The 285,995-nt window shown below is 41.8% G+C and overlaps 22 protein-coding genes and 6 long non-coding RNA genes across 31 annotated transcripts in view; 13 read left to right on the top strand and 15 right to left on the bottom strand.

Moving 5' to 3' along the window:
* Window positions 1-2,763: 2,763 nt before the first annotated feature.
* On the top strand, window positions 2,764-5,880 carry LOC135079773 (myrosinase 1-like). The gene is made up of 5 exons (XM_063974375.1): window positions 2,764-2,864; window positions 2,966-3,636; window positions 3,718-4,023; window positions 4,410-4,648; window positions 5,625-5,880. The coding sequence occupies exons 2-5, from the start codon at window positions 2,992-2,994 to the stop codon at window positions 5,776-5,778; spliced, it is 1,344 nt and encodes a 447-aa protein (XP_063830445.1). The 5' UTR covers window positions 2,764-2,864; window positions 2,966-2,991; the 3' UTR covers window positions 5,779-5,880.
* A 48,064-nt stretch (window positions 5,881-53,944) lies between these two features.
* On the bottom strand, window positions 53,945-54,936 carry LOC135079772 (uncharacterized). Its single transcript, XM_063974374.1, has 2 exons — window positions 54,506-54,936; window positions 53,945-54,243 (listed from the first exon to the last, which is right to left on the bottom strand). Exons 1-2 carry the CDS (start codon window positions 54,788-54,790, stop codon window positions 53,995-53,997), a joined length of 534 nt encoding a protein of 177 aa, XP_063830444.1. The 5' UTR covers window positions 54,791-54,936; the 3' UTR covers window positions 53,945-53,994.
* A 203-nt stretch (window positions 54,937-55,139) lies between these two features.
* On the top strand, window positions 55,140-56,326 carry LOC135079771 (uroporphyrinogen-III synthase-like). The gene is made up of 2 exons (XM_063974373.1): window positions 55,140-55,226; window positions 55,375-56,326. The coding sequence occupies exon 2, from the start codon at window positions 55,438-55,440 to the stop codon at window positions 56,203-56,205; it is 768 nt and encodes a 255-aa protein (XP_063830443.1). The 5' UTR covers window positions 55,140-55,226; window positions 55,375-55,437; the 3' UTR covers window positions 56,206-56,326.
* Window positions 56,327-59,424: 3,098 nt separating this feature from the next.
* Window positions 59,425-65,857, bottom strand: LOC135080146 (uncharacterized). 2 transcript variants are annotated; one of them, XR_010258952.1, is made up of 3 exons: window positions 65,797-65,857; window positions 60,690-64,619; window positions 59,425-59,516 (listed from the first exon to the last, which is right to left on the bottom strand). It is a non-coding gene; the product is annotated as an uncharacterized LOC135080146 (long non-coding RNA). The 2 variants fall into 2 exon arrangements; XR_010258954.1 differs by having other exon boundaries at window positions 59,432-59,516; window positions 60,686-64,619.
* Window positions 65,858-66,598: 741 nt separating this feature from the next.
* Window positions 66,599-71,140, bottom strand: LOC135080290 (uncharacterized). Its single transcript, XM_063974976.1, has 4 exons — window positions 70,979-71,140; window positions 70,741-70,911; window positions 69,163-69,552; window positions 66,599-68,776 (listed from the first exon to the last, which is right to left on the bottom strand). Exons 2-4 carry the CDS (start codon window positions 70,861-70,863, stop codon window positions 66,599-66,601), a joined length of 2,691 nt encoding a protein of 896 aa, XP_063831046.1. The 5' UTR covers window positions 70,864-70,911; window positions 70,979-71,140.
* Window positions 71,141-72,393: 1,253 nt separating this feature from the next.
* On the bottom strand, window positions 72,394-73,191 carry LOC135080289 (basic proline-rich protein-like). The gene has a single exon (XM_063974975.1). It carries the CDS (start codon window positions 73,189-73,191, stop codon window positions 72,394-72,396), a length of 798 nt encoding a protein of 265 aa, XP_063831045.1.
* Window positions 73,192-73,663: 472 nt separating this feature from the next.
* On the bottom strand, window positions 73,664-77,164 carry LOC135079770 (uncharacterized). Its single transcript, XR_010258895.1, has 3 exons — window positions 77,084-77,164; window positions 76,443-76,556; window positions 73,664-73,821 (listed from the first exon to the last, which is right to left on the bottom strand). It is a non-coding gene; the product is annotated as an uncharacterized LOC135079770 (long non-coding RNA).
* Window positions 77,165-77,515: 351 nt separating this feature from the next.
* LOC135080288 (uncharacterized) lies at window positions 77,516-91,274 on the bottom strand. The gene is made up of 8 exons (XM_063974974.1): window positions 91,183-91,274; window positions 90,697-90,905; window positions 90,414-90,520; window positions 89,846-90,282; window positions 89,626-89,734; window positions 79,983-80,208; window positions 78,391-78,578; window positions 77,516-77,750 (listed from the first exon to the last, which is right to left on the bottom strand). Exons 2-8 carry the CDS (start codon window positions 90,883-90,885, stop codon window positions 77,516-77,518), a joined length of 1,491 nt encoding a protein of 496 aa, XP_063831044.1. The 5' UTR covers window positions 90,886-90,905; window positions 91,183-91,274.
* Window positions 91,275-91,912: 638 nt separating this feature from the next.
* LOC135079769 (NADH dehydrogenase [ubiquinone] iron-sulfur protein 3, mitochondrial) lies at window positions 91,913-92,873 on the top strand. Its single transcript, XM_063974372.1, has one exon. It carries the CDS (start codon window positions 92,010-92,012, stop codon window positions 92,805-92,807), a length of 798 nt encoding a protein of 265 aa, XP_063830442.1. The 5' UTR covers window positions 91,913-92,009; the 3' UTR covers window positions 92,808-92,873.
* A 506-nt stretch (window positions 92,874-93,379) lies between these two features.
* On the bottom strand, window positions 93,380-101,383 carry LOC135080286 (splicing factor Cactin). The gene is given in 17 exon segments (XM_063974973.1): window positions 93,380-93,606; window positions 93,608-93,721; window positions 94,131-94,275; window positions 95,106-95,290; window positions 95,803-96,097; window positions 96,951-97,064; window positions 97,109-97,222; window positions 97,267-97,380; window positions 97,423-97,536; window positions 97,579-97,732; window positions 98,158-98,281; window positions 98,623-98,775; window positions 99,002-99,135; window positions 99,826-100,000; window positions 100,259-100,496; window positions 100,619-100,972; window positions 101,062-101,383. Coding segments are annotated over 17 exon segments (2,673 nt in total). The 5' UTR covers window positions 101,064-101,383; the 3' UTR covers window positions 93,380-93,462.
* Window positions 101,384-101,535: 152 nt separating this feature from the next.
* LOC135080144 (serine/threonine-protein kinase TBK1) lies at window positions 101,536-111,063 on the top strand. Its single transcript, XM_063974830.1, has 10 exons — window positions 101,536-102,489; window positions 102,707-102,934; window positions 104,454-104,589; window positions 104,796-104,947; window positions 105,552-105,759; window positions 106,393-106,612; window positions 107,600-107,773; window positions 108,217-108,358; window positions 108,878-108,975; window positions 109,577-111,063. Exons 1-10 carry the CDS (start codon window positions 101,743-101,745, stop codon window positions 109,674-109,676), a joined length of 2,205 nt encoding a protein of 734 aa, XP_063830900.1. The 5' UTR covers window positions 101,536-101,742; the 3' UTR covers window positions 109,677-111,063.
* Window positions 111,064-115,090: 4,027 nt separating this feature from the next.
* Window positions 115,091-127,255, bottom strand: LOC135080285 (protein VAC14 homolog). Its single transcript, XM_063974972.1, has 24 exons — window positions 127,054-127,255; window positions 126,726-126,876; window positions 125,741-125,971; window positions 124,512-124,729; window positions 124,121-124,241; window positions 123,661-123,784; window positions 122,818-123,074; window positions 122,215-122,378; window positions 121,941-122,084; window positions 121,667-121,810; window positions 121,393-121,536; window positions 121,119-121,262; window positions 120,845-120,988; window positions 120,571-120,714; window positions 120,297-120,440; window positions 120,063-120,166; window positions 119,652-119,999; window positions 119,105-119,210; window positions 118,265-118,439; window positions 117,585-117,703; window positions 117,429-117,508; window positions 117,112-117,283; window positions 116,349-116,500; window positions 115,091-115,621 (listed from the first exon to the last, which is right to left on the bottom strand). The coding sequence occupies exons 1-23, from the start codon at window positions 127,152-127,154 to the stop codon at window positions 116,362-116,364; spliced, it is 3,618 nt and encodes a 1,205-aa protein (XP_063831042.1). The 5' UTR covers window positions 127,155-127,255; the 3' UTR covers window positions 115,091-115,621; window positions 116,349-116,361.
* An 18,876-nt stretch (window positions 127,256-146,131) lies between these two features.
* LOC135080284 (E3 ubiquitin-protein ligase AMFR-like) lies at window positions 146,132-159,521 on the top strand. Its single transcript, XM_063974971.1, has 7 exons — window positions 146,132-146,165; window positions 147,950-147,969; window positions 148,012-148,269; window positions 151,205-151,357; window positions 154,368-154,478; window positions 157,134-157,312; window positions 159,407-159,521. Exons 1-7 carry the CDS (start codon window positions 146,132-146,134, stop codon window positions 159,519-159,521), a joined length of 870 nt encoding a protein of 289 aa, XP_063831041.1.
* Window positions 159,522-160,747: 1,226 nt separating this feature from the next.
* On the top strand, window positions 160,748-163,854 carry LOC135079768 (uncharacterized). The gene is made up of 3 exons (XR_010258894.1): window positions 160,748-160,827; window positions 163,289-163,389; window positions 163,754-163,854. It is a non-coding gene; the product is annotated as an uncharacterized LOC135079768 (long non-coding RNA).
* Window positions 163,855-164,848: 994 nt separating this feature from the next.
* Window positions 164,849-168,631, top strand: LOC135080131 (uncharacterized). The gene is made up of 4 exons (XR_010258946.1): window positions 164,849-164,907; window positions 166,006-166,090; window positions 166,757-166,861; window positions 168,506-168,631. It is a non-coding gene; the product is annotated as an uncharacterized LOC135080131 (long non-coding RNA).
* A 5,818-nt stretch (window positions 168,632-174,449) lies between these two features.
* On the top strand, window positions 174,450-178,492 carry LOC135079767 (uncharacterized). Its single transcript, XR_010258893.1, has 5 exons — window positions 174,450-174,743; window positions 174,965-175,018; window positions 175,428-175,580; window positions 176,052-176,138; window positions 176,257-178,492. It is a non-coding gene; the product is annotated as an uncharacterized LOC135079767 (long non-coding RNA).
* An 857-nt stretch (window positions 178,493-179,349) lies between these two features.
* Window positions 179,350-179,971, bottom strand: LOC135079766 (dolichyl-diphosphooligosaccharide--protein glycosyltransferase subunit DAD1). Its single transcript, XM_063974370.1, has 2 exons — window positions 179,698-179,971; window positions 179,350-179,553 (listed from the first exon to the last, which is right to left on the bottom strand). Exons 1-2 carry the CDS (start codon window positions 179,903-179,905, stop codon window positions 179,423-179,425), a joined length of 339 nt encoding a protein of 112 aa, XP_063830440.1. The 5' UTR covers window positions 179,906-179,971; the 3' UTR covers window positions 179,350-179,422.
* A 276-nt stretch (window positions 179,972-180,247) lies between these two features.
* Window positions 180,248-181,096, top strand: LOC135080130 (proteasome subunit beta type-1). The gene has a single exon (XM_063974818.1). It carries the CDS (start codon window positions 180,361-180,363, stop codon window positions 181,057-181,059), a length of 699 nt encoding a protein of 232 aa, XP_063830888.1. The 5' UTR covers window positions 180,248-180,360; the 3' UTR covers window positions 181,060-181,096.
* A 78-nt stretch (window positions 181,097-181,174) lies between these two features.
* LOC135080129 (trafficking protein particle complex subunit 11) lies at window positions 181,175-184,735 on the bottom strand. Its single transcript, XM_063974817.1, has one exon. It carries the CDS (start codon window positions 184,611-184,613, stop codon window positions 181,299-181,301), a length of 3,315 nt encoding a protein of 1,104 aa, XP_063830887.1. The 5' UTR covers window positions 184,614-184,735; the 3' UTR covers window positions 181,175-181,298.
* Window positions 184,736-186,391: 1,656 nt separating this feature from the next.
* Window positions 186,392-187,551, top strand: LOC135079764 (SAP30-binding protein). The gene has a single exon (XM_063974369.1). It carries the CDS (start codon window positions 186,504-186,506, stop codon window positions 187,365-187,367), a length of 864 nt encoding a protein of 287 aa, XP_063830439.1. The 5' UTR covers window positions 186,392-186,503; the 3' UTR covers window positions 187,368-187,551.
* Window positions 187,552-188,113: 562 nt separating this feature from the next.
* Window positions 188,114-202,021, top strand: LOC135080128 (zinc finger TRAF-type-containing protein 1 homolog). Of its 2 annotated transcripts, XM_063974815.1 has the most exons (6): window positions 188,114-188,443; window positions 189,664-189,902; window positions 191,418-191,629; window positions 193,753-193,913; window positions 198,889-199,747; window positions 200,644-202,021. In XM_063974815.1, exons 1-5 carry the CDS (start codon window positions 188,243-188,245, stop codon window positions 199,093-199,095), a joined length of 1,020 nt encoding a protein of 339 aa, XP_063830885.1. In that variant the 5' UTR covers window positions 188,114-188,242; the 3' UTR covers window positions 199,096-199,747; window positions 200,644-202,021. The 2 variants fall into 2 exon arrangements, with proteins under 2 accessions (XP_063830885.1, XP_063830886.1); XM_063974816.1 differs by lacking the exons at window positions 198,889-199,747; window positions 200,644-202,021 and adding an exon at window positions 198,082-198,625.
* Window positions 202,022-202,313: 292 nt separating this feature from the next.
* On the bottom strand, window positions 202,314-204,597 carry LOC135080127 (WD repeat-containing protein 89). The gene is made up of 7 exons (XM_063974814.1): window positions 204,380-204,597; window positions 203,979-204,205; window positions 203,622-203,797; window positions 203,265-203,528; window positions 203,068-203,159; window positions 202,885-202,987; window positions 202,314-202,472 (listed from the first exon to the last, which is right to left on the bottom strand). The coding sequence occupies exons 1-7, from the start codon at window positions 204,526-204,528 to the stop codon at window positions 202,341-202,343; spliced, it is 1,143 nt and encodes a 380-aa protein (XP_063830884.1). The 5' UTR covers window positions 204,529-204,597; the 3' UTR covers window positions 202,314-202,340.
* Window positions 204,598-205,804: 1,207 nt separating this feature from the next.
* On the bottom strand, window positions 205,805-211,057 carry LOC135080126 (translin-associated factor X-interacting protein 1-like). The gene is made up of 10 exons (XM_063974813.1): window positions 209,981-211,057; window positions 209,525-209,662; window positions 208,691-208,872; window positions 208,090-208,265; window positions 207,784-207,910; window positions 207,496-207,604; window positions 207,246-207,415; window positions 206,978-207,173; window positions 206,452-206,604; window positions 205,805-206,029 (listed from the first exon to the last, which is right to left on the bottom strand). Exons 1-10 carry the CDS (start codon window positions 210,935-210,937, stop codon window positions 205,820-205,822), a joined length of 2,418 nt encoding a protein of 805 aa, XP_063830883.1. The 5' UTR covers window positions 210,938-211,057; the 3' UTR covers window positions 205,805-205,819.
* A 928-nt stretch (window positions 211,058-211,985) lies between these two features.
* LOC135080167 (ran-binding protein 9) lies at window positions 211,986-254,400 on the top strand. Its single transcript, XM_063974849.1, has 13 exons — window positions 211,986-212,226; window positions 234,008-234,172; window positions 235,202-235,392; window positions 236,035-236,216; window positions 239,646-239,758; window positions 241,216-241,873; window positions 241,924-242,443; window positions 243,120-243,228; window positions 244,610-244,699; window positions 246,793-246,855; window positions 251,511-251,629; window positions 252,548-252,659; window positions 253,415-254,400. Exons 1-13 carry the CDS (start codon window positions 212,034-212,036, stop codon window positions 253,564-253,566), a joined length of 2,667 nt encoding a protein of 888 aa, XP_063830919.1. The 5' UTR covers window positions 211,986-212,033; the 3' UTR covers window positions 253,567-254,400.
* Window positions 224,372-224,995, top strand: LOC135079763 (uncharacterized). 2 transcript variants are annotated; one of them, XR_010258892.1, is made up of 3 exons: window positions 224,372-224,447; window positions 224,695-224,791; window positions 224,896-224,995. It is a non-coding gene; the product is annotated as an uncharacterized LOC135079763 (long non-coding RNA). The 2 variants fall into 2 exon arrangements; XR_010258891.1 differs by having other exon boundaries at window positions 224,375-224,447; window positions 224,511-224,791.
* Window positions 254,401-261,326: 6,926 nt separating the features above from the next.
* On the bottom strand, window positions 261,327-266,439 carry LOC135080140 (esterase FE4-like). The gene is made up of 3 exons (XM_063974826.1): window positions 265,618-266,439; window positions 263,664-264,934; window positions 261,327-262,386 (listed from the first exon to the last, which is right to left on the bottom strand). Exons 1-3 carry the CDS (start codon window positions 265,789-265,791, stop codon window positions 262,176-262,178), a joined length of 1,656 nt encoding a protein of 551 aa, XP_063830896.1. The 5' UTR covers window positions 265,792-266,439; the 3' UTR covers window positions 261,327-262,175.
* Window positions 266,440-272,425: 5,986 nt separating this feature from the next.
* LOC135080141 (esterase FE4-like) lies at window positions 272,426-279,383 on the bottom strand. Its single transcript, XM_063974827.1, has 3 exons — window positions 278,942-279,383; window positions 274,108-275,390; window positions 272,426-273,796 (listed from the first exon to the last, which is right to left on the bottom strand). Exons 1-3 carry the CDS (start codon window positions 279,116-279,118, stop codon window positions 273,631-273,633), a joined length of 1,626 nt encoding a protein of 541 aa, XP_063830897.1. The 5' UTR covers window positions 279,119-279,383; the 3' UTR covers window positions 272,426-273,630.
* A 4,346-nt stretch (window positions 279,384-283,729) lies between these two features.
* The window catches only part of LOC135079762 (esterase FE4-like), a 3,465-nt gene continuing 1,199 nt past the window's right edge, over window positions 283,730-285,995 (bottom strand). The window contains exons 3-4 of the mRNA XM_063974368.1: window positions 284,971-285,995; window positions 283,730-284,249 (exon numbers count right to left, since the gene is read on the bottom strand). The exon at window positions 284,971-285,995 is cut by the window's right edge and continues 261 nt beyond it. Coding sequence (XP_063830438.1) covers window positions 284,078-284,249; window positions 284,971-285,995 — 1,197 coding nt within the window. The 3' untranslated portion in view covers window positions 283,730-284,077. The remainder of the gene's footprint in view (window positions 284,250-284,970) is intronic.

Here is a 285,995-nt window from a genome sequence, read left to right as displayed (position 1 = left end):
TAATTATAGAGCCTTCAGTATTATTACTTCAGTGACCCAACCTTCGCATTAGGTAGTTTTAAAGTAGGTACTCGTAATATTGACAAACCGACGACCGCACATCTAACTTCTAATTTGGAACTTCTACACCAGACCACACCACCTTTTTCAGGGTGTCAAATTTAGGGACATGGCTACACATGGCACATACTGGCTGGCCCATCCTACTACAGCTCTACTTCATATGCAGGAAAACAATTATATTTCATTGTAACTATTTTTTCCACGCGCCAGTCTGTTTATATAACGCTTTTATTACAAAACGCGGAAGCTCTCAACCAAACTTTTAACGAGAATTGAAATATGGGGGAAGTTTTCCTTATATTTCGTGTACTTATTAGTCGCAAACGAGACTCCTAAAACACTTTCCTTTGAACACATAAATAAACACTCAGAGACATGCCACGGCACTAAAATGAGCTTCAAATATCATGGCTACAAAATATTTGAGACCCAAAGGTGAACGAAAAAGACGTAAATATTGTAGAAATACCTACTTACTATGTTAACTTTAAGTTAACCTTGAATGGCCACGTGACGTGACCCTTCACGATCCTTCAGTTACTACGTACTAGCAATTTCAGACGGGCGGAATATTGCAGCAGGTAGTGACGATAATATTAGTAGGAAAGATTCTTCAGGCTGCTGAGAAGGACTGGGTGATAAAAAGTGGACAATATCGACTAATTAAATAGCAGTTGCAGTATTTATTTTCAATAAATATCACAATATTTCTATACTTTTGCTCATCACCAGATCCAAATACCAGATACGTTTTATTCGCTCCCGTTTCTGTTTATATTTTACTGTTTACGTATTTTATTAATATTAGCTCGTGTGATATTGTGTTTATAGCTCAGTTACATTTTATTGTTGTTGTGAGCTTAATGCCCCTCCAAGGACTCCTCCGTCTGTTATTGTTTACTAATTATGACATCAGTATACTGTAACATATACTTTGTTTGATTACTTCATGCTAAAACGGTATTCTTTGAATCCAGATAGCGTTAAATTGCTTTGACTCGTGTAAGTCTAATTACAAGAAATTAGCGATTAGTAAATTTAAAGGATAATGAGCCGTAGCAACTAAAGTTGGTGAGTAAGATTCTTCAAAATTTAGGGCTTGAACGAGGGTAGACTAGGTTTTCAATAAATATAAATACCTTTCAAGCGATAATACTTCTAAATTAATATAAAGCTCGTTTACTATAACATTCGAAATCAATCAGACTCTTATCAGAACCTTATCATCTCTGACCTCAGTATCATGAATTCAGTTGTTCAACCCTGATATTCAATAAGAATTGAGTTTTAAGTGATTAAATAAACAATAAGCACTTCGCAAACAAATGCTCACGTCCAGCAAATTACTCGCCCACGCAGAACGATTCAACAATTTTGGGCAAGTTATTCAATTCCGACGCTATCAGTCACAATCAAGCGAAATCGTCGCGGCAAACAATGGGATGGAACGTCGATAATTGCGTGAATTATCGTCTGCAGTCCGGGGCCGCTCGGATGCATACTGATGCGGAAATAATCGAAACGTTATGGACATTTTAAATTAAATAATAAGATAGAGCATTGAAAATTATTATTCAACAACACCTACTCGTGTTTGTTACAAAAAGACAAAACTTCGTTTTTAAATTACAAATTAAAAGAAGAAAAAGAGAAGATTTAAAGTAGGTATTTATGTAATTTCTAATGTGTTATGTTATTGCATACATAATCGAGATAAAGCAATATCTAAGCTACCTGATACCGTGACCTGATCAAATGACCATGCATAAAATTTCCACAAGAAAGCGAATGTAAAAGACTTGTATCAATAGTTACACGTGTCATCCTATCAATCTCACAAGTGTTCGATTATCACAATACACTCGAAAATAAACATCAGATGTATTATTTCTGTCCGTTTCTTTGAAAGATTTCTCATGCAATATTTTCATGTTAGTTCGATATTTGCAAAGAGGCCATTTTAATAAATGTTAATTGAGATTCAACAGACTGTGTTCTCAAATTTTCTGCTACGATTATTAATAATGCTTCGATCAAATGAATTCGAATAGATATCGAGTATGAGATGAAATACTCGTAGCAGTAATCACTGCTGCGGTTGAATCACTGCAATGTTAAACTAATTAGTATGGCATTTTCTAATTGGGATATTATCTATCATCATCATTATCATTTCAGCTACAGGACGCCCACTGCTAAACATAGGCCTCCCCAATAATTTCCAGATTGGCCAGTTGGTAGCGATCTGCATAGTATTACCTAATAGTGTCACAATAAGGTGGAGATTGATAAATAATTCAGTATCTTTAAATATCTTGAGTCCTAGTTATCTGAAGTACCTGTTTACCTATTTGTTTCAGTGGTGGTAATCTCTCCCACCGTATCATTGATAATCTCAACTTTATCTGAGCAGCGAGTGCCCGCTGGCTACATATAATTAGGTCGACGAGCCGAAAAGGCGTCAGTCTTCGAACGCAAGATGAGGCTAGGCGTGATCTTATTACTGTGGTACGATATCTTTTGCGGTCGTTAGCGTTCAATTGTTATAAATTCACGACCATGGTCAAAGTATTGCCGTTGAGAAACTAAGTATTGTAATATGTAACAGTGGTATCAGTCAGAATGTTCCGCTCAAAGAGCATTCAATTTATCATACAAATATTTAAATATTATTAATAGGTAATGTTATTTCAGCTTGGCAGTGGTGGGATGCCGAGGGCAGGACAGATACTTCCCTGAGGACTTCCTCTTCGGCTGCGCAACTGCTGCCTACCAAATCGAAGGAGGATGGGATGCTGATGGTTCGTTTCCTATTTCGTGTGACTCACAGAATAAATACTCTTACAGAGCTATGTCTCTACGAAGAATGTTTAATTTTACTACTAGAATTAACTTTTTTTAGGCAAAGGAGAAAATATCTGGGATCACATGACCCACACCAACCCGGGAGTCATCGCCGACATGAAAAATGGCGACGTGGCATGCGACTCGTACAACAACTACAAGCGCGACGTCGAGATGATGCGCGAGATGGGCCTCACCGCCTACCGCTTCTCGCTGTCCTGGGCCCGCATCTTACCTGAAGGCATGTCCAACCACGTCAACGAGGCCGGCGTCCAGTACTACAACAACCTGATCGACGAATTGCTCAAGTACAACATCCAACCCCTCATCACTCTGTACCACTGGGACCTGCCTCAGAAATTGCAAGAACTTGGCGGTTTCGCTAACCCACTTTTCCCCGACTGGTTCGAAGATTACGCTCGTGTGGTATACGAGAGGTTCGGTGATAGAGTGAAAATGTTCATGACCTTTAATGAGCCAAGGGAAATCTGCTACGAAGGTTACGGATCCGACAGCAAAGCGCCCTTATTGAACTCTACTGCAATGGGAACCTACTTGTGCGCCAAGTCTCTGGTGTTAGCTCATGCCAAGGCATACCACGCCTACAATAATGACTTCAAGCCCACCCAAGGTGGAGAGTGTGGTATCGCTATCAGTGTTAACTGGTTTGGACCTTTGACAGATTCGGAAGAAGATCATTTAGCAGCTGAAGTCAGACGGCAATCTGAAGTGAGTTTAACATTTACTGCTCATTGATTCTAATGTAAGTGTATGTTAAGAACGAAGTAAAAATGTTATTGTTATTTTCAGTGGGGTCTATTTGCCGAGCCTATCTTCTCCGAGCAAGGAGGTTTCCCGAAAGAATTATCAGAGCGTATCGCCGCCAAGAGCGCCGAGCAGGGATACCCCTGGTCTCGTTTGCCGACGTTCACGGACGAGGAGATTGCGCTCGTGAAGGGCACGTACGACTTCATGGGCGTGAACCACTACACCACGCGCCTGTGCTCGGCCACGGAGTACATGGAGGAGCACGCCATGCCGTCCCTGTACGACGACGCCGGCGTCGGAGTTACCGTTTCCCCAGACTGGCCGACTTCAATGTCCCCGTGGCTATTCGTAAGTACAGATTAATTTAAACAATAATTGCGAATAATATTGTAACGAACTAAAGTCACTGACATAGACCGACGCCGCGACGGATAAGCAAGTGAAGTGGCAATGGGCAGGGCACATAGTACGCAGAACTGCCGGCTGATGGGGCAGCAAGGTTCTGGAGTGGAGGCCGCGTATCGGAAAACGTAGCGTGGGACGTCCACCCATAAGGTGGACCGACGACATCATAAAGCGATAATATGGAAATCATTGAGGGAAGCCTATGTTCAGCAGTGGACATCCTGTGGCTGAAATGATGATGATACTAATAGGTGGTGTCGTGGTACCGTCCTGATGTAATTTTGTTTTCGAGTATCAAGTTAAAATACGTAAACTATATTACATTACAGCAAGCACCGAACAGCATTTACAACGCCTTGACGCACCTGAACGAGAAGTACAACGTGCCGAAGTTCATCATCACGGAGAACGGCTGGTCGTCGGACTACACGCTGGAGGACGACGAGCGCATCCGCTACTACCGCGCCTCGCTCGAGAGCGTGCTCGACACCATCGCCGCCGGCGTCAACCTTAAAGGCTACATGGCCTGGAGCCTCATGGACAACTTCGAGTGGCTGGAGGGATACAAGTGAGTTGCAATGAGCTACACTTGCATTTAATATAAAGCACTGACCCGGTCCAAACATATAAGAGGCCACACACCTGTTTTGTTTCATCTAATGCGTCCCAAAACGGCCCGAAGAATTCGTATTGCAGAATCTTAAGACACTAATCAAACGATATTAGTTAAAAGACAGGTATCAGTAAGATGATACATATTATATTGTTTGTTAATATAATACCAATCACATTCAATCCGAAACTGAACTGAGTTTGGTTATGATGGAAACTCAATTAGATTCGAACTTGCAAATGCCGCGAGCGTTGCAGACTTGTAGGTGAACTACCAGGCTTGGGGTCAATTTTCATAAATTGTTTATTTCTATAACAAAGTATAGGCACCTACATGATACTCGTAGTCGTATGCTGCTATAAACCGCAACATTATGACCGTGCTTTATTAGAGGTATCATAATAACATAATACGTGGGTATGTGGCTACATTAGTTCTAACTCCGTACTAATTAGCGCGTTGGTGCACTAACTGCCTGCGCTATGAAGCGAAGCTAGAACAGGCGAATAACTTCATTATTCGACTAATTAATTAAAACGTAGTGCTTAGTGTTCGTTATCGCATAATGAGTGACGTCAAACTGTTACAAGTACCTACTGGAAAGGCATTCTTATGATTCAAAAATTGCATAACATACTCGTAGCTAGCACATAAACAAAGACATGTACACATAAGTACATATATATGCATCCTACATGGTTATCAGCAGAAACGTTTGATCAACAGTCATTTCATTATTTATTTGTAACTATACCTAATACCTCCGCGATCGCTATAAGAATGTCTCAAATGGCTGGTAGAGTTTTTGAGTTATATTTATATCTAACTAGTATAGAAATGCTGGCATAAAAACAAGTGACAATCAAATAAGGGAATGTTTCAATGACCTTCAATTCATTTATGAATAAAAACTAATGCGTTTTCCCACCAGCGCGAGGTTCGGGCTGTACGCCGTAGACTTCGAGGACCCGGCGCGCACGCGCACGGCGCGCAAGTCTGCCTTCGTGTACAAGCACATCATCAGGAACCGGCTCATCGACCACGACTACGAGCCCGACACCATGACCATGACCATCGACGAATAGACCCGACTGAACTGAACGAATGACCTGCGATGTCCTATTTATTGTGCGGTGTGCAATGATATTAAATTCAATTAGAATTAAATTATTTATACTTTAGAACAAGCCTTTCTTTAATTTGTGAATATTCTGAGACTCCGGCCTCACGTCATACAAGAATTAAAAAAACCCACAGATTCTACTCGTGATAGACTACAGTAACGTATATATTGTACTACTAACATCGCTCAATCAAAACAACCCACGGCTTATGTCTTCCAAAAACACGGAACCAGATTGATTAACGAGCCTGAGCCGGATTTACGAGCATCCTAAGTTCATCACCGCCCGGAATATAAATACTCACTCAATATTATGTTTCACTAGTAGTTAGCCCGCTAAAAATTTAACTGGTGTTGAAAAAATCCACTGCACAGAGGAATGTGGGTAGCTCTACAATTATTTACTTAAAATAATTAGATTAGATAACTAACTTTTTTGATTTAGATTTTGATTGATTTGATTTAGAAGTACAAAATTACAAATCCTTCTTATGTAAAATTAGCCTTAGATACGAGACAATAGGCCAGGCTATACATACAGGGTGTCCCAAAAACAATGGATAACCCTGTAACCATCGATAGGCCTCGCCATGGTCTCAATAACGTCAAATTTTGACCCCAGTAAAATATTACCGTTTTCAAGATTTTTAAGTTTTTGGGCATTTTTAGAAAATTGCCACCTGCGATTACTTTTTCTCATGCCATTTCTACAAATGAGGATACATTTCAATCTAGTTTTTTTCCTTATCACAAGGGATAGTTGGGCTATCAAAAGAAAAGATTAAAGTTCAACAAACTAGTTTAAAAGAATGAAAATTTTAAGAAATTGCAGAGAAGAAGGAAAAATTAATTCATTGTCTTGCACTTTTGATCAGCCATCGTGTAAAAAAAATGTAGGAAGACCATCGTGCCCATTACCTCAAAAACTTCCGTGGTTAATTGAGATTCTAAAAAGGTATCACAAGCCTATGTATTCTGTATTATTTTTATCTTATGGCTACTTGAATAGCAACTAGTATGAAAACTGCAAAAATGAGTTTTTCTCGTAATAGTTAAACTAGGACTGCATAGTGGCATTAAATACAAATGGATAATTTTTAGCGTAGGAATTTTAATAAAGCAACATTTTATCATCATCATCATCATCATTTTAGCCATAGGACGTCCACTGCTGAACATAGGCCTGTACCCCAATGATTTTCATAATGACCGCTTGGTAGCGGCCTGCATCCAGCACCTTCCTGCTTATCTTTATGAGGTCGTCGGTCCACTTTGTAGGTGGACGTCCTACGATGCGCTTTCCGGTACGTAGCCTCCACTTGAACCCTGTTGCCCCATTGGCCGTCCGTTCTGCGTTTTTGTGATTACTTAATTTTTTTTTTAAACCTTATAAATGTGCCTATAGACAGATACCCGTGATAATACACGGCTCGGAAACGTGGATTTTTTGGACAGCGTGCTATGGAAGGGGCTATGCTCGGGTTTATTTACGAAATCGTATCAGAAATTAGGAGATCCGTAAATGAACTAAAGTCGCTGACATAGCTCGACGGATCAGCAAGCTGAAGTGGCAATGGGCAGGGCACAGTAGTTTGCAGAACTGAGGCAGCAGGGTTAAAGTGGAGGCTACGTACCGGAAAGCGCATCGTAGGACGTCCACCTACAAAGTGGACCGACGACCTCATAAAGGTAAGCAGGAAGGTGCTGGATGCAGGCCGCTACCAAGCGGTCATTATGAAAATCATTGGGGTACAGGCCTATGTTCAGCAGTGGACGTCCTATGGCTAAAATGATGATGATGATGATGATAAAATGTTGCTTTATTAAAATTCCTACGCTAAAAATTATCCATTTGTATTTAATGCCACTATGCAGTCCTAGTTTAACGATTACGAGAAAAACTCATTTTTGCAGTTTTCATACTAGTTGCTATTCAAGTAGCCATAAGATAAAAATAATACAGAATACATAGGCTTGTGATACCTTTTTAGAATCTCAATTAACTAAGGAAGTTTTTGAGATAATGGGCACGATGGTCTTCCTACATTTTTTTTACACGATGGCTGATCAAAAGTGCAAGACAATGAATTAACTTTTCCTTCTTCTCGGCAATTTCTTAAAATTTTCATACTTTTAAACTAGTTTGTTGAACTTTAATCTTTTCTTTTGATAGCCCAACTATCCCTTGTGATAAGGAAAAAAACTAGATTGAAATGTATCCTCATTTGTAGAAATGGCATGAGAAAAAGTAATCGCAGGTGGCAATTTTCTAAAAATGCCCAAAAACTTAAAAATCTTGAAAACGGTGATATTTTTACTGGGGTCAAAATTGGACGTTAGGGAGACCATGGCGAGGCCTATCGATGGTTACAGGGTTATCCATTGTTTTTGGGACACCCTGTATATCTATTGAAAATGTTGGAGTCTTAAATTAATGCTGCCACTTGAAGTTATTTCTCATAGTATTGCGCACACCCTATTCCAGTCCAAAGTTCCTTTATCCCTGCTCCCGAAGCAGCTTTGCAGCGCTTTGTATGCACAGCGCTAAGTAATTTGATTCCGCTAACTTCGGCTTACAGGATCCAATTGTATCGCGAAGACGCGAATTCCCGCGATCACTCTTGACAGCGAGAAAATTACCTCCGCGTTTCGAACAGGCGTCGAATCTCATCATGAGCGTAACGTAGAACTGATCAGGAGACCCGCGCATGATGGCTAGTACGCGAACATCATCATCATTAGGTCATTTTCCACTGCAGGAGGATAACCCTCTCTATATTACTACTCTACAATACATACTTAAACATAAGTAATTAAATCTCAATTCATTACCTCAATAAGCTATATGCCCATCCAGCAACTAGTAATAGTCTAACAGTACAACATAATATTAGCTAACCGATTAGACAATCTCTGTACAAGATTAGCTCGCAATGTTCAATAATCCCGATTTACTATGCAGCCCACGTTCTCAATCCATCCGCATCGTCATCGCATTACCTCTCCCGAGCACAAACACTAACATCATCTTTGGCACGTATTATACGAGCAATAAGTATGCAAAATAGTATTTTTTCTGTGGCTTTCGGGCATGCTAACAGCACGTGTTACAAACATTTGAGCGACCCTACTTGTGTTCTCCCACAAAAGACTCAGTCCGTCGCACTACGATGTAAATGATAATGCTAAAATTTAACGGGCCATTCCTTCGACAAGAGAGCTGGTGCTCAATGCAAACTGGGGGTTTATTCGCGAGGCGCGCGATAAAAACTTTGTACAATTTGTTTTTATTATCACGGCCGGCGATACAATTGGGCGTAGTTTAGCGGCTGTTACAGCGTCCGGGCTGCAAGATAGCGCCGCGACCGCCAATTAGATGGGTGGAACAAATAGTGATAGCTTTTCTTTATCAGATGAAACATATCTTTGGGTGAGGCAGCCAGCAAGCTACTTGTATTTGGAATTACTAAAACGAACCTTCCTATTGCCTTTTCTTTCCTTGGCCGTAAGAAGGACAAACGCCCTGCCTACGACCCTGTTATTCCAGCACTAATCCTCGTAAAAATAACTGGAGGATTATGTCAACAGCATCACAAATACCTCGGCCATTGCGAGGGCCGCATGAGATGACAAATAAAGTCTTTTGTGCAGATTTATGTCGCAAGGATAAGGAGCGAGAAAGTACAATTTGGGAAGCAAATAGGCAAGTGCTTCATGCAGTTAGCTAATAACAGTTAAGTATAACTGAATCATCTCTTCCTTCGTGTTAATCGTAAAGGAACGGACGTAAAACGCAATCCTAAGGGTCTATGACTTCTGACTGCGTAAAAGCTTGTATAATTTTGTTTTCCAAATTATCTATCTCTGGTAATAATTTTAAGCACAACCCGGGATTGAGACCTAGTAGTGCTCAATGATAATAAAGTGTAGGTTGAATTTTAAAAGTTAATTAGACAGTAATTCAGTTTTTCTTTTTATACCTAAATAAATGCAGTTTCTTTTCTCAAACAAACTGTACCATTGAATTGTCGTTGGTTATTTGGCCGATGCCCGGGCCCGGGCGAACGTAAAAATAAGCCCGCTGCTCGGCTTACGGCATGATCAAGATTGATCGAGACCTTTCCACGCTCCATTCAAAATCATTGAATGTCCATAATATAGACGTTTCCCATAGATTTAATGGGATTTGACCCCTGTAAAGGTGCGCGCTCACAGTTGTATTGGGTATGCGAGCATTCAAATCAATTTATTTAATAAAGAGAGGAGAGAATAGGAAAGCTTTTCAATTAGAAAAATATTGTAGTAATGAAAAAGCAAACACAGCTGTACCCACTCTCGCTCTCTCTCTTGCGTCGCGCAGTCGGGTACAAAGAGTGGTTATGGAGTCGCGAAACAACATAAGAACGCCACAATAGTTTGAAGGGTCTAGGCTCTAGGATATCTATTTAGCCCTGTGAAAATAGTCGTAAATTCATGAGCACCCAGTGAGGACACAGCCCTACGCGAACACGAGCAAAACGTAAAAATCGTCTGTAAGCAGGTAAGGCCCGCAATTAACGAGCGCCGCCGGATCAGCCGCTTGCTCCATAATCAATCTGCTCCTGCCCTCCGTCCCTCTTGGCGATCCATACAAATTGATTCGGAGCCCTTAGTAATTATATTACAGAACACGAAACCCAAACCATTTTGCTAAGAACCACTAAAACTTTGAAACACTTAACTACCGAGACATTGCAAAAACCGAGACCGAAATGTTAATCCCGTACAGTTTGCCTTGGCTGAAATTCTCCTGTCGATTTTACTACCTTTGATCCAATCCTACTATTAGCCGCCTACAAGTTACAATGATACTTATGTTAAAGAGCGCTTTTCAAGACGTTTTATGTACATCTAAATAGGCAACATTCCTTTGAAGTAACAGCAAAGCAAAGCACTTCAAGTAGGCCCCTCAGTGATGCAAATCCGAACGTACGGAACCCGGCATGCATGAGCGGACCGCCCTTGGCCGGCTGCTGCGGCCCGACCCGCGTCTTGCCCTGTCAATGCGGGTAGGGCCGAGCGGGCACCATCGATACGAAAGATGTGGTGAAACAATACGAGTACCTAATATGTAGTAAATACATAATATGTTTACTATTAACAACACATTTCGAGGTTCCCGAAGTAGACTCGAAAGCCATTTGTACCTCTCCACCCTCCCCATAGTCCTGCATGTAGAATCTTAAAAGCACTGGATGGATTATTCCCTATATGATCGAACCGTAATAAAAATAATAAAAAAAAACTTCTTGATTGTGTGGTAAAAAACATGTCTGTGTAATTGTATGAGAAAATAAAACAACAGTGAACTTTAAAACAGTGTATAATTAACTAAATAACCAAATGGTCCTTCTGAGAACCGGATAGTAATCAAAGTAAAGTGTAATTATTGTTGAAATCAGTGTCAAAGTGGAACATAACTATAAAATACGAGTTTGTGAAAATGGCGGAACGTGTAACAAAACACATCATGGTGATGAACCAAAACTCTACAAAGATTGAGAAACTTTCCACCAATACGAGAAAATCACCTAAAGACAAGAGAACAAAAGGTTATATCGACACCCGCTTGGAAGCATTAAGAGATTATTGGTGTGAGTACACTAAAAGTTACGAGTCATTGACAGCAATAATAAACAACGAAACCTCAAAAAAAGATTATAATTTCGACATTGAGAAAAACTACGAATGCACAGAGGAAAATTACTTAGACCTGAAAACATGGCTAAAAGACAAGAAATATGATATTACATCAACCACAACCACAGTTAGTGAGCTTGACATAACCTCTGCTGAGATTTCAAAAATGAGACCAAAACTCCCATCAATAACGATACCGCAATTTTCAGGAGATTATAATGCATGGATGAGTTATAGAGACCTTTTTATCTCACTAATACATTGCAATGATCGCTTAACAAAAATTGAAAAACATCATTATCTAAAATGCAGCTTATCAGGAGAAGCCGAACAGTTACTCAAAAATTATTCATTAACTGAGGCTAACTATGATGATGCATGGAAAAAGCTAAATGAAAGATATGAAAATAAGCGAGTGATTGTGAATAATATTCTCAGTAGATTTCTATCTCAGAAAAAACTAACAACAGAGTCTGCCAAAGGTATTAAAGATTTATTAGATAATACTAGCCAATGTCTTACCTCACTAAAAAACATAGAGATAGATTCCTGGAATGCAATAGTGGTACATATCATAGTCTCAAAGTTAGACATAGAATCTCACAAACTTTGGGAACAGTCTTTAGAAAATTCTACAAATATTCCCACATATGAAGAACTAAGTAACTTCCTTGAAAAACGATTTCGAACAATGGAAATGGTCAATCTTTCACAACCTCGAGAAGTTTATAAAAATGATGTATCAAAATCTGTTCAGCATACACCAAAGACAACTACAGTGAAAAGTTTTGCCACTGAAGTCGAAAGCACTTGTACTTACTGCTCACAAAATCATTACATTTGCCACTGTAAAGAGTTTTCTGCATTACCTGTTTCTGAACGCCAAGATTATGTCAAGAAAAACAACATATGCTTCAATTGCTTAATAAAAGGTCACTCTGTGTCACATTGCAGACAAAGCACAAATTGCAAAAAATGTGGACGTAGACATCATACCTTACTACATTTCACAAGACCTTCACAAACAAATAACACCGAGAAACCTGAAAGTAACAAATCTACAGCAAAGGAAAATGATACTGAATCTGGCGCTTCTTGCAATCTCAGTGTCAACTTGAAGGCTGAAACAAATGATGACTTAGTTATATTAGCAACCGCTGAAATAAAGGTCGAGTCTAGGAACAGTGATACTTATACACTGAGAGCTCTTATTGACCAAGGGTCACAGGGCTCCTTTATCTCCGAAGCAGCTGCACAATTATTGAATCTTGACCGCACTCCTGTTATTGGCAAAATCTCCGGCATATCAAACTCATCAGTGGTCACTACAAAATCTATGGTGAAACTCACAATACACTCCACAAAATGTGAAACATCCACATTTGAAGTGAATGCATATGTACTCAAGAAACTCACTTCATTGCTGCCGTCTCGTGAATTCCCACAAGATACTTGGCCCTCACACATGCAGTTGGATCTAGCTGATCCAAACTTTCACAAGCCAGGATCTATCGACGTCTTACTTGGTGCCGACGTGCATGCTCACATCCTGCTACAAGGTCTTCGCAAGTATAATTCACTCATCGCACTCAACTCTCGTCTGGGTTGGTTGATTTCTGGAAGAGCCTCACAAACTGATGCTGCAACACTAGAACACAACATGGTAGTTACTCACACAAAATTGGAAGTAGATCAATTATTGAGACAATTCTGGGAAATTGAAGAGAATATACAGTACAAGAAACCAATGACAGAATTGGAATTACAATGTGAAGAACATTTTAAGGCTACTCACAAACGCAATGATGATGGACGTTACATTGTGTCTTTACCGTTCAAAGATGATCCACCCACAAACCTTGGTGATGTTGAGTTCCTTGCTGTTAACCGCTTGCAACATATGGAGAAACGTTTTACACGCAACAAAGACTTCAAGGAAGATTATCACAAATTCATGAAACAATATGAATCACAAGGTCACATGATGATAGTACCTGAAAATGAGAAGAAAATAGAGAAACGTCACTACTTACCTCACCACGCTGTCCTCCGGCCGACAAGCTTGAGCACGAAGCTGCGAGTTATCTTCGACGGAAGTGCTGTACCTGAAAAAGGAAAATCGTTAAACGAAGAACTTTTGATTGGATACCCATTACAACAAGATGTCAGAGACTTAATAACAAGATGGAGACAACATAAATTCTGTTTAGTAGCTGACATTCAAAAAATGTACAGACAGATATTAGTATCCAAAGATGATGTGGACTACCAGAGAATACTGTGGCGAGAATGCCCAACACAACCGATACAGGAATATAGACTACTCACCGTAACTTATGGAACATCATGCGCTCCCTTTTTAGCCATACGCACACTTCACCAACTCGCTGAAGATGAAAAACATGATTTTCCTGTAGAAGCAGAAATTTTGAAAACTGATCTGTACATGGACGATTTGATGACCGGGGCATCCAGTGAAGATGATGCTGCTGTCCTTCAAAAACGATTGACTGAGTTGTTAGCACGCGGTGGTTTCCCTCTACACAAATGGGCATCAAATAGTAAAGCAGTACTATCACAGATTCCTGATCATGACAAAGAACTACAAAATGAAGTCCATATAAAGGTTGAAGATACCTTGAAAACTTTGGGTATTACATGGAACTCACAAACAGATAATTTTGAATTGAACATATGTGTAAATTTTGTAAATGATAATATCACCAAACGAAATGTATTATCTACCATTGCAAAAACCTTCGACCCACTAGGTTGGCTAACACCAAGTATAATAACCCTTAAAATCTTTATGCAAAAACTGTGGTTAGCTGGCTTGGATTGGGACGAAGAGTTACCTAATGATTTGAAACAAGAATGGATTAATTATGTTAATCGTTTCACACACGCTGAAACCATTCAGTTCCCAAGATGGCTTGGAATCTCTAATAGTACAATGAAATTGGAACTGCATGGATTTAGTGATGCTTCCTGTGCTGCTTATGCTGGAGTTGTGTATCTCCGGGTTTGGGACAATGATGCAGTTAAAGTTTATCTTGTTATGGCCAAATCGAAAGTTGCGCCTGTTAAACAAGTTTCACTCCCTCGTCTCGAACTCTGTGGTGCAGTTCTCGTAGCAAATTTGATACAACATGTTAAAACTATACTTAATATACCAAATGAAAACATCTATGCTTGGACAGATTCAACCATAGTTCTGGCTTGGCTGCGTAAAACACCAATTACATGGACTACCTTTGTCGCTAATCGTACTTCAGAAATTTTGACACTTACAAATAGTAACCAGTGGCATCATGTTAGTTCCGCGAATAACCCAGCCGATCTGGCTTCACGTGGAGTATACCCAAGTGATTTGCAGCAGTCAGACCTGTGGTGGAATGGCCCACAATTTTTACAAAATTGTAATCCAATTGTAAACCATGAGAACGTAGTCCCAGTCACTGATTTGGAAATGAAAGTTAAAACTAAAGTAGAAGCGAATGTGAATGTTTTTGAAAATGCTGATACTATTTCTTATTTGAAACGATGGTCAACTCTCTCAAAATTGATACGTGTAACTGCTTATTGTTTGAGATTTATTAAACTGTGTAAATCAAAAATAAATAGGACACTGTTTGATGAACCCGCTTATCTGAGTTCTATGGAGCTTGACGACGCTTTTAACAGATGCATTATGATGTCTCAATCGGATTCGTTTCATGAGGAAATTTCTTGCCTGTCACAAGGTAAGCGAGTTCACCAATCAAGTAAATTGCATGTACTTAATCCATACTTAGATAATAATGGTATAGTTCGTGTCGGTGGTCGACTTGCCAATGCGGAGATTTCAGATAATATGAAAAATCCTATTATTTTGAGTAACGATTCTAATCTTTCTAAACTAATTGTGTTAAATGCACATCTGAAGTCTTTGCATGGAGGAAATCAACTCACTTTGAATGTTATTAAACAAAAATTTTGGATAATTAGAGTCAAAAATCTAGTTAAAAGTGTACTTTCAAAATGTGTACCATGTTTTAAACAGAGAGCTAATCCCTCTGTGCCATTTATGGCAGATCTTCCTAAGTTTCGTGTCAAACCAAGTCGTCCATTTTTAACTAGTGGTGTAGATTTTGCTGGCCCGTTTGCCATGAAATTGTATCCTGGTAGATGTAAGAGAACTTGTAAGGTGTACATTTGCTTATTCGTATGTACCGTCACAAAAGCCATTCATCTAGAACTGGTTACTGACCTGACGTCAGCTGCCTTTATTGCTGCTTTTAGACGTTTTACTGCCCGTCGTGGCCACTGCAAGGAAATTTGGAGTGATCACGGCACCAATTTTGTAGGCGCGTCTCGCGACTTAAACATTGCCTTCCATGACTCAAAATCTAAACTCGTTGCAGAAATTTCGGAACTTTTGGCTAATGACAAAACGACTTGGTACTATATACCTCCTAGTTCACCTCATTTCGGAGGACTTTGGGAGTCAGGAGTTAAAAGTGTTAAGGGACATCTAAAACGCGTAATAGGACAAACTTTACTTACTTATGAAGAGTTTTCTACGCTCTTAACCCAAGTGGAAGCTTGCGTTAATTCCCGCCCTCTTACTATAGTAAATTCTACTCTTGATGAAGCTCCCTTAACTCCGGGACATTTCCTTATTGGGGAACCTTTAATTGGTGTACCGGAACCATCTTTAGTGGACGTAAAACTTAGCCCTTTGCATCGGTGGCATATAATTCAACGTATGGTACAATGTTTATGGCAGCGATGGCAGAATGAATATTTGACAACCTTGCAACATCGTTACAAATGGAACAAAGATCAGCCGGAAATCGCTATAGGTACCGTTGTATTAGTCAAGGATGATAGACTTCCTCCTGGAAAATGGCTTTTGGGGCGTGTTTTTCGGAAGCACCCAGGTGCAGACGGGGTAACTCGAGTTGTTTCCTTAAAGTATAAGGACGGTATTTTTAAAAGGCCAATTGCCAAATTGTGCCCTCTACCCCTGGATGATTCCAACTAGATTATTAGATTGGTGTCTATTCATTCCTCTATCTTGAAGGACTGTAATCGTCCTTGGGCGGCGGTATGGATGGATTATTCCCTATATGATCGAACCGTAATAAAAAAAAAAAAAAAAACTTCTTGATTGTGTGGTAAAAAACATGTCTGTGTAATTGTATGAGAAAATAAAACAACAGTGAACTTTAAAACAGTGTATAATTAACTAAATAACCAGCACTGTTAGGTTGTATCGAATTAGTAACAAGAAGAAATAGAGCTAAGATAGGCGTTAGATACATACATAGGCATGCGATGAAAAAAAAACGAGATAATAATTACCAATTGCCTATCTACCCTTGTCTAAACAGTAAACAGGCCTAACGAACATGTGATAGGAGAAAATTCAGATAGCTGTGAATAATCCTCTGGGTTACTTACAACGCAGGCCCTTTAAAAAAGGTGCGTTTTTGTTGTTAATGGAAATATCGATATCATCACGAGTTCCCTGAGCATCCTCCGCCTCCCGTTCTTAATAAATGGCCCTCGCCCGCGCCTCCTCAATATTTCAATATTCCCGATGACGTCTTGTGATTCCCTTTGAGCCTTTTAAGTTTTCTAATGGTTCCCTGTCAGTTGATGTTTATCGAGTCCACAAATAACCAGATTTAGTCCAAAGAGGAATCATAAATACGATCAAAAGCTTTTAATAACGCTTTTAAAAGTATGGTTTATTAATGGAGGCTTTTAAATCTGTTGGTTGGTACAGGTGCTAAAAAGGGGTTTGTTTGTGTAGGAGATAAAAGGTTTAAGTGTAGGAAACACCTCACACCTTCAGATTTATAAAATATGGCTGTTACACACCACAGATAGATCTCAAATACACGAAATCTCTCGGACTACAGGTAAAAATGTCTCTATCATTGACCGCATATGCAATCTTCTACTATCATGTCGTAATAATGCAAGTCCAATAAAAAGAACTAGGCGCTATTTGTTTATCGTACTTTATGATTTTAAATTATCATGAGGTATAAACTGGCGTACCTACCTACTTAGCAATTGAACATTATTTTGCTTAAGCGCATGAGTTTGTGGTTCATTTAATTTTTGAACCATTACTTTGTGCTAGCCAAATTCAAATTCAAAATGTGTTTATTGCATGAAGCCTCCACGTCTACCAATGTCATTTTTGGATCTGGAGCTGTCGCCCTTTGAGCCTGCCCCATTAGAGCTAAGCGGATTAGTGCCAGATGAAAGACATTAGCTCCGTCCAAATTGTGTAAATTACATACAAATAAGTCCTCACTCGTTTCAGTCTGCAAATAAGTAAAGTAAACCTTTGTAGCTTTGAGGATTTAAAATAGGTACAGTTTGTTTGCCTAACTGTCGATCAACCATATTTTATACTTTATATCTGGTAGATAATGCTGGCGGATTTTCTTAACCAAAAACCTTTTTTACAAAAGGCTATTTTATGTAGGACAACAGTATCTCCAGCACAATTTAAGCTCATAGAAACATCTATGAGTCGGCGCCTTCTCAAACCTACAACTACTAGCAAGCAAACTAAGTGTATTCAAAATGGCGTAATGATAGGTACTTAGCCGGGGTTTTTACGACGTTCCGGGCCGGGCCGAGATTGCCGTACATAATTGATGGCGAAAAACATCCTCGTGTGGAGATTAATGATCGGGCGTGCTCCGGCGGGGACCACACGGCCCGGGAAATGCTCGCACCCAATTTTATTGCATAAATAATAATAAATACAAGGCCAAAGTATTGCATTTTTGGTTCCTATTGACTCTGGATGTAAGACGTCTTCTTCTTATATTTGGGTCTACTGGCCATCTCCCTGTCAAACAAGTGGGCTTCCTGAGATGCCTTTAGAGATATTTTCGTTCGTTAATGTGTCGACACATCTGCCGCTTTGTACTTCATTTGGAAATGTAACAAAGCGATCTTAAATAAACTTAAATAAAAACGTCTACAGGAAAGTCAGGAAAGAAGTCTCTGACGCCTATGAGCCTATTACACCAATTTCCTTATCAAACGTGATTGACTCTGAATTGCAATAAAATATTAAACATTTTCTGTTACAGATGTTATATAAAAAAACAGTGTCCCGTATTATAAAATGCAAACTTTGGCCACATGACAGAGTACGAGGTATGAGCATGATGTATTAATTTAACATTATTCACTCCTTCAAATATTCAGTCACAAAATGTGTTACATTAGAGGTAAATAAGGAGGCTTAGTTATTAAATTAAACAAACATTGTTTATTTGCAACTAATGTATGTACGAAGGTCTCATAATCGAATGTCCATGTATATTATATGGTATATTATAAATACAAAATGGGTTGCATTTGTTACGATTTATTCCAAGATGAAACGACTGTGTTGTATATCATCAGTGACTTTAATCTCTATAAAAATGAAAAAGCAGATGAAGTCACAGGAAGCGCCAGTAATAAATAAGCCCCACTAAAACCATAAACGTGAAAAAGGGCCCAAGTTTGTGTGGAATTATTGGCCACGATTACAACAAAATTTAGTTTCAAAGTGCCAAATTCTGTAAAAGGAAATTTTTACATTTCTAGCTTCACAGTGCTTTTTGGTTAACTTAAAAATAGTACTAATTTAAATAACTGTTATAATGAGTGAGTACATAAATACACATTTACGGTAAGTCTAGTTTATTTTGTTTATTTATGTTTTGTTTTCCTTCTCTTCAGCACCTAAGAAACCCCGAAAGCTGTCCTCTTCCTTTTCAGGGTGCATTAAGTTGGGCAAATTAGTCGGGAACCTTGAGCAAATCGCGGCACTGCTCAATAGTATTACGCGGCGTGGCCGGACTCGCGATGAGGCCTTTTTGTAGCGCGGGATTACCCTACTTCGGCCCTCCGGGAGTTCTGCAAAAACGCTATGATATGATCCGGTGGTTTTGTGTGAGTAACACTACGTTTCATCTTAGTTAGGTTTTCATAGAGGTTTTGTATTTCTTCAGTTCGCGCATAATTGATTTATTAACATCTAGGAACTGATGTAACGCGGTTCAGAATATTACACTTTACGTCATTTACCCAACGTCCTGAAATGTGTCTATAAGATCAATTCAAGTTATTGGTTTTAAAATGCCAAATATCTGGAATCGCAAATAGGTATTGACAACGCAGAAGAATAATGAAAATATGAAATCTGACGAATCTATCAAAAGCCGACGACCCACTTTCAGAAACGTACAAAAACAGAATAACATCGGGAACTGAGTATAAATTGTCTCGAAGAATATTAAAAATCAGCGTCAAAGCTACGAGAATGTTCGGCTTTATTGAGGCCCGGGTTTTATGGGCAGTGTACACTACACTAGGACATAGAGCCGAGACGAGGAGGTCTGCCCTCGCAGGCTCCCTCGGGACCTCGCCGATGCATAAGTTATACCGTCCTTAAGAGTCGCCGGTTGTAAGGCTGCTCAAACGGGATGCCATGTTATGAAAAAACGTGCATAAAGTTTATATTTCAGCTGTCCTTGTACCTTGTACTATCTTAGTAAGATACAAGGGCCGTTAATAATGCAATTCATGTGAAATGGGAAATGTTTAAATGGTTTGTCATAATAGGTAGCGTAGGTATGTAGGATAAACAATTTAAACGGCCCGTCTTGGCTTCGCACGTTAAGAAAATTCTAATGGTGAAAAAACTTTCCAAATCGATCCTTTATTAAAAAATAAATCCCACCAAAAACATTCTGTAAAAAACTAGCCAAGTCTCGATGGAGCTGCTTGTTTATCTCTAAAAAGTAATGAAATCTAGACAAAGTCGTGCCAAGTCTATGGTTCCTTACTGCGATTTCTTTATTATTATAGTTAATGTTGTGTGATTTGGCCGTTGAAGGGTGACAAAACCAGGTGCTCCATGCATGACACCATTGCACCAATCTGTCGCCAGAACCGCTACTCATTGACGATGGAAAATTTCCACTTGGAAAACGTTGATTCAATAATAACCAGTCAATTGTAGGTTTAATAAAGCTGCGTATTTCAATAATACTTATGTATGATTATCTTAATAAAGATTGTTCAACGGCCAAGTCACACAACATTAACTATAATAATAAAGAAATCGCAGTAAGGAACCATAGACTTGGCACGACTTTGTCTAGATTTCATTACTTTTAGGGTTCCGTACCTCAAAAGGAAAAAACGGAACCCTTATAGGATCACTTTGTTGTCCGTCCGTCCTTCTGTCAAGACCCTTTATCTCAAGAACGCGTGAACGTATCAAGCTGAAATTCACATGAAATACTCAGGTCTATTGTCCCTTTAAGCTGTGAAAATATCAAACTTCTAAGCCAAGCCAATCAAAAGATACAGCCGATTATGTCGATATTTTCAACAAATTTTCGACACTCGCAAAGGAATCAAAACCTACAGGATACTTCCCGTAAACTCAGAATCTTGAAATTTGGCATAAAGCATTGTCATATATATTGAAAAATTGCGAAAATTACATTTTTTTAGTTATATAATATAATAAAAATATTTTAATAAAATGAAACTTACTACCTTATTTCTCACGAACGAATAAAGGTATCAAATTGAAATTTATACCAAATACCTAGATCTATTGTCCCTTTAAGAAGTAAAAAAATCAAACTTCTAAGTTAACGCGATCAAAAGATACAGCAGTTTATACCGACACCTTAGACGAATTTCCGTCACACGCTAGGGAATCAAAACCTACAAGGTACTTCCTGTGAACTCAGAATCTTGAAATTCGGCACGAAGCAACGTTATATAGTACAGATAAAGGAAAAATTGCGAAAATGATAAATTTGAAGTTATATAAAATTTAAAATATTATTTTTGCTTACATGACATAAAATATTTTTTTAATAATTATAAACTTACTACCTACCCTTTTTCACATGAACGCGTAGAGATATTAAAGTTGAAATTCATATCAAACACTTCTTAAATCTAATTGCCTCTAAACTGTGAGAAATTCTAAATCAACGCAAAAATTCAAAACGCTGAGGTAGGTACCTACCTATAATGCAAATATAGGAAAAATAAATAAATAAAAAATAATCATACCGCATATTTTTTTTTTATAAAACTCCGGACTTTGACGTAATTTTGGTTTAAGTGAAATGAATGGTGTCCATTGGCATAGCTACAGGTTTTACCTTAGAATACTTGTTTTATATTTGTAGATAGTTACCCTGCCTAAAAAAAAACCCTAGCTACGCCAAAGCTAGCGTTATTTGATAAGGATCAGATATAAACACAAAATAATCTTGCGTGCATACCAATGTTATTTATACCATTTTGCAAGGGGAAAGGGATTTGTGGTTAGCCCTGACTACTTAAGGACAGGAAAAAATCAAATGATACCGCGAGCTAACTACGAACAGCGCCATCTATTGACAACCGTGCGAACTACGTAGTGTCGTTGCTCGGTGATAGGTGTTGCTGATTGCAGCTCATTGTTACAATACTTTTTATTAAAATCGGATTTTATTCCGGAGGTTTTACAATTTCTTACTACTTTCGCAAATCATTACAAATGAAGAAAGGAATTTACGGTGTGGTACCCTCAATGTACAATTAGATTTCGAGCGATACCACTTTTGGGCATTCTCCTTTTAAGTAGTTACTTTCCCCATTGTAATGTTATGAATTTCATTTTGCAATAAAAATACCATAGTTATGACTCGATTGTCGTAATGAACGAACTTTGTAAACCTTGCAGGTTTGTACGGAACCCTCGGTGCGCGAGTCCGACTCGCACTTGGCCGGTTTTTTAGAGATAAACAAGCAGCTCCATCGAGACTTGGCTAGTTTTTTACAGAATGTTTTTGGTGGGATTTCACTTCTTTTTGTAGAAAGTGGCAAAATTATTTAACGTCGTCGTTTTATAGACATTTTTTTACGATATTAAACACAAATAAACTCAACGACATTTAAAATCAGAATTATTTTAATAACATAACCTTAGCGAACCTTACAATATAATAAACGAAATCAACGAAATGCAAATTACACAACATTCAACTTAATCGACGGGGGGCTCTAGAAATGAAAAAAATCTGGACACCGCTTGCTAGTGCTAGCGCCATCTAGCGGTGAGCGATACAGGCGAACACCACGGTGCCGGAGTAGTATTGATCATGAATGTGGTGTTACTCCAGATCTTCGATTTTCCTAGTTTTTATAGTTTTCCCTTTATGTGGCCATTAAACCCTAACTCTGTACCAAATTTCAGCTCTCTGAGTTTATGGGAAGTACTAGTTCTATTTTGATGATCATCAGTGAGTGAGTGAGTGAGTGTCGTAAATGCGAAACTTTGCTGTCGCTTAACTTCGGAACTAAATGACCTACAGACTTGAAATTTTGGATTTTAGGTATGTGATTATAGCTTACTAGATGACGAAAATTTCTGCGTTCTGGTTTTGTCCAGAGGTTCTCAAATAGGGGCCTGAAAATGCGGCGAAATGGTTCCAGTAAAGGATGGTAGGGTAGACCGGGGACAATAGTACCATTTTTTGGAAATTGTTCAATATTGAGAAATCTAATGAAATGTAACTTATTCTGTTAGGATGCTGTAAAAACTAGACTCTTAAGCTACAAATTTAAGCATGCAGAGTTGAACTATTATTTCGAATACTTAATGAAAAACGAATTTGAACTGTACGATGTCTCATGTTACAATTGACCCCTACAACGGGTCAATTGTACCAATAATATATGAGGCAATAAAAGTAGTTATGTTTATCTAATCATCACCTATATTGGTATTCTGTTCTCTTAATCTCCTACAATCATCAGTCTTTATTAATTGAGATCGAAAATATTTAGGAACAAGTATGAAAAATCAACACTTAAGTTTAAAAACAACACAATAACTTTTCTTCCATAAAAACGAATAAACTAACTGTTTCTACATAATATGCCATCTATGTGGCTCGGATATTGCTTCTGAAACAACAATAAGCATAATAACAATGATAGAAATATCAAAACTGAAAAATCTATTTTTGTATGAGGGTACAATTGACCCCTGGTACAATTGACCCTGATTATTTATACCTACTACTGCTTCGACCTTTTAAGATTTTTTCATAAGCCTGTTCATAAAGGAATAGATCCGTTGATCCGCGATCCGTACTTTAAACTCTACGCCGAGGCATCTAAAACAAAATGTTCAAATACTTAGTTACTTACTGAATTAAGCTAAAATGTACATATTCAGAAGGGTTTTAGAAACCTATATTAAAACATTTTAAGTAGGCATTTAGGTACTTATATCACCTTTTTATCTACTTATTTAATAAAACACATTAAGTATGTATCTAATTAATGTTTGATGCATGCAACTATCAATGAGCCTAGACTATATTTTCAGTAGGTAGGTATGCCTGTAATTGTAAAAATATAATTGTAAAAATGTAAAATAACCACGTGAAAATTTTATAATAACTTATCTTATTATAAGTATAGGTACTTTAAAACCAATTTAAAATATTATGTAGTAAGTATAAAATAAGGTTCCGGGGGTTAATTGTACCACGGGGTTGATTGTACCGCTACAATTGACCCCATGGAGACTGGTACAATTATTCCAAGTAGGTAGTCAAGAGAACTTCACCTAAAATTCAGTCATTTTAACAGTGAATGCCAATAATTCGCTGTCGATACAAAGTTAAGAGCCTGAATAAACTATTGACAACAATACTTTGGTAACAAATAGCATATTAGGCAACTTATGGGCTCATATATTTGACATAAAAACTTACTGCGACTGGGCAAAAAACAAAAATCCTTCCTGTACACCTTCGTTTCTCAGCACAAGCGCCGCCGACTGGTGAGCGGATGGAAACACAAAAAGCGCATATTCTGACGCTATGCACACAATCTAACGTCGCTTGTATGAAGAAATATCGCCGATGGTACTATTGACCCGTGGTACTATTGTACCCGGTCTCCCCTACGGCAGTGTTTGCTTCGCGCTCGACTTGGCGGGGGCACTGCCGTGCCCCCAGATAAGTACAATTAATTTTAGCTGGATACAATGTCGTTGAAAAGATTATGCACACTTCTTGTACCTACTCATAATTGGAGTTAGAAGTCGAAAATCTAAGAATGAGGTCAAACATAAAGTCGCGCTTTACTACTGTATTACGCCCTGTATGAGATCCCATGGCACACAAGATGTTGGCCCGGGTAAGACATGGATTTCTCTTTGCCCGGGCCCGGGAAGTCGATGCATAAGTAATGCCGCCCCGGTCGCCGGAGCTACCTTAATGTTACAGTCCACTCTGGTAATTATGCATGAAGTCACTGCAATTCCTAGCTTACTATAAATTCGAAATTCCAAAACGTGCAGAGTAGGATCCTATATGTTTCTCTCATGTGTGCGTACTTAGCTATCAATAAATTCATTAATTTTCTTTTTCAAGTCGTAGCTGTAGTATGTCTGTAACCTATGAATAAGGACAATTAGTCCAGGGAGACTAATTGTTGTAAAAGTACCTATATGAGAACGCTTTCAGAGAAAGAGGGATTTCAGCTAGTAATTAACAATGGAAGATCAAATCTTCGGCTTTTCACAATTTCGCACATAATGGCAAAACCTGCGTGTGTTGATACTTACTACATGTAGCTATAAACGTAGGCATATAAATAGAGAGCTGAAATTTAAATTTTATTTATAGTTTTGTCAAAACACAATAACATGTTTCAATAGATGGCCCAATTAAGCGTAACAGTACAGAAACATCCGTTTGGAATGAACAATGGACTGCTATCTGATATCGCCCCAGATATAATCGTATAATGTATGTGACACGACCAATATAATGGTCCTCCGTTAGACGGTTCAATGTGGGTGTACGACCGCATTTAGGCGATATCTATTTATACCCGCGGAACTTCACGAAAGGTAACCAAGACCCGGACGAGTCTGAAGTCCGGCGGGCAGCGATGCATAAGTGATGGAGTCCCGGCGTCGCCGGAGTAGATGTTAAAGTCCACGCCGGTAATTATTCACGAAGTGCCGCTAGTAACTACGGATCTTACTTAAGTATCCTGTTGTACGAGTAATTTTATTAACCGTAAGCCAAAATTCCTTGCAGGAAACTTTGAACACGAAAAACGGGAAATCTGCGAGAGAACGACCATTTTGAAGAGCGCAAAGATCAAATATTCCATTTTAATAAGCCGCACTCTGTAGTATAAACGGGCAGTATTTAGTATTCTCTCTTTCCGGATCGGAATGGGAGCTAAATCGGCGGTCGTAATATGCAGCGGTGCTTGCACTCGCGGCGCTGTGTGTGCCAGCTTGGCTGCTGCAGCTGTAAAAATGCCAGCCGCTTGCAGTGCGGTTCTCAAAGAGCTGACCCTCCGACCCTCTATGGGTAAAAGGGTAAAAAAAAATGAGTCTATTAAGTACGAGTACTTCAATATACGAGTAAGAGACCAGGGGTAACGTTGAATCTGAATTTGGCCATAATAAAATCATCAAAGCCATGGCACAAAACGCACCGAGAAAACAATAACGCTGCAACTTTTACCGTACCCGCATTTCGACTTCTTTTACAGTTAAGACAAAGTAAAAATTGCAGTTTATAATGTGACAATATCTTGTGTATATTCATTCAGTTTAGACCACAAGTGGCATTTATGTTAAATGTTTGGGAGCCTGCGATTTACAGTGCGTGCCTTGGAGCCGGCAGTCGGGAGTTACGCGCGCGCGCCGCCACCACTCTGCCACTTTACGAGCGGAACGCGCAGCGACAATTGGCCACGGCTTTTAGGAGAACCGAACACCTAAACAACCGCCACTCGTCTATTTGTTCCCGTTCTGGAATACGTAAACGGAATTCCTATTCCTTGCGCGATTTATGGCCTAGTAGTTCGCATTCCTAGAATTATATCCATTTTGCTAACAAAAGCGTGTCAAATCGTCCATGCGATATAACATGTTGAAATTATTCGACAAGTCACAAGAGCCAAACTTGAAACAGTACCTCTATACAATTATTTATACCTGGAAACGTGGACGTTTATTCATTTCCTAATCGTCAAAACCCGAACTCTCTTGTGTTTGCGTTTGATAATTACTTAGGTACTCTCGTTTCAACCTAAATTGTTCCCACATGACTCTACCCCACAAACAGTCGTCGATTCAGAAAACCTTATTTCTAATTAACCAACAAAATGATAGCAACATGCCTTGTTTCGATTCCAACATTACTTGCCTGTAATTGAATAGTGTCTTCACTAATTCGGATTCAGGGTACGAGGCAAAAAGTGCCCGCGCCCGCCCACGCCCTCATACGAGATTAATGGACGCGCCGAACTTGCGGTCATTTGTTACGCCATCGCCCCACTACACGTCTAACTGCATTTTCACTTGCTAGTTTACGAGAATATGGATGGAAATTGGGTAGAAACTTGATTGGAGCAATGAAAGCAGGTTGTAAATACAGTTGGAGTTATGCTAACCACCACACTCAGGTAAAGAATTTATCATTTGTTGGGCAAAACTTTTCATAGAAACAATGAGGACTGGCAAATATGTCTTCATATTAACAGGTAGAATCGATGGCTGGCACTGGCAGTATCCTGAAACTAAAGGTAACTACTGATAAACAGACAAATTCAGACAAAATTATCTATGCCAATACCGTGAGAGATCTGAGTGAAATGACGAGAATACGCTCTACATTAGCTTAATTGTTGTGTTTCAAAAGAAATGTATTTTTTGAAGTGCATTATTTATCGCTTGCTAATTGCGCCGGCAGCACTTGCAGCCCCAGCAGTCGCCAGTGAAGTCAGACGTCACAGTTAATCTTCCGCTAGGGGCCCCATGACGCACCCATCTTTATGACAAATGATTTATTTTGAGTAACAGCTTAGCACAGGTTCCAGGACTAAGAAAATAATCGCATTTTCCGAAAACTACAGCTATCTAGACTTATAAAATATGGCATCTTCCGAGAAATGCTAAATTATAATACTACTAGCTTTCCGCCCGCGTGGAATTTTGTCTGTCACAAAAAAACTCTATGGTGCGCGTCCCTGTATCAAAAACCGGGATAAAAAGTATCCTATGTCCTTTCCCGGGACTCATACTATCTCTATGTCTTTCATCAAAATCGGTTTAGTGGTTTAGGCGTGAAAGCAAAACAGACAGACAGACGAAGTTACTTTCGCATTTATAATATTAATATTAGTATAGATTTCCCCGGAGACAAAACTTTGTAGGTAATCGTACTAAATAGGATTTTCAGATTCTGGTTAGTTTTTTTTTTTGTTATGTGACAGGAGGCAATTAGTAATTAGTCCTGAATTACATAGATTAAAGAGAATAGATATGGTGCTGAGTTATCCCATCAACGAGAGGGACGACAACAGACAGGTCTTTAAAAGGTTTTAATATTGTTCATCAAAATTTACAAGGCCTGGCTGGCAAAGAATTAGAATTAGAATTGTTTTTAAAAAAGTACAATGTTCATGTATTATGCATAACAGAACATTGGCTTAAAAAATATGAATTAATGTTTTATATAGGTAATTATAAAGTTTGTAGTTCGTTCACCAGGGAGTCGGCTATTAGAGGGGGGTCACTCATACTATTAAATAACCAATTTAAATGCAAAGAAAGGAAAGATATTGTTTCACTCTCAGTCGAACGAACTATTGAGCTTGCGTGTGCAGAGCTAGAGCAGTATATAATTATAAGTGTGTACAAGCCCCCATCTGCAAATTACCAATTATTCGAATCCACTATGGAGGAAGTCTTAAAAAAGGTATTTAAATCAAATAAGAAAGTGGTTGTATGTGGAGATTTTAATATAGATTTATTAGATAATACTCAATATAAAATAAGATTCTTAAACCTGTTTAAATCTTTTAACTTATTAAACCTCTTCAATGAGCCTACTAGAATCACTCCAACATCAGCTACTTGCTTAGATAATATTTTTTGTAACTGTAATATTCAAAGTAAATCAATAATTAATTGCCTTAGTTCAGATCATAGTGGACAATTGGCCACATTTGAACACCATCATGTCCCTAGTACAGTGGATGTTGTTTGTAGGCCAATAACAACTAATCGAATTGACAAATTCAAGAAAAACATTTGTGATAGTATTGATAAACTTATAATAAATGACAATAATGTTGATCGAATGTATGAGGATCTATTCAGTGTAGTGAGTGATGAGTTCAAAACCACATTCCCACAGAAAAAGATCCGAATAAATTCGATAAAATGTAAATTTGACGACTGGGCTACAACCGGCATTCACAAGAGTAGAAATAAAATGTATGAATTATATAGACTTAAAGCTGATACGCAAGATCCGAATGTTATAGAATACGTAAAAAATTACTCGAAAATATTTAAAAAGGTTTGTGTGGCTGCTAAATCGAATCATCTTCGAGACATGATTTTAAATTCTAATAATAAAGCTAAGGCTACGTGGAACATAATAAATAAACAAACATGTAAAAATAAATCGAAGGATAACACCTTCTCACTGAAAGTCGGGAATGAAGTTATAAATTCAGATACAGATGTTGCAACCACATTTGAGACATTCTTCTCAAACATTGCGTCCGAAACAACTAAAGCATTGAATTCATCGCCAATTCTTGCAGAGTCTCTCTTAAAATCTAATGTCACCGAGTGCCAGTCTCTACTCCAGTTCAGGCATATAGATTGTAATACAGTAATTAAAACCTTCAGAGAATTGAATATGAAAAAAACCGAGGACCTTTGGGGAATCTCTGTCAGTATTATTGGGAGAATTATTGACACCATAGCTCCTCACCTTGCATTCATTTTTAACACATGCATTAATCAAGGTTGCTTTCCTAGTTTAATGAAATTAAGTAAAATAATCCCATTGTTTAAGGCTGGTGATAAATGTGACCCCTCTAATTTTCGGCCGATTTCTATTTTACCAGTACTTAGCAAAATTTTTGAGAAAATTATATTTCATCAACTTCTTTCTCATTTTATTTTCAACAAATTACTTCACAATAAACAATTTGGTTTTACCAAAGGTAGAAGTACTACTGACGCTGGAGTAGCACTACTGAAACACGTCTTTGATGCTTGGGAGAGTAAAAAAGACGCTGTTGGTATTTTTTGTGACCTTTCAAAAGCGTTTGATTGTGTAGACCACCAAACCTTACTAAAAAAATTGCGACATTATGGTGTTTCGGATGAGGCACTTGATCTGTTGAACTCGTATCTCACAGGCAGAAAGCAAAAAGTTTGTATTAATGGAACTGAGTCTTCTGGAGCACCTCTTACCATGGGTGTGCCACAGGGATCGATATTGGGACCTTTGCTATTTCTTATTTATATTAATGACCTTCCCTACTTTGTAAAAGATCTATGTGATATTGTGTTATTTGCTGATGACACATCTCTCATTTTCAAAGTTGATAGAGGTAAAGTAAACCTTGATGATATAAATGACACACTCTCACAGGTTTTGCATTGGTTTACTGTTAACAACTTATTGTTAAATGCAAACAAAACTAAGTGCATTAAATTTACCTTACCTAATGTGAGGCAGGTTCCCACACAATTGATGGTGAAGAATGAACCATTAAATAGCATAAGTTCCACAACATTCTTGGGAATCACTTTAGACTCTAAACTTCAGTGGGGTCCTCATATTGAAACCTTGTCAGCAAGGCTCAGTTCAGCTGCTTTTGCAGTGAGAAAGATAAGGCAATTAACTGACATTGAAACGGCAAGGCTAGTTTATTTTAGCTATTTTCATAGTATAATGTCATACGGCATATTGTTGTGGGGCTCAGCTGCGGACATTGAAACTGTGTTCGTTCTGCAGAAGAGAGCAGTGCGGGCCATTTATAACCTTGGACCCCGATTTTCCTTGAGAGAATTCTTTAAGGAGATTAATATACTGACAGTAGCTTCACAGTTCATTTATGAAAACCTTTTATATGTTCGCAAAAATATAGAGCAATTTACTAGAAAGAGTGATTTACACAAGTTCAATACAAGAAACAAAAATAAACTTGCCGTTCCAAATTTCAGACTGCACAAGATTGATAATTCATTTATGGGGAAATGTATTAAACTTTTCAATAAATTACCACAAACTGTTGTAGAATTGCCCATTCATAAATTTAAAGCACATATCAAAAGCACCTTAATGAAAAAGGGCTACTATAAAGTTGATGATTATATAAAGGATAAAAATGTTTGGAATGTTTAACTACCTAGCTCGCATTAATACTTATGACTATAATTTGTATATTTTAAAGACTGTAAAACCTTGAAAAGGAGGCTGACAATAGTGACTGAGTTTCTTGCGCTGCTTCTTCTCAGCACTGGCCCATTTATTGTCCCGAAGCAGTGGTAGGGTTAATATTGGGACGTGTAAAAGCGCTTTTTTAAAGCCTGTTTGCAAAAATAAATGAATTTTATGAATTTTAATTTTTATTTTAACAATCATGAACATAATAAGTATATTTATTTACTTTATATGTATAAGAAAGGGCTGAAATACTCCAACGAATGTTTGAACGTGTCGCCGGTTCTGAGACTAACGGTTTTTCTAATTGAACTTAAACTTAATTTAAGAACTGTTGTTACATCTTAAATTAAGTTTAAGTCTAGAACGATTAAATCCCACAAAGTCGACGCTTATTTCTTTGCACCAAGGCTGATCTTTTACTGAGAAAGTACTCGTTAAAATTAATAAATGTATATCCTAACACGCGAATCGACTTAGCTGAACGCGTAGGATGAGAACATAATATTAATTTAATATTAAACGTTAAGCCCCTCTTCTTTCTAAGCTTTTAATATTTTGAACCGATTCCCGAGAACGAGCCGGGTATAAAATAGAACAAATTCTCTCATGTAAGCCCTTTATTAACTTTGCCCCTGTCCAAAAAGCTTGGTGACCCTACCTCTCCGCTTAAGCCTAGGGAAAGGGGAGGCGGATTATCAAAGACTGGTCTACTTCCTCCGAGATCCTCGCGGATTGCAGCAAAAAATAATTAGCTTTTGTTTGAGGGCTTTTGGTAATCCGTAACAGCGTCTTTAATATTCGTGCTAGTCGGCTTTTAAGACAATCTGTATGACATTGTTCATGACTTTTTTACAAGCAATGAAAATATTGAAATGTACGGGTTGTTATTATCTCGTCGGCAATGCACTTTGATTAATGAATAAAAAAAATTAAGCCATTATTTTATAGCTAAGCTATTAAAAAGGGTAGTAAAAATTTTTATGTTCCTCTATATTCTGACTGAAGAGATAACCCCAAACAAAGGTAGAACAACAAGACTTTCTAGTTATACGCGATACTACAATAACTTCGAAATAAAGCATCAGCAAATGCTTTTTAATTAGCAGCACGAAAGAAGGCAGCGGTCGGAGCTCATCGCGCTCATTGTGGCGCCGCCGGAATATGAAACTGCGCGATTGCGCGCCGATTCATTATTCGATCCTACTGCTACTATAATCACCTGATACTGATGTATAGATGCGACCTGTACTCGTACGTAGTCCCTTGGAACCGGCGTAAGCACACTAGTATTAAAGTTTCCTCGAATTAGGCTAGCGCACGACGCGTCACGCGAGTCAATGACTCTATTTTCATAGTAGATACTATTCAAGCATCAAGTTGTCATAACCAATGGTGTGGTAACACAAAGTCCTTGTAAAAGCACGTAATTTAAGGCAATATAATTTCGTCAGAAAAATAATATCTTCCATGTATCGCTCAGTTTATTCTGATTTCCCTGGACGCCGACTTCTGCTGAATTCCTCGCGGGTTGTTAAGTGTTGCGAACTGAATGAGTTTACAGAAAAATGCTTTTCATTGCTATTGTACTACACATCAAACATAGCTGAATTAATTATTTTCTTTGAAACATTTATAAATGTTCAACAATAAAGGGAATTCCTAAATGTACCCAATTCATCCAGTGGAACAATACAGAGCTATTGTTATGTGCCATTTGTAATATTAAGTCAGCGTTTTATTTCTCAATCAATTTAAACGAAATGTCCTTGATTTTTCGTAAAGAAATGTCTTTATAAATATAATAAATGTATAGCGGTTTCACGATTCTAGGAATAACTGCTAAAGTGGTTTTTGAACAATGCGTGTTCAAGACACTTGTTATTCTCAGAAATATTTTTAGGAATATATTAAATATGAGACATGTGCCCAATTTAATTTTCCTATAATAAAGATTAACGTTAGTTAACCTTTCAGCTCATTGCTACTTTTTTCACAATATTAACTTTATTAACTCAACAAATATTTAGGCGAACAGATAAAATTCGTAATACATTCTCATAATAAAGTCTTATAACCTAATTTAACCAACAAATTTAAATTAAACCATTTCAAGGGGATCTACAAAACATAGCTTGTAAGCTACGTATTGTTTGATCTCTCTCTCTTTTCACGTTTGGTAGCAGACTGTATCCATTAGCAGACTGCAACTAAACGTCCTTGGAGCTCAGAACTTTCGAAGTTCAATAAAAACTGAGCACATTATTAGGTACTTTAACCAAAATCGAAAAAGTGCCGAAGACATAAAAAAAAAACCTAATTTAACCGAAAGAGTTTTCGTGTGAGTTAGGTATTATCAATTTTTTAAAAACCCAGTTCCGGATGAATTTTCAATCAATCATCAATGACGAGTTACTGCTAATCACACTTTACTCTTACTTTTCTTCTCTTAGCCACTATAGAATTGTTAAAGTTTCAATGTTAAAATGTCTCCTAATTCATATTTCAGATCTACATCTGAACGTTTACGGTCTTCCTTACAAATGGTATGAACCTAATGAATGAACACATAACATAGCCATATGAACGCAATGTTAGTCTTTCTGCAGTCATTGTTAGTTCCCACAAAGCTCAAGCCAATGTTTGATCGTCATTAATCGCATCGCGCGGCGGTCGTCATTTATCGCAAGTGGCGGCGCATTCCGGCGCACTTTAATTAACCCTTTGAGGCGCGGCGCTCGTCCTTTTCTTCCACTTCCGCTCATCGTTTCTGGTGCACTTTTTTTACTCTGTCGTGAACGCTTGACCTACCGTAGGGATGTCCGCTTAGAACATTTTGACGTTATATGATAAAAAAAAACATAAAAAGGACTACTACAAAAGTCATACATTACATAGTGACAGATAGTAACTACGAGACGTACAAAATATTTAAATTACTTTTTTTACAGTGCCACCTAAAAGCCCGACTCTAACAATTTAATACTACAAGCCATTTTGTATCGATAAATTACTTTGGAGTCCTTTTATTTTAGTCTATCTTACCGGACGGGTCCTGACGGCGCCTTGCCAGAAGGATATTGAACCGAAATAGCACGAATATCCCTTAGGCAGCCCTGCCCAAGTCCGCATTCCCTGGCGCGAGCGCAGCCGATGGACTGCCAGCCCTGTTCATTCCGCTTGGCCCGATGGCGCCGACAAAGCCGCCTCGACTATTTTACTTTGGATGTGCAATTTTACGATTCAGAATCTTCTCTCTAGTGAAAAACGGAATCGTTTATAGACGCCCAACACAGCTTCATCCTGATTTAAATGTAAATCTTCAAAATGTTACTTCGATTAAAATAAGTATATTTTTAACTATTGAAATTGCAGCTCGTTTTAATTGGGTTATTTTATAAATTTGGATTTACATAATTAACCTGCTTAGCTCTTATAATAACAGTCATCAATAAATAACTTCTCATCTATACGTAGTTATATCTATGAGTTCCCATCTAACCAACGTAAACAAAACCACGAGCTCACTCAAGTATTCATTAATTTTGAAAGTACCGCTGATTCGAGTTAATCGCATAAACTTTTATCTAATATTAATGCAGGTTAGGGGGTTCACCCCTCCCCTCCCATGGGCCTTGGAAATCCTAACCCCTTCCCCGAGAAGTTGCGAGTGCTGTACTGAACCCCCTCCGATGGGATGTAGCGCAATCGTTAAATCGCCTGTGAGGAACAAAACTATAATAAAGAAGTTTCAACCCTTATTCGATACAGTCATAACCGTCGGGATGGTTTATAGGATTACGCTGATAGATAAAAAGGGATCTTGTTATTTTTTTCAGCTAAAATGTGATGTGTTTACGGGATTTTCTACAGTAATTACGTCAAATCCCTGATTCGAAACAATCCGACTAAAGTCAACATTTACGCTGGTACTTTATTAAAACTGCACGCTAAACATCGACAAAGCAAACGCCACAAACGGAATTTGATAGCACGAATCTAACTTCATAGTTAAACAATTTGTATCTCGCGGAACGATGCAACAGGGAGGATACCCACTCACCACAGCGCGAGCATTTTCGGGAGAAAATCACTTTCCTGAGTCCTTTTAAACCCTAAAGCTGTTATTGTTTGAATTCACGTGCTTACAATAATGTGGGGTACGCGAAAGATTGTATTTGTGACGAATGCTCGCAAGTGAAGCTCCCGGTGAACACCTCCCATTAAGATCCAGCCGAGCGGGCCGCAGTCAGCGCAATTGCAGAGGTGGGATTATTAATATTGACGCGCTATTCCTGCTGCATACAGCTCGATAAAGCAATTAGTGCGCTCTTTGATTGCAGAGATAATTGCTAACTGGGATTATTCGTGTTATACTACTATTAATGCACTGTTAGATTGTATTTATTATCTGTGAGAAAATCTTTAGTGCTAATACTGAGTAACTTATCATTTCATAGAGATACATTGGCCGTTTCATATCTGTAACTAGCTGCTCTCATACACTTAATTATGTATTATAAATAATAGCACTTCTAAGCACATGAATTTATTTTGAATATGCGATCGCTTATAGCTTTGGGAAGAATGTGAATGCAAAGCATTGCGCGGATTTGTTTTTAACTAGACAAACATACTCGAAGTTATTCTTGAAAAGAGCTCTCTACTCAATAAAATGGAAACTCTGGCAAATTTCTTTCTTTCTTCTTTCTTTCTTCAATCTGGGCGGGAATTGAAAGTTCATTGCTACGGGTGAGAAGTTGTTCTTCCCGCGGGCTCTCCCTTGAGGTGTCTCCATGCCATATCCATGCGCTGCGCGCTGATGGCAGATCGAATAAATGACATTGAAGATCCCATAAAGGACAAACATTCACAATTTAATACAGTCCTAATAAAAGTTAATAACTGCTAAGTATATTTTTGGACGAACCCTATAAACAGTTTCTTTTTAGGTAAGTAAACTTTGGTCTAAAAGTTATTTTTCTTTTTGACGGTAAAAAACGGAATTATTCATTCCTTTGCCGTGGCCTCGGTTACTTAACCTGGATTACTGAAAGGGACATCTAAGTTATTTATATTTAATATTCTATTTCATCGAATCTTTGATCTTGAGGTAAATTTCTGGCCATGCCTGTGAAACAGCGAATGGCTATTGGATAGGTAACATTTCTACGCAAACACGTCCTATACATTATTCATTAGGAGACGTAGAGGTAATAGAAGGCCCTCATATTTAAGAAGGCTGGGAAAAAACTGTATAATTATAAAAAATAAAATTACAAAGTTATATAACAACTTTATTACTTTTTCTTTTAGGGTATAAAAACTGAGGAACTCCTCAACTCTGAGATCAAACTTTATAAGCCGCTCTCAGCTCCGACATTGCTCAATCTATATTTACAATGAGTCTACATTATTATGATAATAATAATAACTACCAAGGAACAATTCACAGATATTTATAGAAGCCGGATAATAGAGGCTACGGTTCGCCAAGCCACGTATCTCCGATGTTGGAAACTCCCACAACTCCGTCTCCAGTAGTCAGAGGCATGTCAATGAAATTCCCGGCTCAACAATGGAGTACAACACAATCTAATAAGTAAAAGGTGTACACACGAAGTTACACACATCTCCCATTTGAAACAGCGAAGAAACTTCGGCAACTTGAGGGACAAATCGACGTGTTCGGTACAGTCTTCGGCGAACTTTGTTATTTGCTCTTTAAATATGGCGCTTGTTACTTGGAAATAACTACGGGAAGTACAAGTTTCAGATAACTTTGAGCGGGTGTATAAACCCATCGGAACTGTGGTATTCTAACGTCTTTTCCCGAGCAAATATGGCACTTAAGGTAACTGAATAAGAATAAGGAAACTCGGTGCTTTGTGAGCTTTAAGTTGTTCATATACCTGTATGTATACTCCCATCCTACAGATACATGGAAGGTTAAGTGGTAGCGTCCTTGCATTTTATATTCTAAAATGACATCTCAGATACTTATATTTAGTTGTTGATTAAGTAGATTTTAGCTGCAACATAACTCTTTCAAGTACCTACTTCAAGCGTATTCCGGCGGGGCTGTCTCGCACCCACGCGCCTCCGTTATCTCCAAATTACACGACAAACTGACTATTACAGCTATTCCCGGGAGCGTATCATTTCCTAAGCTGACTTGACAGGCTCAGGCAGGCACGAGTCAGTCAGCTCGCTGTTATCTGGATGTTTGGCATAAACAAGCTCATCATAACGAAACTATAGTACCTATTCAAATTGGGAAACTAGCTCGATCTTTAATTATACAAGTAACATTTACACAAAATGTAGTAATGAAAAATCTCACATCCCACGTTATAAATAATTTAAACTGTTTTAAAGACTAGGTTATGTTCATAACTTAACTATGTTTTATGCTACCTTAGGGTCCGAGCAAAATTCTACGGTCGCGTGGTGAAGTGGTTGGCGCTCCACACTAGCCACAGCTGAGGGTTTAAATGCCGCAAAAGGGTTTAGCAACTAACATTTTGGTAATTTCTTTGCCATTTAAAACACGCTCTAAATTTTCTGTGACTACAAACTTAATATATCATTTTTGTAAATTGCTTATGTCACCGAGAAAGAAAAATCACGAGAGCCCAGTCTCATAAAGCCATACAAGATGCCCAGTTCGTAAAACTGACACAACAGGACACAAGTAGAACTTAATTTGTATCTGTTTCTACTGCTTCTATACAAGTGTACCGACGCCCCCTACCGGTGGCTAATTCTAAAGATCTTCAGTAAACATCGTACAACTCGGCAACGGAAGTGCCTCCAAATTATGGCGGCTAATTAATACTAATGAATTGTCTCGCGTAATTAAGATCAGTCGAACTCGACGTGACTCCGAGTTTTCGGGCGACGGAGTAATTAAACAAACGCCCTATTATTAACGATTATGGACGGAATGGTTATCAATTAAAACAAATTAATGTAAAATAATTTCGTGTAATAAGCGGAGTGAAATAATTATGAGACCTCTTTTGGTTTGTTTGATAATTATCAGGGACGCTGGAGATGGATGTTATTGTGACGGGACACGGGTGACTCCCGTGTCCCGTCACAATAACATTTTGTAACTTAACACAAAAAGATGGTCTATTATTTTTGGTTCAATTGAATAAGGGCAAAATTTTTGTGCCAGTCTAGTGAACACAGACTGTCTAAATACACATGTAGATTTGTAACGTTTGCAAAAACATCTGAATTTTAATCACAATGAAAAGGTTTTGAGCCGTACAATACAGCACATTTTGACAATTGCTTATAAAAGCCCTGCCACGTGTAAGTAGAAATGGGACAATAAATTAACATCTTACCGTCTGGGGCAGTCTAATAAAAACAACTCTACATTACGTTACGTAACATTACATATCACAAAAAAGTCATTAAGAAAGCTAGAAAGATATGCCATTGATATGCATTTTCGGACGCGACGTTATTTAATCCTGCTTTTAGTATTAATTTGGCAAAACGATTCTAAAATTTGAGTCAAAGACTCTACATAGAACAAATCTTAGAGGTATTTTCACATTACATGATATGCGCATATGTATTTATATGAGACCCCAGAGCACCGAATGCATATGATATCCTATATCTCGTACAAAACCAAGCCACACGTGCTCGTAATATAACGTGACCATTTATTTTCTGTGCCAGAGCGGGACAACTTAGCAATAGTTCTAAAAAAACCTGCGGAATTATAAAATAAAACAAAATTTTGGGAGTTTTACAAGTTTATAGAAGATTGAATAACACAAATCAAAGCACTAAACACAAAACAGTTAAGTAATGGGGTGACTTCTAAGTCGTATTTTTGTATTTGTCGGCGGAACAAATTTGTTTTAGAATATCGTATCTTGTTTTTAGATAACTATGGAACTCACTGCATGATTTATTAATGTTTATGTTGTTGTTACATTTAAAAACGATAGATGCATTCTTAAAGCTAAAGCGGGACGTTTTTGCTCTTGCGGGGGACAGCGGGACAGACAGTCTGAAAGCGGGATAGTCCCGCCTAAAGCGGGACGTAGGGTCACGTTATCGTAATATCACAAATATTCTCTTTCAGTCGATAGTAATGAATCGTAACGACCTTGGATTAATTTAGTCAGCGATGCGGCAATGGCCCGCACTACCGACAGCGAGCAAATAAAAGTAAATTCTCGGGCGAGCATTAAAACCTTTTTCAATAAACGCTGCAGCGACGCGGGCGGCGGCGGGATGAACTAAATTGTGTACAGGCGCTATGACGCGGCGCGGAAATAATTGGGGATTCTGCTCTGGGCGGATTCTTCAACCTCACAATATTTATTATGTTGACTTTATCTTTATCATTTTAGGGTGTGTAAGAGAGACGGACAGAACGTTATTCGACAACGTTTTGTTGAGTTCACCTCTGCCGCTACACTGAATCTGCGGTTGTCCATTAAATAATTATTCTCGCAGTGATAATATTATTTTATATCAACCGTGAAATCAAATTATTTCGCCCCAAAATAAGTAAAGCGACTAAATTACGGGCTATTATCAAAAAACCTGTCAGTAAATCTCAATGTTTCCTTTCCTTATAGAATATGCAAGTGATTCAGGCAAAAGATAAGCCACATCAGTGTCCGTTTATGTCTTTAAACTTTTACAAACATATCTCAAAACAGTAAAATGTTAGATAAAACCAAGCCAACTCATATTGTCCAAACTAAATTCACGTCGCAGGAAAAATGCGCATAAATAATAACCGTTTCCATTTAACCCTTCAACTGTCGCAATAAAAACACGCAAACGTTTTGTTTTACGGCGCGAAGGCATTGTTGGCGTCACGGTCCGAGCCGGCCATTTATCGTACCGAATTAAAAATTAGCCATTCCGGTCTGTTGGACCGCGCCGCGAAGTTTCACGCGCGCAAGTTGCCGCCACGCGGGTTGAGCTTTGGGGGGTTAACTCTTTGGAATGAAAACCATAGAGGAAATTCCATGTGGTAACTCAAACTTTTTAATCCATTTAAAACATACTTTTAAAAGCTTGGTCATGTCGCGATTAACGGAAGTGGAACCCATGTAGGTACTTTTTATTTCTAATTGAACTTTGAAGACTGTATAACAGTAGGTAATGTATAAAAACAACAATCCTTTATTTCCGAGACCAATGAAAGCGATATAATGTCAAAGAAATTGGCCCATGTAGAGTCTACCGTGAACTGGCGACAGAGGGACAGTGGACGAACTGTGAGTGACAGTCGAGAGAAGCTTGAAACCATGACTCTCCATGGAAATACTCGATGTATACCTTTGGACGAGGAAAGAATCAGAACAATCGTTACGGAGGATGTGATAGGAACAGACAGAGTAAATTAATGTAATATACAGAAAGGCTGTACCTATTGATCTACAAACCATTAAATACATAGATAGATCTTACTAAATTACAAAAATTTTCAAAGACCAATCTGACCTGTTTATTTACAAACTACCTCCAATGAAAGCCTTCCTACGTAACAACCCGCGCTGGCAGCAGCGCCGACAGCCGCTCCCGCGGGACGGGGACGGGCGCGCCTTAATCCTTTGTGCCTCCAGTCGCGAAACAATCCCGCTGAGTTGGTAATTGTTGCCGGCCACAATGTATGTCCATTGAAGCAACAACTCCTCAACTTTTCTTCTGGCTCTTTCGCGAGAAGTGTAGATTATGCACTAAACTGGTTCACGACCTTAATAAATTATGAGCCATAATAAATATTAGTGAATCAGCCCCTCAAAGAAAAGAATCGTCATATTTATCAAGATGGAACAACCTTAACTAGGTACGAACCGCACTCAGTGATAGTGTGGGGTGACACTTCTGAACTTGCTTTCACTATTGCATTATTTTCATAGCCTTGCCACTAAATATTTTTCACTTCAAAATACTCGTAATGCTGGTATGACCACTATTATGCTTACTGTGAATTTTTTCAGTGCTTGTTGTTCTAAAATCTAGGATTTTCTAGAATCTAGAATTCATGCAACTTCGTTGTTTCAGTGGTATATACAACTGTATACTGTACAACTGTATATGTATGTATAATGAAAGAACTTGGTTGAATCGTAACTATTTAAATGCATGTGAATTCGCTGACACAGCTGTTTTAATATGACTTTATCTTGGTACAGAAATTACGACCACTGATACTGTGTACTAAAAAGAATTACAAGACAAGATAAAAACTGGAACATACAAAAGTACAACCCAGTAAAAGACTCGGATCATTTATAATTCAGAGAATTACGTAAATGAGTTATCTTCTAAGAGTAATTTTTATTATACTTTTGATCTAAAAGCAAGTTGATCGCATAATCCTCAAACAGCGCGATGGAGATGAGCCGCCGGCGCTCGTAAGAAATGCATAATCCCTCCGCCGACCACACTTCCCTGTTTAACCATTCATTAGGTCGGAGTGCAGCCAAATGAAGCGCCGCTAAGAGCCGGTCAAATTAGCCTTTGCTCCATAAAAAATACAAACTCAAATACCCTGCTACCAATGATGCAAAGACTCTAGACTTGATACGCATTCCCGGTTATTCGAAAACTGACTCTACTTCGTTGGTAAAAGGTTTCAAGTAAGCTGAGGGGTAATTTGCTACATTTGGAGAAAATGGCATCGTCTCTGGAGCCGTTTTCTTGTACCTAAGGCGGGGGACACACACGCGATTTGCAAGCGGGGCGGATATATTACGTCGATGTGCGCATAGCAATACCTAGTATCTAGGGTTGAGTAGCCGACTGAAAATGCAACCTATTGAAAGATCTAGTGCGGATTTATTTGCTACATTACAACCCAGACTCTACGTAATGCAGCGCTAAGTAAGTAAGTAAATGGATCCATATATCGAAATTGAACCGCGATAAAAGGAGAGAATAATTTAGATTATATTCCAGTAAGTAACCAACCCTATCAAGTATTGAGTGCAAATATACCGTAGTCGGTCGCTTGCACTCGCTGCACTACTGCAACCCGCAGGTGTGTCGTACGCCTCGGGAACAGCCTTTATGTCAGGACACGAGGTCTTATCTGAATTGCGGACATTTTTGCCGTCGTGTAGACTACGCTCATTATGCTTGTCGACTCTAACTTCCAAATTAAAATCGTGAAAATCTTTCTACATTTTCATTTAAAACATTGCTCTACATAATGAACGAACTCTCCGTCTGATTGTTCACGATTTTTGCCTGACACTAGCAAATAGACTAGATATTTTTAGATTCCAGACAAAAGACAATCATTTCTGTTAGTAAAAATATGAAATTATTTAACAACTGCCTCAGTATTGACATGCTGAATTGCTGTCGGTATTTGGGACATCTGCATTAATTTAATCTGCGACAAGAATCCCGAAGTCCCCGCAAGGTCGCCTCAAAAACGAACCGCTCGTAACATCGTCATCGCCGGCCCTCGGCCCACACAAATAGTTTCCAGTCTAGACTCGTAAAACACACTCAACTTACGTTCAATGGAATACAGATTAATTTATTTTATATTAATGCAAACATTTTTATGAAAAAATATTCAATAACGATTACAAAGTTTTTCGTTTAGCAATAAATTGGAAATTATTATTTTTTGAATAGCTTCTGTTATATTACTTCGTCGTAAATTAAGTTTTATTGATAATCATAATATTTACATGAGATGATATTTTAATCCCAAAAAAATACTGTAACTTATGTATGTTGAAGAAACAAAAAATATTCAAACTTTGAAACAAAAAATATTCAAACTTTGAAACAGTAGTAAATTGTTATTAGTATTTTTTCAACTTATCTATCGTTTAATACCATCTATCACCTTCTCAAATCACATGACTTTTTTTTTAAACCGGCTCCACCTTCCGAGTTCCTCAAAAGCCTTTCAAGTTGGACAACCCAAACTAAGTATTTTACGAAAATACCCGGAAACATCCTTAGTACAGTATACAAAGATAGAATTAGGAGAAGTTCCAGGTAGTGCAGGTACATATTGCAGGAGGTGCAATTGATCAAGGCAAGCTAGTGCAAAACAAAATATATGCTGAAAAATGGCAAATACAACTTTTTCAAAAGCGTCACTAGTTTCAATAAAACGGCGGTAACTCCCCGTGACGTCTAGCGGTCGAGATTGACTCTCTCAACACGCAGATGCTTAGTTTGATGGCGGCACACAAAAGACACGCTTTTCTAAGTGAACGTCTGACTAAAGCCCATTTCAGCTCATTCAGTTATACTTTAACTCTCTATCCTCCGTCTTCAGTGAAATGACACTCTCGATTACCGATTAAATGGACTATCGACCAGATAACGGCGCTGACTATACTTATTCAGGGAATTTCATTACGAGAAACAAAGACACGTCGCTACGGCGCTACAGCTACGGCCGATCAGAATTTGTTTCAGACAAGATCTGAGAGTGCGGCTGTAAGCCGACTTACAGGCGGATTAAATGATTTCCGGAATACAAAACATTGTTTGTATTCAGTCAGGGAGTGACTACCCGAGAAACGGGTTTGGAGATGAAAACCAATTGAATATTGTACTCAGCCATAAACAAACAAGAGTGCTGAAAATTCCAAGCATGTAAAAGTCAACATATAAAATGCAAAAGTATATGAAATATGTATGACAGTGAGACAGCCCCGAAAAACATGAAACTACCTACGTTGTATGTTGCCAAATTGGCTATTTTTGGTTTTACACGAGCCGCAAGCGTATAACTCATTTTCAAATTATTTGAATAATTAACTACCTCTAACCCGAAATAGGTACCCGAAATTAAATGTTAAGCCAGTGAACATATAAGTTGTAACGTTCCGATTTCAATACGTGCGCCACCCGATAATCGGTAATTATGACCGCGCGACGCGGGGCGATGCCTGGATAATGGCTTTGATCTGCATATCGTGATGGCATTCGCGAGATTAGTTGCTAGGCTCTGTTTTACAATGCTTTATGTAAATGCTTTGACACATAGATTGATTTAATCGATATAATCTATCCAATATACAGTCTGTTCTGTTCTGTTCTTAGTACCTATCAGTCAAAGACTTAAAGCCGTTGATCCCGGTTTCAGCCTATTACTCGTAAATGACATTATAGACGTAAAGTACTAAGACCAGCCCCGCTTATGCCGGTAGCAGATCAAGAGCTAAGCTTATTTAGCGTAGTTCGCATAGCTGACGCAATTTTCTATGGATGTGTGCATATACTACGGAAAATTAGTTCAACTAAAATAACATATAGGTCTTGGTCTGTAACTGGCAGGTTAATGTTAACTGCTAGGCCAATCGCATATGCAAAACCACTTTCAAAAATGATTACATTGGTCGTGCCCAAAAATGAAATATCTTCGCTATCGCAAATAGGCCCTTGTTGCCACGGCATCAGCGTGAAGACGCAATAATAGCAGCGATTTGCCATCGCCACAGCTGGATGGTTTAATGTATAAATGCGACGAAGAAGGCAGGAGCGGGCGCGGACCTGTACGGATAACATGATATATTGATAATAAATAATATATCTCACCTCCTTAACACAGGGAACAACATTAACTTCACGACGATGTTCTTTTTCGTTTATTCATAATCTAATTCGTAAATTCGTCGTCATACCCAAGGATAGATTACAAACGGTGGTCGTTTATTTACAGCCCTAATAAAGCATTGCGACAGATTCTGTGCACCCAGCACCCACTCCGCAGACATTATTTGTGTTCTTATAAGAGAAAACTATGCGCGACGACTTCACGCGCTTGTAGATTCCGCTTTCCGCGCCGAACACACAGGACTAGGGCATCCGGCCGCCATGCTAGTAGAAAACTATTTTTATTTTTTTAATCAAGTCAGCTTGGAAATCATTAAAAAAATAAGGTGTTAGAGAGAAGTGAAGAGGACAGCTACAACGACAGTTCTTTACTTAACGTTTTGTTATTTATAGTCTCATTTATTAATCATTATTTTGTCACCATGAAATCTAGATCAGCCCCAGTATCTAGTTTCAGCACAAATTCCGGCGCTACCCTGATTCACGAACGAATTTTCTTCCTACTAACGCCATCTAGGATGCTCGTATTGAACTTGTGCAGTAACTTGCACAAAACTAAAGCTGAAAATATTTTTATGTGGTATTACTTTTTGTGGTATTAGGTATTAAGTAGGTAGGTACCTATGCAAAGTCCTAACCTATCTAAATTACCTAACAGGAGAACCTAACCTATCTAAATATGTACCTACTAGTGAACTGTAATGGAAAAAAAATATTTTAACAACTATACAATAAAAATGACAAAATCTATAGGTAAGTTATCAAGGATTAAGAAAGGAAAAGAATGTCACTAGGTCATAGGCAGGTAACATAATATACAATATTGTGAAATATCGCTCAAGTTTGTTGTCCATTTGTTGTTCCCTTGCTAGTCTGATTCAGAATACAAACAGCAGCACAATGACATTGTTTTATTGTCCTTGTGAATGGCGTAATAGAGTTCAAAATGAGTTATGACATCTGTTGCGAGCTGTGCTAGACTAAAGGGGAGCCAGAGGCAGCCATGAAAACATTAGGAACCTAATCTTTTCAGTGTACGTCCTCGCCGGAGCACGTACATAAATCTTTATTTGCGCAACTTAAATAAGCAAAGTTTTTGTCCTGTTTTTTGTCCCGTAAACGGATGAAGGGGAAAGTTTTTGCATAAATAAATGATCCCCAGACTTTCTTCGTAAAGCGCAACGTGAAATTGGGACATTAAACTAAATGCGTAACAGGAAGATAAAGTTACTACGGAAGAAAGCATTGTGAAAAACAATTTAAATAGGCGGGTATCTATTTTAATTACATTTCAATTAGGGCGTTTCATCTAGAAATCGGCTACGTTAATTAAGGTAAATTTTGGCATTGTGCTTTAGGAACAAGGATTACCTACAGCATTTGTTTATCATCAAAGTTGCGTTCAGGTAAGTACTTTTCAAATTGTGTCACAGTGAGTTATTTGTATACCTAGTACATCGAATATTGGCATTAAGATAGGTAACTTAATCAGTCGTTTGTATCTGTAAAATACATTTTAATGTTAATGAAAGTGGGCATGTGATTATATCCGATCCCTAGAATCCTTTTAAACTGTATTAACTATCGCCCTCATTTTCTGGAAGTCAGACCCAAGTACCTATAACACTTCAAGCTGCAGCACTAGGGCTCATTCAAACGTAACGTCCGCATTTAATATCGAAGCAAAACGGCGATTCCTTTGCGTATCAGGTGCGCGCTTCGTTCCACCTAACAATGGCAACTCGATCGCCGCCGACATTTTTTCAATCCCTGTAATGAGGCGGTCCTGAGGAATGGGAGGGCTCGGCACTAAATCATAGCCCCCTTGGACCTTTTCCTCCGAATTGTTCTGCCACGGTCATACTTCCGCCAGATTAACACGTTCCGGCATTGCGTATTAATTTCCCGAGTGATTCAACAGTAACGAGTTTCCTAATTATTTAATCGGTTGTATAGGTTAGGTATAATTTGGCTCACAATTCGGAATAGGGATGTAAAAAAATGATAATTATGGAAATTAAAAAACATGTAAAGCATTATTATGGTAGACTTACCCCGCTCCAACCAGGCAACGCCGCTGCACAGCTGCACACCTGAGGGCAAGAAAGGAAAAAAATATGTAGGTAATCGATTAGGTAATATTGGTTGAACTTTGATCAAAGTAAATACCTACGTATGCTTCTTACGTTGTTAACTGCTAGACGAATCGAGAAATGCGGCTCAGCCAAATTTCACCGTTCACATCACAATACTAAAAAAAAATGGTCAAGCACCTTCACAAGTTCACATTAAATTAACACTCATGATCAGTCACTATTCAAACAAATACAACACCAATGGGCTCAAAGATAAGTCCAGTTATCAAAATTCATGAGAAATTAGGTAATTTGAAACCAAAATCTGAACAATAAACTCGACAAGTTGGTAAAATGGGACCAGTTACGCAGGCTCGCGGACAATCAAGTGGTAGTACCCACGGAAATAGTGCATAAAAATAAAATGACAACTACCCACAAATTTTTATTTCAAATCTGTAACTGTCATGAACCATAGACAAATCACAAAATGGAATCGGAGAACTTGAGTTACGTATTACATAATCGATTTTTTTTTATCTCCCTTTAAGTAATTACGAAACATTTTCATCTGAAATTGAAAAGCTGGAACTGAAATAGTTCCGTGACAATCTCTTAAGAATCGGATAGCGGTGTTGAGTAATATGCATAGAGGATTCATTTAATTCTCTAAGGTAATATGAGTGGTCACCATAGCTGGGCATTAACTCGTTAATCCGTTAATCGTTAATTAACGAAGTTAACATTTCTATTAACGGATTAACTTTTAAGTTAACTTAAAAAAATGTTAACGGACTCGTTAACTTCCGTTAAATTATCCTAAGTCCGTTAATCGTTAATCCAGTACCTACTATTTACCAAAAAGATACAGCAGGCACGCTGAAAAACACTAGAAAAACGCGTTCTGACAAGTACGTTCGGGCTTCCAGAACTTCCAGAACCCAAAACAACAGTTTTTGTAACCAGAAAACGAAACGATATAAAAATGCTATTTTTTATTTATTTACAAGCTTTGTATTGACTTCACTTGTTAGTATGTGTGGGACAAATCTTGCAACTGAAGTTCCCAACCGATTGAGCTGAAATTTGGTATACTTAATATGTAAGTACGATGAAAATGCAATGTTATGGTACCATTAAGCTGTTCTGATGATGGAGTCAGGAGGTGGCCATAGGAACTCCTAAATGAAACGGCGGCATCGCATCGAATTCGGGTTCGTTGGATTTGTCTTTTCGAGCACTTTAGTACTAGATGATGTCCAGGGTCATGATGATGGAGTCAGGAGGTGGCCATAGGAATTCCTAAACAAAACGGTGGAAACTTATCGAGTTTGGGTTTGTTGGATTTGTCTTTTCGAGCACTTTGGTGCTAAATTGTACCTATTGTAATTGAACCAAGGCTCTGAGATTGAGATACTATAGATTAAGAGCTGGTGAACACCAGACCTACGTCATTTTATAAAAGCTGAAAGTTTGTCAGCGTATGCTCCCAATATAGGTTAGAATGTTGGTGGATTATGAAGTTTGGGTCATCGTTGCTTTGGCAGCTACCTATACTAAAAATCCTGTCTGGCAAGGAGTTGGAACTGACAAAACTGTGTGGCTGATGTCGAAACAACTTCTAATCATTGCCCAAATTATTATACATAAAAATCAGATTTTATGGTTAACACATGATAATAAAACGAAAAAAGTAATTGTATGCAAGGTTCAAATAATTTCGAAAGCTTGTAGCGCGCACGGAATTTATTCCTCTTTTATGTTTGCGCTACAAGCTTTCGAAATTATTTGAACCTTGCATACAATTACTTTTTTCGTTTTATTATCATGTGTTAACGGATTAACGATTAACGTTAACTTGCGTTAAATCTTGCTAAATGTAACGTTTTAACGTTTAACGAAGTTAATTTTTTTATTAACGGTTTAACGTTTAACGAAGTTAACTATTTGATTAACGGTGCCCAGCTATGGTAGTCACTACACCTGCATAAATCGAGTACCTACTTATTTAGGCACTTTTTCGTTTCACTGTACGTTTGAACTTTGTAGGTATCCTTTCAATACGAAATAATAAGTACCAGCTAAGATATACCGATTGAAACGGAAAATATTAGCAAGCCTTAATTCAAATAAATAAACCTTGCTTACAAAGTCGACGACACGAAAGTAATTGAGCACTCAAAGTCAGGTAAACATCCCTCCTCGTTTCATGCCGCGGTAACGGCCTGAACTCCCGGCTTCCGCAACTCCACGCATAAACAACTGACTGATAATAACTTTGTTACCTCCCCTACTTAGGTACTCTTGGATATATCGAGGCTACTAGGGTACTAAACAACTTAGTAGGTAGGTAAGCAGGGAACCGAAGCAATTCAAGGAAAGTCAATATCTGAGTATTAATGAAAAATAGCTTAGCTTTCACTCACAGGTATTCGACTCGGACCTGATTTACCAAACATTGAGAAGAACTTTAAGGGTAGGTACGGGACCCATCTTTTGTAAAGTTACTCTCCACTAAACATTGTCAGATAAACATTCATATGATTTTAGAAGCATAATTAAGGACTGTGTGGTTCAAAGATCAAAGCAGTACCTACCTATCTTCCAAACGGAAGTTTGTTATAAGTCCTTATGTCGAGAACATTCTACGTCAGTTCAATGTGACGAGGAGGGTGCCTCAAGATTTTCCGCTTCGTTAAGTCGAGAATATAAATAGCCCAGTAATTATTTTCCTTACGTATCGTGTAAATTAAATACGCAACAAACATTTCTTTCCGCAACATGGGTAAAGGGGAAGGGCCGTAAGAACCGAATAAATCACAATTGGGGCCCCATTACCGTCATTCTGTCGGCGAAAAAATTTAATAACAAAAAAGATTCAGGATTTCTTTATTTATGGAATCAGGGCATTGCATTGAGATTGAGGGTTATGAAATTCTGACATCGTGTAACATACCTACTGTCTACTTAAACTACCTACTTTTATTCAACAGCTTCAACTAGAAATGTTTGGTTTGGTTATTTAAACTTTTAAGATTAGGTACTACACACACAGTGGAACTACTGGAAAAAACTGGGTTTGAAGAATCACAAATACCTTTTAGGAAATTTTCTACCAAATAACTACGATCCAGCTCTATTGACGTACAAATCAAACACTTTGCACAATTCACCGTCAGCTGTACCCATACTTAAATTCAAAGCAAATAAGGGAAAAAGGAGGAGCTTCAGAACAAAAAGGATTACGTTCCCACAAATCGAGAAAAACATTGAACACGCACGCTTGCGACGAATCATTTATCCAGAAACCGCAAGGGGGGCGGACCGCAACCCTTTAAGGCTCCCGTCACGTCTAACTAACCGGCGTATAGAATATCGCGTATGCGGGCCCGAGACGTCTCTAAAATATGAGCCCTCGTAATGAAGCACTTCGTATTCCCGGCATGTTGAGCCGGCAGCAGTTCGCCCTTTCAATTATTGTTGTCAGTTGATCCGATCAGTTCAGCAAATTGTACCTACAGATTGAGAGCAGTCGGACAGCAAACAGTAACGATGCGTTTACAAGAGCCCACCGGCAATAAACCCCGGAGGAAGTTCGTGAACAACTTGAGACTATGAAGACATATCGCTGTGCGGACGAAAGTTACAAGTAGTTGTAAGTAGACTTGTACTTAGTTACGATTTAAGCTGACCAATTTAAGGTTCCACCTTCCAATTAAGTACTTAACAGGTAATGATACTACTTATTAGTGAACCAAATAATAAACCTGACAACGAGCATGATCATTATACACCACTACTTTTTTATCACCGGAAAAATTTTAACAGGTTATGTAGAAATGTGTGAAAATTATAAAGTAAAAAAAAATTTTAAAATTTTTATAAAGTTAATGTTTTTATTAAAATTTCTTTAGTCCCTATTTTACGCGTCACAGCTGGGCCACTCCGCTGCTCGTTCATTCAGTAGAGTAGTCGTACGCGCTCGCACATTGATCTGTCTGTCTCGCTCACGCCTTGACCACGCTTCCAGTGTTATTATTACTAACTTAGACCATTTTAATGCAACATTTCAAGTAATTTTGAGTTCTAATAAGTGTTTCATTACACTTACGTACTTCTTTACGTGGTATTCTGACTGTTAACACTAATTGTAAGTTAATAATACAATGAAATACCTACCTACTGTGAATACGTTACGAATACACACCAATGTGTCGTTACGAGGCTACTACGACTTTAAAAGAAATTTGTAATTCAAAGATCTGCCAAAACAGCGGCTTTCAGTGTTATCATCACAGAATAATAATAATGTATTACTTAGCTACCTATCTTAGGCTATTTTTATTGCAACATTTCAAGTAGGTAATAAGAATTGTAATTAAACGCAGGGCAAAGGACGAAAACAGTAATTTAGTAATTACGTAATACGTCACCAGGGTGTCCACATTCTGGAAAGTCAGGGAAAATCAGGGAAAAGTCAGGGAAGCTCATAGCAGTCAGGGAAAGTCAGTGAAATAGAGGGGTCACCTGGAAAGTCAGGGAAACATTGAAATTTTGTCTACCAAAACACTGTTTGTCTCCCGAAATTTCCCAGTGATTGTAAAATGGATTTCATTAATTTATGCTCTAGAAAGACCTTTGATCTTGACTATAGAAGCATTTTTTTTTTTCAGGTTTGGAGTGATCTACATTATGACTTTGTTTTTAGTCATAATTATATTACTCCTTTTTAGTTTTTTATCTAATGAAGTGGATTGATCTAAATTATGACATAATTTTGTTCTTAATTAGATTACTTTCATATAGTTTTTTTTTTCAGGATTAGAGTGATCTATGTTATGATTTTTTTTGTCATAACTAGATTACTCCTTTTTGTTTTAATAGTTGTACTTTTTTGTTTCAGTAAAATGATATATTTTCTATTGTCGATGTGAAAGTGCAACTTATAACTTATGTTTATTTTTTTTATAATTATTTATTGATTTGATTATTGAGTGCAGACTAGTGAGCAGTTCACTGTGAGTGCTATTAATACAGGGTGGAAACGATAAGTGATCTCATTCGATTATTTCTAAACTACACAAGATATCGAAAAACTGCTTACTGATCTTGAAAGTGCTTCACGAGCTCTTTCAAACGATATCAGTAATAGGTTACAGAATTAACTGGATCTATCCGAAAAGTCAACGTGTCCCAAAATTCAAGGATAAGCTGGCGCCGCAGGATGGACATAGTCATGACTACTTTAGGAAAAATAAGGAAAAAAATCTATCTCAATTATTTTTTAAGTTACACAATAAATTACGAAATTCTTCGAATATTGACATCCCTTATGATATTTTACATTACCACGACCACCATTTTTCAAATATTTCTGTTTTTTTGTTTGTATCGGCAACTTAAGTAGTGTTGCTGTCCACCCCAACTCTTAAAACCCCCAGAATCCTTGCAGTTTTTACACAAAAGTTAATCAAAATATTTTATTTCCTTAAAATTTTGAACTATTTTTACTTTCACTCCACTTTGACTCATCGTTTTGTAAAAAAAAAGTATGAACACTACTGCGGCAAGTTTTTTATAAAGTTGACGCAACTATCCAAGTTTCCAAAATGGTATAATACTCTAAGAAGTCTAGTCGCAAAAAAGATATGCGTACCATTTTTACAAGCACTTCGCTTATTAATTAGTATGGGATAAATCTTGCAACTGAATTTAAAACCAGTTCTCCTCAACCGATTGAGCTGAAATTTGGTATACTTATGTAAGTACGATGAAAATGCAATATTATGTTTTAACTTTAACTAACAAGCGAAGTGCTTGTAAAAATGGTACGCATATCTTTTTTGCGACTAGGTTTCTTAGAGTACCATTTTGGAATCTTGAATAGTTGCGTCAACTTTATAAAAAACTTGCCGCAGTAGTGTTCATACTTTTTTTTTACAAAACGATGAGTCAAAGTGGAGTGAAAGTAAAAATCGTTCAAAATTTTAAGGAAATAACATATTTTGATTAACTTTTGTGTAAAAACTGCAAGGATTCTGGGGTTTTTAAGAGTTGGGGTGAACAGCAGCACTACTTAAGTTGCCGATATAAACAGAAAACCAGGAATCATTGAAAAATTGTGGTCGTGGTAATGTAAAATATCATAAGGGGTGTCAATTTTCGTCGAATTTCATAATTTATTGTGTAAGTTAAAAAATAATTGAGATAGATTTTTTTCCTTATTTTTCCTAAAGTAGTCATGAGCATGACTATGTCCATCCTGTGGCGTCGGCTTATCCTTGAATTTTGGGACACGTTGTATACATAGTTGGTCAGGGAATTTTGAAAAAATTGTCAGGAAAAGTCAGGGAATTTTTTCGAACATTTGCAGTGGACACCCTGGTCACGTTGTATTTCTGTGAGTTTTTAACACTAGTTAATAATAATACCTACTGTGTAACTCCAATTGAGATCGCGCGTCGTTCGTAGTTCGTGAATTTAAGATCCGCCATAACAGCTGAGTGGTGCGAACAGTTTTAGATGGTGGTTTTAGTAGGCGCTTAGGTAAAATAATAAAATAATTCAACTTTCCCTTCATACTTACCCGGGCTTAAGATCGGCCTTAGGACCGGCAAAATTCAATGCTTTGATAAGCACCCTGCATCGTGCTGAAGTGTGGCTGTCCCGGTACAGTCGCAAAACCGCACTACACAATTTCTCCGGCCAAGAATAATAATGCACGTATTATTAACACGTATTCACGTGAGGTGAATTGGTAAGATAACGTAATAATTGCACGACACTATTGACTTGATTGATACAATGTTAACTTAACAAGACAGTTCACGACCGATCAAGAGCTCGCGCGCGCGCAACTGACCGCGGCCGGCGGCAGAGCGAGCGAGACGGCGGCGCGGGGCCGCGGGTGATAATGGCCGCCGCACAACAAACGTACACCGCCGCCTTTAGGAAGCGTCGGGCCGGCAACGTCGCATGTCTCTCCATAGTAACGGGCGGCCTTGCGTTGCCGCGTTGAGCGTAAATATTGCTAGCGACGCGTGTGTCCAAATATTACCAATTTTGGGATGAAATTTTGAGTAGCTTTATTTAACTTTTTTTTTTGCATAAATAGGATCAGTATCAATAACTCATTACCCAGAATTTGTTTTTTCGGTGATAAAAATGTAGTGGTGTATATTGTATTTTCCAGTTCTGCCTCGGAATGTCATTTCTCTTCACAGCCTCCTTTGAATACTCAATTTAGGTATAGTTTACCGAGGGGACTCAATAATGTAGTTAGTAGGGACTACCTACATAACTTATATAAACAGTCCGCAACCTTTACCCTTTGATTCATTTTACATTTATTAAGTTTCGTCTATCACGCGCGAAATGGTGGATCTGCATCATTCCGACTGAGCAAACATATTTTTCGATGATAATTGCCAATACCTATCATAATAAACTAAAGAAGGAAACTCCCGCAAAAAATTCGAACACTATATTCAATAAATAACGAATCCCAAACTACGTTAGTCAAACAGGCTGCGCGTCCATTGTGGCGTTCCTTAAAAAAGGCAGATCCTCGTCGAAGTCCTTGTCAAAGAAGCAGTTGGAGGGTGGTCCATTGGCGGCGAGGCAGCGGTGCTGGCGCAGCACCAGGTACAGCAGCAGGTTGTACTCGCACGTGGCGTTGGCCACCATCCGCAGCGTCGCCTCCAGCTGCTCCTGCTGCGCGTCCCACGCGCGCAGCCGCTCCACGCTCGCCCCCAGGTACTGGTTCAACTGGGGAAGACCAGAACCGTGTTCAGATCCAATGCCTCCGCACAAACAAGTTTTTCTGTATGGCACACCTAGACAATTTACAATCATTGAATGTTAATCGAAGTAAATAAGTTGCACTGGAAAATATCCTCAAAAATTATCGGATTTTGCTATTAAACATTAAGGTCAAAGTGATTTGACGTAGAATTCAAAACATGTATAGTAGTTAATAAAATACATAACGGTGCAAACAAAGGATCGTACCTATTAATGCATTCAGTACCTTCACTATCCGTCTTTCCATCAGTTTCCTCTGTATCCACTCGCAAATGTAAGTGAAGAACGCTAGTATGAGCAGCGAGAGTGTGAAGAAGAGATCTAGCGGGGGGAGGTGGGAGAAGGCGAGGTCGAACCAGGCCGCGACGGACTGCGGCGGCGGCTCCGACGGCGGCGGCACCAGCTGCTCGTCGGCGGAGTACAGGTCCGGCACGTAGTACTGGGCCGGCAGCAGCAGCAGCGCCACCACCGCCGTCAGCAGTAGCCCGCCCGAACACCCGCTTAGAGGCATCGAGAGCCTGCATTCACTCTTTCACATAACACTAGCGCCACCTCCGACACGCTAAATCCTATCCTAAACATATAGTAAAATCAAGAAATACAATTTATCAAAAACTAGTTTTACAGTATTGTACAGATTTTTGATGTGACTGTGAGTGACTTGTAAAAAGACAGCTATTTATTCCTCTATCACAATCTCTATCAAGAAGTATTTCATTCATAAAATAGTTGTAAAACTTTTTATAGTATTTACTATTTGGCGAAACCATAAACAAAACTCGATTAAAGATTTCGGCCCGTCTCTAGTTTTGTTGGGTATAGAATTAAAAAATAAATCTGTCAATGTCAACGTCATTAGTGTCAACCATACTTTCGCGAAAGTTTTTGTAAATAAATCCAAATAAAACTTTTAAATTAATAAAAAATAATATGTTTTAAGTGCTCTGGTAAATTCTATTTAAAATTGATTACAATATAAAGCTTTGCCTTTAATCTCATGTATCATTAACTGTATTTCCTGTATATCGACAATAATTACCATTCCATTTGTCTCACGATATACTTACAAATTCATTTGATTTCCTGTATTTCCAGGGTCACGCATAAACAATACAATGCAGTAACGAGTAATAACACAAAGAAGTGCGTCGCTCCTCGATGAGAGAGGTCACCATGAAGAAAGCGATATTATTTAAAAGTGCTTCCGACGACTACGTGAAAGCTTTCACTGACTGTAACTATGAAGTCATATTCGTTGAACCTCTACAGTTCAAATATATAAATACAGAAGAGCTAAAGGAAAAGCTTCAGCAAAAATATGATGGACTAATACTAACAAGCCCCAGAGCAATAGAAGCTGTCTCAAAGTGCTGGGACCCATCTAAGTTTGTTTCATGGAATGCACGAAAGACATACACCGTAGGAGATGTGAGTCGACAGAAGATAACACTTATGTTGGGCCTGGAAGCACTAGGGGCGACATCCGGTAATGCAGAAAACCTAGCTAAGTTAATCTGTAATGAGAATCCCAAATCCTCAAAATTTCTATTTCCTTGTGGGAATTTAAGGTCTGAAACTTTGCCGAACACATTGGAATCTGCAGAGCTGTCTGTGGATGCAGTGGTAGCGTACGAGACTGTGGAAAATGAGAACTTACAGCAAGAGCTGGTGGAGCTGAATGAGTCTGAAGAAGAGCCATACTGCCTGGTGTTCTTCAGCCCCTCTGGGTGCGAGTATGTGCATAGGCGGCTCAAGACATTTAGCAACAAGCTCTCTAGCATACCACACTTTGCTATTGGCAACTCTACAGCTCACAAGATTGAGAACTTTGGAGTGGACATCGCGGGTGTGGCCGCACGCCCCAAGCCCGACAGTGTTGTGGAAGCCGTGCAGAATTATTTCACAGCTCTGACTGAGGGGAGATAATAATTATGAACTTTATTTTAGTTGGTGATGGCTCATGTACAAATATGTAATTATTTTAAAATGTTTTATACAAATTTTGTTACTCTAGATTAAATTTTGTTATTACAAATTTTATTAAGAATGTAGTTTTTTATAAATCTCAATATCCCATGAACATAAAACAACAATACTTAATGAAGAATGTATCTTTATTACCTAATTATTATCATTAGAATACATATAAAATACAAAACTTATACACTAGCTTTATTATAAGTTAATAAAATTGTTATACAAATATTTAAACCTTTTTTAAACAAGTCAAAAGAAGTCCATGATGTCTTGCATAAATCAAGAAAAACATCTACCTACCTATCTGGATCTACTGGATTAGAATTCTGATCCAGAAGTTATCAGTAGGTCTGAAATTTTCAGATAGAGCTTACTCAATCAAATGCTTGTGTTAGAGGAATATATCTTAATAGTCCAGGTCCAGCGGCCGGCAGTGTTCGTCGCTAATGGCGCCAACTAGTGAGATACACGCAGATCAGTTCCGTTGACAACTACTTGTGGTCCAAAGACGAGCACAGCTCGCGATGTTCCAGATGTAGCCAGAAGACTTTTTTTTATGCATAAGGCAGATATTTGACCACAATCGCACCTGATGTTAAGTGGGATGCAGTCTAGGATGGTACATAATATATTATCTGCCCTGGAAGTACCTATTCACTCGCCTTGAAAAGACCCGTATTATAGTCTTCGGGAAAGACAGCAGCAGGCAACGAATTCCAGTCCCTAGCTGTTCGTATTATAAAAGAGTCATCGAAACGCTTAGTGCGAGCTGGTGGAATGTCAACAACTGGAACAGAACAAGCATTTTGCTGTTTAAATTGACAATTACAATGAATGTATCTCCAAGCCGTCGGTCGTAAGCGTCCTGCTCCCGGGTTTTGGAGCTCCCATTGTGGTGTTTGGTTGCGGTCGGCTGTGGAAGGCGCCTGGCTAGGCGTCCTGCTCGCGGGCGCGCGGGCGGGGCGGCTCGAGGCGCGGGCGCGCCGCGTCCAGGCGCCGCGTGGCCGCCGCGTACGTGGCGCCCGCGCTGCCCGTCAACAGCGCCGACGCCGTCACGCCCAGCGGCTGTGTGGAGGAGATGGTGCCCATCAATACAGTTGGAAAACCTCATAACAATTTTAAAATATCTCACATATAATAAACCAGTTGTAATGGTTGGTAACACTGCGGCGGCCATATTAAAATTGAAAACCAAAAGCGAAAGACAGACATTGTTGTACAAGTTGTGTTGCACGTTTACTGCTATAATAATAATATTATGCATGCTGTGGTTATTATCGTTTGTGTGGGAGTAGTTAGCTAGAGACCTTTGGCTTAATTGTTAATTATTTTTTTTAATTGTGTTTAATACTGTATCTTATGTTGATAGCCCAATATAATAAATAAATAAATATCAGACCTACATATAATACACCAGTCTTGCAGTCATGTAAATAATTATTAATTAACATTTTATGTTGATGGTCTATAGACAACTGTCCTGTTAAATCTCTATTGACTGTTATTACATTTTTTTTCTTGTGGACCCTAATAACTAACAGATAATTCTTAGTTGACGACGAGACTAACGTTACGTAGTTCACGGTCTATTCTGAATAGGTAAGCTACTAAATGAAGTGTGCACTTCGTCAATGTCTGTTGTGGACGCCCTCTGCCCCATCTAGGGGACATAGGACCCTAAGTAAGTATAAGTACTTCGTCAATCAAGCCAATAAGTTTATTTTATAAAGCCTGGTCCGTGAGCACGTAGAATCCCGTCCAATGACCCCAAGCTACCCATCCTTATCGCTCGCGCGTAATTATATTGCTGTCGCGACTGTGCGACGCGCGCCCGCAGTGAGTGTGCGAGCGCGACAGCAACATAATTACGTGCGAGTGACAAGGATGGGCAGCTTGGGGTCATTGGACGGGAATCTACGTGCTCACGGACCAGGCTTTAGGTGAACTCACGAGCAACAAGTACCCGGCGGCCGTGCCCATCTCGCAGAACACGGCGCTGAGGATGGCCGACACCAACACTATGGCTCCCATCACCACAGACACCGTGATGTCCTGGAATCGTGCACAATCAACAATTATTTTTATTGGAAATTGAGGCAATTGTTGTCGAGACACTTAGCACGTCTACTGCTATAATGAGAATTATAATCACACACTAATGATGTGATGAAATTTAGAATATGATTACTAAAATAGATTGGTAGATGTACGGACTGATAAGGAAAATACTCATTTGTAATTTACATCAGGTAATTTCTATTTTGCAATATCTAAGTTCAAATAAGCTAATTATTCTAAGATTACATCAGTCTTGATACTTTATGTCCATGACATCTTTTTTGGTATGAGTATTTCAAATCCGAGCCTCCTTAGAGACCACAATTTACAAAACGTGACAGTTGTAATTCCGAAGTCACTTTGCCAGGAGCAAAGTTACTCCGTAAAGTGATTTTGAAATTAAAACTGTCAAGTTTTGAACTCGTCTATAGGGATTTTTTAGGGCTGTGTGAGTTTACATCAAACGTGCTCACTAGTGAAAAATTACATTAAATGTATGACGGATTGTACAGCGCGCCCCTAGCGGAAACTTTCAAGAACTAAAATTTTCATATATTTTGAAACGCGCTCACTAGTGAGCACACTAAAGCCTTGATCACACGTACCGAGTAATCGGGCGAGACAGTGCTGTCGGCCGAGTACTCGGTGCATATGAACATAGCGCCGAGTGATCGGCCGGGTGCTCGGCCGAGCAAAGCGACGAGACAGTAGCTCGACTCCCGTTCAACTTACTAGGCCGAGTATCCACCCTCCCGCTGCCTCGCACTGTCTCGCTCGCTCGCTCGGCAGGTCTGAACGTGCACTGTCTCGCCACCCGCCACTCGGCCAAGATTGACGTCACGTCCACAGATTAGAGAAAAAGAAAAGTCTCAATAGAACTGAACTGACTGTGCTAATTTCAGAACACGTGTGAACAGCTACTCGTTTAAATCACTGTTTCGACTGAGTAAACATTTTACTGTCTCGCCCGTTTACTCGGTACGTGTGATCAAGGCTTAAGCCCTTTGATGTCAGTGCGAGCGACTCACAGCGAACAGCCAGGCGCGCGGCGCCCGGGCCGGCAGTTGGAACGCCTGCGCCGCGCACAGCAGCGCCTGTGCCGCCGCCGCCGCCAGCGCCGCGCCCGCGCCGCCCGCCGCCAGCGCCGCGCCCGCGCAGCTGCCGCCGCCCAGGAACAGGCCCGACAGCGCGATGCTGCCCATCTGCAAGCCCCGCCACATATTCCAATTGTTTATTACGTGTCACACATTATACTCACAGTGTCTAACTAATTGATTAACTACCGTATTCACAAACGATTTTTGGCATGAGGCAACAAAACGAACGCACAACGTTGAATATAGCTCTGTGATTGGTTTGTGTGTCACCGTGTGCGTCCACGCGCACTGTGGGACCTCATAGTAATGTTTGTGAATACGGGCGTAAGATTAGTCGCATCTGGAAATAAGTTGTAAAGATAAACGTCTACACTAAGTTAGTACTTCCGGCTAGTGGTCGGCACTCGAAAACTTTACTGCGCCACTGGGTGGGTCGATCTGTTACAAGTCGCGGAAAACATATCTGGATGCGTGACAGTACCGGACTTTATGGAAATCCGTGGGAAAGCCTTTATCCAGCAGTAGACGACATAAGGTTGAAACGAAGATAAACGTCGGTATTATTTATTTCAGCTGACCACCTTAACAGCATAATGATAAATAACAAAACAACAGAACTAGAGATGGATAACATGAGTTTTTTCAACAAATTTAGGTAGAATTTTCCCGTCTTTTCTACGCCAATATTAGTCATTTTAAAAATCAATATAATCTACATACTTACACCCTTGCTTTGAAGATCTGCCGACATAATCAAATTGATTAGATATAGCCGATAAAGGCTACTCCGATAAATTAAGGAACTGGAACTAATTTGCAGTAGAAACTTTATTCACTAACAAATTTTGTTAGAAATGTCAGATCTTATCAATAAGTAATACATCTACATCATCTAATGACGACATAAAATTCTTATCTCAAAATAATTACAAATGTGAGGGACTAAATTACCATAGACTTTTATCAATGCATCATTACAAACACAGCAGCCGAATGCGAAGGGTGTAAAAATTACATACTCGTATTTAAAAGTGGTGAATAGTGTGCATAGTTCGCAGAGCTGATGGCCGCTGGGGCAAGAAAGTTCTCGAGTGGCGGCCACGGGCCGGAAGACGTAGCGGTGGACCGACGATCTGGTGAAGTTCGCGGATGGTGAAGTACCGATGCGGGCAGTGCAGGATCGGCCGTCGTGTAAATCCTTGGGGAGGCCTCTGTCTAGCAGTGGACGTCATTTGCCTGTAGCGAGCTACGGCGTTATGTTAGTGAATACGTACTTACAACAGCCAGCACCTTGAGGAACCACTCCGTGGACAGGAAGAAGGCGTGGTCGCTGTAGTACTCGCGCAGCACGCGCACCTCGTACGCGTCCATATCCAGTTCCCCTCTCACGCTTGCCGACACACGACTCATGCCACTAGTTATTTTAATACTTTTCCTTTATAAACTCGTACCTTTAATAAACTTTGGAATTGAATTGTTTGATATTTAAAAAATCCGAAAACACGGCACACGAGATGCATTTCATGTCTCTTCAAAGAGATTCTTTTTTAAAACGAGTGAATCGGTAGATAACATAATTTAGATCTAATCTATGAAATCACAGTATAAAATAACCCATTAAAGAAATTTTACGGATATCTGCGATCGTGATAATCTTAGATAAGGGATCGGAGTGGGGAGTGACAGAAAAACCAAAGAATTGTATAAAACCATATATTATCATTAAAATTTAAAAGTAAAAATGACTCGCACATTGATCGAGATCGTACACCTGTCACTTACGGAATAAATCGATACAGTAAAGACAAACACATGCGGAACAGTAATCTCAAAAGGTCTGTAAAAATATTACAAACGAATCTATTCAATTCCGAATCGAAAGGTGTATTTACAAACAGAAGTGGAATGTAACTGGTCGTGATATGTATGCGTCGGGAACGGAACGGGCGGCCTACGGCGCGCGAGCAGCGGCCACTCGCATCAAGACGTCTCCCTGGTTTTACTTAATTTAAATTAATCCAAACAAGATATTGATTCATTTTGCAAATACGAATCAATTGTTTATTGAGTATATCGTACGAAATTTTTGTAATTATCCACCAGAGTTTGTCTATCACTTATTCACCAGGGGTGTCTTAAAAAGGTAAGATACCTCATGGACATTTTAACATCAATTGAGATGGATATCGTAGGTAATTTCTCAAAGTCAAACTGCGTTTTTTAATAGAATTTTACTGATCGTATTTCAAACGAAAAAGCCCTAGTAACAAATGTTGACTAGTTATATGTATGACGAGGTGGCCCAACTGAACTCGCTAACGCGCGTAACAAGGTGCCGGATGAGGACGGGAAATAATCGAGGAGTGAGGTGGCTAAAGGGAAACCAGAACGCGCCAAGGCTGGAGCGCCCCCACCTGCCATCGATACTTATTGCTTGCGAGTAAAACTTGGAACTAAAACACAAACTTCATAACGGTTCACTGTGACATTAGTTAAAATCTAATTTTGTGCTAGATGCATTAAAATCATGTATAATTAAGACATTTCAAATTATTAAGTTTAAATATTACCATTCAAATACGGTATTGATAATTTTGATTTGACTATGTAGTCACTTTTACCTTAGACCTTAAAGAAGCCCAAGTTAACAGTAAGACAGCCCAGGACCGAGCCGCCTGGAGACGCATGACGCGGAGGGCTGACCCCAAATAAAATGGGAATGGGCCAGGCAAAGTAGTAGTAAGTAGTCACTTTTACAACTTGAATTCAACCAATATTCGTTGAGTAATTTTTCAAAAAATTAAAACATTGGAATAATTTCTTAGATTTGCAAAATATTCCCAATAGGTTACATACATAGAATCCTTAGCGTCTGTCTGTCTAGACACAGCTTGGCAGGGGCGCCGCTAGCCTGCTCCTTTACGTCTTCTACGTCAACCAAAGAACAGTATAAACTTCCTAAGCTCATGGAGCGTGTACGAGATCAGACAGTATAAAATTATTTCCTATAACAATTCTTAATATATTCGAATTCTCCTTACGACTAACTATTACAAATGTCGCTTACGAACTTCATAATAATAAATATCATGCAAACGATTCAATCCAGTACAAGCTTACGAGGAAATAAAGATCTGACATACATAATACGTAGTATGGTTCACCCATCTATACAACAATAATCACTCTTAACGGAATAATATATTTCGCTTACAAGTCGAAATTACCCTTTTACATTTGTGTATACAGCGGTCTGTGTCGGACTGGGGACCGGGCGGGCCTCGTCGGCGAGACTGGACCTAACTTGTGCAAACTACCGCAACCATCTCATCAATACCGCGTAGAGGCGAACCTCCTTTGTGCTTGCCGCCAGCAGCAGCTAATCATACAAAAACTTCCCCCTTTCCCGCATGATGCACATAATAACTTCTTTTAAGACATAGGTACATACTCTTTTTCGAAGACATTATACGTTTTATAAATACAGTTATACCAAATTAAAAGATTCACATAAAGACATGATCAAATAGCCAGGGTAATTTTAAGGGCACCATAGACGGAGCGGGAATAGGGTGGCTTTGGATTGATAACTCACTATCATCAGCAAATCGGTTCGGTAAACTCTATCCACGGTATGATGATCATCGTTGCGAACTACCCGAGGAACGTAATCAAATTACAGTAAACCGACTAAAGCTACGAAACGGACTAGCGTCAAAATCAGACTTGCGTACAACAGTGGACTAGAGCGAGCGCGGGCTCGCTGGCAGTGCGGGGCCACGGGCCGGGACTACTGCCCCATAAGGCCCACACACATACGTATTAACATACACGACGCAAGTTCATTCAAGGCCAAGACTTGCAACAGATTTTAGTTTGATTGGCAGCTCCAAACGTACTCCGCAAAACGAAATCGATAAATACGACCTGTGTACGCGAAAGAGTCGTAATATATCGGAATTTGCAGTGTTCGACGTAAACGGATACCTCCATTATTCTTGTTTTATATTAACAACGCTGTTGCGTTACGTTCACTCTACATATAACGCTACAACCAACGCACCGTCTCATTGTGGTCAAAAGCACGATCATCATTTATTGACTATTCACTACTAGGTGCAAATCCCACTAAAATCTATTTTTCATTCTAGTTGCGTCGTCAAGTTAAATGAATCTGTGGTGCCGGCAGCGTCGTGATGTCACGAGTCATCCGTGACGTCACGCGTCGTCACTATGAAATACACGAGGAATGACAACGATATCACTAAGCGCGGTGCGCGGATGACACGAGACCGAACTTTCACCTTCAGGGTTTCCTAGTACGATTAATTTATTGTTAAATTTTTGGTCAAGTTACGATTTCAACTCGAAATGGAACACGGTAGACTACGACTACCTCCAACGACGCGACAAACGTCGGGAATCAAAGACAAATAGAACACCCCGCCCATTCACTGGAGGCGGCGGGGTCGGTGACCGCAACGAACCACAATCAGGGCTAGGGATGGCCTATCCCATGCAACTCTTAAACATACACATTACAACAGTTTACATGAACTACAGTTGATTTTAAGTAAACAACTTGAGACTTGAACCTTACACAATTACCAAAAGGGGGCCTCGAACTCACATAATGGCCATCAGTAATTTCAGAAAATGTCAGTTCAAATACCAAGTCTTACTCAAAATATTGATCTGAAATCAGGAGTAATAAAAATGTAAAGCCATCTTATGGCAATACAAAGTGAGGGCTTTATATTGACAAATATTAGGCATAACGCACTCGTCTCAGTCGGCCGAGTACGATCAGCAGCGGCCACACGTCTAGCGACGATCGGCACAGATAGATACAAGTAGACAATACATAATGACTGATGTCGTAGAAAAGATCATCGTCGCTAGGAATCCACCACACGATGGAAGTAATATTACAAATACATTAAATATCAACTCTTCACTAAGTACCGATATCGAAAGTTGGTGTTTGTCTATGGTTCATAACTTCAAATATCAAATAGTTATTTGTTTCTGACCTTAAGGCTTGAACGATCGACTCAGTTTGAACATGTAGTGATAGGCAACTGCCGCAGAGGCACCGGCGAAGGGTCCACGCAAACTGGCAACATCTCCACAAGTACACAGCCCAGTAGAGGCCGGCCGCGGCCATCCCGCGGCGCGCGCTTAGAAGCGCGTGGTGGTGAGCGGTCACTGGAATTGAGAAAGGATACATTTATTTATGTAGAATTGTTATAGCTCACTCAATGTTTAAACTTGAGTATTCACAGCTGATGACAAAGGACGAGTACAAAGTACACTCGCGAGCAAAAATATGGAATCATCCTGTTTGTTTCGAGCGATCACAAAAACTAAATAACTAATAAAAGACAAATAAAAATGGTGCCATTTTAAAGGTAATACTATAAACTTTAAATTGATACCACAGATACATACAGTCATTCAGTTCTTAAGATCGCTCTGAACAAAACACAAGGGGATGATTCCATACTTTTGCTCGTAAGTGTAGTTTTCATTTTTTTAATTTAGTAGGTACATTGTGACGGGATCGCGGTGCGAAAAATGTAAACTTTAACGACAACAAAACACTGAGTTGCGATCCTATCGAGTAATCGTTCTATCAAAATGACCCTTGTGAATACGGATTTAGAACTGTTTTTCGTGACTTACGTGAATTAGACCACTGGGCACGTAAGGATCAAGGGAGGACTTTCTTACCTGGAGAAAGATCTTTAACACTGCAGTACACGCGCCCCCTTTTTTACACGAATAAACGCGCGGCCTACTCTGGTAAGTCAATTTAAAATCACTGTGAATCAGTTTGTAAGCAATTTATGAATAGAATTACTATGTAAATGATAAAAGTGTTTATTATAGTTATTTTATAATCAAAGTTTTTTTATATAACTAAACTAAAATAAAATAAAATATTTGGGATCAAACATTATAAACAGATTTTAAGTTGTAATTTTTTTGGACCAAAATTGCACTCTGAGACCAAAGTTAACAAAAAAAATTGACTGAAAAAATATGATTAGTTTTTTATCTGTTATAGTATTCAAGACTTTCTACTGCCTGGTACACGGGTTAAAAATCCATTTGTTGCAAGTCTTTCATAGTTTTTTTGTCGAGTGATTTCGGGCTTTTGAGTAGACCCGCAGTTTTGACGGCCAATTTTAGAAAAGTGCGCAGACGCTAGCGATCCAAGCTTTACTGGCTTACTGACAAATTTAGTAAACGAGGCTTTCCTGAAATGCCAGCTCTCTGGCGCAAGTTTTCAAAAAGTTATAGCGTAATATGTTACCCTGGTCTACTATAGTAGTCCGCGCGTGTACTCTAGTGTTAATGAGAACCGACAACAACAGCGTACCTATAAGGGTTCGTCCTGCTCGAAGGCGGGCGCGGCGGCGGCTGCGGGGGCGGCGGGGGCGGGCGGGGCGGAGGGCACGGCGCGGTAGGCGGCGCGGGGCGCGGCCGCCGCCCACCAGCCGCGGCAGCCGCGCCCCGCCGCGCCCAGCAGCGCGCCCGACGCGCACGCGCCGCCCAGCCCCAGGCCCTGCGGGGGACAATGTATTCTTAGTACTGAAAAACTTAGTAAAGCCTGGTCCGTGAGCACGTAGAATCCCGTCCAATGACCCCAAGCTCGCACACTCACTGCGGGCGCCCGTCGCACAGTCGCGACAGCAACATAATTACGCGCGAGCGATAGGGATGGGTAGCTTGGGGTCATTGGACAAAATTCTACGTGCTCACGGACCAGGCTTTAGTAGATTCTAAGAAAACTATAAACACACTGCATGACTGCATATACTAAGGGCCTTGCCACACTGGCGGATTACAAACGCTTGCAATCCGCTAGTGTGGCAGCTCACTTAGTCTTAGTCCCGGTTTCCACCACGCCGGAGCGGAGCGAAAAAATGTTTTGGATAACCAATCAGATTTCATAATCTCGACTTAAGGTCCTATGTTCCCTAGGTGAAGCAGAGGGCGTCCACAACAATCCTCCATCGCGTTCGGTCTTGAGCTTCGCGTTTGATCTCGCTCCAAGTCTTGCCGATCTTCTTCGCCTCGTCTGCCACAGTGCGCCGCCACGTTTGCTTGGGGCGACCATGTTTGCGTTTTCTTTTGGGGTTCGAATTCAGAGCCTGCTTGGGGATGTGATCGGGATCCCTTCAGAGAGTGTGGCCGATCCAGTTCCACTTGCGGCGCTTGATTTGCTGGTCGATCGGAATTTCGAGGCAGCGTTCCAATAGATCGACGCACAGCACGACGTGCAGCGTGAGCGCCGGGCACGGGCCCTGTGCGTGGGAGGCGGGCGCGGTACTCACGGAGGCGGAGCACAGCAGGCGCGCGATGTCCTCGGGCGCCCAGCGGTACTCGGGCGCGCACAGCACGGCGTGCAGCGTGAGCGCCGGGCACGGGCCCTGTGCGTGGGAGGCGGGCGCGGTACTCACGGAGGCGGAGCACAGCAGGCGCGCGATGTGCTCGGGCGCCCAGCGGTACTCGGGCGCGCACAGCACGGCGTGCAGCGTGAGCGCCGGGCACGGGCCCTGTGCGTGGGAGGCGGGCGCGGTACTCACGGAGGCGGAGCACAGCAGGCGCGCGATGTGCTCGGGCGCCCAGCGGTACTCGGGCGCGCACAGCACGGCGTGCAGCGTGAGCGCCGGGCACGGGCCCTGTGCGTGGGAGGCGGGCGCGGTACTCACGGAGGCGGAGCACAGCAGGCGCGCGATGTCCTCGGGCGCCCAGCGGTACTCGGGCGCGCACAGCACGGCGTGCAGCGTGAGCGCCGGGCACGGGCCCTGTGCGTGGGAGGCGGGCGCGGTACTCACGGAGGCGGAGCACAGCAGGCGCGCGATGTGCTCGGGCGCCCAGCGGTACTCGGGCGCGCACAGCACGGCGTGCAGCGTGAGCGCCGGGCACGGGCCCTGTGCGTGGGAGGCGGGCGCGGTACTCACGGAGGCGGAGCACAGCAGGCGCGCGATGTGCTCGGGCGCCCAGCGGTACTCGGGCGCGCACAGCACGGCGTGCAGCGTGAGCGCCGGGCACGGGCCCTGTGCGTGGGAGGCGGGCGCGGTACTCACGGAGGCGGAGCACAGCAGGCGCGCGATGTGCTCGGGCGCCCAGCGGTACTCGGGCGCGCACAGCACGGCGTGCAGCGTGAGCGCCGGGCACGGGCCCTGTGCGTGGGAGGCGGGCGCGGTACTCACGGAGGCGGAGCACAGCAGGCGCGCGATGTGCTCGGGCGCCCAGCGGTACTCGGGCGCGCACAGCACGGCGTGCAGCGTGAGCGCCGGGCACGGGCCCTGTGCGTGGGAGGCGGGCGCGGTACTCACGGAGGCGGAGCACAGCAGGCGCGCGATGTGCTCGGGCGCCCAGCGGTACTCGGGCGCGCACAGCACGGCGTGCAGCGTGAGCGCCGGGCACGGGCCCTGTGCGTGGGAGGCGGGCGCGGTACTCACGGAGGCGGAGCACAGCAGGCGCGCGATGTGCTCGGGCGCCCAGCGGTACTCGGGCGCGCACAGCACGGCGTGCAGCGTGAGCGCCGGGCACGGGCCCTGTGCGTGGGAGGCGGGCGCGGTACTCACGGAGGCGGAGCACAGCAGGCGCGCGATGTGCTCGGGCGCCCAGCGGTACTCGGGCGCGCACAGCACGGCGTGCAGCGTGAGCGCCGGGCACGGGCCCTGTGCGTGGGAGGCGGGCGCGGTACTCACGGAGGCGGAGCACAGCAGGCGCGCGATGTGCTCGGGCGCCCAGCGGTACTCGGGCGCGCACAGCACGGCGTGCAGCGTGAGCGCCGGGCACGGGCCCTGTGCGTGGGAGGCGGGCGCGGTACTCACGGAGGCGGAGCACAGCAGGCGCGCGATGTGCTCGGGCGCCCAGCGGTACTCGGGCGCGCACAGCACGGCGTGCAGCGTGAGCGCCGGGCACGGGCCCTGTGCGTGGGAGGCGGGCGCGGTACTCACGGAGGCGGAGCACAGCAGGCGCGCGATGTGCTCGGGCGCCCAGCGGTACTCGGGCGCGCACAGCACGGCGTGCAGCGTGAGCGCCGGGCACGGGCCCTGTGCGTGGGAGGCGGGCGCGGTACTCACGGAGGCGGAGCACAGCAGGCGCGCGATGTGCTCGGGCGCCCAGCGGTACTCGGGCGCGCACAGCACGGCGTGCAGCGTGAGCGCCGGGCACGGGCCCTGTGCGTGGGAGGCGGGCGCGGTACTCACGGAGGCGGAGCACAGCAGGCGCGCGATGTGCTCGGGCGCCCAGCGGTACTCGGGCGCGCACAGCACGGCGTGCAGCGTGAGCGCGCCGCCCAGCGTCAGCGACAGTGCGCTCCACGCGCTGGTCAACGTACTCTGCAAACCAGATACAATACTAAGTGTTCAACACATACAAGTTTCTAAAAAACCTCAGCACTCAGTCTTAAGAAACTTATCTTTTCAACTCGACTGAAACTTTATGCCAACCTAGTTTTGCAACAACCGCAAGTTTCAACTTAAGTATTTCTTTTTATATGTATTGATTCTTCGTAATATACCGTCGCTTGCCTCTCTAACTGACGTAACTGACATTTTGCAAAATTTTCAGGCGATCGGACAGATCGATTCGTCTTGCGAAACTGATTAAGATGGTGTAGATAACTCAGTTTCGAAAAAAATGTCAGATACGTCAGTTAGAGAGGCAAGCGACGATACACAGATCACACTGCCATGCGGTGTGCGGTGTGGGCGTGCGGACTGACCAGCTTGTTCCAGTCGATGGGCATGAGCGCGTTGAGGCCGGAGACGTGCATGAGCAGCAGCGCGGCGTGCAGCAGCGCGGACGACAGCGCGGCCAGCTGCAGCAGCTGCACGCGCGGCGCCAGCGGCAGCTCGGCCGCGCGCAGCCCCACGGCCGCCCACACGCACGCCGCCGCCGCGCCCGCCAGCAGCACCACGCCCAGCGTGCACGCGCCGCGCGCCGTCAGCAGGTGCCGCGCGCGGCAGTACAGCGGCGCCAGCGCGCGCGCCCGCACGCCCGCCGCGCGCCGGTAGTGCGCGTGCGAGTCCCACGAGCGCTCCGTGGCCTCCGTGCCGGCCGGCGAGCGCCCGCCGCCGCCCGCGCCGCACCCGCTCCCGGCTATCTCGAAATCCTGCGACGGTGATGACTGACTAATGACTTAAGAAATGCGTGATTTTCGAAGATATAAATTACAGTGTCGCTTCAAGATTACAAAGGAAATAATTCTACATTTTGCTATCCTACTGATATTAAAAATGTGAAAGTTTGTATGAATACCTGGATGTTAACACGTTAGTTACTCTTTCACGCAAAAACTACTGAACAAATTTTGATGAACTTTACAGTATGTTTAAAACATAAAAGCTATAATTTTTGACAATCTGTGACAAATTAAATTTAGCTATTAGAAGCTAGTACGATTTATGTATTCAAATTCTTTTCCATTCTGCTACTTGACAATCTATGTCCGTGAAACAACATTCCAATCATCTGTCTGATTCCAATCTGGTTCTTGAGGCATTCAGTAAGAGATTCAAATCCTATAATAGTTATTATGTAGGCTATTTTCAGAGCACTTAAACATGTTGATGATAAGCTAACACCGTAAGAAAAAAATTACAGACATAAAATCTTAAATATTACTAAATGTCACTGCATCGTAGCACTTTAGTCTAATATACAGTTAGCATAATTTTATTATATGCTTAAATGTAGGGATCTCAAATCTCTTTTTCTTAATAACTTTCTACAAGCAATTAAGTCTCTTATCAAGACCATGACCATGCATGCAACAATGACAATAAAATAGAATAATTATATCATCTTAAAATAAAAAACTTGGATATTTTATTTCTTACCTTATTCAAAATTTATTAGTATACTCCTCAGATTTGACAGTGTAAATTTAGAAAAGACTGATCAGCTGATTTACAGAAAAGATTGGCAAGGTACTGCAAAAGTAAATTGTTGCTATAGAAAAATCTTTAGCCATTAACTTTTTCTAATTTTATTAAATTTTACCCAGCTGTAACTGCCAATGAAAAATATCATCTACCATAACGGGTTAATAAAGAGATTGCCTCCAACCTCCAAGCATTACATCTACCAATGTACATATTTTAATGCAATAAAGAATAATAAATTTCAAAAGTAACATGCATGGGTCAAGAAATCACATAGCCAAGCAATGTGTGATTTAGGCTTTAATAAAGTAAACAGACATGACTTGAACAGGTTTCTACAAAGTAATAGTGACAGTTAAGTGCAATGCATTATAGGGAATGATATCGAAGAGTTAGACGAGTGTTGAGCCCCGTACCTGCACGTCTTCGCCGCGGCAGCTCGTGGGCTCCAGCTCGCGGATCTCGTCGAGCAGCAGCTCCACTTCGTCAGTCGAATACAGCTCGCTCACGGACACGTAGCGCGCCGGCGCCGCTTGCATATCACCCGCGCACTCGCCTACCGCCGAGCGCCTCCGCCCCGGCACCTCCTACCATCAGCCAAACCATCACAACCCTGTCCTCGCTCCGAAATACAACGCCGCACACGACGTTTACCTTTTCCGAACGTTGACATGGAGACTTCGCCCTTTTGTGTGTGACCACATAGTCCAGCGACGCGGTATCGTTCAGTTATAAGCTGACCTAATAAACAAATCCATCCCAGTAATTTCCACACGACGCTTTTTCGCACGCCATGTTTGATAACATATTTTTTTACAAAAGTCACACAGATAAAATAATCACTGCGTAGTGAGGTGCACTAACTTTGCCAGAAATTTTTTATCTCATCTATTTTACTAGTTACCGATTCGATTTTGATAATGTTGGTTACATCACTATCGGCTAGGGATGTACATGGGGGCGTTTGGCAGAAAATAGCGTTTATATGAACTAGTCGTGCTATGCGCATAGTAGGATTCAGTAGTATTTTAGTGTAGTTTCCCTTTTTTTAGATTTTGTTTTTCAATGCAAGGTTTACGCGTTATAAATAAGCAAGCAAAACTTTTAATGATGTGCGCTAACTCAGCGGCATGTGGATGCGGATCACACTACCTACACACCTAATATTTCATTTTCAGGGAGGAAGAATAAAACTAGCTAATTTGATAGATTTATGTATTCAAAATTTATCACTTACATACATAATATCCTTCCACTTTTTTATCACAGAATCAAACAATTCCTATGTGATTAACATGGAATCTTATGATTACAAACGTATATGTATTTTAAACATAAAAAATACAGATGGAACAGTTTTTTTTTTTTTTTTCAAAAAGTAAATAAAAGTTTGGAATATGCAGATAAATTACACAAAACGATATTTTTTTCTAAATTACACCAAAGCACCGTCTAAATGCGTAGTAGGATTACAAAATGTAATTTTATTACAAGTCATTTACCAAAAAATCTAATATAACATATTTACGAACACTTAAGATTAATTTAACAATATAGGTAGAATACTAATGTACTTATGTCACTTACAAATTAACAGATTACATAACTAAAATTAAAATAGTCAGGTGGAACAAATTAAACTTACAACTAAATCCCAGTCCCCATAATAAATCCCAAACTATCCATCAATTGTCAAATTTCAATCTTTATCATTTTTACTTTTAATGACTATTACAATATAAAAGTATTAAGGTATCGAATACCGTGGCTATTTTCATCAAAAACAGATTGAAATTTGACAGCTGATAGACAAAATTTGATTAGGATCGATTAAGCAAGGCGAGAGTAAAAGATTCAACACACGAGTATTCAGTACCACAAACACTCACTAGAACAAGAAATGTCGATAAAAAATATATGGCCATGACCGATGTGAACATTTGTACCATTTTAAATTTCTGAGGTAGCCTCGGGATTTTAGATCAGTCTTAAAATGCTACGGATATAACTTTTAACGCGAACGGTATCATCACGTGAAAGGCGCAAAAGGCACAAAAAGGGAGAACGCGTTAGAAGCCGAAGCCGGGCGGCGGGCGCATGCCGGCGGGCAGCGGCACGCGCGGGCGCGGGGGCAGCGGGGCCTGGGGGGGCTGCGGGGCCCGCGGGGGCTGGGGGGCCTGCGGGGGCCGGGGGGGCCGGTACTCCGGCGCCGCCGGGTTCAGCGCGGACGCCGGCGTCGTGGTCGTGCGCATGGCGCGCGCGATGGCGTCCACCATGTACCAGTGCGCCGCGTTGGAGTCCACGCTGCTCAGCAGCCGGAAGATCTCGCACTCCGACACCGACAGCCGCACGTCGCCGGCGTCGGGCCCCACGCGCGCCGGGCCCTCCGCGCCGCTGTACGGCGGCGGCGGCGACCGCGGCCGCGCCCAGCCCGGCGGCGTCGGCGCGCCGGCCGCGGCCGGGGCCTCGGGGGGCGGCCGCGAGCTCGGGGGGGTCGCCGGCGGGTCGCCGCTCGGGCGGGCCTCGGGCGGCGCGCCGGACGAGCGCGTCGACACATCGGGACAAGAGTCGGGAGTCGACGGACCGGGACGGGAGGGGCCCGCGAGGGGAGCGGGTCGCGGGGGAGCCGCCGCGGGGCCCGGGCGCCGGGCGGTCGCCCCGGAATCCGGACGTCGCGGGGGCGCCGGGCCGGGAAGCGGGGCCGGCATCGGGCCGGGAAACGGGCCGCCGGGGTAGTGCGGCGGACAGAACCCCGGGTACGGGGGATGCGGGAAGAGCATCGGCGAGGGCGGCGAGTACACGGGCGGGTAGAGCGGCACGGCGCCCGGAAACGGCGGGAAGCCGGCGTAGCCCGGCATCGGCAGCATCTGCGAGTACGCGTGCACGAGCGGCGTGACCCCGGGCGGCGGCGGCCGCGGCCGGGGCGCGGCGTCCCGGGGCGCCCGCGGCTCGGCGCGCGGTGCACGCGGAGCGTCCAAACGCGGGCGAGGGGTGACGTTCGGAGGACGAGCGGCGTCGCTCTGAGCGCGCGGGGCCTCGCTGGGCGCACGAGAAGCGTCGCAGGACGCACGCGGGGACTCGCAGGGGGTACGCGGAGTTTCGCAACGCGGAGGCGGGGTCGGGGCGGGGGTGGGCGCGCGCGGCGGGTCGCGGGGCTGGAAGGGCGGGCACTGCGGCCGGAGGGGCACGCAGTTGGAGAGCTGGGGCGTGACGTCGGGCTCGGGGGAGGCGCGCGAGCCGTCGATGCTGTCGGCGGACAGCGAGGCGGAGCGGGCGGGGCCGGCGGGGCTGGGGGGGCCGGCGGGGCTGGCGGGGCCGGCGGGGCCGGGCTCGGGGCTGGCGGCGGGCGGCGGCAGGCTGGCGGGCACGTGGCGGCGGTAGTCGTCCACGTAGTCGAGCGCGATGCCGTCGCGCAGGTAGGCGTGTATCTCGGCGTAGTTGGGCGTGGCGCCGGCCTCGAGCGCGTCGAACCGCGGGAACAGGTAACACTCCGACGTCTGCAACATCGACCGCTCGTCAGGGGGAGGGGGAGGGCCGACGCCGCAGACCTCGGAGGTTCCTGGCGCACGACTGATCTACAACCCCGAAGTCGCGACGACGACAATGACATGCAGTGCTCGAGGCTAGGCTTCAAATGTTATCGAGGCTAGCTTGCAAGTGTTAAAAACTACATATGAACTATGAACAGAACTATATTTATTATATTATTTGAAACAGAGCCTTCATTGATTCTTTCCACATTTACGTTATGTAAATTACATTTTAGTTTCTTGCTGCCGTTGACCCGATTCAGTATAAAATTACTGACTCAAATATCCTAATTTAATTTTGTTTTGCCATAGTTTAAACACTTGCTAGCTAACTAAACATTGAAAAATATCCTCAAATAAACGGTAGTGATAAACATAAGTAAGGTAAGGTACCACTAGGTAAGTTTCTATAGTCTAACCTAACAAAAAATTATACATCTAGTTGGCATGATAAAAAAATGATAGTAACTTTTAAGTTACAAGACGGTGTAATAAGTTTGATGGTAAATACAACAAAAGTAAACTCTACGAGTGAACCTAACGACCGGCATCACGGACAAATCGGGGCATGAATCAACTGCGCTTTAACTTATTTTCCTATACTTCAATTTTAAGTTTGTCAAATCTTATATTTACAATGATTTTATGATTATATCAATAGAATTTCGAAATGAAATTGTACAAACATTACATACCGTGTACGATAATATAACTGGGAGATGCATGAAAAACGCTAGATAAATTTTAATCTTACAATATACAGTACTGCAAGGATCTCTTAGCACTTTGATGACATTGTTGTGAAGGCCCTATTGCGAAATTAGAGTTACCACCTAATAAAATCCACTATTAGGTAACAAAATAACAAGTATGTAGTGTAATTTAGTATTCTTGGCACAAGTGATTTTTTTTAATTTTCGCGACGTTATGCCCTTTAACAATTCCACCACTGGAGCATATAGCTCTAGCGCGATTTATTGCGTTAAAACCTGTTTAATTATTAATTCAATTATGCAACGCGAAAGTTTAAAATTAACTAATATAGCTCTAGCGACTCCACTCTGGCCGGCCGGCTAAGGCAAGCGTGAGAGTCCAATTCGGCGAGCCGAAGACGAGGGTCTTGACCGACTCTCGGGAGCACTCGGATTAACAACTGACCCCGTGGTGTCGCTACTCACCTACAGCTCGCCACAAAGCTTGTGGAAGGCGTTCGTTGGGATACAGATTCAACAGGAAGAGGCCCCTTCAGGATACGATAATGTGTTGGGATGTGTACATGTAGCCAAAGACAGTATCCGCTAAGTGCACTATTGCAGAGAGATGGGTACTAAACCGGGTCTATTCTATTGATAGGAAATTGCTGGACTGGCTACTGGGATATTGATGTGACGACGGGACGCCTGCCACATCAAATGTCTCATCTTGTTAATAACGGCAGACGGAGACTCGCCGCTCACTAAATGGGCCGCCCCATTATATGCTACCGGGTGGCAGCAACATTGGTGTAAATGGTTAAGATTATTGAGAGGTGAGACTGCGGGGCGCAAGATTGCGTCATCGGTCAGCATGCCCCCGGCGTTATGACAGTTTACGCTTCCAACCTGGAGCATAGGTTTTGCTCTCGTGATTCACTCCTGGCCGGCCGGTCAAGGCGAGCCAGGAGGCGAGGGCCAAATCAAAGCGGGCCCTCCGAAGATAGGTGCCCGAGGTGTCGCCACGCACCTTATAGCTCGTCACAAATCAGTCTGAAGAATATGTATACGTGTACCAAAATTGTAGATTGTGATTTTATGACTCTCGGTATATTTTTAATTTTTTATGGAAATAAACAAAAAACGCTTACCAGACGGAAATCGAACAGGTAACAAAGCGCCAAAAGATCCTTGTCGCACCGCACATCATCATCGTTAACTCGCGTCAGACAGTAAAAATATTTTCAAAAGGTCGTTCCCAGAACGAAAAAGGCGAGATTATGCACACGTAACTGAGCTTTCGATTAGTCAGTTCAGTTTTCTACTCGGCTGCGGATCTAACAGACTCAATTTCTTCGCTAACTCCAACCGCTTCCGAAGCAAAACACTCGAGACCGAGACCACGCTGGTCGGCGCCGAGTCGCTCGAGCCCGGCGACTCGCCGGCGCCGCGCCCGCCGGCCGGCTCCGGAGCCACGCCGGCCGGCCCCGGCGCCGCGTGCTCCGGGATCGCCCGCAGCCGCGAGTGCAGCGCGCGCAGCCGCGCCAGCCGCACCGAGCCCTGCGACACCGCCGTCGACACCTCGCTCGAGTCGTCCGCCGGGCCGGGCTCGGGCTCCACGGCCTCCGCCCCGGGCGCCGGCTCCCGCTCGTCGGGCCGAGCGGGGGCGAGGCGCGCGCGAAGCCTGGCGAGCTTCAGCGAGACGCACGACTCGGCGTCGGCGTCCCACGTGGGCAGGCGGCGCGGCGCGCGCCCCACCAGCTCGGACGCGGACGCCGACACGTCGCTGAGCGCGTCGTCGTCGCGGGGCGCGGGCGGGGCGGGGGGGCGCACGTGGACCAGCGCGGCCAGCAGCGAGCGCACGTCGGAGGCGGGCGGCGCGCGGACGGCACTCACCCGCAGGGCGGAGTCGGCGCGCGGGTCGGCGTACCCGGCGCGCACCATCTGCGAGCTCACGCACACGTCCTCCTCCGTCGACGTGTCGATCAGGAACACCTCCAGGATGTCCTCCTGAAATCACGGAACGATCGTTGCGTGCGTCGGTCGCGTTTGATATTGAACGCGGCGGAGGATGGGCGGGGGGCGTTGTCAGTTTTTTTTTTCGCCAAGTCGGGACTTTGGCACTTTTTGAGTGAAAATAGCGGGATTCTTCCGTCAGAAGCGGGACATAGTAAAAAAACGTATATAATCAAAGGTTTTCAAATATTTATCTTTTTATTTGACTTAAAATTACGTTTACGTGACAATAGATACCAAAAGTAACCATATTATAGAAAATGTATTTTAACAAAAAAATAATATTTTAAATCAGATTTACCTACTCTATCGTTAAATTCGTCTTTAGAATAAAAAAAGAAAAAGATTAAAAAAGTTTTATTCTTTAGAATAATATAGCGTTTCAAACAATAGTCTGGTGAAGTGAGTGTCTCTCTCCGAAAAGCGGGACCAAGCCAGTCCCGCGCGGGACATTTAAATTTGATTTAAAAATCGGGACGTCCCGCCAAAATCGGGACGTCTGGCAACGCTGCGGGGCTCACCTCGCGGTCGACGGCGGCGACGTTGGCGACGAGGCGGCGGTCGCGCACGAGGTGCAGGAAGTGCGCGGCGGCGGCGTGCGGCCAGCGGCGGCCGGCGCCGGGCGGGCGCACGGCGGCGAGGCGCGCGCGCACGGCCTGCGCCGGCAGCGCCGCCCACGCGCGCCGCAGCGGCTTCAGCGCGCTCACCGCCACGCTCTCCACCGTGCCGTAGTCGATGTGCCGCACCTGCGACGAGGGACGCGTGAGCTCGGCTCGTGACGTGTCACCTGACGTGACGGCGTCTTTCCGTTCTATACATAGCCAGAACGCAAGGGTGTGAAACTAATCGAGTACAGTTTGGAGATGACTTTTTTTACTAAGCTCTTCCAAACTATACACGATCAGTATGCAAAATTCGTGTATAGTTTGGAGTCACAGATTTACAAACGGGCACTACAAAATATACACGAGCAGTTTCCTATGGGTGCGTTCTGGCCATGTATAAAACGGAAAGACGCGACGTGACGAGCGGACCCGAGCGCCCACCTTGACGGTGTCGCAGTCCTGCACGCGCACGATGAGCGAGCGGTGCCAGTCGCCCTCGAACACGCTGCTGCAGTAGTGGCCGACGCGCACGGCGCCCAGCGCCAGCGAGCGGTCCTTGCCCTCGCCGTGCGTGTAGTACCTCCTGCGGACACCGACGGAAACCGATTTATAGAAACGATCACCTCGGTTATTTTTAATTTTTTTTATTAGGAAAACCAACAGCAATACAAATAATGAAACCTAAAATTATGTATCTGCTTAGCCATTTCAATGCAATCGCACATGGAAGTCAAGATGCAAATAGACTAGACGCTGTGTAACAGACATTTAAAGAATTTACAAGTGAAAACTTAATAGTCAACAGTACTTTTAAGCGTCGCTGGAGTGGGAGTTGGAAAAGTCTGAATTGAATAATTTATTTATAGTAGTGGGTTTGGTTCGAAATAATTCTAGGTCACTATTATTTTTTGATATATCGTTAAAAAATTTACTCGGACGAATAAAAAAAGAGTTGAGGCGATAATTTTTATTAACTCTGGGAATTGCTAGCGGCTGAGTACGTCCTACTGGTAGTTTTCGCGGAACCCAGATGTCTATTTTTTCTAATAGAGCTGGACAGTCGACATCGCCACTTACAATTTTCAACAGATAAAAAATATCGGATACTTGCCTACTTACTATTGCAGGAAACACACAGAACTTCGTTAACTAAATCGCAAGAATAGCTCACTCGCTCTGCCCCGGCACGAGGCAGGGCAGGGAGGCCGTGAGTGCGCACTCACGTCATCTCGTCCATCATGTCGCCCATGGCGTCGTAGCCGTCGCCGAGGCGCAGCAGCCAGAAGTGCGAGGGCGAGTAGACCTCGCCCAGCATGACGCCGACGTTGGCGCCCGGCGCCAGCGCGCCCAGCGGCGCCGCCGGGATGCTCTCCATGAAGTGCATGCAGTCCTGCGGGAACACGTCCGGGTCCTGCGTCGAGCACACGAACAACCGTTTACACTTCCTGCAAAACTGGCCCATAGTGGCCCTACTCGCAAACAAAACTTTAACGTGTAAAAAGCAACGTCCCGATTACAAGACCTCAAGCTACCGAGACGTGTGATCTAGCTCTACAGAACGCTTTAGAGTAAAAAAATCAATGTTAACATTTGCCTAGTTTTCATCTCGTTAGTAAAATATATAATTAATTAGGTAATGGTAACGATAATTTCATTCCATTAAAAAGGAATTAATTAGCCAGTCGAGTAAATAACGTCATGCCATCAACTAATAGTTCCAAGAAAACAACTTTCTTGTAAAAAACAGTACGTCAGCAGGAGGAGCGTTGGCCGATCGTACCTGAACCTATAGAATATTTTAGTTTTCTTCGCGAAGGTATTAAAAAATTGTCTAGTCAACGTCGTCAACAATATGGTGTAATTTAGCTACAATATTTTTTTTACAATGGGTGAAAGATTTTTTGAGCAAATAAATAATTTGAAGAATACGCGCGCTTACGTCACTCATTAGGCAGGATTCACATTGACCAGCGCAGCGTCCGTTCGGCCAAAAATGCGGTGGAATGCGCGCGTATCCCCTGGAATCCGCTCGAAGCCCACCGGCTACCACACATCCGTCCGGATTGAAATGTTAGTTAATCAGTTGTAACCAATTACGACTCTAAGAACTGTTAATAAAATACTATTTTCGGCCGTGTAAGTGCGCTCCGACGCGCGCCGGTCAATGGGTATCGTCCCTCACTAGTTTGTGAATGCCTTTTGGATTAAACATCCCAGGAGAGTACGCCTGGCGTGTTTTGTTTTCGATGCATTCTCGAGGAGATGAACAAGCCTGCCTGAACTACGAAGCGATACGATACGTAGTAAATAGAAGTCGGCTGTCAATATGAAAATTGGCCAAGTGTGTGTCGTACCACGCGCAGTGTAGGGTTCCGTAGTTGTCCGTCGTTACCACAATATATTTTAGAAGCAAGCAATTTCTTCATCTAAAGTCACTTTTAATATTTTATTCTGAGGAATTTTTATTAGTTAAGAAATTTTATAATACACGAGTTAAACGACTATTACTCTTAAACTAACTTATCTATCTTGACTGTTATAGTTTTCCTTGAAAGTTTATAAAAAGCAACAGTTTAGGCCTAGAACAGACGGTGAAACGCAACTGCAACGAAACTGCAACTACTAGTTACTTTTGAGTTGCATCTAAGTTTCTGCCATAGCGTCTGTTGAGAGACCACACATGACGCGACCAGTTTGAAACTTTCAGTTTCAGTTTCATTCATCAGAATCATCAGAAAGTTGCAGTTTCGTAGCAGTTGCGTTTCACCGTCTGTTCTGGGCCTTAGTTTTTAGAGGGGGGGGGGGTGACACTCACAAAGTCGATACCCGGCAGCGCGTCGTCGGGGTCGACTTGCTCAGGCGCGGCGGGCGCGTAGCGAGCCACGCTGAGCGGCACGTGGCGGCGCGGCGGCGCGGGCGCGGCGCTCAGCAGCCAGCCGTCGCCGGCGCGCGACACGTGCACGCCGCCCACGCCCACCGCCAGCGCCGCCACCGACGTCAGCCCGAAGCGCTCGAACTCCAGCTCGCGCTTGTACCGCTGCCTGCAATACGTGTTCACAGTTGACACCACCGATCGATACACGTACTTTCTCCCGTACATTTTGTATGGTAATACACCACTACATTTTTATCACCGAAAAATTTTTAACAGGTTATGTAGAAACGTGTGAAAAATGTAATTCTTCGCACCCCTTGCCCCACCGTTACCGTGACCGCTACCGTGGTCCGGGATAGTGGGGCCGCCGGGGACTAGGGGCCGTTTTATTGTGTGTACAACCATTCAGGAGGGTTTTGCCCTAATCGCCACGCTTGGCAGGCGGGTTGGCGACCGCAGTTTTTTGTTTGGTTTCGCACGCAGACGCTGCTGCCCGTCTGGTGCTACAGGGGTTTTGTCGCCTCTTACGACACGCCTCCTGTCGGCGGTGAGGAAAAGTATTCTTTTACGGCCGTCCCCACACGGCACGATTTGAGTTCTAATAAGTGTTCATTATCTTGCGTAAATAGTTCTAGAGACGCGTGTGTCCATAAATTACCAATTTTAGGATGAAATTTTGGGTAACTTTATTTAACTTTTTTTGCATAAATAGGATTAGTATCAATAACTCATTACAACTTAAATTTAAGCCCGCTGAACCGTTTACTACCCGAAAAGTAAATACACAGCGCGGAGCTTGTCTAATGGAAAGTTTTGAGTATAGTAGTGGTCCCATGGGATTACCTCCCATGGTGTGTAATGATGGGGAATTGTGTCATCCTTCAATACCATCGGATCAAAACAATACCCAAATAGTTTCGCAATTGGTGGATGCGGCACAAGTAACGACAGACATTCTACCCACGCTTAGCGAAAATAAATCAGCTGAGCGCCAGCGTTCTATCAGTGAATTAACGGTAGCCGAGCTTGAGACCGATGTTTTAACTACCAAACCGGTCGCCCCGATCGCTACGCACGGCTTATCTATGCAGCGGGACAGTACGAAATCATTTGCCGAAACGGCGCAGGAAGGAGAATGGAAACCACAATGTAAAGATGATAAGTGGGTTCTCGTACAGAAAAAAAGGTTACGAAACCGTTTTTTATCTAATCGTGGAAATGCAGTTGAATCTGATTCTAACTTCAAAGCGGCGGACATTAAGGTACCTATCTACATTTACAATGTCTCTAAGGAGGTCTCGACAAGTGATATACAAAAATATATTGAGAAAAAGTCAAATATATCAGTTACACTGGAAAAAATGAACATGAAGTCCATGAAACAATACGATGGTTATAAAGTTTTCGTGCCGAGGCAAAATATTGATATTTTCTTGCAAGATAACTTCTGGCCTAACGGAATAGCTTACCGTCGATTCGTGAATTTTGGAGTAAAACGAAAGAAAAATGAGAACTTATCGTTACGTGAGGATAATTGAACTCTTAAGAAATGAAAAATATGAGCATTATTAGTAATTTCATTAGCTACAATTGTAAAAACGTCAAGACATCAGTTGTTGAAATCAGAAAGTTATGTGAACAGGCGGATATAGTGTGCCTTCAGGAGACCTGGTTACTACCCTACGAGATCTCCTTTTTAGGGGAAATACACCCTGAGTTCAGCTACACTGGATCGTCTGCGGTGGATCTGTCGTCAGGCGTACTACGCGGGCGGCCCTACGGCGGTGTTGCGATATTGTGGCGTAAGTCGCTATTCAGCATGGTGTCAGTGATCCCATCAGATAGTGATCGCATAGTTGCGATAAAAGTGTCAACAAGTGAGCGTACGTTTGTGGTTAGTAGCATATATATGCCTACGGATAGTGCGGAGAACTTTCCCGTTTTTACTAAATGTCTAGGCTCGTTATGTGCATTGGTGGAAAGCAGTGAAATAGAATGTGTTTATCTCCTTGGCGACTTTAATGCCCACTATCCAGAGACTTTCGGTAAGGAAATGTTATCTTTTTGTGATGAACAAAGTTGGATTTGTGCGGACTATAGATATCTAAATATTAACTCGGACTGTTTTACGTTCATAAGCGAAGCGCATAATTGTAGACGCTGGTTAGACCACTGCCTTGTAACTAGCTCAGCCTGGAACACAATAACAGATGTCCGTATTGACTATGGGGTGTACTCATCAGATCACTTCCCATTAATTGTCCAGTGCAACTTAGATGTAATTAGGTCTAAAGTAAGTGTTGGTAAGGATTTATGTAGTAAGGTTTTATGGGGCAATAGGGATTCAGACCAAATAAATCAATATAAAATGTTATGTCAAAATAAATTACGTAATATTGATTTTCCCACCGAGTTTAGTAATTGTGCTGATCATATGTGCGACAGTCATGAACATAAAGACATTTTAAATAAGTTATATTTGAAAATAATTAATGTTCTATCAGAGTCTGCAATCTTGACTTTTAAAGGACAGGGTAATTTATATAAAAGGAAAGTGGTAGGTTGGAACCTGCATGTCAGTGAAGCACACGCAGAGGCACGGCGATGTTTTGATTTATGGGTACTTTATGGGAAACCAGTGTCAGGTCAAATCTACGAATTAATGTATGAGACACGTAAAATATTTAAGTCAAAGTTGCAATGGTGTGTCAAAAATGAAAATCAAATTAAAATGAATATTATAGCCTCACAACATAGAAAGAAAGATTTTAAAAAGTTTTGGAAAAGCACTCAACGACTGTGCACAAAGCCGAGCCTACCTGTTAGTGTAAATAATGTCAGCGATAGTAAAAGCATAGCTAATAATTTCAGGGACCATTTTAGAGTCAAAGCTAATGTTAGTACTAATAGAATTGAGTCTGGGAGGGGGGTGCTCGACGGTGGGTCTGGTCGGACACTGGTGTATTTCTCAGCCCGTGAAGTGGGGAATATCATTAAACGCAGTACTCGCGGAAAATCGCCTGGTCATGACAGCCTCAGCGTTGAGCATTTACAGCATGCAGGTGTCCACCTCCCGCGTGTGCTTAGTATGTTTTATAACCTTTGTATCAGACATGCCTTTTTGCCCCCGGATTTAATGAAAACTGTTGTGGTGCCGATTGTAAAAAATAAGACCGGTGATGTGTCGGATATCAACAATTACAGACCCATATCATTGGCCACGATAACTGCAAAGGTGCTTGACGGGCTCCTTGACCAAAAACTGGGTAAATTTATACAATTACATGATGCGCAATTTGGCTTTAGGGCCGGGCTCTCGACGGAAAGTGCAATTTTTGCCCTCAAGGAGACCGTCAGGTACTACACAAACAGGAAGACGCCAGTTTACGGTTGTTTTCTAGACTTATCGAAGGCTTTTGATATGGTTTCTTATGAAATCCTATGGGAGAAGCTGGAAACTACTGGTTTGCCTAGGGAGCTTGTTGATATCTTTAGATATTGGTATGAACGGCAGGAAAACTGTGTAAAATGGGCAGGAGAGACATCTGACATGTATCGGTTAGAATGTGGAGTGAGGCAGGGGGGGTTAACCTCTCCTAAGCTTTTTTGCCTGTATATTAATGAATTAATCGTCGGGCTCAGTAGCATGCATGCGGGATGTTCCATAGATGGTCAAATGATCAATAACATTAGTTACGCAGATGACATGGCGCTGCTGAGCCCGTCGGTTGGTTCATTGAGAGAAATGCTGCGTGTCTGCGAACGCTACGCTAAAACACATGGGCTCAAGTACAACTGTAAGAAAAGCGAGATCGTGGTGTTTGCGGCTCGTGGTGTTTCCATAAGACCTGTACCTCCAATCCGGTTAAATGGTGAGCAATTGAACATAGTGCCCACGTTTAAATACTTAGGCCATGTGGTCACTAGCGATTTGAAAGATGACAGTGATATGGGAAGAGAACGCAGGGCGTTGTCGATACGGGGTAATATGCTGGCCCGCAGGTTTGCGCGTTGTACAAGTGAGGTAAAAATAGCATTGTTTAAGTCGTACTGTCAGTCCTTCTACACGAGCGGCCTGTGGGTTAGCTATACACAAAAGACCTTCAACGCTCTGCGTGTTCTTTATAATAATATGTTCCGGGTGCTGCTGGGACTGCCGAGATTCTGTAGTGCGTCTGGTATGTTTGCCGACGCTCACGTAAACGGGTTCCAAGCCGTGATGAGAAACAAAATCACATCCATCAAAAACCGAATGCTCGACAGTCCCAACAGTATTCTAATGGTTTTGGCGGGGAGGTGGGACAGTGTCTTGATAAGACATTGGATCACCGCTCTAATAAACCAGGAGCAAATATATATAAATAATTAATAATGTCAAATATTACTACTAACATTAGATGTAAGAACATTGTTACTAACATAATTGGATCTTTGTAATCTGAATAAATGAAAATTTATTATATTATTTATTATTACCCAGAATTATTTTTTTCGGTGATATAAATTTAGTGGTGTATAAGCGAAGTGACGTCAGTATTTTGTCAACTCAAACTACTTTCTTCGATTACATGCAACCGAAAATCTGAATTTACAGGTAATTTAAAATTATTTCTATATGTCACATACCTACCGTAAAATGCTGCAACTTTGCCAAGTAAGCGCAAATTTGCCTAATTTTTTCCAATCTTTATATCTCAGTCTGCTTAATTTTTTATTTCTTTCTACCATTTGGTAGTAAATTTACATTAGTATGGCAACACATTTTTATTTTTTCATCTATGGTAACTATATGGATTTATCTGTCAGTAGCGCAGAAATTGAGAGTGTGTTCGCGAGAAATTTTACGGTGTCTCAAAACTTTTGCGGTTTTGACATCAAAAAATAGTGTTTTCGTGCTGTGATAACGTCTCAGGGTAAGAAAATATGTTCTTTTTGCTGTATGGTTTTATATTTCGATAAAATCTCATGGTTTTATCAAATGTTCTCACTAGGCAATGTTGGGCAGTGTTTTGAAAACTCAAGTGACACATCTTTGCCTGGGTCTAGGGTTGTCAAATATTATAATCAGAATTGATTACTTAAATTATCCTGTAATAAATAATAATAAGCAAATGTGATTATTTCGCTATAAGATTAACCATGTAAAAGTTTGGTTGTTTGTTTGCTTGTTTTTTTTGTATATTTATTAGTAATCGTAATTACAAAATTACGAATAGAACGAAGTCCCGGGCAAATCTAGTTGGTTAGGCTACTTACCTAAAATAAGCAACTTTTTTTTTGCTTATGCAAATATAGTTTGTTTTTCATTAATATCTACATGGTTTAATGATATAAATAAATTCTTATACCTAGACCCAATCCAAAGATGAACTAATTAAAACAAAAGTAATTCTATTAATGTCGTCCGTTGTGACGGCTACTGTCTTTTTTGTATGAATCTACCGTTACCGATAACGGTTCGTTGAATATAGGAACCGGGCATAAGTAATAATAATAATAAACCTTAATTTTATTTCAGTTACTCATACGAAAATGGGGAACGACAAACATAGAAAAAGAAGAAAACCAGGAGCTCGTAAATATTCTGATTATTCTCAGGAAACATTAGAAGTTGCTGCAGACCTAGTGCGTGATAAAGTTATTTCGTCGTATGAAGCGGAAAAGCAATTTGGTATACCACGACGGACCATAGTAAATCGCAGTAAGAAATTACACTCGAAAGATTTTGGTCGACCGACCGAATTGTCCATAGATGAAGAAGCCCACATCGCCGACGTTGTGAATCTTTCTGCACAATTTGGAAGTCCGTTGACCATGCTAGACTTGCGCATTGTAGTACATAACTACCTAACAAAAAACGGCAAACTTCACCTTTTTAAGGGCAAAATGCCCGGTGAACGGTGGGCACGGGCATTTTTAGATCGTCACCATTTTTCAAATAGAGCTGCACAAAATATAAAAAGAAATCGTGCCGCAAAAACGGTAGACGAATTAAACCAATATTTTGAAAATCTGGAGGAGTCGCTAAAAGATATCCCTCCTACAAACATACTTAATTTCGACGAGACAAATTTGACCGACGATCCAGGATCACGAAAATGTATATTTAAAAGAGGCACTAAACACCCAGAAAGGGTTCTTAACGCGAGCAAAAGCTCAGTATCCGTAATGTTCAGCGGAAGTGCAGACGGTCAATGCCTACCGCCCTACGTTGTATACAAGGCTGACCATTTATGGACTAGATGGTCCGAAAATGGTCCAAAAAATTGTCGATATAACAGAACTAAATCAGGATGGTTTGACATGGTCTGCTTTGACGACTGGTTCAAATATATAGTTTTGCCATGGGCAAACTCTCTAGATGGACCAAAACTTATCATCGGCGATAACTTGGCATCACACCTAAGCGTCGAGACAATACAAATATGTCAAAGTCAAAACATCAGATTTGTTTTTCTTCCAACGAATGCAACACATCTTACTCAACCGTTAGATGTCGCATTTTTTGGACCCATGAAACGTCACTGGCGTGAAATTTTAACTAATTACAAAGCTACATACGGCAGCGCAAATACTATTAACAAATGCCATTTTCCACAATTATTAGACGAACTCATGACCAAAATAGATATGACAAAAGAGACAAATTTACGCAAAGGATTTGAAGGATGTGGAATATACCCTTTCAATCCATCAAGAGTGACAAAAAGGTTACCAACGGTGCAAGAAGAAGACATTCGTCAATTTGATGCAAGCCTTCTAGAGTATTTACAGAGAAATAGACGATCGCAACCAATAAAAACAGGTCAAAACAGCAGACTAACAGTAACACCAGGCAAGTCTATATCTACTGAGGAGGCAGAAGAGCTAGCTAAAGCCAAGCTTATAAAGAAAAATCCAAAACAAAAAGAGAAAAAAGACACAAGTTTACCAGGACCATCGAAAATAATATCTGTAAAGAATAAAAAAAACAAGCAGACCGGAAAAATGCACAAAAAAACAATTTCACAACCAATCAGTGACAATAAAATAGATAAATGCTCCCAATCTTCTGGTTTGCCATTGATGATCAAAAATCCTAACAGTCTCAGTAGGCTTTGTACTAATGCTATTAACATTTATTTGCAACCGTTAGCGTCAGATTCCTTCAAAATCGTGCATTGCCTAAAAGATTTACCAAAAGGTTCCGAAATGAACTTTCTATTTTGTGATGATACACCAGAATGCCTACAATTAAATACAGATAGCATACCAAAAAATGATCTAGAACTACAAAAAAAGTCCTCAATTAAGAAAAAACCTTCGAAGATAATAATTACGTCGAAACCTTCGAATATAATAATTACGTCTAATAAAGTTATCAAAGAAGCTTCTCCTGAAAATAATATGCCATTGCGAGATAAAGATACCCAGATAAATACAAAAAAAAGAAGACAAGCCAATATTTCTCAACTGCAGTCATCCAAAAATAAAAGAAAAAGGAAACGCGTATATGATAGCGAGTCAAGCTCAACGTCAGAAACATCTTTTCGAGCTGCAGATGACTCAGATTGTGAAGATTTTGACAATTATATTCAAACATATTTACAAGAACAAGAAGACCAAGAAAATATATGCCCTTTTGGCCTGAGCAACATTGAATTTCATGAAGAGGATCCTCTAGGGTTTGACAAAAACAGTTGGGTAATAGTCAAATTCGCTTCAAAAAAAAGTGTTAAGCACTTTATCGGAAAGATTTTATTTATTAATAATAAAATTCCTACTGTAAAATTTGCGAGAAAAGTTAAAAATTCGAAGTGTAATAAGGGAACAGTCTTCACTTACCCTAACATTGATGATGTATGTGCTGTACAAGATTTAAATGACATTATTACAGTATTACCTGACCCCCAAATCACCCGACGAGGACAATTCATATTTAATTTAAGTCTCGAGAAATATAACATACAGTGATATTAATTATTATAATATATTTACGAGTCTGTAATACCAGTAGATACTCGTATGTAGGATTGTATTCTGTTAACTACTCAGTATTAGCATAGTGTTCGTTTTTGTAACACCTGCAATTAAGTTCCTATTGATATTAGTTTAAAGTCGGTATTATAGAATTTTTCAATGAGTATTACTAAAAATTAGGATTCCAAAGATTTGTTCCTAAACTAATTTGAAGTGCCTACACACGGCTTTAAGACAGAAGATTATTTTTATTTTATATACCTACCTACCTACCGTCGCCAAATAATAATTATTTATAAGAGGTACTGTTTGTTTTTTATTCTCATTAAAGAATATTGAAGTATATCTTATGTGTATTTTTGGCACAACCCTATATCCAACTACTTTTGTGTATGGGAATTCTGCAGTACCTGCTACAACTTTGCCTGTCACTTGCTAAAAAAAAACTATTACATTTATGACTGGCATTTGACTATTAGAAACAAGAACGGTCTTTTGTGATAAACAGAAAACAATAACTACACGATTAATAAATAACCTACAGAGATATTCTTCTAGGCAAAGTTGTGTCCTTGAGATTCAACATTGCCTACGATTTTGTACGCCTGTAATACGAAAAATTTACTTGATTTAAGAAAATTTGGCGCTTATTTGGCATTACATAAAGTCTGTTTTCGTACTTAAACATTTTAAAATGTATAAAAATTATTACGTTCAATGATATTAAGAAAAAACGTCAAAATCCAGGCAAAGTTGCAGCATTTTACGGTACCTCTATTTTGTAACATCACTATAAATTGTAATATTACATGCAATAAATGTTTTGAATTAATTGAACCAGAATGAAGTGTCTTTTTACAAAAGTTGTGATTTCGAATTATTGGGGAATGGTGTCAAATCTATTTCCAATCTACGCACGCCGCGTTGCGCAACAGCGTGAGCGATGGAGGTGTGTGGCTTTAACACGATACCGGTCGAGTGAGTTCACATCGTTTGGTGGATCTCAAAATGACCTCTCTAATGTTAATTGGAAACCTTTAGGACAAATTGTAGGGCATAAAACTGGTTCCTGTGCGCCATATAAAGTTTTGGTATTTTGTAACCGGTTTTTACTATGGCGCGCGGAAAATGGTTCTATGCCGTAATGAAGAATGTTCACTAATTCTGTTTTTTAGCTTTCTGTATTCTCTGTTAAAAATAAAAAATACATGTGAAAGAATTATTTCGATACGTCAATTAGTTTCCAAGATATTGGGTTTTAATATGTATAATAAGTTTGTATTTACAAAAAAACATGTATTTAAGTATGTTTATATCCGTTTTCTAGTGAGCGGACACTGTGAATGTACGTCACGCGGGGTCACGTGACCGTCGGCGGGACTCAATATTTAAGCGAACTTTGAATGCCTATAAAATCATAACTACTGGGTATTTTTGAATGAAATAAAAACTAATGTATTTGTAAATGTAAAAGCCTAACTGTAACATAGGTTTCAAGTGATTTTGCATACCTAGTAACATTCTCAATTTTGATTCTTCATATGAAAAAATATTATAATGTGAAACCGTCTCTACTCTACACATTACATTATAACTTTATTGTATTAAATCAATTACATTTTACCTGTATAATGCAATCAGATCAGTACACCAAACACCTTCAGGGTGTTCTTCCACCAGATCTCTTATTTCCTTTTTTAATTCTTCTAACAACGCTGCTTTACTGCCTGTACCTAAAAAGAGTTCATAGACAAGAAAATAAATAAATGACAACAAAATAAGGAAATCTAGTGTTCAAAAATTTTTATTTTATTATTGTTTAAATTATGTAAAGCAATACGTACTTGATGAGGTCCGTCTCCCAGAGTCATCATCCCCTTTGGATGAGGCAATCCCCGAGTCATATTTGTCACTGCTCAAGTGCTGAGAACTATTGTAAAAAGGTAATCTTTTCTTCAGGAACTTTTGTAAAGCACTTTGGGAAGAGTTTAGATCTTGTAATCTCTCTTCTGCACTATTATCTTGCGATTTCTCTTTATTGCTAGCTATTGACTCTTGGCTTAGAGCTTGATCTTGAATGTTGAGTTTATTAATTGATTTATGTAATGGTATATTCCCAGATTCAGGTGTATAATTTTTGTTAGTTGCAGTGTTTGTAGTAAGTTTTGGAGTAGTTGTATTGTATTGTTTGTTCTTTGGAGGAGGTATAAATGTGCTGGCTATTAAGTTTTTGGTTGATTTATTGATTATTTGTTCCGGAATACTTCTTCTTTTTTCTTTGCTAAAAAATAATGTTGTTTAAGTGATAAAAAGTGTACACAGGCAATAAATTGGTGAAATCATGAGGTGTCTAAAAATGTACCAAATTAAAAAGTATTAAGTTGAAATATGCAGGAAATATTTTTAACTTACAATTTCACATTTGTTGATGGCTTTTGTCTCTGAACAAACTTATCAATATGCTTCAGCGCGTCAGGAACTATTAATGTTAATACAGGATTGTTCTGTGGCCCTTGAAACTGAAAATTAAAGTTATTTTTTTAAATAATATTTAACTTAATATGTAATTTAATTTCCTAGTGATTTCGACTCACTTACTATGTCAAATAATGTCTACGCTAGAACAAATCCATTGTTTATTTTATGTAAACAATCTAACATCCGATTATTCCAGAATGAAAATTAAATCACTCACCACAAAGCAATCACTGAAACGTTCTCGTAGAAACGTGACGGGGTCGCGGTAGCCGTACTTGGCGAGCGGCACCGGCACGCCCATCATGTTGCGGTAGTCGCGCAGCAGCGCGCGCACGTCCACCTGCGTGGGGCTGGACACCACCAGCGACCGCAGCACGCTCTTCAGCTCCTGCAGCTCTGTATCCATGCTCGCCGGCTGGCTTCCACCTGCCGACCACGGAACACGCTCGGAAATCAAGAAAAATGACAAGAACGACTGTCCAAAACATTTCTAACATTGTATTTGCACAGATACCTATAGTTTTCTAAACCGCATGAAATTAATGCCACACTTGCAGGTAGGTATTGAAACAAAAACATAAAATAAAAAAAAAAAAAATAAAAACATTTACCTAATTTTACCATAAATACATGTGACATTACTTACGGTTGAATTTGAACGCTTGACTAGATATTTTTGATTCTAGTTACTTGATGTACTTACATTAAATGAACAGATAAACCTTCCTTTCAGTGAAATTCAGCAAAATTTTATCAAACAACCGTCTTCACAAAAACAATTTTGCAAAACTTGCCAAACTCGATGACACAGACTAATTAATGCCACAGTCTGTCAAATAGTGATGTGTAATTTAAATATTTGATATTCAATTGCTAATTGTATCATAACGATTTAATCGTAATATGACCAATATCCGATACCAAGTCATCATTGATTGTGGGGATTGTCCACTGATATCTGATAGGCCACATAATCAGCTGGAGGATGTCTGTTTTAGAATTAAGATACTAACATTAGCCTAACTTTTTTTACTAACATTTAAAAGGATCTCAGTTATCTGAAATAAATGCTTTTTATTTATAGGTCTTTGAGTGAGGCCACTGTGAGGAGTGCAATCCCTTTTTGTACACTTTTTGCTGATTTAACCCTTTAAGAATATGTGGGCAAGGTGTCGGAAGCATGGAGGTATTTATTAGCAGTTTAGAAACATGCTGTATAAAAAATTATCAACGATGCAACAGGGGTGAAATAGTGTAGTTCTTGTATAAAACTAACCGGTTTTGTGAATGTAGTGTACAAGATGCTGTGATGAGAGCATTCGATATTATTTTTTTCTTGGCTTTCGCGGTTTGCGTTATTCGATATTTATCGATATCGATGGCGCGTTAAAATATGAAATTTCATTTTGACATTAGTTATGTCACTTTGTGACTTTGACACAAAGTTGGTGTTTTGTGGTGGTGTGGTGAAAAATAATTCGATCGAATACGAATTACGTAAGGAAAATTTATAACTTGAAACAAGAAGCAATGTCTTTCTTTTTGAAACGCACCGCAGGTGCAGCAGCTACTTTTGGACGCACTGTACTCAATAACTCGAAACCTGCACTTGTTCAACGCGTAGCCACTAAAACAGATCAAGCGGCTCCGCAGGTGGAGACCAGGCCCACTGTAGCCAAAGTGGACCCACTCCAGAAGACTCAGTTGATTGATTTTGGCAAATATATTGCAGAATGTTTACCTAAGTTTGTACAAAAGGTACAAATTACTGCAGGTAATGAATTGGAGGTGTTAGTCGCTCCCGAGGCGGTTTTACCAGTGTTGTCGTTCCTCAAAGATCATCACAGCGCGCAGTTTGTTAACCTCGTGGACATTGCAGGCGTGGACGTGCCAACTAGGCCAAACCGCTTCGAAATTGTTTACAATTTGTTATCCCTACGCTACAATTCAAGAATCAGAGTAAAGACCTATACCGACGAACTGACGCCAGTCGATTCCGCTTGCGACATTTTTAAGGCTGCCAATTGGTACGAAAGAGAAATTTGGGACATGTATGGGGTGTTCTTTGCCAACCACCCTGATTTGAGGAGGATTTTGACTGACTATGGCTTTGAGGGCCACCCATTCAGGAAGGACTTCCCTCTAAGTGGCTATGTGGAGGTCCGTTATGATGATGAACAGAAGCGTGTGGTGGTGGAGCCCCTAGAGTTGGCTCAGGAGTTCAGACGATTCGAGCTCAGTGCACCGTGGGAGCAGTTCCCTAATTTCAGAGCCAATCCCACTGCTGAAGAAGTTACCAACCCTGGCGATGACAAACCACAGCAATAAATAAATTATTCTCAATCAATAGTGTACAGAAAAATTGTTTAAAGATTAAATCATTTAGAAATAAAATTTAACTTTGATTCAACTAACTGCTTTCATAACCAACCCAATTAGATTTTTGCCTGAAATATTTTAAATTGTTGTTCTTGAACACTGATCAATCTACCACAGTACAGTCAGCGTCAAATAGTTCGTCAGACCCAAAGTGGCCAAAAAGTTGACAACACAACCTTATTCAAATTATAATAAAGATGTTGTTGCAAACTTATTGGCTACTTTGGGTGTCACGATTTTTTTTGAAGCTGACTGTACTTAGAATATTCTACTATCACCTGACTTGGTGCAGTGCAGTTGTCCCTTTTGTAGTTGGGGGACAAAAGGGACTGCACCTATGACTCATCTAATTAGTAGAAAAGAAAATGTCAATCAAATACATATCAGAGGTGGAATTGTGTAATTCAATCGTAATCATTTGACAGTTCATAACGTACGATAAAGTCAGTTAAACAAAGCGTTTGACAGAATAATCGTACGTTATGAACTGTCAAATGATTAAGATTGCTTTACACAATTCCACCTCAGATGGGAAATATCATTTGACTATGAGTTTGTAAAAACGACGGGTGCAGGTAAAATCCGCTTTGTGGGTTCTTAAAATTCAAATTATAAAAAAGAGGGTAGACAAAATGAATGAGCCAGTACATTTGAACAATATATTGATCGGCAGTCTACCGGCGGTAGCGGTAGCGCTTGAAGTGGAACCACAGCTGGAAGATGTTGTTGTGGAAGTGGCAGCGGAAGCCGCGCTTGTACGAGTACTCCCACTCGCGGTTGACGATCTTGAAGGCGATGTCCTCGTAGGGCGGCCCGGCGTGGAAGCGCAGCACGGCGAAGTCGGGGTTCTCGGGGCATGCTTTCTGAAATTCAAATAAACGTTTCAAATGAGTAATTTATCTCTTTCATTCATTTCAATTTAAAAATTAGTTTAGAGCAGCCTTTCCCAAGGGGGCGAAAACGCCCCCTTGTGTGCGCGGTAGGCCTAAAGGGGGGCGGCGCCGGTAAGAGACCCAGAAAAAAATCTGGCTGTTGTGTAGAGACTTGCGAGGCGGTTTGTAATTTCATCTGAAGGACTCTTAGACATCGACTGAGCACTCGCCTCTCGACTAAAAATGGGGACGCTTAAAAATAATTTATTCGCAAAGTGGGCAGTAGACAAAATAAGTTTGGGAACCCCTGGTCTAGAGCATTGGCAGCTATGTTGTGGATTAAAAAAAAACTATATCTTACTATACACAAAAGCATTCAGACTAGATAAATGTGACTTACGAGTGAGAACTCGGGCGTGGCGCTCTTGTCGATGAGGTCGGGGTAGAAGATGTTGAACTTGTAGCCCTGCACGATCTTGGGCGGCGGGTTGTCCATGTCGTAGTGCGTCTGGTTGTACTTGTTCCACTCGAAGCCCGTGTGCACTCTGTAGGTGAACAAACGTTTTTAATTAAAATACAGACTCCACAATATAGCCTCGATAGCACTGGGAAATCATAGAAATGAGCGGGGCTTTTTAAAATCAGAGAGAAGTCCATATATGCTTCTAAATAAAAAAGACTAGATTTAGGCCTGGTTCACATTAACCGCGCAGTTTCTGGGTCATTCTCATTAGCGAGGCACCGTGCGGTTACGGTTTGAATCAAATGTACGGGAACTGCTAGAAACCGTGCGATTAACCGTGCTGTCTGCACCAGGCCTTAAGAGTTAACTATAGTGCAAATACAAACTTGAATGTAGAGACAAACTTGACCTTCACTGGTTGGATTTTTATTGGCGGTCAAGCTGTAGATCCTGGCTACACAGAAGTTGCAGCAGTGGGAAAGAGGTGGAGACGATAGTCCCGATAGAATGCAAATACTATACCTGTTGTTACTAAGAAGGCTCAAGGTTACCCAAAGGGCGATGGAGCGGGCTATGCTTGGAGTTTCCCTGCGTGATCGAATCAGAAATGAGGAGATTCACAGGAGAACCAAAGTGACCGATATAGATCGCAGAATTGCTAAAATCAAGTGGCGTGGGCTGGGCACATAGCTCGTAGACGATGGCCGTTGCCGTTAGGGCAGAAAAGTTCTCGAGTGGCGACCACGGGCTGGAAGACGTAGCGTGGGCAGGCCTCCTACTAGGTGGACTGACGATCTGGTAAAGGTCGCGGGAAGAGCCTGGATGCGGGCAGCGCAGGACCGTGCATTGTGGAAAACCTTGGATGAGGCCTTTGTCCAGCAGTAGACGTCATTTGGCTGAAACGAACTATACCTGTTGAAGTAGCGCGGCTTGCGTGGGCGGTACTTGTCGGCCCACAGGCAGGGCGCGTCGGGCAGCGCTTGCTCGCCGGCGAAGGGCGCGTGGTCCGGCGCCGCGCCGCCGCCCGCCGCCAGCGCCCGCGCCGCCAGCCGCTCCAGCGCCGCCGTGCTGCTGCCCTCGCCCGCTGGCGAGCTCGCCTGCAACATAACACTTGTCAATGCTGTTCAAGCTCATAATTGCCATTTTGAACTTTATTGTTTAACAGTAAAGTTCAAATGGCCGTGACTTTTTAGTGATACCTACCGTGCGGTATTACACTATTACAATCCCACAGCTGAAGAAGTTACCAACCCTGGCGATGACAAACCACAGCAATAAATAAATTTTTAGTGATACCTACCGTGCGGTATTACACTCGCAGTGATGATTATAGGATTATTGTACCTATAAAATAAACGTGTCTCATACGTAAATCGGTTGACAAAAGTCGAGTTCTTCCGACTAACAGACGTGATCCATCCAAGTGAGTTACCGACTAGCCTCTTGCACACACAACTCACACACAGTCGTTGTCGCTTTGTGCCAGATTAGATTACCTTGCATTAAACACTGTCAGTCTGCATGAAAATATCATGTCGCGCTTTCACCCCGTCCCAAGCACACAACATAAAAAATAAAAAAAACTCAACAATTTTATCTGTGCACTCACCATAGCGGCGAGTGGGGGCGGCGCGCGCGCAGCCTGCGCGCTGGCGGCGTGCGCGTGCAGCGCGTGGCGCAGGAAGCTCACGCGCTGCTCGTCGTCCGCCACGTCCGTCAGAATCGTCGCGGGCTCGAGCGCCGCCGGCGACAGCAGCGCGGGCGAGTAGCGGCCGCTGCGGTACAGCGCCACGCACGCCGCGCTGTCGTCCTCCGAGTCGGAGCCGTCGTCGTCGGGCGCGGTCGATGCTGCCGGCTCGGCCTTCTCCTCCTCCTTCGGCTCCGCGTCGGGGGTGTCGGACGTTCTGGAAATTGTTTTAAATAAATAAATAAAATAAAAGGTATTTATTTCAGGCATAGCCCATAAAAGTGTTAGTAACAAAGGTCTTATAAACTATGGTTAGTAAATCACACAGTAACCTTAACACAATTAACGAACGACAATTTGGTGTCTTTAGTAAGATGGACGCGTGTCCAGTGCTGCATGATGGCACTGTCCACGTCCAACCTCGCCGCGACACTCTGCAGGAGGCTGTTGGAGCTGCCACGCACACGGTGGATCAGGGACGCAGTGCGCTTTCTTAAAATGGCAGCAAAGCTATCTACTCGAGCTTCTGCCAGCATCCCTGATGCACTGCAGTATCGTTTTAAACGGTGTTACCAGGACCGGACCGTGAGTTTGGGGGGCCCTGGGCTAATACTACTTAGGGGCCCTACTATCACATTATCGTCTATTTTTTACTTTGACTTGACTTAGCTAGCTAGGGGCCCCTTGAATCCACGGGGCCCTGGGCTGAAGCCCAAAAAGCCATATGGTAGATCCGGCCCTGGGTGTTACAGTTTTTAAAAATTCTGAAGCTCAGATGAAAAGACTTAGCTAAGTTGAAATGAAGTGGAGAAAGAAGACCTCCACTTCGCCTCTGGACGCATATTTCCCAGTGGTTGTGGCGGGGCTGCGGGGATGGAAGGCACATTAACGTGCTAAGTACAAAGGACACTCACTGCGGCTGCGGCTGGCGGGCGGCGTCGGCGGCGGAGGCGGGCCCGGCGTCGGCGGCGGCGGGCGGCTGCACGCCCTGCTCCTGCTTGAGCAGCTGCAGCTTGCGGCGCAGGTTGCTGGTGCCGGTCGCGGGACATGCAGTATGATTGTGGACTCACTGCGGCTGCGGCTGGCGGGCGGCGTCGGCTGCGGAGGCGGGCCCGGCGTCGGCGGCGGCGGGCGGCTGCACGCCCTGCTCCTGCTTGAGCAGCTGCAGCTTGCGGCGCAGGTTGCTCTGGTGCCGGTCGCGGGACATGCAGTATGATTGTGGACTCACTGCGGCTGCGGCTGGCGGGCGGCGTCGGCTGCGGAGGCGGGCCCGGCGTCGGCGGCGGCGGGCGGCTGCACGCCCTGCTCCTGCTTGAGCAGCTGCAGCTTGCGGCGCAGGTTGCTCTGGTGCCGGTCGCGGGACATGCAGTATGATTGTGGACTCACTGCGGCTGCGGCTGGCGGGCGGCGTCGGCTGCGGAGGCGGGCCCGGCGTCGGCGGCGGCGGGCGGCTGCACGCCCTGCTCCTGCTTGAGCAGCTGCAGCTTGCGGCGCAGGTTGCTGGTGCCGGTCGCGGGACATGCAGTATGATTGTGGACTCACTGCGGCTGCGGCTGGCGGGCGGCGTCGGCTGCGGAGGCGGGCCCGGCGTCGGCGGCGGCGGGCGGCTGCACGCCCTGCTCCTGCTTGAGCAGCTGCAGCTTGCGGCGCAGGTTGCTGGTGCCGGTCGCGGGACATGCAGTATGATTGTGGACTCACTGCGGCTGCGGCTGGCGGGCGGCGTCGGCGGCGGAGGCGGGCCCGGCGTCGGCGGCGGCGGGCGGCTGCACGCCCTGCTCCTGCTTGAGCAGCTGCAGCTTGCGGCGCAGGTTGCTCTGGTGCCGGTCGCGCAGCCGCGCGCGAGACATGTGCGCTGCAGAGAAATGTTAACATTATATGACACAACTGGCTGAAGGGTGGAAGGAAACTTGACTACAGTGGAGCAGTTCTTGGCTTGCATCTCACGTGGTACTTAATGTGCATTTTTTTCAATTCTTTTATTGGAAACTGTTTTCAGATGCGATAGTCTACATTAGTTTTATTTCAAAAAAAATTACGCAAATAAATAACCCATAGATGCACACAAAACGAAGCAAAAAACTACTTTAGTCCCTATCTTCTTCTTCTTAGTCGGGCACTCTTGTCAGAGTGGTCGTGGTTGCGCTGACGAGGTACACGGTGGGGTGATGTTATCTCCGAGGGTAGCTCTCCTGGCGATGTGCTTCCATTTCTGACGGTAGTCCCTATCACCTCGTTAATAAGAATTTTGTTCAAATTGTATTTCGCGTAAGTACTGACCCTTGAGCTGGCTGAGCAGGCTCTCCCAGTAGCCGACGTCGACGCCGTCGCGGCGGCCGCTGATCTTCTGCTCGATCTGCGTCTGCAGCGCCTCCAGCTGCGCGCCCGTCTTGCCCTTGAAGATCTGCACACACATATTAATTAAATATTAACGAGAACCTACCTTCTACTTCTGCCCCTAGAGGCTAGAATGAGTGAACAGTTCGGGTTCTAATTGAGTCCAAAATTTATACCATGTCATGTGCGTGAAATATTAGTATACACTACAGCAAGTTTTTGCAAGCAGGCACCTGCATGAGCTCTATGCGTAAACTTTCATTATTTTGGATCAGCGTCATATCTACCCTGCGGGATAGGATTGCCCTAGTGCTCCGTACTCGCCTTTAAATGAGAGGAATGTGACCTCCGGGTACTCTAAAATGTTATTACGTCACGCATCCACGCTAGTCTGGACTGAGAGCTCACCTGCGTGACGTCATCGGCCACTGCCTGGTGCACGCCGTCGCGGCGCGCGTCGGGCGCGGCCAGGCGCCGCAGCTTGGCCAGCTCGTCCAGCACGATGGTGCGCACGTCCTCCCAGTAGCCCTGGTTGTCCGCGCTCTCCAGCTCCTGGTACACCTGCAGCAGAAGAGACCACATCAGTCGCGGCCAAACAAACCTAGACTTTGAACGCACTCTTAGCCTTTAAAGTAGTCGCCAGCGCGTGTTTTGCCGTACACAATCATTAAAAACATGTCAACTAACAAAATTGTCTATAAAAAACATTATTGCGCAAAAAACACGCGCTGGAGACCCGGCTTTACGTTGTCAAAAATAAAAGTAGTAATAAGTTTTGTATGGTTACCTTGATGTCCTCGAGAAGATCTTCGAGGTCCTGCGCCTGTAGCCCGTTGAGGTAAGTGTAGGGCTCGTGCATCTCCAGTGCGTCCACGCACTCCTCCGAGCTCACGTACCACGCCAGCAGGTCGATTGGCTTGGCTGAAGACAGGATAAAGGGTTACTGGTTTAAAACCGAACTTTTTGTAAAAAAATAAATTAAAAAAAACTTTTGTACGAGCACGATCGTACATCCTGCTGCACCGTCAGCATCGACCGCCGGGCGACCCATGAACCCTCAGCGTGCGCCGTCGGCACTCTACACCGACGGCACACTAACTTATAGATGTAAATGTGTACAAACAATAAACCATGTATAAATAGCATAACATAATACCAATAAATCAGATATCAACCGTCCGTCGTTGTGTCTCATTTCCCACCGCTGCGGCCAAGACACCCTTAGCCGTCGCTATGATCAGTCCGGTGAGTCTGCCGGGCTGGCAGCGGGTCCCCGCCGCCTACCTGCCGTCCTAACGCTGCTGCCCTGGGCGACCTGGGCACAGCTTCCTTCCTATCAAACCCTTATTATGTCTAAGTATCTATTGTTAGGCAGGGCTAGGGCTCTAGGGACTTAGTGTCTTAGGGAATAGGGACTCTAGGCTCACTAGGGAGTTAGTTTCCTTCCTGACCGCATATCCCGGGCACGGGAGCGGTGCTTTACAACCACTGCCTCCCGCCCGTACAACTTTTATCCCCCCACTCTCTACTATTGTCCCCCTCTTTCACCCCCAAATTTTTTTTGCAAGATATATTCATTATCATCACTGTGCTAGGGTCCAGCAGCCTCACCTCTCTGGTCGCGGATGCGGATCTGCGAGCGCAGGCGCGCCTGGTGCAGGTGGAAGGCGTCCTCGTGGCGCGCCCAGCTGCTGAACTGCGCCGCCTCGCGCGCGCGCGCCGCCGCCGCCGCCTCCGCCTCGCGCGCCGCGCGCTCTGCCTCGCGCTCTAGGCGACGTTGCTTTACCTGGCCACAGCAGATTTGCCTTAGTTAGCTTGTCACTATACATTCATTTGGCTACAGCAATAAATTGAAAATCACTTCAAATGTGAATGAAAAGCAATATCTTTATTTTGGTTTCTCTTTAATTTATTTACACAAACAGCACAAATAGATAGTTTAGAATAGTACCCTGAAATTACAACAGCAAATGCCCAATATTTGAAACCTCTTGAAAAAGCTAGCTAAAAAGAAAGATCAAATATTACCAGAATGGCTACTTACTTTTTCCAATTCAATCTTGTTCTCCATCTGTTTCTGCCTGTTTAAAGCTTCCAGCTCGTCCCTGGAGACTGTCTTGACCCCTTCTTTGGCAAGTTTCTTAGTCCAGACAAATGTATTGGTCAGTGCCGAGTCCCCAAATGGGTTGTCCTGGTTGGTATAACATTGATATTCATTGTCCCAACCCATTCTCTCACGTCTCTTGCGCTCTTTTTCTTGCTTTTCCTTAAGGCGACGAGCCCTAAAATTATGTTATAATATGTAGAATTTAAAATGTTTATCATGAAAAACAAATCATGTTACATAAGAATTATTGTAAGTATAAAAAAACAACGATCATTAATAGGCAAAGATCAATCTTACCTCTTCTCTTCTGGAGTCTCATTAGCTTTCATCAACTCTTTCTGTTTTTGTTTCTCTTCCTTCAGACGCTGCCTTTCGGCTTCCAGCCTTTGCAGGAGTTTCAATTCCTCTTCATCTGTGTCACTACTCGAACTACTGCTAGAAGATGATTCCCTTTTCTTCTTCTTTTTACTTTTCTTCTTGGACTTTTTGTCTTTTTTCTTTTTGTCACGACTGGAAGATCTATGTTTAGTTCTGGCTGGAGAGTGAGATTTTGACCGTCTATCTTTACTCCTCGTCCTATGGTCACGGTGCCGATCTATTGATCTATTTTCAGACCGATCGCGATGCCTCATCACTTCGTACCTTGAAGACCTACAACAGTTTGTAGTTCAAGTCAACCTTGTGTAAACATATTTGGTATTGGGTTATAATTAATAACAAGTATATTAAAACATACTTACATGATGTACAAAGCTCACGGTAACGATAAACAAAATATGTATATGGATTTATATTTACAGTAAACCTATTTCACAATAATTGCTATCAAAAATAAGGGCAAGTTTGGAGGTGTCCCCATATGTTTCCTTCACAATATACGATGTTATACTAAACTACGTAATATCTGTGTTTGAGCTACGAATCATTATTATCTTTATTTCTTTATAATTATAACGATTCAGGAAATAAGTAAGACGGAAATCGTAAATTGCAAATGAAATCACGAAATCACCAACCAAACAAACACCATCACCAAAATTGACAGTGACAATGAAATGACACTTGCTCGCCATGCCACAGATTATTGAATAGTAGGGAGAGGCTCAAAATTTTATTCACCCCATTTCTTGTCCTCAAGCCACCCAGCCGGCTGTCCTGTCAGTCACTCAAAAAAACTTCAAGTACTTCACCTGTCATTCAGTCAGTCACTGACAGTGACAGTCTGCGTTTGTGTGTGTACTTCAAAAACATCGTGAAATGTTTTCATCGCGAAAGTGAATGTGAAATCTCAAATAGGACTGTAAAATAAGTTATATCGTTTATTCCATTACAAACAATGTGTTTTTACAGTTATTTAATAACTGAGTAATAAATACCTAGTAATCTATTCAAAATCGTTGTGTTCAGAAACGCTTTCAAAGATGTCCTTCCTACGAGGGTCAGAGAACTACGTGTGGTGCACAACGAGCGTGCTGGGGAAGGGCGCCACGGGAGCCGTGTTCCAGGGCGTCAACAAGAACAACGGCGAGCCCGTGGCCGTCAAGACCTTCAACCAGCTCAGCCACATGCGCCCGCACGACGTTCAGATGCGAGAGTTCGAAGTTTTAAAGAAAGTTAAACATGAAAACATCGTTAAACTGCTGGCCATCGAGGAGGAGCAGGAGGGTCGCGGGAAGGTCATCGTGATGGAGCTGTGCACGGGCGGCAGTCTGTTCAACATCCTCGACGACCCCGAGAACACGTACGGCCTGCAGGAGCAGGAGTTCCTGCTCGTTTTGGAGCATTTGACTGCAGGCATGAAGCATTTGAGAGATAATAACTTGGTGCACCGCGATTTAAAGCCAGGGAATATAATGAAATACATCAATGAGGATGGGACAACCACATACAAGTTGACAGACTTTGGTGCCGCTAGGGAGTTACAGGAAGAGGAGCAGTTTGTGTCTCTGTATGGCACTGAGGAGTACCTCCACCCTGACATGTATGAGAGGGCCGTATTGAGGAAGCCAGTTGGCAAGAGTTTTGGTGCAACTGTAGACTTGTGGTCAATAGGAGTCACCCTGTACCACGTAGCCACTGGGCAGCTGCCATTCAGGCCGTATGGCGGGAGAAGGAACAAGGAGACCATGTTTTACATTACAACTAAGAAGGCATCTGGAGTCATATCAGTGAGTTGCTTCTTGATAAATTATTTTGCTATGAATACACATATGCTGAGTATTTTTTGTCACATTTCAGATTTTATCTTCAACAAACATACCTACATTATCTGTTAAGTATACATAACTGTTTTCTATCTTTATTGTGTCTTGCGATGTCCATATTTTAGTTATAAAAAGAAATGTTTGCCAACAGTACCATGTATTTTGGTATTCTTGTTCAAAGGGGACTCAAACGACTGAGAACGGTCCCATCGAGTGGTCGCGCGAGCTGCCGGCGCACTGCCAGCTGAGCGCGGGGCTGCGCAAGCTGGTGACGCCGCTGCTGGCCGGCCTGCTGGAGGTGGACCCGCACCGCATATGGACCTTCGAGCGGTTCTTCTCTGAAGTGCAGACCGCCACCTCCACCACTCCGATACACATCTTCCACGTCAACAAGGCCACAAGCATAAAGGTATGATAGTTATTTATTTACTTCTCTTGCTAAACTAGTAGTTAAATATTACAAGTTATATAAATCTCCTGAGTACATAACGGAACAATTAAATTATTATCACAATGTAGATTATGCAAGCCCTTTCTCTATTATTATATAGATATGTATGTTAATGTTATGGTTGCTTGTTATAATGGATTTCCACTCTAATAAATTTCTACTCTGCTATTCATTTTTTAAAGCACATGTGAGTTATATGTGGCAGATAGTTTAAGATTGCAGCAAATAGAAAATCTGCCCATAAAGAATGCTGAATGAATGTGTTGTGCAAACAACAGCGAGTATATCGTTAGTGGAAAGAAAATTTCGTTGGAAATTAAGGGCCCAAATCCAAGCCAAATTACTAAACACAGGAAATCGGCGGCTGTCAATTGGTCGGCAATTTACCGGCCCGCGGCACGCCATTGCGCAACCCGCGACCTACTTCGGAACAATACGGCTTTGTCTCGACGCGCGCTCGTAGCTTGATTAGGATTCGAAATCACAGCCAAGGCTGTGAGACTGCTCTAGGGAGACCTTGCGGCTACCATGCAAATTTATAACTTAAGTAAGCCTTTTATAGGAGTAATTATAGTGATTTCTGTGTTGATGCTAAATATAAATTCAAGGTCTACCTTGAATACTAATGGTTTTGAGGAAGTAGAATTAGATGTAGTTTAACTTATCTTCAATTAATTTGAGATAATTCTAACAATTACATTTCAGATATTTTTGGATGAAATATGTAGTAACAATATTCAACAACATGTCGTTTCAAACTTTCGCATAATAGTTACTATAGATATGTCCTTGGAGCATATACTTCGGTCACAAATATGAATTTAGCAACGTCACTGTGGCCTATCCGCGAGAGTCGCGACACGGAACACGCTACACGGTATAATAGAATGAATTGATAAAATACACGACAGCTCGTTTTTATAACCAACTAGCTGACCCGGCGAACTTTTTTCCACCTTAATGGCAATAAATAAGCAGACTTGTTTTTTTATTTCGAACGGGATAAAAAGTATCCTATGTCCTTCTCCTGGCTCTAAACTACCTCCCTGACAATTTTCAGCTAAATCGGTTCAGCCGTTCTTGAGTTATAAGTGGAGTAACTAACACGACTTTCTTTTATATATATAGATAAGATTCTTGAATATGAATTATTAGAAAACCATTATTGAAATCTTTTCTACTAGCGTATTTATTTCAATCGCAACGAACCGCGAAAAAGAAACAATTATCTCGGTCATTGCATACATATTTTCCACTTCGTGCAATGCACAAAACGTATAACTACTTGTTTTTGATTTGTGTAAATGATTACGTCTAAAACCGCTTCTATTTGTCCTTGCTTTGTTTTTGATAATTCATATATTTAGCACAAAAATTGACTAAAACAACTCGACCGCCGAATCATAAGCCAAGTGTATCTGTTTATAAGATCCTGCCAAATTAGTATTTCTGATTAGTACCTATGGTTACGCTGCAGGTTTTCCTGAAGCCCGAGGAGAAGTTCGAGCACCTGCAGACGTACATCTGCGAGCAGACGAGCGTGGTGGCGGAGTCGCAGATCATGCTGTACCAGGACAAGCTGCTGCTCACGGAGATCGACGAGAACACGCTCGGTGAGTGGCGAGTGCGATGGAAATTCGTCACACTCCATATAAAAATAAGTTTCGTGACAAATGGACGCGAAACTTGCAAAAGTTTGACGAATTGACTTTGTGAAAACATACTAGTCACCCCCGCGAATCACCCCACCTGACCTCTGTATTCTGTTAAGATTTGGAACAGCATCCCAGACATATCACAGCCTCCTCACTGTGCGCAGGCAAGAACTACCCGGAGACGTCGGCGGAGGAGCCGCTGCTGCTGTTCAACAAGAGCAACCACAACGTCAGCATGCCGCCCGAGCCCGACGCGCCCAAGTTCCCCGTCTTCCCCAACATCGTCTCCGTCGAGAACGACGCCACGCAGGCCAAGGTACACCCACGGGGAAGTACAGCGTTGTGACCAAAGTTATATTTTATCAAAAATTTTATCTAAACTGATTCTATTTTCGGTTCTGAATGAGGGCTATCGTTTTAGCGCTCACCAGTTGGCGCCACTGTAGAGTAAGTAAGGTCCTGTCACTTGCTAGTAGCGAAGACAGTGGCGCCAACTGGTGAGCGCGAAAGTGGTAGGAGGACTATCGCATTTGCACTCATCAAGATGGCGCCACTGTAGAGTAAGGTCCTGTCAATCGCCAGGGGTGCCAACTGTTAAGTATAAAAACGATAGCCCTCATTGAACAGCTTTCAGGTTTTTTGCTATTGGTATAAGGTCTCCCCCACACTAGCGTCTTTCGAACGAAATCGTCTCGCCAGCGCTCGCGCAGCTTCGCCGCGATGCTAATTTTGATCGGCTGTCGAACGCCGGATCTTCACAGTGCTAGGGAGTGCCCTTTTACCATGGTGTTGTTATTTTTCCGTAAAAAACGTTGCGTCATCGCTGCGTGGGCGCTGGCGAGACGACGACGCTCGTGTCGAGGGTCTCTAACATTGCAAATAGTACATATTTATGAAGTAGCAATACATGTGGTGTGCAGACGGCGTGCAGCGTGGGGCACGCCATCAAGCGGCGCGTGGAGGCGCTGTGCGCGGCGTCGCTGCTGTGCGGCGCGTGCGTGCGGCGCTGGGGCGCGCTGCTGGCCGCGCGCCTGGCCGCCGTGCACGCGCGCGCCGCCCACGCGCTCGCGCACGCCGAGCGCCTGCACGACGCCGCGCGCGCCACCGACCTCGCCGCCGCCGCCGCCGGTAAAACGCCACAAATTAACTCTTTTTTAACCCCCCCTCGATAGAACGCTTGTGATGTTCACACCTTAACAAACATGTCTGTAAAAAATAATGCAATCCACACTAAACTCGTCGACTCGCCGACATGAGACGTTGAAAATTTAAAATTGGAAAATTGTGACATGACGTCAGCAACTTTTTTAGCGGTTGCTATCAACTACTGTGACGTGACGTGTGTTGTACTTCTCGAGTGGCGGTGGGCAAATGTGCACATACGTAAGTCATAAGCATGTCGCCGACATGTTGTCAAAACTCGCTGAGTGACAGTCGTCGACAACATTATTTGAAAATAAAGCCGGCGGGTTCGGTGTGTAAAGCCTGGTCCGTAAGCACGTAGAATTTTGTCCAATGACTCCAAGCTACCCATCCTTATCGCTCGCGCGTAATTATGTTGCTGTCGCGCTCGCACACTCACTGCGGGTGCACGTCGCACAGTCGCGACAGCAATATAATTACGCGCGAGCGATAAGGATGGATAGCTTGAGGTCATTGGACAAAATTCTACGTGCTCACGGACCAGGCTTTAGAATCCTTATGCTTCACACTCTGCTTGTTGTAAATGAAGTTGCTCAAGATTACTCGCTCGTATTGAAGTCATCAGCATATCCCTAGGCGGGCGGCGAGCACAGTGGGCGCCGGCGGCGGCGCTGGCGGCGGGCGAGGCGCGCACGCTGCAGGCGGCGGCGGCCGCGCTGGTGTCGCGGCACGCGGCGGGCGGGCTGCGCGCCGAGTGGGAGTGCGCCGCCACGCACGCGCCCTGCCCCGCCGACGCCAGGCTGCACGCGCGCGCGCGCACGCTCGTGGAGCGCCTCAGGTACGCGAGCACGCGGCGGCGCTGGTGTCGCGGCACGCGGCGGGCGGGCTGCGCGCCGAGTGGGAGTGCGCCGCCACGCACGCGCCCTGCCCCGCCGACGCCAGGCTGCACGCGCGCGCGCGCACGCTCGTGGAGCGCCTCAGGTACGCGAGCACGCGGCGGCGCTGGTGTCGCGGCACGCGGCGGGCGGGCTGCGCGCCGAGTGGGAGTGCGCCGCCACGCACGCGCCCTGCCCCGCCGACGCCAGGCTGCACGCGCGCGCGCGCACGCTCGTGGAGCGCCTCAGGTACGCGAGCACGCGGCGGCGCTGGTGTCGCGGCACGCGGCGGGCGGGCTGCGCGCCGAGTGGGAGTGCGCCGCCACGCACGCGCCCTGCCCCGCCGACGCCAGGCTGCACGCGCGCGCGCGCACGCTCGTGGAGCGCCTCAGGTACGCGAGCACGCGGCGGCGCTGGTGTCGCGGCACGCGGCGGGCGGGCTGCGCGCCGAGTGGGAGTGCGCCGCCACGCACGCGCCCTGCCCCGCCGACGCCAGGCTGCACGCGCGCGCGCGCACGCTCGTGGAGCGCCTCAGGTACGCGAGCACGCGGCGGCGCTGGTGTCGCGGCACGCGGCGGGCGGGCTGCGCGCCGAGTGGGAGTGCGCCGCCACGCACGCGCCCTGCCCCGCCGACGCCAGGCTGCACGCGCGCGCGCGCACGCTCGTGGAGCGCCTCAGGTACGCGAGCACGCGGCCGCGCGCACGCTGCAGGCGGCGGCGGCGGCGCTGGTGTCACGGCCGACACTTAAAACGAAGAGTATACTTACGATACGACTAAAGCGACAATAGCCCAATAACGTCGGTGTCGGGTCGGATCCGAAAAATGCAGATGCGATCCCCGTTGCACCGCTGGACTATTGTGATGAACCCACTCATAACACAAGCATTCAACTGACCACGAGGGATTTAACAAGACTTAAACAATTCTAAATAAACTACCTTTCTTCCAGAGAGTCATGGCAACACCTAGTCCGAGACAGGGCGACCAGATCCCTAACATACAACGACGAGCAGTTCCATGTGCTGGAAAGAATAACCGTGGCTGAGACCGGAAGGCGGCTGCGAGCGCTACTGCAGAGAGCCGCGCCCATGGCCCGGGATCGCGCCGACGCCATTGCCGACTGGTGAGTTAATAGCACAAGACAGAAGTCTGTCATTGTCATTTTTTTTCATCCACAACAGGAAGCTCTTGGCCTGTATCTCACCTGATGGTAAGTGACGATCAGGCCGTAGGTGGAAGCGAGCTTCACCCGGAATCCTCAACCACGGAGGAACTGGCTATCTTACCTCTAACTGCCGGAACACAACAATGCTGTTAACATTGTTGTTATAAATAAATAAATAGTTTATTCATTAAAAATAAGTTATGGCGAAACACTTAAGTAAGATGGTGGTAGCTAGCCAGGCGGACTTAGAACAAGTCCTACCACCGACCAAAACAAAAAAATCTGCCCCCACTGGGAATCGAACCCGGGACCTCTGCGTCTGAAACAGGTGGTTTTACCACTAGACCACAGAGGCGGCGGTGAGACATTGTGTATTGTATCAATTCTTTGCTTGTTCCCAGGTACAAGGTGGCAGCGACGGTGTACCTGCAGACGCAGATCCTGGACAAGGACGTGTCGAGCACGGAGCTGAAGTTACTTGCGCTGGCCGCGCGTTTGCAGGACGCCGAGCGCAGTGCGCGCGCCGCACTAACCTCCGCGCAGGTAAGTACATACGCATTTTATTTTATTTTATGCGGAAAACCAACAGCAATACATACAATACAAATAATGAGACCTTAAATTATGTATCTGCTTAGCCATTTATAGGTAATCGCAAATGGAAGTTAAGATGCAAATAGACTGCGCTACAAGACTATTTTCTTACTCTTGATTTTGGGAAATGATAACTTAATCATCATCAACATCAACAACCCTTTACAGTCCACTGTTGGACTATTAGTCTTCTCCACTATAGTGGAGGGTTTTGCCATAATCCCCACGCTTGGCAGGCGGGTTGGAGATCGCAGTTCAAAAGATGTTTTTCAGAGAGGGCTGCTGCCCGTTCTCTGTTTGATGTAGTCCCTAAGTCGCCTCTTACGACACCCGCGGGAAGAAAAGGGATTGCTGAAAAATTTATTCTACTCTGCTGTCACCATACAGCACAGTTGACAACTACTTTGTTACATTAGTTCTAAAGAAATATGTCAATGATATAATATTCATGCTCTGACTCCTCGGCAGCAAGAGACGTCGTCCCGCAGCGAGCCGCCGGCCGAGAAAGCCGCCGCCCCGCGCGCGCCGCCCGCACGCGGCGTGTCCTGCAGTGGAGCTGGTCTCCGGTAAACACTATTATACACTCAAAATCAAATAAACCGCACCTTCCGCGACGCGAACTTTAAAGATGACACAATCATGGTGCCCCAACAATATTGGTGTTATTTGAAAGCCCAATAAATAAACTTAAAGAAAAACACATTTCATTTCTTGATAAACGATTGACACATACCATAAATGTGACTTGAAAAAAGACCTCACTTGGGGCTCACCTCTGGGACCAATTAGACCAATTTTTATGGTTATAAAACCAAATAATGATCTTACTTGTCCTCTTTAACAGATGGATAGCGATCAATCCCAATTTGACAGTTTTATAGCCATAAAAGTTGGCTCAATAACTACCTATTTTTTGAAGAAGTGACTGCTGGATCCTTCTAAAGACACATTTTTGGGGTAAAAACCTTTCCTTTAATGAAATGAAGTTTAGAACTAGGCTTTTAAATGGTACCAATATTGGTGGGAAGTGGGGATGCATTCGTTTGAAAGAGCTTGTCGCGGGAGGTGCGATTTTATTTGATGTCGAGTGTAGTACACAATAATAATATCAACATACTTGTACTCACTCGCGTTCGTTCGTTAAATGAACATTATTACGATTCGCAGGGCGCTTCTCGCTGCGCAAGAGGAGGTGGCATCGGCCGCGTCGGCCAACACGTCGCTGGTGGCGCGCCTGCACGCGCTGGCCGACCGCCTGCAGCCCTAGCCCGAGCCCGGCCCGTGCGGGAGCGGCCGCAGCTCGTGCGCCGGGGACTCCCCGACCCTGTCCCCGCAGCCGTGCGCCGGGGACTCCCCGTCCCTCTCCCCGCAACTCACCGCGCGTGCGCTAACCGACCCACCCACCCCGCCCGAACGGACCGACTACGGAGACGAGTCTCCGCCCACTACTGAACCACTTCAGGACTCGTTCACTCCCAGCTCGTCGGCCAGTACCACGCCGGACTCCGGCGACGGCACGGTCATCTACGACGCCGACGACGACCGCCAGCCGAGGTCGTCCTGCGTGCTGGCGTGAGTTCTACAGTGATCTAAAATAATTCAGACAATATTAAATGATTTTCGTGACTAAAACCGCATACATATCTACGTGTAATTTTGAAAAGACTACATGATGAGGAAAGTCTTATTCAGTCATGTTTCATTCGAATCAGTATTTTTATTTTTCAGTTAGTTCTCACTTTTAATTTTTGTTTTAACTCCACAGTGCTGCAGTGCGAAGTATTATTGACATAGGTATTTAATGGTCCTTAAAATACACACATTACACATTTATTGATAACTCGGGCATTAAAAAATAAGAACTAGAATAAAGTCTATTAAAATATTAATTTACATAAAATGAGATCTCCGAAAAAGTTCCATTCTAGGATACAAATTATAAAAACATCATTTGGCGTCGATGTTTTAGTTAATGTTTTGTCTAAAGTGATTATTTTAATTAATGCAATAAAAATAATTACTATTAGAACTTATTGATAAGTTATGTTCTATTATTATTTTTAGCAATGAAATGTAATCAGAACACTATAATTATATTAATGTTTTAGTTTCATGTTATTAAAACTATTTTAATTTTATCATTCCTATTAAAATGTATTTTATAGGCAAGTTAATGTAATTAAACAAAATAGGTAATACAATTTTATGGACTCAGTATTTGTATATACACATGATAGTTTAAGTTCAACAAGATCATTCAAATATCAGGGTGCTCTCTTATTATGATAAATATTTGTATTTACAACGAGGCAATAATAGAATAATTTTATTGTATTTGTTATCCATACACATTCTATGTAAATGATGAAATAAATAAAAGAAAATGTTGGAATGTATAAATAACATTTTATTAATCAATATAACTTCACAATAGACCTGTCTATATTCCACCCACAGGGCGTCTCTTCGAAGTATTAAGCCTTAGGTACGGTTCAGCATAGTGTAATAATATGCTTACTCATTCAATTCACGCACGAGATCTTAGAAATATAATAATAACTTAATAATCCGGCTCATAACAAATTTATGCTATCACGATGATAACAAATACGGAACCCATTCGGAGCTTGAAGATTAAAGTTGTCAGCTGGATAAAGTACTAGCTTTCCGCCCGCGGCTTCGCCCGCGTGGAATTTTGTCTGTCACAGAAAAACTTTATCGCGCGCGTCCCTGTTTCAAAAACCGGGATAAAAACTATCCTATGTTCTTTCCCGGGACTCAAACTATCTCTATGCCAAATTTCATCAAAATCGGTTGCGAGGTTTAAGAGCGTTTACGTCTAGCGTGGCATGTCAAGTTTAGGTAATTTCGATGCTATTTTTATTCACACTAAAATAATTGTGACTGTGTGCGTGTTCTCACGCTCTATAGTCAAACCAAAATACTTTGATCCACCATCGTAAAAGTGTGCCAGGCTGTCAAGTGACAGCTCAAGGAAACTATAAAATATTCAAATCTTCCAACACTGACTCCATAATTATAAATCATGGTACCTATACATTAGTCCTAATAAATAATAAATACGTAAATTATTTATCAAATAGTAAATTATCAAAGTTTTTTTACTATTTTGAGAATATTTTATGCAGCCTATGTTCAGCAGAAAAAAAATTGAATTTTAATGGTGAGAGATTTTTTCAAATTTTAGTTCTATTCAAAACAAACTTTTCCTGTTAACTATTCCTTTTTTTTTATTTGGAAAATGCATAACATTTCATACCCATCAGCTGCGGGGGCAGCTAGTGGGTTATGTGGGGTTCTTCCTACCAGAAGGTGGGTAGCCCCTACACCCACTAAAAACCTGACTGTTTCTGCCATGATCCATATGAGTGATATGACATCGCCATTGGCTGTTGCCTGTAGCATTCGTCCTTAACCGCCACCAGACACCTCCATGTCTAGCGACCGAGGCCTGTTAGGAAGAAACAGTTGGAGACCATAAGCTGTCCTCTTGCGCCCAGATAACCGGAGTGTCGGCTGAGGCCTCTCGCTCCCCCTTTCCACTGCTTCTTTCTGTGAAAGAACACTTTCACAGAAAGTAAGCACACTATACCATAAGATTATTTGTCTCATAAGAATTGTATTTTATACTAATGTAGATATTGTTTCCGAAAGCGAGCGGGTTTATTCCGTACAGGTACTTCATGCGTTCTCTAGCAAAAGCTGAAAATCAGTGTTCTGCCCTTTTGAGGGTAGTGTTTATACTGAGCTCTTTGCTCTTTGCATCGCTGCGGCACACATCACTCTGATGCAGGGAACTATTTGAAACGCTAGTCATCTTTATCTTCTGTTATTTTGTGACTTTGTTATGTTGCAACTGTTGAAATTATTACTAACTTGTGTAACAAAACACCAGACAAGTGTTTTCGAACGCTCCGACTAGTGGGCACTGTAGAGCCACTGACGGCTTACGGTAAAAAAAAATGGCACTGTAGTGCCCACAGACGTTGAAGTGGCTAAGAGAAATCACAATTGAGTTTCAATAGCAACTATACATAATGTGTGTGTTAAAAGCATTAAAAAAAAAGTGTGTGTAACACCAAATAAACAATTTATCTATCTATCTCACGCCTCTTCCCGATTGGTAGGGAGAGGTCATTTCCAACCGCCGCTCGTTCGCTTAGGCTGGGCACTGTTGGAGCGTGTCAGTCTGCTGCGGTGACTCATGTGCCAAGACTGCAGTGTTGACTGACAACCATCTACAGGCTCTCGGCCTATACGGTTGAGGAATGGCCCGAAGCACCCATGGCCCGGTAGAACCTGGGTCGCCCTTCGTCGGCCGTTTGGTGTAGTGGTTCAGAACGGACTACTATGCCGAGAGGTCCCGGGTTCGATTCCCGGCCGGGCAGAAATTGAAATGATGAATTTTAATTTCTGTGACGGGTCTCGGTGTTACTATGTATAATATGTATGTATTTTAAAAAAAAAGTATATAAGTAGTATATCCGTTAAGCTAGCACCCATAACACAAGCATTAAGTTGCTTACTTTGGGGCTAGCTGGCGCTGTGTGAAATTGTCCAAAGATTTATTATTATTATTATTATTATGTGTGAGGCGATCATGCCGTCGCACCCACTCCTCCAATACAGGCAGAACTGCCTCTAAAAAACGTAAAATTTAGCTGACGGCCAGGCGTACCCTTCAGCACTCTAGAGCCTAGATCCTCAAGCCTCTACCTTTTGGTTTCCACCTCTCGTGGTGCACGTACACGTACATTTCCCCTTGGGACCTATGGTCACCTCGCAACTGGCGTCTATTCTCGGTTGTCGACACTAGCTTTGTCGCCACTGAGGATAAATGGCATAAATAATATCGATTGTCACCAGTGGCGACACATACTTTCCCAGTTGTAGCTACAGGCTTTCTCACAACTTATGACAAATTAGAAAAATACATCCCAATTATGCCTAGTGGGGACGTACACAAATATTGACGCCAATGTCATCGTGCATGACATACGTAAAGTAAAAGTCAAGTAAGACCAGATGAATACAAATATTATTAATTTTATTTTGAACTAGCGGCCGCCCGCTAGTTCGTACGCGTGGAACTCGTTTTACCCCTTAGTTCGTAAAATCTGTTTTTTGATATCATGTTGATAGATGGCGTTTCACGGCTTCCCCCGCATGAATATTTACGAACGAACGTCAAAAACGATAGATTGCGCTTATTTATTTATTGAAATTTATTTGTCACATATCGTCATAAATTATAGCCTATATTATGTTAATCTGGGTTATAAACAATAATACTGTAAAGTTTCAACAAAATCCGTTCAGTAGTTTTTGAGTGAAAGAGTAACAAACATCCAGACATCATGACATCCAGACATCCAAACTTTCGCATTTATAATATTATAGTAGAAAGTAGGATAGTAGGATAGGATATTAGTAGGATTGTTATACATCGCCACTAATGACAATAATTTTTTTCCCATTTATCCTCAGTAGGGACATAGTCAGTGTCCACAACGGGGAATAGACGGACTGCGGATACTATGCGGTATCCACGAATTACCTCAGCCTGTGCCTCAGTGATATCATGCGCTGTGCTTTTTTCAACAGTAGGATACTCCACGACTACACAGCACTATGCCATACTCGAGTCCCATATAGGACCATGGAACGCGCGACGCAAAAGTATAGTCAGCGACTCAGTGCGGCCGGGCCTCCGAGATTAGACATCAACCGGCTTAGTGCGCCGGCGGTAGCCAAAAGCTAAGGGGTGAGACGATTCAAGTGGCCGTCAAATGACCAAACATAACTTGCTGTTCCAAATTTTTGTCATTCGTTTTCGTTTCATCGCTAAAAATAACTTAATTTTATTTTTCATTACGTCTGAAATAGAATTTGTTATAAAAATAGACTACATCGACTGTAATGAAAAATAACAATAAAATATTTTAATTACCAAGTGATCGCAAAATCTACCACCAAGATTTTGCGGATACACTATAAACGTCCAGCTACCTGTCAAAGATCAACGTACGCGTGACACATGTCAGCAGAGCACCGAGCGACGTGACCTCACTCTGGAACGCCTCGAGGCGGACTGAATTTGAACGATTCGTGCGCGGCGATTTATAGTAGTTTTCAAATACTCATAGAAAAAAAATTACAATGAATTATTTTAAATTTCAAAGTAAATATTTGAGATAAGATATTCTTCTATTATATTAAGCTATTTTTGTGTTGAATAAAGGAAGAATATTGGTGAAAAAATCACTTTGATTTTTGGGTATTTCACGTTCTTTTAATTTGTGATTTCTTATTGAAAAAGGCTTAAATCTAAAAATTTTCTCAGATAACTATTTGCTCAAGGATCTATGCTATGGGATATAAATGTTTGTTAAATCATTTTCACAGTATTTTTATAAAAATTTCAGCTTGTAAACTGACGCTAAAGTGGAAATTTACAAAACCTGTGTGGACTTATCTTGATAGAATTCTTAAATACTAAACTAATCGCAATATTTTCTCAATTAACTATTTAGACGACAAAATTGCCTAACTATTTATACCTATAACATATTTGTAATATTACTGGTTAATGATTGTAACGAGTTGAAAAAGTACTGTTTTTGCGCCAAACGGCGTAAACGCTCTTAAGCGGGAAAGCGTAACAGACAGACAGACAGACAGACAGACAGACAGACAGAGTTACTTTCGCATTTATAATATTAGTTGGGATAAATTAATTCAAGCGCTTGTAGAATAGAAACCTTAGGGATCAAGGAGTGTAACTCCTCGTAAAAATACATTTTGTAGCGTCCGAGTCGGTACTGTCATAATAATTGTGGTTTGTAAGAAGTTTCCTTTGACTATATTTTTTATAATAATAATACTACTTTTATTGAATAAATAATGAAAATATTATTATATTCAATTATATTTCCCGGTATTATTACTAAAATACATTTTAATAATTACGTAATAATGAGAGTAGATTTTGCTTAAATAATAAAATACATTAAATATAGATAACAATTATCTAAACGAAGTTTTGTATAAAAGCTGTACAATGTACCCTGTAAGACAGAGAATACACTCAAGGTAGTGAAAAAGATAGTACTAAAAATGGTCTGTCCATAGATTTGGTACTCATCCGCAAACTAGTCCAGCTGTAGTCCCCGCTGCATCCGGTCCAGGACCCTTGTGGGGGAAACAAAAACACATCAGTCATCATTATAGAAATTGTTAATATAATCTACCAAATAAAATACAGGCGACAGCACATCTATACAATTTTGTTGCAAATACACCTCTATTACTAGGTACATAAGAGGTCGTCTACATAACACTAAAGTCTGTTCGCCGAGAGTTGATAAATATTATGAAATGTCTTGCAATAGCGACTGTCGCTTAATTATCGCATTCTGTATGGCGGGCGTCGTTTGTCACAACGCGCATTGAGTACCATGGTACGAGCCACGCAGCTGTCGTCAAGCGCCCCGGCCGGCGGGCGGCGGCGGCCACAGCTTAACCATTTTTAGTAGATTTCTACTTTTTTGATAGATTTGAGGCAAAGAGAACGATGATTTAGTAGTGCGAAATCGTTTAGTAGATTTTGGTAGATAATTGGTATTTTTAGAACATTCTTATAAATGGTAGTCCAAAATTAAATTGTAACCGAGCCGAGAATCCAGGCCAAAAAAAAGGCCAGGCCAAATAATCTACCAACGTTTTTCATTATATCGACAAAAATTATTAGCGGGCCGCAATTTATAATGAGTTTAGAACCTCTGATATTTAATTTTTTTTATCAACTCTCGGCGAACAGACTTTACAAGTAAATAGGGTATTTCAGCATACAATGATAAGATGGTAATCACATGAAATATTGTAAACTTTACTGCCTAGTATTAAGGTCGAGTCTCACCGGGTCGGGCGGGCTAGGAGTGCGGCGCGTCGAGCAGGCGCGCGCGCGAGCGGTCCAGCGCCTTGTACTCGCGGTGCGCGGCCTGCACGCGCTTGAACTCGGCTAGCAGCGCGCCGAAGTCCAGCTCCGGCCCGCCGTCATCGGATTTGTGACTGCCAACAATCGAGCTCATCTTACAAGGTGCGTGGGGTTGTTAGGGCCTTGCCACACTGGCGGATTGCAAGCTTTTTCTGGGCGGAGCAGCGGCGCGGCGCGGTACGCAGCGTGTCCGCGGCGCCGGCGCTCCGCTTGCAATCCGCCAGTGTGGCAAGGCCCTTAGGGTTGACTCTATCAGTCAATCGACATACTTTTTGGTTGCTGTCAAAGTGTCAATATACAATTCATTCAACCACTGATGACAGGTGTAAACAAACAACAGGTGATGATGGGGCACGCTATACAGGTGAGACGTAAACAAGTGCTCTAAAAAGGCCTCGATAGAATTCGGCCAAATCAAAAATTGCAGGAAATGGCGAATACTGCTGAAAGGAGTCTCGAATCGTTACTGCTAAAGCCCGGTCCGTGAGCACGTAGAATTTTGTCCAATGACCCCTAGCTACCCATCCTTATCGCTCGCGCGTAATTATATTGTTGTTGCGACTGTGCGACTGGCATCCGCAGTGAGTGTGCGAGCGCGATAGCAACATAATTACGCGCGAGCGATAACGATGGGTAGCTAGGGGTCATTGGACAAAATTTTACGTGCTCACGGACCGGGCTTTACCTGTGCGGCGGCGGCAGCGTGGGCAGCGGCGGCAGCGGCAGCGGCGGCGCGCACTGTAGGCGCGCGCGCAGGGCGTGGAAGGCGTCGCTCTGCGGCAGCAGCATCAGCAGCCCGTACAGCGCGCTGCGCAGCTCTGCACTTTCGGCGCCGCGCAGGAGCTCCAGCCGCAAGTCTGCAGAAGGCTCAATGTTACTGACCAGTTGGGGTGAAGAGGACATGAGACTATGAGAGACCTACTACTTTTTATGTCGACTGAGAGGTTAAATAAAAGTGAAAGTCACAGTTTTTCTAATTACAAAAATGAATGATAAACTTACATGCGAATATTGGAGATTCAATGAGTTGCACTAATTTGTCCACTTCCGTCAGGAAATCCACTGTGATCTCGAGGTCGCCGCTGGTGAGTCTCGTTAAGGATATCTTTGCATTATAGGTTCTTTCAATAGTTATTCAATCGTATTTCAAAAGGATACAAGGTGGAGATGAGCGTGTTGCAGTGCGCATAATTATGCGTGAGTAGACATAACGCCAGCAGCGACACGGCGCTGTGGCACCAGCACGGGTACAGCTGCGCGAACAGCGCGCGCGTGCTCTGTGGGTCACACACGCACTCATAAATGGCCGAGAAAAATTAGAGCTGCCACACACGACTCCCCGCCTCTGTAGGCCACACAGCGAGCCATGCATGTCTTCGCATGACATTGTAGCGCGTACGCGCCGCTGCGGTGTCGTGTGAAACAACCCTTATTTACGAGCAAAAACAACAGACAGTGTTATCGACCACATTGCTTAAAAAATAAATGCTAGAAACTTCGGTCTTCTCAGCACTAAAGCCTGGTCCGTGAGCACGTAGAATTTTGTCCAATGACCCCAAGCTACCCATCCTTATCGCTCGCGCGGAATTATATTGCTGTCGCGACTGTGCGACGGGCGCCCGAAGTGAGTGTGCGAGCGCGACAGCAACATAATTACGCATGAGCGATAAGGATGGGTAGCTTGGGGTCATTGGACAAAATTCTAAGTGCTCACGGACCAGGCTTTATCATGGCTTATGTAACGAACAATTTATTGTTGACCATAAGTTAGTGAGTAATTTCTCAGTATCGCAAATTTTGTATTATACAAAGTCTTTGCCTATAGAATGATAACCGACCGGCTTGTCCATGGCGCGCAGCTGCTGGCGCAGCTCGTAGAGCTCGGCGGCGGTGAGCAGGATGGAGCTCAGCACGTCCACCAGCGTGGCCGCGAAGCGCAGGTTGGGCTCGCGCCGCAGGATCTTGGACAGCGCCTTGTAGATGTCCTCCGCGTTCAGCAGCACGCACAGCTGCCTGCGTGCAGGTACCACACACGTGTATCAGGGATGTTTGCGGATTACCAAACAGACAGGTTTAGCGCCATAATACGAAAGAAATCTGTATCCCTTATTACCAGGGTACGAGCCAGTCGCAACAGCATTCTGAGGACCCTAGCGGACAGATACACATCGCCGCTATGGAAGTGTATTGTGCAGAGAATGATCGCGGGGCCTTATCCACCCCCATGATGGTCCGTCTCTGCACAGGGTACAAGTTTTTGTATTTGTCAAGTTTTTTTGGATCTGTTATTGTTTGTGTGTATGTTTATTTTCGAACCCGCTTAATATGGACTTTTAAAATTGTCTGAAATAAAGAATTTTTATTTTATTTATTTATTTTATTTACCACCGGTCAAGTCTGCCGGAACTAGCTCACCAGGGGGCACCACTAGGTTGAGCGAACTCCTGTCACTCGAGTGGCGGCACCCTAATGCTTGAGCGTTCATCACCAGCGACAATGGTGAGTGACAGGAGTTCGCTCACCAGTGGTGTCAACTGTAGTGAGCGCAAAAACGGTAACCCTATTTCATCACAAAATGTGAGCTATTATATAGGTACTATTACTTATTTTGTGGCAGCCACAGTGTACTATAGCTAGCCACAGGTAAAATATAAATAAAATGACAAAATAAATATTACCTTATAATAAATGCCCCTCTGTCTTCTAATAAGTTGTCGTCCGCGGCCAATAACCGCAGCAACGCTTGTAGGAACTTGTAGTAGTATGGACTCGATTCCAGATCACCTAAAAATTTAAAAAAATGGCTGTGACATACGGACGGACAGACGGACGGACGGACGGACAGACAGACAGACATGACGAATCTATAAGGGGTTCCGTTTTTTGCCATTTGGCTACGGAACCCTAAAAAGGAAGTGTTAATAAGTGGTCACAACATAACTCGGAGCATGATCGAAATAAGAATGAGCGCCCTTTAGAAGGTAGAAAGAGTATCTGTAAGTATACGTACTAGGTTACGAAAGTTATGAAACGAATGGATCTCAAATTCGACGGTGTCCATTAGTGACCGACAGCGTCCATTAGTGACAAGATGACGGTCATTAGTGGCACGGTGGCGTCCATTAGTGACAAGATGGCGGCCATTAGTGACACAGTAGCGTAGATTAGTGACACAATTGCGTCTTAAAATTGTCCAGAGATTATCCATCAGAGACTGCCACTGACCGGGCTCCGGCGCGCAGGAGCAGATCTCGGCCAGCACGGCCAGCGCGCGCCGCACCACGTCGTCGGCCGCGTCCGTCAGGCTGCCCACCACGCTCACGACAGCGCTGTAATGAGGTGCACCAGAGACTGCCACTGACCGGGCTCCGGCGCGCAGGAGCAGATCTCGGCCAGCACGGCCAGCGCGCGCCGCACCACGTCGTCGGCCGCGTCCGTCAGGCTGCCCACCACGCTCACGACAGCGCTGTAATGAGGTGCACCAGAGACTGCCACTGACCGGGCTCCGGCGCGCAGGAGCAGATCTCGGCCAGCACGGCCAGCGCGCGCCGCACCACGTCGTCGGCCGCGTCCGTCAGGCTGCCCACCACGCTCACGACAGCGCTGTAATGAGGTGCACCAGAGACTGCCACTGACCGGGCTCCGGCGCGCAGGAGCAGATCTCGGCCAGCACGGCCAGCGCGCGCCGCACCACGTCGTCGGCCGCGTCCGTCAGGCTGCCCACCACGCTCACGACAGCGCTGTAATGAGGTGCACCAGAGACTGCCACTGACCGGGCTCCGGCGCGCAGGAGCAGATCTCGGCCAGCACGGCCAGCGCGCGCCGCACCACGTCGTCGGCCGCGTCCGTCAGGCTGCCCACCACGCTCACGACAGCGCTGTAATGAGGTGCACCAGAGACTGCCACTGACCGGGCTCCGGCGCGCAGGAGCAGATCTCGGCCAGCACGGCCAGCGCGCGCCGCACCACGTCGTCGGCCGCGTCCGTCAGGCTGCCCACCACGCTCACGACAGCGCTGTAATGAGGTGCACCAGAGACTGCCACTGACCGGGCTCCGGCGCGCAGGAGCAGATCTCGGCCAGCACGGCCAGCGCGCGCCGCACCACGTCGTCGGCCGCGTCCGTCAGGCTGCCCACCACGCTCACGACAGCGCTGTAATGAGGTGCACCAGAGACTGCCACTGACCGGGCTCCGGCGCGCAGGAGCAGATCTCGGCCAGCACGGCCAGCGCGCGCCGCACCACGTCGTCGGCCGCGTCCGTCAGGCTGCCCACCACGCTCACGACAGCGCTGTAATGAGGTGCACCAGAGACTGCCACTGACCGGGCTCCGGCGCGCAGGAGCAGATCTCGGCCAGCACGGCCAGCGCGCGCCGCACCACGTCGTCGGCCGCGTCCGTCAGGCTGCCCACCACGCTCACGACAGCGCTGTAATGAGGTGCACCAGAGACTGCCACTGACCGGGCTCCGGCGCGCAGGAGCAGATCTCGGCCAGCACGGCCAGCGCGCGCCGCACCACGTCGTCGGCCGCGTCCGTCAGGCTGCCCACCACGCTCACGACAGCGCTGTAATGAGGTGCACCAGAGACTGCCACTGACCGGGCTCCGGCGCGCAGGAGCAGATCTCGGCCAGCACGGCCAGCGCGCGCCGCACCACGTCGTCGGCCGCGTCCGTCAGGCTGCCCACCACGCTCACGACAGCGCTGTAATGAGGTGCACCAGAGACTGCCACTGACCGGGCTCCGGCGCGCAGGAGCAGATCTCGGCCAGCACGGCCAGCGCGCGCCGCACCACGTCGTCGGCCGCGTCCGTCAGGCTGCCCACCACGCTCACGACAGCGCTGTAATGAGGTGCACCAGAGACTGCCACTGACCGGGCTCCGGCGCGCAGGAGCAGATCTCGGCCAGCACGGCCAGCGCGCGCCGCACCACGTCGTCGGCCGCGTCCGTCAGGCTGCCCACCACGCTCACGACAGCGCTGTAATGAGGTGCACCAGAGACTGCCACTGACCGGGCTCCGGCGCGCAGGAGCAGATCTCGGCCAGCACGGCCAGCGCGCGCCGCACCACGTCGTCGGCCGCGTCCGTCAGGCTGCCCACCACGCTCACGACAGCGCTGTAATGAGGTGCACCAGAGACTGCCACTGACCGGGCTCCGGCGCGCAGGAGCAGATCTCGGCCAGCACGGCCAGCGCGCGCCGCACCACGTCGTCGGCCGCGTCCGTCAGGCTGCCCACCACGCTCACGACAGCGCTGTAATGAGGTGCACCAGAGACTGCCACTGACCGGGCTCCGGCGCGCAGGAGCAGATCTCGGCCAGCACGGCCAGCGCGCGCCGCACCACGTCGTCGGCCGCGTCCGTCAGGCTGCCCACCACGCTCACGACAGCGCTGTAATGAGGTGCACCAGAGACTGCCACTGACCGGGCTCCGGCGCGCAGGAGCAGATCTCGGCCAGCACGGCCAGCGCGCGCCGCACCACGTCGTCGGCCGCGTCCGTCAGGCTGCCCACCACGCTCACGACAGCGCTGTAATGAGGTGCACCAGAGACTGCCACTGACCGGGCTCCGGCGCGCAGGAGCAGATCTCGGCCAGCACGGCCAGCGCGCGCCGCACCACGTCGTCGGCCGCGTCCGTCAGGCTGCCCACCACGCTCACGACAGCGCTGTAATGAGGTGCACCAGAGACTGCCACTGACCGGGCTCCGGCGCGCAGGAGCAGATCTCGGCCAGCACGGCCAGCGCGCGCCGCACCACGTCGTCGGCCGCGTCCGTCAGGCTGCCCACCACGCTCACGACAGCGCTGTAATGAGGTGCACCAGAGACTGCCACTGACCGGGCTCCGGCGCGCAGGAGCAGATCTCGGCCAGCACGGCCAGCGCGCGCCGCACCACGTCGTCGGCCGCGTCCGTCAGGCTGCCCACCACGCTCACGAACACCGCGTCCGTCTCCGGGAACATCTGCGCACGGAAACCGCACTGTGACTAATGTCCGACCATCACAGAAGTATTTGCAACAATATTTCTATTAGATGTTTAAGGGTAAATATACCAAGTCTGACCGAAACATTTCGACTTGAAAATTTCGACGGTTTGATCCAGTGTCTAAGTAGCTCAGATAGAATTAATTTCGCCCGGCAAGCGAAAGGTCGTAATCCCGCTTTAGGCAGTTCGATTTTAGTTATTTTTAATATCCAAACGTTTTTCGTCCGTCTTGTTCACGGTTTTCTGATATTCGGTTTGCCCGAAGCTTCGGCTGGTTTATGGCCGTAAACGAAAATATGGCCGAATGTCCTTTTTTGGCCGAAAACGTATATTCGGTCGGTCACTAACTGTGACACTGCTGGCAGACAGGCTACACGGCCTTAGCTGACGGTGTACCGGGTACATGTGCACTGACCTCGTTAGGCATTTTATTGTAGAGGTGCAGGATCCAGTCCAGCGCGGCGACTTTAGTGTGCACGGAGTTGTGGTGCAGCAGCTGCGTCAGCACGCCCACCACGGCGTCGAGCCGCAGCGCGGTGTCTGCGTCCCCTTGATGGTCCCCTGTCGCTGACGGGTCCCCGGGCGCGGGGTCCCCGGGCGCGGCCGGCGAGGGCTCCGCCACGAGCAGCTTGGTCAGCTGCAGGTTCACTGTGGCGGCCGTCTCGCGGATGCCTGTACCCTCGGTATGTAGTATGGTAAATGATTTATTTATTTATTTATTTGTTTATTAGGTACACCAACAAAGTCACATACATAATACAGTTCATACATTTTAACACATGATGCGTATATGACCTCAATTACAGGTATACACAGCATTTCTTTTTGCAATGTTAGTTTTTATGCAATTTTGTTAACACTCACACCGCCAGTCTGCTTGTGACCATGGCTGGCCTGCGGCACAGCAGTCGAAACGTCAAGCTGTGAGTACATAATATAATAGACAGTTTGACACCATACCCCTATAATTCGAAACCACAACTTTTTTAAAAAGACCCTTCATTCTGGTCTTAAAAACTTAATTAATTTTAAATTACCTGTAAATTACAATTTTTGGTCGCATTGTAATTGAAAAAAGTAGTTTGATTAAGTTGACAAAATAGTGACGTCACTTGCTTGTATTGCCATACAAAATCTATGGCAGAGCTTCGTTTTGACAGTTTTAAAAAGTACGTCAATTGACTTGTCTATTATGCGACTCATATAAAAATGTCGCATTGAGACCTGTGTACATAATATGCGTGTTGGCAAAGGATACTCTTGCGCGGCTCGTCGGTGTAGGCGAGGCAGGGCAGCACGGCGCACAGCACGCCCGACGCGTGCGCGCGCAGCGCCCCGCCCGCCAGCTCGCTGAACTCCTTCAGCCACGTGATCGCCGTCAGCTGCGCGCGCACACATAACAAACGTCAAAACATATGACAGTCGTAACGCAAACTAAAGCCCAGCACGTTGAATTTTGTCCAATGACCCCAAGCTACCCATCCTTATCGCTTGCGCGTAATTATGTTGCTGTCGCGCTCGCACACTCACTGCGGGCGCCCGTCGCACAGTCGAGACAGCAATATAATTACGCGCGAGCGATAAGGATGGGTAGCTTGGGGTCATTGGACAAAATTCTACGTGCTCACAGACCAGACTACTCTTGAAGAAAAAAAAATACATTTATTGCATGCTAAAAGAAACTTTAGATGCGTGAGAGAGCGCAGCGCCCCGCTGACCTGCACGAGCTCCTCGGGCGACTGCGCGTGCGTGATGAGGATGTTGAGCATGGCCTGGAAGTGCGCGCGCGACGGGTCCTTCTTGATGCTGCGCAGGAACTCGCTCAGCTGCACGTCGCACCTGCAGCAAAGTGAACCTCTGAAATATTTCAATACCAAAACATACCCCCCTTCTTAACGTGATTAGCCTGTCAACACATCAACTTTTTTTCGAGGGCAGTCTCGTCTCGCTGAGAATGTAATGCCTTGCGTTATCATCACATAATGCGTCCACATTGGGCGAACGGGCTCACGCGGCAAACTCGACATCCTCAAGAGCAAAGTGAGCAGGATGACCAGCGTGCCGCGCGAGCCCGTTCGCCCAATGTGGACGCACCATCAGTGTACTCACATGCGGCGTATCTCGGGGTTGGGGTCGTCCAGCATGTTGAAGAGCCCGTCGAGCAGCTCGGGCAGGTGCGCGATGAGGTCGATGTCGGGCACGGCGTCCAGCACGGCCACCCACGACACGATGAACTGGCGCGCGAAGGCGTTGCGCGTGTAGATGCGCTCGCGCAGCATCGGCACGAACGCCGCCAGGTCGAACGCCGGGCTCTCCGTCACGATGTCCTGCCCGAGCGGGACACGACAAATGTTCAAAACGCGTTAAAACTACAATTGATAAACAAAATATAGAAACGCAAGATAAAAACGCGACCACATATGAGTTCAGCTGCTGTAAAAGTGGAATCGATAAGTAAATTATACATAAGTTTCAACCTTTATCTGTTATTTTCTGGTGAGAAGGGCATAAGGACATTGCTTTTGTTTTCTCAATGACAAAACAATAAAGGCATTTGTTTATCTTGTGTAGAGTGTGGTCGTAAAATCCATTCTCAAGATTATTACTGCTACTGAATACTATTTATTACAACTGACTGCAGTTATATCATTATTTAATCGGCACGGGCCCGGCGCCGCACACAAGCCCAGCCCCGCATGCCTTCAGCAGCCGAGCGAGCCGAGTGGTGGGATGCCAGCAGCGACGGACGTGAGCTGTACCAGTTCTTTCCCATCGTGGCGGTGAGGCTCTCACTCGGCTGGGTTGAACCTGATTACGTGGTTTCCAAATTGTTAACTGGGCACGGGTGTTTCAGGCAGCGCCTACACAGAATGACGCTGTGCGAGTCTGCACTATGCCCATGCGGCGAGGGAGTCGAAGAGAGCCACGATCACGCACTTTGGGAATGTAACCTCTATGACGAAGCTCGACAGAAGATGCTGGATGCGATACGGAGAGCCGAGCAAGGACCTGTTTATCACCAGGACCTCACGAGTAGTAGCAGTAACTGGATCGCGCTGCGCGAGTTCGCGCACTCCTGGCACACAATCAGGCGAAGTTATGAGAGAAGCGATGACATTTATCAACGATAGCAGACCGACGCGAAGTACCGTATTTGTGGTGTCAAGCCCCAGAAGGGGGAGAATTGACTATGAGAAGGGACATGGATCAGAGAAATTTGTAGGGAGTCAAGCAAAGCGCCCGGGGAAAAGAGCCCAGAGCAAGTACCCGCGCGCTCTCCCGAGATTCGGTTCGTACGCCGTGAGGCAGGAAGAACCATGGGTGGTGGTGGGTTCTACCTTCAGCAGCCGGTCCAGCAGCTCGGCGCCCTGCTTGACCTGCGGCTCGGGGTCGGCGGCGAGGCGCGCCAGCGCGTCGAACACGGGCGGGAAGTGCGCGAGCGCGGCGCCGCGCGCGATCTTGAGCACGTTGAACAGCGCCTCGGCCGCCTGGTAGCGCACGCGCGACTCGCTCTCGCTCAGGCACGCCACGATGGGGTGCGTCAGCTCCGGCAGGTACGTCACGCAGCCCTGCGTGGGACGGGACAGCCCGATGATTACGTTTTTAGGGAGGCCCTGCACTCGCTTATACACTTCAGGATGAAACATAATGTAGACAGACAGTTTCTGCCCCTCTGGAAACTGGAAAGAGGAGTCTTTCCACTACCTACCCTATCTTCTAAAAGATAAAATTTGGCATATTTCTTATCTTTAAATTTAATATTTAATGCAATTCCTGTAATCCAATAAAATTATGTAATGATAATGTGATTGCCACATTTATTTTCATTGATAATTTATCATTACCTACCAACCAATGATACTCAAAATATTCCATTTATTTCTTCTAAATACCCATTATAAGATCATTAAGAATAAACATTCAAAAACCAAAACTGGCTTTAAAAACCATCATTTACTGTAATGCAATATTTATGTTGGATAAACAATATCATGTTAATTACCTATCTGTTTACACCTTAATTAGATCTTAAGTACCTGTTTAAATAATTAATTATGCAACCATTTTGATAATGATCTAGCTACTTTTTGTAACTTCTAACACTAAGTAACTGCCTGTGTGGATTTTAGTCAGCCTCAGTTTTTAGATGAGGGTCTCAATTCGTTGTTTACTATTTTCATGAAATTTATTGTTGTCAATAGTACCATTAATTACCTATTTTCATTGTTTTTAGTGACATGAACATCAAAATGTTACTTTTAAATTGATACTTTAGCTCTTTTTACACATTCTACAGGAAATGTTAGTAGCAATCAACCAGACCTTTCCTAATCCAACAGCAACTGAGGAGAGGCCCATCAACGCACCATTCTTGACATTGGGGTTGGTTGAAGACATCAGGTCTTGGCCCAATACTCTGATCAGCCTCTTGATCTGACTAGTGTTGTTTGCGTCGCTGAAATCCTTTACCATTCTGAAATCATACAGATTTTTAGAGCTCTAACAACACCATCAAGTAACCTTCAGAATCAGACTCTGAGGCATGGCACATCGTTTGTTTTATAATGCAAAGAACAAATAATGTATACTAGATTAATGTAATACTACTCGCAAGCAAAATTAGATGTTTGGTTATCAATAATACACCTACTTTTCTATTTCAACACCAGCAAACTTTCTCTTATCATATAATTTGTCGCATAGCCCACGAACGCAGGCTATACTAAGCGGAGCATAATCTCTTTCAGACATTTTGTAATTTTTATTGTTGTTACATGAAAAACACTTTTATTTTATCGGAAAATCCTCGGAAAACAAGGGGAAACGAACTATTCTTTCTTCTGACGTTTCGGTTTCGGTGTCTAATTTGACAGATCAGACAGATAGATGATAGCTGTCATGCGCATGACATCAGCTTTAGAGATGTTCCTAACAAGTATAATAATTGTTTAAAATTGGTAAAATCATTTCAATTTAGTAGTAGACTCATGCATACAGATAAAACCTACCTACGACATATAGATATAAAAGTTGCTGATAACCCTTTTATTGACACATTGTCCGTAAATATCTATCCATAAGTACTTTTAATAGAAATTAGAAGTATAGCCTTATTGCAGTCGTTAGGCAATGCATAAAATGCCTAAAACTTTCAGTTTATGTAAGAAATTACTATTAATTTTATACTTTGTCTTGGTATGGACCATACCGATACCGAATACAGCCGGTTATGTGTTGTTGACATATTTTTGTTGCTTGTGTAGGGCAAAACACGTGCTTCAGGGCTAAGTAAGATGCGCGCCGTGATAAAGCTGCTATTGCGGCGTTTTATCGATTTTATCTACCGGTGCTAACATTGCTGAGTATTATTTGAACATGGCACCCCGAAAATTGTCATATCATCTGTCAAAATATTATTGTGATAGACTTTTTTTTATTTATCAATGAAGAATGTTCACTAATTTAGTTTTTTAGCTTTCTGTATTCTCTGTTAAAAATAAAAAATACACGTCAAAGAATTATTTCGATACGTTAATTAGTTTCCAAGATATTGAATTTTAAAAGTGCGGGCGGCAGCCGGCCCGCCATTTTATGCGCGTGACGTCATATTACAGTGACTGGCTCATATTTGTATGGGTGGAATCTTGCAAGCTGAATTAAGACCCACTTCCAGGCAACCGATTAAGCTGAAATTTCACAAACACATGTGATTTGGATGACCATGCAATATTATGATGACATGGAGCTGATCTGATGATGGAGCTGGAAGGTGGCCATAGGAACTCTATAATAAAACGACTTAAATCCATCGAGTTTGGGCTCGTTCGTTTTGTATTGACGAGTACTTCAATTCTATATAGTAATCAGGGTCTAATGATGGAGCTGGAAGGTAATTCGCAATAAAACGACACAATCGCATCAAGTTTGGGTTTGGTTCAATTTTAATTTCTGTGATGGGTCTGGGTGTTAATATGTATAATAAGTTTGTATTTACAAAAAAAAAAATGTATTTAAGTATGTTTATATCCGTTTTCTAGTGAGCGGACACTGTGAATGTACGTCACGCGGGGTCACGTGACCGTCGGCGGGACTCAATATTTAAGCGAACTTTGAATGCCTATAAAATCATAACTACTGGGTATTTTTGAATGAAATAAAAACTAATGTATTTGTAAATGTAAAAGCCTAACTGTAACATAGGTTTCAAGTGATTTTGCATACCTAGTAACATTCTCAATTATATAAAAAAAATTGAATTACAACATTTCACATCACTAAAATTGCCTTGAATGACATTTTGTTCTTTTAAATTTAATTAACGCAAAAATATCGATAACCGTACAGTGTACAGCTTACTTACTTATAAAAATGAAATGCTACTTAAGATTCATAGTTCAATAAACATTTCCTTTGCCATATCTTCGGTTGTCCATGTCAAACGAATAGAAAAGTCACGAGACGGCTGGAGGAATCTGTGTTGTTTTTCTTGTCTTTCGTATTTTCTATTTCAATACTATTGCGTCTGATCAACCGATATGTAATAACGCGTATCAACTCTACAATCAAATGTCATTAGTTCGAAATTGTGGTGTGATTAAAACGAGTGTTTAACGCGTTAGTATTTATTTGGATGCATGCAATATGCCTGTGACACTAGTAGACAGGTTGCCCTTGCCGAACCTCAAGGTTTATACAGCGGGAAGTGTTCTGTTGCTGTCGGTGGCTGTGTATCATGCGTTGAGTGTGACTAGTGACCCGAACTGGCGCGCCAACGCGACGCTGCAGCGGCACGAAGCCATGGATGCCGAGGGCGACGGTGAAGCGCTGAGTATGGTGCAGCCTCCGGTGGTGCCTTCGCTGGAGGCCTCCAATGCCACAAGGAACTTCAGCGAGCAGTTCGTGGAGGTGATGACGTTCATGATGCAGGAGCCACTGTGTATGTGGGTGAGTGTTTTAATGTAAACGAGAATTTCTTTGAGTTTTATTTTTTTAACTGATCTGACAGAATGCTATTTCAGCATACGAGCAAGAATAATAATGTAAAATTATATTTTGTCATGATAACTCTGAAGCACTTTGGCTGTAGTTACTACTGTAAACACAGAATTAAATAAAAATGGTGCTACAATGGGCTTGGTGCCAAGTGAGAATGTAAACAGTGGGTGTTATTCATAGACAGAGAAGATGTTAAAATATTTTAGTTGCCAATTTTCTTACTTTTTTTTATATGTATTTTCAGGTGTTTTCCAACATATCATTTTGTATATTCATCATTTCTATGTGTATGTCTGTATTTATTATAAAAAAATGATATTTTTAATTCCCTAGGTACCCTTAAACCCCCAGGCTAGAGTAATAATATGTGAGGTGGATACAACAGAGTAGTAAATAATAATAGTATCTGTTTTACCTCAAGTTCAAATCCCGAAATACATATATTTTAACCCTTAACTGGTATCGTGGGGGCCGCGCGGCCCCCACGCATGACGTTTTCTTTGATTTCTAAGTAGCTACGCATCGTGGGTGTAGCATAAGACATAAATTAATTATGTGTATGAATTATTGAATTAAAATATGGATAAAAATGTATTAATAAAACAACTTTCTTGAGCTGTCAAAGTAGAAGTTGATTTTATTTTGTTTAGAAGAAAAAGTAATAAAAAGTATAAAAACTCCTTGTTGGTTTCCAACATAGTCTCGCGCGCGAAATGCAACACGCACTAGAATTAAAGTTTATACTTGTATTAAACAATGAATAAAAACTTATGATTAAACTAACTGAACTTGCAATTATTACTCTTAAAATACAATTATGAAACATTTTCAGGTGTATGAAATCAAAGCAATCTCTGGAAATGTACCGGTCTATGTATAACATTATATTTTCGAATTGTATCAGAACTATCACATAAGCAATTAAAACAAACACAAAACACTTAACTTTCATATTGAAAGATAACTGAAATTAATGTAAATAAAACTAAACTTGGTCCAAGTTTCCTCACTTGCATAAAAATAAAAAGATATTATTAAATAATGTTAAAACAATTAAATTTACATAAAGATGAGACTCATTTTGGTCTAGAGTTCAACTTCTTAGTGTAGAGCAGATAATATCAGAGTCATTTCGACCCCGTCTTTTGACCCAATGAATGAAAAGTTTTTGTATTGTATGCATGAAGACCTGGCACGACAACCAAGGCCTGATTACAAAATGAAGTTTGACTCCCTGAGTCTAATACAGTCTTGTGAGGCATATTATTTTGCCTGTATGAATAAGCAGTGGGAAACAAACCTTTTGAATTACCATTTGCATAAGTATGTACAGTTTCAAATTCACATGAATGATTATTTACAGAGTTAGATGCATGCAATGAATTAATATGTACAGGTTTAAATTGTAGAAATGAGCTATTATGTATTAAAGAATTATGCCAATTCTCTTTGCATAAGGAACATGTAAAATTGTATCTACATTTTTGTGCATGCTTATTTAAACATATTTTACATAAATTGTGATTATTTACATATGAAAGCCTTTCTGAATTAGTCATCAATAAAAAAGTAGGGCATTTGTACAATTTGTGATAGTCATTTTTACACAATAAACAAGGAATCATTCTTGATTTTGCATTATTACACTTTGGATTAGGTTTTGTATTACATGTTGGAATATGAAAAGACATCGACGAAGGTCTTTCTGTACGGCTCGTGTCACAAGCCGAGCTAGCCTCGAGCGAGATAGCACGTCTCTCTAGAAAACTCAGCAGCGACTCCATACTGGGCATGCTACGAAAGTCCTGTTCTGCATTAAATAATCTCAAAGTAAGCGAATCTAGTTTCTTCATCATAATGCAAACCAATATGGAGTCCCAGCTTTCAACCGGCTCATCGTAGCTGCGTAGCGCGCTCATTTGCTGCGAAATCTGCGACACCAAGGAACGGATGGCCTGGGAAGTGCCACGCGTTAAAATAGGCAGATCTAAGATAGCACTAACATGCGTTTTTATTAACAGTCCCTTGGTGTCGTATCTTCTATTCAATAAGGCAATGGCGTCATCATACGACTGGTTTATGAGAGGCAAATTATTTATAAGACTTAAAGCCTCGCCCTTTAAATAGCCCTTTAAATAATATAATTTTTGTACATTGGATAACTTACAGTTTTTGCCTATTAATTCCATGAAAAGCTCCATGAATGGCTTGTATGCACAGACGTTGTTACCGTCAAACGATTGAATTTCTATTGGAGGCAGCCTCGTGGTCTCGAACAGCGGCGTCGAAACGTCCACGGCACTCGCAAACCCCAGCGGCGAAGCACTGCTGCAGCGGTCCAGAAGAGCGTCGATCCGGGAGAGGGCTTCGTAATAGCGCTCCTCAAACTCCTCTTCACCGTCCAACACCTCCTGGCCTTGCAAAATGGCCTCGTCCGCCAGCCGGTTGTAGCGCGCGAACGCTTCTTCAACTGCCTTCCTTCGGTTCGTCAGTTCAAACACACTTGGGTCTGACTTTTTGTCCAAAAAGGTAACACATCGTGTTAAAGCGGCCTTGCATTGTCCTTGTAACAGTTTGGTTTTTTGGTCATTAGTGTCACCACAAACCTGGGTAGCCATAATACCTACTGCAATCGGCAACTATGCCGGCGTTGGCCCTCGGGATAATTTTCTAGCAGCTCACAAAAAAAACAATGTATACGATGTATGGGTTTCGGCACCAATTTTTATGTAGCATAAGACATAAATTAATTATGTGTATGAATTATTGAATTAAAATATGGATAAAAATGTATTAATAAAACAACTTTCTTGAGCTGTCAAAGTAGAAGTTGATTTTATTTTGTTTAGAAGAAAAAGTAATAAAAAGTATAAAAACTCCTTGTTGGTTTCCAACAGTGGGCAGCCAATATTTTTGGTATTCTCATAACGGCACTACTCGCATCTGGTGCAGGTGTTTCAGCACTGCATCATTCACTAGGACGAAGTTATGCACGTGTTGGGGTCCGCGCGGCCCCCACAATACCAGTTACGTTAGTTTTTTTTCATGGTAAATTTTATATGTTTTTTGTTTTTTCCGTATTGATTCAAGATGCCATGACTTTTAAGTGATAAAACAATAGAAGATACTTAAGAACGAAGTTTTTGATTCCAAATTAGCATGCCAAACGAAGGATATAGTGATAAAAAATTATAGGTCATTGTGAAGACATAGTAACCATTTTTCGGTCGATAATGAGGAAATTGATTCTGATTCTCAAGTTATTTCTGCATAGAGTGAATATGAAGATGTTTTAAGACCTGGTTAATCCAGCTGCTATGATGAAATAAATACAATTGGTCTGATAAATCCATCATAAAATTTACATTTTTATTTTTATGAAATGCTAATTATTTTTTATAAAACATTACTTTAAAACTTTATTTATTATGAAGCTCACATATTATGGATTAATTAAAATAATAACATTTTTAGTTATAACTTTCGAAACGATGGGTTTCATGGATATTTGTAACATTAAAAAAATATTACGTAAAAAGTTCTTACTATTATGTTATCTCTTGTAGTACATACGTAAGAAGGTTAATATAAAGTAAAAACTAAATGATTACGTAGAACTAGCCTGATATATACCATTTATGAACATTTATTCAAGGATAAGAGTAAAACATGCTTGCTGGAAGCAAACGTAGTATGGGGGCCGCGCGGCCCCCACGATACCAGTTACGTATGTCCAATTTACGATACCAGTTAAGGGTTAATTATCCTCTGTTTATATCTTTACATTATGTCTTTTCATATTATTTTTTAACTTCATTCATTACTTTTACTCATCAATTTTACTCTCAATTTGTATGAGGTGGCTGAGGTAATATTAGTTTTTATTTTAATTTTTTTTACCACAATTTTGTGTTCATCTCACTTGAAACAGCTCAACACAGCATATTGAGTTTTAGGCTAGTAGAATTAAACACAAAAATGAATTAAATCGGAAATAATTCCTACTAAAGATTTTAGTGCTTTAATGGCTTCATTAGTTGCCCATAAAGACTCTCCTAGGTTTTCGACTTCGACGGAGTTGTGCTTAAGTGGTGGGGGCCCCCGAAAGGGGCGTTTTTACGGTTTTCCGGTTATACCGCGTAAAGGGCTTACCCTATCGAAAAGTGGTCTTCCTGACGGTTGAAGGGCATTTAATCCTGCATTAAATAAGACCAAATTCATATGTTTTGAACAAACCGTTCTCGTGCAAATGTTCGGCAAAGTAGAAAATATGTGTAAAATTAATGACCCTCTCCACGTTCAATGGATCGTTACCCGCAGGCTTCCAAGTCTTGAAAAGGAGCGCCTCAACCAGTGTAACCCTATCAAGGCTTACGAGCTGGATGCGCCTGTCCTTGTTTGTCCCAGCCGTTCCTTAACAGCGGTTGCTGCACCTCTTCCTGGCACTCACCTGAACGACTCTGTGTTACCTACTGTGGCTGCCCCTCTTTCTTGTATCCTCCTGCACGAGTACATTGCCTAGCCGTATGCCTGGTCTAAGGTTCGACGCCAAAAATCAACAACAAAAAGTTCATATTAAAACGCTGAAGAGTTGTTTGTTTGTTTGTTTGAACGCGCTAATCTCAACAATTACTAGTTTGATTGAAATAATTATTTTTGTGTTGAATAGCTCATAAATTGAGGAAGGCTATAGGATATATACAATCACTCTACGACTAATAGAGGCGAAGCAGTAAAGAAAAATGTTGCAAGCACGGAAAACAGTATCTAAACTATTTTCACGCGTACGAAGTTGATTTTGTGGCGTCGAACCTTGGACCATGCATATGGCTAAGCAATGCAATCGTACAGGAGGGTACAAGGAAGAGGGGCAGCCACATTAGGTAACACAGACTCGTTCAGGAGAGTGCCAGGAAGGGTGCAGCAACCGCAGTTAAGGAACGGCTGGGACGAACAAGGATAAGCGAATACAACTCGTGAGCCTTCACAGGGATACGCTGGTTAAGGCGACCCTTTACAAGGCTTGAGAGCCTACGGGTGACGAGCTATTGGACGTGGAGAGGGTCATAAATTATACACATATTTTCTACTTTGCCGAACATTTGCACGAGAACGGTTTGTCCAAAACAAATGAATTTGGTCTTATTTAATGCAGGATTAAATGCCCTTTAACCGTCAGGAAGACCACTTTTCTATAGGGTAAGTCCTTTACGCGGTATAACCGGAAAACCGAAAAAGCGCCTCTTTCGGGGGCCCCCACCACTTAAGCACAACTCCGTCGAAGTCGAAAACCTAGGAGAGTCTTAATGGGCAACCAATGAAGCCATTAAAGCAATAAAATCTTTTGTAGGAATTATTTCCGATTTAAAAGCTAATTCTACTGGCCTATTTTTTTTAAATAAATTAATTAGAAACCATTTCATTACTAACTACAACTAAAATTAAGTGTTTTTATTTAAAGCTTGTTCAAAGTATAATCATACCTATTTATATTAATTGTCAGAGTGCCCCCCCAGGAAAGAGCTATTATTATTTCATTTTATATTGTCCCCAAGTTATTATTTACATGATATAAATAATTATTTTATGATTGTTTTAAAATGTACAGAATAATTTCCATTCCAAAGAGACCATTCAACAATTAAATTAAGATTTTGTTTGCCAAAAAGTTTCCAATATGCATGAAGATTAAATGCATAAGTGGTTTATGGAAAAGGTGTCTGTCTGATGTAAAGTGTAGCCAATGTAGGGCGAAAATAGTCACTTTCGGAATAAGTAATAAAAAAATTTGTCGCTATATTATGTTTTGCAAAATGCCGCTTTTTATGGAGCTGATGCCGAAAATTATTAAACCTTAAAATACAACAATGTTCAAAAATAGATTAAGGTGATCATGTCTTACCCTCCGCGTCCTGTCACTTTACGAAGGTCGACTTTGTTATGAACAAAAAATGCTATCGAAAGTCTACCTACTCTACATGGACTTGACATCCATAAAAGTAATTTATTTCAGGTTTTTAAAAATGATTTTAATAATTTATAACATCACTAGGCTACCACTGTTTAGTGGGCACAGTAAAGTGGGCCATGCCAGTGCATAACTTATCAAAAACCACCAGAAAACCTAGTTTCAGTCACAAAATGTCTATTTTGTGGTTCAGTATTTTAAAGTAGTCACCAGTCGTTCAATGTCGTAAATATTAGCTTATACATTATTTTATGTTCTGTGCAGATTTTCCGTCATTATTTCCATATTGACTTGTTTGTTGATAATATGTTTCGCTGGCTTTTATTTTTTTAAACATGTATTTTAATTACCATACCGCCTGATCAGGTAGGTGGTGTGTCCTTTTTATAACGTGAGTTTCGAACAAACGTGTGTCAGACAAACGTGACGACGTAGGCACACGAGGTTTCAAACTCAAATATGTACCTACATAGGATTAAAACGGAGCAATTTAGGCGATCTTATGGTTAGGAAGAGCTATTTCTTTCAAGAAACACAGAAGGGCAATTCTATCTGAATAAAAAAATATAATTCTTATGAATATTGTTAGGGATATATTAAGTCCGCTACAGAGCAATAAACACAGTGGTTGGTAGTAACATAATAAATATATTGGTATCAAAGCACACGTAGAATATTTACAATAGAGAGTTCGGCACAGCCATTACACAACTAAAGACAACATCACATTTGAATATAAATGACAGTTCTATCATAGCGGTTCCAGCTAGCCAGCTCTACGTTATACAGCATGAAGGTGCTCATCAACACACCCCCTCAACTCATGCTTTATACAAGGCACTAGAGTACGCGCAACCCTAACCCTTTACTCAGCAAGTGATGCCTTATACGAGGCAAAGGTTTGGTGAAAATATCTGCCAGCATATTTTCAGTTGCCAAATGTTCTAAAGTTATCGACTTATTGTCACGCAGCACATCCCTTATAAAGAAATGCCTAATGTCGATGTGCTTACTTTTCGCGTGATAAACACCGTGATCTTCAGCTAGACAGATAGCAGCCAAGTTATCAGCATGCATGCTTACCTTAGACCAATGGTGAAGACCAAGTTCCTTCAGTAAGCCATTCAAATACACTGCTTCTTTCATAGCTTCCGCTAAACTTACAAATTCAGCCTCACAAGTCGACGTCGCAACGATGCGTTGCTTTTGTGATGCCCATGAGATACCTGCTCCGCCTAAAATAGAGGTGGGCGCCGATATACAATTGGCCGGCGGCGGCGCGCCGACTTTTTGACCTCGGCGGCGGCGGCGTCGGCGGCGTGACCTTGTTTGACCTTTGTTCATTGGGTATTTTTTTAAATCTGCTTTTTTAGTATCTGTCGTCAAGACTAATCAGGTGATTTGCAGTTGGTTGGGGTTTGAGCCACTAGAGCAGTGGTTTATCCTAGTAAATTAGCTCTCTTGATCATAGATACTTTGATATTTGGATAGCGGGTTTGGCTGAGATCAGGTTCTCGTGTATTTCCTAAAGGCGAGCGTACCAATGTACCGATAAAAGTACCCTTAACATGTATTTTTGAGCTCTTTGGAGGCACATAGTTAATGTTAGATTAGCTGACTGTTGGTGGAATATTATATTCAGTTCTGTTTTATTTATATTTATGGTCTTTCTATGTTATCCTACGGTCCAGGATGTTAATGTAGGTTGATTGCAGCAATGGGTCGAGGTCTAGATTGGCCGGAGGATACGTTTCACGTCTTAAATGATAATAATTGGTGAGACTTCGAGGCTTAATTACATGCGCCACTTGGTCAGCCAATCAGCTGACTTTGCAACAGTCTAGTCACTTTAAGATCACAGTTACATTTGAGGAAGGCCGCAGCTTTCTGGTGTCTGGGCTACTTTACTAGTAGATGTTATAGAGTATCGGACCAAGTACAGAGTCCTGGGGTACTCCAGCTCTGCAGCTAAAAAGAGAAGATTTTGTCAGCGAGTTTGATTTTTAACTGTCTGTCACTGAGATGGGTGTGTGTACTGCCGGTCTTCGTGTATGGGATGGAGACCACGACGCTGACAGAAAAGTCTGCTGAGAGACTCCGAGTCGCACAACGAGCAATGGAAAGACAGATGCTTGGCGTCTCCCTACAAGATCACAAAACGAACGAGTGGATTAGAGAAAAGTCGAGGATCAGCGACGTGGTGGAAGAGATAGAGAGCCGTAAATGGAGATGGGCAGGACACATTGCACGGATGAACCAGGATCGCTGGGCCAGAAAGACCCTGGAGTGGAGACCCCGCAACAACACCCGCGGCAGGGGAAGACCGCCTAAACGATGGACAGACGATATCCGGCAGCAGGCTGGAGTGAACTGGATGCGTGTGGCCAGGGACAGAAAACGGTGGAGGGTTGAAGAGGAGGCCTATGTTCGAAGGCGAACCCAAAGGCTGACATAGAGTCACTGAGATAAAAATCCATCAGCAGGTAGTAGAAGTGCTAGAAGGTACTTTTTAATTTCATAGAGTAGTCCTTTATGATAAACCCAGCTGAAGCCGCAGCGAAAATAGACGTACAGGATTCCAAACATTGTGCTGGTTATGGTTGGTATGGTTTCTGCCAAAATTTATGGTTGGGTATACTATATTACATGGGTCATACTTAGGCAAGGGAATAAACGAGCAAGAATGATCCTTTTCCATAATTTTAACAATACAAATGTCAGATAAATTGAGCGATAAGAGAATTCGTTAGGCGACTTGCTATTCTTATGGATCATTTCCAAAGTTAAGAGACTTGCGAGGTTCTCACTCAGTGTGGTCATTGTCAAGACCATGGACTTCATGGTGATCAGATCAAATTCAAGTGCTTTACGAGGGTTCATTTTTGCTATTTCTTTAGTTTAGCCATCTCTCTTATCGTAAGTTCTTTCGTTTCAGCCGAAAGACGTCCTGCGCCGCTCGCATCCAGGCACTTCCTGCGACCTTCCCCAAATCGTCGGTCCACCTAGTGGGAGGCCTGCCCACGCTACGTCTTTCGGCTTGTGGTTACTCAAGAACTTTACTGCCCCAGCGGCCATCAGCTCTACGAGATATGTGCCCCGCCCACTGCCACTTGATTTTAGCGATTCTGTGGACTACGTCAGTCACTTTGTCCTCCTGCGTCTTTCGTCCTCAATTAGCGTAGTAGGAATCAATCTTCTACTTTGAACTTGAGGAGGGTAAGCGGAAACGTGGCGGTCAACTCAAGAAGCAGCATACGAAAAGATGCAAAATGGGCCCTCTCAAATCACAATAGGAAGGTTTGGCAGCACAGCACCTGGAATGGCGGGAGATTGTGTTGTGTAGAGGCGAGTCCGCGAATTCAAGGAGCAGCGCACAACTGAACTCGACGCAAAACGCGATGATGTAAAACTCTCAATGTGCGAGGAGTTTGCCGCGAAGATCGGCTAGGTAAGTCATCTTCGGGCGCACCAGCGCCGCTAAGACAGCTAAGTCGAAGTGGTCACCATGACCGAAATCGGTCGGATGAATCAAAAGCAGGCATCATAGCTGCAAGTCTCGGATCAAGTTCAATGCTTGATCTTATTTTTTTGATTAAATTGTGGATTTTTTGGCTTATCCGTGTCAATGGGTTTTAATAAACCGGCTTGTCATGTAGCAAAGGTCTAAGAATTTTCTTGTCAGTTTGCACTCATGTATTATCGGACCTAATAAGCGGAGAACACTTTGAGGGAGGTACTTTGTTGCCTTCCAGAGGTTGTGGTTCCCATTTGCATTCCGAGACATATTTGCCAAACTATGTGTGTGATTCGCTTAAAGTATAGTCCAATAGTGTGGGTTGTCTGCCAGACGAAGGCGGGGATTTTTTCTTGACAGCAAGAGGGACCGACGCCTCTCGCGTTCAATTATTTACTAGACCAAGCAGCAACTTGAATAATGTACTTGATTAACTGTTAATATAGTTAGTATTGAGTTATTCAATCAATTTATTAGTATATCAACGGCATTAAGTTGCGAAAAAATTATGCCAACCATATAATTTACATTAACTCAGACAGTCAGGCCGCGCTGATGGCCTTAAACTCCAACTTAATCACCTCAAAGTTGGTAGAAAACTGCATGAGTCGACTGAATACCCTAGGAGAACGTAACAGAGTAACGCTGAAATGGGTTCCAGGTCACGCGGGAATCGTGGCAATGAAAATGCCGACGAACTAAGCGACGAGCAGAGGGAACACAATATGGTCCAGAACCCTTTTGTGGCATTCCCAAAAGTCTCGCTTGAATGACCCTGGAGAACATCTATTTAAACAAATCCTTTAAGGCATGGTCAGACACGCCAGGATTAACTCATTCCAAAGCTCTTATAAAAGCCTATGACCGAAAATGCTCTAAGCAGATCATAGGACTGAGTAGGATCAAAATGCGCATCTTAGTTCGAGCCCTCACTGGACACTGCAGCTTAAACAAGCACTTGTCCACTATGGGACTGTCCGAATCAAGAACGCGCAGGATGTGCCAAGAGGCAGATGAAACTCCACCACACATTCTCACGGCTGCGGACCTTTGATGCGCAAGCGGAGTTTAAACCTGGGCAAACACATCCTAAGCCTAAGATGTAAAACATATCGCACATCCCCAAAAGATACAGCAATTCCTAATGGATGCAGGACTCAGAGTCGAACTGTAAGGAAAATAGCGGCGATCACAATAGATCGGTACCGGTCGTAGTGATACTAGGACTTTATTGAACTAGAATAGCCGCTCAACTCAATAAAAAAAATAGTTCTTCTGCGTTCGAAACACAAATTAGTACAGTATAGGAAAGGAATAAATTGCAAATAGTTGGTACAGTATCAGTATCGGCGCGCCGACAGCTGGTCGTCGGCGGCGGCGGCGTGAAAAAATTCGCGGCGGCGGCGGCGCGCCGGCGTGGCGCCCACCTCTAGCCTAAAATGAAAACATAGCCGGTAAAAGATCGTCTATCTGTTTCACAGTTACCCCAATCTGCATCCGCATAACCTTGAATGCACTTACCCATCGGTTTAAATGTTAAACCCTGAGTAATCGTACCTTTTAGGTACCTAAGGATCCGCTTTGCAGCTCTCCAATGAGTTTCCTGAGGATTCTCTGAAAATTGTGCGAGTTTTGCCGTCGCGTTCGCGATATCTGGTCTAGTCGCTACGCTCAAGAACATAAGTGCCCCTATGAGTTCTCGGAACGGAAAAGACTTTCCTCCTTCATCCTTCTCTTTGCCACTCATAGCTATCTTTCCCATCTCCATTGGAGTTTGTACAGGATTACAGTCCTCCATGTTAAATCTCTTCAAAATGGTCTTTACATATCTCTCCTGTGACATGTGATATTCATTACCATTTTTCTTTATGTCGATCCCTAGACAAAAGGTTGCTTGGCCAAAGTCCTTTAGTTCAAACCTCTTTGCCAGTTCCTGCTTGAATTTATTTATGGTTTCTCTCTTGCGTGAAGCAATTAATATATCATCAACATAGATAACGACAAATAGGTCTGCTCCATTATTGTCACATTTATGATACATACAAGGTTCACTCACTGTTGGTCTCAAACCCATTTCTCTAAGTTTCATGTCCAGCTTCATATTCCACTGTCTTCCAGCTTGCTTGAGACCATATAACGACTTCTTCAAAAGACAGGTGTCACCCCCTGCTTTCATATTCTCAAGCATTTTCACAGCTCTTTTGCCTATTTCGCTTTTTCTGCCATCCAAGCTTATCAGCTTTTCTAAACTTTCTTTCAGCAGTTCTGGAATTCTCATATAAATATTCTCATCAAGATCTCCATTTAAATAAGCAGTATTTATATCTATCTGATCTATGTCCATGCCCATTTCAGCTGCTAAAGCAATCAATAGACGAACCGTTGCTATCCTAGCAACTGGGGCGAATGTCTTGAAGTAATCCAGACCATGTTGTTGACTATATCCTTTCGCGACAAGCCTGGCCTTCTTCTTTTCTGTTAAATCAACATGTATCATTCTTCACTAAACTTCTTAACTCTGATAAAATTGCTTCTTCCCATTTGACTTTTTCATCACTTCCCAAAGCTTCCTTCAAAGTTGTCTCAATAGCTCCAGCAAAATCATCACAATCACCATATTCTTCTTCCTGTGACTCACTGTCACTATTCTCTGTTTCTCTAACTTCAACCATATTAAAGATTTTTCGGGGGCGCCCAACGTGTCCTCTCTCAATCCTAGGTCTTCCAGGGCCTCTTTTCAAAGTGATATTCCAGTCAAATGTCTCATTTCTATCAGTAGTACTAGTAACTTCCGTATCTTCTGTGTTTAGTTCGTTTCTGAACGGTACATCTTGAGATCGATCTATTGGAACTTGAATATTCGAAGGTTGATCACTAAAGTGTGAACTACATTGTCTGTTGGACAATTCAAACTCGATAGTCTTCCTTTTATCAACACTATCTTGTTCACATTGCAGCTCAATAGATGGTTCTTTCAAAACTTCACTTTCAGTTTTCTTATCTTCCTGAAACTTGACGTCTCTTGACACCACTATTTTTCTTTTCTCGGATATCCACACCCTATAGCCACCAGATTCAGCCGGGTTGCCCACAAAAATGCCGGGAGAACTTCGTGCTGCGAACTTATCCTTTCCTGGCTCCTTTTCCAAAACATGAACTTTCGCACCGAATGTTCTGAAATAACCAATATTTACAGGTTTATTAAACAATTTTTCATATGGAATTTCTCCATTCAAGCTGCTAGTCGGACATCTGTTACGCAAATAACACGCGGTTGCAATAGCTTCCGCCCAAAAACTTGCTGGTAGACCAGAGGATAATAACATACATCTTGCCTTCTCCAGTAAGGTGCGATTCATCCGTTCTGCAATTCCATTACTCTGCGGTGAATACGGCGTAGTCAACCTACTTTTTATTCCATTTTCTTGTAAAAATTTCGAAAAATCACTATTCACAAATTCCTTGCCATTAGCGGAATGGAAATATTTTATTTGTTTACCTGTCAAATTTTCGATCTGACATTTAAATATTTTAAACTTTGACAAGACGTCACTTTTATTTTTCAACATAAAAACTTCACACCAACGAGTACAATCATCAATAAATGTAACAAAATATTTGTTTCCCGCATTTGATTGAACTCTCATTGGGCCTACCACATCAGAATAAATTATTTTTAACTTTTCGTCACATGGCTGACTGGACTTCACAAAAGGCAACGCAACCATCTTTCCCTTAGCACACACATCACAATAGCGCAATTCAGTATCAGACTTGGTGGCGTCTATACCCGATTTCTTCAGTACTTTCATAAGATCCCTAGCATTCAAATGTCCCATACGCTCATGCCATCTACACAAATCCACATCCTTATCTGATACTACAGATGCCGAAGCATCCTGCTCTCTCAGGTAATACAAATTACCTCTACGATCAGCAGTCAACTTAACTTCACCATCCTTAGTTGCATATGCTACATCACGTTTAAAAGTGACTATACAACCTCGATCAGTAAGTTTAGAATTCGAAATTAAGTTACTACGTAGATCAGGAAATAACAACGTATCTTCAAATTGGATTTTTCGCGTAATATCATCGTTACATGCTAATATCTTGACAGTACCCTTACCTTGCACGGTTGTCAAAGAATCAGTGGCTAATTTCAACTGTTGGTTACTTGGCAATATTTTATCAAACCTGCTTGCGTTGTTACACATGTGCGAGCTGCAACCGCTATCAAACAACCATTCCTGATGAAGACGCTTGGAATCAATAGCTAAACAGTTATCTGAAACATGATACACAGTTAAAGCTTCATGTTCTACAGTCGAACACGACTCAACGCAACTAGATTCTGAAGGTTTCTGTTCTGAAGCCTGAGAAGACTTCTTTTTCTTGCAATCGGATGCCTTATGTCCAAAGTTATGACATTTGAAACATTTATACTTAAATTTTGTTTCAGGTCCAGTCCCATTCTTCTTCTGATGTTTATTTATATACATAGCTCCTTCTATCCTCTCAACTTGGGTATTGCCTCTCGAACTGTATTCTTCGATAATTTTCACCCTAAGTTGTTCAGGCTTTGGCAGCTCGTCTCTACTTTCAATGGCGCATCTGAAGTTCTCATAGCTTGCTGGTAAACTATACAGCAACATAATCGCTAAAAGATCATCATGGATCACGATGTCCATTTCTTCTAACTTATCGACAGCTTCAAAAAATAAATCAAGATGTTCGCATACGTTCTGATCCTCACTCATCTTGTGTAGCATGAGCCTTTTCATCAGGGTCGCTTTTTTCGCAGGTCCACGTGATACGAACAGACTCTCTAATTTCAGCCAAACCTCTCGTGCAGTCTTCAATCTTTTCACATGATGAACAACACTCGGATCCAATGACAAAATCAACTCCGATCTTGCCTTTCTGTCAGCAAAATCCCATGCTGTTGATAATGTCTCATCCGTGGGTTTTGACTTTTCTCCACTTACATATTCCCAAAAATCATTTCTGATCAATAGGGCTTCTACTTGCACTTTCCAACTATCATAGTTGTCTTTTCTCAATAACTCAATACGTACATTCGACATTCTGTTCACGTCACTTTATACGAAATTATTTTCACGATAAACTATTTTAAAATGTTACTTTGCTCTGGGGCTCTGGGCCCATAACCCTTGTTAGGGATATATTAAGTCCGCTACAGAGCAATAAACACAGTGGTTGGTAGTAACATAATAAATATATTGGTATCAAAGCACACGTAGAATATTTACAATAGAGAGTTCGGCACAGCCATTACACAGCTAAAAACAACATCACATTTGAATATAAATGACAGTTCTACCATAGCGGTTCCAGCCAGCTCTACGTTATACAGCATGAAGGTGCTCATCAACAAATATCAGCAGACAAAAAACCGATACCAATAGAACACAGATTTTTTTAAATTAATATTCGTTTCCGAAATCTGAAAGCTCGTCGCCAACTATAAAACAAAGCGCTCATTTTCGAGATTCCGCTAGAGCAGCGGTTCCCGAAAGGTGGTCCGCGGAACCCTGGGGTTCCGTGGAAAGGCCGCAAGGGTTCCGTAAAAAATATTATCCCACGTTTCGTGACCGACGTTGTTCGCGCGCACCGACTTGTTTACAAATAATTGCATAAAAACTTTATTGTTTTTCATTTAAATTTCCATTTATCAAAGTAGGGTTCCGCTAGGAAAAGTATAATCAATTAGGGTTCCTTGGCAAAAAAAAATTGGGAATCCCTGCGCTAGAGAGCTAGAGAGATTCCGAGAGATATCGCTCAAGAATCCTTGGTCTAATTTATCCATTTAAAAAAATAAGATGAACTGGAAATAAGTGAAATATCCGAAATACACACATTTAAACTTACTGTTTAAATGTATTTCGGATATTTCACTAATGGAAGTGAAAATTAGCGTTATCATTCATTCGAGAGATAGCCTCGACCATTTACTTTACGCTTATTGCGGTCTGGCGTACACGAGCCGATGGCACTCTCTATTTTAATTGCTTTATAAGGAAATTTATGACAATCTTTCTGGAATCCTAATTAAAGCGGCAATTATAAACAAATGTGCTCGCATTAAAAGTACAGACAATAATGTTGTTGCAGCTGGGCTGATCCAATTTTTCATGCCGCGGCTTCAGTCCTCTTTAAAATCAACCCTAACCGTCTGTTTCTGATATTGAAGTAAGTAGAAGATGCTATACCTAGGTCACCTTTGAAAGTCAGTTAATTGTACAAAATTCTGCAAATAAACTATACCGTCATACAGCAGTGTACAGTAATTTGTCCGGAATAGTTTGTTCAGCTGCGCCTCCGCAGCGGACAGCGATTGTTCTGCCGAGTGACATCACGCGCGACCATACGGATCCGCCACTTTACATAATAATATCAACCAGAAAACCCATCCGACACGCCAAACTGTATAATAATCCCACTTTTTGCATTCATTTGCGATAGCGTGAGTAGAAAACGACATAGATTTGGTTGAATCTCAGTGATGATGATGGAAGAATAAACTAACGATGAAACGCTACTGACTGCTAGTGACGTATTTTTATGAAATCCATCTTTTGCGACATTATTGCCTCTCATTGTTTAGACGTGATTAGCTGTATGTAGCTGACTAGCTGGGCTGCTCTGCTAAGATCATAGTTTGTACACCACACCAGAATGAAGCTGGCTGGACCGAGCTGCGAACGTAGCCACTAAGTAGAGTCAAGAGCCTATTACCTTACTTGACTTTTTAGTCCTTTTATCCTATTATAATAGTAGGTAAGAACATTAACCCATATTTAGGTAGGTTGAAAATATCCAGCAAGGGAAACAGATAAAAGTAGGTTAACAACTTGACATGGGCAACCTTATAAAATGTGTTCGTTGCATTTTGCAGAATAATGCCAGTGTACGAGGTTAACTACTTCATAAATCAGTTTGATGAAAAATGCATAGGCTCTCAACCTTTTTAATGGCTTGAACATTATTTATACCTTTTCGGAAGCTTCTGAATTAAAAATAGATATGATAAGTATATGTACTCGATTTTTTCAGACAACAAAGGCAAGACAAACAAAAAACTAAGCACCTAAATAATTTATGCAGGATGTTAGATAGTTTACATACTAACTACGTACTTTCCGTTATGTTATCAGTGGTTTTCCAAATGTTCAAAAATTGCCTACGATTTTACTTGGTTGTTTGAATGTACAGCTCAAAGTATTGGCCATGGCGCAGGCCATAATAATTAATACACAGTCAGGTAAGTAGCAGTACTTACCTGACTGTGTATTAATATTATAATGCAAAAGTCTGTTTTACGTTTTACAGTATCTTTTGGCACAGACACGTGTTAAGAGTCCTGCATAGGTAGATCACCTATTCTTCTTCTTCTTTTCGTGTCGACAACAAACCTACACAGTGTCAGCCCAAAACTCCGCCACAAGAGTGGCGTTGAAGATCACCTATTATGTACCACAAACAAAATACGAATGGGTGGGTGGAGTAAGAGTTGATTGTATCATTCGCGATACAAACTCTTGTCATTGCTTAGGTAAATGCAAAACTTTTCTCAAGATTACTTAATTTCCTATTGAAAAGGCTTCAAAAGGTTCGAGATCTAGCCATAAGTGGATAATGAGATTCCTTTGAATAATTACTTGGATCACTGCATTTAATTACACACTCTGTAAATTGGTATGTACGTAATGTTTAATGCATACACATACACAAGTTTATTTAGGTAACCACGATTAGTTCTAGCATAGGTTACAACGCTAACGGCCTTGAATCTGTTTAAACTGTCTGATTTTTGTGTGCACATGTGAAATTGTTAAGATGTGTCGACGTCTAACTCAATCTAAGGCAAGTCGTTGACCGCGCTCATTAACGCCGTTCATGCAACAATAATGTCAGGAAATCACTGTTCAACAGTGCATGCACGGCATTCGCCCGCCACTCGTATAGCTCTGGAAAGATTTAGAATTACAACTTCCGACTCGTTTCTGTATACCTCTTACCTTTAATATCTTTAGGCTTACCTTCCCTAGGGACTCATGGGGCCTTCACTGGTCGGATAAGGTCGAAGTGTAGACACAACTTCGCTAGAGTCGGCCCACGCGTACGTAACCAATTGCTTACAAAAAAAAAACACATGCAGGAATAACATTATTGTATTAATCAATGAATATTTTTTACCGATCTGACCAGTAGGTATTAGAGCCAGACTGTTTTGCATAGATAGTATGCAACGTATCACATCAAAACAGATTATTTTTAATTTTAATCTCAAATAAGTCAATTTGGTTTGGTTCCATACTGGACAGGCAAAGGTTATCTAGGTGGTTAATTTCCTTGATAATCCGCTTAGCAGCGGACACATTCTTGAAGCTATTGAAATTATAACAATTTCAATGAGGATTCACATTGAATGCGATTAGTGTAGATTCGTATGCAAACTGCAGTGCGCATCTTTATGTGAAATCATCAGTTAACGAGTTATTGCACTGACAAAGACTTCTTACCTTTAGTGGAAACTCTATTAAAATAAGTAAATGTTAGTTAACGTGTTTTTAAAGCTTATCTTTTTAATTTAGTGTGAACTAACTTTGTTTTCGTTTTCGTACAATCTGAAGGTCGCATCGCGTTGCTCTCCCACCAAAACAAACTGTTTTAAGCAGTTCACTATTATCTTATCATTCAAGTAGTAATATAATAATAACATTGATAATGTGCTGACGCTGTTACGTTTGTATCCCATAATAGATATTCGGTTACTTACAAATGCTATACAAATTATAAGAGACTTAATAAATGGTTCACCAAACTGTGCTTAGTATAAGATAGTTGCCTGCGGTTTTCCTTCTTTCTTTTGTCGAGCACACAGCACAGCATAAATTTTTACCACCTTTGTTCACCAACCTTTTTTGTATCTCTTTCAGTATTTTATTCAGAAATTAGATACTAAGCTGATTTCTCTATCAAAAAAAAATTACGGATTTTCCTAATGAATGTTTTATAATCTTTTATAATATCTTGCCTGGCCAGACATAGGACAGGAGCTGCAAGTAAGACGAGAGGAGACGATTGAGCCGTGATGGTTGTTGCAGACCGTGATCAACATCGCGTACTGCGCGCTGGCGCTGTTCGGGCTGGCGCTGCAGCGCGCGGTGTTCGGGCGGCTGCGCGTGGGCGAGGCGCAGCGGCTCAAGGACAAGCTGTGGAACTTCGTGTTCTACAAGTTCATCTTCGTGTTCGGCGTCGTCAACGTGCAGTACATGGACGAGGTGCTGCTGTGGTGCGCCTGGTTCACGGCCGTCGGCTTCCTGCACCTGCTGGGCCAGCTCTGCAAGGACAGGTTCGACTATGTGAGTATCTACACACACACACGCTCCTCTATTACATGTATAAAATGTAAAATACTATGGTTGAGGATTCCGGGTGAAGTTCGCTTCTACCTCGGACTAATCATCACTTTCCATCAGGTGTGATGCTGGCTAAGAGCTTCCTCGTTGCGGTTAAAAACAAAGTTAAATGACACGTCGAGCCATAATCAGACTTACTTGCATCATTTGATTGAAGATCAGAATTTCCTCTAGGCAACTCTTTTGGTGTTAACAGTACCATCGTTTTAACTACTGTTTTACAGGAAGGGTTTTGTTTGACCCCTTCGCGACTCCACGCGAAACAATAAGATAGCCGTGAACTTTTTCACTCATTGAACTTCAACCCACGTTGAGACATTGTACATTTTGCTAAGAAAATTTGAATAATATGCTTAGTACAGCTTAAGCTTAGACGTGGAAAAGGTTTACTGAAATCGGATTATTGAATCTGCTGGATCAACAAAATGAAGTTTATGTAAATAGTTCACATTGCTAAATTCTTGGCGTTTGCTTCGGTTTTCTTCATCAGCCACCATACTTGTTAGTTATTATTAGTCTTCCAGTTTCAAAGGTGTAGTTTTGGTGTTTAATTTATCATCATCTTTATTATCGCTAACCGCTCTGTACTCTTCTTATTCATCATTAGATAATGCCAGCGCATGTGGTTGGTTATTTGCCCAAAGTTGTAGTACCTACCTATACTTTCTCTTTAAAAGTGTCTTTTTTTTCAAGTTCTTTTAACACCTTATGAATGCAGATTTTTAAAAAGTGGCGGTAATTTTCGGCTTATTTGTGACAGTTTTTATCGATGGCATACTAACTTACCGCATTTTATCTTTCGCCTTGAACGTGATGATTAATTCTTAAGGAATTAACATGCTGTTTTAACAATTTAAATAATTCGATAGCTGGTTATTTTCAAGCCACAGGTTGTGGAAACAAGTGAATTGTTGATGTTGGTCATGTTAATTTGCATGCGCTAATAAGGGCTGCAGTGATAGCATCGTATAGCGTGGCCGCGGCTATTCTCGGCCACAACACTGTGAGTCACCACCACTGCCCGCGGCTCGGAGAAAGTTAAACAACTTCAACAGCTGTTCTGTTGTTATGATGCACCCGAGTCAGGGTACTGACTGTTATTACTAATTTCTCTGTATCTATCTAGGTACCTACATATTTGCTAGTTAGACACTGGCGAATGGGTTCCGTTGCATGTTGTTGTTATGTGCTCTATCACATCTTTACGTAGGTATTTAATCTTTGGGTATTAAATATTTTTTGTTGTGTCAGTAGTCTGTTATGCATTGTTCAATGATGTTTTAATGATTTTTTGTTGACATCTATTGCGCACTCGACACCATGTTTTACATGGAGGTTTAGTCTTTGGATGACGTGGATCAATCGGCGAGCAAGTCACTGAACTTGAAAGATGAGTACAAGTGACGTGTGCCATAACACGGCGTGCCACGTCACGAACTCACGAGCGAGCGGGCCGCTTGGCGTGACTCACGGGTGGTGTGATGTTGTCTACTCGATAAACTTGCTACCGCCTTGGTGACTTCGCCTTCGCAGGAACTTTGAAACATACTATTTCCCTGACCGTTATCGATCGATCAGTGTGTGATTGTAATATTCCTATTGCATAAGTATCAACTTTCACTTGTTTGCACCTAGTTTATTGCTTGACTTTCAAAGCTTCTGTCAGGGTGTAGGTAGGTGCTTGGGCAACTTGCCAATATTAAAGATGCAGTCTTTATATGAATTTCACATTATGTTTTACGCTTTGACCTGCTTTGATGTGTTATTCTGTTCAGAATGTAATTCGTCATGAATTAATGACTCGTTTGACCTCTTACTTTACCTACTTTATTTCTTTTGCGAGATAATAAATGTCCTTTTAAATTAAAATCGTCATTGGACTCAAAGAAGGAAAAGCAATGTTTAGGTACGGTTATTTTCCCGAGACATACGCCTTGATAAGTTCTTTATATGCAAACGACGAACCTAAGTAGGTGTTAAAATGCAAATATGAAAAATCAATTTACGTTGCAAATTAACGGACCGCTGTTTATTTGAATGGGAATCGATTCTGAAGCCATTTATAGCGAGCGAGCAGGTACCTGCTGTATCGAATCGTGTTATTTCAACTACGATAACCAAACACGTCACGCAGATGGTGTAACTTGCATATTGAAATTCTTTTAATATTCGATGCTAAATACCGCAATCCAAAAAATATTAGTATTTGCGAGGCGTAAAAGTGGAATCTGTACTTGTTCTTTCAGCTGAAAAAACATGTTTGTGACAAAAGACATGCAAAACTATACAAGTACCTATTGAACTATGCCTCGTTAGTGTGTCAAAAACAACGCAAGCCTGTGCTTGAGACAGAACTATAGGTAGCCAATCTGGCACTTCTATGTATTCTGAATGTGTTGATTTGATTGGCATGTAAAATTACGTTTAAAACTTTTGTCTCAATAAAACTAACAATTAATGTATAAAGCATGTAGGTACCTATTCCTGCTTACTTACAACTCTACGTCGAACTAGATATTCAAGTAAAACACGGGCGGGGCACATAGCTCGTAGTCTCGTAGAGGTGATAGCTGTTGGGACAGAAAAGTTCTCGAGTGGCGACCACAGGCCGAAAGACGTAGCGCAGGCCTCCCACTAGGTGAACCGACGATCTCTTGAAGGTAGCAGGAAGTACATACCTGGATGCGGGCAGCGCAGGACCGGTCGTTATCGAAGAAATCCTTGGGGAAGGCTTTTATCCAGTAGTGGCTGTCATTTGGTTGTAACGTAACGAACGATCGAAGGAACTAATTTAAACAGTTTTGATAACTGAAATGGTTTACGACTGGTTCCTGGTTTGGCATTTACGTTATTATAGCGATTATTTTATTTCCTGCAGCTGTCGTCATCGCCCAACACGGGCAAGTGGGCGCACGCGCGGCTGCTGGCGCTGCTGGGCGGCATCCACGTGGCGTGCGGCGCGCTGCTGGCGGCCGCCGCGGCCTGGGGGCTGCCCGCCGGCCGCGACACCTTCGCCTTCATGTGCGCGGAGGTAAGCCCGCCCTGCACTATCGCCCACAGTTCCAGCTATAACCGCTTCATAGGGACAAGGATTAAAACAAAGAACTTGTAGGGAGTCAAGCATTGCGCGCGGCAGAGTGAAACCTGCCACGGCAGACGCAGTTCCGCGCGCATCTCCCGCGATTTGGCCAGTTATGACCGGAAGGTTGGAATGGCCATGGGTGGTGGTGGGTTGTCCCGTTCAGTTCCAGCTATAGATCGTTCCATACACAAAGACACGCCCCACCATTCTTCCGCTAATGTTTATTTATTTATTTATTTATTAGGTCTACCAACATTCGGTCCATAACCAAAATTTCGGTCCATAAGTCCACCCGCACATTAATTAAGTATGCTCGGATTGCTCGGATCAAATTGCCTGCACACCGCGCTTCCCTCGACCAAAAATTGGTGGGGCACGTCTTCGTGGATGGATGGAACTATCTATACCAATTCCCGGTCATGTCGTCTCGTTCTATCGCAAAGAATCACCATTTGATGAGAGCGAGAGAAAAAACGGAAATAGGTAGCTGGAACTGTGACCGATAGTACAAACCGGTCGAATTGGCTGCGCACCTGGCATCCGTGACGTCACATCGACGCTCTGGTAAGAACAGGGCGAATGCGGGGAGATGTGCGGGTGAATGTTAGGGAGTCGCATTCCAGCGAGGTGCGCAGTTTACTCGACCGGGTTATAAGTTTTTTTTTTATTGAGAAAACCAACAGCGTATTTATACAATTTTAACATACAAATGTTTTGTATTTGCCGCCTCATTTTCGATCAAGGGCTCATAAAGTAGAGCAATTTGGTAATACGCCACACAATCCGTGGGCAGTGCCTGCTTATCCAATGACGCCCACGCTACGCGTTCCGTCGGACCGTACTTAATATAAATACGTTTCCATTTGTGGATGTAATAAAATAAAGCCCGGTTGCTATTGTTGTGTAACACAAATGATGTTTATTTTTCGGTCGACAACAATGACCATTAATTAATAACATTTTTATTGTTTACTCTTCGTTACCTCGTAAAGATAATTGCGATCATTAAAACAATTTCACAGCTACCAACCAGTAATTATGTACGTTTATTAGTTACTGCACTAGGAGGATTCTGTTTTTTCTTCGTCATATTTCTATATGAAAACCTTGTAATTGACAGCAATTTCGAATGATAAATAGGTAAATGTCTCTTGTCAATCGTCATCTTGGGAGGTGTTGTTTTTGTTATTCAACACTTGTTAGTCAGTGAGAGCATCAGTGAGCGCCTCGCACCTCTCACATTCTCTATCAACGCTTATAATATCACTGCAATCATAATAACCGGGCCCGAGAAAGTGTTTACCTTTCTAACGAGATGACGTCACATGTCATAATACCACTTAACAAATAATTCATGACGTCACAATGTGGACAGGACGGTTCTTAGATGTTTTGAATTTGTGACTGCCAAAAGTAATAGAAGGAAATGGAACATGATAATTAAAAATATCGATGTCAGTTGATATGGAGGTTATCAGATAAAGTTAATGTTTATTTATTGGCCTAATGTGATAATAGCGATATCTGCTGATACATAATGTTAGTAAATAGTAAATACCATCAGGTGAGATACAGGCCAAGAGCCTCCTCGTTGTGGATTAAAAAAAAAGTACATCAGTTCTGAATGATTCAGAATGACTATCAAAATTATGATTGTTACTTGGATCCTATTATTTGATTATGTTTACACATACCCGTTATTGTGCCTAGAGGGAATTAGTTATTACGCGCTCATTTATAATATGAACTTTGTCCAAAACCTACTTAATTTATTGTTATTATCAGAATTATCAGAGCTGGGTAATACCGGCACGGGACTTTGGCCGATCAAATCGAAAATGCCATCTACTGATTCATGATGATGATGATTAGCAGTATTAATACCGATAAAATCATCGATTCGCGAATGTTCGAGAAGTCTCGGAGAAAGTTATGTGTTCGCGAGCCGTCCACTTCGCACATGAATCCTGTTTGCTGTTGTTGCACACCGAATTATTTAGCCGCCGATGGTCAGGTTACCGACAGTCGCCCATTGTTGCTGTTTATTCACACATTTTACATATTTTGTCGTCCGTCCAAATAAGTTATTTACAGAACAATGTTTCAATAAATGCAAAGATCTGAGTAAACTAGAGCATACCCGCGAAATAGAGACACATCTGGACCTCTAGACTCTGGAGACATTTCCAGGAAATGAAAAGTCTCGTGAATTTCGTAATCGCTACTTTTTTTATCCGGTTTAAAAACATGTTGTAGGTATATGCGATTTTCTCGTATCGCATATTATCTACTCAGACTGGCATCTGGCCAACATCTAGATACCCTGAAAATGTTGTAAGCTACATTATTCTCATTTCGCTGCAACTTGACCTTTTCGATACTGCGGTGAAACGCGGTTTCCACCAGTCCTTTATTTATGTATTGTATTATAGGTAAAATATGAAAATAATGTAACATAGGTAACTGATTAGTTACTTAGTATCTTTTCTAGCAGCCTTTTTTCGACTCTAATCGTATCTGCGGGGTTACTCCGAAAAACGATATCCAAAGTTTCGAATGTAGCAATCCCTCTCACGCAAAGAGAGATGCCAGCATGAGCGACGGTGACATAAACGGACCGTAAACGGAGTTTCGGAGTAGCCCTGTTAAGTCTCAGGTAGATGCTTCCAGGCAGATTTATATTAACCGGCAGACAGTGGTGACTGAGTTTGTTGCGGCGCTTCTTCTCAGCACTTGCCAAATGTTGGTCTCGAAGCGCTGGTAGGGTAAAAAGATTATGAGACATGTAGAGGCTCCTTAAGAGCAAAATGACGATTTGTAAGAACTATTTATTAGTCTAAACAAATAAAGAAATTTTGACTTTGACTTTGAGATGTTTTATGTGCTCTATGATGATTTCTGCGTATGCCTGTCCCTTGTGTAAACGTGGCTTTTCCTGACAACATGGCCTTGCCCACAGTGCTTGCTGGTGCTGACGAGCGCGCTGCACGTGGTGGCGCGGTACGCGCTGCAGGCCGCCGGCGCCGACGCGGCCGGCCCGCTCGCCTACTACACGCACCTCGTCTTCGACGTGAGTTTGACAAACTTTATTGGAAAATAACACCTATCACAACTACATAAGATGACACGATGTTTAGCTTGACTGCACTGTCGTCCGTGCCGTCTTGTTAGCTGGCACTTGCCTTATCGGCTTCACCGAACAGCGAGAGCAGAAAACACTAGTGCCTAACTGACATATAAAACACACAGTCTAAAAAATTATGAGAATGACATTATCTCAATCGATTTGTCACTGAATGACAGCTTCTACTGATAGCTTCTACCAGAAATCTATTAAAGGTGTAGTAGCACTAAGAAAGACATTTCGAATATTTTATTTATTTATGAATGTTAATTCGATATTGTCTATTCCAAATGTTCAAGCACTTCAGGGTGTTCCTAAATACAAGGTCATATTAAGAGGTCGTACGCGAGAAAATCCTACTCTACTGACGATTTCCGTTTGAACTATAAATTTCTATATCAAATTCGTCTGAATTAATGTCCTCTAAAACATATGCGTTTCTGTATAAGTTTTGTAAAAATGCAGATTAAAAGGTAAGTTACCTATAAAGATAAGTAAAGAGCCGTAGATTACATCGATATGATAATGTCGACCACACTGGGCGTCGTGCTGACTGTTTGAGCGAGTTAGAGCAAAGGTTACGCGTGTTCCGGGTCAGGCAGGTTTATTTGTAACAACAATAATATCTACAGATAATTGACCGAACTGTGCAATCAAAAAACGACCATTAACCTACTGACTGAATGCCTAAAATAAAAACGTTCTCGGCTTATCTCGACGGTGTGATTCAGTTCATGCTAAATTAAAGTAAGTACAGATAAGAACACCTCATCATGATAGGAAACCTTGAGTTTGACACGGCAATTCTTAAATCTTGTACCATAAAAGTCAGCACTCGCTAGACGTCGTCGAATGCATCTCACTATTTTTATTATGTTAGTGAAGAGTCTGAAAAATGTAGCAAATTAAATGAAAACTTGCATGTCCCCCATTCCGTATTCGCTGCATTTCGACAGATAGAGCTATGACAAAACTATATTTATCTTCTGCGCTGTAAGTTAACGTTTCATCCAAAGAGCAAAACGTCTTTTTAACCAACTTCAACAAAAGGACTCTATTATGGTTGGTATTTTTAACAAAGTTTAAAAGGAAGCTGACTTACAAAACGTCATTAATACTTTTGTAACGCGCCAATAAACAATGGCATTGAATACAAAGGGTGTGCGTAATAGATAACAATGCTCGTTGTTTTTCTTGAGCCTAAGTAAGTATTTAGGTTTTCACACTACAACGTTTACAAGTGGTACGGGGGAAATGACACCTTTTTATTTTCATTGTATTAACCACAGAATTTAAGAAAACACAATGCTCCTTAATGATCTACTAAACGTTTTCATTCCGTTAACGTTTTGTTTTTTTATCTTAATTAATTCAAAAAGCAGTTATTGGTGGTAGTTGTGGTAAGATTAACCTACAATGACTAATGCTTAAGGGAGGTAAACAAAATATAAGTTAAATAACGAAGTTCTACTATACTAACTACATTGGATACCTATGCATACATTTGTGATTCGGTCTACAAGGCATCGTCGCATGGTTAAATATTAGACGGGATATTTTAATGATCTCAGCAATGCGAGAGAATGGTTTTTAAAATTGGACTGATTTGGTCAAGGTTAATAATTGCGCGGTAGAAGACTTTATTTATCAAATTGAGGCAGGAGCCTCTCACAGAGAGCATGAATAAAACAATTTTCGACCTTTGGACAACAGTCAATATGCATGCATTTTTAATCACAGAAGTTTGTGATTCTATTTAATTTGAGTTGTATTTTTGAGTTTTTATGTAAGTTGAATGTTACTTGAATGTCACTTACGGTACCACTTAGGTTGAAGGCTTCACAGCGCAGCGATGTTTTGATTGTAGTTTTATTTCAATAGAACTGGTATTCGGTCTTCAGATGTTATTATTTATCAATTCTTTTACAGCTCATTGCGGACCACCTTATTTAATTTTGCATCTTTCGGCGCCACTGTAGAGCTTACTCTAGAGCAGTGTTTTTCAACCTGTGGGTCGCGACCCCCTGGGGGGTCGCGAAGCCTCTATAGGAGAGTCGCGAGAGGTGGTAAAAAGTACCTCAGTAAAAAAAATCTTATAAAGACAGATTTATCCGAAATCTAATTATGCAAAATGTTGTGTGGATTGAAGTATTCGGTCCCTACAAATATATTTGTAACATTATAAACTGCATGAAAAAAAAAAAGCGAACGGGGGGGGGTCGCCAAAAATTTTTTCATACTAGGGGATCGTGTCATGAAAAAGGTTGAAAAACATTGCTCTAGAGTCTAGACTGTAGAGTACTCTTTTCCTTAGACCTTTACATTCCCTAGTGGCGCCAACTATTGAGTGCGTGAGCGCAAATACAGTAGCTCATTGACTGGTGGTGTCACACCCCCTATTCACTGATGCCGCGTGTCGTGTCGTCTTTACGTAGTTGCTAACGTGTACACAGTCAGCTTCGAATAGTTCGTGACACCCAAACAAAGTGGCTAAAAGTTGACAACACCACCTTATTCCAAGTGTAACAAAGACGTGTTGCGAACTGACCACTTTGGGTGTCACGGAGTATTTGACGCTGACTGCATGTCTGTATGTGGCAGGCGACGTCGCTGGTGGTGGAGCTGGCGCACGTGGCGCACATGGTGGTGTCCAGCAACATGCTGGTGTCGCTGGCGTCGCTGGTGCTGCTGCTGCAGCTGCGGCACCTGCTGCACGAGCTGCAGGCGCGCGTGCGCCGCCACCGCCTCTACGCCGCGCTGGCGCACCACATGCACGCCAAGTGAGCCTTCATTTTAAGTTCTCTCTATGATTTCCATGTACAGCGATATTTATAGGATAGGTGGTGCACCAGTGCGAAACCAGGTACCTAAATAATACCGTTCTATTCAAAAATAAATAAAAAATACCAATAGTGAACCACTTCAATCCTCAGACTGAAGTATTAACCTTCTGTAAAATTCTCCGCCACTTTTTATACGTGTGATAGCCCGCCGACCTCATGGTTTTTAAAGAAAAACTACGCACACACAAATACGAAATCTCAATCGTTTACTTCTTTAGATTATATCCCCGATTGACTAACTAAATTCCATTATAATATTTGATTAAAATGTCTATTATACTTTAATAATGTTTAACTTTGTTAATTATATTAAAATTAGATGTAATTATTATTTACGTAGACAATTACAAAGTTGACACATAAACATATCAATATTGAAGTTAAAATATTTGCGTAAATTTAAATACCCATTAGCACCAAGTTAATGTTTTGGAAAATTAGTAAAACTTTTCCTTCCTTTTGTTCAAAGCAATTAAATTCTATTAACTACATAATTATGTGGTCGCAGAGTAATAATAACTAGGCGGAAAAACAGTAGGATCTACTGTAGTTGGTAAAAAATAGGCTGATTTAGAACAGAGGCATATTATCAATTGGATATGCCATATTGTTCCTTTCTGATATGCTAAGTGGGAATTATAGAGAAATTGGAATCGTGATCTAGAAGATAGACTGTATAGTAGAATTTTTCGCCTATCCAATTGTTACTGAGGACCAAACCTACTGTATTGGTGTTGTATACTGTAGTTATTCAGTCCATTATCATGCGTGGCTGTAAACAGTCGCACGCGTCACGCTGTGGGCTGTCGGCAGCGAGTGACGTGCAGTGCTAATTGATCTATGATTGTCGCGGCTTGTTCAAAACTAAACAGCTGATGTTATGTAATTAATTATAATCGTAGTAATGTTGTACCTACTTGAGAAGTAAGGAATGCATGGCTTGTAGCAAAAATGTTACCTAAATGACATTTAAATGAAGTAACTAAAAGACGAATCTGTTTTTTGTTATTATTCATTGAGATAATAACAGAAAACAAAGCTCAGTTTTGTTAAATTTCAGTGAGCACCTACGTCAACGTGTATTACAAGAGTAAATAACATAGAATGTGTAGTTGTTGCATTTTTACTTCACAAAAACGGACAATCTCGCAGTAAACAATGTTTACGTGTACATGGTAAACCCACATAACATAACTAGTACTAATATAAAATTATGTACTCATGTACTGTGGTTTATGTGCGTAAAAGTTTTAAATACATAAATATAATTTTCCGGTACGCGTGGGTCGTCCACCTACAAGGTAGACCGACGACATCGTAAAGGTAGCAGGGAAGCGCTGGACGCAGGCCGCTACCAATCGATCAACATGGAAAGCATTGGGGGAGGCCTATGTTCAGCAGTGGACGTCCTGTGGCTCAAATGATGATGATGAAATAAAATTTTAAAGTCTTGAAATAACGCTCTTGTACTTATACTCTTCTACAATAATAATTATTATCGCTTCAATGAATTATGCGATGGACTGGTAAACAGCTTTGCTTCCTGCAGTTAATAGCCAGTCTAGGCCTTCGTGCCGTTCCTAAGGCTAACGAGAGGAAGTGCAGGCTGCATAATTCTTCATGATTCATGAAATAAAGTTTTTTGTTGCTGAAATAAAAAATATTTCAACATTAAAGCTATCCAATTGTATGATGAAATGAAATAATTATATTTACTTGAAATGAAAACACAGGGCTCTAAAGGCCATTTTCATTCGTTACTTATCAGTTTTTATTAGTTGCATCCAAATGGAAAATAACTTAAGTGCATGAAAAATATTCTAAGAATCGGCTAATAGGCCGATTAGACACTGAATCAAGTGACCTACAAGTTGTGGAAAAGTACATGACCTAACATTTACTATTCAAAGCAGACTGATTAACAGGAACATCTAATGTCACCTCTAGAATTGTAGATCGCTGAAGTGCCAATGTCACCCTGCAACTTTAAATATATGCCGAAAAGTTTATAATAATAATTTTAATTTTCAGTTACCCAATGGCGAGCAAGGAAGAAGTGGAGAAGAACCAGGACAACTGCGCCATCTGCTGGGAGCCCATGAAGGAGGCGCGTAAGCTGCCCTGCTCGCATCTCTTCCACAAGTAACTATTTTTCTTAATTCACGTTATTTTTTTCTAATTGGCGCCTTTCTCTAACGGAAAGTTGTTGCATTTGAGCAGCAGAATCAATCATTTTTGTTTGATATTTTACCAACAAATCTAAATATATAAAAGGAGTCATCCTATAAATTCGATGTTTGTATAATTGCCATACGAACTTATGATGTCATTTCTTTATCTCCAGTAACTTTGTGAAGCTTAGGTATTGTTTTAGATACGTAGTCTGAAGATGATCAGTAAATGTTATCAACTACCCAAATATTGGCCGTATCTTGAATGTTCAGTGCACATAATACATTTTTGTTGAAAAATAGCATAGGTGCTATTATATTGTGTACTAGCTGTGCCCGCGACTTCGTACGCATGAAAACCCGTTTTCGCAATATTTTTCATTGTTGCTCTGCTCCTATTTATCGTAGTGTGATGTTGTATAGCCTATAGCCTTCCTCGATAAAATTAAATGAGCTATCTAACACTGAAATAATTTTTCAAATCGGACAAGTAGTTCCGGAGATTAGCGCGTTCAAGTTAAACAAACAAACTCTTCTGCTTTATAATATTAGTATAGATCAGTGGTTCTTAACCTTTAAGTCATGAGGGACCATTTTACCAAATGTCTGCCTTGCCAGGGACCACCTCATAATCGGTCAAAACCAGTTTGACTGCAAAAATCAGTTAAAAGTGGTTTTGACCAAGGTGTGCAAGTGCACATCGTGGACCACTTGGAATGCCTCCAAGGACCACCAGTGGTCCGCGGACCACCGGTTAAGAATCACTGGTATAGATTGTGTGACAAGTATACAGGGTGTTAGGTAAATGGGTATATGAGCCGACACTAGCCCATGTTAACATGGTCATATAAATGGTATGGTGAAGTCAGAAATTTGATATCATCATTTTATTTTTTTAAATTTTCAAACAAAATAAATTTTATAAAATCCGATTTGTATGAAAATTAAAATAATTAAAAAGCAGATATCAATTTTCTGACTTCACCATACCATTTATATGAATATGTTAACATGGGCTAGTGTCGGCTCATATACCCATTTACCTAACACCCTGTATAAGATGGCAGTGTTTAGCTTGACGTGCCGTTGTCTGTACATTGCGCTTGCATCGCAGCTCGTGCCTGTGCCAGTGGGTGCAGCAGGACGCGTCGTGCCCGACGTGCCGGCGCGCGCTGGCGGCCGGCGGGCCCGCCCCGCCCGCGCCCGCGCCGCCCCCCGCCCCGCTGCCGCCCCGCCCGCCCCGCGCGCCGCTACACCCCAACCACTTGTTCCACTTTGACGGTGAGTCTACGTTCATTGTAAAAGCAGGCCTGTTCATCTCCGCGAGTTTACATCGAAAACAAAACACGCACGATGGCCCACCTACAGGATACTATTCGACAAGGCCTCACATACGAGCGAACGTTGACTCACGCACGCGTATTCTTGTGTATGATGGAAGAAAATAAAGAAAATGGTGTACTAATTAATACTGTGCAGTATTTAACTGCCTAAATAATAATAAAAACACAGAATGTACTTTTTTAAGTTGCCTCAAGACACTGAGAGGTAAATAAGTACTTAATACATGATTATATTAATTAATGCATGATTTAGCATGAATTATTCATGATAATTCATGCTAAATCATGTATTTCCTCCGCCATTTTCCGCAGTTTGGCACCTCACGTCACATCATTGTACCAAAGTCAGCCCTATAGCTTCGGCGCAGTGCCGATCACTGACGTTTGTCAACAAAATGGTGCTTGACTCTTGCGACAGGCTAATTTACACCATATTGTTAATGACATTGAGCATACATTTTTTTAAATACCTTCGCGAAGTAAAACTTCTGTACGTAGTACTTATTATTATTTTGTGGTAAAAGTTAGAAAGTTCTTTGTTTATGGTTAGTCGTCATCATCATCATCAATAATCATCATTTCAGCCATAGGACGTCCACTGCTAAACATAGACCTCCCCCAATGCTTTCTATGTTGATCGATTAGTAGCGGCCTGCGTCCGGCGCTTCCCTGCTACTTTATGATGTCGTGTCCCACGCTGCGTTTTCCGGTACGCGGCCTCCATTCCAGAACCTTGCTGACCCATCGGCCACGTTTAAGACTAGTGTCACGTAATAATGTAAAACTTCTTACTGGATCAAAAATCGTAAAGATTCCGTAATGTCTTCAAAAACATAAAGTCGATTCAAAACTCGATGCTATTTCAAAAACTAATAATGTGTGTGAACATGATCAACCTCCAAACATAAATAAACAAATCGTCTATTCTATCACCATGAAAAAAATAGAACAATTCAAAAATTCCCTTCAAACTTGTCACTCGGTGTCAGTTGTCAAAACAATGCATATTATTGCACAAAGTAAATAAACCACTGCAAAATAAATAAAGTTCCGTGAAACCCTCCTGTGGGCGTCGGCATGGGCCGATGCTAGCCGCGTGCGCCGCGTGCGCCGCGCTGCTGTCGCTGCTGGCCGTGTCCGTGCTGGTGCTGCTGCAGCTCGACGTCATCAAATGGAACCTCTCCGGTACCGGCGCGTGCCCTGAGCCCCGCGGGCGCGGCACGGGCGATGCTAGCCGCGTGCGCCGCGTGCGCCGCGCTGCTGTCGCTGCTGGCCGTGTCCGTGCTGGTGCTGCTGCAGCTCGACGTCATCAAATGGAACCTCTCCGGTACCGGCGCGTGCCCTGAGCCCCGCGGGCGCGGCACGGGCGATGCTAGCCGCGTGCGCCGCGTGCGCCGCGCTGCTGTCGCTGCTGGCCGTGTCCGTGCTGGTGCTGCTGCAGCTCGACGTCATCAAATGGAACCTCTCCGGTACCGGCGCGTGCCCTGAGCCCCGCGGGCGCGGCACGGGCGATGCTAGCCGCGTGCGCCGCGTGCGCCGCGCTGCTGTCGCTGCTGGCCGTGTCCGTGCTGGTGCTGCTGCAGCTCGACGTCATCAAATGGAACCTCTCCGGTACCGGCGCGTGCCCTGAGCCCCGCGGGCGCGGCACGGGCGATGCTAGCCGCGTGCGCCGCGTGCGCCGCGCTGCTGTCGCTGCTGGCCGTGTCCGTGCTGGTGCTGCTGCAGCTCGACGTCATCAAATGGAACCTCTCCGGTACCGGCGCGTGCCCTGAGCCCCGCGGGCGCGGCACGGGCGATGCTAGCCGCGTGCGCCGCGTGCGCCGCGCTGCTGTCGCTGCTGGCCGTGTCCGTGCTGGTGCTGCTGCAGCTCGACGTCATCAAATGGAACCTCTCCGGTACCGGCGCGTGCCCTGAGCCCTCCCGTGGGCGTGGCATGGGCGACGCTGCTGTTACCTTCGGCCGAGTCGTGTATCTTTTTGTCTGGGACACGATATGACGAACTAGCGGCCGCCCGCGACTTCGTACGCGTGGATCCCGTTTTACCCCCTTCATCTATCTTACGCGGTTTAGATTTTTCATACAAAAGGATTTTCCCGCTAATTCCCGTTCCCGTGGGAATTTTGCAATATCCTGTTGTAACTAAGCTTTAAGTTTACTAAGGTACTTGCATGCCAAATTTCGAGCGTCTAACTTAAGCGGTTTAGATTTTTCATACAAAAAGATTTTCCCGCTAATTCCCGTTCTCGTGGGAATTTCGGGAATTCCTTTCTTAGTGCACCTCTACGGTACCTAAGCTACGTCCCTTCCAAATTTCAAGTGCCGTTTTGGCTGTGCGTTGATATGTCAGTCAGTTTTTCCTTTTATATGTATATTTAGATGACGTGTGTTGTTCCCGGCAGGCTCGCGCTACGTGTCGTGGCTGCCCTCGTTCTCGGTGGAGGTGACGCGCGTGCGCATGGACCCGCCCGGCGCCTCGCAGCTTGACGCCATGGTCCGCCAGGTACGACACTTAGTACATCATAGACACATAGTGCTATCGATATTGTTGCTGTTAAGGCCACGATACATAGATATATTGACATTCTTTGCATACCTTTGCTTGCAATTCTATGGGCGACGGTAATCACTTACCATCAGGTGATCCGTCTGCTCGTTAGCCTCCTGTCACATAAAAAAAAAATCGTAAGGCCTATTCAGAGCGGGCGCGAATGCTAGTGTGGCGTAGGTAAATTATAATGTATGTGAACATAACTGGCGTTCACCCAGTGCTGGCTGGGTGACTGCGCGTGTGGTTCTAAACCATTTTGATTTCACCCGCCGAAGTACCCACATCCGCTAGTGTCTAACGCTCGTGTCCCCCGCAGGTGCAGGCCATGTTCCCGCAGTACCCCGCCGGCGTGCTGGCGGCCGAGCTGGCGGCCACGCGCTCGCCCGCGCTCACCGTCGACAACATCCTGGCCGGCCGCCTGCCGCCGCCGCCCGCCCCGCCCGCCGCCGCCGCGCCCGCGCCGCTCGCAGGTCAGTCCCCGGCGGGCTGCTGGCGGCCGCGCGCTCGCCCGCGCTCACCGTCGACAACATCCTGGCCGGCCGCCTGCCGCCGCCGCCCGCCCCGCCCGCCGCCGCCGCGCCCGCGCCGCTCGCAGGTCAGTCCCCGGCGGGCTGCTGGCGGCCACGCGCTCGCCCGCGCTCACCGTCGACAACATCCTGGCCGGCCGCCTGCCGCCGCCGCCCGCCCCGCCCGCCGCCGCCGCGCCCGCGCCGCTCGCAGGTCAGTCCCCGGCGGGCTGCTGGCGGCCACGCGCTCGCCCGCGCTCCCCGGCGACAACATCCTGGCCGGCCGCCTGCCGCCGCCGCCCGCCCCGCCCGCCGCCGCCGCGCCCGCGCCGCTCGCAGGTCAGTCCCCGGCGGGCTGCTGGCGGCCACGCGCTCGCCCGCGCTCACCGTCGACAACATCCTGGCCGGCCGCCTGCCGCCGCCGCCCGCCCCGCCCGCCGCCGCCGCGCCCGCGCCGCTCGCAGGTCAGTCCCCGGCGGGCTGCTGGCGGCCACGCGCTCGCCCGCGCTCACCGTCGACAACATCCTGGCCGGCCGCCTGCCGCCGCCGCCCGCCCCGCCCGCCGCCGCCGCGCCCGCGCCGCTCGCAGGTCAGTCCCCGGCGGGCTGCTGGCGGCCACGCGCTCGCCCGCGCTCACCGTCGACAACATCCTGGCCGGCCGCCTGCCGCCGCCGCCCGCCCCGCCCGCCGCCGCCGCGCCCGCGCCGCTCGCAGGTCAGTCCCCGGCGGGCTGCTGGCGGCCACGCGCTCGCCCGCGCTCCCCGGCGACAACATCCTGGCCGGCCGCCTGCCGCCGCCGCCCGCCCCGCCCGCCGCCGCCGCGCCCGCGCCGCTCGCAGGTCAGTCCCCGGCGGGCTGCTGGCGGCCACGCGCTCGCCCGCGCTCCCCGGCGACAACATCCTGGCCGGCCGCCTGCCGCCGCCGCCCGCCCCGCCCGCCGCCGCCGCGCCCGCGCCGCTCGCAGGTCAGTCCCCGGCGGGCTGCTGGCGGCCACGCCAGAGGTGCAGCAACCGCAGTTAAGGAACGGCTGGGACGAACAAGGATAAGCGAATCCAACTCGTGAGCCTTGACAGGGATACGCTGGTTAAGGCGACCCTTTACAAGGCTTGGGAGCCTACGGGTTACGAGCTATTGGACGTGGAGACATATTTTCTACTTTGCCGAACATTTGCACGAGAACGGTTTGTCCAAAACATATGGATTTGGTCTTATTTAATGCAGGATTAAATGCCCTTCAACCGTCAGGAAGACCACTTTTCGATAGGGTAAGTCCTTTACGCGGTATAACCGGAAAACCTAAAAAGCGTCCCTTTCAGGGACCCCCACCACTTAAGCACAACTCCGACGAAGTCGAAAACCTAGGAGAGTCTTAATGGGAACCAATGAAGTCATTAAAGCAATAAAATCTTTTGTAGGAATTATTTCCGATTTAAAATCTAATTCTACTGGGCTATTAGGCAACATTTGTTTATAAACTGTTCATAATGTTTCATCATCTCTGTAAACAGTCCATAAACATAGGTGATGAAACATTGTTTATGATACATGTTGCCGTGCTCCCCGCTATGAGTGGAGAGCAAGTGTGGACGGCCAAGTTTCAGAAACCTGTGTTTAGGTAAACTTGTTTCACACTAGTCAACAGTTTATCAACAAATGTTGCCTAATGAATACATGGCTTTAGTTAGTGGCCGAGCCCTTTGCATATCGTCCCCAAGAAGAATGGCGACACACGAGTGTGTGGTTACTGCAGAAAGCTCGACGCAGTTACTGAGCCAGACCGCTACACTGTGCCTCGCCTGAAAAATGTTACATACTAATGCGGTAATAAAAGATTTACCACACTGGATGCTGTCTGTGGTCAGGTCAAAATGAACGCAAACCGCACCGCTGACAGATAGCTTTGCCCGGACCACTGACCGATTGCCGATAAATGATACGGGGTGCGTTCACTTTGACTTGACCGTAGGCCGCAGCATAACGCATCCGGTGTGGATAATTCTTAATACGAGAAGTTTTATTCTGAAGCCTAATCGTTGTTTAAAATGTTCGTCGACGTTTGCAGAAGTAATGGAGAGTTCTTCGTCGTCGGCTGCTGAACCTATTCCCGACGCGCTGGCGGGCGCCGCATTCGACGCGCCCGACGACTTGTGAGTACCCCCTATCTTCGTTTGAAACTTTAGTGCACCAAAAAGTTTTATAAATATTCATTATCTGTTGCTCGTGACCTAGTGCGTCGCGATTTAAAAAAAAACAGTGAACTACACTGGTCATCACAAAAATCGGCCCATCTACGTTTTACAGGAAATCTCGTTTCTACTGACACAATCATGGTGCCCCAACAATATTGGTGTTATTTGAAAGCAATAAATATCCTTAAAGAAAAACACATTTAATTTCCTAATAAACGATTAACATAATAATATACAATAAATGTGACTTGAAAAACTTATAAAAAGACCTCACTTTGGGCTCACCTCTGGGATCAATTAGACCAATTTTTATGGTTATAAAACCAAATAATGATGTCAACTTAACAGTTTATAGCCATAAAAGTTGGCTCAAGCGTAACTACCTATTTTTTGAAGAAGTGACTCTGGATTCTTCTACAGACACATTTTTGGGGTAAAAAAAAAAACCTTTCCTTTAATGAAATGAAGTTTAGAATTAAAAGCCTAGCTTTTAAATGGTAATATAGTATAGTAATATTGGTGGGTAGTGGGGATGCATACGTTTGAAAGTGCTTGTCGCGGGAGGGTCGATTTTTGTGATGACCAATGTACAAATAAAGTAACAGTGACACGTCATTTTCCCAGGGCGCCAGCGGGCCCGGTGAGCGCGCGCTTCCCGCGCGACGCGGCCGAGCGCGAGGCGGCGCTGCGCCAGCGCAAGGAGCGCCTGCTGGCCGCCGCGCGCCACAGGTAACGCGCTAGTAAAACATACTGTATATGTAATGATGCATGAGGAAAATCAGCGTTAGTGTGTCCTCTAAGTTGGGGTTCCCTTGCAGTGAGCATCATTATTGCGAGTAGTTGGCACTGCTCGGCTCACTCTTGATTTTTTTTTCTTTTTATTATTACTAGAGATGGGCCGACTAGTCGCCGACTAGTCGGGAAAGCCGACTATTCGGCATCTTTTGTAGTCGGCCGACTAGTGACGACTATTCGGCAAAATATGCCGATTATAATCGGCGCATTTCAAAATTAAATATGTACCTATGTGAATGAAATAAACTCATAATCACCAAGATTATTATGAGGTAGACCAAGGGCGTTTATCTAAACCACTTTTAACTGCAAAAAATCAGTAAAAAGTGATTTCACCTGGTTTAAAATTTTGGCAATCAGTCTAAATTCATACAAAGTAAAGATTATTTAAAATTACCAGGAAATCATCAAAAATGTGTAAAGTTTATGTAATTAAAATAAAATAAAACCAGCTTCGTGGCCTTCCCCACCGTGGGCCACGGCATCTGCTGAGTGGAGTCCCATTGCGATTGGCATCGCTGTTGCAACAGGGTGGCACTGCTCAGTTCACTTTTTATTTCCTTGTAATATTTATGTGCTATTTCTGTCTTTTTTCCATATACTTTCTTTGTTCTCTGAGTGATGTTCATCGTAACAAACTTTCTTTCTAATTTGTATGACACTTTCTATTCGGGGAAAAAATGCATGGAATTGAATACCTATCCTGCGGGGAAGTGGTAGATTATGTGGGGCTCTTCTCATTGGAAGAGATCGCCTTAGTGTGAAGAACTATGGGAATCCGGACAAAGCCATCAACTATCACAGTCCGTCCAGGCAATTGCCCACCTGTATGGCGGGCCCTGCCTATCCGACGGTGGTGATGGTAGTCCGTGCTATGCAGACGGGGGTACCCCCACGCCCCCAGCTCGCAGACCATCACCGTGGAGGGTGGAGAGGAATCAGTGGGCCTAGGATGCATGCCGCGATAAGCGCAATTTTGCCCATACATTTTGACGTTGATAAGTAAGAATAATATCACGGCACGCATCCTAGCCCAGCACTGCCCAGCAGGAAGCGATCATATTGTCACCACCTCTGACCCCTCCGCCGTCGAAAATTATGATATCTACCTTAGGTACTGTTAGGTGATTGTAATGTTGCTTTTTATTTTTTCTCATATTAAAATAATCTCATTTCTCAAGAAGTTATATTTATCTCTTTAGAAATCTAGATATTCATATTTATTTGAGAAAATCTAGATATTATTCTTCGGACAAGTAGGTATTAGAATGATCGGCATTGCCGATTAGTCGGCCGACTAATCGGCAATTTGAAAACCGATTAGTCGGCTAGTCGGTTAGTCGGCAAAGACCATAGTCGGCCCATCACTAATTATTACCTATGTGCCTATGTTATGTCTACATGTTAATCTGTCTTTATGTGATGTCCTATATGTAATGTTTTTTTCTTTCTTTTTAATGAAACTTGAACTTCACTGACTGTGGTTTTATTGGCGCTCAGGCTGTTTGATCCTGTCTACACATGAGTCGCAGCGTTGGAAATAGTCCCTTCTATACGTAACCATCGCTTCACCCGCAGGTACCTGTCGGCGCGCGCGCCGCGGCCCAGCTGAGAGGCGCGCGGCGCCGCCGCCGCCACGCGGCAGCACTTCAAGCGCCTGCTGCTCACGCACACGCGCAAGAACCGCTGAGCGGCGCCCCACACCCCTCCCCTCCCTCCCTCCACCCACCCCCGCTGACCCGCCGTATCCTTTACACTTCGGTGTAGGATCTGTGCACTCCATTATCCATAAGGCGGGTTTTAGAATCGCACTGACCGCTCGCTTTGAAGGGAACGTTCTTGAGTGACGCCGATCGCTCGGCGCCGACGCTTCATACATTTCGGCTGTCAGCGCTGACGGTCAGCGTGCGTCAGCGTGACTCTAAAACCAGCCTAACAGGTTTGTTATTTTCCACTTCTCGAAGACTCGTATTTTGAAGCGGTGTTAGATCCTAGAGTATAGTGTGATTCATCTGATTATTAAAATTTAACCAATCGTTTAAATCATATCGTTCCAGTGACAGAACCTCAGTTGAGTAGAGACAAAAACTACAGTCTAAAATCTCTCCTTGTGACGGAAGTCCCTATCCTGTTTCTTAGCCGAAGTGGCCGCTAAAAATTCAGTAAAAATATGGAAAAACTACAAACACTTAAAAAGTTAGCTGCCAGCATCCACTAAACGTACAAAACCCAGTGATAACTTAAGGAACTATGCCCGTCAGAATTCAACTGTTTAAATACGCTCTGTTATCACTGGAGTTTTCTTATCTAAAGAACATACCTAATTCGTGTGTAAAGTCACGAGAGGCGGCAGGCGGCGATCTCAGAGAACCTTCGCAGTCACAGGCAGCGGGTGATAATCGACTGTACAGTCACCAACTTTCGTTAGTGACACCCCGTCCCAAATTCATGATACACATACAGTAATAATACATATTTTCGTCAAACATTGGGGCGATTTTACTAGTCAAAGCTGGTGATTGCAGAGCAAAACGTTTTATTTTTTATTGCCGGAGCGGCAAGGAACGATGCGGATTGCCATTTTGATACAAACGGGGCGTAACTGTAACCTCTTCTTTTAAATAAGTTTTCTGTTCATGAAAATAATTCAAGCCCGAGGAATCTTAATTCCCAAAGGGCTCGAACTCGCGTTCGAATATGGACTCTTAATCGTAAGGAACGAGCCATGTATCGCGCTTTACATTGTAACTTTCACATTTTGTGATATTTTAATTAGAAATTGAAGCGTAGTGTATAGCGTAATATATTTTTAGGATTGCCTTTGGTTGAAATATCGACCGCTTTTTACTTAACATACAGATGCATTTTTTCAACATAATCTCCTAGAGTCTACGCTACATTATCTTCAGATGTGTTTTTAAATATTAAGTAAAGTTGCTGAATCTCTAGGATATTATATTGTTAAATTATCTTAACGTATCGAGCCTTACTAGCGGCAAACTATTTATTTTTCTATAACCATTGAGAGTGTATTTTTCTATCGATAAATTGTAAATAAGATATGCGTTAGAGCGTCGTCCATAGGCTACTCATATTGTTGATGTTATTGTTAGCTCATGAATAAATGGCATCGGTAGGTGTATTATTTCTATCAGAGTTATTTGTAAAACATCTGCAAACTCGCACTAGATTGCTAAGATCATGTAAAACAACATTTGCTTTAGAACTTTTAAAAATTTTTATTTTTTTTCATAACTACAATATATAATTTTTCGTAACTAAAACTGACGAATTTTCAAGTCAGAACAATTTTGTTGCTTAAGATGTTAGCTATCTAACCTGCGAGGTTACCGGTGTTTTACAAATAACTCTGAATAACAAAGCATCATCCATCTAATGCACCTAACCTACCATACCATAATACTTTTTTGAAAACAATCTTACAACCAGCGACTTCACATGGTGTGGAGATTTATATTATTTATATTGCTTAGAAATTACGCACAGCTCGGTTGCAAGGGTGTTTTCTGTGATAAATTATAATGAGATACTAGTGTGTTTTTAGATGTTATTAAGTGGTACCTCTGGTACCAGTACGGAATGAGAGCATATTTCTCTCGTGGGCTCTCAGTACCATCCTACAGACTAAATTTCATGTTGACACCAACATGTACTGATATACAGGACTGGTATCCTGCCGTAAAAATAGTTTTATGTTTATTTAGTTTATAAAATTCACACGTGTACTTATTATTTTAAAGTGAAGTTTACTGCTTCATAGGCGCATTTGCAATTAATTTAAAAATATAAGTGTAAAAAACATAGTTAATGCAATGCATGAGAAATTGCTTAATTTCACACTATAATGTAAATTTCTGACTAAAATTCAAATATTGGACCTATAAGATATATTTTATAATTTTATTTTTATATCACCGAGAATACATGCATACTTATGTAAGTACTTACTTTTTATTACGTAAACGAAACTGGCTTTCTCACTATTCACATTACATATTAAAATTATTATAAGATTGTTGTTACTCTTTATATCAATAATAATTATGATTATTGTTTTAAATTGATTCATGACTAGTCAAAATAAAAACATTACTTAATTAAATTGTGGTTTTATTCCCTATTTTTTTTGTCTGTACCCTCAGTCGCCATATTGTTTTTCTACATTCCTTTTATGTTTTGCGATAGGTATATCTTTACCACGAAATATTTTCGAAAATAGGTAGTTATTGAATGTGGTGGTTAGTGGTTAGGTCAATGATATTACAGAACTATAGATATGTTACGTTCATAGAAATTACGATTTTAATCCGTGCCGAGCTATTCCAAATTGCACACATTGACAAATGTAACTGATAAGTGAAACAAAAGATACGAAATAGCACGCAAATGAAAGAGATAGCTATAGTTTTAACGATTCTGCACTAACTAATCTATGTCCGCAGCGCACGCATCCTTATCGCTCTAACGTCAAAACAAGATCGCTTTCTCTTTCTTAACTTGAACATGGCGCATGGCGTCTTGATTGTTTGCATAAATAATTGAAAATATAAATACTAAATAATTTTGCATAATCACATGTGTTAAGAGATCCCTTGTATTTTGTTTACTTTAGAGTCATAATTGGTACACTTTCGAAACACACACGATGGCATTTCTTATTTATTTTGGTAAGAACACAGGAACTTACGGTGTGGTACCCACGCGATTGCGCACGACGCAGGCCACACGAAGACTAAACACAAGACGTCCCAATTGGGACGTATTTGAGTATTCACAGCGCGAGCGCCTATAACATATCTGCTTTTGTTTTTATATAATACTAGCTTTCCGCCCGCGGCTTCGCCCGCGTGGAATTTTGTCTGTCACAGAAAAAGTTTATCGCGCGCGTCCCTGTTTCAAAAACCGGGATAAAAACTATCCTATGTTCTTTCCCCGGGACTCAAACTATCTCTATGCCAAATTTCATCAAAATCGGTTGCGAGGTTTAAGCGGGAAAGCGTAACAGACAGACAGACAGAGTTACTTTCGCATTTATAATATTAGTTGGGATCATTGGGTTAGGTCGTGTAAAACCTCATGTAAAACCGTGTACGTTACTCCAGCTGGAAAGTAGCTCCTAGAGCAGTCTTTCTCAAAGTGGACGATAACGCCCCCTTGTGGGCGCTGCAGGCTTAAAATGGGGCGGTAAGTGACCCAGAAAAAAATCGGGACGTTATGTAGAGGCTTGGGAGGCGTCATCTACTAGGAGGACTCTTAGACATCGACTGAGCTCGACTCTTGACTACAACAATGGGGGGCGCTAAAAAATAATTTATTCTCAAAGTGGGCAGTAGACTAAATTAATTTGGAACCGCTGTCCTAGAGTGATACGAGTAGAACGTATAATTAGTTCCCAACGTGGTGTAAATGTGCGCCGAATTAGAGATTTGTGCGTGCTGTCGTTTTGGTATAAAACGAAAAAAAAAAACGGTTCCTGCTGGAGTAACGTTGTTCTAGCAGGAAAATTCTAAGCGAATGATCGGACGGAATATCAAGCAGGGTACATTGGATTATTGGCCAGGGTCCAGGGAGTCCAGTAATAGAAAAATAATTTCCCAATTTTTTTTGTAACTTCAAAAATATGATAATAAAAATTCAAATAACCATTTTGAAATGATCAGTATATTTTTAAGCCTTAGTTTTTCAACTGAAACCTTAAATTCAAGAAAGGATTATTTTTTAATTTGTGAAAATGCTCTCCATTCTTACTGGGAATGTTTCAATGTTGGCAACACTTCTGAAATGTCAAAATCAGAGTTCTCATACAAAAACTAGTCTCTATATGTAGCAATTGATATACAACCTTATCCCTTAAGCAATAAAGTGCATTTTGGATTGATTTCACTATAGCAGGGGAACCCGCGGATCAATACCACCATACTAAAAATAATTGTTAGTGTCCTTATGTTGGTAGTATTGTTAGTTTGACAAATGAAAAAAAAATGTCTGTCAATTGAGTTTGAGTTTTTAACCGGCGAATTGATTCGTGTGAAGTTATTTTCTCAGATTTGGTGCAATATTACTGTAAATAAACTTTTCTGTCGTTTACGTTGAGTTGATTAAGTTCCTCCGTATCGGGCGTGATAAAGTTTGCTGTTCAGTGTTATGTTTTTTGTGAGATAGAGACTCTTTTAAATAAGCTGTGTTTCAACTTCTACAGAAGTTTAAACTCTTATTTACTTTTCTGTTTAATGGGTATGTTATCTACTTACTTGAAATATTACATCTATTACAAATCTATTTTTCATTAAAAACAACCCTATGTGATGAAAATGTAAATGTACTTTCAAAACTGGTAAATGCATGAACCAGGGCATTGACACTGGTTGGAGAGAAATTATAGGCTTTGTTTAATTAATACCTATTTCATTTTAGGCTTCTACTGATAATGGAGAGTAGAAACAACAAGAAGTGCGTTATTTGTAATAAGAGGCGAAGTCGTGGTGGATCACCCTTACTTTTGAGTAGGTTTCCTCTGGATTCTGACCGGTAAGTTTCTAATAACACTCATTTATTACAAGATAATTTTACTGATTGTGTAAACTTAAAGGCTGGGATTAATATTTTTAATCATACAGTAAATAACCATAACCAATTTTTAATTTCAGTATTTTGTTTCGTACTCTGCAAATGAATTGCATAACAATACTAAAAGAAATTAGTTGATGAATAAAGGACATCATCCATTTTGGTCCAAAATCAAAAGTGCCGGCCAAAAAATAAAAATGCTGTATTCTGATAGAATACGTCCGCCTTATCATTTATTACTATGGCACCAAAGCTGTAGCACCACTGTGCATCGTAGTATTTGAGTTCTAAAAATATATGAAACGACTGACTTTGATCTCAAATACTACGAGGCACAGTGGTGCTACAGCTTTGGTGTCATAGTAACAAATGCTAAGGCGGACGTATTCTGTCAGAATACAGCACTTATTTTTTTATTGGCCGACATTTTTGATTTTGAACAAAAAATGTATGAATCGTCGATGAATTTTAGATCTCAAATACTCGACGCACAGTGGTGCTACAGCTTTGGTGCCATAGTAACAAATGCTAAGGCAGACGTATTCTGTCAGAAGACAGCACTTTTTTTTATTGGCCGACACTTTTGATTTTGAACAAAAAATGTATGAATCGTCGATGAATTTTAGATCTCAAATACTCGACGCATAGTGGTGCTACAGCTTTGGTGCCATAGTAACAAATGCTAAGGCGGACGTATTCTGTCAGAAGACAGCACTTTTTTATTTATTGGCCGACACTTTTGATTTTGAACAAAAAATGTATGAATAGTCGATGACTTTTAGATCTCAAATACTCGACGCACAGTGGAGCTACGGCTTTGGTGCCATAGTAACAAATGCTAAGGCAGACGTATTCTGTCAGAATACAGCACTTTTTTTTGTTGGCCGGCACTTTTGATTTTGGACCAAAAATATATGAAACGTGGATGATGTCCTTTCAGTTTGTTATTCTTTTTCTTTTCTAATAGGTATTTCTTATTTCAGTTGTCGAATGTGGGTTAAAAATGCTGGCTTAGAAGACTTAGCATATGTACCTATTGAAAAGTTACACCAACTGAAGTTTGTTTGTGGTGGGCACTTCACTCCTGAATCCTTCAATGCCAAAGGAACTCGGCTGAAGAACTCAGCTATTCCAACACTGGAATTGAGCAATCCCATCTTGCCAGATGAAGTTTTGACAGAGTTTCCTCTTCATGTAAAAGACTCCAATAAAGAAAACCTCAAGACAGGTATGATGATGACTTCAATTATTTTTTTTAAATTTAATTTACTATCTATCAATTTTTCTGAATTATTTAGATGTCTTAATTAATTTTCTTTGGTTTCCAAAACAAACCAACCGAATGCAATTTAACAAGGTTCTTTCTTTGTAACCACAAACATGTGTTGTATGCTTATCAATAAATAATATATAATTTCAATTATTAATTATATCTATACTTTGTTACAGTTCTTTATGATCATTCATATTGCATTCCAAAGAAGTCAAATCCAGTTGAACGAGGTATGTTTATCTAAAATTATACTAATAATATAAAAAGGAAATATTTAATTGTTTGTTTGTATTTGATCGGCTCCGTAACTCGAAGCCAAGATAGCCTAAAGTGCGGGTTAGAACCCCACAGCTTGAATATTGTAGTAAACCCACTCGTAACACAATTTAGCTTAGAATGTGTGTTGAGTTAGAGGAACTTTAGTAATTTGTGTAATACAAATTCTTCAAAAAAAGTACCGGACCAATTTGAAAAATTTTAGGCAATCTACATTAATTAGCCAGGTCAGCTAGTTTAATAATATTTATAAGCTAGTAATTTTTAATGTGAGCAAGACATGTACTAGACTGATTGTACCCTAAAGTTGGGTAAGAACATGACATTTTATTACCCAATTCACATTTCATTATCTGCTTTCAGTTCCCCTTACAACTACAACCAAACAACTAAATTCAACATGTTTGGGAGCTGTGGATATACCAGATTCTGGTATTTCTGCGAAAACAACTTTTGAACCTCTTCCTTCTACTTCCAATGCACCAGAACATATGACCTATAAACCCATTACTCATGGTAAGTGTACAAACTAATTATTTACCTTCTAAAATATGCCTTCCCTCAAACTAAAGAATGCCACCCTGGATGCGTTCTGCAGTCTGCAGTCAGGTCAAAATGAACTTATATGTACAACATTCTAGGTTTCTGTACATTTTATATTAATGCGATTTGACCGTGCGGATACGAACAAAGAACGCAAAGCACACGTGACTGATTGCCTTATCACGACCACTTACAGATTGTCTTGACATACCCGCAGACCGCATCCAGAATGCAGAACATTAAAACCTCTAAATGCCTTTAATTTAATATTATGTCATTGTTATTGAAGGTGGGCCCACGCTTCATATTTTATGAGAAGAGCTATCATTATCCTGTCTTTGCATTTTTTTAAAACTTGATAATGATTGATTGATTTGGAAATAATATGTTTCATAAAACAACAAAATAAATTTTAAACTAATTTGCATATTTATAATATTTCAGATGATAAAAACATTTGCCATCAAGATGCACAGGCAGAAATATTAGTCCACAGTTATAAAAGACCTAAGAAAAACATTGAAATGAAAGGTAAGATAAAACATACCTAATTTAAAAAACTAAGTAAAATTGCTGATTAATTAACCAATATTCAATTCAATTTGCTTTAATGTTGTTTTTTTTACTAATGGAAATGTTTTTATTACAGACACTTCATCAACATTTACAATTAAAGAGAAGAGGCTTTGGCGACAGTTACAAAATGCAAAAAAAACAATAAGGAATATAGCGAAGTCAAGAGTGAATTTAGACAAGTTAGATTCGGAAGTGCTGACATCGTTAGTAAAGGATGTAGTGCAGAATAACAAAAAAAAGTCACAAGGAAAAAGGTGGACTTTAGCCAACAAAATATATGCTTTGGCTATATTTAAACGGTCCCCTAAAGCATACCGCTATATGCAAAAGCTGTTTACGCTACCAAGCACTAAAACGCTCCAAAGGATTTTAAAAAATATACCAATGGAGCCTGGTATAAATAAAAATATAATTGATATGTTAGAGGCAAAAGCATCAAGTATGCCAAAGGAAAATAAATATTGCTCGTTAATATTTGACGAGATGGCGTTAAAGAAACGGATAATTTATAACGAAATTGCTGATAAAGTGGATGGCTACGTGGATTATGGAGAGGGCGAGAACATGGGACGAGAAAAGAAAATTGCAGACCATGCGTTAGTGTTTATGATACAGGGTGCTAAACATAAATACAAGCAATATATTGCGCACTATTTTGTGGAAGGCACAATATCAACAGCAAAACTGGCAAAAATTATATCGGACATCATCAAAAAATTAAAAGAAATCGGATTTATGGTTCTAACAACAGTTTGTGATCAGGGATCTACAAATATAGGAGCTCTTAACATGTTAAAAAGAAACTGTGGACAAGGCATAGATAGCAACTTTTTCTCTGTAAATAATGACAAAATTTTTATAATCTATGACATCCCTCACTTGTTCAAATCATTACGAAACAATTTCTTTAAAAGTGGAAATATGTCTTTCGATGGAAAAATTGCACAATGGAGGCATTTGGTAGTTGCAGAAGAACACAACAGAAATTTTTTAAATTTTAAAAAACTGAATAGTACCATTGTAAATCCAACATTCAAAACTAAGATGAGGGTGAAGTATGCTGCGCATGCTCTGAGTAATACCGTGGCAGCTATTTTAAAAATGATGGCATGGAAAGAAGTTTCTGATTGCAATGATACAGCATTTGTGATTGAACAGTTAGATAAACTATTTGATTGTACAAATGGTCCATCATCTTTAAATGACGTAAAGAAAGGGATCCGGGAAAATGTTTCCACATCAAGTAATCACATTGAGTCTTGGACCTTTTATACTGATAAGTTAAAAACCATAAAATTTATAACAGCAGAAAACACGATAATAAAAAATGTTAAATGCGTAAAGGGATATCAAATATCTATCAAATCCTTAAACGATATTTGGGAAAAGTTAAAGAATGAAGGGTTTAAATATATGAACCTTAGACAGTTTAACCAAGACTCTCTGGAAAACTTATTTGGAATCATTAGGCAACACAGTGTAACCAATAGAAATCCCACTATCACGCACTTTACTGCAGCGCTTAAAACAAGCATGGTTACTGGGCTGAAAGTGCCTCATAGCAGAAGTGCTAATTGTGAAGCAGACAACAATAAACATATGCTGGAATATAAAGACATTTTAAAAACTAATTTAAAAACAACAGAAATAAAAATTAATGTTCAAGATTCCACAGACACTGAATTTTATCCTGTGTTGTCTATCCCGGACCCTGAAAACTTAGAACAGCCCATTGAAAATTTGTGTAGCCTTGAAAACCAACCAGTAGTATATGTAAGCGGGTATTTAGCTGCCAAACTATTACAGAACAGTTCTTGTTTAATTTGTGAAGAGTGTTTGAGCGTGAAAACTCCTGTTGACAATGATTTGTATGCATATATATCTCTTCGCGAATGGTGGCATGATAAAAAAAGTCTCGTTTATCCAACAATTCAATTATGTACCACCGTAAATGAAGCTAAACAATTTTATCATGACCATATTGCCGACCAGATATATATGGAAAATGTTGGAAAATTCATTTTCTTAATGTTGAGTACAAATTGTAATTTTAGTTGGTTTAAATGTCAACAACATAATAAAGAAATTTATGATAAGATGTTTAAAATATTAAGTTACCTTTTTCTAAGAAAAAGTTGTAAAATCATTAATGACAGCTTCATAAAAAGTGAAAACAATTTTGCTGACAAAAGTAAAAAAGCACAGCAACAAAGCATTGAAAAGTAATCTTAGGGCTGAGGTTCGATCAGCTGATAAGAAAATTAAAGATGTTTATAAATAAAAATCCTATTTTTTCTTAGAAAAAGTTGTGAAAATAAAAGTTTACAAAATTATCATTTCTGTACATTGTTATAATTTTCAATAATTCCTCATGCCTACAACTGCTATGTCATGTTCAATACTTATTGTAATATACCTATTTTATTTCGAAATAAATAATTTATGTTACAAAACTTCGTTTTACTTACACATAGTATAAAATAAAAATAGTAATCATTAAAATATTGAAGGTTCCTATACTAGATATCGATATGCAATTACAACCCTAGCAAAGTATCGATAATCGATAAGTTATTACGAACGTCACTAATACTGTCAGAAAATAAGGCATTATGTTGGTAGCTCCGCCTGTAGTTTGTGCGGTTGGTAAAGATTTGCGGGTCGTTCTCTAAAATGCATATGTGTGCGTGAGCTCAAAAAATATCTATGGAGTGCCGTCTCTTACTCTTTTATGCTCTTTGGTATAGCAGGGTCTATCTACTTTATTCCATCTAGTCCTACCAGTAGTTCGATACTCGATAGTCAAACTGTTAGTTCTGTTTTGCCAAACTTTTAACACTATAAAATGTATTCTAGATAAACATGAATGATTAATAATGTTGCTATTCTTTATTATTAAGAAAATAATATCTATATTCCCAAAGGTTTAACAAGTTAATTATCACCTAACTTGGTCTCCACACTGGGCAAAGCGGGTAAATTGTTGTTAATAGGTATCGTTTTCTTGAAATATGTACTACAATATTTCATAATGTAAAGGTTACAGACAGAAGTCATGGCATTTCACTGATGGTTGTTCTGTTAATTTTATTTAAACCATTCCATAAGTGACATACAAAATAAAATTGATTGTTTCCCTAATATTAATAAATAAAAAATAAAATAATCCAGTTTTGTGGTAATGTAATATTACATTTATTATATTATAAAGATTAGAACATTATTTTGTGAATTTTGGCCTATCCTATGAAGTTGATGACGACGATGTGAAGGACGAGATGCGCAAAAATAAAATCGGCAAAACCACGCTCCGCGCTCAAGCCCTGGAACTCCTGCTTGTTTTCGGGGTTCACTTGCAACCGTAAGCACACTGGAAACGAAATGGACACAATTTTAATGATATTAATTAAACAAATGTAGTTGTTTACTTACATACATACACGGTAAGGTTAGGTAAGCAGAAGAGAACATGTTTATCAATAAAGCCCATAATTAAAAGCATAAAAATACTTACCTCCAAGAACAAATGAGCTGACGGTGGAAATGAAGCCGCTAAGGAATGAATTGAAGGGAAAAGTGCCGACCAGACAACAATACACAAATTGTATGACCGCGGTGAGGAACACGTATAATAAATAGGCGTCGATGATCTTTAACTTCTTGGAAGTTTTTGTAGTATATTCTTGATACAATTTCGGGATTACAGACATAAGAGAAGTCATTTTAAAAGATTCCTTTGGTATTTTCCGGCTTTTCAACAAATATTTTTACACGTCAGCTTTCGGAGATTGCAAAATTGACAGATGGATGACAATGACATGACAGCAGATCGTCGTTTTCGTTCTACAACAACGCAGGTTTCGTCAAAAGATTTATTTACAATTATTTCGCATTTACTAAGAACATGATCATGTTGTTATTAATTAGTCAATTTATTTCTAAAAATAAATAATTAGTTAAAAATCCTACTTTAATTAGATAAAAGGTGGTCTAAACTACAATGTCTTTGTTTCCAAAAAGCCAATAAAACAGTAAAAATGTCAGTGTAATTGACAGTTACAGATGACAGTTTATATGTCAGATTTGAGCTTGCTTGATTTTGCATTTTTAGAAAATTGCTTGTCATTCGTCGTGAATTGGTTAGATTATTAGTTTTTGTTTTTCTAACTGTAACAATATGTTGAACGTAAGTGGAAACTTTCCCGAATATGCCGTACCCGGCGCCAAACAAGTCCGCTTCGAGCCCTACGCAGACAACGGAGGAAGCGTCGTCGCCATCGCCGGCGACGACTATGCCGTGATCGGGGCAGACACTCGTCTCAGCACGGGGTTCTCCATTTACACAAGGGAACAGAAGAAACTGTTCAAGCTGTCGGAGCGGACGGTGCTGGGCGCCACGGGCTGCTGGTGCGACACGCTGACGCTGACGCGGCTGCTGCAGGCGCGCATGCAGATGTACGAGCACGACCACAACAAGTCCATGTCCACGCCGGCGGTAGCGCAGATGCTGTCCACGATGCTGTATTACAAGCGCTTCTTCCCGTACTACGTGTCCAACGTGCTGGCCGGGCTGGACGCCGACGGGCGCGGCTGCGTGTACAGCTACGACCCCATCGGCCACTGCGAGCGCTCCAACTACCGCGCGGGCGGCTCGGCCGGCGCGCAGCTGCAGCCGCTGCTCGACAACCAGATCGGCCTCAAGAACATGCAGAACGTCACCGAGGCGCCTCTCCCCCGAGAGAAGGCCCTGGCTCTGCTCAAAGATGTGTTCATCAGTGCGGCAGAGAGAGACATCTACACAGGAGACTGCATTTACATCCTAATCATCACGGCCAATGGTATTCAAGAGGAGAAGTTTGAGTTGCGTAAAGATTAATTCTGTGATTAATAAATATACCTACTTTTTAAAAATGCTTTTATTTTTTCCTATTCTAGCCAATGAATTTTGGTATGTATGTTTTCTTTGAAATGGGAAAGAAGTAAAGAGCAGGTAACAAATAACTGAATTTATTATTAAAATTAATTACAAGGTAACTCTACAATATAACTTATACATTTTGTTCATAATTATTTACAATTCTGAATATAAGAAGGAATAACATTTCTTCATACAATTTATTTATTGTACTTAGGCATAACAAATATATTCTGTGGAAAGATTTTCTCAAACATTTCTCTTATAACATCTTGATTTGCAGTATCACCCAAGACCGTGGCTTTTAATCGGGGAGGGGTGGTGTTCCCTGTTAGCAGTGGGTGGATGTTGTAGCACAGCTCCACTCGGTCATTGGGCGGGACTGTCACAGCCAGCTTCTTGTACCCCGAGAACATGTAGAAGTCTGTGCCCTCCACCGTCAGGCTCAGCCTTATTGGGGTATTAGTCTTTCCAATCAAAGTACACTTCAAGGGAACAGATGTCTGAACCTCCACTACTTCAGGATAATTGACTTCAATTGCAATGGGACAGTCGTCTATTGGCAGCCCTGACAAGGCGGTGGTACTCATCACACAGTGACCGTCACCATTATTTTTTCGTCTCCATTTAATATTGTATAGACCCACTCTGGTGGGAGTATCGTTAGGCTTGTACTTGGCTTGGATGCATACTGCATCTGATGCTATATTCTTCTCAGCTACCTCTAAGTCACTGATACAAGATGGTGGTTTTGTATCATCAGAATAATTGAAACAATCCAATAGCTCTAATTCTGTATCTACAATCAATAAATCCCATGGGCTTAGGATCTTTATTTGTGGCATGACTATGAAAGGATCATCTACAAAGCATTTTGAAACAGGCTTGAAAGTCATTGATACAAAGTTAGTGGAAACTTCAAAAGGTTTTATAACTGTGATTTTAGTGGTGAAATCTTTAACACATTCAAGTTTTGATATTTCAGGAAGATCTATTAAGTATGATACTTTTATTTGAACTGTTGCAGTGGCTGTTCTGTTAGTCTTTAGGTAAAATGAAATGGAGTGCTGAGAATACTTGTGAATAGCACCTGCTTTTATCTGAAGGGGCTGTGTTTGGGACTCTCCTTCCTTCAGACTTAACTCTGTAACTGACTCAGGATTTGGATTGTCAGGAGAACTCAACAAAGAGAGTGCAAACTTGACATCATACACTGGACTATTTTCATTGTTTGTGATGGTGAATGTTGTGGGAAACCACTCTCCCTGGAGTGCAGGACTAGAATTATTTATACTTATAGACAATTTACATTCTCTTGGTGTAATCGAGGCAGCAGTCAAAGGCACAATACAATCAAATTCAAAGTCTGCTTTGGGGCTCAAAATGAAATGAAGGAGTTCTGGATGAACAGCAGGTTCTATTGCTTTGTTGTCATCGATTTTGAAATTCATCATGATTTTCCTCTTCTTCTCAGAGCCTAATATGAATGATACATTCTTGATATGTAACTCTGACCCATTATCATGAGGGTTTGGTTTAAAATGACACAAGAACCTTTTAACTTTACCACCTTCCAGTGTAATTGTGTTATTTCCATCATGAGTAATGGGAATTTCAATGGACTCTGAGGCACTGGATATGGTGATAAAGGCTTTTATTGCTTCCAAAACAGTTTCATATGTCAATCTAACATATATTTCTACTTCTATTATTTCATCCATCCTGTACCTTTGCTGTTTGAATTTTGGTTTAACTTCCAGAAAACTGGAAATGTTAACCATGTCCACAACTATCACAAATGGATCCTTTTCTATAGCTGCCTGCCATATTTCCAGTGCCTTGTTCTGTGAATTGACTGGGACATCTGGCTCTGGCCCAGGTATGTTCATGTTAAGTACTGACATTATGTTTTTAAATATTCTGCTTTTGTCTTTGTTTGGCACTTGGATATGCTTAGATAGTGCCTCTATTGAGAGCTGCACATAATCTTGTATTTTAGCTGACAAATAGGCACTTTGTAATGCTCTGTTCAGAACATGTGAGGCTAAGAACCACCATTTTTCTCTCCTATAATCCCAGAGCATATGACTCAACAGGGTCAATGCTTTTCCATAATCTGCTGAATAGTAATACTCATTGGCCATTTCAACCACTAACTGTTTTCTCATTCTGGGAGAATGAAATGTTTTAAACTGAGATATAGCACAGCCCAAAAAACTAATAATCATTGCTGAGTGGTTGAACACTCTCTCATTGTACTGCAGTGCCAGCACAGCCGCCTGCTCCTTCTGAGGGTCATGCGGGTCGGCGCTGAGGCGTCCCGGGCGCCACGGCCTCTGCCCATAGTACTCTACTATACCTTCCATCGGATCAGGAGGGGGAGGATATTTGGTTGCCTCGCTACAAACTGACCTCATAGCCTGCCTTCTTTTGACTGTAAACTGTGCAGCATACTGGTAGTAAAAGCCCGGGTGCTGCGACTGAATTCCTGGAAGACCTGCCCTGATGGCCTCATCAAAAAGTTCTCCAAAGGCACTGTACTGCCGGGCGATCCACGCATAGTGCTCAAAGAGAAGCTCGGTGGCACCCACCCTGCTCTTGTACCTTTCCAGGTGGGACTTGAGCTGGGCGATCGCATCCCGAGGCAAGTTCAGAGCGAAGAGCAGCTTACAGAGCTTGTAATTGATGTACCCCGCGACCGTCCTCACCTCGTGCATATTGGTGTCCACCGTCCTGGTCTCCAGCAGGTTGTTGTAGGCGTGCATGTAGTGTTTGTGGGCTGTACTTAAATCCTGTTTTAACTCATTCAGATATCCCAACTTAAACTGGTGTCTCACAAACAAATACTGATGCGTCGTTTTGTTCAGATGATCCCTGTGCTGCTTGATGTTCTTCGTTTCGTGATGATAGTAATTTTGAGCGATATCATAAAAAGCATTCTCCAAGCGAATAATGTAACCCATGAGGTGATCACTGTGGGGAAGAACGAACAGAGACTTGGATTGTATTTCGCACGCGGAGCAGAGCGCCTGCGCGCGCTCGGCGCCCAGCATGTACTCGGAGGGCGGCGGCGCCTGCCCGCCCTGCAGCACCACCACACACACGCGCGTGGCGTGCCCCTCCACCGCGGCTCGTATGGACTGCACCTTCGACGCGCATTCTATTATCTTCTCGTTCCACTGCGGATCGTTCCATTCCATGTCATAAAACAGTACGACGACCGCGGGAATCAGGGATGTTCGTTTGTGAATCCAGTTCTTCTTCAGAATTCCCTTGGGAATGTACCATTCGTACGAGTTTCTTTTGGGTTTCACTACGGGGAACTCGAAGGTGTTGTTGAGCAGCTTGAAGCGCACCGCGGCTCGGTCGGGCCGCCTGTTGTTGGAGAACGCGTCCCATATCTCCTTGTGCACCGCATTGTTCACTGCATCCAATCCCGAGAGCCCGATCAGCGCCAATGGCTTCAGTATTATCTCGGGCGGAAAATCGGTATAATCACTGGGTTGCACTGCCATCCCTGTAGTGGCACTGGGACTAGTGTTCCTACTATTTTTGCATATCACAATTAGTAATCACAAGATTGGGCAAAATGTTTTTTGATTTTGAGGATTTCCAACACCCCCATCCTTCGTCAAAATTAAATGTCACTATTTTGACAGCTGTTAAGTTCCGTTATTCAATTAATAGATTTTGATACCCAATTCATACAATGTACAACATAAAAAGTAACAAAAATCTAAATGCAGTTTTAAGTCAAGAAACTTTAAGATCAATTTAAATCTAACTTTGGTTTAAGGTTCTTTTAAAAAAGAGTAAACAAGGAAATACGTGTGGATTATTTTGTTGCATGAAATGAAACGCATTTTGTATGCGTTGCGATTTTCGTTCGGAAATAGTATAGATTGAGATATTTTTTTCCTAAACATGTCGCGCTTGTCGCTCTGAGGTCTTGCGTATTAAATTCTTCTGAATGATTTGTGAGTTCTGTCTGCGCATTGATGCACGGATGAGATAGAGTTTGATGTATATTAGCTCGTAAGAATTAAGGCTAAAAAATGGATATATTTATAATAAAAATATTCGATGAAATTGAACATAATTCATTTTAGAACGGAATATTAAAAGTCAGTTTTATTTGACATGTGGTTGACAGCATCATCTGTGGTTGTCAGTGTTGCCAGAAGGTTACTTTTAGGTGATTTTTCAGAAATTGTAGAATTAACTTTTACAGGTTATTAGTAAAAAATATTAATAGTGACAATTAGAGATGGGTAGTGGGTAAAAACCCATTTCACCCGATTGGGTTAAAACCGGGTGATTTGGGTAAAAACCCGGTTTTTACCCATTATCACCCATTCTGGTGGGTGAAAACAAAAAAAGCTTTTTTTTAAAGTGAGAAGTGGTATTTGTTGCTAAGGGGGCATTCTAGTGTTACGTAATGCAATCTGGGGGGAGAGGAGGTCTTGAAAAACGTTACAATGCGTTACAGTGGCGGAAGGGCGGTTCGATTTCAAGTTTTTAAGCAGAAGTACTTTGTAGTTGGTGTTGTTATTTGTAACTTTATACCGTAATGTCATCAAAGAGAGAGTTTGGCATCTTTGGCATCCCCCCCCTCCATGTCCTTGCCATGATCACAAATTATTGTATTCCTACTAAATTTCTTCTAAATCGGTTCAACGATTCTTGAAATAACACCATTTTATAAAATAATTGGTCACATCATCATAACGTGATCAATTTTACGATTTGGCCACGATATAAATGCATATTAGTGTTAAATTTGACTTATTACTTATTAATCAATAAACTTAAATGAGAAAAATTCAATAAAAATAAAGAAAAGATACCAATTGAAATAATTATAAAATTATTTGTTTTCACCCGGTGTAAACACCCACGGGTGGAATGAAACGGGTTTTTATTGGGTTTTTACCCTCATGTGGGTTTTTACCCGGGTGGAAACCCATCTCTAGTGACAATTTAAAAATTATGTCATAAAGTGCATTTAAACTTAATTTGATTTATTATTTGTTAAAAAAAATGAGTTTTAGCGAATGTTTTTCGATAATAAAACGCAAATCCATGAAACGTTTTTATACGACTGGTCACTTTTCGAATTTAGATTATCAATTGTATTCATTTTCCATCCAGGAACAACCTTACACAATCATCGCTCCGCACCGGTTACCTTACATAACATCGGTTACTTTTTATTCAAAAAGGTAACTTTTTTTTATATTTCTGGTAATTTCTGACTAGACCCAACTGGCAACACTGGTGGTTGTCAGTCATAGACTATGTTGTCAGTGTACCAATTTTACGGAATTTTGATTTCTGATAAAAATTCAATAATATTATTAGTGAATAACCAATAAACCGAGACTGAGTCGCAAGAAATTCCCAAAATGACATCTCAAGCCTTAGCATCACTTACAGCTACCTACACAGACTCCGAGGGAGAGGAAAGCATTGTTGATGAACAGACACCTGAAAAAGAGGATCCAAAAGTTGTCCATTCTGCGCCCGTCAGTCCAAAAAAGGCTGAGGAAGGCACTAAATCTTCATCTGCACCACCGTCTCCCAAAAGGCGCCTGGTTTCATATGTAGATGACACCATAGTTTCGGATGAAGAGCAGTTGTCGCCGAACGCTGAAGATCAAGATGATATGCGACGTTTGTCAATGGAAACCGATACCGATGAAGCCATCCCGCGCTCGGACCCCGACGACTCGCAGGACGGCGTCAGCATACCGCCGGAGCCGCCGGGCAAGTGCCCCAAGGAACTGCAGGAATCCATAGCCAAGTTCTACAGTCGCATGTTGAGCGAAGGCCTAGACATGAATAGAATAATTCAAGACAAAAAGAACTTTAGGAATCCCAGTATTTATGAGAAACTAATTCAATTTTGTGATATAAACGAGCTAGACACTAACTATCCTCCTGAAATATATGACCCGCTGAAATGGGGTAAAGAATCATATTATGATGAATTGTCGCGAGTACAAAAATTTGAAATGGATAGGAGAGAAAAGGAAAAGAAAGATAAATTATCTAAGATTGATTTTATAACAGGTGTTGCAAAGAAACCAGAAAGTGATGATGAGAAAAAAAGAAAGTCTAAGTGGGACCAGGCTGCGCCGAACGTGGGCACCAAGCCCGCCATCAAGCAGCCCGGCCTGCTGCAGCAGCCGCTCACCAGCAACGTCACGGGCACCAAGAGCACCGTCATCTCTGCCTTTGGATCTCTCCCTAAGAAAACTAAGATGTGACTTGAAACCAAGGCTTATGAGAAAGTTAAGCCATAAAAGTATTTTTTTCTCAAGCACAAGAGCTGAGTGTGACTTCTACAGACGAATTTTGTAATGTGGTGTTTTTGAACAGTGTGCAGTGTACATATTCAATTAAAATTACAACAAATAAATTTAATTTAATATATAATTTGGTATTCATAAATGTTTCTTTGATTTTTATGTTGTACTAAGCTATTCAATCAACCCCATAAAGTAAGATAAAATAAAATATTTTTTAAAACACTGATTCAAATCAAATACAAAACATATTTTTATTAAATTATTTTAAATCTATAGCCACAACCTTTTTTGCTGCTACAAGCTTTGCATAATTTGGGAGTTCAGGACTAGATGGCGCTGTTTAAAAAAATATCTATAGTGATGTGACTTCACTCGATTCTTTTAGGTAGGCACCGAATAAGAAAAATAGATTTCTTTATCTAGAACTGACTGATTTCTCCATAATCACTTTAGTACTCTCCACTGGGTGCTGGTTGCTCAAGGTCTTTTAAATCGGTAAGCGATCAAAACAACTCGATAATTAATTGATTGGGGTTTCGTTACGAGTTTTTGATTCGGTTAAAAACCGTATGAGAAGCGTTCCATTCGTTTTTAAGTCCTTATAACGGGACAGTTCGTTTAATTTTATCAAGTGACATTTTATACGAGTGTAATTGAATATACGATAACGATTGAAAAAACACTAAGCCTATATCGCCCATCACTATAATTTTTCTCTTTGTTGTGTTGTTGTCGTCTATTCCAAATTTGGTTTGTTTTTATCAGTCGTCAATCGCCTTTGTAGCGTTGATCTGTCATATTTGTCTGTGTTTTGCTAATTTGATTTTCGCGCAATGGCTGAAGCTCCCGAGAGCGAGCCTGTGCCCTCGTCCAGCGAGCCCGCTGTCGAATGCGACGCAAAAGAGGACGAAGGGCCATTGTTGAAGAAGCGTAAGCTCGCTGACAAAGAAACCACTGAAAAGCTCGAGCACAGGCTCGGGGGCATCCTGTGCTGCACAGTGTGCCTCGACCTGCCTCCAGCGGCCGTGTTTCAGGTATTTTAAAACAGCTGATCACGAAAAATGCGCGAATCAGCTGTTTTGACTTAATTTCTTTAAATTACGTAACAAGCTAAACTCTACCTAGCTAGAGCGCAGCTTGCGAAACCCATAAGTGCGTCGTGCAGACGCCCACACGACGTGCTTGTCACTTCAATCAAATCCAATCTCGGGCGTCACTGAATAACATAAGTGTAACTTTACTATTGTACAGTGTGGATATCTCATTGTTCATGGCCTCTGTTGTTGTGGCTGATGCTAGGTACTGTGTAGTAGGAACTGTGTCTATTGCCTACTTGTAATGTATGTGGATGATATAGTGATCTATTGTGTACTGATACTTATGTATTGTCGACATTGGAGCATTGTACTAAGCACCTGTGATATTGTATAGGATAGCCTAGTTTGTATGATTTGTAGTAATTTAATATAGCCTGTATGACTCTTGTAACATTTCGCGTTAATAAAGAAATGTTTCAGAGATGTAGTTCTTTCTTTATTCAGATCTCCCCTCAAACTCCCTTTCCTAACTATAAAGAACAAAGAACATTTCTCAAATTCAGTTATCACTTTGCCAATTAATATTTCAATCATTAATTACATATTCCATTATAGGTTTAGATGTCAGATAATATACTTTTTTTCATCCTTAATACATAATTTTAAATGTTAAAATTTAGTATCACAAATATTTATCAAAGCACTTAATACCAGAAAGAGTACCTACAGTAATTTGAGTTAATTTAAAGGTTTGCACTTAAAAGAAGATGAAGCAATGATAACTGCATGTTTTGAACATAAAGCATAAACATTTCTCTTCACATGCCATTAAATATGATTTCTTTCTGTTCCAGCATATTGTGTAGTTTGTTTACAGGAGCCACAACCGATGAGGGGCTGAGGTAGACCGCACACACCATAACGTTGTCTTTGTCTTACAGAGTGATGCACTGACACATATCAACATTTACCTAAACAATTTTAATGCAGTCACATCACCTATTTTGCAGTTAATTTAATGTTTTTTAGTCCTTGCAGTCATCTAAACGCTTCAATTGAGTTACTGTTGATATTTCCAGTATTTTGTTAATTAGAATGTAATTCGTAAGCAGGGTTAGAGTTTTAGTGTCACTTTGATCACAGAATGTTAATATGTGTCCAAGCGTCATCGAGGACACGCCACCGTTGCGTCGTCTGAACGTTGTTTCCGATTTCAGTGTAGCAATGGCCACCTTATGTGCGCCCCGTGCTTCAATCACTTGCTGGCGGACGCGCGCCTGCGCGACGAGTCGGCCACGTGCCCCAACTGCCGCGTGGACATCTCCAAGACGCTGGCGTCGCGCAACCTGGCTGTCGAGAAGACGGTCTCGGAGCTGCCGTCCGAGTGCAAGTACTGCACGCAGATGTTCCCGCGCCACTCGCTGCAGCATCACGAGGACAAAACTTGCGAGGATAGGTGAGTTGGGTTTTCTTCAGCAGTGCGATATGCTTAAAGGTTTGACCAAACCAACGCGATCACACGCGATCATCCAGCGTGCAGCGATGGCGACCAGACTTAAATGCGTTGATCGCCATTGCTGCACGCCGGCTGATCGCGTTGGTTTGGCCGAACCTTTACCCACATCGATGCGAAATAAGCCTTTACCTCTACGCCTCCGAACATTCCAGCCCCGGGAGCACAACCTTGTATTGATTGCTTAAACCAAAAGTTTTGCTATCCTGCAAAATGGTCCTTCGAGCCAGATTTAGATAACTTTTCATATCCTGAAAACAGTTACGTTTCTAAGAAAAAAGTATCTTTTTTACTCTGCTACCATTTCTCCATGCCGCATCTCAACTAGGGCACCGAAGAATTTTATGTGCTTGACATCCTGTTTTTAAATGCATCTTTATTTAAACAAAGGCACATCAAGCGAAGTATGCAGTTTTATTTAAAACAAAGGCAGATAAAGCAAAAACAGTAAAGTTTACGGAGCGATAAGAAGCGGCGGTTAAATTGTACTGAACTTTGTACATTATTTATCTCATGACGTTATCGATTTAGGTAGGTTAAAAATATTTTTTTGGGCTAAAGATAGCAAATAAAAGCATCTTTTTTTTATCTCGATATCCTTGCGAGGAGTTGTCTCACATTTGCTAGAGATTTTATTGGCCGGCAGATTGTAATTTGAAAAGACACTTGATATCGGTTTCGTGATTTTAGATGGGCCCCGCTGATTCTTACAATGGGTATCAGTGCCTCCCGCAGTCGACTGACAGTTCCGTTCTCCTCAGGGATTACAAGTTCGCGCAAATCGTAGTGTCGGCGCCTCTGCGGAGGCGCTGCGTGGAGAGTTTGGTTCGCGTGGCGGCGGCGCTGTACGCGCTGTGCGCCGGCGCGTTGCGGCGTGCGTACCTCGTGTCCGCGCCGCCGCCGCGCGCGCGCCGCGCCTTCCGCAGGTGCGTGCCGCTACTAACGCCTGCCGCGACGCGAACCAAACTCATCTGCGATTACTAACAAAAGCGATTTGCCTAACATTGTTATCAGATAATACATATTAATAACAAACTAAGCTATTAACAGGTGGCGACGAGGAATTTGATCTTAATTTATTAACAGTTCGGAATAGTGGGGGTAAAGGAAATTATCTACGTAATTACATAGGGTCTTCAAAAATAACGTGGGGTTTTCCACTTACTATTGAACGAACCTCTCATATTTAAAACGCTCTTAAGAACTGCTGGCCTAAAGCAGAGTAAATACAAATGAGTAGGTCATCTTCATAGAAACGCACCGAGCGCGGTTTGTATGTGAGCGCGCGCCAATACGTATGCGGCGCGCACGCACACACTGACAAAATTCAGCGCACCTCACCGCTAATCCACGCTAAGAGATTAGAGTTTAGCCTGCCTATAGCTTGTGATAGGCTCCACGACATGCCCCTTCTCGTGTATCGGTTGCCACTGGTACTGAACTAGCGTCGGTGTGCAGGCTGACTGGTTGCCGCTACGAGTGCATCGGCTGCCCGTGGCGCGGCGCGGCGCACGAGGCGGGCGCGCACGAGGCGGCGTGCGCGCACCCGCGCAAGCCCGCCGCCGACGTGGCCGACGTGCTGGCCGAGCGCGAGCGCCGCGCCAAGGACCACGCCGCCGTCTACACGCAGCTGCTCGACCTGCTTTCGTATGAGAAGATCACCTTCAATGGTGAGTCTACTTTGCAGCCGAAAGACCTCCATGCCTTGACCTGTTGTTCTACAAGAAGATCACCTTCAATGGTGAGTCTACTTTGCAGCCGAAAGACTTCCATGCCTTGACCTATTGTTCTACAAGAAGATCACCTTCAATGGTGAGTCTACTTTGCAGCCGAAAGACTTCCATGCCTTGACCTGTTGTTCTACAAGAAGATCACCTTCAATGGTGAGTCTACTTTGCAGCCGAAAGACTTCCATGCCTTGACCTGTTGTTCTACAAGAAGATCACCTTCAATGGTGAGTCTACTTTGCAGCCGAAAGACTTCCATGCCTTGATCTGTTGTTCTACAAGAAGATTACCTTCAATGGTGAGTTCACTTCGCAGCCGAAAACCGACTGTTTGACAAACCTCGCTGTGAGAGGTTTGTCACAGGCACCGATTGACCTAAAGACCTCCATGGCTGGATAGAAGCCTCCTCTAGCATTTTCCCAGCCATCAACAGGGGTGAAAATGAGTTAATCCTCCTTTAAGTATCCTGCCTACTGATCCCAGCAACTCTGGTGCAAGAAGATTGCATTTAACGGTAAGTGATCATCACATCTAAAACTTTCATCCCATATGTTTGTAACTTTGTAACAAGTACCAGAATGTCCCGAAACAACGGTGAGTGTTTGTGGTAGTAGTGGTCAAAGTGGACTTCCATTCCGTGCCACCAGTTAGGTATATGTAGAGCATGAAGGGAGACCTTGACATTGAGCATGCGTTCGTAAAGGGCAATTTCAAGATTTAAAATTTTGGTTGAGGGTAAAATTTCAAAATTGATGCATCCGAATTAACATCTGCATGAATATCAGTGTTACCATTGAAAAATATTGGAGAAATGATTTCAAAATTATTTTTTTAAATGACTGGTTTATAATAAATGAATGGGAATCGGAAGTGGCCCTATATGATCGTATGTTCAATGTTCAAGAGTTCAGCGAGAGCCCGTCGCCGCGCGGCTGGCCGAGAACCGCGGCGGCCATGGTGCAGGAAAAGATCTGTCAACAGATCTCGGGGCTTGACGGCAACTGTGGTGTGTTCGTTGGTAAGAGCTTTCTGACATCTGTTGATGAGAGACTACACTCGCCAATCCAGAAAAAAAAACCAATATTAGCTTAGGTTTACATTCCTCGAATTTATAAAAAGAAGAAATGCTAAAAGGCAGAAATTACTACATGAACTTCGAGTATTCAAAATTCGTAATTACCTACTAAATGTTGCCACCAATTAACGCTAATTGATTCTGACCTTTATCTGTTTATGTAGTTATACATGAATAGGCTATTAAAATGCATAGAGATAGAATAGTGAGTGGGTGAATCACTGAGTGACTTTTGATATTCTTATCTACAACTGCGTCTTACGCGATGATAAAAGTAACAAGATGCAATTTAACGACTGTACATATTAGTTCAGAATCAGACTATCAACTTTCTCTTTCTGTGTCAATAGCTAAACAAAATCAGTTTAAAGGTCAACACTCAACGACTTTCGTCACGTTTGCGTTGGCTGGTCCACTTTCCTTTTATTCAATTATAATGATATTGATAGAGTTAGATCAAAAGCCTAGTGCAGAGCAGACTCAAATTACAATATCAATCGGACGATTCTCCTGTTATGCCTTAGTGTTACAGAATCTCTACAAGGTGTACCTATATCACTAAAAAATCAGCTGATCTGTTTTAGTCTGACCCAAATTTTGATAATTTTAGGTCTTCAACGGTATTTCTAGCTGTAACCTGCATCGAACAACTTCCCGCGACCTTCAACCAGATCGTCGGTCCACCTAGTGGAGAGCCTGGCCTGCCCACACTACGTCTTCTATCCCTGAAGTACCTGGATGAGGGCAGCGTAGGATCGGTCGATATGGGAATCTTTGGGGGAGGTCTTTGTCCAGCTGTGGACGTCATTTGGCTTAAACACGAACGAACAGTATTTTATAGCAGCTATAGTTCAACAGTATTTTATGGCCTTCATCGTTCATGGCACATACTCTAAAAGAGTGAGTGAAGATTTTGTAGAAATTATATTATGTGTGGATTGCGTGAGGAGTACGAGTACGCCTGTATCTAAGCTTGCTCTTATCCTTGCAGACCTGCAGCTAAAGCCGTACCGCACCGAGGAGTACGTGCACAAGCTGTACTACGAGACCTCGCGCTTCACGGCCTTCGGCCACCAGTGGGTGGTCAAGGCCTTCGTCAACAAAAACCAGCGCGACCCCACGCAGAGCTCCGAGCGAGAGATCACTTACCAGGTCAGTACGATTCTGTTAAGGCGATTAGTGTCCTCAATCCGCGCCAAATGGGCATTTTGTAAAGCCTACTCCTCTTTTACTGCTGGACAGAAATAGTTGAAAAAAATATATGTTATACAACAGTTCAAGGACTACATTTGTGACGTTTGAATCTTCGCTACGTCTCTTTGTTTTGGATTAAAAAAATAAATACGGGACATCGATTTTTTACTTAAATTCCCTACTCCTCCAAAACGGCTATGTTAATTTAAAAGATTTTTGCACGAATAGATTGGGAATTCTTTAATCTTTAAATGACACGTTGCGTTTTTCAATCGAACATTACTTTCATTCATAAATTTTACTTTTAATAAATTCCGAACGTTTTGCTGTTGAGGGGGCCTTCGCGGGGTGCGGGCGGCAGTCGGCCGCTGGCCTTCAGACGGGGAGGTTGTGTCACTCGCTACAAACTGACATTAGCGATCAAAATGATTTTTTTCTTTGGCTTAGTTGCACCACCTGACGTGACCTAACTTTGACCGTAGCTTTGGCGATAACCGGTGTTTTTTGTATGGAGTTAGACAGACTTTTGACGCTTGTCAAAGTTGAAGTAAGATGGTGCAACCCAGCTTTTGTTCGACAATAGATTTTATGTCAGAATTGTTCATAGAGTACGTGCAGTCAGACAATACAATTGAATTATGACGCGCTCAGACGCTATTTTCTACCTGAATAGAATCTATTAGTGTAAAAAACTATAATTGACTCCAAAACAACTGCACTAGATAAATACAAGTAGAAAAATTATTACGTTATTTATTTACTAGGCCTTTGCAATCAGTATCCAAATTAGGAGCTAGTCAGAATCTGTAACTTAATCGATTTACGTGAAGAAAACAATTTATATTTTTCATACTTATTAGAATTAGATTTTAAATATGTTTCTTCGCGAAAATACCACAATTAAAAATAACACCTGTAACGCCCCTGGGTCTGCGGGTGTCTATGGGTGACGGTAATCATTTACCAACAGGTGATCCGTTTGCTCGTTTGCCTCCTGTCACATTAAAAAAAATTAAGATAAAGTGGTATTGAATTGTTCTATAGAGCTTATTAAAAATTTGGATACTGATTACAAAATTAGCCATTTTCGGAGTCGGTGTCGGTGTCCTACCTTTTGGTGATTCGTTTTGGAGTTGGTTTTAATTTTTAGTGAAATTAATCTATTTCATGCCTTTAGTAGACTATAGGTACCCAGTAGACCTTGTTGTTGCCACTGAAGGTGCATAGGTACTCAGTACATTGATACCATATTTTTCATGTTAAGTGCAAATAAACTTCCCTAAATTACCAAACCATGAAACGTAGTAAGAGCTTGTTTTAAAAAAAATCTTTTTATTTATGATGGGGAATTTACTGCGGCGTAGTAGCAGAGATTTTCCGTTTGTAGATCGTAATAATTTCGAAGAATAGGGATGTTTCGTGGATAAAGCAAGAAAGTAGCAAGAGTTTGAATAAGACCGTCGGTGAACTTACCAAAAAAAATCTCTAAATGTATTTTTCACTTTTTTAAACTTATGAAAATTTAAAGAGATGAAGCGCACCAAAGTTCAGAAGATGAGGCACATGACGTCAAGGCATGCTTAAAAATGTGACGATTTGTGTCGTCACGCGGAATTTCATCGCATCATTATCTTCGTAATTATACTTGTTTAATTGAAAAATAAAAATATCCTGTGTCCAATATTTTTTGATAATGTAAAATTGACGGACCAAAAGTATTTTTTAAAGAAACTAGCCTATTCCTATGGCCACATTCCAGCTCCATCATCAGACCCTGCAGTTTCCCTTAGAGAATTGAAGACTCATGATTTTCAAAGTAGCGTACCTACTTACATAACATTAGGTACTTGCTTATACAGGGTGTCCCAAACACAATGGATAACCCTTCAACCATCGATAGGCCTCGCCATGGTCTCCCTAACGTCCAATTTTGACCCCAGTAAAAATATCACCGTTTTCAAGATTTTTAAGTTTTTGTGCATTTTTAGAAAATTGTAATGAAATTATTTAGGTATAATAATAAATAAATACAAATCAAACGAGCCTAAACTCGATGGAATCGTTTATTCCCGGAGTTGCTATGGGGCCACTGGCATTCCAGCTCTACCATCAGATCAGCTCCATGTCATCACAATATTGCATTGAATTACATGTATATCCGAAATTTGAACTCAATCAATTGATGAAGGATTTCTAATAAAAAGACAAATACATTTTCAGTTTATTCTTCATAAGTGATAGACAAAAGCAGAAACATTTGCTTTTTTAGGCCATAGACAATACTAGGTAGGTACTAATGCGTTCCAATAGGGATGATGACTGGGTAATGAAATCGAAATTCTATTTAGTCCGTCAGACAGATAATTAGAAAATATTAGACTCACATTTTTTAATTTTTTCCATAATCGAATAATTACAGTATTATATTGAGTTGAAATGTCGCGTGACGTCACATTTGAGTAAAAATTCTACTCAAGCGTGGCGTATCGCGCCATTTCAACTCGATGTAGCACTGTTATTATTTAATTATGAAAGAAAATAAAAAATTTGAGTCTAATATTTTCTAATTATCTGTCTGGCGGACAAATAATTGAAATTTTGTCATCTAGCCTAGTTGTCGTCAGGAAGTTGGTCTAACTAATTCAGCTTGCAACTAATTCAGCTTGCAAGTTGCAACTAATTCAGCTTGCAAGATTCCACCCGAACAAACATTTATGTAATTACCTACATACATCATAAATTGCAAGCTAAATAAAAGCTTGTAATAAAGTCGGGTTTGTTCAAATTTCGAGAACGACTGAACCGACAAAAGCATTAGAAAATTTATGAAAAATAAAATAAAATTTTATCCCGTACAAAATGTTCATGGATTTTGTTATTTTTATTAAATACCTTTACGCCTGAGTTAAATGACACCGACATCGAGGTTCATCAATTTAAGTTTAAAATAATAGGCAGTAATGTATGAAGAAAGAGCTTCTATTCTGTATCTACCTATGCCTGTGTATTTTTGATCGGTGTCAAATCGGAGTTTTTGGTGCGGGGTACGCGGGTGTTGCTCGCGGCGTGAAGGTCAAACGCCCAAGGTCATTGAGGACTCTAATCGCCTTAATGACAATTTTGTCCTTATTCCAGTATTTACTTCCTACAAAGACAGACTCGTCTTGTTACTCTTTTCTTGAATTTATTTTTAAAGGTGATATTTAAAGGCTTGCATAGTTACGAAGTAAAGCGACCATAGCACACCGATTTTAGCATCTCTGTCGATCGCTGGACTATTGTGGCGATCCTAACCATAAAGTTAATACATAACCGTTTTTTGCATACCAAAAATTACTATTTATTTTTAGTCATTACGAAATCTAACGAATAGTTAATACTTACGTAATTTACCCAAAAAAAAGCAGTTGCAGTTATGTTTAGGTTAGAATTGTGACAGTGCGGGTCATTGGTCACGCTGTCTGCTGGCACTGGCATTGTAGACAATGAAATGAATAGTTTACCTACACTTTGCCTTACCTAACAGTTTCTAATTTTGTGTGGTGTGCAATAAAGTGTTTCTGTCTGTCTACGTTTCGATTCGTCAATAACGTTAACTACGTGTTCTGCCTGTATTCAATTTTACATGGAAGTTTTTCTTTCTTCCCACCACTGCATCTTTTGTACAGCTCCTTGCTATAGATGACCCACGCTGAACTGTCCCACCAAACTCAATGACAGGGGGGCGCTACCATCGTTCAACTATATGGTTTCCAACATGGTAAAAATCGGAACCAGCGATCCGGTATTGACGGTGGCGCCCCGCTGTCAATGTCATGGATAGGACAGTTCAGTATTTTGGAACTATACAGTGCGAGCTCCAATGAAACGAAACCTAACTAGTAAAAGGTCCTGCGTCCAAGAAGTGAGTAGTCCTGGGGATAGACTCCAGGATTACTCGACCTTCAGGATTCACTCTTCAAGCGATAAAGACTCACAAGTGGACAGACGACACTACGTGCAGGTCGCTACCAACCGGGCGATATGGAAATCATCGGGGGAGGTCTACGTTCAGCAGTGGATGTCCTGATGATGATGGTGAAACGATAAAGGCCGCCCAATCCACCTCGTCATTTGTGCCTTGCAGATAATCCTCAAGAGCAAGCCTAGATAGGATTCACTCCTACAGTCGATAGATCTATATGACCAACCAGAGCCTCGGTCACAACGTCGTCGTTTGATCAACAATCAAACCTTGCAGATAATCCTAAAGGGCAAGCCTAGATAGGATTCACTTCTACAGTCGATAGAGACGACCAGAGCCTCGGTAACCCACGTCGTTTGTGTCTTGCAGATAATCCTCAAGAGCAAGCCTAGATAGGATTCACTTCTACAGTCGATCTATATGACCAACCAGAGCCTCGGTTACAACGTCGTCGTTTTATCAACAATCAAACCTTGTAGATAATCCTAAAGGGCAAGCCTAGATAGGATTAACTCTTACAGTCGATAGAGATGACCAGAACCTCGGTAACCCACGTCGCTTGTAACTCGCAGATAATGTTCAAGAGCAAGCCTAGATAGGATTCACTTCTACAGTCGATCAATATGACCAACCAGAGCCTCGGTCACAACGTCATCGTTTGATTGTTGAACCTTGCAGATAATCATAAAGGGCAAGCCAAGATAGGATTCACTTCTAAAGCCTGGTCCGTGAGCACGTAGAATCCCGTCCAATGACCCCAAGCTACCCATCCCTATCGCTCGCGCGTAATTATGTTGCTGTCGCGCTCGCACACTCACTGCGGGCGCCCGTCGCACAGTCGCGACAGCAATATAATTACGCGCGAGCGATAAGGATGGGTAGCTTGGGGTCATTGGACGGGATTCTACGTGCTCACGGACCAGGCTTTACAGAGATGCCCAAACCCACGCTGTCGTTTGTGCCTTGCAGATAATCCTGAAGAGCAAGCCGAGCAGCCCGCTGCCGCTGCAGTGGCTGTGGCTGCGCGGCCCGTACGGCGAGGCGGCCTGCACGCCGCGCGCGCTCGCGCACGCCTTCAGCGACGACGCGCCCGACGCGCCGCCGCTGCCGCTGCCGCTCGCCGACCCCGCCGACGCCAACCGCCTGCTGCTCAACAAGGCCATACAGTTCCGGTGAGTTCCGCGCTCATTGCACACCTGTTGTTCAATATTTGGACGGCCGTTTGGTGTAGTGGTTCGAAACGGACTACTTTCCGAAGGTAGCGGGTTCGATTCCCGCACAGTACAAACATACGCCTTCAGCGACGACGCGCCCGACGCGCCGCCGCTGCCGCTGCCGCTCGCCGACCCCGCCGACGCCAACCGTCTGCTGCTCAACAAGGCCATACAGTTCCGGTGAGTTCCGCGCTCATTGCACACCTGTTGTTCAATATGTAGTCGGCCGTTTGGTGTACGAAACGGACTACTATTCCGGAGGTAGCGGGTTCGATTCCCGCACAGTACAAACACACGCCTTCAGCGACGACGCGCCCGACGCGCCGCCGCTGCCGCTGCCGCTCGCCGACCCCGCCGACGCCAACCGTCTGCTGCTCAACAAGGCCATACAGTTCCGGTGAGTTCCGCGCTCATTGCACACCTGTTGTTCAATATGTAGTCGGCCGTTTGGTGTACGAAACGGACTACTATTCCGGAGGTAGCGGGTTCGATTCCCGCACAGTACAAACACACGCCTTCAGCGACGACGCGCCCGACGCGCCGCCGCTGCCGCTGCCGCTCGCCGACCCCGCCGACGCCAACCGTCTGCTGCTCAACAAGGCCATACAGTTCCGGTGAGTTCCGCGCTCATTGCACACCTGTTGTTCAATATGTAGTCGGCCGTTTGGTGTACGAAACGGACTACTATTCCGGAGGTAGCGGGTTCGATTCCCGCACAGTACAAACACACGCCTTCAGCGACGACGCGCCCGACGCGCCGCCGCTGCCGCTGCCGCTCGCCGACCCCGCCGACGCCAACCGCCTGCTGCTCAACAAGGCCATACAGTTCCGGTGAGGTTGCTCATCAGTTCAGCCACAGGACGTCCACTGCTGAACATAGGCCTCCCCCAATGCTTTCCATGTTGATCGATTGGTAGCGGCCTGCGTCCAGCGCTTCCCTGCTACCTTTACGATGGCGTCGGTCCACCTTGTGGATGGACGTCCCACGCTGTTTTGAAATTTAAACGACTACAGTGTCGCCATCATGTACCGATTGTTGTACCCATTTCTGATCAATTGATGTGACATCAAACGCGATTCCCCTGAAGTCTGAATTCACTTGAGCATGCTCAGGCGAATGAGCAACTCATTTGGTTAAGTCGCTCGAGTCTCCACTTGAGCGACTTAACGAGATGCGAGCCGTGCGTGCTCGGGCGTCTCCGCACGAGTGGCTCGACTGAATGAGCCGCTCCTGCGCCTGAGCATGCTCAACTGGATACGAGGCTTTAGATTTTAAAGAGGCACTATTAAATCAAACCGTAACCGTGCAGTTACCGCCTCAAAACAGGTGTAAAAGAGCATAAAATATTTACTAAAGAGTAAAGACCTATGATGTCACTAATTGTTTGATAATTGAATAACCTATTGTTTTGAAAGCAAGCTATTTACCTCATTTTGAAAGACTGCCTATCTAGTCATCATAACTTTCGGTTAAAATATTAGGTTTAAACAAATGTATGTTTGTTTGCAGCCTCATAATGTTCCTGGCGACGAAGTGAGGCGGCCGCGCGCGCCGCTCCCCCGCGCACTCCCCTCCCCCCCTGTCCGCAGGGAACCCCGAAATCATGATTTGAAATTAGAATGTAGGTCCTATTTTATTTTGACTTGACCAATGATTTTCGACAAAAGCATGCGTATTTTTTATTCTAAAACGAGACTTATTGAGATAGACAGACGTCTGCGAGTTGAGTTTTCTCTCTCAACACTGCAAAATTAATAATTTTCTCAGTTTACTTAGGTTATCTACGCAAGTAAATAGTAATCATCAAATGACATGATTTATAGTGATTTTCGTAATGACAATTGCTGCTATTTTTACCACAACAGAAGTGGTAGCGTTACGCCTCTACTACTGTCAGAAGCCTAGGCTAGGTTTCATTCATGTCCAAATTATATTATTATTCAATTCATACATGTCCTTTAATGAATCCAAATTATTTTCAAAAATATTACGTGACTTATTCATGATTGAATCGTAATCATCATTTTACAAATACACATTCCTTCACGACTCAAAATAACTAAGATTACGAATATTCACTAACCGTATTTATTTAGAAATATAGGTTTTTTAAGATATTATATTTTAATTGCGATTATGTTGTTTATTTTAATGTTATAACAGAATTAAATAACGCACTTGAAGAGATATTTTTCATTTTAGCATAATTATTATGATAGTTTTAATATATTTGTGGAGATATAGTCATTTCCCTAGCAGATCGGTAGCCACAATATGTCTATGGTCATAAACACACATCTTATTCAATCATAGACAATTATTATGAATGCTGTGGTTATACATACATAAATACTGATATTATAAACATTTTTATTTGTCGTCGAGCTTAAATTAGTGGGTTACGTGTTATCAATATATCATTTTATTAATAAATAAGCGAATTCCAAAAATACGTTGGATTTTATGAGTACAAAGTATAAATCTGAATTTTATCTTAAATTAGTATGTAATTCGGAAGAGGCTGGGCTTATGTGTAACTAACAATTCGCTCTCTAGCAAAGGGGAGAGACAAGCAAAATTAACTTTAAATCCTTTGGTTTAAAATTAATAACAGCATACTCGTATTTCAATCCTATGGAAAGATTATCATAATATTACTCTGCTAAGTTTCTCACTGACCCTCGAAGATTAAACATAAGCTTTTAATGGTGACTTTTTGTCAATTGTGTGTTCGTTAGTCTGTATTTGTGTGCCTGATTATCATTATTTTATCGTACACGCTGTGCACGTGTCCATATTATTATATTTTAGCTAAATATTTTTATCTACACTTTGTTAGCTTTTATTTTGGGATTAGAAAATAAAGAGATAAGTCTACATTACAAAATTGTATTATTTAATGGACCCTGAATCCTACTGAAATAAATCCAGCTGTAAAAATTCGGCTTATATTATTATTTTGAAAGTGCTAGTGTTTATTTAATATTGTTCGAGTCATCTTAAGCACCAGTTATTTATCGGGTTTTCACACAGCAGGCATTTTGCATCTAGTCACAAAACTGAATAAACGCCTACTTAAGGATGTGTAAAGAATTTTGTCCAAATGAAAAACAATAATATTGATAATTAATTTTAAACTTTCGCGTTGCATAATTGAATTAATTAATAAAATTCAACAATATTGATTACTAGTATATTGTATAATCCTAATAGGGCTTGTATCTGTTGACGTGCAGCCTGTCTAGCGGGCCGCTGAGTCGCTTGGGCGCCGCCTGCCCCGCCGCGCCGGCCCAAACGCTCACGCGTCCGCCCTCACCCGCCGTCACCAGGATGTCTCTCTGGAAGGACCACATAAAACTCATCATACCATTTCCCATCCATTTAATACTTCATTCGATACACAGGGTGACTGGAGGCGATGTGGATATTGCCGGCTAGTAGTGCATCCACTGTGCATAATACAGCCATATTAGATTCATCTTTTCCCTATTGCTTATCACTTCCATTCCATATACAGGGTGACTGGAAGCGATGTGGAATATTGCCTGCTAGTAGTAGTGCTAGTCTCACTCAGCCGCGCTACCGCATTGCACCGTTGGACGGGCGACACAGTGCAATAGATTTTTCCAGCATATTAGAAGGTAAAAAACAATTTTATTTACTTCATAGGAGAACTCCCTCATTTACGACTCGTCCTGTATTATATTCTTGACGATATTGTAAATCAAACGTCAGGTGATTCATACTTACGTCTTTTTCGTACCAACAGCACCTCACAATTTGTTTGTTTTGTGTAAAATTTGTACATGGCTGCAATTTCTTTTCTGCTATCGTAATTGACCTTAGTACATCCCTGAAAAGAGATAAAATATTACTTTTATAAACAGTCTCATCAATTGAAATATTTTTTGATAAATTTTATTTATTACTTACCCATCTCCAGCATTTGAGCCAGCCAATAGTACAGGTGTGTCATCAATTGATGTGAAAATATCCACTAAATAACAATCATCATCTTTACTCCTCTGAAAAAGAAATGATTCAATGATAAATTAAAAATACATAAGTGATAATAATGAAGTTTGGCTTAGGTATTTAAGATTTAATATGATAGCAAATATTTGTGTTACCTTTATACTTCTAGAAATTTTATCTCTACTGTAACTCTTGAGTTGATCTCCAGTCTCTGTGTCCCACAGCTGCAGGTCATTGGACTGTGTAGTGCAGGCAGCTCTTCTGCTGTCCAACCAGGATATTTTCTCTACTGAATTTTCTACATTTAAGGAATATATCAGAGCATCATCTTCTGTCTGTTCCAAGATATTAAATATATTCAAAAGTCCATCTATTGACCCTGATGCTAGGATTTCTGTCTTCTCTTTGTGGAATTTGACCTGGAAATGTAAATGAAAAGAATTATCCATTTTACATAATATTCATGTAAAAGGTGGGATATTTTCTATATTGTATACTGGTGGCTAACTTACTTGTGTAATATCGTCTGTATGAGAGTTCCAATATCCCCCTAAAGGTTTTGGCATTCGGGAGTCCCAGAATACAAGGTATGCATCATCCTCCACTAGTTGACTGCCTGCACATATCACGCGCCCATTGCAAGACACGTCCATGCATTCATAGGGACGAATTATTTGTTCTTCTTCATCTAGAAGTGTTTATTATATTGTTAACTATTTTATTATTATGATCTAAGAACCTATGATAAAAATATTGCATCTCAGAAGAGTACAACTGTTTAATAACCATTTATCATAATGGAACTTACCATTCTATCAATAGCAACTGAATTTTTAAACTAAATAATTTGTGTTGTGCATGATCTTTACCTTTATATTCCTGGACACAGCTCCCACTGGCTCTCAAGTCCCAAAGCTTTACTAATCCGTCTAAACCAGATGAGTACAGCATGTGGTCCTCCCGGGAACTGAATAGAACATCGGTCACAGGTTTTTGATGCCCGCTAAGCCGACACACCTGCTTGAGGGTGTTATTGCCCTGTTCATACACTTCTATCCCATTGTTGTTTGACACACTCACTGCTAGTTTTAGGGACCTGAAAATACGATTGAATGAATAGGGCACTGTTCTCGAGTTTAAAGATAAACATACTTTATAACCTAATTATGTTACACAGTTTACGTTCATTTAGGGTAGAAATATGTCTTGACTAATGATTACTGTTTGGGACTGATAGTATTGTGATATGTTTATCTTAGGATTTACTTACTTGGTCCCGTGTATTTTATTAACATAAGATTTTTTCTCAGACACAGTTGTTTCTGCTAATAAATCATAATTTTTATTGAATAACTGTTTCAAAGTTTTAGAGTCAACAGTGTCTTTGTCTAGTTCTTCGTTTTCAATGATATCTGCCATTGTTTCAGTAAAATTATAGCACTAGATAAAAAAATTTCCCACTCTTGATTGTAAACAAACTCACGTGTGATTTTTTATTTGTCAATGTGACATGTGACATTTAGCTTTTTTTTGTTTATCGCACAGAGTAAATTTCCTCTAGCTTAGTCGAATAATTAATGCAACGGTTATATGCCATAGACCACCAAACAAAAACCGGTAAATTTTTCAACATCTGTTAACGGATGTAAGACAACACTAGTTTTTTTTTTCATTTCCGGTACATGTAATTGAGCGCCAAAACTTGAAGTTCAAAACTTTGTCATTTTAGTTATCTCGTATTAAAGATTGTTCATAAACATTATTCACTACTAGGTCATCTATAAGTTTTTTAAAGGTAGGTAGTTGTATTTTAAATTGTTAATACACAAAATGATTTAGCCAAACAGTACCAAACAGCCATTTTCGTGATGTAAATAATTGTCATTTATTTTTAAATAATATAAAATAGTTATTATTATATTCAATGGATCTTGTTAACGCGTCGCTTGTCCCGGTAGCGGGCTCCGGCGCGCTCGACGTCGCCGGCAGCCAGGCGCGCGGCCACGGACCGCAGCGGCAGCGGCGCCGCGTCCGCGCCGGAGCCGAAGGCCCAACGCACGTAGCGCTCCATGCGGATGTGGTCTGGGAAAAGGTAATTTTATTTAACTTTGATACGGTCGGCACACATTAAACTGTTAGCTGAATAGAGGGACGATTTTACGGCGGGATCTATGAAGCGAAGGTTTGAGTTTATGAGTTGGTCTTGTTGCACCACGGTTTTGGCGGCGGCGTGCCTGCTTCATGTAAGTCCTCTAAGTTTATCACGAAAATCGCTCAGTCCTCCTATAGTCCTACCAGTAGCGGGATCTACGATAGCGAAAGTCCTCGTCAGCTGTTCTGTCGCCACAGGTTTGGAGTTGGCATGCCTGCTGCATCAATTTTTTTGTTGCACGACAGTCACTCGCCACTTAGAGCGTCCACCCAGTCCTACCTATGGCGGGGTGGACAATAGCGCTTTGTCACTGGACGCGCTTTAATTTGTAAATTAAAAGTGTCGAAAGCTCGCTTGAGCTGGACCATTGTTAAGGCTAGGGCGACGGCGTGCCTGCACGCTGCATCTATTAATTCCGAGTTACCTATGGACAAGAATCGCTCCTGGGTACGTTACCTATGGTGGGGTTGACAATAGCGAAAGCTCGCTTGAGCTGGACCATGGTTAAGGCTAGGGCGACGGCGTGCCTGCATGCTGCATCTATTAATTCCGAGTTACCTATGAACAAGAATCGCTCCTGGGCACGTTACCTATGGCGGGGTCGACGATGGCGAAGGCCCGCTTGAGCTGTTCAGTCGTCACCGGCTTGGCGGCGGCGTGGCGGCCGCCCAGCTCGGCCACCACCTCGCGGATGTACTTGTCCTGTGCCAGCTGCCGTTGCCGGTACAGCTCGCGTGCCAGCTCCAAGCGGTCGAAGCCTTCTTCGTTCTTTAATCAAAATTAGTTTTTTTACCACAAAGACGGTGCATCCGTAGGGAGGCGGATCTAGTGATGCATCTAATGTACCTACTTTCCGCACCACTAAGTACTCACATGCATGCATAGACATCATGCAGCCAGTTAGTTGAGATATAGATTTTTCGATAAAGATAAGTAGAAACGAATAAAATTGATAGCAATCACATACTTATATGGCACAACCATAGCAACGAGATTAGATCAAGGTCACGTTATACGGTTTAAATAAATCTTAATTACCTACTAAGCTCAGGAATGTATGAGAGACGAGAGTTACCCCACAAAGTTACCTGCTCCGAAAAACTCTGCGTAATTTTAATTTGTATCCAGGTAACGTGATGATGAGCTTTTATCTCTGATGAACAAAATCAATTGATCTACTTAAGTATCACCTCTTGGAACAGCTTGTCCAAGTTGACCTCGTTGCAGTTGATCTTGAGCTTGAGTTGCTTGCGGACCACGTCCACCATGTTCTTGATGTCTACGTCGCTCTTCAGCGGGAACACCGACTTGGACACTTTCTCAAACTCCTCTAGGGTTACGGTCTGTTGAAAGCGAAGGGTAGTTTCAGATTTTATTTAGTTTCAGCCTGACAGCTGCATAGTAAAGAGAGTTTAGTAGTAGAATTCAACTCTCTACATCTTCATTCAGGCTCGATTCCTAGAAGAGATAAGCATGTGGCGTAGTAAAACCATCCGAGGCCCGTGGCAAATACTGGCAAATACTGTGCGTATCTAGGGGTTTTCTAGGTATTTTTCAGAGGGGCTCCAGGACCGTCGCCCTGAAGCATCGCGATTCGCGAGAGGTGCGTGGCATTTTGCCAGTCCTGCCACTATAGTTAAGCTTACGCCCCTGGAGAAAAGGTTGAAGAAAGAAGATCATTTTACCACTACATAAAATATACTTTTGTGTAAATACCTCCTTATCCTTGCTCTGCCGATACAAGTGGTCCCTAAGCGCCTGCCACTGCCGCCGGTGGCTCAGGTAGATGTGCTCGCTGAGGTGGCCGTGCACCACGCCCCAGAACAGCTTGACCTGCGGCTCGTCCAGCATCTGCTCTGCGCCGGCGCACAGGTTGTACGCCCATTCGGCGCGGACTGAGGGCTGTTGGTACCTGGACACATATTCTTGATGTTAAGTAACAAAGTTTATTCTTGAAAAAGAATTGTTAGGTTTTTCGTCTTGCCTGTCTTCAAAATACTTGGTGACATAGTCTTGCATGGAAAACCCCTGACCATGCTCCAGTTTTCCGAGCCAGATGTCGTTTATGATCACGCTGATCTCCCGCCGAGACAGACGCAAGTTACGGACTTTGCCTTCGTAGCGCAAGTATGGCGGTATCATGGGGTCCATACCCTAAAAAGTCAGAAAAAAAATCTGGGTAGGTAGTTCTTTTCAAGCGTTGAATAGCTATTAGTTGGACATTTTTAGCTTACAAGGCCATCGAAGTGTTCCAGTTGTTCGCTCTCTGCTGCTGGTCCTAGTTCTTTCAGCAACACGCGAAGGATATCCCGTGATGATAGTCCGCTTGCCAGCTGCCACCACCTAAGTGTAAGTAATCTTTTTGTTATGGTATAATGCCGATGAATGAAATCTAGAGCAAAAAAGCATCTGCGATTTTACTGTCGATAAAACCTAGTTAAGTTATCCCGGTAGTGGTAGGTGCTATGAATATTGAGCAAAAAATGGCTGCTTGACCTTGTGGTCTTCTTCCTTTTCCTTACCTGTCTCGTCCCCCGCCGATAAAGTCGGCGCAAAGCTCCCACTGTGGGCGCGGCGTGCCAGCACGCTCCAGCTCGCTACATCTTTCTTTGACTTCAACTAGCTCCTCTTCTACGCTCTTTTTCAATGCTGTTGACAAATCTTTCCCCATTGATCATTTTCTAGCCATTGTTAACATGAATATTTTTGTAAGTTAGCAATTTTGGTCTAAGTAAGTAGAACCTATATCAGATATCAATCAGATGATCGAAAGACGCAGCTTCTGGTCGAAGATCTGATCTGTCTGTCTTATTATCTCTAAAACTCACCCAGCACACGTTTATACGTGTCGTGAATAGTTTGCAGTTCAGCTTTCAAAGCATTCGTCTGTTTGGTCGCGTCGTGGAACTGCGCCGTCAGGCTGTCGTGCTCTCGCCGAGGCACCGTCTCCGCGTACTCATCCGTCATCTTCTTCAGCTCACGTTGGGTCGAGGACAGCTGCTCTCTATTAAGAGTACGAAAAAGTCGTGATGGGGATAGTTTTATTCCTACCTACCGTACTTTTCTATATTTTATGTGTGGGCAACTGGGCACACATGGTGTGGGGGTTTATAGAAGAGAGTAGCTTGACTTTCATGGCTTCCGTTTCATTAAACCTAATGTCCTCCAATGCTGGACAATGGCCTCCTCCATGGATTTCCAAAACGACTGGTCTGCGCTTTTCGCGAGATCGTCGGCCCACCGAGAGTGGAAGGCCTACCTAAGTGCCTATACTACATTTTCCGGTCCGTGATGGTCATTCGAGAGCTTTTCGGCCCCAAAAGCCATCTCAGTTCTAAGAGCTATGCACGCCGCCTACCAGGATGACCAACGATGATGTTTGCACTTTTGCATTGAGTGTGCCAGTTTCGAATCATTTTGGTCATTCACCTGCAACGATCCAGCGCTATCCTGAGCACGACGGGGTCCCCGTAGGCGTCGTCCAGGGGGCCCGCGCCGCCGTCCAGCTCCTTAAGCTTCAGCTGCAGGGCCAGGTTCTCGAAGTACAGCGTGTAGCGCGCGTCCCGCTCGCGCATCAGCGATATGTAGTCAGAGAACTTATCGTCTTTTAGCTGGTGGAAATATTCAACAGCAGTAATTGCTAATTATTATTTACTTACAGTGAGAGTTATCAATGTTGATAACATGATATTTATAGGACATTATCTCATCATGCTGGTATTTGGGTGAAATGTTTGGCGAAGTTGGAAGATTTTAATAGTTATAATAATATTTTTTTCTACTCTTATCAAGCTTTGCGAAAGATAAAACTGGACGATATCATCATCAACAGTCTGTTCACTGTTACATTATTTTCCAGTAAGATGATGCAATTGTTTACACAAATGTAGAAACTTGAAACAAATAGTTTAGTTACGTAACTTTAATGTGCATAATGTTATAATATCTGGAAATCAAATCTGTCTGGGACAGCTTGTGCTCGAAGTTTATGACACATTCCTATGCCACCAGCATCACTAAATTCATATTCAGGAGTTCAGGACATTGACAATAAAAACCAAAAGAAAATATTAAAATAAATATATTATATAAACACTTTCTGATAACATTATATACTTTATAATAACATCTTAATAATATAAATATAATATGAACAGATACATGTTATAGACAAGTTAACATTCCCAGAGCATGATACAACACAAAACATTTATAAACATTATACAAAACCAACATTCAATTACTAAAGTACATTTAACACACCTTTCCTAAATCCTTCTTCAACTTGGACATATCAAATGTCAACTTAAGATTCTGTTCCCTCAGCTTTTCATTTTCCTTGATTAGATTTTTTAACTTATCATCTCTTTCTTTCTTCTTCACTGACAAACCGAAAATTCTCTGGAATTCAGCAAAAGCTTTTTAAAGGCTTATTTTTTATTGGGTTTTTGTACAAACAGTTAACCTTCTTAATATTAAGATTTAATTAATTCCAATACCAATCCTTATCTCAAATATTAGGGACTCACAACCTTCTTACAGCACTTTAGTAAACTATAGCTAAAATATATAAATAGAGTAGGCAATAAAATTATAGTTCAACAAAATATGAGTGAAAAAATAAGTGAAGCAAGTAATACAAAGGCTTAAGGCAGAGTAATGCAGGCTTAATGTGATTTATTAAACATTAATTGTTTTTTGATTCAGCCAGCGATCCACCTGGGTGCGTATATGGGTAATATCAGCTGCATAAGTTCTGCAGCACCCACCCACATAACTAACTCCCAAGTCCAGCCAGCCAGGCACAAATGAATCAATCCTATCACATATGTCGCCTTCAATCCACCCTAGTTGTACATTGTACTTTTCTCCTGAATTTGGATATGTTATTAACGGAATAGGAGCATGCGGTCTATCATTATTGATACCCTCGAACAACTTGGCAATCAATTTTGGAGAACAACAGTTAGCACCGATGGCAACTAATTGGTTTGGATTTAAATCCCAACACTTTTTAGCTGCCATTTGAAAATTCTCACCATGAGCAACACTAGTCTCATCTGTGACACTGAAGGACAGCCAAGCTTTAATGTTTGGATACTCTTTCAACATTTCAACCAAAACCTCAGCTTCTATCTGACAAGGGATGGTCTCTATAGCTAAGAGGTCTACTCCAGCATCAATTAGAGCCTTAATACGTGGGGTGTGCCACTCTCGTATGGTTTCAGGGGATGTGCGATCCGCGTAGTGACCATCGTACTCAGACCCATCGTGTAGATGCGCTCCGTAAGGTCCAACTGAGCCTATGACGAGAGGTGTGCGAGTAGACGTTCCTTTTCGTAGGCATTCTTCAAGGTAGGTATCGCGAGCGCGTTTAGCCAGTTCCACAGCGCTTCGAATGAGAGCGAGGCCCTGCTCAGGAGTCACGCCGAGATGTTTCACAAATCCACCAACTGACGCTTGATATGTATTCGTTGAAATGCAGTCGGCACCGGCTCGCAGGAAGTCTAAGTGTGTGTTGTACACTGCTTCTGGATGTGTTTGTAGATAACGAGCGCTCCAGAGAGGGTCACCGTCAGCGGTCTTACCGACATGGACGGACAGTTGCGAGGAGAAACCACCATCCAGCACTAGAACTTTCGGATATCCCAAATCAAGTGTGCTTGTGCACGCCATTGTAGTTGAAATGAAGATTTATTACATGTGCGTACTGCGTATATTGCGAAAACTCAGTCAGATATGAAAATCAAACAAAATAATAACATGTCAACATTGTCAAATACACAATTTGACAAATGTTAACACTATTTTAACGTCCCGTGTTCGTCTTTACCGGTTTTTATTCTTTAACCTCCTTTGTCATTTGGTATCGGTTCTCATAAATCATAATCGAGAATAAAATCGAGTCTTGCGGGTTAGGTGGTTGTATCTCTAAATGGAGAGGCCCTAAATGCTATGATTGGCCATAATGGCCATTACCATTAAAGTTTTATTTTATAACCACCATAATAATTAATTTGTACTTACATCTTGTGTAATGAATTCTGCGATGCGGTTATCTCTGATTTTGATTGCACTTTCATATGCTTCTTTAATTTTCTCTAATATTCTTGAATATGTCACAGAACTTGTTATAACAGTATCAAAAGCTTCTCGAAATATCTAAAAGCAAACAATGCGAGTTACACGTCATACAAAGTTTTAGCAAGGGTAAAAGAAAGATGAAATGGTCACTTTAATATAACCTCAAGCACTTCATCATGATATAACTGTTGTGTTTCGAGTAAATCACTTCTAGGTTTCTTTACAAACTTCAGTTTATTAGAAACTAAACTGTACACATCTTTTACATGTTTTGGAGTTGCTGACATTTTACAAAAAGCAAAACAGTATAAACATCAGTGCAAAAACTGTTTTAAAAATACCCAATCTCTAATTTTTCGTTTCTGTAGTGATTATCTTATCATAAAAAACACTAAAAATTACCTTCCTTTAATCAAGCCAGAACCGAATGTAAAATATTTTCCTGCATTTTGTGACCTCTCAAGCAATTACTTCATAAGCCTGAAATCTTTTCAAACTTTTAATTGCATAAAACAAATTGAAAGAATTTATTTAAAATTAATGATTTCCCGCCTTGTAAACCATTTTCGCATCACAGTTTCACTCATTCGTTTGGTTCTCTATGGTAATGCTCAGTGCTGCCCCCTGTGAGCATAGATCGTCGTGGAAATGACGTCATTGACAGCAAGATGAAATACGGAAATTAGAAATGGCTGCGATGGGTAGTGGACGGGGAACTATGGATTCCCAAAATCAAGTGCAAAGTGATACTGTAGATCGTTTAAAATTGCTTTATCCTAACGTGAACGAAGATGAAACACCTTTACCAAGAGCGTGGAGTACTAAGGACAAATTCAGCTACATTGGTTTATCGCAAAATAATCTTCGAGTCCATTACAAAGGTAAGAACTTTCAAGGTTTGTTTATGGCTATGTAACTCGCAAAACTCTCTATCAGTTCGCACTGGAATGATTTTGGTGCGATCTAAGAGTCGATAGTAAATTGTATTTTATTTATTAGCTCTCTGACGTGTCAGAATTAGGCTTGAAGTATGGTGCAACTATCTTGAGCGTCAAACAAAGAAATCAGCTGATCGTATATTTTGTAACAACAAGCAAAATTAAATGGTGACTCTGCGTTTGGGCTCCGTACGCTGATGAAGCAATCTTAAAAAGCTACTTTATCACATTATTTTGTGTTTATGCAGGTCATACCTTACATTATTTGCACAAGGTCTCCTCTTCTATAAAATGGCAGTCAAAATTAATTTAGTTTTAATTCTAGGCTTAAAATATTTATGATTTTTTATGGTAATCATAAAAGTTTTTTGGATCACCTGTACGAATCAGACGGAATGCTGAGCATTGAGAATGTAAAAATTCACCTATCCTTGTAAAGTTGAAATTTTCCCTTTAAATTGTTTTTTGATTTGGTCACAAAAGTGATGATTGAAACTAATAAATTTAATTAAATCTTATTCTTATAGGTGGTTGCCAAAAGTATTTTTTTGAAACATTTTATGATCTATTCAAATAAACTGAGTTTAGGGCTTTCATAAGAACCAACACAACACAAATTTTGTGATGTGAATAAGAATAATTTACTGTGACCACATTGTGAGGCTCTTTTTAGTCAGTGCGCAAATTCAGCCTTTGAAGTTTATTGTCTGTTAGTAATGCTAACTTACTGACTCAAAGTAAAGAAATCTAAAACATTATAAGTAATAGATATCTTATTCAATTTGTTAATTTGATTTTATTAACACAATTAAACTCATATCATTACATATTTGAGTAATCTTTAGAGCTGCTGTTTGATTCAGAATCGTTTGTTTTACCTAATATACCTATATCACTCACATTATGTAAGTAAACTACAAATTGAGAAGAGTAATACAGGCTAACTCTCTGCATAAGGATTTTTTTATTTCCATTAGAGAGTTCAACCAAGAGAGTCGTGTGAAATGAATTTTAACACAAGTATGGCTCCCGAAGAAAACATAATCTGAGGAATCAACCAAAGAAGTGGCTTATTGTTGAAAAACAGATTGCCATGAAGCAGAAACATAAAAAAAAAGAGAGCTCAATACCATCTCACTAACAAGAATTTCATGTATTGTTTAATTATATTAAAATCCAAGATTACTCAAATTGTTATTTACATATTAGTTACGTCATCTGAGAAGAAATAGATTTTACCATTTTATTACCGGTCAAATCAACTCAAACCAGCAACTTCATCAGTCTTTTATTGTAGGTGATACATATTTTGGGAAGTCTGTTAGGAATTTTACCAATTTAGCACATGAACACATTACATTATTCATGTATGTTGTGCAAATGTAACATAACCTTGGTCAATTTGCTTTAAGTATGATTAGATAACTGGCAGGTCAACCTGGCTGGATCAATGGGTAGATCATTCTAGACTCTACGAGTTATCTGTAACTTACACTTAAATTTTTTTTCTGGTAGCAAAAAATATTTGAATATGAGTGGCTGGATGAGATTAAAGGATTTTGCAAAAATGCCAGTTGCCTACTTAAAATAATATGAAACTCCATTTATCTATTTTTTGTCTTATCATGATGGTAATAATTTATTTTAATGTGTATTTTTAAAACAGGAAAAGTAACTTAGTTGCAATCCGTATCTATAAATATGTGTTCACACAGAAATGTTTTATATTGGTCTTTGTAGTTAATGCTAGGTTTTAATGCAAAAGTCGAATGTATGAAATTTTAATGATTATGTTCACAGATAAATTACTGGAAATAACAATTACAATGCAAAAAATCTAGCGACAAAGCTACAACAATTCTTATTACTACTAATCCAGTTTGATATAATAATTCTATTCAATTATTATATCAAACTGGATTCCACTTCAAGGTAGTCACAGCATGTTGTATGTTAAAATATAGGGAAATTACTGGAAATAACAATTACAATGCAAAAAATCTAGCGACAAAGCTACAACAATTCTTATTACTACTAATCCAGTTTGATATAATAATTCTATTCAATTATTATATCAAACTGGATTCCACTTCAAGGTAGTCACAGCATGTTGTATGTTAAAATATAGGGTGTTTTTTTAGAGGTATACAACTTTAAAATAAAATAAAATATGCCAACATAATGTTTGATTCACATGGTAGGTATTGGTTTTCTTTAAAAGATGTTCTTATGCCATTTATGCTTCAAAATGATTTCGGGCCTAAGGGCGCCACGGTTGGCTCAAATGTAGCGTAATCGAGATGTCCAATTTTCAGTTTCTTTTTGGAGCAACTGGGGCCATACATCGGCAATAACGCGACGAATGTTGGCATTGAATTCCGTTGTTTATCTGCGCAGTAGTGGACTTCACATATCCCCTGAGAAAATAATCCATAGGTGTAAGATCACCCGATTGTGGAGGCAAATTCAAAGATCCATCACGTGAAATTATGCGCTCATCGAATGTTTCCCGCAATAAATTGAATGTGTCGCGTGCTGGTTGGATGGTAACACCACCATCTTGTTGAAAACATAGCTCTGCCACATTAATATCATTCATCTGAGGAATGAAAAGTTACGAAAATTACGTCGACCGTAATATGGACGTTTGTATGAAAAACTGAACCATGATTTTTAAAATACATTTTTGCACAATTTGCAAACGTTGTTCTGAAGTAATTCTATTTAATTATGAAATGCCAAAACATACTGTCCACAAATGTACCACCAACTATCAAATTAACCATCACTAGAAACAGTGTAACCAATTTAAAGTTGTATACCTCTACAAAAACACCCGTTAGAAAGGCGTGGGTCCTGGGTCCCATGGATCATGGCGACATTTAGTTGAAATGGAACGCGAAAGTTTAAAATCTTATGTTGTATGTAATACCATATTATTATTCTGTGGTAATACCGCAAATCTGGTGTTTGTCCTGCCAGTAAAAAGCATTTTATTACTAATCTTGACGAACAAAGGTGCGTAGGCGCCGTTTGACTGCAGTTGAGCTAATAATATCGCCATTTCCATCAGTATGATGCCCTCCTGCTGGTATAAGGTTGATTAGTAATAATGGTCACTTTGTTTTTCTTCCTCCTTTTGTTATAGCTTTGTGGGCGTAATAAAAAAAATATTCCCGAACTCCATAGATTCGAAGAACAGTCTTTACTTCTAGAGAGTACCTACATTCTCTTTATCTATTAAATTAATACTAATGATAGCCAAAAAAAGGACGTTGAAATCACTATCCCCTTTCATGAAAAGGTTATCAGCATTCAGCGCTTAACGACTTTTGACATATACGATATGCGTCATACTCAAGTGGTTGTAATTCAGTACACAAAAAGCCAAAGTCTAATATTTTAGCACGTTAGGATTTATAAATGCGCCTGTCCAAAGACTAATCACTTTTAAATGTGCCTAAATGCACTTTTGCTTCTCTTGATGACTATTCATTCGTCATCTGAAAGCTGTAGCATGTAGACAGAATACATAATCTACTCTTCATCAAGGACAGACAGCTAACTAGCGGCTATAAAAGGAGACAGAAAAATAATCACAAATTGATGGATAGACACAGAAAAATAAACACAAATGGATGGATAGCTTTTTCTTGAGGCCACCGATGAACTGATAAACTTTAAATTCCAATTCAATAATTTATTTGCTAGAATACATAATCACATGCTCGTTTTACAAAGCGTACGTTTAACCACCTTTATTTTGCGTTATCAAGTAGGTAGGTACTGCACCAGTTAATGAATTTCAACCATTAATATGTGCTTCCGAATACATTGTAATCATGTAAGGTTGGATTTGTGCGATGGATGAATTAATTACGAGAACAAAAACCGATGTATTAATTGAAACAAACATCTAGAGAAATTAGGAAAACTGGTAATAATGGCAATTATAATTAAAACGTTCAAGACCTGTTGATTTATTAAGGTCGATTTCTTTTTAATTAATTGCCGCAGGTAAACCGTAATGAGGCAAACTCAACAGTTTAATCTGCGCAGCGGCGGAAAAATGTAAAAATATTATAATTTACACAAAGTAAACCATAATATACAGTTACATCAGTATCATGTTAATAAGATTACTGTTATTTACCAGTTAGAACATGCCTAGTTGGTATTACATTTGACGATAAAGGACATAGTCCTCGGCATCTTGACTGACAACTTTAATACCGAAGCAACGGGTATTGACCGTGCAGGGGCTCCGGTTGTTGACCGTCGCCTGTCCCGGTGCTCCCCGGCTGACTCCCGTCTAGACTGGTGTAAGGACCTGGAAGAGTTTGTTCCTTTTGTCTTCCTTACACGCGAGGTATTTTGCCGAGCTATCATTTACTCAAATACTCTCCCATAAATCGATGTTTGAGGGTGTCTGCATGTGGCCTGTCCTAGATGGGTTATAGTTGAAATGCAAAATTCTTGGAATCCATATCGATTTCCAGTTGCTTCGGTTATTGAACGACTCCCATGTTGAAATTCCTTTACATAGAGGCGTTTTGTAGATAAATCAAGGTGATATAATTTGTTAATCTTAAAAATCTTAAATTACAATTTTCAAAAATATTTCAACCTCTGGATAAATCTAACTGATTTTAATGAGAGACTGAGGAAAACTCCCCCGCATCAATAAGGTCACTGGGTCTTCTTGGCGCATTTGCCAAAATCATTTTGTCTACTTCACGTTGGTACTATTATCGTGCATTCCCTGATATGAATGTGCATAAAGTTAATTAAGGTTTAGCTGTCTGCTGCACTGAGGTGTTTAATTTAGCTTTGCGTCTGTCTTTGTCTGGGCGCGTAAGGTTGTTGCACTCCTAATTCCCGTCTAGACCTGGGGTAAGGACCTGGATGCAATTTGTGCTACCCTTTTGTCGTCGGGGTGCTTGAGCTGTCGTCGCGCCGTATTAACAATGTGTATCACTTGAAAAAAATAAAATAAAACCGACTCCAAAAAACCTACACTAAAACGTAGAAAAATAATTACTAATTACCTACTTATTTATTAGGACGCACATAGGTAGATTTCAATGATTTAGGCGGCCAAAAATATTTTTTGCTTGAAATTAGTTATAAGTACAAAATTAAATTAAAATAAACCATTTTTGACTGATTTCTTTTATTATTAATGATAATAAAACATTTTTTCACTTAAATATAGAAATTTAAAAAAAATATATATTAAAAAGTTTCATTGTTATCATTGATACCCCATCGTGTGTGGTATCGTTGGATAGGTCATTTAAAATGACTTAGGGGTTTCTAAGACTATTTTTTGATTTAGTGATCCGTTTGCAAAATATTAAAGTTTAAAGTGATAATTTTTTTTTCGAAAATGGCGTCCCCCCCTCTAAAAACTAAAGTGTTGGTTTGAAAAATCTGGAAAAATTCATAATAATAGTGCTTTTCATGAACTTTTAAGGAAAACTATGACGGTTAAGATAGATCAGTTAGTTCAAGAGTAATAGTCGTTTAACTCTGTAAAATTTCATACTTAATAAAAAATCCTTAGAAGAAAATATTAAAAGTGACTTTAGATGAAGTAATTGCTTGCTTATGAAATATATTATGGTAACGACTGACAACTACGGAACCCTACACTGCGCTTGGAACGACACGCACTTGGCAAATTTTTGTATTTTTATAAAATAACAATAAGTAGGTAGGTATATCAATCTCACTTTGAGAGCATTCCTCATTGGGTCACTACTTGCTACTTGGCTTGGCAGACATCAACATTTCCATTGTTTCAGGAAGGAATGCTTTGCGAGAAGGTCTTATTGTGTCTCCTGGAGCTGATCAAGGGGTTTGATGTTAATAAAAGCCTATCTTCATTGCGTTCCTTTCTAGAAAACTTTCTAGCAAAGTTAAGCGGATATGACCGGAAATGCTTGTTCGGGGCTTCTGCGGCTTGTTTTTAAAAAAACACTTCTTCATGTTTATTGGCTTTCATCCACCTCTTCTTGAATTAGCTTTTCACATAAGAAGAACTTTGCTTCAAACTCTTTTCAGCATTTTCTGTGTCTCCATAACGACTCAAAAGAAAATCTTCATAAAAATCAAGTTTATCACTAAAACTTGGTAAATTTTGCCTTTGTATCTGGTCAAATAAGTAATTCCGAGTAACTACTTTAGTACCCAAGGCACCAGACAGGCCTAAAATAAAAAGTAAATGGATTTAATACAAAGTAGCAATAAAATGATATTTTGCTCAATTTTTTCTCCAAATCTTCAAATGCTGTTAATTTAGAAAAGCGCGGGTTTCCGCGGCAATTTTTTTTGCAGATTTTAAGAACAATATGTAAACTATTAAAAAATAAAGAAATTTTTGCTCGGACGGACCCTGAAGTTAGTTAAACGACCACTTTAAAATAAAAAATACAAAAAAAAATCTCATTTCTGATACAGCTATCTTTGACAATTTTTAAATATATTTAGGAAAACAAAAACTAAGTAAATTACTGTTGAAAAACATAGGCACTATCCTTAATTATCGCAATCCACCACTGTTACTCGAAAACAAAGGTTTTGAAAATAAATATGCAATTTACAAAAGTTGTAAGTTTAAGAGCGCCCGAAAACAAATACATACACGTTAAGCGAACTATCGCATTCAGACTACTCTAGAGGGTAGATTTGCGCTCGTTGAACATTGAAAAAGGTACCATGGTATTCCTGGAAGTGTGTACTACCCGCGTACATGGTTTATTTTTCAATAGATTGATTTTGGAAAACTGGGTTTTGGCCGCCTAAATCGTTGAAATCTACGTATGTGGGACGAATTATTAATATTTATGTAGGTATACCATGATTGATACTTCTGGAGTCGGTGCCAAGATTATGAAACATGTAAAGTTTGCCTGCACCGACTCCAAAAGTATCAATCATGGTATACCTACATAAATATTAATAATTCGTCCTAATAAATAAGTAGGTAATTAGTAATTATTTTTCTACGTTTTAGTGTAGGTTTTTTGGAGTCGGTTTTATTTTTTTTATAAAATTTTACTTATTTCTTGCTTTTTAGTTAACTAATTATTACCTTGATGTTACCACTGAAGGTAGGCAGTACACTGAGACCAAAAAAAATTGGTTCATAATCGTCGGAGATATTGCGTATAAAAAAAAGTTCATCCCCGATTTTCCACCCTTGGGGGTGAAATATTTTCTTCAAATTCGCATGAAACCACCCTTTTGATAATACCTATTCAACAAAAAAATAATCGTTCAAATTGGTTTATAATCGGCGGAGATATTGCGTATAAAAAAGTTCATCCCCAATTTTCCACCCTTGGGGGTTGTTTTTTTTATTATTAAATTTAAATGGGACCACCCTTGAGGTATTACCTATACGCCGAAAAAAGATTTGTTCAAATCGGTTCATAATTGGCGGAGTTATCGCGTAACAAACATAGAAAAAAAAAAAACATACGGGTCGAATTGAGAACCTCCTCCTTTTTTTGAAGTCGGTTGAAAACATTTCACTTCAATAAAATGGCCTGCCTCGGATCTTCGGTCATAATAATTTTCATGTTATTTAATTTATTGCACTTTTGTTTTTTATTAGTTTCACTTTCATAATACGGCGACGATAGCATGTTCGACAGGTGCCTCCAGGCAATTCATAATTTTTTTTAGTTATTTAAAGAAGTCCGTATTTTATGTAGGTGATAAATTTCTTTCCTTTTTTCTGTCAAATAAGGGATTGATGTCGTCTAATGTTACGTCCAATGAAGGATAATTGGATTAAATGATATTGTGTAGGTATTTAATTTTTTCAAGAAAAGGAAAAAGTAATTATTTTAATGATATACCTAGTGTTTTTTAATGATATACCTAGTGTTTTTTAATGACATACCTACGTATACGTTTCTTGGTCCTTGGGACAACGACGAGGCCGACGACCTACTGAACTCGCCGCACTTGTCCTCATTCTTCCTTGGACAATGCTTGCTGGACTACTTTATCCAGAACAGACTGGTTAGAGAATAATCCAGGTCATGAACAAACGACTCCCCAAGGATCAGAAGCAGTCGCAGATCCTCTATAAGTCACGATGGGTGCGTGACTCTTCTGAGGACTAGACCAGAAACTCTTCTGTTCCTCTTTAAATATTTTTTAAATAGGTATATGATTAGAAGAATTTCTTGTTTTAGGGAGTAAAATAAGCTTAGAGTTGCTGAATTTGATTTTGAATATCAGAAATGGGGTAGCCGCAGAACACAAATCGATGAAAAACTAATTTAACACGTAATTCCTACTGTGCTTTTAAAGAAACGTTATTATGCCGTCGGTTAAGCTAATTGTAAGAGCCTGAGAGAGCCATATTATCCGGCAATAGCGGCTATAAAGCTTGCCAACAAGAACTAGGCTAGGACTGATACAGCACCATAAAAGCGATAATTAGATTGACGTAGGATAATCAGTTTAATCAGTCCGTGCATTATTAATGACATAAAATGCTTATAGGATGGATTCTTTATGGTTGGACTTGGCACTGAAGCCCTTTCTAATCGCTTAATTAACTGATCACATTTCACATAATTATATCATTCCTTGTGGACTCTGCAGCAGGCATTTGTAATTTCATGTCCCATAGTCACGTTACCACAGAATATGGTGTAACTTACTACGAGCAAGATACATTGGTCCATATTTGAATATGGCGAAGCGGTTCGCCGCAACCTTTTGGGATTAGACTTCGAAAAGCGCCGGAATACTAATGAACACAGCCACTTAAGAATTTATTTGAAGTTTCTTCTTCACATGTGTGAATCCACGCGTAGTGCTGGAATCAATTCGGGCCCAGCGTATTAAAATTCAAGTCTGACACGTCTCCTCTAAATAAATAACACGCAAGTAAGTCATTTGAAAAGTTATGTACCTAGCTGAAATGTCATGACAGCAGAAGCGTTAGGTATTTTTTACTTTGATTTTTATTTAAACAATGTCTTTTTACAAGTTATTGAAAACTCACTAGTCCCTATAACATAAAAATATCGTCTTTAACATGTTGATCTATTATTCCGAGACAATGAATGATATTCGCCGCTTACAAATAGATTTTCTGTCGTTTGTCCCCGAGTTCTCATATAACTCATCAAACGACACGAAAGTGAAGCTTTCGAATGCTCGCTCAAATGGTTTCGCCAGCGTGAGCCGCGAACGCTCGGGACTGCACGACGACGCTGTCTCTGTTACGGTAATCATCTGTACCGAATTACCGATACAATAAACAGATAAGGTTGCATGTTTGTGAGCGCTATTCTCTAGATCCATTTACCAAAAGCCATACTTTACTAAACGAAAAGGATTACTTTTACCTAGATTATGTATTATGTAAACCCTGGTCTTCCTAATATAAATAAATAAATAAATAGATAAACTATACAATTATGAGAATGCTATTATACGAGCTGAAGCTGAAAAATTAGTATGCGAATGATTTAACTGACAATGCCTCTTCTTTATGTATAACAGAATTCGATTTGTTGTCTGTCTCCTTTAGATCCTCCTAGACTAGAGAGATGACTATAACATATTTAAATTGTTTAATTCATTTATTGAGTAATACTATTGGTCATTTGGCTGAAACGACGACGACTATTGGAACGAATAATTCCATGCTAAAATGAAATAAATACTAATTTTCATAGCTTCACCTAGTTACAAGTTAACTGTTGTTCTAAGTTTTTCCTGATTGTGAATCATATGACATGCTAGTCTAGTCATGCTACATACAAGAACAGTTGGCATTGTCTTAATCGAGGTACCGTCTATCCTTGACGACAGCGCGATACAACAAAGTCTGAAAAACCTTTTAGATGTATGCCAAGCGCCAATCTTAATAGAAAGATCCGTTTATCTTTATGTACAGCTACAGCGTGTAGCGTACCAAAAGCTTTTGCGCTGAATTTCCGTCAATTTCACCGTAACGCAGTTTCCCTTCGGTAGCGTTTCGCCTGAGGGCTGGCCGCGCGTTGATAATATCGAGAGCATGGCCGTATTTCAACCGTATTTGATGTAATTCGAGTTTGTTATTTTACATAAATAAACAAATTATAATTTACATTTATTTTGTCAATTTCATTACAATAATAGGTTGAATTGTACTTACTAATACTGTTTTCTAGTGGCCGATTTATTACCAAACTAACTTATGAATGTCATATCCTAAAGCAGTCTTTCAAAATGTAATGAGCCTTGTTGTTTTAATAAAAGACGAACACGTAAACGTTTCTGCAAATTTTACGTTAAACGAACTGGGTAAACCTGGACGCCTACCGAATCGCTGATGGACTGGCAACATTGAGAATGTAAATTATACTAAACGACCCAAACATAATAACAACATAACTAGGACCTGGTCTGGTACATGTTACCAACATTTTATCCTAGATCTTGACGAGAGATGCTTTAGGTAGATTCATCGAGCATTAATTATAGTAGATGAGCCCGAATCTATGTCTGAGATCTATTGCATCCTTGCCTGTAACTAAGCGATGCATCTGCTGTATTATTAACGATGTAAGTCCCAGCCGTTAAATTCTTTATCTTTGTGGAGGATTTACATGGTATTCCACTGAACATTTTACGTTCAGAAACATTTTAATTTACTTTATTCGTTCAGCAAATTTATTTTTAGAAATATCTGATTCTGAATATCGAGTTGTAAATCTAGTGAGAGACTTGAGAGAGCAAATAAGCAAGACAAGTCTTCAACAAGCTCCCGAGACAACAAAACAAATAGGTGTGATGAAGACATTACCCTAAGCAAACACTCCACGGGGATGGAGGAGACGTACATTGTGTGCCAAGAACATCGGCAATGGGATTTCAGTTACAACACTGTTTCTTTAAACTTGGAACAAGGAGCTCCTTTGTCTTTTTGCTTCTTTTCTATTATAATTTTTTTATCTATTAACTTTAGACCTACTTGTTTTTAAAAGTTGCAAGCAGGAGGAATCTGTTAAGGATTTGAAATTTGAATGCGCCGCAATGTAGAGCAAGGCATTAACTGCTGATATGGCATAGTTTATGAATGAATGGTCTCCCCTATTCATATACAGTATTTCTACTCGACTTCACTGACCCTTGTGTTAATTCATACCGCGTGTCAATGAGGAAACTATTTGAGAAGCTATCTTTTTTGACGACATGTCAGAAAAGGTTAGTGCTTACTCAATACTCATATTTGTAAATGTTTGGACCATAAGTCAAATTGAGTATTTACAAAACATCGCGTGTGTTTCGGTAAGACATTCCTGCCGTGATGCTACCCCAGGGGCTGCGAGCATCCATATAACTAATGAGGTCACAGCTCGAAGGGTGAACGTACAGAAAGTACAGTTATAATTCTCTTTGTCTTAGTTTCTCTTTCATACATTGGGGTCGGCAATGTACTTTTGTAAAAAACCATTGAGCGAAATTGATTTAACTATTAGCACATTGGTTGTTAGTTCTGATCTTTGATACGTTATTTATTACATTGCTAATTACTGATTTATTTTTGTTATTTGATCCTTAGAGTTATTGAATTAATTGGACCTTCACCATTGTGTGCAGCCGATGAAGCGTGCGTCGAAACGCAATTTGCTTCGTCCCTTTAGTAATCAGTTAATATGCCCCCGGCTATTGTTCTGTTGTCTTGCCTCACCTCGAGTCGTTCTATTTGCCACCAGTTTCGTCTTGATGGTTTGTTATATGCATATTCAGAATCATGAGCGTTTTGCTAGGACGAGTAACGTGTACTCGTTTGACGTAATGACGGCTGACTGCTCAAATGGTTCGCGTTGCAGACTAACACCCGTATTCACAAACGATACTTACCTATGCAAAGCAGCAACGCTATGCGAAATGAGACATTTCTCAATGCGTTCCATATGACAAGCCTTTCAATTCATAAACAATACTTAAACGACCCTTGACTATGCAAAATCAGAGTGTTGAATAGAGTTCTGTGATTGGTTCGCTTATGTTACGCACTTCACTCCGCTAACTGACATGACATTCCTGTCATTCAAACGGTGCAACGGTATATAAGTGTCGTTATTTTGTGGATTTGTGAATTAAATAATATAAATAAATATGGATAAAACTACAACTATCAGGTTAGTATGAATATTTCGATTAATAATAATAGTGAAAATCATGTTTCAATCATTATTTTTCAGATAAAAAAGCTGCCGTTTTCTTCTTCCGAAAGAGAGCTGCTGATTGTAGCTTAAAATAAGAGAAAGGCCTATTATTGAAGACAAGCATATTATTATCCTCTCTAAAATATCGAGTTGACGAAGCAGGCCTGGGAAACTCTAACAGTAGCTTACAATTCTCAACCATATTTTATGTTTCACAAAGGCTCACACATCAACTGAAAAGCTGCTGGAATAATTTAAAGACCCAAAGAATGAAAGAACTTTCTCAGGAATCAATCAAACGTTCTCAACACCCACTAGTAAGTAATGTTTTTAAAATATATAGTACGTAGATTTATGAGGAATAACTAAGCAGAATATACCTACTCAAAGGAATTAAATTCATAATTAATTTGCTTTTCAGGTAGGTATCAAGAAATTAAGATTAGTAGTAGCAAGAATGAAGATTAAGACAGAAACAAGAATCAAACGCACCACATTGAATAATATATAACAAGACTAGGCTTTGCACGAGTTGGGGCTACAAATAGAAAAAATATTGATAGAAAGAGAAAACAATTTGTTAGAACATGAAAAAAAGCTTTATGATTTACAAATACATACAATTAAATTAGACATTGAAGATTGATGAAAATAAAACTTTATTAAAAATTTTATGTTTTATTTGCCACTAGCAACTGATACATTATGTAGGTGGCACTGGAAGGCCTCCTCGCAGTTAATTTCCTCAGGTCTTCTTTTATCAGTGGTAAAAGTATGAAAAGTACCCCATCATTGGAAAACCTAAACTAAATTCGTCTGAATTGTAATAATCAAAGGGATTTTGGGAATCCCGTATCACTTTTCTGGTACTTATTCTACTTTGCTCATTGATATAATTATCAAATTCTTCTTCACTACTGTAATCCATTGTAAGATAATATTAATCGAATACAACCATAAATAAAGCAAACAAACCTCAAAACCGAGAATAACCTAAAAATTTTGACGTAAATAGACACTATGCGTTGCGTAATACAGCTCCCTGTCTACCTTAGCTTTGCGTTCATTCTAAGGGACGCATAGTGCTTGTCACCACTGAAGTATTGTCTATGAATAGGTTTTTGGGACCCTGTGCGTCAACGCGCACTATGAGGCCTCAAAGTAATGTTTGTGAATACGGGTGTAAGCAGCGATCGCAGCATTAATTTCAGTAGGAGATGATGTGCAGCTATGTTAGAATAATGAGCCTCGAAACAATCTTAGTTTCTTGTAAATTGTTATTAGTCATACAATTATTCATAACAAGCTAGAATTTAGCAGTTGACACATTTTATTGTAATTTTTTTACTGCACACAGTGAAGCGTTTATTTGCAAGTCACTAATGACAAAATATTTATGTAAAATACCTAATGGCCGTAACAGCTAATACGCATTACGCAGTACGACTTGATAACATGTATTGTTTCCGTCATGTATTGTCTACGATAAACTAATAGACTTCATATCAAACTGTTGGTTTTATACAAATTCTATTAGTTTATCGTGCACATTAGAAGAGCGACAGGGTACGAGTGTCACGGCACTCTGCCAAATGCCACTTGTTTAGATAGGAAGCCACGGTTAATCTACAGCTGCTTCTGTTTATAGTTTCCTGAATTATTCTATAACTATTGGAGGTGGAGTTCGCTCTACACGTGCCAGTGATGTATTGCAATCGTGCGCTGTAAACTGCGCGATATTTTTTGCGTCACTCGCAAACTCGTAAGAGACAAAGGCTTGAACGTTGCTGTGGTCCTATACTATATTGTTTATTTTTACTATGATAGAATCACCGAAAGGGCCGCCCTCGCTTTCGAAATGGTACCGAAATGGTGCATCTACTAACTGGGTCAAGCTCGCCTGCGTCGGGTCGCCACGTGCTCCTCCCCACTTCCATTCCCCTCATTCGCGATATCGCACCACTAAATATATCTTACGTTGGAGCAGCAAGGCTTAGTTTGCATTGTGGAAAATCTAACATTCGACCTTGTCGAAGAGCTGATATACACGTCTTTCGCGCCTACGGATGGTTGTGAGCCCTACGCTTTGACGATAGAGTCAGCAATGGCCCAGCGCTGTTCACTTGTAATTAACAAAGGCTCGTTCATGGCGAGGAAGGTTGGGCTACGTTGTCATATTCTTCTGTGGGAGTATGGGGTATTTGCATTTTAAATTTAACATAGGAAGTCATGGTTGAGCTTTGGCTCTAATGGTGGCCATACACGTTAGGGTTTGCATGATGGTTTTGACCTTACATGCTTAACCGACATGCAAACCCTAGCGTGTATGTTATAAAACTGTACAGTTATTGGTGCGTGTACATGCAACCTAACGAATATCAAAAAAGATATTTTTGCCGCTCGGTTATGTTTGCGCACATGCATAACCGAGCGTGTGTGCGCCCGCTCATGCTTGCATGCACAGTTTTCTCTCAGTCTCCTATAATCTGTGGCAGTGAATGGTGGTGAATATTTAAGACACTCATGTGTTCTTCCTGTTGCAAGAAATCTTAATGTTACTGCTAGGTTTGGGATGTGCGTTGATAGATCACTATGACAGCCAGTCAGTCACCTTTGAGTTTTTTAAATAAATTTAGATTGTGCATGCAAACCCTAACGTGTATGTGCTATAGATAACTCGGTTATACCTGTCGGTTAAGCATGTACGGTCGTAACCATCATGCAAACCCTAACGTGTATGGCCACCATAACAGGTGAACTTTTGCTACGCAAAATATTAAGTTATCATACACTTCCTCTTGATTACCTGGCTGCTTGGATTTTTTAATGTAGATACAGTACTTGGATATTTTACGGTATACAATAGTTAGAATAATAAAAAAGCAGGTGGTTTGGAATTTAGCTATTTTAGATAAAGCAGCGTAGTAAATAGAAACCGCGGCGAAAGTTTTGGATGCGTGACCGATATTTCGCTCGAATGCGACTACCGATTGTTTACCATGACGCGATGACGATTTATATTTACCAGTTGTGCTTGTGTGCTCGTATACGGCCCTTGCTCCATGTTCACTCTCCCGCATAAGAGTATCTTTGTAACCTTAGTAACGAGGACCCTCGTCTTCAGTAAATAAGGGGACGCATACAAACCGTGGGATGTTATCTATAGCTTCCGGAATCCGTGAACGGGAAAGCGAATAAATCCGAATAAGGACTTACTCGTACGTTGTACCGATTGTGTGATCTTATTGATTCCAATAATTATCTATCGACTAGCTTTATCTTTTCCTCCTATCAATGCCGTTCTACTTAAATACAACTGCATTATTAGATTTGCATAAGTCTAATAAATTATCAGAAATAATTAGGTCATACCACATCAATGGCAGGTCAAGTTCGATTCGCTAACACAACATTTTTTCCTAAAACTGGGTAATCCAATTCTTATACCGAAGTTATACGAACTAAAACCGCCTGCAGAGAATCGTGGAACAGGTTTAGACGACCAGCGTAGTTGACTTGCGTGTTGTCGAACTTTCCTCTGTAAGGCACAGCAACTGTAAGGTCGGCGAGGTCTTCCTTAGCTGGTGAACATTACTACTGAGCACAATAAACTTTTTTCTCCCGTTTCTTACTGCTTCTAGTCACGGCAGTCGGATCTAAACGCGATTTAAACTTTCGTACTGAAATCCTATCGATTACCGTTTTTGCCGTGTTGGTTGGTGTGTCAGCGATGATGGAAGTCAGATCATTTGTCATAATAAAATATCTTATCCCGTGAAAGTTTGTTTCTTGTGATGAGATTGCGGGTTAACCCATCTCGTTCGACCTCGCTTCAAGTTCGCGCGGAATTATTATAGCAATGATTACACGCGGGTTGTGTTACGTAGCGCAGCGACATTTTGTCTCCTTGGCGAGGTCGTGTATTCCGTTACTGTCATCGATGCCCGCAATGTAGCGTGGAATATAAATCTGCTGTCGCTTGGCGACAGAGATGTCTTCCCGGAATAATTTCATAGTTCCCTACCGAGTTTGGGATCGTTCAAACTTTCAAAGTTTCAACGTGATAGAGTTTGTTAACATTGCCATTCCCGCCATTATCATTAATGCTATCAATTAATTAATATGCTAAGAAAAGTTGAATTATTGTTAAGCGTTCATGTGTTGTGCAGGCTACGTGGTATGCTCGCTGAAGGCAAGATAATTTGCAATTTCACAAGCTGTCATCGTTGCCTGTATCGATGGCAGGTGGCCTTTCAGTGTTCCCGTCTCCGTCTAGGGATTGAAAATTCAATTACGAATTTATAAAGTTTACAGTGTAAACAAGTTTTTTCTTTTCTTTTTTTTAATTTTGTTTTTGGTTAATTAATTAGTTAATTTATTTGATCATCAACAAAGTTACATTGTATATCGTTCACACAAGTAACTTAAAATAATGACACTTGTTAAATGCAAAATTAATTAATCTTTTTTATTTTCTCCACCTGTGCATGCAGATTATCTTTGATAACTGTGATGTTACGACTTTTATTAGTTGAATTGAATATATTGTGTTATTTAGCCATTAAACATATATCCCGCCCCAGTTTACAATGGGGTGTGTTTTTTTATGAAATATACACTCTTTTTGCCACAATTTTCATTTGCCCCGTCAAAGTGCTGACTGTGACACCATACCACACCACAATGTTTGTAAGCAGTTTAATTCTGCTGAGAAAGCATTTATTTTTTGCGTTGCCCGAACGTGACAAACCAGTGTTCCAAGTAAATGACGCGTGAGCTGTGACTACGCAGCAAAACACATTCCTATTGCCAAAAACTTGTTTACTAACGATATCAGAGAAGTTTTCGCTCTTCGAGAGATAATATCAATCAGTTCTGTCAAAAGTTCTAAGTTGGGGACTATGAGAACTACTGTAAAATATGAGGTATGCTCGGGAATGGTCTCTCGATTGAGTTTATCTAATAAATAAGTCATTCTAAATTCTACTTAGTACTTATTCACGTGGTTGACTGCCGTCCGTAATAGAAGAGGAGATCTGATGTACAGGTGCGCATAGACGCAGCCGTAGTAATTGATAGAACGTCAATAAATTGATGAATGTTATCATAACGTTACAATACGGGCTTTGTTTGTTATACGTATAATAGAGATTTGTTGAATAGAATAAGCTGTTTTAGTATAGTTAGCGTAGTTGTACTCGGCTCCATAGCACCACTATGCTCTTAATGCTCGCGTGGTATCGGTAGTGAGGGTGTGCATGCCGTGTTCACTTAAGCATTCGCGACGCTGCTTGCCATCCAGGCTCGAGCCGGACCTCTAACGACGCCAGCTTGCACATGCGGCCTTTCACAGAATTCAAGATCGTATCTCCGAGCAGCCAGACGCGTAAGTGGTGTATGGGGCCCGACAGTGGATGAGTTTAATGGACATGGATGTTTTCTCTATTTGTTGGAAGGTGGGACGCAGGGCCCGGGCCGACGACCCCACCTGCCTTACCTCCACTTACGCCTCTGGATGTATCGTACGTGTTCACGTCTCTATCTAACACCACCGTGCTAATAAACAGGGCTAGTCGTCCACTTGTGATTTTTTTATTAGCTCGTTATTGCTTATGAATATAAACATGAGGCCGTTGCGTTGCGTGACCGCACTGCGCCCGTGAACCGGTTCATCAAAATATACATGAGTTTCTTCGATACAACTTCATCAACGATCCGATTCGCTGCTCTGTTTATTGGCAATGAGTAATCCATGTACGGTGTTTTATGTTAAGGTCTGTTTCCGTAAATAAAACTGCTGCCTCTGTTTTGGATTCCTATTCATTTAGTGTTGATTGTATTTCGTGGAAATAGAAGTCGACTTGTTTTCGCAGTGTACGAGCGAGATTGGGCATCTTATGAGAGTTAGTTTACGGCGCACTGCTTCACTAAACATGCCACATGTCGATGTCTGCATTCGCGAAACACAATTAATAAAGCGATGTGATTAATTGCGTCGTTAATTACCTTCTATATCTTTAGCTGCTCTGAAATTTTCGTTTCGTATTAATACGCATGTATTAATTTGTTTGAGATACCTTTCCTTAGATCATTAGATGTTGTGTGGTTATTCTTAACATATTGCTGAGTGCTAATTAATATTTTCTATGTAAAATACAATAGTGCTTCCTCTCTTACTGTACTTTCCTTGTCTGTTTTTCCTCAATCACGCCATTAGATACTAAGCTGTTAGTTCTTTAGCTATAGTTCAGATAAAATGCCATTAGTTTCTTTAGCTGCACTTGAGAGTTACCGTTTAGTTGGTTTTTCAGCGCAGCTCGATGTCCCAGATGAAGTGCAATTTGCATGCGTTCACCGTGCTGTTATTAGATAATGGAGTGTCCCTGGCAACTGCTGCTTTCAGTGCACCTGGGCGCTATTATACTAAACCTTGTGATGCACCGCTGATTCTGACTTTAATGTATGTTGAACCCGATACCGTCATCAAGGCGAATACTGAATGATATAAAATAATATTAATTATACGCTCAATGATTTGTTGAATGATTGATTGCAGTCGTAAAGATTTATTGTCATCGTTAATTAGCTATTTGTTATTTATTGTTCTAAAAAGGGATAGTTGAGAAAAAGAGAGAGAGGAGTTGATTTACTCGTATTGATAAAGCATCCCACTTGTAATTTTCTTATAATTATGAAGATCTGAAAACCATACTTAACTCGAGGCTTTATAAACGTGTGGCAATGGATGAAGGACTCCTTGTTGTACTTTGCGCCAAGAGTCTTGTCGCTTCAGTCGCTTGCTGCTGGTAACTAATCCAAAGTTGCATTGAGGTAAGTGTGAGCCCAGTTTTACTGTGAGCACTGAGAATTGCGATGGTGATGCCCGCGTGAGTCAGCCGCGAAGGTGCAGGGGGCAACGGTCCACTAACGATTGTGGCTAATTTCGTCCACCACGAGTGTCCGCCAGTCGCCGCCGTTGTTCGTGCAGCGAAGATGCAGTTCCGTTACCTAGAGGAACTGGTTTGTTATCTGACCTGTGGTCGGCTGCAATCTTCCAGATTAGTCATTCCATAATCGCTACATAACAGGAAACAGATTAGAGTGCTTTAATAGCTGCAAGATAACAAGATGTAATGGGATGGGATGTCAGATTTGGAAATTAATCACATCACACTTCAATTTTATGAAAAGCACTGACTGAAGCCGATCAGCGGCATTTCAGTAATGATATTTTGCGATCTGAAAGTAAATTGACCGTTTAGTGAGAGATTTAGTTTCCTGGATGAAGATACCGACGTCAAAACATACTAAAATATTATTACCATTTGAATCCGACGTGACTGCGCATGTTAGCGATTCAATTTTCTTGATATCCGAATGCAAACAGATTTGACTTTGCATCTGAGAATATCTCCACAAGTCTTTGACACTCCTGGTGCATATTCATCATGTGGATTGAAATAAATCTAAATGAAGATTTGTGGCCGAACAATTGCACGAGATTGTGTTATTTAAAACGAGCATTGCTATTAAAGATAATGACTCAACCCTTTCACGTTATCGAAGGTCAAGAGTGCCTCGGCCGGGGTAGAGGGCCGATGAACTGGACCTCTCTCGTTTGTTTTGTTACAAGATTGCATGTATCATCCTCGTAACTTTAAGAAGCTGATTGACCACTGAGTGTGTTTTTCTTTTTGGAATTACTAGTGGACACCTGAACTTAAAAGTTTCAAATATTTTCAGAACACCTCTTATGAAGTTTAAGTCTTCTTATTGTATAGTTGATAAAATAATAGTTTTTATGTTTTATCCTTGTATATGGGATATCCTTGTATTTTAAGGAAAAATACTGTCTTTTGTAGTCTTTTAGTCATTGACCCCTCACTACAGCAAAACGATTAGCTTCGGTGCTTTATTTCGAATTTTCCTATTCTATACCCATAACATAGCGTTATCCAAGGTAATCCACCCACACTCACCGTTTCATTCTCATTTATCTAGCGTGTTGTGTAAACTCGCGGTTCGTTAACCTGTGTGTCGTCGTGCGTACGCGCATTGCACGTGTGTGCCGTGCACATTCGCCTCACTTTGTAACTAAATATGACCACTATGTCGATAGCGATAGGATTCAGCCAAGTTCTGATAAGCTTCAACTACTACGCAATATCATATCGGGACGCGGAGATCGAGATTCGTATAGCAACATTATACGCAAAATAAATGATATTTATTTGCTGGTTATAATTTTGTATTCGTTTTAACAAGATTGATAAAATTGTGTGTGTGCGCCAAATATTTCTAGCGCAGTAACTCTTGTCCTTCATATACTAATTGTTACGTTCCACTGACGCCTGATCTTGTTATCGAATAATCGACCTACATTGTTACGACTTTAAGTTCAAATTCAGTGCACATAAATTTCCAGCTTTTGTACATAATTCTTATGAAGTGTTCGGGTGTGATTGTTTTCGAGTAGGCAAGAGGTCGACAGCACGACCTTGCTTGTTAGTGGATTGCGTGCCCCCGCCTCCATTTGGCTCAGTTTCAGAATAGCATTTTGATCCTTCGAGAATATTATGGTAACTTTCTCGAAGGATGAACGGTAATGCTTTTCGTGAGTGACTTTGTTCAGAAAACAGCCGTTATTTTATGTAAACACGTGTCTGTGATCCTCTCTTTAGATATGCGTAGATGATGTTAAAATAACTTCCAAGCCGTTTTGAACCAATCTGATTTGCAAATTGATTTAAGTTTGATTTACTCTCAGGCGACCTTGCTCATTTGTCTAGGTTAGTGCTTTTAGGACATCTGTAAGATTCAGCGCAGAAGTTTCGGCGTATCCATTACGGCTGGCATTGGCCGGGCCGCCGCAATGTCGGCGCAATGTCGCGGCGTCCGCAACCTCCCCGGCGGGGGACGTTTGAAGCTGTGCCTGTGTTTCTGCAAAAGTTTGCCATTCAAACCGAAAAGGTTGACCTGAAAACTGAAAACTTCTAATCATTAGGAGACCGTTTAAAGACCCATTAATTCCCGTCATGCTTGCTTCACTGAGCCCGTTATCGGTTGTCCCGATCTACATATTAAGCGACTTGATGCAGTCATGGGTCGGTTCCTTAATCACGGACGGGCATCTTAGTCAGCTCACTGGGCACGACCGGCGATCCATTAGCGTATATTACGCCCTATATTTATAGCTTTTCTTCTTAGTGATTTGCATGATCTCAATTAGTGCTGCTCGCCTACACGTAACCTATTTCTTGGAACTAACATCACCTATTTATTCCCTTATCTTGCGAAACGACTGTTTACCACATAAAGCACGTAGAGCATAGTGTATAATGGAATTTCCGTAGACAGTAAACGCTTTTTATTGTTCTGAAAATGCGAGCCTATTAATCACCTGCCTGGGATTTGTGTTTGTATGTTAAACAACTTTGAGTATAGAATTAGTCATTAGATTTTTAGCTAAATCTTCATTCTCCATTACCTTCATTGCTTATTGATCTACAATGTGTTTGTATGTGCCTTTCCAGGTCATGGCAAGACTCATAAGGATGCAGCGAGCGTGCGGGCCACGCACCCTATCCCGGCGTCGTGTGGGCTCTATTACTTCGAGGTCCGCATCGTGTCCAAAGGCCGCGACGGCTACATGGGCATCGGGCTCTCCGCTCACGGCGTCAATATGAACCGCTTACCTGGTAAGATTATCTTAATCACATCACTCGATTGGAGCTGGACATAGGCCTCTGTCGACTCGTCACAGCTCTGTAGACTTCCTCATCTAGAGTCAGCCACTGACTCAAAAAAATCATCGATAAAATGTTGTGATTCTCCATCCAAGATTGTGTCAGCCTCAGTAACCATTGCTGAAATTCCGTAATTGAGTATTTACGACTAGTGCAATCGGGTAATGTATGATTCACTTAAAGTTTCATTAAAATTAGTTGTTAATATGAGAGCTTCAAAGGATTAGAGCTTTTTATACGAAGGCTATCTACATATTTGCTTGTCCACTTCCTGTATGCTATGAATACTAATTGATTGACCTTCGGGACAATCCTTCTTGTAAGTAACATGTCCCAAATACTGTCACACACATGGCCTGTTTGTGTCAATTCGTCTGTTCCTGTATTTACGCCTCATACATCGTCAACATGGCATCTGGCAATAAATAAGGCAAGTTCAATAGCAAAGGGCGCATGTTAATGGGCCGCATTGTGTGCGACCGCGAGCCTTTGTTCGCATGTACAGAATAGGCAGGGAATCACATTGTGACATTGTCTTTCTTTGTTGCTAAGTTGTAATAGGGCTAATTTAGAACTGAGTCTTAACTTGGATATTAATTTTATTATAACAATAGGTATCTGTTGACCAAAGCATTGACCTAAATCAAATATCCATACCAACCTATTCAATTTAACTCGTAACCCTTGTCATGTCTCGTAATGGATTTCAAAGGGCATCATTAATTTCATTATGTCACTTCAGAGTCTGTACATACTTATGATAAAACTATTATGTGGACGCAAGGATTTGATTAATAATGATGATGAACGATATGACTCTATCCCCAGACATAAAAGCTTTTCAGTATTCGCCGTAAATGGCGAAGCGTTAAGTTCAACGTATTGCGCTGTCTGTTGTATTGAAAGAGGTCTATGTCCAGCAGCGCACATCTTTAGCCCGTGCTGACGGTGCGTCACTGATCGAAGGCTCCCCGTTTCCAGGCTGGGACAAGCATTCGTACGGGTACCACGGCGACGACGGCCACTCCTTCTGCTCGTCCGGCACGGGCCAGCCGTACGGGCCCACCTTCACCACTGGTGACGTCATCGGCTGCGGAGTCAACCTCGTAGACAACACCTGCTTCTACACGAAGAACGGGCACCATCTAGGCATCGCGTTTCGTGGCTTGCCGGTATGTGTTTTTTTTTATTTGTTCTTGCTGAAACAGGCTAAGGACAAGGACCATGCTGCATTAGGTCTAGCGCAGGGGTCTCCAAACTTTGAAGCCTTGGGGCCATAATGTTTTTTCGGTATGTTGCAAGGGCCATAATAATTTTAATTTTTCTGCCCACCTTTGTAAACATAGGCTTAGTCTTAAGCTGTCGCGGGCCGGATTGATGGCAGTGGCGGACCGGATATGGCCCGCGGGCCGTAGTTTGGAGACCCAGACCCAGACTTGGACTAGGGTTTAGCGTATTACTGAGTCTGCGCTTGAGGTATTGGAGAGGAACGGGAAGGGTTAACATTCATATATTATGACGTGTATTATACAAATTTGAAGTGTTGCTGTTGTTTTACATTACAAAATCACCCTGTCGTGCCGCTCCAATACCTCATAGCCTTATGCATCGATTTAGTTAACCTCTAGACTGTGGCCGGTGGTCTGTTTGTTTTAAAAAAGGCTGCCGCGACACAAGCACAGCTTAGTGCAGCAGCCGCTAGATAAACAGATTGTAATTTTTTTGTTGGCAAATAAAATACTTTTACTTTTTTTTTTTAAGTATGGTACCCTACTGTATTGAAGTGATGTTAACTCGCCTTGTTTATCCCACAGCCGAACCTGTACCCGACGGTGGGGCTGCAGACGCCCGGCGAGGTGGTGGACGCGAACTTCGGGCAGCAGCCCTTCGTGTTCGACATCGAGGACATGCTGCGCGAACTGCGCGCGCGCACCCGCCTCGCCATCGACGACTTCCCGCTGCCCGACGAGGCGCGCTGGCAACAGGTGCTGCACAGGTACGACGAGGAAGCACCTGGATGGCTATCTAATTCAGTTGGAAGCAGTGTTGGCACTAATCAATTAATTTTTTAATCAATTAATTAATTTGATTAATTTTAATCATGATTAAAAAAGTAATCATAATCATGATTAATTTGTTAATCATTAATCAATAATCATTAATTTGATTAACTTGATTAACTTCTTAAATGTTCTATCGAAGACAATGTTAAAACATTGAATTCTAATATTAGATGTTTGGTTTTAGGCTACAATTCTATGACAGGTCATACCTAGATAAATATAAGGTAACCTAGACTGCCCCCCGCCCCCTTCCCTCGCTGAAACTTCCGGTGCAGTCTTCCGAGCTCCCGTAGGAGGATATCAGTCCACTTCCCCTACCGTTCCAGCACTTACTTGCAACCCCACACTCCCACCACCTGCCCCCCACCCCAGTAGCCTCCCCTGAAACTTCTGGTACGAAGTCTCCTGCACCTCCCCAACTCGCAAAACCTCCTAGTTTAGCAACCCCACCCATCTATTGAATTGCCCACGCGTGGCCCTCCCCCCGAAACTTCTGGTACGAACTCTCCTGCACCTCCCCAACACGCAAAACCTCCTAGTTTAGCAACCCCACCCTTCTATTGAATTGCCCACGCGTGGCCCTTCCCCCGAAACTTCTGGTACGAAGTCTCCTGCACCTCCCCAACACACAAAACCTCCTAGCTTAGCAACCCCACCCTTTTATTGAATTGCCCACGCGTGGCCCTCCCCCCGAACTTCTGGTACGAACTCTCCTGCACCTCCCCAACACGCAAAACCTCCTATTTTAGCAACCCCACCCTTCTATTGAATTGCCCACGCGTGGCCTTCCCCCCGAAACTTCTGGTACGAACTCTCCTGCACCTCCCCAATACGCAAAACCTCCTAGTTTACCAACCCCACCCTTCTATTGAATTGCCCACGCGTGGCCCTTCCCCCGAAACTTCTGGTACGAAGTCTTCTGCACCTCCCCAACAAGCAAAACCTCCTAGCTTAGCAACCCCACCCTTCTATTGAATTGCCCATGCGTGGCCCTCCCCCCGAAACTTCTGGTACGAACTCTCCTGCACCTCCCCAACACGCAAAACCTCCTAGTTTACCAACCCCACCCTTCTATTGAATTGCCCACGCGTGGCCCTTCCCCCGAAACTTCTGGTACGAAGTCTCCTGCACCTCCCCAACACGCAAAACCTCCTAGCTTAGCAACCCCACCCTTCTATTGAATTGCCCACGCGTGGCCCTTCCCCCGAAACTTCTGGTACGAAGTCTCCTGCACCTCCCCAACACGCAAAACCTCCTAGCTTCGCAACCCCACCCTTCTATTGAATTGCCCACGCGTGGCCCTCCCCCCGAAACTTCTGGTACGAACTCTCCTGCACCTCCCCAACACGCAAAACCTCCTAGTTTAGCAACCCCACCCTTCTATTGAATTGCCCACGCGTGGCCCTTCCCCCGAAACTTCTGGTACGAAGTCTCCTGCACCTCCCCAACACGCAAAACCTCCTAGCTTAGCAACCCCACCCTTCTATTGACTTGCCCACGCGTGGCCCTACCTTGGGAGGGGGGGGGGACTTCTCCCCTATCGTCAGCCAGCCCGCTTAACTTCTTTCCTGACCCAATTTTGCTGGAGGATACCGGAAGAATAGAAGGAATTGTGAGAAACAAAACTAGTGCGATAAAGTGTTTTGAGTAGTGAAAATTGACGCAGTTTTTTGGGAAAACGACAGTACCTCCAGATCCCATCTTTGCTAGACATTTTATAAGTCGCGGGTACCTTTTCATACACCCCCAACCCTTTTCTTATGAAAATAGTAGATAGTTAATCAAATAATCAAATTAACGATTAATGATTATGATTAATTAATCTTAATCAAAATTTTTGATTAATGATTAATTAATCATAATCAAAAAATTTTGATTATGATTTTAATCATTAATTTTTAATCATTAATCAGATTAACTTTTTGCCAACACTGGTTGGAAGAGCAGTCGCCCGGCAAGCGGAAGGTCGTGGGTTCAATTCCCGCTTTAGGCAGTTCGATTTTTTCAAAATAATTATGTAAGTGGACTCCGACAAACGTTACTTTGACATTACGTTACTCCGACAAATGACAATACTGAATATCGACATGACTTTACTTCGACACTACACTACTCAGACAAAGGCGTAATATCCTTTGTCTGAGTAGTGTATTGTTGAAGTAAAGTCATGTCGATATTCAGTAGTGTCGGAGTAACGTAATGTCGAAGTAACGTAATATCGAAGTAACGTTTGTCGGAGTTTATTTAGGTAGCCCACCTGGATGCGCATAGCAAGGCATGATGGCAGGGCACAGTACGCAGAATTGACGGCTGATTAAGTAGCAAGGTTCTGAAGTGGAGGCAATTTATCGAAAAACGCAGAGTGAGACGTCCACCTATAAGGTGGACCAACGAGCACAGGAAGGCCGGTACCAACCGGTCAATATGGAAATCGTTGGGGGAGGCCTATGAACGGTTCAGCAGTGGACGTCCTGTGGCTGAAGTGATGATGATGATGGGCCTGGATGCGGCCAGTACAGGTCCTGTCGGTGTTCAAATCCAACCCATAGGAGAGTCTTTGTCCAGCAGTGGACGCCATTTGGTTGATGAAACACATGCACAAATCTTCTATTTGCCTCTAGCAAGGCAAGTAAAAGATTTGGCCTATACTCTTCAGGCTGCTTCGCTGGCCAGACTGGTTGGCGACGCCTGATATGCACCTCCAATCTGTAAGTCTAGATATTAGCACGTCACTACCTTGTTTAATATACCACGCAATTTTGTATACCCATTATAAGATACACTATACAAGAATGCATGGTAAATTCAGTGAACTGCTCCTGAATCGAATGTACCTACTACTGCTATTTCTATTTATTTATATTAACCGGCAGACAGTGGTGACTGAGTTTGTTGCGGCGCTTCTTCTCAGCACTTGCCAAATGTTGGTCTCGAAGCGCTGGTAGGGTAAAAAGATTATGAGACATGTAGAGGCTCCTTAAGAGCAAAATGACGATTTGTAAGAACTATTTATTAGTCTAAACAAATAAATAAATTTTGACTTTTGACTTTGACTTTGACCTCTATCTATTTCTGAGTGACCCCTAGCCCTTAGGCGACTTAGGGACCACACATCAAACAGAGAACGGGCAGCAGCGCTCTCTGAAAAACATCAATCTTATAAACTGCGATCCCCAACCCGCCTGCCAAGCGTGGGAATTATGGCAAAACCCTCCACTATAGAAGAGGAGGCTAATAGTCCAGCAGTGGGCTGTAAAGGGCTGTTGATGATGATGATGACCCCTAGCCCTACGACCTACGACATCCACGAGAGATTGAGAGTGGTAAACTGTTTATAAACAATGAATGTGTGTGTCTTGCAGGATGGTGTCGTCGTACCTGGTGCACCACGGCTACTGCGGCACGGCGCAGGCGTTCGCGCGCGCCACCGCACAGCCCATCGTCGAGGACATCGCTTCCATCAAGAACAGGCAGCGTGAGTGCGCACCACACCACTATACATTCTAAAGTCTGTTCGCCGAGAGTTGATAAAAAAAATTAAATATCAGAGGTTCTAAACTCATTATAAATTGCGGCCCGCTAATTATTTTTGTCGATATAATGAAAAAGTTGGTAGATTATTTGGCCTGGCCTTTTTTTTGGCCTGGATTCTCGGCTCGGTTACAATTTAATTTTGGACTACCATTTATAAGAATGTTCTAAAAATACCAATTATCTACCAAAATCTACTAAACGATTTCGCACTACTAAATCATCGTCCTCTTTGCCTCAAATCTACCAAAAAAGTAGAAATCTACTAAAAGTGGTCACGCTGTGGCCGCCGCCGCCCGCCGGCCGGGGCACTTGACGACAGCTGCGTGGCTCGTACCATGGTACTCAGTGCGCGTTGTGACAAACGACGCCCGCCATACAGAATGCGATAATTAAGCGACAGTCGCTATTGCAAGACATTTCATAATATTTATCAACTCTCGGCGAACAGACTTTACTGCAGTCTACAATCATAACCATACGACCATACAACAATAAATAATTACGTAGAGGACGGCTCCATAGTCCGTCTAAAGTTAACGCAGTTTGATTTAGGAAATGTTCATGTTAGTAATTGAGGCGGAGCTGCGTTTAGCTCCGTCTTTCTCCACTCTAATCTGATCCAGACTTAAATGACTCGGCCACTCTTTTGACCCAGGAAAATGTCCATACCTACCGCTGGGGAGGGTGGCAGTTAAAGTAGGATTCGAATCCACTAAAAATTTGGGGTGTTCCCTTTGCCGCTTAATGGTCGGGTACTAGAGACGGTGGTGGTACCTACCACGCCCCTTTTCAATCCCATCTGACGGCGGTGGTGACCTGTGCAATGCAGGAGAAGTCGCCCCCGCTCCTCCAACCTGCTGGCCAGAGGGAGGAAGAAGGGAGTTGTCATACAACCGGCTTCTATGTCCCTTTCATCCCCCTTTTCCGTCTGCGATAAAGGGTGCGGAGGGGTCGTCCCGTCCACATGAAAAAAAAACTTGTGGTGAAGCAAAGGTACTTGGATCGACCGAGTGTTCTAATTACCGCTGCCGCGCTGGTGAGACGAAGTTGCGAAGGCTTGCGATCTTGAATCACTGCGCCATCTCAGTTATATGTTATTACGGTCGATCTGGTAAAGGTCACGGGAGGAGCCTGGTTGCGGGCAGCGCAGGACCGTTCATTGTGTAAAACCTTGCGGAAGGCCTTTGTCCAGCAGTGGACGTCGTTTGGCTGAAACGAACGAGTAAATTCCAGCAAAATGGAGAGTTCATACCGGTGCCGCGTTATCATGGTGTCCATAATGCCTCCGCTAAAACTCATGCGGGTGCCCACACGCGTGACTTGTACCCAAAAATAAGCATAATCAGGATTTTTGAGGACTTGTTGAGTGCCAAGCCTAATGCATCCATCATATTGCAGGGGTATCCAAACTGGTGCTGGCGGGCCGCATCGGCGAGGCCATCGAGCTGACGCGGCGGCTGTACCCCGGCCTGCTGGAGCGCGACCAGGACCTGCTGTTCCTGCTCAAGTGCCGCCAGTTCGTCGAGATGGTCAACGGCTCGGACTCCGAGGTAACGTTACTTGCAGACTCCAGCGTCAAGTACGAAGCATCACTGGTGCTGGGACTCATCGGCGAGGCCATCGAGCTGACGCGGCGGCTGTACCCCGGCCTGCTGGAGCGCGACCAGGACCTGCTGTTCCTGCTCAAGTGCCGCCAGTTCGTCGAGATGGTCAACGGCTCGGACTCCGAGGTAACGTTACTTGCAGACTCCAGCGTCAAGTACGAAGCATCACTGGTGCTGGGACTCATCGGCGAGGCCATCGAGCTGACGCGGCGGCTGTACCCCGGCCTGCTGGAGCGCGACCAGGACCTGCTGTTCCTGCTCAAGTGCCGCCAGTTCGTCGAGATGGTCAACGGCTCGGACTCCGAGGTAACGTTACTTGCAGACTCCAGCGTCAAGTACGAAGCATCACTGGTGCTGGGACTCATCGGCGAGGCCATCGAGCTGACGCGGCGGCTGTACCCCGGCCTGCTGGAGCGCGACCAGGACCTGCTGTTCCTGCTCAAGTGCCGCCAGTTCGTCGAGATGGTCAACGGCTCGGACTCCGAGGTAACGTTACTTCCAGAGGCGTCAAGTACGAAGCATCACTGGTGCTGGGACTCATCGGCGAGGCCATCGAGCTGACGCGGCGGCTGTACCCCGGCCTGCTGGAGCGCGACCAGGACCTGCTGTTCCTGCTCAAGTGCCGCCAGTTCGTCGAGATGGTCAACGGCTCGGACTCCGAGGTAACGTTACTTGCAGACTCCAGCGTCAAGTACGAAGCATCACTGGTGCTGGGACTCATCGGCGAGGCCATCGAGCTGACGCGGCGGCTGTACCCCGGCCTGCTGGAGCGCGACCAGGACCTGCTGTTCCTGCTCAAGTGCCGCCAGTTCGTCGAGATGGTCAACGGCTCGGACTCCGAGGTAACGTTACTTGCAGACTCCAGCGTCAAGTACGAAGCATCACTGGTGCTGGGACTCATCGGCGAGGCCATCGAGCTGACGCGGCGGCTGTACCCCGGCCTGCTGGAGCGCGACCAGGACCTGCTGTTCCTGCTCAAGTGCCGCCAGTTCGTCGAGATGGTCAACGGCTCCGACTCCGAGGTATAATCGTGTTCCAGTCAACAATACTTATTTTTTTAATGCAGGGATGCACAGACTGACGGACTAGGGGGCCACTCGGGTATATTATGAGCTAAAAGGAGGCCGTAGAAAAAAGTGGGCCTTAGAAAATACAAAGGTTCAAGTTGTTATAATTTTGCTATTTTTTGTCAGATTTAAAGAGACAAAAAATGATGTCATTGTTGTTGACGTGATTCAAAGTTGTTTTTTAGGCAACGGACGCGCTGTGTCACTAATTTTAATTCTTAATAGCTTGTCTAATAGTATCAGTTAATTCGTGTTAAAGAACGAGAAGTAAGGGTTAATACCACAGTTCAGCTGTTCGGCACCGAAATTGCCAGGCTACTATCGTCTCGAATGTAACTAAACATAGTGGTTTACTGCAGACTACAGATTTCCTACTATCCTACTAATATTATAAATGCGAAAGTTTGGATGTCATGATGTCTGGATGTTTGGATGTCTGGATGTTTGTTACTCTTTCACGCAAAAACTACTGAACGGATTTTGTTGAAACTTTACAGTATTACTGTTTATAACCCAGATTAACATATAGGCTATAATTTATGACGAACTGTGACATACTAAATTTCACGCGGGTGAAACCGCGGGAAAAAGCTAGTTTAGTCATGATTCTAATCTGTACCTCTCATGGCAGGTGAGCGGGCTGGCGCGCTGCGTGGCGGGCGCAGGTGCGGGCGCGGGCGCGGGCTGCGGCTGCGGCGCCACCGTCATCGCGCACACCGGCCGCCCGCCCGCCACCAACGGTAACTATGTATACTCGCTTCCATTCTTATTGATTGCCTAAAGGTTCAGCCAAACTAACGCGCACAGCGTGCGTGATGGCGACGGCAATCAGTATAAATCACTAAGATCGCCATCGCGCTCGCCGGCTGCACGCGTTAGTTTGGCCGAACCTTAATGTTATTATTACACAATTTGTTGTGCATTAATAAACTAGATGTAGTTCCCAAACTAGGCAAAATTTCTATTTTGGCTCTAAAGAATATACAGGGTGTTAGGTATAGCCTGACCAGGAACATAAAAACCCTCGCCATGTTGCGGAAAACTAATGGTACTAATTTCTTTTAATGGCAACAGTAACTGAAAACTTCATTGACATGTCACCTTGCATGTCAGTCTATTGCTGTCAAAGTGTAAACAAACTTTATTTTAAATGTGCGCAATTGATTTTGTGAATTAAATTGCTAAAATCTTTTTATAGTCGTGAAAGAAAAGTGGTTCACAATGTGTTAAAGTATTTGTCGAAGAGAAATACTAAGGGTTCGGATAATATTTTCATAGAATAATGTTTCCGACACAGTTTGTCAAATTGACTGACATGTGTATCGTATAGTACAGTCCACTATGAAAATTAGCTGTGGTTTGTTTCAACTACCTATTTTAATTTTTTTTGTCACTTTCTAAGTGTTGAATTTTATGGAATTGGGAAAGAAGTACCGAGTTTGAAGCGTTCATGAGCAGACATTGTAGTTGAATATTCAAGTTCTGAATTTGATTATTGATGAATAATAAAATAAATCCTACTAGCTCGATTGATGGTTTCATTTAATTTATTTAAACCAGGTTACCTATAATAATATTTTTTCGTTAATTTATGAAAATATCAAATTAGCCCGTAATCCTAAATCCTGATACATAAAGTTAGCCTATTAATTTAACACAGGTACGACTGTACTCAGTGTTGCACTATCAAATGCAATTGACGCGCCTCTATGCCAGGGTTTTTATGTTCCTGGTCAGGCTATAAATGGGTATATGAGCCGACACTAGCCCATGTTAACATGGTCATATAAATGGTATGGTGAAATCAGAAATTTGATATCATCATTTAATTTTTTTTAATTTTCATACAAAATTAATTTTATAATATCCGATTTGTATGAAAAATAAAATTCCATAATGATCTCAATTGACATTTATAATATTATGAAATAATTAGTACCTCAAAAGACAGCTGCTTAATGGCTGGATGAAAAATGCAGAAAGTCGTGCTTTATGGCGTTCCTTGCGACATTGGGAGAGGCTTGCGTCCAGCAGTGAATTATCAGCTGAAATGATGATGATGCATAATTAAAACTAGTTACTTTTAAAGCGTAGTTGTTAACAATCGATGAATGGTTCCAGGTGTACAGGGTAGCACGTCAGAGGAGCACGCAACAAATTGTGACGTAGACATGCCGCCTGCGCCGCACGCCACCAACGGCGCTCACACAGGTAACGTAGCGCGCCACACCTATGCACACAAATAAGTTCTAAACACACACAACGAAATAATCACACATACAGGGTTAGTTAACTTATTGGATTTTAGAGCAAGATTGTTTGGCGCAAACCTTGGCTAAAAAGAACAATAATGCATACAATACTGTTATCATCAATCAACAACAGCCGTTTACAGTCCACTGCTGGACTATGAGCCTCCTCCACTATAGTGGAGGGTTTTGCCATAATCTCCACGCTTGGCAGGCGGGTTGGAGATCGCAGTTTATAAGATTGATGTTTTTCAGAGAGCGCTGCTGCCCGTTCTCTGTTTGATGTGTAGTCCCTAAGTCGCCTCTTACGACACCCGCGGGAAGAGTATGGGGTTGGTGACAAATGTATTCTACTCTGCCGTCACCATACTGTTATACTATGGGATAACCACTGATTACTTTGGGCAGCTAGGATCTCCAATCAATTTACACACATAAAATTGAAAAGACAGTTGTGACACTATTTTAACTTACCCTGTATTTTTATTACATTTACCGCTTGCCAGTGTAACGGTTAGTGAGTATTTTTAAGTAAGGATAATATAAAAGGAAATGTTGGGTTCGACTCCCGAAAAAAAGAATCTGTAAAATCAAATTACTACTATCGAGTTTTGAATTGTTTACAGAATATTATTTTTAAATATTGAATTATTATTATATTCATAAATTGGCAATTACATATGAAATAATATATTTTTTTACAAGTTAAATATCTTTACACATTGATATTAATTGTATGTAATATTTAACGTTATTGTTTAATGTTTATGTATTATTTGCACACCATGCCATACATTATTTGGGATTCTATTTCTAATCAGCCTCAGTTCAACACATTTTATGATTTATAACCATTATATTTATTATTTGCTCGTTGCTTTTTAGTTTATGCATGATTCTAGTATCTTACTTCATGGACGTAGATTTTGAAATATGTATTTACAAAAATCAGCAGTTCTATTTAGAAGGGGTGTACTAATTCTTGTATAAATTATATCTATTGGCATATGTATGATATTGATTACGCTTTACGTATTGCAAAATCGAATGAGATCCTTATGCCATCCCTTCCCTGGTCTAACAAGTACGTAACTAGTAACAGATGCAAGTGAACGCCTAGTAAAGGCAGGGTTTGAACGTCCGTTGCAGGAATCCTGCCTTTAATGGAACCTAGTTATCCGAGTGAACCCGGTTGGCTAACGGTAGTGCTGTCGTCACTAACACAGGGCGCATGCGTGGTAGTTCCTTCTCGCTTGTTATCCACCGCTCATGTCCGCACGCGATCACTCGACCGCACCGTAGATTAAATACAGGCCTACTACAGATATTGTGTTGTCCTTTCAATCTTATCAAACTACATAATTATGTCTATTCTGTTGTACAGTTAACTAAATATATCTTTTTCTTTTTAGTAAATAAACAATACCTAAATGTCTGTATTAGGCCGCCGACAAGACCGCGATTCGCGGTCGACTAGTGTACGTTAGCGCGCCCGCTTGCGCTTAAGGTACGGAGTTGTGTCCGTCACAGCGGTTACGTGGTCGTCACGCGATTTTACTTGGATTCTTCGTAAATTATTCATAAATTGTTACCCTGCTGCATGATTGCGGTCTACGTTTACCTTTGATCATTAAGGAAATATGAATTAAAATACTTCGTCCTTGCACGTGTTATACACGTAAAATATTACATAAAGCCTGTCTATTTCTGAAAATATGAACTGGTTTTCAGTTCGTACCGGTAAATATTTCAAAATAACCGAAGATTTGATTTATAATGTACAATAAAATGAAAGGTTCTCTTTTAAATAAGAAAGTATTGTAAATAATGTAGAAATTAATAACGCACTTATGTAATAAATATAATATCCAATCTTTTAAAATTCACGAATTTTAGAATCCCTGAAACATTTTCCCTATAAGAAACCGTCAAAGTAGTTCGCAATTGCGCCAAGCAGGGTCGTGACGTATTCCAATCATAACCGCAAGCAACGTGACGGCCACGTGCTGACGTGACGCAACAGGCGGAGCGGCGTGTGACGTGGCGTGCTTGTAGGGACGGTGCTCAAGGGCATGCCCGGCGTCACCGCCAGCGTGGCCGCGCTGCTGCCCTTCCCAGGTATGCTCGAGACTCCAACAGACCACAGACAAGCATCATTCCCTTTACTAAAGCCTGGTCCGTGAGCACGTAGAATTTTGTCCAATGACCCCAAGCTACCCATCCTTATCGCTCGCGCGTAATTATGTTGCTGTCGCGCTCGCACACTCACTGCGGGCGAGCGTCGCACAGTCGCGACAGCAATATCCCATCAAAAACAATACTTGTCAAAAAACCCAAGTCTCGCAACTCAGTTGTTCTACGGTAAAAAGTTGTGAGATCCATGTAATACCAAGTCCAGGCCAGGAAATCTTTAACGTTTTACATAAATATATTGACTTGGCCATCGCATGAAAACACGTGTAAATTAAATTATTTAGTGCGATGGCCAAGTCAATAATTTATGTAAAACGTTAAAGATTTCCTGGCCTGGACTTGGTATTACATGGATCTCACAACTTTTTACCGTAGAACAACTGAGTTGCGAGACTTGGGTTTTTTGACAAGTATTGTTTTTGATGGGATCTCATTTCTTTTTGTATTTTGTAGACAGCAGTTATGTATCTAGAAAACTGGACCGAAATTGAAAAATTTTACTCGACTTGGCGGTTGCACTACCGTGCCCCCAAATATTTTAGTTTTTCCCTGATTCATACACCAAACACTACTTATATTCCAAATTTGAAGCTTCTAGGTTTGCTAGAAGTGCCTTAGAATTTTGATGATCGGTGAGTCAGTCAGTGAGTCAGTGAGTCAGTGAGTGACAAAATTAAGTAACTTTGACCCGTTATAATTCTTAAACTACTGGTTCAAATTGAATGAAATTTTAAATATACCGTGTCTTTACAATGCCTGCAAAGCTAATGAAAATTCAGCCTTCTAGTTTTATCCACAACGAAGTTACAGGCGGTCGAAAATGGCCTGAATTGCTTCGAGAAAAGGATGGTACGGCCGTGCCGCTTTTTTGCTCGACTTGGTGGGGGCACTGCCGTGCCCCCAGATAATTACGCGCGAGCCTTATCGCTCGCGCGTAATTATATTGCTGTCGCTTATATTGTGGGTAGCTTAATAGGGTTATTGGACAAAATTCTACGTGCTCACCTCCTACTTGCTTTACCTCCTTTCTTTCCATTTTGTGACACCTTTTGACATCAGCAATCGCGTCAGTGTTCAATCTTATCGATGTCTTTCACCTCCTCACCATTATAATTAATCGTACTAAAGCCTGGTCCGTGAGCACGTAGAATCCCGTCCAATGACCCCCAGCTGCCCATCCTTGTCGCTCGCACGTAATTATGTTGCTGTCGCGCTCGCACACTCACTGCGGGCGCGCGTCTCACAGTCGCGACAGCAATATAATGAGGGCTATCGTTTTTATACTTAACAGTTGGCACCCCTGGCGATTGACAGGACCTTACTCTACAGTGGCGCCATCTTGATGAGTGCAAATGCGATAATCCTCCTACCACTTTAGCGCTCACCAGTTGGTGCCACTGTCTTCGCTACTAGTAAGTGACAGGACCTTATTCTATAGTGGCGCTAACTGGTGAGCGCTAAAACGATAGCCCTCATTACGCGCGAGCGATAAGGATGGGTAGCTTAATAGGGTCATTGGACAAAATTCTACGTGCTCACGGACCAGGCTTTAGCTCTACCTCCTTTCTTTCCATTGTGTGACACCTTCTGACATCACCAATCGCGTCAGTGTTCAGTCTTATCGATGTTTTTCACCTCCTTTTCACCATTATCATTAACCGTACTAGGCCCACTCATTTTCAACGCCCTCCTCTAAAACCACTGACTCAGTGTCATTGATATGTCAAAATTCCTGCAGCCCATACTAGTTCTATTCTTCTCATCATCTTTATAATTTCATATCTAATAATGTGAAATTTTAATAGTCTAGCAAAACTGAAATTCTAATTCAACTGAAAGGACAATGACCAAAAATGTATGGAGTGTGGTCCAAATGTCCACCACTAACGAGACCAATGTAGTAAAATAGTCTACTAAATACTGGTTCATTATAACCAAACCCCAATCAAAAATATGCTGTCAGTAAAAAGTTATGACTGAATGAAAAGTCTGTTTTTTACCTTTTCATCCGAAAAATGTTCTTGATATCATTCTATCCATTGCACATTTTGGACTAATCTACGCATGTTATGTCATGTCGCATGTGGCGCGGAGTTATAGATGAATTTTATTAAATATTATACTAGCTGTGCCTACGACTTTGTACCTACGCGTGAAAATTGTTTGAATAATATTTCCCATTTTTACAACATTTGTATTTACTGCTCCGCCCCTATTGGTTGTAGGGTGATGTTATTTATCCTAAAACCATCCTTGATAAATGGGCTATTCATAACAAAAATATTTTTTCAAATCGGACAAGTAGTTCCTGAGATTAGCGCGTAAACTACTACAATTTTTCAAACAGTCATAACTTTTTACTGACAGCCTGTTTTTTTTTCGTCCCATACTGAAAGTTAATCTCTATTTAATGGACTATAAGCCAATATAGGTCTCATTAGTGGTGGACATTTGGACCACTTTTGGTCATTGTCCTTTGCTATCCCAATTTGACACCAAAGTTTCAACCATGCAATGAGAAGTTACATTGACACCCATTAGCGCGAAGATATCCAACATGTATCTATAATTTGATGCGGGAATCAGAAATAGTCGAAATGTCAATTCTAACCACTAATTTTGTATTTTTTCCGATGATTTCAAGCCAGACTTCATACTTTCCACCATTATTATCGTCATCTAATTAATATTAACCTCTTCAGTCACGTTTTATTCATTACCTACTCCTTTCCTCTATCACCGAACTAAAATCTTTTTAGATATCATTAGAGATAATCACGCTTAGAAAGTGTGGCGTAAGTATTCTTTTTATTTACAAGCGGGGTAAGACTACTGTTGGTAAGTCGCCTTATGTATTTGTTTGTATCAATAAGATATACCGAATATAGTCCGACCACTGAAAAGTTTTAAAGTCACATCTCTTTTATCATATTTTTATGAAGTTAAACATTGTGACTTGTTCTCATTGCAAATTTTATATTGAAAAATTGTGGACAGACTATATTCATCTTTAATTTTTGATTCAAACGGTAAATAGAGAATGCTTGATATGTTATCATTTATTTCTTTGAGATTTATTGAAAAATGGACCTTGAAAATGCTCTTTACGTTTTGTCGTTTGAATCAATGAAAGCCAGTGTGCATGCTGATATATGAAAATGATTTAACTGATGCCAGTATCTTATTATAACGTAATCACTTAATTATGTGGAAGTATATTTGCATGGTTGAATTACACGAATAGTGATGTCTAAAAGTTATCGACTTAAGTCTTGAACAATTTTAGTGTAAAATGAACTTGAATCGAATCAAAGAGTCGCACACCATATTACGAGAACAAGACATTCATACAAGTTTGACAGTTTCTAAGTCTAATAATAAATAAATAATTGCCTTATTAGTTGGTTTTATAATTTAAAACTAGTACCTCGATATGTCGATAGCTGCAAGAATAGACTTCACTAACTAAATTGAAACGAAAATATGCATGTAAAATGGACGAAGGGATGGTTAGGGTGGGGTTTAAGCCGGCATATCTGATGTTTTACGCTTCTTATGTATCACTAGTACGTATATCGATATGTATTACGTATATTATGTATGACTTTATCCGTCGACATACAAACTTGGGGGACTAACATACACTGCATGGGATGTGATGTGAGGGTGAACCCAGGTGGTAATCTTTTGTAAAATTTTAATTTATTTTAGGCATTAAATCGCCTTACTACTTGATGGAACATAACAGGCATCTAAAGCCAATTGGAAAATTGGTGATTTCAAGAGCTGCTTTCTAAAAGGTTGCCAACATTTTCAGGTGCTATATACTGCCTTATTGTGCAAGTTGTAGGCTTATTAGGTAGTTCCTGGGTCCACCTGCCGACCGCCGCCGGCCGTCGGTTGTCCACTGTTTGTCCGCACCAGGTCGGTAACGACCTGTTTCTGGCTGTGTGGATTGTTACACCCCTTTGTTTAACACGATACTGGTTGTTCTTTCGGATGTTACTCCAATGTTATTTGTTTTAAGAGTGTTGATGGTGGAAATTTTGCAGCTTCATGTAGACGTTATTCTGCTTTTGATAAAAGAAAACTTGTTGGGTACTAGAAGGATATACGAAACTAACCCGTTGACCTAGGTGAGCGACGGAATGCGACATGACGTGACGAGCTTTTCCACCTTTTTAATATAAGTTTTTTTTTGTAAAGCAAGCAATAAACGATTTTTTTTTCAATACTTCAAGTGAGTGAAGTTTGTCAAACGCGACTATAGTCAAACGATTCTGAAACGTGAAACGTTATGTTGCAGAAATCGGAACTAGTAACCCAGTATTGATAGTCAGTCATAGCTGGGACGGTTCAGTGTTGGACAACTATACGTAGAACACTTATATTTAATTGTTTCGCATCGTATTGCATCGCATCGCGTTCGTTGCTCACCTATGACAACGAGTAAACTGATTTGTTTCCAGAATGCAAACAACAAGGGTCATATCCTGCTGCAATCCGCCACCAATGCTTGTAACCGTTGCCTTAGCCCCTGTGTCCCCGGCTATAACAGCACATAATAATATGTACCGCAGAGGCGGCGGGCGGGTGCGGCGCGCGCGCGTCGGTGGAGCGAATGCTGTCCTTCGGCCGCGAGCTGTACGCCATGAGCCAGAAGCTGCAGCAGGACCGCCACCACAAGTCCATGCTCGAGGTAACACTCATGCTATTGATAGCTAATCTATGCATCTACCATGTTACAACTAAATGAGGGCTATCGTTTTTATACTTAACAGTTGGCACCCCTGGCGATTGACAGGACCTTACTCTACAGTGGCGCCATCTTGATGAGTGCAAATGCGATAGTCCTCCTACCACTTTAGCACTCACCAGATGGTGCCACTGTCTTCGCTATTAGCAAGTGACAGAACCTTACTCTACAGTGGCGCAAACTGGTGAGCGCTAAAACGATAGCCCTCATTGACAGCAGCCACGGCAGCTGAAAGATAAGAGTAATACATAATACGCTAATGTCTTTTCTGATCTAACCATAAAATGACCTATCAGAAACGTCTGGTAGTACTCGCATGCCTGTGGTGACTAAACTATTTTAATAATTTGATCGTCATAATAATGCAAATACTTGTATAACTTTTCAATGTGGGCTACTGTATTTTCCTGGTTCGCCAGTAGCGAGTGATAGGACCGTACTCTATAGTAGCGCTACCCTGGTAAATGTAAATGCGATAGCCTTCATGCTGATTGAGCATTTTCCAGTTAACGTCACTGGAGGGAAGTCGAACCTTAATTTCGAACTCCTCCTATGTTCTTCTGATTAATTTCGTTGCGGGTCCAATGACAGTTTAACTTTCCCCCGGGACAAACTTGACCTTCATTGGTTGGGTTTTTGTGGCGGTCAAGCTGTAGATCCTGGCTACACAGGAGTTGCAGTGGTGGGAACGAGAGGTGGGAATAGTCCCGTAACGTCACTGTACTAGCCACTAGAGGAGCGGTCCTTACTTTACAACAGCGTCAACGGATGAGTGCTAGCTAATACGCTGACCCCTTATTTAATAAGCACAAGATACTAATCCAAATATAATTTCTGTAATAATATTTTGTTTCGTTTCAGAACGCGTTTAGTTTACTAGCCTACAGCAATCCCTGGGACAGCCCCGTGGGCTGGCAGCTGGAGCCCGTGCGCCGCGAGTACGTTTCCGAGGCGCTCAACTCCGCGATACTCGGTGAGTCGCCACACCAATATGAATAACGGCACACGCGCACAGGTCATTTGTTTCTATAGTCTGGTCCGTGAGCACGTATAATTTTGTCCAATGACCCCTAGCTACCCATCCTTATCGCTAGCGCGTAATTATGTTGCTATCGCGCTCGCACACTCATGGCGGGCGCCCGTCGCACAGTCGCGACAGCAACATAATTACGCGCGAGCGATAAGGATGGGTAGCTAGGGGTCATTGGACTAAATTCTACGTGCTCACGGACCGGGCTTATAGGTGTAAAAGAAACAGATATACTATCACGGATAAAATACTCTCGCAGCGACAAAAGTTACCCGTGTGCGCACGCTTTAACAGTTGTATAGCTTTTGCGTAAATGGCGCCACTAGCGGGTGCTAAAACGCCGTTTCAGCGCTCACTAGTTGGCACCACTGTTTTAGCAATTGACAGTGATAAAGTTGCGCCAACTGGTGTGCGCTAATAAGGTACTGAATTGTATAGTAAATGACGTGCCAGCGTCGTCCAAGTGCATACCGATTTTAAGACCTCCTCCCACACCTAGTGTCTTGAATGTCATCGTAATGTCGTCTCGCCAGCGCCTGCGCAGGGACCACGCGGTGCGCCAATTCCCTTTGAATTAAATAACGCGACGCGCGTAAACGCTGCGCGGGATTTGGCAAGACGTTGACGCTTGAAAGATACTAGCGAATGTCTAAGATGTTGCAAGGTTGTGTATTTATTGAGTGAATGTTTCTAACAAGGTGTCTCCAACTCTTCAGAGGCGGCGGGCATGCAGTGGCGCTCGCCGGTCGAGGAGTGCGTGGCTCACTCGCGCGCGCTGCTGCAACGCATGGCCGCGGCCGGGCTGGGCGCCTGCGCCTTCGCCGACCTGCCCGCGCTGCTGCGCCGCTGACCGCCCCGGTGCGTGCCCACACTACACTAGCAGGGCTGCTGCAGCGCACGGCGGCGGCCGGGCTGGGCGCCTGCGCCTTCGCCGACCTGCCCGCGCTGCTGCGCCGCTGACCGCCCCGGTGCGTGCCCACACTACACTAGCAGGGCTGCTGCAGCGCACGGCGGCGGCCGGGCTGGGCGCCTGCGCCTTCGCCGACCTGCCCGCGCTGCTGCGCCGCTGACCGCCCCGGTGCGTGCCCACACTACACTAGCAGGGCTGCTGCAGCGCACGGCGGCGGCCGGGCTGGGCGCCTGCCCGCAGCCGACCTGCCCGCGCTGCTGCGCCGCTGACCGCCCCGGTGCGTGCCCACACTACACTAGCAGGGCTGCTGCAGCGCACGGCGGCGGCCGGGCTGGGCGCCTGCGCCTTCGCCGACCTGCCCGCGCTGCTGCGCCGCTGACCGCCCCGGTGCGTGCCCACACTACACTAGCAGGGCTGCTGCAGCGCACGGCGGCGGCCGGGCTGGGCGCCTGCGCCTTCGCCGACCTGCCCGCGCTGCTGCGCCGCTGACCGCCCCGGTGCGTGCCCACACTACACTAGCAGGGCTGCTGCAGCGCACGGCGGCGGCCGGGCTGGGCGCCTGCGCCTTCGCCGACCTGCCCGCGCTGCTGCGCCGCTGACCGCCCCGGTGCGTGCCCACACTACACTAGCAGGGCTGCTGCAGCGCACGGCGGCGGCCGGGCTGGGCGCCTGCGCCTTCGCCGACCTGCCCGCGCTGCTGCGCCGCTGACCGCCCCGGTGCGTGCCCACACTACACTAGCAGGGCTGCTGCAGCGCACGGCGGCGGCCGGGCTGGGCGCCTGCCCGCAGCCGACCTGCCCGCGCTGCTGCCCGGTGCGTGCTCACACTACACTAAAGCCTGGTCTGTGAGCACGTAGAATTTTGTCCAATGACCCCAAGCTATCCATCCTTATCGCTCGCGCATAATTATATTGCTGTCGCGACTGTGCGACGGATGCCCGCAGTGAGTGTGCGAGCGCGACAGCAACATAATTACGCGCGAGCGATAAAGATGGGTAGCTTGGGGTCATTGGACAAAATTCTACGTGCTCGCAGACCAGACTATAGCTGGAGCGCGGCCACGAGCGCGCGCCGAGGACAAATGGCGGAACAAATGATAATTGGACATTTATCCACAGCTTCGCTTCAGGCTAGAGGCTCGTTCGTGAGCGAGCCTCTCAAGCTGCGAGACAACCCCCAATCCTCCAGGTGTTTTTATAGGGATTTTCTCCTCATGACCATAGTAGAACAGGACTCCCGTCTCACCGAAGCAGATTACAGTCTGCTCCATGCAGTCAGCTCTGCTAATTAGAGGTACCGAGGAGATTGAAGTTCAAGTTCAACAGCCCTATTTTATAGCACGAACGCTTTATATCTCATTAACGTTATGCCACTGCCTTCCAGGTGTCCCGCCACGCGGCGCCTCCGCCGCAGCCGGCGCCGCCGCGCGCGGGAGGCCTGCAGCCCCTGAGCGGCCCCCCGCGCGCCCGGCAGGCCCCAGCGGCCCCCCGCGCGCCCGGCAGGCCCCAGCGGCCCCCCGTGCGCCCGGCGGGCCCCCGCCTCCCGCCGGAACCGAGGCCCGACGCCTCTCACACCCACGCCGGAACACGAGGCACCTTCCCAAACAAACTCTCGAAACCAGAACGTCGTCGACGTACAACCGTTACGATAACTCGGAACCTATATCCTTGATATACCACGCTGGAGCGTTTAAATCGAAAGCCTCACCGAATATTAAATTCCCGTTCAGGAAGAAAGATAGAGTTCCAGAGATATGTGTTTAATGTAGATCCGTCGATACCGAATCATTTGAGACATGGAAGTCGTCGATAGAGCCAATAATTATTACCGTATTCGATAGTAAATGACCAAAACATTACGATGAAACCATATAAAATGAGAAGTTTTAATGTTAAAAAAGCTCTAGAAGTATGACCTAAATTACAAAATGTAATCATCGTAGCTTTGAGAAAATGAACGTATAAAAGGACGTCAATACAAATGGTCATAAAAATAGTGATGTGGAACCTGTCGATAACGAATAGTGTAAATGTGTAAATATCGATGGAGTAACGTAACGCACACCCGATGCCTTAGCGACCCGCCGCTTGCCGCTTCGGCTTTGCGCTCGCATCTTTACCGGCTTGTTTTCTCTTTGATAAATTACTAAAATTATAATCGCCCGTAGTGTTTTGGTATCCGCCATATTGGATCTACTAAGTCATATCTTATTAGCTCAACATTTTATTTAGATTAATAATTTTAATGAAGTATAAAATATAAATAAATCCCCATTGATTCTATTTCTTCGCAAATTTTTTTTCAAATTTTAAGTCTATTCGTGTCTAAATATCTGTAATCTTGTACTGATATCGATAAGTGAGAATGGTTGAAGTGAAAACAAGCCAATTATAAATTATTTCGCGTTTCTATGTAGCCTCGAGCGTGTATTGGATGTCTGTGCCGCGCGTGAGACCCCGTCTCAGAACTGATATTAGTGCTGACAACGACAACGGACGTTGAGACAATGTGTTTAAAGTTTAAATTCGAATGTAGCGTAATGTGTGATGATCACGAAGCGTTGTGTATATTGTCTGCGTATATTATAGAGTATATAGATATATAAATAAATATATTAACGAGCGAGGGGCGCTGTCCGTGTTTGCGTTGTATAATTGGTTATAGGTTGTGTGTGGATTAATTATTATATACTCTTAATTATCAATTGTATATTTTTATGCAAAGTTTTGTACGAATTACTTTATGCGCGATTGAGGTTCTCGTACCAGTGCTATTGAGGAGCTCTACATTGATTTTTTTGATCTCGGTAACGCGTCGACGAGCTTCGACAGTTCGTCTTCGTCCGATATAAGTAAGGATCATTTTATAGCATTTTTAAAATATTCAATCTGTTAACTCTCAAGATATTAGTCGTGAAGAGTCCTCGATGGCACTGAGTATGCTCAATGATCGTCAGTTAAATTGTAATCTAATTGAGCATTGCCACAAGCCTAAGGCCGCGACCGGACCGCGGCCCCGCCGTGCGGCCCGGGTGTAGATATGATACAGTGCGTGTTGCCACTGCATTTGCTTGCCCATGTTGTAGTAGCGATTTTGAACTTGCGACAGCGATAAGTGATTTTATCTTTAGACTCTCATGAGAAGCAGTTTAGACATTTTATTCTGTGTTTTTTTCTTATTTATACAGATCAGAGCGCCACCTATCATTTGTAAACGTGTGTGTTCCGATGGTCAGGTTTAATCGGAATTGCAATGTAGTCAAACCTATTTTATGTATCGTAATTATTAAATTCCTTTTAATGATAATAATATTGCTGTTGTAGCACTTGCATCGCCAGTCGCATGTTCTAAAATCTCATAGAAGCTTATTTACTCTGGAACCATTGCTGTATAGCACTAGGGAGCTTTTCATATTTGAGCTTAGGTATAAGTGCAACGACAATCAGACGTTTGTTATTAGATGTATGACTATATGTGTGTACATATATTTTATATCATCACGCGATATATTAGAGTCTGAGTAATATGTGGCAATAATATTGTATAAAGAATGATTTTAATTATATTTCCGAGTGTAATTGCTCATTATTGTGATACTGGCAACACAAATGCAGTGGCAGCATTTTAGCGGAGAGGAGCGACACTCGTATGTAGAAACTTGTAGTTATTCGACTGATGGTTTCTACAAGATGGCTGACAAGGTTTCTACAGACGAATTGTTAGCGGCCCGAGCACACGGCAGGTATCACTAGAACTCAACTGTTTGATACTCGGTTTGGGTTTCTTGCAACTGTGATACGAATGATTTGGTAAAACGTATCTAATTTATAGAAACCAGTAATGTAATGATATACCTAAAGATACCTTATTTTCATCTGGCACATCTGTAAAACTTATAGCGATAGGTATTATCATATCATTCGTTCATGGTACTGTCGTGTGAGGAGCCGTCGTGAGCGTGTGTGCGCTATTCGCGTCGCCTCGAATGCGTAGCTCGCTTCAAACTCGACTCGAAACTCGATCAGGCGAATTTTGACCGACTTCGAGCCGAGTTTGGGTGCTACGGTACCGCTGTACTTCTGTAAAGATGATTCTACAATATTGTTCTTATATTGTATTGTTTTCTTTTTTAATAATATATTGTGTTTAAACAGTCGTGACGTGTTTAATTTAACTGCCCACAAACATTCTAAAGCATATAGTAGATTTCTCCAAAGCATGGACGGATTCGGATTCATAGGTCAAAGTTCTGAGAAGGGGTCTGGTTTTGATATATTTTCATTTTGGCAAAATGTCGGTTGAATAGAAAAGAAAGGAGTAAAGTCGATGTGCTCAGTTCGACCCTCCAGGGCACGTTGTTCTGTGGAAGTTCTTAAAAGACAAGTTATACTTCTTTGAAGTTGGGAGAAGTCAAGCGCGCTTCCTTGACGTACCTAGTTCCGAACTTCCGAGCTGTCCCGTGCAAGCGGCGAGCAAAGAATGCCCGAGGCAGGTTGCACGGACTAAAGTACGTTTCTGCACAATTTCATACGCAGTTGTTCGTAAAGTGGCTCTTATTGCACCTCCTTTTTGGTTTTTAATGTGGTAATATAAAAGACCTCAATATCTTTGTTAGGTGAACAAGCATGCTACTTGGCGAGTAGATAAAATAAAATTCATCTTGTTACTTTTGTATCATTAAGTATGTCTATTCAATTGATTCAATATTTATTATTTTACCTATTACTACAATATTTAATATTAATTTATGTTGCCTATATTGGCGGAAACGGAAATTCAGAGGTAGACCCTTCCATACCCACATATCTATAAAATTAACAATCCGTGCTTATTTATTGCAATCCACACGATAAAAGCCTCAACATTTTACTCGCAAAGCACAAGGTCGCACGCGTCCGCAAAAATAAAAAAAGGGAATACATTTATCGGAAATAATTTAAAAACCCTCCCCTAAAGGACACAAATTCAGATGATATATCATTACGCCATAAATATGGCATGATCATCTACATTGCAAAAAATTAAAAGAGCACCCCTTTCTAACCGTATCTGGCGCGCACATTCCGGCCGCCATAAATAACGCGCCGAACAAATATTGAAATGAATGCACATTTGAGTGCAATAAAACCGGCCGATAGGATCGGCAACATGGCGGCATAAACATAAAAATGCCGAGTGTAATTCTTCCGCTCGAAGGGATTTTAACGATTTTATCAAAAACGCTCGGCGCGTCGTAAATTACCAATAATCATCGAGTTGCGGGAGGCGCGGGGCGGGGGAGCGGGGTGACCAATCACGTCCCCGGTTATCGGATTCATCCCCGATAATTCTTCGCAAATTATCATAATTATTCAATGATTCGTTGTCTTATAATGTGCATATATCAAACGCAGAAACTTTTAATGACCCCTTTGAAATCTAAATTGTTGTGCTTTTCAAAACGACTTTCTTTATTTAAAATGACAAAATCGCCGATTATTTTTAATAAAGCTTTAAATACCTACATACTATTTAAAACTTTACCTACTTATTAAAAATAATCCGCCATTATTAAACCTATTAAAAATTAAAGATAAAAAATATATCAATTTCATTTTTAAAAGTATTTTCATTGAATTTTCCAGGTATTGAAAGTGAAATTACTTTATAAAAAGTAGTTTTATTGACTAGTTGCGTTCGTCCTTTACGATGCATGACAACATCCATCAGTCATCGACAGACGCACCAACCAATCGTTGTTGTGAAATTCATATTGGAACTGTAATTTTATTAACTGTCATGATTTTCAAAAAGTGCGTGAGCGTGGCGTGAGTGAAGTACCTAACAATAAATTAGTGTGCTAAAATATTTACGAAGTGACTATGTTTAAAAAGAACATTTCTCTTCCTACCGACTCTGGATACCCTGGCGTTCTCCTGGACCACAACATCTGGCTGAGTAGCTGAAGCATGCTGAAGGCGATCCTGTTTCAACAGGTTAGTGAGTTTCAGTTTTCAATTATTTCAAATACTTTGTCCTACCTACATATTTGGAAGTCACTATTTCTTGTTTATTTAGATACTTAGGAACTTTTGTCGTAATTTTGCGTTACGAAATCAATACCTGGGTACGAGTATAATGTTGTACCTACCCACTTAAAAATATTTTTTGTGCGGTAGGTAGGTAGGATCATTTCGGTAAAACATTTGGTTGCAACGAAAATCTCAAAGAAAATCGAATTGCATTCGTTTCAATTCACATTTCCTGCGATATCCGAGTTTATCAATACATAGTTGAGGCGATTCGTTTTGAAGGAGTACTCGTATATATTTCCACTGCAGTATCTCCCGACAGCAGCCGCGCGGACCGCGAGAAATTGAATGAAAACATTGAATATTTATTCTGAGACGATACCGCTACAGCCACCGCGGCCATAGATTATGTCGCCGACCTCTCGGCCCTAACGAAGAAAAGTGGATACGAGCATTATTTATTGCGCTGTGAAACATTAGGTACCAGCCCAAGAGGCGGTTTACAGCTGCTACACGGTATTGGGGAAATGCTTGAAAGCATCCGGGTAGGTTCTGTAGCTAGGTAAACTTGATAGAACCTACACATAAATAAACGTAAAGTACCCATTTACATTGAACTCTCGTAAGAGGCAAAGCAATCTACGAAATTAATGAATTTCGGATCTGAAAATACTTACGGGAGTTTCGCTCTAATACCTACCTACCTACTATAAGAAAATGTCTCGTAGCTTGTAAATGGCGTTTAAAGTTAACTAGCTGACACCCCCAATTTCTTTAGTAACTTATTCCCATTATCTAATATGACCACCATAATTATTAAAATTTCCTACTTTTAAGTGTAAAAGGTACAATTCCAGTTTGCGGTCTGCGGCCCGTCTTGGAATTGTACCTTTAAGCTTATTCATCATGCGTCATGAAACAACGTCCATTCTTCATAATTTGGTAGAGAGGATTTTAAAAAATGTACCTATTCTATAAACTTAACTTTGTACCTACTTTGTACGCGTTTGCTGGAGTTATTAGTTAAAGCATCCTCAACATTTTCAACAAATTATTTAATATTTTGGTTTGGTGCCTCACCCTTTCCCTTCTGCGATTTATTCTTTGCCGCGGCCGGATGATCTTGGGGCTGTCCTTTTAATATTTGATCTGCATATTTATAAATCGGGGAGTCCGCGTGTTTGCAGATTTATAGTGTATTTCGTTTCTTCCCGACTGAAGCCTTCTATTGTCTGTGAAGTACTCTCGGTAGCCGATATGCCTTCGCTATTTCCAATGTTTATTAGTTTTCATATTTACTACGGAATGTTATAAAAGGAGAAAGAGGTCTTTCTGTGTGTTATTTGAAATACTTTAACATATTTTACGTAACTACTCTACTATTGTTTTAACGGACGAATTATCAAGTTGAAGTGGCAATGGGCAGGGCACATAATTATTACCCAGAACTGACGGCCGATGGGGCAGCAAGGTTCTGGAGTGGAAGTCACGTAGGTACAGAAAGCGTATAGGTGGGTGAACACCCACAAGGTGGACCGACGCTGGAAATAATAGTTGGGGGAGGCCTATGTTCAGCAGTGGACGTCCTGTGGCTGAAATGATGATGATTGTTTTAAATGAGTTAGTACGAAACGGAAACGAGTCTGCATTTTTAACAAAAATATTTTATTACATAATATCATTCTATGACACAATATTTATTTATGTTACGGGATGTCAGTTCAGTCTTTATAGTTTATGGTTGCTTTAGCCTAGGCGCAGACCACCGATTTTTTATCGGCCGATAGTTTAGTCAGGCAGTTAATCAGTATGGGCATGTATGGAAGTGCGCACACTACATTGATTGTTTCTTCATACAAATTAGAATCGGGCCCAACTATCGGCCGACTAAAAATCGGTGGTCTGCGCCTAGGCTTAATCTTCCTTTATATATGTTACGGTTAATGTGATAAATTGAAAATTATTAACAATAACCGGTTATTATGAATAATTACCGACAGACGCGGTAAAAGTGATAAATTAATCACATTTAACAGTGATTATTTAATAATTCAACCTTAGTACTAACAAATTTCATAAAAGAGAACAACATCTTGTGTACGTGTTCGTGTACAGCCAAACTTTTGAACGTTTTGATATCATATATTAATATAATTTGGCATAATGAGTTTGGAATGTTTCTTGCATAATATTACTTTTCCATGATGCCTATGACATAATGTTTTGATTTAAAGTGAAAAATAGGTTAAGGTGCGGCGGGCGGGGGGTGGCCCTTGGGCCACCCCTAAGCCGCCTATTTAGTTTTATACACACATAAAAGACCTCATATTAAACACATTTACCAAATCATGCTGTAATTATTCATAATAACCGGCGATTATTCATAATTTTCATATTTATCACTTTGACCGTAACATATACATATTTATTGTACCCTATTTGTACCGTTAGCTCTCATTGGTTTTACGAAGTTAGTGGCGCCATCCCAGTAACTAGGTTTGGTAGACAACGGTTCTAATTAAATTGCCTACTTACTTATTAATCTAAATTACACCTCTTCTGGCTCTTACAAGGCACGTAGCCATCATGGCCGTACGTGCAGAGGAGGTCCAGGAAGAACTCCTCGTGCTTGGTCCTGGAAGGCCTGATGACGGTCAGCTCCCGGTCCATGCGCAAAGCGACCGGGTTGCTGGCCGTGACTGGAGGCCATTTGGTTGGCAGCAACTTGCTCTTGCGGGGCGTGGGGTCTCTGGAATTACCAAAGTTATAAATTAATATGTCGTGTGGTGGTAAAGGTCGTGGGAATAGCCTGGATGCGGGCAGCGCAGGACCGTTCATTGTTGAAAACCTTGGGGGAGGCCTGTGTCCAGCAGTGGACGTCATCTGGCTGAAACGAACGAACGATCGAATGTGGAGGACAACACACCATTAGGGGTTCAATCTTGAAGTTAAGTCTCGGAGTATGGAACTTTTTCTTGGTAACAGCAGTGCACTTGGCCAGGGATATTTTACATTTAAACATAATGACTATTTTACATAAATAATATAGTCTCGGACATTATACTCGTACGCTGCTTCGCCTAGTCCCGAACTAAGCAAAGATTGTATGTACTTTATACTCTCTTGTTAATAAAAACATATTTTACATTGAAAACACCTAGAGCCAGACCAATACAAACAGATACTATCGCATTGCATAATGTAATTAATTGTCAAAAACAGGCGGGTAGAAACAGGTAATGTGAATTATTGCCTAATCAAAGTATCGCTTTTAATAAAGCACACAATATGTTTGTATTGTGCGGTTTGTGCGATGATCGAACCCGCGACCACTGGCATAATAGTCCGTTACGTGAACCACTAAGCCATGCTACTGTACCTGTAATACTTAAATAGGCTCAATTAATTTATTAATGATCATAATTAGAATTTTATTTTCTCTTGCCAATTGATTTCGAAATCTTTCTTGGTTCAGAAAATTCCTGAATTTCATACACCTAACAGGTGTATGAAATTTAGGTAGGTAGTATGTAATGTTGGTGTTTTCTATAGTTAATAATGGATTTGGTTAGCACCTATCACCTACACCACAGTCTTTTCCAATCACTCGTAATAACACCACTCACGAGAGTAGTAGTTTACAGCAGCCGCGTACTTTCGCAACGCAGAACTTTTTGTGATAAATCATAATGATTCGTGCTTTGGCAATCTGATTGCAAATCAGTGCGTAACATACGGTGACTTGATCACTGGATGTTGAAATATTCAAAAGTTGAAACATGAGTGGAGGTTACACATTTTTTGAAGGACATTAGAGTCTAATTATGTAAAGTTGTTTATTACCCTAACTTTTGGCCAGATGTAATTAAAAAAATACAGTCGTATTGAGAATCTCTTCCTTTTTTTGAAGTCGGTTAATAAAAAGAAAGAAAATATTTGGCTACTTATACAAATAAACGCCTGTTTAATTATTCAGAAAATTAAGTTACTTACACATACTTAAATAGAAAGAAAGGCATAGCTTACCCAAACTTCATGAAGTTGGTGAACATAGTAGTCATCCTGTCGATGAAGCGTTTGTCCCTGTTAGTCAGCAGCAGGCTGATGCCCGCCGGCTTGAACACGTAGAACAAGTCGTCCGAGTGGGAAGCGCCCGGCACAGACACGCGACTGCCGAATATGGCCTTCGCGAAGTTGCGGTCCCCCTCGTAAGAGAACACGTAGCGGTACACAGGCTGCTCGGAATGCTCCACCATCAGGTCCACGAACGCATTAGCGGTTGCATTCGCGATCCAAACTGAGTAGAAGTCGATCAGACTCCTGTAAGCGCTCATCTTTATCCCTTCTACCCCAAAAAAATTATCACGAAGTTTCTGTGCTATTTGCTCTCTGTCCTTCTTCGAACACCAAGAAAACACTGAAGGTATTTTTTCAAGGAAGTTTCTTTCCAAATCTTTGACTGTTTCGGCACTATGCAGTCCGTAGAACAATAGCCCTTCAACGTTAGTAATACCAGTGAGGATAGGCACTTTATTGAGGTTTCCCGATTTTATAATATTGTAAGGTGTGTCGCGGAAGAACGGGTCTGAAAAATTGCTGTCAACACAAGGGCTGTATTTGAAGTATCTCGGGTTGATGGACGTGTCCATGGACACGGACATGATGTCACGCACGGGAGCCGTGGCAAAGTAGTTGTAGACTTCCTCGACGTTGCTAATCCGTTTGCGTTTGCTCACGTCTTGGAACGCCGGCGTTTCAGGCTCAGGGTTGAAAGACCATGGGGTAAACGGATTGCCACTCATGAGTATTAATTTGTGGAATAATCCTTTACTGGATTTGGATAGGAGATGCATGGCAGCTGCGCTGGCTCCTGCGCTCTGGCCGGACAGGGTGACGTTGTCGGGGTCTCCTCCGAACGCAGCGATGTTTTTCTGGATCCATTTGAGAGCTGCGACTTGGTCTTTGAGTCCTAAGTTAGCGACTCCGTTTAGGCAGAGGAAGCCGAACACGCCGACTCTGTAGTTGATAATGACTGTGATGACGTTTTTGGTGACTAGAAATTCTGGATCGTAGTCGTTCTTGTTGCCGTAGTAGTAGGCGCCCCCGTGGAGGAAGACCAGTACGGGTAGGTTTTGCCCTGGAGTAGCGGTCTCTGGCGTGTACACGTCGAGGCGAAGGCAGTCTTCCGATCCCAGCTGCAGTGGCGCGACGGGGACGATGTCGATGGTCTGGGAGCACGGGGGGAGCCACCGCATGGCTGAGCGTACCCCCTTCCATGCTGGTGGCTCTCGTGGTGCCTGAAATGGAATCGGTAAATCATTATTTTTCTTTACATAGTATTTTGGCTGTTGATTTTCTCTGTTTACATTTCTTGTATTAGGCTGACCAGCGCGTATTGAAACTTGTCGGCGCCGTTCAGTGCTTATCGGCGCGCGTTCATATATTTTCCTGTGCGGGTTACCAGCGCTGTCAAGCGCCGGTAAGCGCTTATAAGTTTCCAGCTTTCTTTCTGTATACGGCATTATGTTTTTTTAGAAATGTTTATTTTGTTGCGAAAAGTACGTATCTTATGAATGGTATTCGTCTTTATCTATTCGACTAAAATCTATAAGTCCGTGAATTTATTTATTAGATATGTTTCTTCTCTGTCGTAAAGGTTAATAAAATAAGGGCTCAGATAAATCTTCGTAAGATTTTACCGATGAACCCGTCGCGTTATTAAAAATAGCTTAAAACACGGGCGACTAACACATGCAAAGGATTTTTTTTGTAGTTTTTTGTAAAAAAATCGACAAAAACTTATTTAAATACCTATACTGCGTAAACAGTCATAGTTCTACTAAACAAAATAAAAAACAATGACCGAAAATTTTAGACGTTCCTCTTATTTACCAGCAGCAAATGAAAACATGGATAGGGTCGTGCTCCTGAAGTGGAAATATCCCTATGATGATGATGGTAATGACTCGTATTTACTTACTTGAAATCTTTCGCTAACTGCATAGGGGATGCTGTAGAATCGGTTCTGCCCGGACACACTGCGAAGTCCTCTCACCTTCCCATAGCTCGTCTTCACCACCGGAGTCGTGAAGAGCGTGCAGTCCACACATCCTAACACCACACTAAAACACACTATTGCTAAATCATTTCTCATCTTTTCACTACACTATTTTCACTATATTGTCTGTCCTTCACAAAACTGTTTTTATAAAACAAAATGTATGTTTAGCCACAATCATGGCTTGAAGACACTTATCTGTATGGCGGGTTGCTACAACACTGTCTGTCTGGTGGATTTACAACATCGCGGGTCGCTCACGGTCGCACCTTGGCATTTACTATCCCCGGCTTCTATAGTTGTGGTCTCTTCGGCTACTGTCGCCATTGATTTACTTAGGCTGAATAGAAAACAGTTTACATAAGGTTGATGTTAACTTACCCAAGTAGGTAATTAACATTGACAATTTGAACTAAAAGCCACTTCTTTTTGAAAACATCTTCCTTTGTCCAACCACCTTGCCTTTTGTTTTTAAATATTTATGTCATCGGTATTATAATTTTAATACATTGCTTCACATTTTACTCGTAGTAATGTTATTCCTCTCATTTGAGGCGACTATATTTCTCTCCATTATTTGCATTGAATGATAGATCGTACTATTTCGATTTAAATAGGTAAAACTTCGATCAAATTATTTATTTACTTTTAATTATTTTGTTCGCGATCTTCAATTGTTTTCTCTTCTTCGCTAGTTTTGTTCGCGATCTTCAATTGTTTTCTTTTCTTCGCTAGTGTACAACGGTGTAGGCAGCGCACGCGCACGGTGTCGACACACTGCAGATCGCATGCCCCAGTGTTGCATTGCAGCTGCATGCGCGTGTGATGAAATAGAAAGTGCAAGATCTGCTCGTTGTTACACTCGCGATTGGCAGCTGTTCTGGCGGGAACTGTTTGAATAACCTTGGGCAGAGCCCATATGAAATACAAGCCGGAGCCCGCGACTTTGCCTGCGTAGAGTATTTCTACTGTCTTGCTTCGTGGTTCCATCTATAGTATACATATTTTATCCAAATGTTAATAAAAATCTGTTTAGCGACCGACACAGTAAAAAAGATAACAAAATCGCTGAGATCACACCATATTGAACCATAGTAGTGGTCAAGGTATAAACAAAAGTACAAAATGCTGAATTTTTACATATTTTTGTAGCTTTGAGCTTTTAAGTCGTCTAACAACTCTTAATAACATTACATAATGCTGTCGCGATGAAGATTGCCACATAATTGTGTAAGCGCTCAAGATTACTGTAACTTCTAGATGTTTGCTGACGTGTGAGCAAATCAAATTATGACGACTTTCGTTACGTTTGTGAAGTTGGAAGCTGTTGAAGCTGGTTTCCAATGTAGACGGGTAAAACGTTTTCTTGCTTGGCTTGTAACGAATCAATATGTTATTTAATGTGTCTCTCTTAAATCACCGCAAAAACCCGTGTTATTGTACCACTTGTCCTATGTATTAATTATCTGTTGAGGATAAAAGTGAAGGTTTTGCAAAAAACTTGTAAAAATTAGTAACATGTATTGAATACTTCTAGAGATATGCTCTTACTCCTGAAATATAATAATATACTTATTTAACTATAAAATAATCCTGAAATAATGTGTCACAGTAACAGTCTCTAGATTTTTTCACAATCAGAGTTATCAATATATGCAATATGAAAGAAAGAAAGAAAGAAAGATACATTTATTACAATGGACATCACACAAATACAGGCAATTACATAGACATGACAGTGGCACATAATAATCAAAGAAGAGAAAAATAAAAACAAGAGTAAACTGAGCAGTGCCACCCATTCACCAACAAGATGCCCACTGCAACGGGACGCCATTCAGCATATGCCGTGGCCCATGGTGACGAAGGCCACGGCGCTGGTTTTCAGTGTGCCCCATGCCGAGTGAGGATCACGGACCATTGGTAAAATAAATAAAATAGTAAGATTTTCTAAACTTACATACCTAAATAGTACCTAATATTAGTGCACAGATAAATACAAAAGGCGGGAAATCGGTAAGGATGAAAGACTACGAAAAGAATACTAATAAAAAGATAAAGCTGTTTGTATAGGTGTGTGTAGTAATAGTAAAGTAATATTGTGTTAATGTGTAATATTCGTAAAGAGTGACATTGTTGTACGCGTTGTTGAGTGTCTCGACGTCCGCAAAACCGGTTTGTGCAATCGAATGATTGATTGCGCGCGATTAAACAACAACAATATGCATATTTTATTTAAAACATATAAACATTTCACGGGAAAATTCCTGAAACGAGACGATTTTTTTGCCGGTCCGTCACTCTGTAAGGGGCACAAGCCACAAGGGCTTTATCTGACACTGAAAGATGTCAAGAGTTGTTTATGCAAGAATGCGTCTGCGAACGTAAGTAGCTACTTACTACGTAGCAGATGTGCTCATCCCATCATGCTATGTCTAGTTAGAAGATATTTCTAATAGTGACTCTACATCCTATGTCCACCATCAGTTACCACACTGAAAGTAATATCCGGCCATATTTTATTCGTTTCGGAACTTTCATATTGTAACCCACTGATTTTCATTAATAAGACATCGTTTGCCCACCAGTTTACGAACGCCTCTGAGAACTACAGATTTTAAAAAATACCCTTAAGAATAGAAATACAAAGAATATTTAAGTACATACTTACGATTTTATTTAACCCCTCAATGTTGTTTTGCTCTTCAGAAAAAATTAAGATATCTGATCCGGATGAAGCGGTTTAAACTGGAATTATCCAGTTTATACCGGGCAGGTAGATGCTCGCCCGCGCCCGAGACAACTTCGCGAAGGCGGAGGAAGTCCGGCACAATTTGCATGTTTGCCCAGTTAATAACAATTAGCCGGTTCCCGGGTATTTTTCTTTATTACCCGGATTAACAGCCCGGCTCGGGCGGCTGTAGTGTTGTTGAGTGCCGGAGGAAAAATACCGGGCTTGTTGAAGAAATAGCTCGATGAAAAGTAATTTCTTCAGGGCAGCACTAGTTACCTATAAATAATGCACAGGTAAAATTTTAAGTTCAATTGACAAATTAGCTCATTGCTCATTGATATTCCCAAACTTAGTTACTGTTTTTGAGTTAGAAATATTTTTCACCCAGCAGCTTTAGAAGGAAAAACTGGAAACAATCTCTACACAGTTTCAATAAGTAATTTTTTTAGAGGGTAATGAGTATCGATCGAAGTAAATGCTTGTTTAGTACCTACCTTTATTATTTACTTATTATCTTTGCGCAAAAATTTTTGCAGAGCTAACTTCTATTTATGATTTCTCTCTCTACTCGTATTTCGTTTTCAATGTTAAATGGAAGAGATCGCTTTATAGCGATAAGACCGCCTAAATTGTGCCGAATCTTTTGTATATTTATTTCTTTCTTATCTTGGGTGGTGTAAAATAAAGTCTGTCTATACCTACATTACTAGAAAATCGGTCGACTAGGAACTAAGGGAGGTTTTTATCCCGTCCCTAGCGCCGCCGGTGTAATTGCGCCTTTATAAATGAATCGCCGGCCTCCGCGCGACCGGTTCTTATGTCTTCCATTTGCGAGATGTGCTTTTGTTTTCAGCTCTTCACTGTGTTCTTTTTTTATCCATTTGTACTGGTTTTTCGTGCTTTCCTCTGTAGTGTTTGCGCTCTCTACCATACGATGTTTTATATGGATTTCATAGTTGGCAAATTAATTCTGTTCAGTTTTCTTCCATTTCAGTTAGAACTGTAACAAAATACTTTTTAAGACCACATATTTCCCTATGTTCAGAACGGATAATTACCAAATAGGTAGGTACTATGCTAGACGTGTCATTGCAGCACCCATACGATCAAAATATTGAAACGTAAACCTCAATCAATACGCTCTACATTCCCCCCTAAAATAATCCCCTGATTTCCGTTTGACGTTTCCGAGTGTACATAATTCGCACATTGCCTCCAATTCATTCAAAATAACGCATTCCGTAATCCGGCATATCTGGCAGTCGAACGCACGCCGATTCCCTATTTACCGCGGCTTACCTCGAGGGCCGAAGATTAAAGCGGATAGTTTCACTCATTCATTCGCTCGGTCGCCACGCCACAGCCTGTTTAGAGTGAGCAACACGTTCAGTTATGTTGTTCTTTCCCTTTGGAGCTAAAGACGTCCACTGCTGGACAAAGCTGCTTAAATAGCCACGATAGCCGAACGGTGAAGGGGTCGGAGTGGCCGACTCGAGATCCGAGGAACGCGGGTTCGAATCCCACCGCACCGCTCGACTATTGTGGTGAGCCCACTCGTAACACAAGCTCATTTAGCTTAACACGAGGGGCTAACGGGAATATTAGTAATTTGGGCCATACAAATTGCTAATAATCTTTTTTTTTTAATAAAAGGCCTCCCACATCCTGCTCTGCCAGTATCCAGGCGCTTTCCGCAACCTTCACTAGGTCGTCTGTCTGTAGTAAGATACCTACTTACTACTACTTTCTTCTGTTCTCTTCTTCTTTACTGTCTTCGCCATTCGATTTTTGTTGAAGGTTTTTTTTATAGTGTAAAATAAAGCTTTGATGCTTTGATCCCTTCGCCACGCTCTTCAATTGTTTACTAGATGGAAAATGGAAAAAACGTGCATGTGTGTAGAGATACAGGTTGAATTTGAATTGAAATCTCTGGGTCTGGGCACATTTTGGTCAAAAATAAAGCTGCGTCATTAGATTTTTCTAAATTTTGTTTATTTTTGTCTTCTCTTTCGTACTTAGGTAAAATATGTAACTTTAAACAATTGTTTACTGTTCTGGCCCAGGCTTCGCCGTGTGCCCCGCTTTAATAAGCGAGCGATGTAAGCGGCTTACTTTTGCCAACGGATATTTAGCTGCCAAACTGAATAGGGGCTTAAGCAGGCTGTTTGGCCAGATGCTGGGTGTCACTCACTGCGCCCACTGCGTCATAAGGCGTCAACACTAGGTAGATAGATAGAGCACATTTTATTGTCCACCACACAAGACAAGAAAAGAAAGGAATACACAAAAGAGTCGGCTATTTAAGCGTCTTAAGCGATCTTTTCAAGGAAACTAGAGGACAGTTGTTTAGTGTAGAGCAGTTGTATGTATTCAGGAAAAAGTTTGAGTGTAAATATATTATATTGTTGAGTGTAAGTATATTATATTATCTGTTGCTGTACCTAAATAAATAAATAAATAAATATAAATGACTTCAGGAAAGCCTTGAATAAAATTCAACCAATTTTGAATCTATACCTGAGTTTAATAAACTATAACTAAATAAAAAAAGGGTAAAAATTAAAATACATGTAGGGTAAACCAGAGAGTGATTGCCCACTGGTAGTGATTGCCCGCTTTAAGAATAATATTGTCAGGTGCTGACTTTGAATCACTCTAGTTAAATTTGAATTTACTAAGTAGATGGCTCCGAGATTAATGTACAGTAGATTTAAAATTTACAATAGGAAACACAAAAAAAAAACAGTCATGGCGGATTTTGTCAAGACGGGTGAAAATGTGACTCAAACAGGTAAAGACTTTAACAATTTTACTAAGGAATTACTTGCTTAGAGGTTAACTTTTTTGTGCAAGTTATTTAATATTCAACTAATGGTGTATAGTCACGATGAAATTATAAGTGTTTTCTCCATTATCAATGAAAATAACTAATAAAATTTGATTTCTAACGGTCATTTTAACGGTGGGTAATCACTGCACGTAAATCTGTATATTTTTAGTTATTGCCCACCATCATTTCAGTTATTGCCATATGTTAATGTATAGTGATTGCCCAGGGCAATTATTATTAGAGTGTTGCCACCATTCAGTAGCAGTGTTTAAGTTGCTCATTGCTAGACTTGTTTTGCAATTTACAGGCATAAATATTGAAATGGCTTTTAATGTTTCATTTTCAGTATGCCAAAGACTCCAAAAGTTCAATATAGCATAGAAAATTTGCAAAAAGCGATCGAAGCTGTACAAGATGTATCCAACAATTTATCTACAAGATAAATTGCTGAAAAATATGGTTTGGCTTGAAAAAATTGATAAAAATTCAAACGCAAATACAAAAAATGAAAATCCCTCGTTAAATCTACTAGTGAAAATGTTAATTGTAAGGAAATAGATACAACTTTAGGGAAGAATAACCAACAGCTAATTGAACATTCTGAGCAACCACTTGAACTGATATCAAAGAAGATAAAAAAATAAATACATATAAAATTTACATATACAATTCAAATTTTTGCGTCATCTATGTTTTGAAGTAGATGATTCAGTCTCTACCGATTCTGACTCATCAACATCGGCTCAAGAAATATTTGATAATATGTTAATAAGGCCAAACGCAATTTATTTTGAAATTTTGAAGACTGTAGACTGTAGATACTACTAGAATTTAAGTTTAATGTTTTGTTTTGTTTATTTAAAGTCTATTTTGTCATTTTAAAATTGATTAGTTTGTTTTAAGATACTGGGCAATTACTGTGCTTTGATGTGGGCAATTAGTGAAAGTAATGGGCAATGACTGTACTTTTTGTAGGATTTTAAATTTATTTCAATATTTTCTAAGTTACGTAAGTTTTAACTAAAAACTGTTAATATTCTGTTTAACAGTTTATTGAGGTATCAGAAAAAAGTCATAAATGGTCGATAATTAAAATACTTTCTTCAATTTTTCATCTCAATGTGTTTGAAATCTTTAAGTGGGCAATAGCTATACGGTTTACCCTGCAAGCTTTATAAATAAATATTACCTTCGTTTAATTGAATAGAGTTTTGAACGCCTTTTCAGAATACATGTCTAATGTCATTACACGGAAATAGAATCTTGAAATATGCGTATTTATTATTATACTTACTGAGGTATTATGAAAAAACATAGCAAAAACTTGTTTTGTCTTGTATGAATCGCAGCACATCAACATAAACTATGAAATCTAGCAAAGTATGGAAGTTTTCATAACAATAGAAAAGATACTTTTTGGAAATAAACATAAGCAAATACGAACAAAACAACTATTACGATGTAATCAGTCGTTTATTGGTGTAAATGTTATAAAAATTATATTAACAATATGTACTGTAAAGTAAACAATATTATGTACAGAAGTAAATACTTACATACTTATACGAGAAGGTGCAATAAAATATTGTAGTACTAGCTGACCCGGCGAACTTCGTACCGCCTTAGCGTAGAGATTTTCTTTATATTTTTTTCCGTAAAAACCTTGTACAGAGTATTAGAAAACTACAAAAAAAAAATCAGCCAAATCGGTCAAGCCGTTTTCATGTTAAGTCGTGACAACGGAAAACGGGTTTCATTTTTATATATATAGATAGGTACTTAGTCTAATGTAAATAAATATTATTATGTACTCGTCTCTACTCGTACATTAAAATTCATATCACTCGTAATTAATTCGGATAAATTAAATGCAATACATTATAACAATAATATCACACACTAAAGTTGGAAGGTACCTAATGTAATTTATTAAATATCAAGTTAAAATCCTAAATCTTCATAATCGAAACATTATATGTATATTTTAAAATATTACACGATTGTCTCTTTAGAATAGAGATGACGGTTGAAAAATAATTTTCTTTGCCCGATGAAAATTCGGGAAAACAAATTAATCCCTGGAATTCACGGGATTCGTCAGTAGCTTTAGCTATGTCAATTTATCTGTATTGGATCTTACTATCTTCCTCGCACATATCGTAACCATGATACAGGTGAGGTAGAACCAAAATCGAGTTCCTAAACACGAGTTAACCTTTTAACAGTCATGACAAAAACACATTTTTCATTTTGGTCCATACGACAAGCCAATAAGTTTCAAAATATGGTGGGAACTGTATTTCCACTGCCTTTAAATGCTGAACACCACAACTAAGCACACAAGTTAAGTCTTTAAGCTATGACGTTTAGATCATTTTCTCCGGTATTTGGCATAAGCATCCCTCCAGAACAGCAGCCGGTCTTGCCATATGGGGCTGATACTGAGCTCCTTGTCTATGACCAGGGCCCGCTGGTCCTCCGTCCTCACTGCTGGCCACTTTACGGGGAGGAGGTCTGTCACAGCTGGCGTAGGGTCCCTGGAAATGACAACGTTGGGTTGGGATTAAAACATGTTTATATTATCTTTCATAACATTGCAGTAGGTGGGCATTTATATTGTGATGAAAAAGTAGGTTTCTTTTAAAGCAACTGTAATCCACGGTATTCTTTTTGTAAAAACCAAAGAAGTAGACTATTGAAATACCTAGTATCTAAATATGAATAAATTTGAAAGACCTATGCTAATGCAGGCAAATATGTATGTAAACGTTGGAGCTTGCATATTTCTGTTGTTACATCTTCTTTAAAATTTTCTGATATTGTTAATCGAATAGTAACTAAAACTTACCCGTATTTAGCGAAATTTGTCCACAACGTCGTCATCACCTCGATCATTTTGTTCTCAAACATCGAGGGTAGCTGACTGAACAGGTAGAAGAGTTCGTCGGCGTGCGATGCGCCTTTCAGCTTCTTCAACGAGCTACTCGCAGACAGTTTGATGACGTTCTTCCATCCGTCATAGTCGAAGAGGTAATGATAGACGGGCTTGTCGGTCGTCTTCATGATCAAACCCGTCTCTTCCGCCGCGAAATAGTTGAAAAACGGCTCACCAGCAAACTTGGACAGCTTAGCCCTGTTTTCTACGGTAATCTCATCGTCTCCCAAATAAAGTTTATGGACTTCATCAGCCAATTTTTTCCGTTCATCAACAGACGGGAAGATCAAATTTTTTGGCAAAGCTACTTCAAATTTTAAATTCTTTATATCATCGTCTGTTTCCATATTCATGAATAACAATCCTTCGTCAGAATTAGACCCGATTATCAAAGGGACTTTATTGTATCTACCTTCGGACAGAATTTTATATGGAGTTTCAGTCAAAAATGGCTCAACACCTTCAATTTTTTGCTCTACACTCGGCGTAAATAGTAGTTGCGATAACACAAGATCTCCCTCTGTTCTTGGAACTCTTGTTTCTAAAAGTTCCCTGGAAGTTTTGCTCATGAAAAATTTGTATAAATCTAGAGCATTTTCAGATAAGTCGATATACCCCACATTCTTTGCTTTACTAATAGCTGCGTCAAATGGATCGTGTTGGAATGACCAGCTGGAAAGTGACGAGCCACTTTGTAATATAGCCTTGTGGAACAAGCCTTTGGACATAGGAGATAGGACATGGTAGGAGACTGAAGCGCCTCCTGCGCTCTCCCCAAAAATGGTGACATTGTCCGGATCGCCACCGAACGCTCTTATATTTTTTTGTACCCATCTCAAAGCTGCCACCTGGTCTTTCATGCCAGCATTTCCTGGCGCTTCTTTGATTCCCAAGTTAAGGAAACCTTCAACGTTAAGTCGGTAGTTGATCGTAACCAGCACTACTCCTTTACTCATTAAATAGTCAGGGCCGTATATGCTCTTGGTGGATGATCCTTTGATAAAACCTCCACCGTGAATGAAGACCATGACTGGGAGTGGGCTAGATTGGGAGTTGTGTAAGGGTGTGTAGATGTTGAGCGTCAGGCAGTCGTCTTGGCCCACTATGCCGCCCGAGAATCCTCCTGACTGCGTGCATCGGATGTGCTCGTTTATGGCGTCTACCACTCCATCCCAGGTGGGCGCCGGTGCAGGTGCCTGAAAGAAAAGTAGAAAAAAGGTTTTAAAATCAGTCCACAATTTGACGAAGCTAAAATGAAACTGAAACATGGCGACTGGGATGTTGAAAAACAGTTACCACTGAACTTAGTTGATAATTGCGGAATTTCCTGCTTAGTAATTATGATTTCCTAACATTATTATAGGTCAATATCGTATTCGTTCATTGTTTGTATACAAATTAGTCGTACATTGCATTCAACGATTAATGGAAATGAAATGCGAAAAAGTATTTTTATCGCGTAAAATGAATATCAAGTTTCCAATTTCATAAATAACATTATGATGAAGACTTTAATTTTTTGTTTGTACATAGGTACCTAGAGACTACCAACCTAAAGTAATTGTCAATTTGTTTAATGCTTTTTGATTAAGATTTTTGTCAACTGGCGTCGTCATAACAATTTTGCCTGCTGGACAAAATAGGCTCAAGGTCTCGCGTGTATCAACATTAGAGGTGGGCGCCACGCCGGCGCGCCGCCGCCGCCGCGAATTTTTTCACGCCGCCGCCGCCGACGGCCAGCTGTCGGCGCGCCGATACTGATACTGTACCAACTATTTGCAATTTATTCCTCTCCTATACAGTATTTTCTGGATTTGTATTGCGAACGCAGAAGAATTAACTACAATATTTATTATTTAATGCCATATAAATTGGTACAACAAACTATATTAACTTAATCCAGTACATTATTCAAGTTGCTGCTTGGTCTAGTAAATAATTGATCGCGAGAGGCGACGGTCTCTCTTGCTGTCAAGAAAAATAATCGCTGCCTTCGTCTGCCAGACAATCCACACTATTGGACTATACTTTAAGCGAATCACTCACACAGAGATTGGCAAATATGTCTCTGAATGAAAATTGGAACCACAACCTCTGAAAGGCAACATAGTACCTTCCTCTAAGTGTTCTCCGCCTATTAGGTCCGGTAATACATTATGAGTGCGAACTCAACATAGACCGAGATAAATGATATGTTATCGGCCACTATACTCACTGCTAGTTTTGAATACACAAGTGTAGGTTTTAAGTGTAACAGAGTAGGTAATCTTTTGTGATAATTATAAAACATTTTATAAACTCCTGAAACTCATTTTTTTTTATCGTCTGGTCATACCCACCAGCCGCGGAAGTAGCTAGTGGGTTATGTGGGGCTCTCCTTACCAGAAGGCAATGGGTATGGAAAAGGTAGTGAGAAGGCCCTACCCACTAAAAACCTGACGTATTAAATAGATTGAGTTGATATTGGAAATCAAGACCAAGTTAATAAATAGTAGATGGGTATCCAATTTCACGTCTGAGCGGGGCGAATCTGTTTGACTCCGAAGACAATGTCACGGTTTTATTAATTATAGCTTTTGCCCGCGGCTTCACCCGCGTGAAATTTCGTTTGTCACAGATCGTCATAAATTATAGCCTATATGTTATTCTGGGTTATAAACAATAATACTGTAGAGTTTCATCAAAATCCGTTCAGTAGTTTTTGCGTGAAAGAGTAACAAACATCCAGACATCCAAACTTTCGCATTTATAATATTAGTAGGAAGGAAGTAGGATGTTCTATTATCCTGCTGAGATGCTGCCATGTTTGTTGTGTATGTATTGCAACTGGATGAGATTCCGATGCATTTTTTTAACCGACTTCAAAAAAGGAGGAGGTTAATTATGTTCGACTGTATGTATAAAATTAAATAGACTGTATTTTTTTTTCTATGTATGTTCACCGATTACTCCGTCAATTGTGGATCGATTTTCAAAATTCTTTTTTTGTTCGATAGGGTACACTTCTGAGGTGGTCCCATAGTCACCAAGTCAGGATCTGATGATGGGATCCTAGGGAAATCGAGGGCAACCCGCAAATTTTATAGGCACGTATATCGTTTTTCAAACTTTTTCTTAAGTTATTCAAGTATTTGCTCCTGGAAATCATCATCTTATATTGATGAGCTGATGATAGAAGGTAAAACTCCTTAATGCTTAAGAGTTGAAAGATAATTCTTTTAATTTTATAGATAAGTATAGATTCTAAAGTTATTCAAGTGTTTACATCAGATATTCATCATCTCATCATGATGAACTGGTCATGGTAGGTACAACTCCTTAATTCTTAGGAGTTGGAGGATAATTCTTTGAATATTATAGGTACAAATAGACCAACAGTTGTATTCTTTCATGTTTTTAAGGTGGGCTGACGGTTTAAGGTCTTTTTAGGTTTCCTATATGGTAACCTGTATTTTGTAGGGAATATTATTTTACACTAGACATGAAGAATATAGTCTCAATGTACTGCCTACCTTCAGTGGTAACATCAAGGTAATAATTCTATCTATCTATGTCAGCCTTTGGGTTCGCCTTCGAACATAGGCCTCCTCTTCAACCCTCCAACGTTTTCTGTCCCTGGCCACACGCATCCAGTTCACTCCAGCCTGCTGCCGGATATCGTCTGTCCATCGTTTAGGCGGTCTTCCCCTGCCGCGGGTGTTGTTGCGGGGTCTCCACTCCAGGGTCTTTCTGGCCCAGCGATCCTGGTTCATCCGTGCAATGTGCCCTGCCCATCTCCATTTACGGCTCTCAATCTCTTCCACCACGTCGCTGATCCTCGTCTTTTCTCTGATCCACTCGTTCGTTTTGTGATCTTGTAGGGAGACGCCAAGCATCTGTCTTTCCATTGCTCGTTGTGCGACTCGGAGACTCTCAGCAGACTTTTCTGTCAGCGTCGTGGTCTCCATCCCATACACGAAGACCGGCAGTACACACTGGTTGAACACCTTGGTCTTTAGGTGTTGAGCAATTTTCTTAGAGCGTAGAACATGGCTGTTTGCCCCGAATGCCGCCCAAGCTTGTCCGATGCGCCTTCCTACTTCCGCAACCTGATTCTCAGAATTCAGAGTGATTTTGTGGCCTAGATAGATGTAGTGGTCGACCAATTCTACAGGTAGGACGTGATTTTTCGCATTTTCAATGTTCGTCATGATTTTCGTTTTTGACAAATTCATTTTTAACCCTACTTTTGCTGATTCACGTTGTAGTTGGTCTACCATATCAATCATATCTTCAATGCTATCACTAATCAGTGCGATATCGTCGGCAAATCGCATAACCAAGGTAATAATTAGTTAACTAAAAAGCGCAACAAATAAGTAAAATTTTATTTAAAAAAAAAGCCGACTCCAAAAAACCTACACTAAAAAGTAGAAAAATAATTACTAATTACCTACTTATTTATTAGGACGAATTAATATTTATGTAGGTATACCATGATTGATACTTTTGGAGTCGGTGCAGGCAAACTTTACATGTTTCATAATCTTGGCACCGACTCCAGAAGTATCAATCATGGTATACCTACATATATATTAATTCGTCCTAATAAATGAGTAGGTAATTAGTAATTATTTTTCTACTTTTTAGTGTAGGTTTTTTGGAGTCGGTTTTTTTTTTAATAAAATTTTGTATTATATAGTTAGGAAGTCGAGTACAATAATAATTATTATTGCAGTGCTCTTATTCAAAATATTTAACTTAGTACCTGAAACCTATCCTGGTTGACGGCATAAGGCACGCCGGAGTACTGAGCGTAAGAGCCGTCGGGAGAGACGGAGCCGCGCAGCCAGCCGCCGCTCACGCGCACCGGCGGCGTCGGCTGCCGCACCAGCCGCGCCGCCCACAGCGACCATAACACCACCCATTTACCACTCGCGCGCATCACATTAATATCTATCTACCCACCAAAATGATTAGTCCACTATTCTTAACTAAAAAACCGGGAGCAAGACACGCAAAGAACGGATCCCTCAATATAACTTGTAACTAAAACTGCAAAGGGTACAGGGAAAAGACGCGTCAAAATGAAATTACATTTCGATTGTGCCTTCTGCAAGTCCACGGGTCAACTGTGTATGACTGGCGAATGAATAATAAGCGCATGACCGACGGTTTTGCAAGCGCCTAATTAGGTAGGAACTGGCCATGCCCGAACGTATCATTATAATCTTGCAGGTTAACACGGTGATAACACACTATGGTAGTGCTGGTCGGTTATCAGTCGGTTATTACAGAGGGGGGAGCCGGAATTACTAAAATCTTTACTATTATTAATACAAAAGTAACTCAGATCTGTCAGTTTATAACATTTTGTTGACGCCTCAACCAATCAAAATTGGTTCAGCAGAACATATACAAATAGAGTTAGACATTCATTCGAACTAGTAGATGAACTTTACTTGTTCGGGTGAACATTTGTTAAGACATTATACAAAAATTATTTTTTAAAGATATATTAGCAATTTGTATAAACAATTACCTACTAATCATTCCGTTAAGTAACCCCATGTGGTAAGCTAAATATGCTTGAGTTAGGAGTGGGTTCATCACTTGTCGAACGCGGCGGGATTCGAACCCACGTTCCTCGGATCAATAGGGCTTCAAATCAAAATCAAAAATCAAAATCAAAAATATTTATTCAGTTTAGACCACAAGTGGCACTTATGAACAAAGACAGTTTGACCATTCGAATATAGATTTTTCCTATGCGATCGACATTGAAATTGTGTATTATGATTTCAATGTTAGTATACAAGAGTTCAAAGTATAATTTTAATTATTGTGTCAATTGTCATACCTCAGAACCATTATACAGGGTGTTGATTTCAATACTCGCCATATTTATTTAGGTGATCTATTATGACTTACATAAACGCATTATCCACCAAAAAATAAATTACAAACGAAAGTGGAATTTTTAGCGAATATTTTCCGTGCAACATCAACTGTACTATGGCACGCAATAATGCAATACGTTTACATTGTGGCACGGGCACCCATCGAGCTACGCGGATCGCTCGCTTATCATGTTGGACAGTCTACTGAAGGATACGTAAAGAAGGTAGTGATAATAGGTATTTTTCTTTGACTAACTAAAGTTAAAGTTCGTTTTAAATTAGTTTGCTGTTTCCTATGTGTGTGTGTGAGTGTATTGGAGCGCTTTCCGCCACTACCTACCGCGACGGCGGGAGTATTTTCTACACAAAATTACCAGATTATTCACTTCCTACATTAAAAAGGAATGTCCTTTAAGTTTAGAGCTAGGTACTTACCGATGCGACTTCAGATGCGTTTCCACGTGCCCTCTCGTAACAGTAAACCATGTTTACGTATCTACTCACGAGCACTGTACGTATGGTTAGATTGGTTAGGCATATTCCTAACACTCACTCACTATTACCACACTCACTATCACACGTTCACACACTAACTACTCAAAACCGCACGAGAAAACAATCAAAAATCGCAAATTTGCAATTAGAAAAGCACATTCGATGACCGAAGATCTTTGTTAACTAAAGATCCGTCCTATCATAATTAGGTAATAATGCTCTTATAGCAAGCTTCCAAAATACTCAAATGCAAACGATTTGTAGTAGCTCAATCGTTATTATTAAAACGATAAGAATATCAATACATTTTGATAGTTATTTCGTGTAAGTAATGAAATTAAGTTCATTTAAAATAATCACGAACATGATGATGAATTATTTTATGTAAGTTATGAAGAATGAAAGTTTAACCCGAACCTAACTAACAGCCTAACAGTCGTTCAGGGAATTTAAATTAAACGCCGATAGAAATTAAATTACGTTATTATTTTAAAATAAATTTTTACAGAGATAGAACACGGTAACGGTAGTAAGAAGTTTATGTACTAGAAAACATTTATCAAGCAGAAAGGAAGAGAAAAGTTGAAGTTACAAGGCAAGAAATAAAGAAATAGCGATTGAGTACTAGGAATTCTAAATACGAGCTAGATTTCGCGGAGCGTGCGCGCAGCCTCTCGGCGTGGGAAGCAAAATCGGACTGACGAATGGAGAAAATCGATGATCCACCACGATTGAGCGCCGATGACGCCCGAAACACGAAGATGAGCGAAGTATGTATTGTATCAGGTATCAGGTATCAGGCGAGCCCGATGTCCGTGCGGCGGTATTAATGTATTTAAATGAAAGAAGTGCTAAAAGATAGAAATTTTGTTTAGATACTGAAATCAATCGAGTTTAAAAACAAAATCTTGTCTTATCTCCTATCGAAAGTGAAGGAACAAGAGTTTGCCAGTGTGTTATTTCTAGGTGTTCAGTTTGCGGTATTAAGTTAAGTTTTATTTTAATAATTACTATCGTAAAGACGTAAAAGTTATTAAGGTAGAGAGCTAGAAATGTAAGGAATAACGAACCTGTATGAAAGAGCATTATTGTCATCTGTTTACAGTACTTTTGAATGATAAGTAGGTACAAACTTATCACACACATAAAAGCATGGTTTAATTAAAAAAATGTAGATTCTGTAAAAAAAAATATTTTGCGGAAGGAAGCAAATTCGTGTAAAAGGTTTTTTTTTATTAAAGAGTACTTAATTAATTAGTTTTTAAAACAAAAAATAAACTCGTAACGTGATAAGGTGTAAGTAACTAATTTACTCATTACATTTTTAGGGTAGATTTGGATTAAGCTCCGTCCAGTAGTCGTCGTTGAACTCACAGCTGATTGTGGCTGATAGTTGACTGACTCATGGGCGAGCGCGGGTAGTGGGGCGCGGGACGGGGGGCGCAGCGTTTGCCCGGGTCACTGGGTGAGCGCCGCGCGCCGTTTGCGTTGGGGGACTATTCTGCACTGTAGTGGTCGATTATGGAAATCGTAGATATTTAAAAAATAATTTAAAAAAAATTGAAGTCAGTTTTTTTGCTGATTCGTGATCAGAATAAGCTACTTAATCAACTCCCTAAATATGGCGGGTATTGAAATCAACACCCTGTATTATGCTAAAGTAATTACCTGTCTGCAACCATTTCAAGCCTAAATCACCAATCCAATCTTAATTAATTTTGACATAGAGGTAGCTTGAGGAGGACAGGCTTAATTTTGTTGCGAAAATATTTTTTGAAGGTGGTGGGCCGTGGGTGGGATAGTAAGGAATAAGTCATTTCTTATCTTCACGATATGAAAGCATTTTGATTTATGCCTTTAATACCTATGCTACATAGTAAAAATATAGTGTTTATTAACGAGTACTCGCGTGCGAAGCCGCGGGTTAATGCTAGTTTTGATTAGCATTACAACCGTTATTAAGATTAATATTGTTGTGAGACAAACCAATAAGTATTGGCTTTTGGAACGTATCCTAAAGAAGTCAGAGGTGGAATTTGGACTTGAATGATGTAATTGAAACTAAACTTTTTATCACAGTTATTTATCATTGATAATGTTCAATGTTACTGAGCACGTTACTATTGTAATGGTTTATTTTACATACTATAAACTTTCATGTCTTATTGTACTTTTTCAGTTATTATTTCAGCAAGCAGCCTATCAGTGGCGGCGTAGCATGGGTTGGCACCCGGGGCGATCACCCCCCCCCCCCCCCCCCCCCGTCATAAATCCAAAGGCACCCCCTGGTACCCCCCAGGATTTTGGGGACCTTCCGATTCGGAGATTGAAAGACCGTAATCGTACCCCCCGTATCATGACATAGACAGCAGATTTGCCATGCAGATGCGCCAGTGAGTACTAATCTGCGCGACTTGTGTCACCCCCTACTGCTTGGCACCCGGGGCGGACCGCCCCCACCGCCCCCCCCTTACGCCGCTACTGCAGCCTATGTCCTGCTCAAAGGTTCTGCTACATCAAAATTCATCAAAGTTGGTTAAGTCATTTAGGCGTGTATGTAAAAGGTAGACAGTTACTTTCGCATTTATACATATAGGTAATTAATAGTTTGGATGACGAAGTAACTACAGTTTCAGGGTTGAAAGAACGAAGTAAACTGCATTGAATAAGTTTTAGAGAGAGAAAAACTGCTGTACTCTGTCCAGTGCAGTTTTTCAGGGAAACAATATAATTAATATTTACAGGTAATACTGATAAATGTAATTACTAATTACCAGTACATATAGGACACAAGCACAATTGACTACACGCCCTTCACAAACTATAATTCTGCAATAAACTGGAATTATACATATCATACACAATGAAGTTAATTTATCTATGCTCGCATTAAACTCGTTATTGTGTAAATGTGATAAAAACATAAAGATAGGGACACCTATAGATACTAAAGAACAGATTAGTAGAACTTATAGGTACATAAACATTACAGCTAGGTACCTATTTACTTCTTAGTTTGCTTGTTACTTCTGCTTTCAGACTGAACCGACTAAAACTTCTGAAAGGGCTCAATCTGACTGAATTACGTAATCGTATTGGTTTTTCGGACAATGACTTGATTAAGGTTTTTAGATAAGTAATTTAATAATGATAACAAAGAAAACAATAAAAATATTTATTGAGGACATTCAAGCATATTTCACAACAGTACGTCTGTTTAAACTACTCAGTATATTCTCCTTATACTGCTGCTATTGCAGTAAAAAATACTGACACAGGGGAGACCGAGGTGAGCTGTAACAAACAGAGAAGGGTTGTGACATTGTCGATATTTTGGAACTTATTAACTAGCTCGTAACAATGGGCGTTTTTAGTTCAAGTCTCGAGCTACCAAATGCGCGCTGTTGCGAGTTTCCAAAAATTTACAATGTGGCAACTCTCCTCTGATACAACTCTCCTCGGTCTCCCCTACCCATATAATTTTATTTAAATTTTTTATCAAAACCACGTCACGACAATTTTCTGTACTTGGAGTAGATGTCTCTCCAGAACAGCAAGCTCTGGTTGTACCACATGGGCCCCATGGAGAAGGTCCTGTCGATGTGGTAGCTCTGCTGGTGGTCCGGGGTGACCGGCAGCCAGCGCTCCGGGATGAGATCCGTGGGTTCCGGCGTCGGGTCCCTGGAATCAGTGCAATTATTTTTGTTCATTCGTTTGTTTCACCCGAAAGACGTCCACTGCTGGACAAAGGCCTCTCCCAAGGATTTCCATGAAGACCGATCCCGCGCCGCTCGCATCCAGGCACCTCCCGCGACCTTCACCAGATCGTCGGTCCACCTAGTGGGAGGCCTGCCCACGCTACGTCTTCCGGCTCGTGGTCGCCACTCAAGAACTTTCCTGCCTCAGCGGCCATCAGTTCTACGATCTATGTGCCCCGTCAAGTGGCAATTATTTTCATTTAAAGAAATAAAAATTAGATGAGAAGTTTTCTACAAGTTAGGGACAGCGTTAAAATACTAAAAAAGTATACTCGTATGAGTAAATACTAGGTTTTAGATCATCATCGATGGTAATATGAATGCCCCAAAATTCTGCTAAATGACAATATCGTATAACAAGAGTAGATACTAAATAACAAGACAAAAACATTCAGAAAATATTCTTACTATCGACATTTTATGTAAATAACTATGTATTATTATTTATTCTTGTCTTGACGTAAGCGTCGTAAGTAATATGTGTACCTACACCTACACACATATTACATGTAACAAGAACACACATTTTACCTAAAACAAGTATAAGGAGGCTCTATATTAACGGAGTATGACATGGCAGAGAGACTTGTGTTTAAAAAAATATACATGTTTAAAGAGTATTGATTCTAAAATATCAAACTCACCCATATCTTGCAAAGTTAGCCCATAATGTTGTCATTTTGTCAATCATTTCTGTTTCGAAAAACGTTGGCATAAAAATGATTTGATACACGTAGAACATATCGTCGCTGTGGGATGCGCCGGCGGCGGCGCGCAGCTCGGGGCCGCATATAAAGCGCTTGATGATGTTGCGGCCGCCGTCGTAACCAAACAAGTACGAGTACACCGGCTGCTTGCTGGCTCTCATCAACAAATCCGTCTCCTCCAACACTGGGTAGCTAACAAACGGATCTCCAAAATAATAAATCAATTTAGTCTTGTTAATCGACGATAGTTCCTCGTCTCCCACGTAAAGCTTTTTCACTTCATCTGCAAACTCCCGCCGAGCCAGTGCCGACGGGAAAGCCAAATTTTCAGGCAAATTCTTTTCAGTGTCCAACGAATCTAGAGTCTCGTCCAACTCGGCACCGATCATCATTATTCCTTCGGCGTTGGTCGTGCCGATCATGATCGACACGTTGTTGACCTCTCCCCTGGACAGCAGGTTGTACGGCAGCTCCGTCAGGAACGGCTCCTCTCCTCCTTTGTGTGTTTCGACACACGGCGAAAACTGAACTAAGTGAAAAATAGTTAGACCTTCCTCTTGTGGAATTCTTGTGATAAGCTCTGCATCGGTTTTATTCATATAAAAATTGTAGAGCTCATAGGGATTTTTGCTGTTGAAACCCATAAACTTAGCCGCTTTGCTCGCCACCTCCAAGGGGTCGAGCCGGACGCCCCAGTCGGCAATAGAAGAGCCGCTCTGAATAATGGCTCTGTGGAACAAGCCGTTGGACATCGGCGACAGGACGTGCAAGGCCGCGGCGGTGGCTCCCGCGCTCATGCCGTTGATGGTGACGCTGTCGGGGTCGCCGCCGAAGGCCCGTATGTTCCTCTGGATCCATTTTAACGCTGCCACTTGATCCTTCATGCCGGCATTACCCGGTGCTTCTGGAATACCCAAACATAGGAACCCATGTATGTATAGTCTGTAGTTCATAACGACGAG

Source organism: Ostrinia nubilalis, chromosome 17, assembly GCF_963855985.1.
Source record: "Ostrinia nubilalis chromosome 17, ilOstNubi1.1, whole genome shotgun sequence".
Classification (NCBI taxonomy): domain Eukaryota; kingdom Metazoa; phylum Arthropoda; class Insecta; order Lepidoptera; family Crambidae; genus Ostrinia; species Ostrinia nubilalis.
This window is presented reverse-complemented; position numbering and strand designations above follow the sequence as displayed.

What these genes read in the sequence shown, in the direction of transcription:
- LOC135079773 (XM_063974375.1), top strand. Translation starts at nt 2,992, where the DNA reads ATGACCCACACCAACCCGGGAGTCATCGCCGACATGAAAAATGGCGAC. An exon ending in CAATGTCCCCGTGGCTATTC is followed by an intron (nt 4,024 to 4,409) that starts GTAAGTACAGAT and finishes ATTACATTACAG; the next exon opens with CAAGCACCGAACAGCATTTA. An exon ending in GAGTGGCTGGAGGGATACAA is followed by an intron (nt 4,649 to 5,624) that starts GTGAGTTGCAAT and finishes TTTTCCCACCAG; the next exon opens with CGCGAGGTTCGGGCTGTACG.
- LOC135079772 (XM_063974374.1), bottom strand. Translation starts at nt 54,790, where the DNA reads ATGCCTCTAAGCGGGTGTTCGGGCGGGCTACTGCTGACGGCGGTGGTG. An exon ending in TGGAAAGACGGATAGTGAAG is followed by an intron (nt 54,244 to 54,505) that starts GTACTGAATGCA and finishes GGTCTTCCCCAG; the next exon opens with TTGAACCAGTACCTGGGGGC.
- LOC135079771 (XM_063974373.1), top strand. Translation starts at nt 55,438, where the DNA reads ATGAGAGAGGTCACCATGAAGAAAGCGATATTATTTAAAAGTGCTTCC.
- LOC135080290 (XM_063974976.1), bottom strand. Translation starts at nt 70,863, where the DNA reads ATGCAAGCGGCGCCGGCGCGCTACGTGTCCGTGAGCGAGCTGTATTCG. An exon ending in GCCGCGGCGAAGACGTGCAG is followed by an intron (nt 69,553 to 70,740) that starts GTACGGGGCTCA and finishes TCACCGTCGCAG; the next exon opens with GATTTCGAGATAGCCGGGAG. An exon ending in CCATCGACTGGAACAAGCTG is followed by an intron (nt 68,777 to 69,162) that starts GTCAGTCCGCAC and finishes TCTGGTTTGCAG; the next exon opens with AGTACGTTGACCAGCGCGTG.
- LOC135080289 (XM_063974975.1), bottom strand. Translation starts at nt 73,191, where the DNA reads ATGCTGCCGATGCCGGGCTACGCCGGCTTCCCGCCGTTTCCGGGCGCC.
- LOC135080288 (XM_063974974.1), bottom strand. Translation starts at nt 90,885, where the DNA reads ATGGATACAGAGCTGCAGGAGCTGAAGAGCGTGCTGCGGTCGCTGGTG. An exon ending in TGGGAGACGGACCTCATCAA is followed by an intron (nt 89,735 to 89,845) that starts GTACGTATTGCT and finishes AACTCTTTTTAG; the next exon opens with GTACAGGCAGTAAAGCAGCG. An exon ending in GACATGATGGACGAGATGAC is followed by an intron (nt 77,751 to 78,390) that starts GTGAGTGCGCAC and finishes CGGTGTCCGCAG; the next exon opens with GAGGTACTACACGCACGGCG.
- LOC135079769 (XM_063974372.1), top strand. Translation starts at nt 92,010, where the DNA reads ATGTCTTTCTTTTTGAAACGCACCGCAGGTGCAGCAGCTACTTTTGGA.
- LOC135080144 (XM_063974830.1), top strand. Translation starts at nt 101,743, where the DNA reads ATGTCCTTCCTACGAGGGTCAGAGAACTACGTGTGGTGCACAACGAGC. An exon ending in AGGCATCTGGAGTCATATCA is followed by an intron (nt 102,490 to 102,706) that starts GTGAGTTGCTTC and finishes TCTTGTTCAAAG; the next exon opens with GGGACTCAAACGACTGAGAA. An exon ending in GATCGACGAGAACACGCTCG is followed by an intron (nt 104,590 to 104,795) that starts GTGAGTGGCGAG and finishes CACTGTGCGCAG; the next exon opens with GCAAGAACTACCCGGAGACG.
- LOC135080285 (XM_063974972.1), bottom strand. Translation starts at nt 127,154, where the DNA reads ATGTCTGAAAGAGATTATGCTCCGCTTAGTATAGCCTGCGTTCGTGGG. An exon ending in TTGCTGTTGGATTAGGAAAG is followed by an intron (nt 125,972 to 126,725) that starts GTCTGGTTGATT and finishes CGTCCCACGCAG; the next exon opens with GGCTGCGTGACGTACCTGCC. An exon ending in ACGCTGCCGCCGCCGCACAG is followed by an intron (nt 116,501 to 117,111) that starts GTAAAGCCCGGT and finishes GATTGTTGGCAG; the next exon opens with TCACAAATCCGATGACGGCG.
- LOC135080284 (XM_063974971.1), top strand. Translation starts at nt 146,132, where the DNA reads ATGGCGCAGGCCATAATAATTAATACACAGTCAG. An exon ending in AATAATTAATACACAGTCAG is followed by an intron (nt 146,166 to 147,949) that starts GTAAGTAGCAGT and finishes TTGCCTGGCCAG; the next exon opens with ACATAGGACAGGAGCTGCAA. An exon ending in ACACGCACCTCGTCTTCGAC is followed by an intron (nt 154,479 to 157,133) that starts GTGAGTTTGACA and finishes TGTATGTGGCAG; the next exon opens with GCGACGTCGCTGGTGGTGGA.
- LOC135079766 (XM_063974370.1), bottom strand. Translation starts at nt 179,905, where the DNA reads ATGACTTCTCTTATGTCTGTAATCCCGAAATTGTATCAAGAATATACT. An exon ending in CAGCTCATTTGTTCTTGGAG is followed by an intron (nt 179,554 to 179,697) that starts GTAAGTATTTTT and finishes TTTCGTTTCCAG; the next exon opens with TGTGCTTACGGTTGCAAGTG.
- LOC135080130 (XM_063974818.1), top strand. Translation starts at nt 180,361, where the DNA reads ATGTTGAACGTAAGTGGAAACTTTCCCGAATATGCCGTACCCGGCGCC.
- LOC135080129 (XM_063974817.1), bottom strand. Translation starts at nt 184,613, where the DNA reads ATGGCAGTGCAACCCAGTGATTATACCGATTTTCCGCCCGAGATAATA.
- LOC135079764 (XM_063974369.1), top strand. Translation starts at nt 186,504, where the DNA reads ATGACATCTCAAGCCTTAGCATCACTTACAGCTACCTACACAGACTCC.
- LOC135080128 (XM_063974815.1), top strand. Translation starts at nt 188,243, where the DNA reads ATGGCTGAAGCTCCCGAGAGCGAGCCTGTGCCCTCGTCCAGCGAGCCC. An exon ending in CTCCAGCGGCCGTGTTTCAG is followed by an intron (nt 188,444 to 189,663) that starts GTATTTTAAAAC and finishes TTCCGATTTCAG; the next exon opens with TGTAGCAATGGCCACCTTAT. An exon ending in AGCGAGAGATCACTTACCAG is followed by an intron (nt 193,914 to 198,888) that starts GTCAGTACGATT and finishes TGTGCCTTGCAG; the next exon opens with ATAATCCTGAAGAGCAAGCC.
- LOC135080127 (XM_063974814.1), bottom strand. Translation starts at nt 204,528, where the DNA reads ATGGCAGATATCATTGAAAACGAAGAACTAGACAAAGACACTGTTGAC. An exon ending in CTGTGTCCAGGAATATAAAG is followed by an intron (nt 203,798 to 203,978) that starts GTAAAGATCATG and finishes AAACACTTCTAG; the next exon opens with ATGAAGAAGAACAAATAATT. An exon ending in AAATTTCTAGAAGTATAAAG is followed by an intron (nt 203,160 to 203,264) that starts GTAACACAAATA and finishes TTTCTTTTTCAG; the next exon opens with AGGAGTAAAGATGATGATTG.
- LOC135080126 (XM_063974813.1), bottom strand. Translation starts at nt 210,937, where the DNA reads ATGGCGTGCACAAGCACACTTGATTTGGGATATCCGAAAGTTCTAGTG. An exon ending in ATAGCGCTGGATCGTTGCAG is followed by an intron (nt 208,266 to 208,690) that starts GTGAATGACCAA and finishes TACTCTTAATAG; the next exon opens with AGAGCAGCTGTCCTCGACCC. An exon ending in TGGACAAGCTGTTCCAAGAG is followed by an intron (nt 206,030 to 206,451) that starts GTGATACTTAAG and finishes TTTTGATTAAAG; the next exon opens with AACGAAGAAGGCTTCGACCG.
- LOC135080167 (XM_063974849.1), top strand. Translation starts at nt 212,034, where the DNA reads ATGGCTGCGATGGGTAGTGGACGGGGAACTATGGATTCCCAAAATCAA. An exon ending in TTCCATCAAGAACAGGCAGC is followed by an intron (nt 239,759 to 241,215) that starts GTGAGTGCGCAC and finishes ATCATATTGCAG; the next exon opens with GGGTATCCAAACTGGTGCTG. An exon ending in CGCGCTGCTGCCCTTCCCAG is followed by an intron (nt 246,856 to 251,510) that starts GTATGCTCGAGA and finishes TATGTACCGCAG; the next exon opens with AGGCGGCGGGCGGGTGCGGC.
- LOC135080140 (XM_063974826.1), bottom strand. Translation starts at nt 265,791, where the DNA reads ATGAGAAATGATTTAGCAATAGTGTGTTTTAGTGTGGTGTTAGGATGT. An exon ending in CAGTTAGCGAAAGATTTCAA is followed by an intron (nt 264,935 to 265,617) that starts GTAAGTAAATAC and finishes ATTCCATTTCAG; the next exon opens with GCACCACGAGAGCCACCAGC. An exon ending in ACCAACTTCATGAAGTTTGG is followed by an intron (nt 262,387 to 263,663) that starts GTAAGCTATGCC and finishes TGGTAATTCCAG; the next exon opens with AGACCCCACGCCCCGCAAGA.
- LOC135080141 (XM_063974827.1), bottom strand. Translation starts at nt 279,118, where the DNA reads ATGCGCGCGAGTGGTAAATGGGTGGTGTTATGGTCGCTGTGGGCGGCG. An exon ending in TCAACCAGGATAGGTTTCAG is followed by an intron (nt 275,391 to 278,941) that starts GTACTAAGTTAA and finishes CTTTTCTTTCAG; the next exon opens with GCACCTGCACCGGCGCCCAC. An exon ending in ACAAATTTCGCTAAATACGG is followed by an intron (nt 273,797 to 274,107) that starts GTAAGTTTTAGT and finishes TGTCATTTCCAG; the next exon opens with GGACCCTACGCCAGCTGTGA.